The 226,201-nt window shown below is 38.4% G+C and overlaps 2 protein-coding genes and 2 long non-coding RNA genes across 12 annotated transcripts; 1 reads left to right on the top strand and 3 right to left on the bottom strand.

Annotated features, from left to right (window-relative positions):
• Positions 1-4,567: 4,567 nt before the first annotated feature.
• Positions 4,568-186,743, bottom strand: LOC139979209 (uncharacterized). Of its 2 annotated transcripts, XM_071989968.1 has the most exons (8): positions 186,645-186,743; positions 171,920-172,053; positions 170,374-170,524; positions 77,702-77,929; positions 71,513-71,621; positions 56,170-56,295; positions 50,340-50,482; positions 4,568-7,194 (listed from the first exon to the last, which is right to left on the bottom strand). In XM_071989968.1, the coding sequence occupies exons 4-7, from the start codon at positions 77,723-77,725 to the stop codon at positions 50,361-50,363; spliced, it is 381 nt and encodes a 126-aa protein (XP_071846069.1). In that variant the 5' UTR covers positions 77,726-77,929; positions 170,374-170,524; positions 171,920-172,053; positions 186,645-186,743; the 3' UTR covers positions 4,568-7,194; positions 50,340-50,360. The 2 variants fall into 2 exon arrangements, with proteins under 2 accessions (XP_071846069.1, XP_071846070.1); XM_071989969.1 differs by lacking the exons at positions 4,568-7,194; positions 186,645-186,743 and adding an exon at positions 40,011-40,193 and having other exon boundaries at positions 171,920-173,096.
• LOC139979202 (52 kDa repressor of the inhibitor of the protein kinase-like) lies at positions 9,523-178,476 on the top strand. 8 transcript variants are annotated; one of them, XM_071989959.1, is made up of 4 exons: positions 9,523-9,741; positions 30,801-31,064; positions 31,746-32,097; positions 32,233-33,364. In XM_071989959.1, exon 4 carries the CDS (start codon positions 32,504-32,506, stop codon positions 33,326-33,328), a length of 825 nt encoding a protein of 274 aa, XP_071846060.1. In that variant the 5' UTR covers positions 9,523-9,741; positions 30,801-31,064; positions 31,746-32,097; positions 32,233-32,503; the 3' UTR covers positions 33,329-33,364. The 8 variants fall into 8 exon arrangements, 3 of the variants coding, with proteins under 3 accessions (XP_071846060.1, XP_071846061.1, XP_071846057.1); XM_071989960.1 differs by lacking the exon at positions 9,523-9,741 and adding an exon at positions 28,712-29,905 and having other exon boundaries at positions 32,233-36,560; XM_071989956.1 differs by lacking the exon at positions 9,523-9,741 and adding an exon at positions 29,744-29,807.
• On the bottom strand, positions 126,960-129,137 carry LOC139978982 (uncharacterized). The gene is made up of 2 exons (XR_011797066.1): positions 128,699-129,137; positions 126,960-128,120 (listed from the first exon to the last, which is right to left on the bottom strand). It is a non-coding gene; the product is annotated as an uncharacterized lncRNA (long non-coding RNA).
• A 14,591-nt stretch (positions 186,744-201,334) lies between the features above and the next one.
• On the bottom strand, positions 201,335-208,294 carry LOC139978855 (uncharacterized). Its single transcript, XR_011797035.1, has 4 exons — positions 207,808-208,294; positions 206,852-207,021; positions 206,041-206,198; positions 201,335-204,717 (listed from the first exon to the last, which is right to left on the bottom strand). It is a non-coding gene; the product is annotated as an uncharacterized lncRNA (long non-coding RNA).
• Positions 208,295-226,201: the final 17,907 nt, after the last annotated feature.

Here is a 226,201-nt window from a genome sequence, read left to right as displayed (position 1 = left end):
TTGTTTTTCGAGATATATATTATATGAACCAAATGTATTTCCCAGATATATATTTTGGGTCACCTGTTTGTTCGAGATATATATTTTGTCCCAACTGTCATTTCGAAAAATGTGTCGACTGGTTATGTTGTCTCGAGTGACTCGTGGTACACCACGCGGTCGGGATCGGCGAGAGCGCATATGCCTCCGGTTTAATTATCCCATTGATTGATTGCAAATACTACGGCTAGCCACAATTTCAAGCATATCGCTTCACGTGATCATGTTACCTTTCGAGGGGAATGGTGATGTGCACACCCGAAGATGATTACACAGTCACGGTCTCGATGCAATGGGACTGGGGATGAGAGCGGATTCAGTCGTTCGATATTTTGGCTTCTGTGCCCAGGTTCTGTCCTGCATATGCATAAACTATATCTCACCAAATAAAGAGTTTGGTATTGTTTTAATCCGAGTCGCAGTCAGAACGATATTGTGTTTATTTTCCTGTGTGGAAAAAATAACACCTTGTACATGCAAGTGTGTGGAAACAATGCTAATGCTTTCTGATTCTGTATTCTGTTGTTATTGATCATATCTATCTTCAGTAAGAGTCTGACGCTTATTATCGATTATTTGAAAGAAAAAGAAATAAACGATCAGTATAGTTTTTCTGGATGGTCTGGTTTTCAATTACAAAATTATATACTCAGAACTGTTTCAAAAGGTTACTGTTCCCATGTTAAATAACCATCAATTAACGTGTTAAAGGGTTTTGCAAGAATGATGCTATTTCACTATTTGACTATACTTAAACAATGAAATAATATACATTAACAATGAAATCCACACAGAATTCACTAGAGAGGGATATCTCTCTCATGTCGAGAAGCGGTATTTCTTTAATATGAGTGGATGTTTCCGAACGAAATATTCCTTTTTCTCCCTTCCAGAAAATGGTGATGTACTTATGGTATGGGTATACATGTCTGTGTGACACAGACTTTTAAATGATTTCTAAAGATTCAATATTTGCTTGAACTTTTAACTTGGTATAGGCACCCCTTAGTTATAAAATAGGTGTTCCTGTTGATTTTCATGGTGGTCAGAGGTCCTTTGAGGTGAATAGAGTTCAGTCTGTAAACCTTGTAAACACCTCAAGGTGTACAAATAGCCTAAAATTAAAACTTGGTGTGTATCCCTTGATGAGTAGATGGCCCTTATTGTTTTTCAAAGAGACTTAAAGTAATTTTGGGTTCAAAGGATTCATGTTCAAGTTTAGGTCGAAGATCAATTGAGGTCAACAGATGTCAAAGTCTGAAAATCTTTTTATATAGTTAATCTTGGCTGATATTCATACTTTGTATATCTAGTGTATACAGGTGCGTATCCAGGGGGGGCGTTGGGGGCGCGCGCCCCCCGGGTAAGGAAAAGAGGAGAGAAAAAAAGAGAAGAAAAAAGGAAAAAGGAGGGGGAAAAAAAGAAAAGGAGGAGAGGAAGGAAGGGAAAAGAAAAAGAAAAAAAGAGGGAAAAAGGAGAAAGTAGAAGATAGCCAAGACCTCGGGAAGAGAAAGATGAACAGTCATAGTTAAAGCGCTGATCCCTATTATATACACAGGTAGCCAGTGACAGATCAAGGATTACGGAAGGGGTGTGCGCCTCACCCCACCCCTTACATAGACAACTCCATTTTTGACGTTTCCATTTTTGCTCTCTCACTAATGTATCTATATAAATACTATATATGGTCTATCATAACGCATGTGTGTATGGACGCCTTAAACAATTGTAGAATTGTGCTATATGGAACCAACTGTGGCTGGTCTTGAACTCGACCGAGTCGTCGGGGAACATTTCGGGAAGGGGCCGACCGCCCCCCCCCCGAGCAAATTTTCTTTATGACATCGCTAGTAATTTCAAAATAGACAATGCTTAGATGCAACTTACAAGGCCTGGGAAGTGTCATTTCCAGCGATCTGGGAGGCATTTTCGGCCAAAATTTTGCTTGTACGCTTCGCGCCAACTCATGGTGGCGCTTCGCTTAGATAGTTTGCCTGCAGGCAATTACTCGCTACACGCCTGTTCGAATTTGTAATGCAAAGAGCAGATATAACATCATATCAGTGAGCATTGAAATGCATTTTCCACGATGAACAGCCTCAAAAACTGTCTATGTGTGTAGTCAAAGGCGTAGGAGCCCAATTGGATTTGGGGGCTGTAATGACTTGCCCGAAAAAAAAGCCAACATTTTTCGCGCGCGTCCAACATATTATCGATGCCAATATCATATAAGCAAACATCGGTCATTATATTGCATGGCATCGTGTTCCGCACGGTCCGTGAAAGTTGCACAGTATACCGCCAAATGCTAATGTAAACAACGAAATATCTTATGTAGATGGAGAAAAAGCATACAAAAACTCTCTTTTACAGTAGTATTGTCGGCCAAGCTTAGAACATTATTTTAATTACCACGGAGATAGTTTTTAAGCTATTCATTGCTATTTATTTTTCTTTCAGTAGGTGTCCGAACAAAATTTGGTTGCGGGGGGAGGTCCTACGGGACCTACGCTTATGTGTGTAAGTGTTCAGTTTCGATATACCTGATATCGGAGGAAATATCTGCTATTTTTCTGTTCCTTCAACCAAGTTTTATAATAGCCATTATAAGAGGTTTTAATATTTCTACACCAATAAATTAACTGTGTCGGAATTTTCGAAAATTTCCTGACCAACATTATTCATCATACTTTCCTCTACTCGTGCAATTTTGACCTGTCTGTTAGGGGTTCAAGGAGGTTTTTTTATATTGGTTATCCATAGATTGAATTTTGTGCAACATTATGGGTATGTTTTCAAGTGATTTTATTCACGAGAAATGTCAATTTTCAAATTCTGAACAAATAATGGGCCTAAAACCTTGAAAAATGGGGCTTTCGGATATTGTGGGCCGTGACGTAGAATCACCTACAAAAGCAATGATCCATAGGACATGCAATGAGGTCGAACATGATGTGTGACTGGTGACAATCTTGAAAAAGGTTATGGATGGAAAAAAAACTTTTGAGAAAATACTTGGTTCTCAGGCAAAAGTGTACATCTGGTTGGTCATTTTCAAGCCCGAGAAGTGCCATTTCCGGTGATCTGGGGGGTATCAAAACCAAAAATTTTCTTGTACGCTCCGCGCCAACCGATGGTGGCGCTCCGCTTAGATAGTAATTCGCGCCCCCCGGGTTAGAAAATCCTGGATACGCGCCTGGTATATAAGTGAATAAATTATCCATTTTGACTTTTCACGGTTTTGATAGGGCAACAAAGACTAATAGTCTGAAAACTGCAGAAGTGAAAGTTGGTTGAACTTTAAACTGTAAACTTTGTGTAGTGTGGTATCACTCCTTGCGCAAGGGGTCACTAACAGGTCTGCTGCAATGGGGAAATTTGAACAATGTTATCTCTGGCAAGGATGAAGTCCTTCATATTCGGTGTTTACGAGTGGAAATATCAGAACTTTAATGCTTTTTGCCCTTTCTTTATCAAATTAAATAACAACCTCCAATATTTAATGTTTTTCAATATGTTGTGAAGGGATGATTGTTAGTAGTTTTATGAGATTCAATGATCTCTAGTTTTAGTATTAGGCATATCAATTTGGTATTTCATCCCTTTGTAATCAGTTCTCTGATTGGCCTGGTCACAGTGGTCATAGGTAAAGTCGATTATATTGTAAAATCAAACTGTGGGGAAAGACTAAAAAAGAACACACAAAAAAAAGGAAAAAAGAAACAATTGTTTTGGTTCATAACACTCACACTGTGCCAAGTGTATTCATTCCAGCTGAACATAAGTTTTGTGTGGTATAAATAAACTGCGAAAAGCACCATGACACTGTTTCTATCAGCCAGCGTACACAGTTGGTTCAATATATATATCTCGAAAATACAGTTGGTTCAATATATATATCTCGAAAAAACAGGTGACCCAAAATATTTATCTGGAAAACACAGGTGACCCAAAATATATATCTTGAAAAAACAGTTGGTTCAATATATATATCTCGAAAAAATAGGTGCCCCAATATGTATATACCAAAAATACTGTTGGTTAAAAGTATTCATCTGGAAAAAACAGGTGACCCAAAATGTATATCTAAAAAAAATGAGTTGTTCAAAATATTTTTCTCCAAAGAACAGCTTGTTCAATATACCTCAATCAATCTCGAAAAAAAACAGGTGCCCCAAAATATATATATATATATATAAAAAAAAGATCATAATATTTATATGCAAAACACAGGTGACCCAAAATATATATCTCGAAAAAACAGTTGGTTCAATATATATATCTCGAAAAAAATAGGTGCCCCAATATGTATATACCAAAAATACTGTTAGTTAAAAGTATTTATCTGGAAAAAACTGGTGACCCAAAATGTATATCTAAAAAAAATGAGTTGTTCAAAATATTTTTCACCAAAGAACAGCTTGTTCAATATATCTCAATCAATCTCGAAAAAAAACAGGTGCCCGAAAATATATATATATATATATATATATATATATATATATATATATATATATATATATATATATATATATAAAAAAAAATCATAATATTTATCTGCAAAACACAGGTGACCCAAAATATATATCTCGAAAAAAACAGTTGGTTCAATATATATATCTCGAAAAAACAGGTGCACCAATATGTATATACCAAAAATACAGTTGGTTAAAAGTATTTATCTGGAAAAAGCAGATGCCAAAATATATATCTCGAAAAAACAGTTGGTTCAATATATATATCTCGAAAAAAACAGGTGCCCTAAAATGTATATCTAAAAAAATGAGTTGGTTCAAAATATTTATCTCCAAAGAACAGCTGGTTCAATATATCTCAATCAATCTAATAAAAAAAAGGGGCCCCAAAATATATATATAAAAAATACAGTTGGTTCAAAATATTTATCTCGAAAAAACAGGTGACACAAAATATATATCTCGAAAAAACAGTTGGTTCAAAATATGTATCTCAAAAAAACACTTTCAACAATACCTATATCTCGAAAAAACAGGTGCCCGAAAATATGTATCTCCAAAAACAGTTGGTTCAAAATATGTATACCAAAAAAACAGTTGGTTAAAAGTCTTTATCTAGAAAAAACAGGTGCCCCAAAATATATATCTAAAAAAAAATATGTATCTCCAATAAACAGTTGGCTCAAAATATGTATCTCAAAAAAACAATTTCAACAATATATATCTCGAAAAAACAGTTTGTTCAATATATATATCTCGAAAAAACAGGTACTCTAATATGTATATACCAAAAATACAGTTGGTTAAAAGTATTTATCTCGAAAAAACAGGTGACCCAAAATATATATCTCGAAAAAACAGTTGGTTCAACATATATATCTCGAAAAACAGGTTTTTAGTATATATATTAAAAATACAATTGGTTCAAAATATTTATCTCGAAAAACTGGTGACCCAAAATATATATCTCGAAAAAACAGTTGGTTCAAAATATGTATCTCAAAAAACACTTTGAACAATATATATCTCGAAAAAAACAGGTGCCCGAAAATATGTCTCCTAAAAACAGTTGGTTCAAAATATGTATCTCCAAAAAAGTTTGTTCAATATATATATCTCGAAAAAACAGGTGCCCCAATATGTATACCAAAAAAACAGTTGGTTAAAAATATGTATCTAGAAAAAACAGGTGACCCAAAATATATATCTCGAAAAAAAAAGTTGGTTCAAAATATGTTTCTCAAAAATAACTTTGTTCAATATATATATCTCGAAAAAAGAGGTGGTCCAATATGTATACCAAAAAACAGTTGGTTTAAAAGTATTTATCTGGAAAAAAAAGGTGACCCAAAATATATATCTCAAAAAACAGTTGGTTCAATAAATATATCTCGAAAGAATTGGTGACCCAAAATATATATACCAAAAATACAGTTGGGTTCAAAATATTTATCTCGAAAAACAGGTGACCCAAAATATATATCTCGAAATATCAGTTGGTTCAAAATATGTATACCAAAAAAAAAAAGGTTTTTCAATATATATATATCTCGAAAAAAAACAGGTGCTCCAATATGTATATACCCCAAAAACAGTTGGCTAACAGTATTTATCTCGAAAAAACAGGTGACCCAAAATATATATCTCGAAAAATCAGTTGGTTCAATATATATATCTCGAAAAAACAGGTGCCCCAAAATATGTATCTAAAAAAAATGAGTTGGTTCAAAATATTTATCTCCAAAGAACAGCTGGTTTAATATATCTCCATCAATCTCGAAAAAACAGGTGCCCCAAAATATATATACCAAAAATACAGTTGGTTCAAAATATTTATCTCGAAAAATCAGGTGACCCAAAAAGTATATCTCGAAAAAACAGTAGTGTTAAATATATTTCTCGAAAAACAGGTGACCCAAAATATATATCTCGGAAAAACAGTTGGCTCTTAAATTATGTATCTCCAAAAAACAATTGGTTCAATATATATATCTCGAAAAACAGGTGCCCCAAAATATATATCTAAAAAAACAGTTGATTCAAAGTATTTATCTCCAAAGAACAGCTGGTTTAATATATCTCCATCAATCTCGAAAAAACAGGTGCCCCAAAATATATATATCAAAAATACAGTTGGTCAAAATATTTATCTCGAAAACAGGGGACCCAAAATATATATTTCGACAAAGCAGTTGGTTCAAAATAAATATCTTGTATATATCTCGAACAAACAGTTGGTTCAATATATATATCTCGAAAAAACAGGTGACCCAAAATACATATCTCAAAAAAGTTGTTAAATATACGTTTATTGTTCTGTACCCCACAAGCTTACACTAGTAAGCATTTAATATTGATAAGGTCCTACAATGCGAATAATAAATTTACTGTAAAAGATAACCGCTGTCAATTCGATTAAATTATCAAGGAATTTCCATTATTTACTAAGTATAAATTCGTTGTGAATATATTGTAAATAGTCCATTAAGAAAATAAAAACCAGAGACTGTAAATGGGAAGAAAACTGATAACTTCCACCAATCTTATAAAAGTTCATAATGGTGTTGCAATCTTCCTTGGTTTTCGCTCTTTTTCGATGCCTCCTCCGGAGAAATTATTTCTCCTCTATATTCCAGCAAGAAATCACCTTGCCTGAAACTTGTTGCAAACACTCCTCTCCCTGTCAAGATATAAAAAAGAATTGATTGAAGAAGATTGTGTAATACAGTAAAAGAGAATAGTAGAATAGTTCTTTTATGTCTTTTTCCTTTGGGGGGGAGGGGGTGGCAATGCCTCACAGCTCCCCAACCTCCTTTGCACATACCACTGGGCTTAGTATCACCACTGTATTGGAGGACTGAATTTAGTACAATTCAAAATGGAAATGTGCAATATAGTCAGTGGCTACGTGGGGGGAGGGGGAGAAAGGTGCATCGAGACAGCTTTCCCTCCAGATCGTGTCATCCCGAACCCTTGGTGCCCCAAATGCTACTTAGGCTAAACAATCCTTGAAGCCTTTCTCAAATATACAACTTGTCAGGCGAGACAGCCCTGAAGTTTGACATCAGAAAATGAAATGTTTATCGGCAATATAAATAGCTCTTTCTTGGCATTTAATCATTTATATTTCAAACATCTACACTTTGAAATGTCTTACAAGGCACTGCATAGGACTGGCTTTACCTGGTCAGTTGCATGAAGCATGTATTCTCTCTATGCACTCTCTGTTAATGCATACACTTTAACAATATGCAATTGAATTGAACAATAACAATAAGAACTCATATCTCTATGTTCCGACGTCTCTAAGTTCCGACGTCTCTATGTTGCGACAAAATTATATAATAATTGCCCAAGTCAGTATTATATCATAAATTCTTTCTATGATATATCACTAATTATTGATAACAATATTTGCCTAGACATTCCAATGAAATATGTGTAATTGTGTAAAAAAATTGTCTGAAAATGTGTCCAATTATGTCCAATCATGCTATGTTTTGTACAATACCCTCAAAGGGAAAATTTCTTTCCAATATCTTTCCTTCACATTGATTTTGAAATAAACAATAAAACCCAAACAATCCAGCTCTTTCTCTATGTATAAATACAAGCTGTTTCTCTAGAAAGAGACAAATTGACGTTTTATTTCACTGTCTGTACCCCACAAGGTGTCATGTCACTCATACAACATGGCCAGAATGTAATATTTATATGTCATTTCAAATTCTGTACCCAAAAAGCTACAGTACACTGGTACCCATATCATAGTTATAAGTTACTATTATACGAATAATAAATTTACTGTTCAGATTACTGTCAATTCCGTTAATTTATCAAGGAATTTCCATTATTTGCTAGGTTAAAGGTTAAGTATTTGAGAGAAATGTATTTGAATTGAAATGTACTGAACAAATGACCGCCGTCAATTTGAATTTCCATTGTTTGCAAGGAAGAAGGTTTTAGTCCTTGAGAGTCAAGTTGACATTTAATTTCACTGTCCATACCCCAAAAGGTATCCTGGCACTAAGCTTCCACGTTTTTGTGAAAACTAAAGATGCCTAGCCAAAAAATACACGAATGTGGCTGAAAAAACCGCCCTTCTCCCTCCCAAATTTCATTGAAAGCATCAAAATCCCTACAATTGTCTTAGAATCTCTGTTAACTAATGAAGGGTTTGCTCAGTCGGTTGCTTACTGTTTAACCTGCTGACGATGATAAAATAAAATTCTTTTGTTAACAGAAACACTTCCTGCCCCAGATGGACAATCTTCCTAAACGTTGATGTTATTATAATACCCCCTGCTTTGAAAATACAATCAATTGTGACAACAGCATTGACGCTATTAAGATGTTCCCAAGGGCGTAGTAACCGTAGGGGGGCTAGGGGGGCGCTAGCCCCCCCAGTGAAAAATATGGAGGGGCGGAAGAATCATTCCGCCGCCCCGCTTCGCAAGTCAGAAAACCCTATTTTCATTTCCAAATGAGAAAAAAAATCTCATTTGGAGCACCAAATTGCATCTAAGGCCAGGTGAAAATGCAAAATTATATACAAAATGGAGTGGGTGGGTTGAAGTGTGCTATATTGCACCAAATTGCATCTGAGGCCACCTGGAAATGCCAAAAAAATCCAAAGGGGGAGGGGGTGGCCCCTCCCCTTCAACCCCTCCCCCAGGTCAGCCATCAGTCTACAGCCCCCCCCCAATCAAAAGTACCTTCCTACGCCACTGGATGTTCCAATAAATTCAGTAGTGGCCGACAAAGTGTTCGAAGATACCAAATTGCACTTAGCTTTTGAGCCATGTTTGCAGGTGGACTTGAACGGTAAAATAAATGTCTCTTAAAGGAGTGAAGAGAATTTAACATCTACGCTTCCAAGTAAAAGTTGAAAAATACCGCAGCTGGCAAAAGACGGATCAGAACTTTAAATATAATCGATGTACCACATACATGTTAAATAATCGTGAATAACTGAGACGGGGGGGGGGGAAAAAAAAGAAAAAAAAGACAGGGATTAGGTTGGCAAAGATGATACATTGTTTACGTTAAAGTTGGAAACATGTGTTCATCAACGTTAACGAACAACCAACTGAGTTTGCATCTTTGTTGTTCAACTCGCACAGCCCTTTTGTTCAGAAGTGTGGAATTTTGTGAAACTGTTAGGGACATACCCCTCTGATTTGAAGGTTTATATAATACAAATGGCGTCTCTAGCCATCATGACACGGTAAGTTGAATCTGAAAAAATTTATTTCTTTCGTAAGATATCAGTAATAATTTCTATTTTTGTCGTACTTTCTGGTAAATCTCCATTGAACTTGTCACCTTTTATCATGGGTCAAGAAAGTGCTGTTAAATTTGCCGTGAACTTGACAAGGGTTAATGCACATTTTCCGGTAAAATTGGCTAGATTAATCTATACTCTTTTTCGTTGATACCAAATCCGCGATTGGAAATGCACTATTCTTGACAATAATCAACGTATTAACTAACGTCAAAACACAGCGTTATGTAATACAGATGTTAGGACTTTATATTGGCTCTACATGCCCATCTAATAATGAACTTTTGCTTTAGTTCTTGGAAAACGCCCATGTCAAAATATACTGAACTCACCTCTTACTTCATAGTCATTAATTTGCTATAGCCCTGAAATATAGGAGTAAAAAATTCTCAAGCTCCCAAGATGAAGTGTAGACTAGGAACAAAATTACATCACACTAACCATGGCAAAATACCACTTTTTTCCCATGGTCCTATAGATGCGGTTTATCACAGTTTTACCATAGTCCTATACCATTATTTGCCATGATTTTTATCACTTTCTATATCATCTAGATTTTTTTCTCAAATACACTGTACTAATTGCCATAGTTTTACCCTAATTAACCACAACTTTACCCTATAGCTGTACCAAAGTTTTACCCCTATTGTACCAGAGTTTTACACTAATTTTAACACAGAATTCATATCAAGGAATTTCCATTGTTTCCTGGGTATAAGGTTTAAGGCCTTGAGAGACAAGGTATCCTCTGCAACTTAGATACATTAAGGAATATTTATATCACACAATGGGAATAATAAATTTACTGTACAGATTACCGAGCTGTAAATTCCTATAATTTATCAAACAATTTGATATGAAGAGTGTTTTAGTTCTTGAGACACAAATGGAAATTTTATTTCACTGTCTGTACCCCACTAGTTATACTGCCACTCATAAAATATGACCAGAATACAGCATTAATAGGTGAATTTTCATATTCCAGTATAAAACCTCAGTTATAATTATTGTTTGACTTCTAATAGCAATGAAGGCATCTACTTTAGGCTGCAACTTAGATGGAAAAGGTACATTCATATCACATTTCAGTTCGGTACCCCCTCCCCCTCCCACCCAACTCCCCCAGCTACAATGGTACTCATATCCTATTTATTAGATCCTACAATGAGAATAATAAAGTTACTGTACAGATTACCAAGCTGTAAATTTCAATAATTTATCAAAGAATTTGCTAGGTAGAAGGTTTTAGTTCTTGAGAGACCAATTGACAAATTAGATACGTTCAGGTATATTTATATCACATTTGTGTTATGTACCCCACATGCTACACTGGAACACATAATATATATTAGGTCCTGAAATGCGAATAATAAATTTACTGTACAGATTACTGCTGTCACTCCATGAATTCATTAGTGTTTTCACAGGGTATCTGGGTACCCGGGTACCCACCCTGTGGTACTATGCAGTTCCTAATTTATTACCCGATTCCAATGCTAAGTGTGATTTTGTTTTGTTTTTTGGGACAAATGGATGGTTAGGCAAGAATTCACATTGATTTAGTGTGGGTTCAGGCCACCATACTGTGGAAGTTAACAGCAATAATGGAAGTATTCCATGGATATCTTATAACTGAGTTCCAGTTTCAGCGAATAAACAGATGGTTAGGCTAAATTTCCCCATTGACTTAGTGTGGTGTTAGGCTACCATTTTACTAAACGTTTATTCCAAATGCGATCAAAATCGAGGATGGTGCAAAGATTACGGTTGTCATTCTATTTGATGAATTCATATCAAGGAACTTCCATTGTTTGCTCGGTAGAAGGTTTCAGTTCTTGAGAGGGAAATTGAAATTTTATTTCACTGTCTGTACCCCAAAAGGTACCGAGGATACGTACGTATCCTGGCACTCATACAACATGAACAGAATACAGCATCAATAGGTGAATTTTCATATTCCAGTGTAAAACCTCAGTTATAATTATTGTTTGACTTCTAATAGCAATGAAGGCATCTACTTTAGGCTGCAACTTAGATGGAAAAAGTACATTCATATCACATTTCAGTTATGTACCACCCCCCACCGGACCCCCCAGCTACAATGGTACTCATATCCTATTTATTAGATCCTACAATGAGAATAATAAAGCTACTGTACAGATTACCGAGCTGTAAATTTCAATAATTTATCAAAGAATTTGCTAGGTAGAAGGTTTTATTTCTTGAGAGACCAATTGACAAATTAGATACGTTCAGGTATATTTATATCACATTTGTGTTATGTACCCCACATGCTATACTGGAACACATAATATATATTAGGTCCTGAAATGCGAATAATAAATCTACTGTACAGATTACTGCTGTCACTCCAAGAATTCATTAGTGTTTTCACAGGGTATCTGGGTACCAGGATACCCACCCTATGGTACCATGCAGTTCCTAATTTAATACCCGATTCCAATGCTAAGTGTGATTTTTGTTTTGTTTTTTGGGACAAACCGATGGTTAGGCAAGAATTCACATTGATTTGGTGTGGGGTCAGGCCACCATACTGTGGAAGTTAACAGCAATAATGAAAGTATTCCATGGATATCTTATAACTGAGTCCCAGTTTCAGCGAATAAACAGATGGTTAGGCTACATTTCCCCATTGACTTAGTGTGGTGTTAGGCTACCATTTTACTAAACGTTTATTCCAAATGCGATCAAAATCGAGGATGGTGCAAAGATTACCGTTGTCATTCAATTTGATGAATTCATATCAAGGAACTTCCATTGTTTGCTCGGTAGAAGGTTTTAGTTCTTGAGAGGCAAATTGAAATTTCATTTCGCTGTCTGTACCTGACAAGGTATCCTGGCACTCATACAACATGAATAGAATACAGCATCAATAGGTGAATTTTCATATTCCAGTATAAAACCTCAGTTATAATTATTGTTTGACTTTTAATAGCATGAATGCATCTACTTTAGGCTGCAACTTAGATAGAAAAGGTACATTCATATCACATTTCAGTTCTGTACCCTACCCCCTGCCACCCAACTCCCCCCAGCTACAATGGTACTCATATCCTATTGATATTAGATCCTACAATGAGAATAATAAAGCCACTGTACAGATTACCAAGCTTTAAATTCCAATAATTTAACTAAGAATTTACTAGGTAGAAGGTTTCATTTCTTGAGAGATCAATTGACAACTTAGATGCGTTCAGGTATATTTATATCAAATTTTTGTGTTATGTACCCCACATTCTACACTGGAACTCATAATATATATTAGGTCCTGCAATGCAAATAATAAATTTACTGTACAGATTACCGCTGTCACTCCATGAATTCATTAGTGTTTTCACAGGGTATCTGGGTACCCGGGTACCCACCCTATGGTACTATGGAGTTCCTAATTTATTACCCAAATCCAATGTCAGTGTGATTTTTTAATTTTTTATTGGCAAACCGATGGTTAGGCAAGAATTTCCAATTGACTTAGTGTGGTGTTAGGCTACCATATGGTGGAAGTTAACAGCAATAATGCAAGTATTTCATGGATATCTTATCACTGAGTCCCAGTTTCAGTGAATAAACAGATGGTAAGGCTACATTTCCCCATTGACTTAGTGTGGTGTTAGGCTACCATTTTACTAAACATTTATTCCAAATGCGATCAAAATCGAGGATGGTGCAAAGATTACCGTTGTCATTCAATTTGATGAATTCATATCAAGGAACTTCCATTGTTTGCTCGGTAGAAGGTTTTAGTTCTTGAGAGGCAAATTGAAATTTCATTTCACTGTCTGTACATGACAAGGTATCCTTGCACTCATACAACATGAACAGAATACAGCATCAATAGGTGAATTTTCATATTCCAATATAAAACCTCAGTTATAATTATTGTTTGACTTCTAATAGCATGAAGGCATCTACTTTAGGCTGCAACTTAGATGGAAAAGGTACATTCATATCACATTTCAGTTCTGCCCCCCCCCAACTCCACCAGCTACAATGGTACTCATATCGTATTTATTATATCCTACAATGAGAATAATAAAGTTACTGTACATATTACCAAGCTGTAAATTCCAATAATTTATCAAAGAATTTGCTAGGTAGAAGGTTTTAGTTCTTGAGAGGCAAATTGAAATTTCATTTCACTGTCTGTACCTGACAAGGTATCCTGGCACTCATACAACATGAATAGTATACAGCATTAATAGGTGAATTTTCATATTCCAATATAAAACCTCAGTTATAATTATTGTTTGACTTCTAATAGCAATGAAGGCATCTACTTTAGGGTGCAACTTAGATGGAAAAGGTACATTCATATCACATCAGTTCTGTACCCCCCCCCCCAAATCCCCCCAGCTACAATGGTACTCATATCCTATTTATTAAATCCTACAATGAGAATAATAAAGTTACTGTACAGATTACCAAGCTGTAAATTCCAATAATTTATCAAAGAATTTGCTAGGTAGAAGGTTTTAGTTCTTGAGAGACTAATTGACAAATTAGATACGTTCAGGTATTTTGATATCACATTTGTGTTATGTACCCCACATGCTACACTGGAACAGATAATATATATTAGGTCCTGCAATGCAAATAATAAATTTACTGTACAGATTACCGCTGTCATTCCATGAATTCATTAGTGTTTTCACAGGGTATCTGGGTACCCACCCTACATGGTACTATGCAGTTCCTAATTTATTACCCAAATCCAATGCTAAGTGTGATTTTTGTTTCGTTTTTTGGGACAAACGGATGGTTAGGCAAGAAATCACATCGATTTAGGGTGGGTTCAGGCCACCATACTGTGGAAGTTAACAGCAATAATGAAAGTATTCCATGGGTATCTTATAACTGAGTCCCAGTTTCAGCGAATAAACAGATGGTTAGGCTACATTTCCCCATTGACTTAGTGTGGTGTTAGGCTACCATTTTACTAAACGTTTATTCCAAATGCGATCAAAATCGAGGATGGTGCAAAGATTACCGTTGTCATTCAATTTGATGAATTCATATCAAGGAACTTCCATTGTTTGCTCGGTAGAAGGTTTTAGTTCTTGAGAGGCAAATTGAAATTTCATTTCACTGTCTGTACCTGACAAGGTATCCTGGCACTCATACAACATGAACAGAATACAGCATCAATAGGTGAATTTTCATATTCCAGTATAAAACCTCAGTTATAATTATTGTTTGACTTCTAATAGCATGAAGGCATCTACTTTAGGCTGCAACTTAGATGGAAAAGGTACATTCATATCACATTTCAGTTCTGCCCCCCCCCCCCAACTCCACCAGCTACAATGGTACTCATATCGTATTTATTATATCCTACAATGAGAATAATAAAGTTACTGTACATATTACCAAGCTGTAAATTTCAATAATTTATCAAAGAATTTGCTAGGTAGAAGGTTTTATTTCTTGAGAGGCAAATTGAAATTTCATTTCACTGTCTGTACCTGACAAGGTATCCTGGCACTCATACAACATGAATAGAATACAGCATTAATAGGTGAATTTTCATATTCCAGTATAAAACCTCAGTTATAATTATTGTTTGACTTCTAATAGCAATGAAGGCATCTACTTTAGGGTGCAACTTAGATGGAAAAGGTACATTCATATCACATCAGTTCTGTACCCCCCCCCCCAAATCCCCCCAGCTACAATGGTACTCATATCCTATTTATTATATCCTACAATGAGAATAATAAAGTTACTGTACAGATTACCAAGCTGTTAATTCCAATAATTTATCAAAGAATTTGCTAGGTAGAAGGTTTTAGTTCTTGAGAGACAAATTGACAAATTAGATACGTTCAGGTATTTTGATATCACATTTGTGTTATGTACCCCACATGCTACACTGGAACAGATAATATATATTAGGTCCTGCAATGCAAATAATAAATTTACTGTACAGATTACCGCTGTCATTCCATGAATTCATTAGTGTTTTCACAGGGTATCTGGGTACCCACCCTACATGGTACTATGCAGTTCCTAATTTATTACCCAAATCCAATGCTAAGTGTGATTTTTGTTTTGTTTTTTGGGACAAACGGATGGTTAGGCAAGAAATCACATCGATTTAGTGTGGGTTCAGGCCACCATACTGTGGAAGTTAACAGCAATAATGAAAGTATTCCATGGGTATCTTATAACTGAGTCCTAGTTTCAGCGAATAAACAGATGGTTAGGCTACATTTCCCCATTGACTTAGTGTGGTGTTAGGCTACCATTTTACTAAACGTTTATTCCAAATGCGATCAAAATCGAGGATGGTGCAAAGATTACCGTTGTCATTCAATTTGATGAATTCATATCAAGGAACTTCCATTGTTTGCTCGGTAGAAGGTTTTAGTTCTTGAGAGGCAAATTGAAATTTCATTTTGCTGTCTGTACCTGACAAGGTATCCTGGCACTCATACAACATGAACAGAATACAGCATCAATAGGTGAATTTTCATATTCCAGTATAAAACCTCAGTTATAATTATTGTTTGACTTTTAATAGCATGAATGCATCTACTTTAGGCTGCAACTTAGATGGAAAAGGTACATTCATATCACATTTCAGTTCTGTACCCCCCCCCCCCGCCACCCAACTCCCCCCAGCTACAATGGTACTCATATCCAATTGATATTAGATCCTACAATGAGAATAATAAAGCCACTGTACAGATTACCAAGCTTTAAATTCCAATAATTTAACTAAGAATTTACTAGGTAGAAGGTTTCATTTCTTGAGAGATCAATTGACAACTTAGATGCGTTCAGGTATATTTATATCAAATTTTTGTGTTATGTACCCCACATTCTACACTGGAACTCATAATATATATTAGGTCCTGCAATGCAAATAATAAATTTACTGTACAGATTACCGCTGTCACTCCATGAATTCATTAGTGTTTTCACAGGGTATCTGGGTACCCGGGTACCCACCCTATGGTACTATGGAGTTCCTAATTTATTACCCAAATCCAATGTCAATGTGATTTTTTAATTTTTTATTGGCAAACCGATGGTTAGGCAAGAATTTCCAATTGACTTAGTGTGGTGTTAGGCTACCATATGGTGGAAGTTAACAGCAATAATGAAAGTATTTCATGGATATCTTATCACTGAGTCCCAGTTTCAGTGAATAAACAGATGGTAAGGCTACATTTCCCCATTGACTTAGTGTGGTGTTAGGCTACCATTTTACTAAACGTTTATTCCAAATGCGATCAAAATCGAGGATGGTGCAAAGATTACCGTTGTCATTCAATTTGATGAATTCATATCAAGGAACTTCCATTGTTTGCTCGGTAGAAGGTTTTAGTTCTTGAGAGGCAAATTGAAATTTCATTTCACTGTCTGTACCTGACAAGGTATCCTGGCACTCATACAACATGAACAGAATACAGCATCAATAGGTGAATTTTCATATTCCAATATAAAACCTCAGTTATAATTATTGTTTGACTTCTAATAGCATGAAGGCATCTACTTTAGGCTGCAACTTAGATGGAAAAGGTACATTCATATCACATTTCAGTTCTGCCCCCCCCCAAATCCACCAGCTACAATGATACTCATATCCTATTTATTATATCCTACAATGAGAATAATAAAGTTATTGTACATATTACCAAGCTGTAAATTTCAATAATTTATCAAAGAATTTGCTAGGTAGAAGGTTTTAGTTCTTGAGAGGCAAATTGAAATTTCATTTCACTGTCTGTACCTGACAAGGTATCCTGGCACTCATACAACATGAATAGAATACAGCATTAATAGGTGAATTTTCATATTCCAGTATAAAACCTCAGTTATAATTATTGTTTGACTTCTAATAGCAATGAAGGCATCTACTTTAGGGTGCAACTTAGATGGAAAAGGTACATTCATATCACATCAGTTCTGTACCCCCCCCCCAAATCCCCCCAGCTACAATGGTACTCATATCCTATTTATTAGATCCTACAATGAGAATAATAAAGTTACTGTACAGATTACCAAGCTGTAAATTTCAATAATTTATCAAAGCATTTGCTAGGTAGAAGGTTTTAGTTCTTGAGAGACCAATTGACAAATTAGATACGTTCAGGTATTTTGATATCACATTTGTGTTATGTAACCCACATGCTACACTGGAACACATAATATATATTAGTTCCTGCAATGCAAATAATAAATTTACTGTACAGATTACCGCTGTCACTCCATGAATTCATTAGTGTTTTCACAGGGTATCTAGGTACCCGGATACCCACCCTATGGTACTATGCAGTTCCTAATTTATTACCCGATTCCAATGCTAAGTGTGATTTTTGTTTTGTTTTTTGGGACAAACCGATGATTAGGCAAGAATTTACATTGATTTGGTGTGGGGTCAGGCCCCATACTGTGTAAGTTAACAGCAATAATGAAAGTATTTCATGGATATCTTATCACTGAGTCCCAGTTTCAGTGAATAAACAGATGGTAAGGCTACATTTCCCCATTGACTTAGTGTGGTGTTAGGCTACCATTTTACTAAACGTTTATGCAAAATCGAGGATGGTGCAAAGATTACCGTTGTCATTCAATTTGATGAATTCATATCAAGGAACTTCCAATGTTTGCTCGGTAGAAGGTTTTAGTTCTTGAGAGGTAAATTGAAATTTCATTTCACTGTCTGTACCCTGAAAGGTATCCTGGCACTCAGGGGCGGCGATCTGTTTCAAATATTGGGGGGGACATTTGCCTGGGTGCAGGCGTATTACTATCTAAGCGGAGCGCCACCATTGGTTGGCGTGCAGCGTACAAGAAAATTTTTGGTTTTGATAACCCCCAGATCAATGGAAATGGCACTTCTCTGGCTTGAAAATGACCAACCAGATATACACTTTTGCCTGAGAACCAAGCTTTTCCCAGTAGTTTTTTTCATTCATAACCTTTTTCAAGATTGTCACTAGTCACACATCATGTTCAACCTCATCGCATCTCCTGTGGATCATTGTTTTTGTAGGTAAATCTACGTAATGCCCCACAATACCCGTCAGCCACACTTTTCAAGGTTTTAAGACCATTATTTGTTCCGAATTTGGATAATAAATTCAAAACATACCCATAATTTTGCACAAAATTTCATCTATGGACAACCAATATAGAAAAAACCCCTTCAACCCCTAACAGACCGGTCAAAATTGCACGAGTAGAGGGAAGTATGATGAAGAATGTTGGTGAAGGAATTTTTGAAAATTCAGACACAGTTAATTTATTGGTGTACAAATATTATAACCTCTTATAACGGCTATATAAAACTTCGATATCATATACAAAATACCCAAAAAGCATGCTCGAGGGGGGGGCGGTTTCCACCCTTCGCCCCCCGGCTACGCGCCAGCTTGTAGGAAACTGGCCAATTGGAAACCCAGTGAACCCATATCGATGTGGATCATATGTGTGATTGTACGTACTTACACTCATACACAAGATATGTAGGGCCTACAGACATAATGATAATAATCATGAGTGACAACATGCTATACGGTCACAGGTCACAGAAACGACCACGAAGAGTCATTTACCTCATGCAGCATGTGTTGGATGAAGTTTTAGCCACCGCCAAATATGATTTGGATAAATAATCTCACGCATTATTTTCTATTTATAGCCACACAAACAAATTATGCCACCAAATATTGGGGAGATATTAGTTACTATATAGATACTACCGTATATTCCCCACCTAAAATATTGGGGGACATATCCCCCGTCCCCCCCATGATCGCCGCCCATGTATATATATATATTTTAAATATGGTTGCTACAGCCCTATTTTCCTTTTTCATCGGCAAACCAAATTTCATTACGGATGCGGTCCGTCTAGCTATTCATTTCGAAAAAAAAAGTAAAAACAACTTTTGGTCATATATAGTAACAAATTGTGACACGGTTAGACAGGCTTGCGAGGGATTTGCCAAGGGAGGTGCGAAGCTTGTAGGCAAACTGTCCAAGCGTAGCGCCACCATAAGTTGGCGCGAAGCGTGAAAGAAAAATTTGGTCAAAATGCCTCCCAGATCGTTTGAAATGGCACTTCCCAGTCCTTGTAAGTTGCATCTAAGCATTTTCTATTTTGAAATTACTAGCGATATCATAAAAAAATAAGAAAGTATGCTAAAAAAAAGGAATATGCCATGAAATATTGGGGGGGATATTAGATACTAAATCCCCCCACCTAAAATATTGGGGGGACATGTCCCCCTCGTCCCCCCCATGATCGCCGCCCATGCTGGCACTCATACAACATGACCAGAATACAGCATCAATAGGTGAATTTTCATATTCCAGTATAAAACCTCAGTTATAATTATTGTTTGACTTCTAATAGCAATGAAGGCATCTACTCTAAGCTGCAACTTAGATGGAAAAGGTACATTCATATCACATTTCAGACCTGTACCCCCCCCCCCCCTTACTCAAATTCCATATATGGCCCATATATATGGCAATTTGTATCTGGCCCATATCTGTGCCATATATGGAATTTATATCTGGCTATATCAAGAATTGGGCAGATATAACTTGATATAAGATATAGGCCATATCTGCAAATCTGCAAATCCATATCTGGACCATATATGGCAAATCCATATCTGGCCCATATATAGCAGATCCATATATGGCTTATATATGGCAAATCCATATCTGGCCCATATATGACAAATCCATACCTGGCCCATATATGGCAATCCATATCTGGCCCATATATGCTAATTTGTATCTGGCCCATATCTGTGCCATATATGGAATTTATATCTGGCCATATCAAGAATTGGGCAGATATAACTTGATATAATATAAAGGCCATATCTGCCTCAGATAAAACTTTATATGGGTCACTTTTTATCTGGACCAGATATGGTCCATATATGGCAAATCCATATCTGGACCATATATGGCAAATCCATATCTGGCCCATATATGGCAAATCCATATCTGGCCCATATATAGCAGATCCATATATGGCTTATATATGGCAAATCCATATCTGGCCCATATATGACAAATCCATATCTGGCCCATATATGGCAAACCCATATCTGGCAGATCCATATCTGAGAAATCCATATTTGGCTCATATATATGGCAAATCCATATCTGGCCCATTACTTAGAAATCCATATCTGGCTCATATATGACACATCCATATATATTGCCCTTGGCAAATCCATTACTGTCCCATATTATGATAAATCCAGGTTGAACTAGTTAAAAAAATGGCTTCATCTGTGCTAGAATTTCATCTGGCGATGTAAAGAAATATAATTTGAAACCAAATAAGGGCAATATATGGCGCAGATAAAGGAACTCTTTATTTACTGCTTAATTATCTGGCCATTAATTACATTTCCTGTTTGATCCATCAGCAGGTATTTTTCTTTTTCTTGTTTCACCTTACCCACAGTATGTCCAAGCCTTTACAAATAAAAACTAATATTAAAAAAGGGTCTTCTGTTCAAACGATTATTGAGGCAATATGACCGTCAGAACAAAAATACATGGTTAAGAGAATAAACTATCCTGGCATGATAAAATGCTCCACGAATAAATTGGCACTTGAAAAACTGCTTCATGACAAAATGCCCATCACTCTGCCGTCTCTAGGCTGTCTTCAGTCTCTGCAAGGCCTGCGAGTACTTTTCATCGACACAATTTTCAAAACAATGACGAAGACATAAAGTTGAGATTACTTTATTCCCAGCACATTCCAAACCCAATTGTGTACATAACTTTTTTGTGACACATAGTTTTATTTATGACTCGCAATGCTTCCAACTAGAAAGAGATTTCAAAATCATATCAAATTGTGTCTGAAAAAACCCATCTCCAGACAATTAGACCAAAAAAAGCAGGGCTTAATTGGAGGTAAAGATCAACTTATCTTGGACTTAAGAATCTGCAGTTTTGGCCTCAAACATATCACTCAAAAAGCTCCTTGCTGTTACCTAATCCGACTACTATGGTCATAAAATGACCGCTGTTCAAAAATAATACTTGAAGGTTGAGTTCTTTATTCTTCTGTGGTCCTGTAGAGGTTGATACTAAATTGCATTGTGCTATTCCTTTATTTATTATATTTGGTTTAGTAAATAAGTTTCAGGAGGGCGATATATGTTCCATTCAGTATCGAAGTTCAGTCCCAAAATATGTTGTTTCCATCCGTTCCAATTGGAAAAAAAAATTTAAAAAAATTCTTCCTTCTGACTGTTCAGTTCACTATAGAATCCTTTGCCAATGTCCTAACTCAATAGGTTATTTTTTACGAATCTCCATCACCCTTCCTTAATGTACCAATCCTTTCTATTAAATTTCCTTCTGTTCTCTACCCCTACCATGTGAAAACTGTTTTTCCTATCTCACTCGCAGAGTATCAATACACATATGTCCTTTGTTCCAAAGAAGGTTTTCACACCATGGAGGTCTGTTTTTACCTCCATGTTCACACTTAATTACCCTCTGAGTCATCCTTTTTCCATTAATGACCATGTGGTTACCTAGCAACCCAGATAGATCAAGTAGCCAATTTATACCCCCTTTGACTTAGTGAGCACTGTAAGTGCTTTACCATTGAAATATGTGCAGTACCACAAATTCAACAATATAGGGCAATGTAAATCTCTATGAAAATACACTAAATAAGAGCATACAGTCTTACATGTATATCCAGTTATATCTGGCTTAATATGGCCAGATAGAACTTTATCTGCATATCTGGATATACTCTATGTCCAGTTATATCTGGCTTTATATCTTTATTAGGCCAGATAAAACTTGATTTGCCTATCTGGATTGACTCTATATCCAGTTATATCTGGCTTTATATGGCCATATTAAACTTAATATGGATATCTGGCTTAAAATTATATCAAGATATATCTGGCTTTATATGGCAATATCAAACTTGATATGGATATCTGGCTAACAATTATATCAAGATATATCTGGCTTTATATGGCCAGATAAAACTTCATATGTGTATCTGGATTGACTCTATATCCAGTTAGATCTGGCTTTACATGGCCATATCAAAATGTATATGGATATCTGGATTACAATTATTTCAAGATATATCTGGCTTTATATGGCCATATCAAACTTGATATGGATATCTGTCTTACAATTATATCAAGATATATCTGGCTTTATATGGCAATATCAAACTTTATATGCATATCTGGATTGACTCTATATCCAGGTTTATCTGGCTTTATATGGACATATCAAACTTTATATGCATATCTGGATTACAATTATATCAAGTTATATCTGGCTTTATATGGCCATATCAAACTTGATATGGATATCTGGCTAACAATTATATCAAGATATATCTGGCTTTATATGGCCAGATAAAACTTAATATGTGTATCTGGATTGACTCTATATCCAGGTTTATCTGGCTTTATATGGACATATCAACCTTTATATGCATATCTCAAGTTATATCTGGCTTTATATGGCCAGATAGAACTTAATATGTGCATCTGGATTGACTCTATATCCAGTTACATCTGGATTGACTCTATATCCAGTTACATCTGGCTTTATATGGCCATATCAAACTTGATATGGATATCTGGAATACAATTATACCAAGATATATCTGGCTTTATATGGCCATATCAAACTTTATCTATCCAGATATAGCCAGATATAAAACCAGATATGGAATTTGAGTAAGGCCCCCCCCACCCAACTCCCCCAGCTACAATGGTACTCATATCCTATTTATATCTGGCTTTATATGGACATATCAACCTTTATATGCATATCTCAAGTTATATCTGGCTTTATATGGCCAGATAGAACTTAATATGTGCATCTGGATTGACTCTATATCCAGTTACATCTGGCTTTATATGGCCAGAATAATAAAGTAACTGTACAGATTACCAAGCTGTAAATTTCAATAATTTATCAAAGAATTTGCTAGGTAGGTTTTAGTTTTTGAGAGACCAATTGACAAATTAGATACGTTCATTTATATCACATGTGTGTTACGTACTCCACATGCTACACTGGAACACATAATATATATTAGGTCCTGCAATGCAATTAATAAATTTACTGTACAGATTACAGCTGTCACTCCAAAAATTCTTGTGTTTTCACAGGGTATCTGGGCACTCGGGTACCCACCCTTTGGTACTATCCAGTTCCTAATTTATTACCCAAATCCAATGTCAGTGTGATTTTTTAATTTTTTTTTTGGCAAACCGATGGTTAGGCAAGAATTTCCATTGATTTAGTGTGGTGTTAGGCTACCAAACGGTGGAAGTTAAAAAAGCAATAATGAAAGTATTCCATGGATATCTTATACTGAGTCCCAGTTTCAGCGAAACAGATGGTTAGGCTACATTTCCCTATTGACTTAGTGTGGTGTTAGGCTACCATTTGGAAGAAATTGAAAGAATTCTCCCAATTATTATTTTTTCATTCGTTTGTTTCATAGAAGGAGAGACCGACAATGAAATTTACCAGATGTTACTAATGGATTATAGACGGGATAACTAAAAAATAATAAATATCACATGGCTTTTTAGTAAATGTTTATTCCAAATGCGATAGAAGTCAAGGATGGTGCAAAGATTATCGTTGTCATTCAATTTGATGCATTCATATCAAGGAACTTCCATTGTTTGCTCCGTAGCAGGTTTTAGCTCTAGAGAGCCAAATTGAAGTTTTATTTCACTTTCTGTACCTGACAAGGTATCCTGACACTCATACAACATGACCAGAATACAGAATCAATAGGTGAATTTTCATATTCCAGTATAAAACCTCAGTTATATTATAAATATAACAATAATTATAATTATTGTTTGACTTCTACTTTTAGGCTGCAACTTAGATGGAAAAGGTACATTTATATCACATTTCAGTTATGTACCCCCAGCCCCCCCCCCCCCCAGCTACACTGATACTCATATCATATATATTAGGTACTACAATGGGAATAATAAATTAATACTGTACAGATTACCGAGCTGTAAATTCCTATAATTTATCAAAGAATTTGATAGGAAGAGTGTTTTAGTTCTTGAGACACAAATGGAAATTTTATTTCACTGTCTGTACCCCACAAGGTATATCCAGAATACAGCATCAATAGGTGAATTTTCATATTCCAAGTAAGAAACCACTGTCAAAGTTATTGTTTGACTTCTAAAAGCAATAAAGGCATCTACTTTAGGCTGCAACTTAGATACGTTCAGGTACATTTATATGACATTTGAGTTATGTACCCCTCATGCTACACTGGTACTCATATAATATATATTAGGTCCTACAATGCAAATAATAAATTTACTGTACAGATTACCACGTCCATTGGATGAAATTCATATCAAGGAACTATCATTGTTTGCAAGGTTTGAGTTCATGAAGCCATATTGTCATTTTATGGTACATAGATGTGCCATAGTGAGTAGAAGAGCCCCATTGATTTTGGTGCTCATCTCAAGAATATTATTGAGGTCACAGGGGCAAATGTAAACATTTTCAGAATTGAATCATACTTTGTTTGAAGGTGTTGGTTGATAGTGGGTACATGATAATGTAATGTGATATTATGCACATTTATTAGGGGGCATGGCTTGAGTTGATTTTTGCTCAAAATAGCTTGTTAATATTGTAAGTTAACATATTAAGTAGGTAGGTCCACATCCAGTGAAAGAACCTTGCTGATCAATTTTATCAACAATGACGAAAGCTTGGGATTATAATCTCAATTGGCAAGGAATCACAATGAGCCCATTGGCTTTCTGGTTTCAGTTAGTTGAGGCTTCATATCATGGGTTCTGTTTCTGTGGTAAGGGGTAGTATGGGTAAGATCAGGGACTCCCTGTGTGTGTGTGGGGTGTGTTACCATTTGCATAAATGAGCCACGGGGGCGCGTGGGGTCGACAGGCAAGCTTGTTGCCCCCCCAGTCACCCCCTACTGGGATTTTGGATGTCAAAAAAATTTACATAAAAAAATATATATATAATTGGTCTGTGTGGTCTCGAATCTCCATGATGACCAATCATTCAGCTCATCAGCTTCGAGGGAGTCATTCCGAACTTGGATCATTTCCGGAGATTGAACTATCAGTCTTACCGAAATTCATGGTGAGTAATGCGACACGCACCATTACTCATGATCGACCGTTAGTAGATATGGCACTGGCCCAGTCGACTGTGTAGGCCCAAGCCTAGTGTTAACGATATCCTCACGAAAACTACATTGTGCAGGCGTGAATGAATTACTACCAGTACTATAGTAGCATGGTGGGTATGAATTTCATTCACATAAGCCATTAATTCCTCTGACTCATGTGGGTATCACATGGTTAGTGTATGGGACCGTTGACCCGTATTGGTGTCAAATGGGGTGAACATGGGATTCCCACCAGGTCATGATATATGGGCTGGCACATATTCAAATTGGGCACCAAAGATTGGACCAATCAGATAACCGGAACATGTCGTATTACCGAAATAGTTTAATTAGTTGTTCATTAATGGGAATATTGGATTAATTAAGATGGGAAGTGATTTCCATAATATAGTAGTTCAGATAGCTGTAGATATTTGGTGAAACAAATCAAAGGGGCTTATTGATAATTATTTAAAGATCGTTCACTAATACATTTACATTGAGCTGGGATGGACAATTGGAAATATTTGGATTAGCACACCGATTTGGTAGGGTATGCTGGGAACAATAAATTAGAATCCCTTTAGGATCTTCTAATAGCTTCCATGTGTGATCCCCGTTAGTTTCCAATGGAATTAGGCGTGGTTTTTTATGCTTTCACTACGCTTTGAGGAGACTAACCGATTTAGTATAGGGAGTAACCCCTTTAGTACTGTAGCGGGTTCGCCATCAGCTGTTACGCCCCATATTTTTCGGCCGAATCGTCGCTACAACGTTTCTCCGGAAGCAAGATTCGTTAAACAAATGTTTCCTTTGTTTAATCGTCGCGACAACGTGGAAGAAACGTAGACATAGGCGTACGAGGCAGGGGGGGGCAGACTGCCCCCCCAATTTCCAGAGGACAAGAAATTCGGGCAAAAGTCCTGAAAAATTTGGGCAGCCTAAGAGGAGAAAAAAATATATATATTAATATGTAGTAGCTTACTCGAATCTTTTTCATATATTTGCTCGAAAATTCCGTGGAGAGCGTTCTGTGTTATTTGTTTTGTGACATTAATATTAATATAGGCCTAATGATTTTCTTTATTTAGCATCATGATGACGGAATTTTTCCGTGTAACACCACCGTAAGCACAGCTCATCTGGGCTACCACCAGTGGCGTAGCTAGGATTTTTTGAGTGGGGGGCCATGGGGGGCTGTTCTTTCTTGTGGGGGGGCCGGAGGTTACTATCTAAGCGGAGCGCCACCTTGGTTGGCGCGGAGCGTACAGAGAAAATTTGAGATTTCAGCACCCCCAGATCGCAGGAGATGGCACCTGTGAGGCACAATAGCAACCAAAAAGATGTGCAACTTTGGTGACAGAAATGCAAAAACAGTTTTTTCTCTTTTATGCTGACTGGCCTTGCCAACTCAGCCAGACTTTTAACTTGAGGGAAGTTGGCATCATTTGTCGTTTCAAGGTGTCAAGGCCTGTTTTATGCGGGTGATGCGGCTGACGTTCTACAGTACGTGCATGTTGAATAGTTCCGAAATCTTCTCATATTCTGACTGTAATTTGTGAATCAAATTTATCGTACGCGTGATCAGTACAGTACAGTGCATATCATCATAGACGTACGTACGTACGTTCGTATTTCAGACGCACTCGATACCCACGATACGATACGGTCCTGGAGCAGGCGCGGCGGAACGGGAAAATTATTGGGGGGCTAATGTGTGGAGACTATCTAAGCGGAGCGCCGCCATTGGTTGGCGCGAAGCGTACAAGAAAATTTTGGGTTTTTCAAACCCCCAGATGGCCGGAAACGGCACTTCCCGAGTGTTTTATGCTGCGAATACCTAGCCCTAAAATATGGGTCTCAAGCCTGCAATTTCTCAGGTTGTACGTAAAAATCTGTAAAAACATTGTAATTTGTACATTCGATGGTGTTTTAAGAGAGTAGCTATTACTCGTAGTGTACTCGCAAAGACGTTTTTGAGTGTAGTAAATTACTACTTGCAATTAAATGCAATAATTAAATAAATGTCATAAGAAAAAACAGAAAGCATTTCTTAATGTCAACAAATGGGTAATTCACGGGGCGTGAGGACGCGGTTGGGGTGACAATGTGGTCTAGCATTTACTAAAATTATTACACCTATATAGTATACGTGTGCATTGGACAGATCGACAAGTATGCATTGAAAAATGGGCAGATGCACGTTTCGGAGCCTTGGTAAATATTGGGGGGGGGGCTTATCATGCATTTGCCCCCTCAACTTTTCATTGGGGGGCTGAGCCCCCCAAGACCCCCCCGGTTTGTTTTGTGGAATATTCAATGACATATATTCATTTGACTCGAGGCAATATATGAATACCTGATACCTCGGCTCAGTACAAATGGAGCCAATCTTTTGATAGATTGTTGCGCTAGGTGGAAGCACTGAACATATTTTCAGCAGATATCGATATCGCGCAGCACAACAAGGTTCTTGGTGTATGGTCGCAATCGTCGCATCGACCATTGCCATGCCATGCTGTGTGACCATTCCAATGATTACAACAGATATTGCATTATTCTTATTCTGCCAAATGCAGACGAGAAAATTGTGAACTCTATTTCCCAAATTATTAAACAAAAAATATTAGTGAATCACACTGATGAGTGTTTTTTTTTTTTACCCCATTTTTTTTACCCCATTCCCAGTGGGGGGGGCCAGTGAGGGGGCCAGCTGATTTCATGGGGGGGCCTCGGCCCCCTCCAGTAGCTATGCCACTGGCTACCACGCTTCTTGCACTATCGCCCAAAATTATTAACAGGGAACTCAGCTCACAATCATGGTGACAAGCATGCATGGAGATTAGCAGTCTCTGAAGTGAAAAGCCGCAGTAAACATTGTTTTCTAACTAGTTAACTGTATATCTGGACATCCCAGACATGAGTGTATATGAGAAACATTTTCTTTTCATGGATGGTGGGGGGGAGGGGAGTGCCTACAAGCCTAAAAGTACAGGTTTATCATATTCTTTGTTATTTTTATACTTTTTTGCAGTCTCGCCCGACACAGCGACATTTTCCCGCCTATGTGTCGTTGAACAATGTATGTTTTTCTGGGGGTAGCTGAGTACTGTGTTAAATTAATAAATACCATAACTAAATAGGAGTTAAAAAAATATACTGTCCTAGTTTGCCCCGTCAAAGTGATGTTACAATTTTTTCTTCTTCTAATTTACCAAATTTTTGGGAAAGTGTAAATTTCTAAACGTGACATTATAAAATAAAGAATGTTTAGATGCAACTTGCAAGGCCTCAGAAGTGCCATTTCCGGCAATCTGAGAGGCATATTTTGCCAAAAAATTTCTTGTACGCTAAGTGCCAACCGATGGTGGCGCTCCGCTTAGATAGTGTCACGGGAAATTTCGGGCACAAATGTTTCTGCCCCCCCAAACCGAAATGGTCCCGTACGCCTATGGAGCAACGTTTTCTTCGTTTAGTTAATTTGTTCCTTATGTTTCACCACACTCGCCGCCTCGCTAGCACTGAGTTAACACCTACGTAGGTACGATCGCTCAGCTCACCCGTAAATTTCTTTGTTTCGCTTTTTCATTCGGATTACTCTTATCCATCGTTTTAGTATTTCTTTGGAGATTTGTCTATACGGAACTATTATCTACCATTTATTCTTATCTATGAAGATTTATCTGAACGGAACTTTTATCTACCATTTATTCTTTTCTACGGAGATTTCAGGACTGTGGTAATTTTTATTCACGGATACTGCAGTTTTAATAATCTTTTTCGACCTATGCCAGCTAATTAACTAAATTGGGTGAGTTCAAATTTATTCATTTTTATTTCCCCTAAAGTACCAAGTAGTGCTGAAGGATGAGCGTGCACGCAGTTTGTGGCGTTGATAAGAAAGCTCAAGTGAGTAACAGCATCATATGAGAAAAACCTGGGCACACACATGTGGGCTGTATAAGGGGAGAACTTGCGATACCCCATGTGGGCACAATATGGGCTGGCTCATATGAAAATTACCTGGACACGCACATGGGGCCCCTGATATATCCCATATATTGCCCATATAGATGGCCCATATTCAGCCAATTTACTGCCAACCCACATGGGCCTACATATATAACCCATATATTGCCCATATGAGCTGGCCACATTTCACCCAGATAGTAGCCCAGACGGGCCCCAGATCTACACCATATGGGTTACTTGGGCTGACCCATCTGGGACCCATAATAATCTTAGGTGCAAAACTTGGTGGGGCCCATATAGGAAACCCCACATGGGACCCATATTATGTTGGATATGGGCCCATATGACCCCCAACCCTATAGTTTTCTCCCTGGGATCTTATTCCTCATGTAAGAATTAAAAGAACTTGCACCAAAATATTGCAGTGCTGCAATAAAATCTCGTAAAATCATGAAAATATATGCTCGTTTAGAAATTAGTTACTAATAGACTTCTAAAAATAGAAATTAGTTTAGAAACTAGTTGTGCAGCTAAAGGGTAATTTTCGGATGTCAGAAAAAATGTTGTATTTCAGCAAATTACAAACATGTAGTCGGAATTTGTTTTACCACAATCGTTTATCATTGGATGCTTGGTCTTTTGTGCAATTTCCAAATCATTTCATTTGTTATTTATTGAATTATGGGCAATGAGGGTAACTCTGTATGTTTATATATTCAAAAGTACGTTTTGTCAACCAACATGTTGCAGAAAATAGCAGAATCTTTCACCCTAGAGAATTTATTTATTTGAAGGACAGTGAACTTCACACTGCATGTTCCTTTTCTCATAGATTCAACCATCATAACCATGACAGAAATACATTCAATGTTCTCATCTAGAAGAAAATGTCAAGGTGAAGCAAGACCTGCGAGTCGAGGCAATCAATCCAAAAGAGTTTGCACAGGTGACAGTGACAAGGGTGATCAACCTGACACATCATTCGAAATAGAGGATACAAGTTTGCCGGTTGCTTATCACAGTGATTCCAGTGATGACGAATGTGACTCGGTAGAAGGGCAGGTCCAACAAACAAAGGACACCTTAGCACCAGATGGTAAATATATGAGCATATTTGTGCTCTTTACTTACGTGCTCAGTCATGCATACTGGATGCCTTCAGCTTCTTCATAACACTCCCAGTTTGGGGCATTCGATCGAGGAGGATGTGATGACGGTCTGACGCACCAGCAATAACTTGACTACTCGTCCCAAATAGTTCCCAGATATGAGCTGGGTATTGTGTTTTCATGGGACTGCCATTTTATGTCTCCATCGACGAATACGGTCCAGACTGCTGACCTACCACCACTTTCCTAGTTACTGTATGCCATAAAGAAGCTGTCAAATGGAAGTTCCTTTGGGAGGGGTAAAGATTGGGGTGGGGCCAAAAAATTGTGGGTGTACAATAAATATTTTCATTTGCCCAAGATAAATGACATGGAACCGATCAGTAATTATTGTTTCTAACACATGGTTCAAGCTGGTGATGCATTATTTACACATAGATTAAGTCAACAAATTAAAAACAATTGTACTGGCTATCTACATGTGTGTGTTGTAGAAAGGCTCCAGTTCACTTAGACCTGGTACACTGTATGTGAATGTCGGTGCAGTGGTTTGTGGGTTTGGGCTATGAAGGAATATGATGTCTGATAACGACACTTTCTTGCTGCACCACACCTAACAAATTAGCAATATTTCTGTTATGAACTTTCTCTTTTTCTTTGATTTATAGAAAGCCATAACCACCTGGTCCAGATGACATCTCCCAGTATCCGTTAGAAGGTCCGATAGAGCCGAACATTGCCTTCCGTGTCAAGAAGCAGGGCTGCAATCGGTCCTTCAAGTCATCCTGGTACAAGGTGCATCCGTGGCTGAAGTACTCAGAGAGGTGCGACGCAGCCTTCTGCTTTGCTTGCAGACACTTCTTGGTTCCGACATTACGTACTGAAGAGGCTTTCACCAGTACTGGAGTCTCCAACTGGAAGAAGGCACTTGGGAAGAAAGGAAAGATCTCCAAACATGTTGTAGCTGATTATCATGTCAATGCCATGGTCGCATGGGCTTCCTTCAAAGAGAGTAGGAAGGTGAGTTTCGACCTATTTATTATTAGGCTATTCTCAACTGCTTTACCTCTCAGAATCGTAAGGTTTGTATATTTTCCCAATTTGCCTAGAAGAAAAAGCAAGTGGAATAAACTTTTCATCTCCTTTTCTATGTAGGTAGGCTCTGTTCTAAAACAACTGAGCGAGTCCTACAAGAAGGAGATTCTGGAGAACCGCCACTTTGTAAAGACGGTCGCGGAAGGTGCTTCTTGTGACTGGAACTCAGAATATCGCTCAGCGAGGCCATCGTGAAGATGATGAGTCAGACAATGCTGGCAACCTCAGGAGAATACTGTCTTTGGTGAGCAGTCATGACAAGGTCATTAAAAAACACCTGGAAGGAGGACCTCGCAATGCGAAATACACTATTCCAGAGATTCAGAACGATATGCTAAAAACTCTAGCTCAAATGGTCCGAGAGCAGATACTGAAGGAGATTCATGCTTCAGAACAATTCTCTATCTTGGTGAATGGGACTAAAGATGTCAGAAAGACTGAGCAGCTCGCACTCGTCGTGAGATATTACCATGAGGGCCAGATCACGGAGAGCTTCTTGTGTTTCAAGAATGCTGATGGTCTCGATGCCCAGTCTCTCAGAGATGTAGTCATTGGTCTTATTAGTGGCTATGGACTGGACAATCGGGTGAATTTGGTTGGCCAGGGATATGATGGGGCTGCGGTAATGAGTGGAGCTGTATCAGGTGTTGCAAAGAGGATACAGGAGGTAGCTCCTTCGGCCGTCTATGTGGATTGCTATGCACATCGACTTAATCTAGTCATCGTTGATGCCGGCAAGACGGTCAAGGAAGCTACTAACTTCTTCGCCCTGCTGCAACAGCTGTATGTTTTTGTGTCTGTGTCCAATGTTCACCAGAGATGGCTCCAGACACAGGCAGAGATGTTTCCCGAAGAGCAGCCTCGCGAGCTGAAGAGACTTAGCGACACCCGATGGGCATGTAGAGCTGATGCCTGTGTAGTTTTGAAGACACGGCTGCAAGCGATTCTCCGGTTGCTTCATCACATCTCTGAAGATGATAATGGAGAGCGTGCTATCGAAGCCACAGGTCTCCTTGCTCGAATGGATGAGCAGTTTGCAGCACGACTTGTATTGATGACCGTGCTACTGCAGAAGACAAAATCATTGTCCACCATGCTGCAGCAAGACAATGTAGACCTTTTCTGCAGCAAGCCACTTAGCTACAGTCGTCATTGACGAGCTCCAGGACATGCAGTCCAACGACGACACCTTCTACTAGATCTGGCATGAGGTAGGCCATGTCGTGAATGATTGTCGAGATGACTCTTCACGATATCTATCAAATACCACATCTATTCTTCAATAGTCAGAACCCGGCAGTCAGAACTGATCTGCTATATCTCCAAACGTCTAAGCATCAGTTGGCTTGCCGAGGAAGCTGGTCACTTCGCCCAACATCCATTTCGCCCAACCAGCATGGTCATTTCGACCAACATTGATTAAAAATTATACTTCAATATAACCGACGGGTTTGGTCAATTTAATAAGGAAAGTTTTGGGAATTGTTACGGTTACGGGATACAACTAACCGAATATTAAGGAAACTTGAAGTCGTGGTTACAGTCGGTAGGACGGATCAGTGTTTTAAGGGTTAGGTTTGATAGGTTTTTATGGAGACCAATTCCCCTTTGTTTGTATAACAGTAGATTAACACTATGTAGAACCAGATAAACACCTAACTGTTGTGAATAATACTCTTGATTAACGCCTTGCGGACTTGATAAACGCTTGACCGTAGTCTCACATAACTGCTCAGACTCCGATTGCTATCGAACAGACATCACTTTATTAACCTACCAACGAAGTAATATATCCCAAAATAAATCAAATTGAACTAGTGAAATAAAAATAGTGATATTATTCTGACTGAATATGAATAAAAAAGTGGTTGGTCGAAATGACCATGCTGGTTGGGCGAAATGACCATGCTGGTTGGGCGAAATGACCATGCTGGTTAGGCGAAATGACCATGCTAGTTGGCCGAAATGGCAGTTGGGCGAAATGGTTGTTGGGCAAAGTGATCAGAAAGCCCTGCCGACAGCAATTACTCTGACCTGCCCATCTATCACCAAGCAAGCAGTACTTTTGTTGAGATCAATATTTGCAGGGCATTCGACTTTCGCTGTTATTACATCGGCTAGTATTGTTTTGTGCCCTGTCCTAAGTGTACCGTTAACATTGGCAAGGGCGGGTGGTACAGGCATCAGTTCATGCTTCAGAACAGTATCAAGATCCACTTTGCGCCCTCCTGCATATGCAATGATGACACGTTGCAAGATGTTCCTGTCGGTCTTCAGGATCTTTGTTTTATCCTTGTCGCTACCTGATATCTTGACCTCATACAGGGTTTCAATAGTCGGTGCATTGTTTTTAGTGATAGGGTCATAAAGTGATTTATTGGGTGAGGACTTTTCTGGATCTATCACAAGTCTGTCTTTGACAAATTTCTGCAGCTGTGCTTGCCATAGGTCTGAGCATTTAACAACGAGTCTTGAATTTGTTCAACAGCCAGATCTTTTGTAACAATGCTTTGAAGAGCAGTTGGCTGGACAGTAGGATAAAAAACCTTGAACTTCTTTTTAAATTGAATGCTTGTTTTGTTGGATCATCTTACATTGGGATTCGAAGGGTTTTAAATCTTCAGTTATGCACAAAAACCATCAAAACGGCGACCATTTTGAATTTATGCAAATAAAGTGTCAACTTATGACCTATTGATACAACTATTATTATAATTGCATTCTTTGACCCTACAAAAAAGGGTATAGACACAAGAACAAAATCTCTACGACCCTTAAATCTTGAGTTATGCACAAATATCATCAAAATGTCGGCCATTTTGAATTTATGCAAATTAGGCATGCTTCAAAATTCAGCTTGGGGACCAGACTCTGTAATCAGCATAAAATTTCACTTTAGAAAAACTATTTCAATTGCTTGTACTCAAAAATGCCTTAGACAAGTTTCTTTATGAGAAATGGAACCAGTCTATCACTAATTATCAGCTATACATATCCTATCCTTTCTCGTGGTTGGTCGGTTAGTTGGGTTTAACAACACAGCAACACCATCATGTTATGTAGTGTCTCCACAGAAAAAACAGGGTCGATGCGCCCTGCTTTACAAGAATTTTCCTAATTGGTTAACACTAACCATAATCCCTAACATACAAATAAATACTAATACAAACAGCCAATCAGGATCTTGTATCCAGTGCGCATTAACTGATCAAACAAGTTAGTGTGCTATACTATACCCTTATAGAAACGTGGTTTCCAGGTAGTGGAATGCCAAAGAAGATGTTAAAAGGTAAAAAATGCTGACATCATACAGGTTTCTCACATAATTGCTCGTCTCATTGCCTCGATAGTCTGTTACATTTTCAATCTGGTTTTCACTTCTGGGACGTACCCCTGATGCTCTTAAAACCGCTCAAAAACAACATTTTCAAGGAGACAATACTATCGCTGAGAACTACCGGCCAATCAGTCTATCACCCTAATAATATTTCAGTGGCAATATTTGATGTCAGTTTGACACATAGTTTGGTCATTTCTGTATGTTACTTGGCTGAAAGTCCAGTCAATATTTTCTTATTTTCCACGCGCAATTTGCAGATTTGTCGAAAAATGTCAATGCGGTGTCACACTCACAAAAGATATGTCATGATATTTCAAAGTAACTTACCAGACTGTTTTTTTTTTCTATTTCACTAAAAAATTTGATGACCATATCAAGACATCGGATCTCAAAATAAAGGATGTTGAGAAAATTTCAGGGCAGCTTACAAGGCCTGGGAAGTGTCATTTCCAACGATCTGGGAGGCCCTCATTTGCTAAAAATTTTCCAGTATGTAGCACTGTAGGCCCGGGCCTACACTTTTCTTGGCCTAGTTATCTTTTTCTTTAAAACACCCATAATTCAAATCCATAAGCTTGCTGGACGAGTTTAAGAGTCTAGACAGGAAAAACTATTAAAATGAACGTAGAAAGAATATGGCTAAATTAGGTGACCTATTCTTCTGTCATCTACGCTGTCATTTCTATCGCGTGCCGATTCATTCAACACTCTACCTGCCGAAAAAGACTAGTATCCGATCTTGTCAGTTTTTTAACATCTAGTATAGAACCCGTTTACGCATATAATATCTCAGTTGAGAAACATTCACAGTCAAATAAGCCTATCGTTGATTAACAGACTTTATAGAGCTGTAGCACTTTGTTGCCTGTTGTTGTCACGATCGGCGTTCCAAGTTCCAAAACAGCCTTTTCGATAAATATTTACTAGCTACAGTTGTATCAAAGACAATTACTGGCTATAGTTGTATCAAAGACATTTCTGGCCTATCTTTGTATCTAGAAGTATCAGAAGTTGAAAGTAAGACTACTCTGTACATGTTCATGCTAATTTTAAATACATTATGTAGTATTTAATTACGTACTATTTTAACTCTTTTGTTTTTTGTGTTTAAAAGTGATATTGAATGAGGTGTCTCAAGTTAGCAAGAGGCCAGGAAACTAGAATGAACACTCGGGAAGGGCCGTTTCCGGCCATCTGGGGGGTTGCAAAACCAAAAATTTTGTTGTACGCTCCGCCTCAACTCATGGTGGCGCTCCGCTTAGATAGTAACAAGATGCCCTCCCAGGAAAAGGTCAAGCCCCCCCAGCGCCCCCCACTGAAAAAATCCTGGCTACGCCACTGGCGCCACCACAGGTTGGCGCGTGGCCGACAGAAATTTGTTTGAGTAAAGATACTCCCTTGATCGCCGGAAATTACCCTTTCCGGGCCTGGCTAATTTGCAGATAAACGAAGAATAAATAGGTGTCATTGCCAAATTACACCAACAAAATGTGACAAATGTCAATATGTTGATGAGAGCGCATAAAAAAGTCAATAATCGCGAATAAGTAGAAAGTGGTAAAGAGCTGAAAAGGGCGCCAGCAGTCCATTTGAGTATGTCAGGGGGGGCATTCGCCCCCCCTGTATGGACGCTCTGCTACTGCATGGTAATTGTAGTTGAACTCAATGTATAGAACTGTACAGGTGCAATCAATGTGTTAAAAAAAATAAAGAATAAAAACATGTTACAATACTGACTTACCTAACCTTTAGAATAAGCAATACAAACAATAGTAGGGCAGTGTTCCAAATACGGAATGCAGGAACAGATACCCAAATAAGGCTAGGCGACCCTATGCCTCCATTGTGGACCTTTCCATGATAAGTAAAGCAGCTTTACCTCCAAAAGAAACTTTGCCAAAACTTCAAAAGACCCTATATAATGTTCCCTGCATTTCAAACATCTCTCACTGCCACTATCTCCATCTGCCACTTGGGTTATCATTCAGAGCACTGAATGAAACTGTTTTAGCACCTACTAGCTGCAAGTTAGAGTACCTCTTCAACACTCCATGATATCACAATATATGTTATGTTAAATTGATCTCACACAATACAAAATAAAGACAAGTTATTCTGTGCCAACAATAAATAACCCAAGATCATCATGGAGAGAGGCAAGAAAACTTCTCTGTTCTTTAAATCTGTAAATCTGAAACATTGTATTATGATGATCGTAAAGCACCAATTAGCACTTATCTTGCGCGCCAAAGGTGTGGTTTTGTTTCGTATCACCACACTGGTACACACGTAGAGATAAAACTTCAAAAAAGAAAATATTGAAGAATCTACTGGATAATGATTGTGCATTAGTTATTTGTATTAGTCAAGCACTCTTTGGACCGGGTAAGACGCATAATGGTACTCTCCAACAATGTCCATAGAATTCATATGACCCATTGGTTGGGTGGTCCAAGGCGTGCTGGTCTTGGTTAGGGCCTAAATGGTTTTTTATCAGGTCCTGCTACATTCATTTAAGAAATGATGAAGTAGTGGTCATTTGAATTGGTCAAGCACTCTTTGGACCGGGCAAGACGCATTATGGTACCTTTCTACAGGTCCCGTTACACTCATTAAAAAGGTAATGATTTAGTGGTCATTTTATTTGGTCAAGCACTCTTTGGAATGGGCAAGACACATTATGGTACTCTTCTACAATGTCCTTAGAGTTCATGTTAACCATCGGCTTAGTGATCCAAGGCGTGCTGCATGGATTAAGGCCCAAGGCTTTTTCATGGTCCTGTTACACTCATTAAAGAAGTAATGATTTAGTGGTCATTTTAATTGGGCAAGCACTCTTTGGACCGGGCAAGACGCATAATGGTACTCTTCTACAATGTCATTAGAGTTCATGTTACCCATCGGTTTGGTGATGCAAGGCGTGCTGCGTGGATTAGGGCTTAAAGCTTTTTCGTGGTCCTTTTAATTACATTCATTAAAGAAGTAATGATTTAGTGGTCATTTTAATTGGCCAAGCACTCTTTGGAGCGGCAAGATGCATTATGGTACTCTTCTACGATGTCATTAGAGTTCATGTTAACCATCGGTTCGGTGATCCAAGGCGTGCTGCATAGATTAGGGCCCAAAGGTTTTTTCGTGGTCCCGTTACACTCATTAAAGAAGTAATGATTTAGTGGTCACTTTAATTGGTCAAGCACTCTTTGGACCGGACAAGACGCATTATGGTACTCTCTTCTGTCATTAGAGTTCATGTTAACCATCGGCTTGGTGATCCAAGGTGTGCTGCATGGATTAGGGCCCAAAGCTTTTTCGTGGTCCAGTTACAATCGTTATAGGGTATATGAATGCATGACCAATAAATGCATGACCATTTAGTGGTCATGCATTTAAATTGGTCAAGCACTCTTTGGACAGGGCAAGACGCATTATGGCACTCTTCTACAATATCCTTAGAGTTCATGTTAACCATCGGTTTGGTGATCCAATGCATGCTGCATGGATTTGGGCCCAAAGCTTTTTTGTGGTCCCGATACACTCATTAAAGAATGATTTAGTGGTCATTTTAATTGGTCAAGCACTCTTTGGACCGGGCAAGACGCATTATGGTACTCTTCTACAACGTCTTTAGAGTTCATATGACTCATTGGTTGGGTGGTCCAAGGCGTGCTGGTCTTGATTAGGACCCAAATGTTTTTCATTCATTGTTCTGTTACACTTATTTAATAAGTGATGATTTAGTTGTCATTTTAATTGGTCAAGCTCTCTTTGGACCGGGCAAGACACATTATGGTACCCTTCTATGTCTTTATAGTTCATATGACCCATTGGTTAGGTGGTCCAAGCCGTGCTGGTTTTGATTAGGGCCTGAAGGTGTTTTCAGGTCCTGTTACTTTCGTTTAATAAAATGTTGATTTAATGGTCACTTTAATTGGTCAAGCACTCTTTGGACCGGGCTAGACGCATAATGGTACTGTTCTAAATTGTCATTAGAGTTCATATGACCCATTGGGCAGATGGTCCAAGCTAGGTGTGCTGGATGTGCTCGGGGCCTAAAGGTTTTTTTGCAGTTCCTGTTACATTAATTTAAAAAATTGTTGATTTAATGGTCACTTTAATTGGTCAAGTACTCTTTGGATCGGGCAAGACGCATTATGGTATCCTTCTACAATGTCTTAAGAATTCATATGACTCATTGGTTAGGTGGTCCAATGCGTGCTAGTCTTGATTAGGGCCTAAGGTGATTTTTTCCAGGTCCCGTTTCCATTACATTAATTTAAGAATCGATGATGTAGTGGCCATTTTAGTTGGTGAAGAAAAACTCTTTGGACCGGGCAAGATGCACTATGGTACCCATTTACATTGTCATTAGAGTTCAAATGACCCATAAATAAACCTCTTTTCCTCAACCAAATGTTGAACATCTTGTTAGAATGCATTCGTCTTGCCATAGGTGTTACGTCAATACCATTGTCAAATAAGTAACTAAATAGGTAGCAGTTATTCATTCGCGAATGTCGAATGAGGAACGAGGAAGTATCTACCTTCACACTGGTCTGTTGGAGTGCGCTGCATCAGCTTCTGTTGGGGCATAGCCTTTTGTTGAGGATATGATGTTGTCTTTTCTGGTGGATCAGTTTGGATACCAACCTCTCGAGTTTCTTAATTGGGCCCACACCTTCACCTGAAAAAGACAAATAATACCGGGATGTGCAAAGTTAATAATATATCAGAATGCATACTGTACACATAGGAGCAATGTGCTCAGGAATATTTGAGTTCCGGGCAGAATGTGCGGTAGTGTGATCCACACCCTAGGAGGAGGATCTCATGGGTGGGGTATCCCCTCCCCACTGGACAAATTTTGCACATGAAGTATGCTTAGGTGGTGCTATTTTACCTATTCTGTGCCATGTATTCTCCCAGATTTTGGTTATGGTAAAATTTGTTAAATTATTTTCAAAAAAGTGCCGGGCAGAAAAGGTTAAAATACTGTTTGTGCTGGGCGGCATTCAGAACTGCTGGGCGCGGCCGCCTGGTGCACCTGGTGTGAGCACATCCCTGATATAGTGAATTATATAATTTCCAACATAAATTACTAAATACCACGTTATGCCCTTTACTAAATAGTCAACAATTCACATCAATTTTTGCAAACACAGAACAGTTATTACACTACTAGTTACAGAACTTTGCTATTGGCAGCATAAATTCATCACATCTGCTTTATGATTTACTATATGTATAGTGTCAACTCTGCAAGGATTCAAGAATGGTTTATTTCTATGATAGTAGTGTACACCTGCAGTATTATAACTTATCACCTAATACCTTACATACACTAAATGTCATAACATTTGATGTTACAATGGCAATGTCCCAGTAGGCTTGTTCATACACTAATATGTCACAAAATTTCATCATGTTCAGGGATGCATATTTGCTTTTTAAAATATAGCTAGACTTTGCTTATTTCCGAGACTAATAATTATTCTACAGGTGTGTCCTGAACAATAAAGTTTTTAAAGACAACATAGAAACATGATATGGTATTTTATGGGCGACCATGCTAGTTCTCTCACAAATCAGTAGTATCACTTTCTTTTTGTATAATTTTTAGAACTGCATGATCAGATTATGTGTAGAGCTATGAAGCCTATGATGTTGTTATATTTTTGCAAATGTCTTTCATTTCTATATCATGATGAAATTATCAATTATTGTAAGACGGACTCAACAACCCCTGGAATGGTGCCTCATGTCCGATGAATTGTGTGACTAAGGGGTCCATCAAAGGGCACATTTGGTGCATCATTACAACTACAATATGCGCGTCAGTGTGTGTCAATGTGCCATGCAGGGTCCATGATGGTCAGCAAACGATCGGTCAAAACGTTAATTTGGTGTATGTCAAAGACATACAATGATATGAATGAACATGATATGTTCAATTTCACTATGATGCAGGGGGGCCTCAATGTGCAAAATTAGGTCAAAATTAACCTATTCCAGGGGTCTGCTGGTGCGTCATACAATTGCTAGACCTGTGCATTCCTGGCATCTGCAATCCTAATAGTCCTTTATAATCAATATAGAGTAAAACATACTAAGTCGAAACAATAATTCACGCCAAGTTTGAGTTAAACAGGTAAGTCCATTAGAACGAATGTGTTAGTTCAACCAACACTGAGATTTGAGTAATCCACTAGACAATGTTTCTACTGAATTGTGCAATATGTGACTTAAATAGTACACACTATCACCATGGTAACCACATAAATTATTGGAACAATAGAGAAGAATATAATGGACCCAGCATACTTTATAGTAGATTAATATTTTAGTATTACATCTTAGCTTGAGTAGATTGAGTTATAAGAATAATTGCAGAATACTGTGGAGTGTTAGCTCAGTGGTTAACACCAGTGCCTTTCAATCATAAGGTCCCCGGTTCGAGACACTCCCAGATTAATGTATGTCGTCCAGTTACAGAGTTGTTGACAATTAACAATTCATAATCATGGACGTTAAATATGAATGTGAGAGACTGACTTCGGTCAGCTTGCGGCTTTGATAAGCCAATTAGGCTTCTTCGCGAGTTCCTGCTTGTAGGAGGATCTAATATACATACATACATACCATGTCATAGTGTATCCTTTAAATTAAATGTGATAAATTTTGTCGAACATAAAATGGTGGCATTGATTTGTTTATGTTGTTCTTGATTTTCTGATTAAACAACAATGATAGCAAAACTATCATGTGAATGCATCAATATGTGAACAGTATCCTTCACTAATTCAACAAAGGAGCATGTAGAGTTAGTGTAGCTTCTTTCTGAGAAGGCTTTTGAGTTTTGACTTCCATTTGGAAAACTTACTTATATCACTTTACACTACAGTAACCAGGAGGTAGCCGCTACCGTTTTTTTAAGTTACTACCAAATTGGGGGTATTAAGCAATACTCTTTTTTTGGGAAAGAAAGAGTTTAAATTTATGCATACATTTTTTCTTTGCAAGTGAAGGATCATCCAAAGTGGCTATGCGGATTGACAAGCAAGTGAAGGAAAGTAAAAACCCTAGCCGATGCATATTAGACTTTAAAAAGTACAAAGAACCCAATGCCTTAGTAACTTAATTCATGTTGGAGTTGCTCAGCAGATTCGAGGTTATTTCACCATTTAAGAACCCATGCCCAGACAAAACAAGACAAATATGAAATGGCTACACAAATTAGTAGCCTATAACTGAGAATGACCATGCAGGCAGATATGCAGTAAATTTTCAAGTTGTCAGACTAATTTATTTGTTGCAAGGTACTCTATAATTGTGCTGGTAAACTGAAGTAGGAAATGAAAACAGTTACTTTATTGAGTATAGGCCCGTCCCTCATGTACCTCACTGCATACTAGACTTACAGTTACAAAATAAATATGCCCAGACGCTTGAGCAAAACATGCTCTTGACAGGAATAACCACTAAATTGAGGTAGGCCCTGCATGGTGCATCATTGTATAAATCTGGGCCTGGAGCTAAGCTACAGTAGTTCTACTTTTCCTATTGCTCCGCTCATGAGAAGTTGCATTTGTGTCAAGTTTTATTTTCTTGTGGGGAGATCTCCCTACCAATCCATGTCCATATTACACCGATGTAGGCTAAGGCCTATTCATACTTGCAAAGCTACCGAATCATAAACCAAGCATATATGATACCGCAGACTTCCATACTGATAATGCTTACTAGGCTAATATAAGTAGAAAAGCATAAATAACACTTCAAAAAATGTTCGGCCTAGACTAGGCTCCAGTAAGTACAGCAGCCTGCACTGCCGTAGCATGGACACTGCGAAGTTCTAAGTCGCTCCTAAGTAGGCCTAGCATTGATCTATTGAACAATATAAAAAGGAAGCCTACAGTAGACCAAACACTTCGGCTGGTAAACAGTATACTGTAGCCTAAATAGTAAATTTATAACGTTAGTCGTAAGCATAATTTGCTGCCTACCTTCTCGTATGATCTGCCAGTAAATGGTCCGCGAAGGAAGCATTGGCCATTTTGTCGATCCCTGATCTCTGTTCCAGTAGATTGTTTTTGGAGACCCAGTCCACGTAGCATCAGCTCAAGTACACTTCTCATGCCTGCAATTCACTGTCCCTATTTCGCTCACTGCTTTTGGCATCGGGACCCACAATAAAGCAACCTGTGTCTTCCACCTAAACAGCGTGGCCACCCCAATATACACGTTACGTGTGTTATGCTAACACTGCATGAAACTGTGCTATACATTACGTACATTTACATACAGGATATACACTGTACAGTGGCAGTATATACCGTATCACGTGACCAAGTCAGAAAGTGGAGTAACAGTGTACCAGTTAAACCTATGAAATTTGCCCACCCTCTAAAAATTTTCTAGCTGAGAGAATACTTTTAAGTTATGTACCCCACATTCTACACTGGTACTCATATAATATCTTTAGGTCCTACAATGCGAATAATAAATTTACTGTACAGATTACCGCTGTCAATCCATGAATTCAGTAGTGTTTTCACAGGGTATCTGGGTACCCGGGTACCCATCCGACGCCGTACTAAGCAGTTCATAATTTATAACCCGAATCCAACGCTAAGTGTGATATTTTTTTTTTGTCAAACCGATGGTTAGGCAAGAATTTCCCATTGACTAGTTTGGTATTAGGCTACCCATATGGTGGAAGTTAACAGCAATAATTAAAGTACTCAATGGATATCTTATAACTGCGCACCAGTTTCAGTGAATAAACAAATGGTTAGGCTAGATTTCCCCTGTGACTTAGTGTGGTGTTAGGCTACCATGTGGAAGAAATTGAAAGAATTCTCCCAATTATTATTTTTTCCCTCGTTTGTTTCATAGAATAAAAGACCTACAATGAAATGTACAAGATGTAAATAATGGATTATAGATGGGATAACTAAAAAATGATAATCGCAAGTGGCATTTTACTAAACGTTTATTCCAAATGCGATCAAAATCGAGAAAGGCGCAAAGATTACCGCTGTCAATTCCATGAATTCATATCAAGGAACTTCCATTGTTTGCTCGGTAGCAGGTTTTAGTTCTTGAGAGCCAAATTGACATTTTATTTCAATGTCTGTTCCCCCACAAGGTATCCTGGCACTTATACAACATGACAAGAATACAGTATCAATAGGTGAATTTTCATATTCCAGTATAAAACCTCAATCAAAGGTATTGTTCGACTTCTAATAGCAATGAAGGCATCTACTTTAGGCTGCAACTTAGATATGTTAAGGAATATTTATATCACATTTAAGTTCTGTACCCCCACATGCTTCACTTGTACTCATCATATTTATCAGGTCCTACAATGCCAATAATAAATTTCTGGCAATATGATTAAAGAGGTTATGAAATGAAAAATTTTCATGTCTTGGAAATGGTTTATCTACATGACTACAACACCACCCATGCACAACTTTCCGTAAATACGGCTTCAAACGCCCAAAATTCGCTGTCAAAGTATTCCCTAGAGACCTCTCGAGCTGCCACTCATAAAAAAAAGCAAAGCTGCCCACCACAGTTCATCTGACGTCATCAAAGGAACCATTTCAGCCAAAGCCAACTCCCCGCTGTTTACCGATACGGCGTTATACAGTTTACAACATTAACACAACACTCTTCTCATCAATTGTCTTCTCCCGAATCTTCCGATTCCGAGGAAATAGGACTTCACCTCTCACCTCTCAGGACATTCGTAAGCTTTGACTAAAATTATTTTCTTGAGGAAGAAGAGGAGGAAATAGTTTTGAGGGTGATGAAGATAATATCGGTGTTTTTCCTATCAATTGAGCCCCTTGCAGAAGAATTGTACAACGATCCCGATGGCCGAGACGCGTCGCTGCCGTGCGAAGTCCCCGAGCAGAACGGTTGGACGACCCTGAACCGAAACTGGTCGGGTGAGCATAAACAAAACCACCGTTATTGAGACCCTCATATGATTTAAATTATCTCGAATGTCGATGATCCTGCTACTTAACTTCGTAGCAAAGCTTCTAGAATTTTGTGTCTTACAGTGCAAGGAAATGTGACATTCTGTTAGAGTGCAACTCTATAGTAGTACTGGTAACATGGCCCTAGACCTAACTTATAGACGTTGTATAACAGGCTAGCCTGTGTAATTGTATCATCCAACTGTTACGTAAAATCACAACACAACGCCAGTTTTACCACAAAAGAAAACTTGCAGATCTAGAATTGATTGTTCTAAAACCAACTGGCTTTAAGTTTTGTGCAAAATATTAGGTAACCAACAAAAAATCGTCATTTGCTGTAACAAGGAGGCCTAGGCTATGGTCATAACAAGTAATTTGGCAACAGTATAGGCCTACAGGCACTCATAACGTTGTGTATGTGTAGTGTTTTGAGCGAGTCGTGTTCAAATTCTTCGATTTCTGTCATCTTTTGGAAAAGCTTGCAGTAGAAATCCGTCTTTACTTGTGTTGGAGCAACCTGATACCACATATCGGCTCGGCAAATTTAACAGTAACGAGATAAATTTACGTAAAGACAAAACTCCAGACACCAAATCTCAATTACTACGGAGCGCTGCAACAGTGTAATATTGTGTGTTCTCAGACGTTTAAGAATGTAAACATAGCGTCTCGGAAGTGAGCTGAGTTCCTCGACTGACGTCACGCCGCCATACCGTAAATACAACAATTTTTCGAAAGTTTTTATTAACCTCAAATTTTGATCGTTTATACCTCGAGGATGCAAGCTTCGCTTGACACAAATTGGGTATAATTGGAAAGCTACAAGTATACAGAATACGATGAGAAAGAATTTTTTTTCCATTTCATAACCTATTTAATTCATCAAGGAATTCCATTATTTGCAAGGTAGACGGATTTAGTTCTTGAGAGACCAATTGACACCACAAAGTATCCTGGCACTTATACAGCATTAATAGGTGAATTTTCATATTCAGCATGAAACCTCAGAAAAAGTTATTGTTTGACTTCTAATAACAACGAAAAACATCTACTTTTAGGCTGCAACTCAGATGCATTCAGGTATATTTATATGCCATTTAAGTTCTGTACCCCACAAGCTACACTGGTACTCATATAATATTTATTAGTTCCTACAATGCGAGTAATTAAATTTACTGTACAGATTAATACCGCTGTCTATTAGATGAATTGATATCAAGGAACTTCCATTGCTTGCAAGGTAGAAGGGTTTAGTTCTTGAAGCCATAGTGACATTTTATTTCACGACTGTACCCCACAAGGTATCCCGCCACTCAGAGGTGGCGATTTGTTTCAAATATTGGGGGGGGGGGACATTTGCTTAGATGCAGGCGAATTACTATCAAAGCGGAGCGCCACCATTGGTTGGCGCGCAGCGAACAAGAAAAATTCTGGTTTATATACCCCCTCAGATCACCGGAAATGGCACTTCTCCGGCTTGAAAATGACCAACCAGATGAACAATTTTACCTTTTTCATGATTTTCACCAGTCACACATCATGTTCGACCTCATCGCATCTTCTGTGGATCATTACTTTTGTAGGTAATTCTACGTAACGCCCCACAATACGGGTCAGCCCCACTTTTCAAGGTTTTAAGCCCATTATTTGTTCAGAATTTTAATAATAATTCAATTCAAAACATACACATAATGTTGCACAAAATTTCATCTATGGACAACCAATATAGAAAAAACCCCTTCAACCCCTAACAGACCGGTCAAAATTGCACGAGTAGAGGGAAGTATGATGAAGAATGTTGGTCAAGGAATTTTTGAAAATTAAGACACAGTTAATTTATTGGTGTACAAAATATTAAAACCTCTTATAACGGCTACTATAAAACTTTGATATCATCCAAAAATACCAAAAAAATATGCTCGAGGTGGAGGTCTCCACCCTTCGCCCCCCCCCCCCTTGGCTACATGCCTGCGTTTAGAAATCTTGTAGGAAACAGGCCAAATGGAAACCAGTGAACCCATATCGATGTTGATCATATGTATGATTGTACGAACTTACACTCATACACAAGAGATGTACAGACATGATAATAATCATGAGTGACAACATGCTATACGGTCACAGGTCACAGAAACGACTACGAAGAGTCATTTACCTCATGCAGCATGTGTTGGATGAAGTTTTAGCCACCGCCAAATATGATTTGGATAAATAATCTAACGCATTATTTTCTATTTATAGCCACATAAAAAATTATGCCACCAAATATTGGGGGGGGTGGATATTAGATACTACAGTATATCCCCACCTAAAATATTGGGAGGACACCCGTCCCCCCCATGATCGCCGCCCATATATATATTTATATATATATATATATATATATATATATATATTTATATACATATGGTTGCTACAGCCCTATTTTCCTTTTTTATCTGCCAAATTTCATTATGGATGCGGTCGGTCTAGCTATTCATTTTGAGAAAAAAAAAAGTAAAAACTACTTTCGGTCGTATATAGTTACAAATTGTGACACGGTTAGATAGGCGCCTTGCGAGGAATTTGCCAAGGGAGGGGCAAAGCTTGTAGGCAAACTATCTAAGCGTAGCGCCACCATAAGTTGGCGCGAAGCACAAAAGAAAATTTTGGGTAAAAATGCCTCCCAGATCGCTGGAAATGGCACTTCACAGGCCTTGTAAGTTGCATCTAAGCATTTTCTATTTTGAAATTACTAGCGATATCATAAAAAAATACAAAAAATATGCTAAAAAAAAATTATGCCACCAAATATTGGGGGGGGGATATTAGAAACTGTATCCCCTCAACTAAAATATTTGGGGGGACATGTCCCCCCCCCATGCTGCCACTCATAAAACATGACCAGAATACAGCATCAATAGGTGAATTTTCATATTCCAGTATAAAAACTCAGTAAAAGTTTTTGTTTGACTATTAGCAATGAAGGCATCTACTTTAGGCTGCAACTCAGATATGTTCAGGTATATTTAAATATCATATTTAAATTATGTACCCCACATTCTACACTGGTACTCATATAATATCTTTAGGTCCTACAATGCGAATAATAAATTTACTGTACAGATTACCGCTGTCAATCCATGAATTCAGTAGTGTTTTCACAGGGTATCTGGGTACCCGGATACCCATCTGACGCCGTACTAAGCATTTCATAATTTATAAGTCGAATCCAACGGTAGGTGTGATTTATTTTTTGTCAAACCAATGGTTAGGCAAGAATTTCCCATTGACTTAGTTTGGTATAAGGCTACCATATGGTGGAAGTTAACAGCAATAATTAAAGTACTCAATGGATATCTTATAACTGCGTCCCAGTTTCAGCGAATAAACATATGGTTAGGCTAGATTTCCCCTGTGACTTAGTGTGGTGTTAGGCTACCATGTGGAAGAAATTGAAAGAATTCTCCCAATTATTATTTTTTCCCTTGTTTGTTTCATAGAAGGAAAGACCTACAATGAAATGTACCAGATGATAATAATGGATTATAGATGGGATAACTAAAAAATAATAGTCCCACGTGGCTTTTTACTAACTGTTTATTCCAAATGCGATCAAAATCGAGACAGGTGCAAAGATTACCGCTGTCAATTTGATGAATTCATATCAAGGAACTTCCATTGTTTGCAAGGTAGAAGGTTTTTGTTCATGAGAGCCAAATTGACATTTTATTTCACTGTCTGTACCCCACAAGGAATCCTTGCATTCATACACCATGACCAGAATACAGCATCAATAGGTGAATTTTCATATTCCAGTATAAAACCTCAGTAAAAGTTATTTTTGACTATTAGCAATGAAGGCATCTACTTTAGGCTGCAACTCAGATATGTTCAGGTATATTTAAATATCATATTTAAATTCTGTACCCCCACAAGCTACACTGGTACTCATATAATATCTTTAGGTCCTACAATGCGAATAATAAATTTACTGTACAGATTACGGAGCTGTCAATTCCAATAATTTATCACAGAATTTGCTAGGAAGAGTGGTTTAGTTCTTGAGAGACAAGTTGAAATTTTATTTCACTGTCTGTACCCTGCAAGGTATCCTGCCTCTCATACAACATGACCAGAATACAGCATCAATAGGTGAATTTCATATTCCAGTATAAAACCACTGTCAGTTATTGTTTGACATTTAATAGCAATGAAGGCATCTACTTTAGGCTGCAACTTAGATACATTAAGGTAAATTTACATCACATTTAAGTTCTGTACCCTACAAGCTACACTGGTACTCATATCATATTTATTAGCTCCTACAATGCGAAGAATATATTTACTGTACAGGTTATCGCTGTCAATTCCATGAATTCATAGCAAGGAATTTATGTTGATTGGTAGGTAGAGGGTTTCAGTTGTTGAGAAACAAATTGACATTTTATTTCACTGTCTGTACCCCAAAAGGTATTCTGGCACTCTTACAAAATGACCAGAGTACAGCACCAACAGGTGAATTTTCATATTTCAGTTTAAAACCTTAGTAAAAGTTATTGTTTGACATCTAATAGCAATGATGGCGTCTACTTAAAGCTACGACTTAGATGAATTAAGGTATATTTATATCACATTTTAATTATGTACCCCACAAGCTACAGTGGTACTCATATCATATTTGTTTGCTCCGACTGTGCCAAAAATAAATGGACTGTTCAGATTACTATGTCAATTCGATTAATTTATCAAGAAATTTCCATTGTTTGCTAGGTACATGTTTTAATTAGTTGATGTTATGAATAGAGATTAATAAAAATAAAAACATACTGACTATAAATGGGAAGAAAACTTACCATTCTTTAGTTCCACCAATCTCATAAAAGTATATGATGGTGATGATGCTGTTGCCATCTTCCTTGGTTCTCTCTCTTTTCTCCTCTATATTCCAGTAAGAAATCACCTTTCCTGAATTGCTTTGTTGCAAACACTTCTCTACCTGTGAAGATGTAAAAAAAGAATTGATTGATTTTTTTTTTTAATACAGGGTTAGAGAATATAATAATTCTTTGATGTCTTTTTTCTTGGAGGGGGGGGGGGGGGGCAATTGTACATGACTAAAGGAGGACTGAATTTAGTACAATTCAAAATGGTAATGTGCATATGGTCAGTGGCAAGGTGGGGAACTGGGAGAAGAGAGAAGTGTATCCAGACAGTATTCCACTCAAATCTTGTTATCCCGAACCCTGGGTGCCCCAAATCCTACTTAAGCTGAAAATCCTTGAAGTCTTTCCTCAAATTACATAACTTATGAGGTTAGACAGCCCTCAAGTTTTAAAGCTAATGCTTTAAGTGGGACATCAGAAAATGAAATGTTTATTGGCCATACAAATAGAAGCTCTTTCTTTGGCATTCAATCATTTACATTCCTCACATCCACACTTTGAAATGTATAACAAGGCACTGCATAGGACTGGCCGTACCTGGTCAGTTGCATGTGGGTCATGAAGCATGAATTCTCTCTTTGCATATGCATACACTTTAACAATATATGCAATTGAATGGCTTACAGTACATGCAGGGAGTTTTTCCATAACAACTCCCCGGTACATGCATGTAGTGATAAGATATTCCTCTTCTCTAGGAGCTGATTCTAAACTCTCTTAGTAGCAAGACATATAATCGCATCCAGCTCTCATACAGTCTTCTTGTAATGAGTAAACACAGTGAGTTCCTGAAAGTTCAATATGGCTGTTTAGTCATGTTTACGTCAAAGAGGTACTGATGTGCTTTTCTTCATATCAATTGAACATGACCAAGTCAGTTTTAAATCATAAAATCTTCCTATGATATATCACTTAATATTGATAACAATATTTGCCTAGTCATTCCAATGAAAAAATAGTGTGTAAATTAAGTCCAATTATGCGATGTATTGTAAATACCCCTATAAAGAAAATTTTTCCTTTCTTTCCAATATCAACCTTCACATTGATTTTGAAATAAACAATAAAACCCAAACAATCCAGCTGTTTCTCTGTGTATACATGCAAGCTGTATTCTGGAAAGATACACTCCAGCTATGTGGATTCATATCAAGGAATTTCCTTGTTAACAAGGAAGAAGGTTTAGTTCTTGAGACACAAATTGACATATTATTTCACTGTCTGTACCTTGCAAGGTATCATGGCACTCATACAACATGACATGAATGCAGCATCAATAGGTGAATATCCATATTCCAGTATAAAACCTCAGTAAAAGTTATTGTTTGACTTCTAATAGCAAATGAAGGCATCTACTTCAGGTTGCAACTTAGATGAATTAAGGTAGATTTATTTGAGTTCTGTACCCCACAAGCTACACTGGTACTCATATAATATTTATTAGTTCCTACATTGCGAATAGTAAATTGACTGTACAGTTTACCGCTGTCAATTCTATGTTCATATCAAGGGATTTCCATTGTTTGCTAGATAGAAGGTATTAGTTCTTGAGAGGCAAATTGACATTTTAATTGACTGTCTGTACCTCACAAGGTACCCTGGCACTCATACAAGATGACCAGAATACAGCATCAAAAGATGAGTTTTCATATTCCAGTATAAAACTACTGTCAAAGTTATTGTTTGGCTTCAAATAGCATAGAAGGCATCTTTTTTAGGCTGCAATTTAGATGCATTAAAGTATAGTTATATCACATTTAAGTGCTGTTGGTACCGCACCACAATTTGAGTAGTGTACATCTGCTCGAAAGGTTAACTGTCGGAGATAAGAGGTAAAAGTACCGAATGTAATGCTTGTTTAAGCATGTTATCAGTTACCAGCATGATTTGTTCTGCCTTTATATGATAGAGCAGAGTATAAAGTACAAATGGTGTGAAAAAAAGAAAGGATCGAAGGTGATATACACTATTTAGAAAATCTTTGGTTAAATGTTGATATTACTCCGAGCGGGCAGATGGAAGGGTGGTGGTTCAGTATGTTAAACTTGCTCCTCTTCTAGCTAAAAATCTAAACTGTCATGATATAGAACTTTGCAAGTGCCATGAATGGTCAAGATCTCAGCTATCATTTGGTGGGTAGGATGTACAGTAGGAAACTTATATCTATACTTTGGTAGGTCTTGAAAGTGACAAGTTTAGTGTGCAAGTCAATGGAACAATGTGTTGTGGTGTGACACCTACATGTATAGGCAATATACTATTTTCAAAATTTTTGTAGTTTGAGGGCTAAGTTTGGTATGAAATAATTTGTGTTGGAGGGTCATTGATAATATTGCAAAAACGTCTCATGATTTCACGCTTGACTGGTTTTTGAGGCTAAAAAGGTGATTTTGACCAAAATTACACATAAGCAGGTAACCTGCACAATGGTGTTAGTTGTGTATCCCGATGTGAGAGAATTTAAGTGGGGAATTACTAACAATGTGGACTGGAGTAGTAAGGTGTTTATATAACACCACCATACACATACATAGCCAAGGAGAGAGTGAGTGTGCAAGTGGTTACTTTCACGACACTGAAGAGGCAAATGTAAACAAAAGGACAACATTGTGCAATTTTTTCAATTCCACTTTGTTAGTACACCATGTGCAAACACTGTTCAGCCACCCACACATTAACATCGAACTTACTAGATGTACATTCAAGATGAGAAGGAAGATGACCAAATCTGGGAAGAATGGTCGAAGGTCTCGACGAGGCTTAAAGCAGCATTTTGCGTTGGGTCGCTTTTTTCCACTTTTTTAACATGTGCATCGATTTTTTTACATGTATCAATCATAAAACAGAAATCTAAGATACCATCCAAGTTTCACCCTGCCAAGAGCGTTAATTAGCGAGTAATTAACGATTTATGTCGATAAATGAGAAGAGTGTCTTCGACAAATTTCACAGTTAAAATTAATCGCATACAATTCCGCCAAACCCACTAGTTTGAATTCAACCAATCAGAGATGCAGGTTTAGTTATGAGCCGTTGCTAAAAATAGATTCAAGACTTCGCGTTGGTTGTACCAGGGAGTTGTTATGCAACTCCCTGGTACAACTGCCATATAGACTGTACACAAATCAAGCGTGGTGTTATATTACGTATCTGTCAATGACGTTCGTAGTGTTTAAATATTCATATTATGGGCGAGGTTTATTGGGTTCCCAACGGAAAATATCTTGGAGAACAACAAAGTTGAAAGTTGCAAATTTTTCGACTTTTATGCCACCATTTGAAGTAAAGTATAAATAGATTAGCTAGTTATGTATGTCGTTATGGCAAAGTGGAATCAGTGAGGTTGAGAAAAATCATAGAAAAGGACGCAAAATGCTGCTTTAAGAATCGTAGCACAATGATGCCAGGGGGTTGCCGTCTCTGGACGGGAGCAGTGACTCCGAGTAGAAGACGGGCACCGGTGTATGGAGTGCTGAAGGTGACTTCCCTTTTTCAGGTAGAAGAAAGATGATGAGGGCATATGTGCTGGCCTATTTGGTCGCCCACATGGAAGTAAGGGCTGCAATGCTTTACCCTGGGAGGATTTTCGATGTGTCACACCTTTCCCACCAATCATTGTGTACGTGACCTCTTCATCTCTCAGCAGAACCCAGGGTACCAACATGAACATGTTGCAGTGCAGAAGGGATTGAGTCTGTCAGGGCCATCAACAATTCAGCGACTGAATGTTTCCAGATAGGGCCAGCTAGATGATATTGCAGGTAGGTCTAGGATAGCCTAAGAATATTAATAGCCTAAACCAGTGAATCATAGAGTTCTGCTGCTGCTATAACTGCTGCTTCCATTGTACTTTATTTCCTTACAAACTGCTGCACAGTACAATATGTGTGATTATTGTCAAGTTCTGGTATTATTTATTTTTTAATGTAGCTGCTGGAGGCACCATCTCCTTTCTGTTCTTCGTGGAGTCTATATCTGGCTTTCTGCAGCTTTGCTCTTTGAATACAACGATCTAATCTTCCTATCCGCTGTCGGTTGTAATCCATTATGTGCTGGAATGCCTTCAAGGTGGCGACAGAAGCTTTCCCTGGTTTAATGCCTAGTGCTGTCATCTTCAGAGCTATCGATTCACCAGGTCCAGTATTCACCATGTAGATTGCACTATGGTCTCGAAAACGACCATTACTAGGGTAAGTTCTAGACTGCTTGGGGTCAATGGTTTCATAAGCACCGTTCATGCCTTCGGCTTTCTTTTCTGTGATGAAGTACCAAAACGAATGCTCCAGAGAGTTTTCTTACATATGCATGGCTCCAGTAGTTTATTCAAAGTTCTTCTGTCTTCCCTCAAGATTTGAAGACAACCTCTGGCAACTTTAGGCAGAAATGGAAAGCCATTCCTTCATTTTTTGATACAGATGTAAGACTTAACACTACATTCTTGGTGGATGCCACTGTAACATTGAGTAATACAACCTACAATGTCAGTCATTGCTTTTGGAACTTGCTTGTTGTTACCTTTTAGTGTTTTTTTACTGGCAGTAATTTCTGCTTGTTCTCTGTGACTCATATCTTCAGTGAGATGTTTTTGAAGAAGGAGTCTGCATATTGCAGTTCCAGCAGGGAACATTGCTCCGAGAATGCTGCATTTATTATGGCTCCCCAGAGAGATCGGTTAAGATGCTGCTCATCCAACAAGTTGTCAGTCACCATGCAAGCTTCTTTATCCATTACTTGCTTGAAACCACAGCACCCCTTCCCATCAGAGTCAGTTGTTAATTGGCTGACTGTAAGGGGACTTTCACCTTTTGAGAGCTGCTATGCTAGGACTTTGCCACCATCCAGTTCATTTCCGATGTTGTAACCTGGACCTACAGTTGCTGTGCAGACTTCATGGTTAGGGCACTGTAACTCTTGATTAGGCTTTTGCCTGGAATTTCTTCTAGTACAGAGTTTATTAGTCTGATGGTAACAAAGAATGAATTTGTCCTTGGTGGCATTCTCTGCTCTGAGTGGCCGGGGCAAAAGGAGTTTTCTTGTGACCGCTACAGAGAGGATTATTGTACTGTCTGTTGTACTCGGCAGGGATAGCCGCATTTCTAGGCACACCCCTATGCTCCAAGACGTCTTTGACTAACTTGTCACTTCTTTGACATGTCTTTCTGATTTATTTCTTCCAGTTTAGGTCCAAATTGGTAAGCAGATATTTGCAGAGAACTGGCTGCAGGGGAAGGTACACCACGACAACTTAAGAATCTTCTCAGACCGACAGCCGAGATGCATGTGTTGTGATAAACCAACTGCAGAGAAAGATTAATATCACATGGATTTCTGCCAGGTTTGTTCTGCTTAACTTCAGAATAGAGGCATTTCTTTTCACTTTGGAAAACACACTTGGGGCTTCCAAAGAACTTCTTCTACACCAGGGCCTCTCTTCAATGCATGGTCTGTAAGGGCTACAAGTATTCCATTACATGTGTTTTGAAAGTCTCTGTGTGACATCATTGCATCATGGTATGCTCTCAACATGACCAGTAGGCAAGTGTACTAGCCTTATACTCATTTAATTCATTTACTATACTACCAGAACTGTTTGGAATCAACTGGTCTAAAATACCTTCCTCTCTCTTCAGTGGCCTCAGTAGCAATACACTGTTGCTTGGTATGATGTTGTCCATAACATGAGGAAAAACTACCCTGTTGTATCCTTCAAATGTAAGTCTCTTGTAACTGGAGGCCTTACATGCTGTTTCACCTGACTCTTCTGACTTTTGCTTGCATCCAAATTTGTTGCCTGTCTGGAACATTGTTGCCTTTCTGTCTATCATCCCTTTTCCCCTGGCCATACTTTTAAAGATTCCTGGTAAACCTACAGAAAATGTATGAGAGAAAATGCAGTCCCCAAGTTTAGTCTCAAAAAGTAGGCAAAACAGCCCAAGTAGTAGATAATTTGATTGATAAAACATTTTTAGCTCCTTTCAGTTAACAATGACAATTTTGAAAATGTACTTATTCATCGCTAAAAACCAACAGAAAGAAGGACACTTTTACATGACAAGCCGTGCATACATAGGGCGCCCTCTATTTTTGAAATATGCTAATATATCACAAAGTTCAAACAAATATGCTGCTAAAATACCCCACCTCCAAATCACAGGTACGAAATCAGAGAAGAATACTGACTTTCCATTCGGGTGGTCTTGGAAAAATCCTTTTTTTGGTGTGTTTCATTAACACAACCACTTTCACTTCCTTAAGGCCCTGTCACATCTCACCGGATTGCACGAACGGACAAGAGTACACGTGAAAAACAGTCATCCGGTTATTTCCGTTGGCAAAAGTTGTAGCGCATGCATCTGGGGGTTGCAACGTACCGGACGTTCAACGGTGAAAATGGATTACAAACGTACAAGGGACGGACATCAACGGACGAACAACGGAATAACAACGAACGAACTAACGAACACCAACGGATAGTAACGAATTTACAACGGACAATTAACGGATAAAGAACATACAAAACGTAGGAGTACCGGAAAAGAAACGGACATACCGGACTAGCAACGGAAAAGAAACGGTCTAAAACCTGGGCCTCCGGACTTGTTCATTGGTCTTGATGTTGGCTTCAATGATAAGCATCTGTGCTTGTAAAGCTGACACTGTGGTCTGAAGCTTGAATCTTTCTGAAGGGTCCATGATGTAGGTGTTGACGGTAGAGGTTATAGGAGCAGAATGAGGCGTGGGACGCTTGGAGTGGACAAGGTGGAGGTACGCTGCATCTCCGTTCTATGTCAGTCTGTTATACTTTCCTGGCCTGAGTTCTTCCGTTTCTTCCGTGTAACGTCCGTTACCTATCTGTTCATTGTCAGTTCTATTCCTTTACACTTCCGTTATTTCTACGTTAGCGTCCGTCGAATATACGGTATTGGTACTGTCCTTCTACGTTTCATCCGTTCTTTGTCCGTTAATGATCCGGTGAGCAAAAGCAATAACCAGAGACGAACGGAGAAATACAGTATGCCAAACATATACAGAACGAACAAAACCCATGAGAAACTGATAAAACGGAAGCTTAACGGATTAGTAACGAATAAATAATGGAGACATTTTTCGGTGGATGTCCGTTCCAAGTTTTGTGCATGTTCAAAATCGACACTGGACAAACCGGACCCTCCCGGTAACGAAACGAAGACAGGCGGAGGAGAACTGCATACTAAACGGATACTAACGTACATCAACGGAGTGCCATTTTTTGTCTTAGTTCCCTCTCTGTTATTGCAATCCGGTGAGATGTGACTGGGCTTTTACAGATATCTGATGGTACCACTCAATCCCCCCCCCCCCCCCCACCTTCACCATATGCCTAAATCTGACCTCTGGCAGCATGTGGGAAGAATAACAAAACTTTGCTCTGATCTTTAAACACATTTTATAAAGAGATGTCTTCTTTAACATAAGGAGACACTCAACAGGTGTAAAAACTTTGGGTAGGACAGGCAAGTGCTACCTATACACACACAGTAAAAAGTGCAAAGTTAGTAGTGTAGTGTCCTAATTATAGTCATGTCATTTCATATTGAAATAATGGATCATACCAATGAAATTTTTAGGTGAGTTTGTACTTGTACAGGAATCCCTAGGCAAAACATGCAGTAAATGTGAGAACTCTGCTGCTTATATAGGTACCGCACCACAATTAAGAGTAGAGTACATCCGCTCGAAAGGTTAACGTCGGAGAAAACAGGTAAAAGTACCGAATGTAATGCTTATTTAAGCATATTATCAGTTACCATCATTGTTTGTTCTGCCTTTATATGAAAGAGCAGAATTTAATGTACAGAGGTTGTGAAAATCTGGGGATAGAAGGTGATATAAACCATTTTAGAAAATCTTTGTTAAAATGTTGATATTACTCCGAGCGAGCAGATGGAGGGTAGAGGTTCAGTATGCTAAACTTGCTCCTCTTCTAGCTCAAAATCTAATAATCATGATGTAGAACTTTGCAGTGCCGCATTAGGCCAAGATCTCAGCTATCATGTGGTGGGTATGGTATACCAGTTGAAAACTTCTATCTATGCTTTGGCAGGTCTTGAAAGTGACGACTTTAGTGTGCAAGTCAATGGAACACTTAATTGTGGTGTGAGACCTGTATCACACAAGCTAAATATGAGATAGGGGCCTTTTCTGGCCCTATCTAAACAAAGGAATGTTTGAGATTTAATTTGCATTGGATCCTTGTCCAGTGGCAGTTGTACAGGAAAAGTGCCAAAAAAAAGTCAAGCGGGTCGTACGTTTTACGAACAAGGCCCTCAAACTTAAGAAATCGCACTGCTGGCTCTAAATGGGGGTCCAATTGGGCCTGTGGGTAAATTTCAATTTTTCTTTAAACACCATTTTTCAGGAGTGTATCAACCTTATTTTCAAAAACTCAAATGAAAAGTTTGTGTATTTTATGTTATCTACTCAAATTTACGACTCGAAAAATGCGAAATCATGCACTCCATATGTATGACTTCTTATAATTAGTAAACAGGTGCTTAACAATTAAGAGGGTGGTACACTAGCATAAGGACTACCAATAAACTGCATTTTCAGGGTCATATGTCCAATGATGCCTGTGAGCAGTGCCCTCAAACATCACATTTTGCCAATATTTTGAGCTATTTTGGAAATTTCAAGGTCAAATTTGGTCATAATTAAATTGGTTTTTCTTGGTTTTTAATACAAAACTTGTAGACATGTATAGTTTATGATGCAAAAAATGAGTTTAAATATCCAGGGATGAGACTGAGCCGGGGAAAAAAAATCTGAAATTTATCGATCGAATTTAGAATTTTTTTTGTCAGGTAAGGAGGGCTTAAATCCAAAATGGTGGACTCTAGATGGAATCTATCACATCACGTAACTCGCCAAAAAAGTGTGGAATTTCTGCTTGTATAATTTATCCATTAGCTTTTTTGAACCAAAAAAAGGCTTTTTTGCTTGCTTTGTGCTACTTGATTCCACCACTGGTCAAATTCGGTGTTCCTTCCCTTCACAGTCCAGCAAAAAAAAAAAAAAAAAAAAAAAATTAAATAAAAATAATAATAAAAAATAATAAAAAGCGCGAATTACGAAAAAAAAACGCGAAAATGAAAAAAAAAAAAATCGGAAATCCGCGTTTCCGCGGAAGAGTCTCATGCCTGAATATCTGTTTTATAATTTATTAATGCTCTGATGAGCAGCTTCAAGTGGCATATGTGAGAGTTACATCAGCTCTACAGAAACATGCTTGCAAGGCCAAACAGTGGTAACATTGTATCTTCTTTCAAGGAGACCATTTTAAACAACATTAGAAACTATTGAAATGTATTTATTAAAAGTGTTAAATGTATAATACTCTTCGACTCCCCTTCCTTTCCCCTGACACCCTTCCCATAGTGCACAAGACAGCACTGTATCACTTGCCGGCGAATCGAACATTGAACTTAGCAAACTTCTAATAATATTTATCATTGTAAACGAAAAGTGCTGTAGGTATGAAGCGATAATACTATTTCGTATGCATCTGACAGGGGGAAAAGTGTTCCTTGCTAGCTGTAAGTCTCAAAATAGTAAATGATAGTGAGTACACACTTCTGCACACAGTTTTGCCAGTGGACTTTGGGAATGGAATGAGGGAGTTTGAGGTGGACATTTTGAGATCAGACGGATCATCACTGTAACCCTACCTGTGGTCATATTTTCGGACCGGCCGCCGCCGGGGCCGCAGGGGCATCCTTTTTCTTTTGCCTTTTCCTGTGGTCCTATTCAGACTGGACGCCGCCGGGACTGCAGATGGCACTGTTTCTCTTTCCCTTCGGTCTCATTCTACCGGACATCGCTGGGACCACAGGAGGCACTCTTTCTCTTTCCCTGTGGTCATATTCTACCGGACATCGCCGGGACCACAGGAGGCACCCTTGCCCTTCCCTGTGGTCATATTCAGACCGCCCACCCGGGGGGGCCTCCGTTCTCTTTTCTCTTGCCTTTCCCCTTTCTCTTGCCTTTGCCCGCCGCCGGGCCGCAGGGGCATCCTTTTTCTTTTGCCTTTCCCTGTGGTCCTATTCAGACTGGACGCCACCGGGACTGCAGATGGCACTGTTTCTCTTTCCCTGCGGTCACATTCTACCGGACATCGCTGGGACCCCAGGAGGCACTCTTTCTCTTTCCCTGTGGTCATATTCTACCGAACATCGCCGGGACCACAGGAGGCACCCTTGCCCTTCCCTGTGGTCATATTCAGACCGCCCACCCGAGGGGGCCTCCTTTCTCTTTTCTCTTGCCTTTCCCTGGAGTCATATTCAGACCGGACGCCACCGGGACCGCAGGAGGCACTCTTCCTCTTTGCCTTTCCCTGTGGTCATATTCTACCGGACATCGCTGGGACCATTGGAGGCACTCTCCTTTGCCTTTCCCTGTGGTCATATTCTACCAGACGTTGCCGGGACGGCAGGAGGCACTCTCTCTCTCTCTTTGCCTTTCCCTGTGGTAATATTCTACCTTACATCGTCGGGACCGCAGGAGGCACTCTCTCTCTTTACCTTTCCCTGTGGTCATATTCTACCTGACATCGTCGGGACCGCAGGAGGCACTCTCTCTCTTTACTTTCCCTGTGGTCATATTATACCGGACATCGCCGGGACTGCAAGAGGCACTCTTTCTCCTTCTCTTTTGCCTTTCCCTGTGGTCATATTCTACCGGACCTTGCCGGGACAGCAGGAGGCAATCTTTCTCCTTCTCTTTCCTTTGCCTGTGGTAATATTCTAGCGGACATCGCCAGGACCGCAGGAGGCACTCTCTCTCCCTCTCTCTCTTTGCCTTTCCCTGTGGTCACATTCTACCGGACATCGCCGGGACCGCAGGAGGCACTCTTCCTATTTCTCTCTTGCTTTCTCTCTCTTTCTATTTCCTCGCCACTCTCAGCTCCTCCTTCTTCCCCTCATTCCTCTTCTTCCGTATCTCTCACCACTTCCCATCTCTTAATAATCATGATAATATACAGTTCTTATTAGGCGCAAAAAACAATTAAACTCTTGATGCGCTGATCTCTTAGGGGACCAATCGGGATTTGATCTTACATCCCCTGGAGCTTGTTTCTCTGCTCCGTAAGCCAACTATCTATACTGTATCTCTTGCCACGAAGCAAGGATTCAATCTGATACCGCCCGGTATTTAAGACAAAATCGTGATCTTTCTACTTTCTACCGGGACGAGCTGGTGCGCAATTAGCGCATTCAAGCTGGCTCCAGAAAGACATAACTGAAGCACGAATTAGGTAAATAACAACTGAGAAATATGTCTAACAATTGCAACGGTAGCATTTAGGGGAAGGAATGTAAGCTAACAAAGAGTAGTGATACGAAGGAATAATTGAACAATGTGCTTCGATTAGAAGCCCATGGCTAAAACAAGAGTAGTAAAAAACAAAATCTGGCCCAAAACCCACTACAGAAGCGTAAGGCCAATGAGCGAGCTTAAGGAGAAGAGATACATAACAACGTGCTTCATCTAGAAGCTGTGGCTTTCAAGAAAATAATAATAACGTGGCCCAAGAAATCCCGCTAAGGGGAATCCGCTGAAACCCCCGCTAATAGCTTAGAATTAACGTGAGTCATCGATAGAAATCTGAGTAAACAAAGCATTACATATGCTAAAGAAAGAACACCGAAACATATTAAGTGAGATAAGGGAAAAAGGGCGGGAAAACGAAGCAGTTCCTGGAACTGCTACCCATATTACAGACACTATGCAATTCAAACGGGGCGAGAACCGTTTCTCAAAAACGGCTAGAAGATCCCTCCCTATCAAAAAAGAGAATACTTTTTGGGGTGTGCACGCTTGGTAATACTTCAGTATCCAAATTAGGGAAAAGACCAAGAACATAGGTTCCATTCCGTATCAAAATCGCTGTAGGAAATCCTGACAACAAAAACGCACGATGTTGGCACTTTGGATGGTAGAATGAGAAGGAAGGACATTGACCGGGGGAGGTCAGGTCATAGAGGGCGCACATTGTTAAAAGGTTACCAGTTCATTCTAGGCACGGTAGAAGGAGGTGCTAAGGTTGTGAGGAGACAGGTTAGTGAGGAACGAAGTAAATGTGAGAGTTACATCAGCTCTACAGAAACATGCTTGCGAGGGAAAACAGTGGTAACATTGTATCTTCATTCAAGTAGACCATTTTAAACAACATTAGAAACTATTGAAATGTATTTACTAAAAGTGTTGTCTAAAACTCTTTGAATTCATTCCCCTCCCCCCTCCCCCCTTCCCATAGTGCACTATGCAGTATGTGACTGACTTTTACTGCAAAGAGACTGCATAACACATGCATTCAAGGTATATACTGAATTATTTGGTATGGTAAAACTTCTGCTTCAAATTGTCTGTGTGCATGTAACCCCCCCCCTCCACCCACATCCTCTACCCAACCCTATATCGGAATAGAAAATGAATGAGAACCAGTACATACATGTACAGTGTTTACTGTATATGTGAACATGTTCAGAACAGTGTTATTTTACACCAAGCACAAAAACACTGTCAACAATCATGTACAGTACACACTGTACATGTATGTACTGGTAAACATTCATTTGATATTTAACTCTTTTAATTTATAAGTGAATTATAGCAGAAGCAGACACAAAATTGCAAATATTATTTGTTTATGAGACATAGAAATATGCACAGTATTGAATTGAATGACCTTGAACTTCAATTCCCAGGCTCAAATAAATGTGGAACAGCACAACAGGCAAAACATTGTTTTGTAAAAATCCCAAACTTTGAGGATTTTGCATTTAAAAATATTGAAGGCAAAGACCTTCCTGAACTTTTTTGTACAAACAGGGTGGTAAATATATCTCTTCTTGAAAATATGAGATATTTGCATCGTGAAGTGAGATAAATCAGCCAATTTTGAAGCAATTTAACTGAAATTTTCAGAATATGCTTATTTCATAATGTTCCAATTGTACCATGAATTTGGTAATTTTTGAAAGAGGTCGAACCACAACATACTCCAAAATTTTGTGATTTGATATAGAATAACCCACATGTACAAATATGCATAGGGCACTTAGGGAAGTTGTCGGGAGGGGAGGGGACTCAAAGAATATTAGACAGAAAACTTAATAAATACATTGCACTAGTTTCTTATGTTGTTTAACATGGTCTCCTTGAAAGAAGATACAATGGTACCACTTTTTGCATTCACAAGCATGTTTCTGAAAAGGGGATGTAACTTCCATATACGCCACATTAAGCTGCCCACCAGAGCAGTAATAAATTGTGAACAAGATGTTTTAACTCATTCTTTGCATCACAACTATACATGTCTTACTAGTTGTTTTGAAAACCAAAAATACACCTTTTAATTATGACCAAATTTGACCGTGAAATGCCCAAAATATCGGTAAAATGTGATGTTTGAGGGCGCTATTCACAGACATTGTTGGGCATATGACCCTGAAAATGCAGTTTATTTGGTAGTCCTTATGATAGTGTACACCCTCTTAATTGTTAAGCACCTGTATGCTAATTAGAAGAAGTTGTTGTCATTTGAATTACTCAAATCGGCTTGTGCAAGCATTTTCATACACATGAAGTGTGTGATTTTTGCGTCGTAAATTTGAGCAGAATAGATAACATAAAATACGCAAACTTTTGACTTGAGTTTTAAAAAAAGAGCTAATACACTCCTGAAAAATGGTGTTTAAAAATAGTTGAAATTTACCCACAGGCCCAAATTGGACCCGGCCACTTGACTTTTTTTTTGGCAACTTTCCTATACAACTACCACTGGACAAGGATCGTATGGAAATTAAATCTCAAACATGCCTTTGTTTTTGAGTATAGAGCACACTCAAAGTAGGGCCAGAAAAGGCCCCTATCTCATTTTCTGCCATTTAAATTACATGTTACGAAAAATTGAGTTTGTAAATTTTCCTTTACATTAGCTAAATTAGAAGACTGGTCACATGTCTTCCACAATATCTACAATATCAGACATAAAATACTTTACATTTATGCAAAAGATGCCTCCAAACTTGAGGGAAAATTTAGGGCTCTTAAATGCAACCTGGATTTGGTTGCTAGACATGGCAGTATCCAAGCAACCAAATAGTTTTAAAAAGTTTTTTTTGCCAAAATTCAACCTTTGAGGCATGTGGCAAGACACCATATCAATTTCAGGCGATTCTGAGAGGGTCGACATGGAGGCCTCTGTGCAGATTTGGCATGGATTGACCCATATGCCATTTAAGTTCTGTACCCTACAAGCTACACTGGTACTCATATCATATTTATTTGGTCCTACAATGAGAATAATAAATTTACTGTATCTGTGTCAAATTGATGAATTTATCAAGGAATTTCCATTGTTTGCTAGATTATGGTTATAGTTCTTGAGAGACAAATTGACATTTTATTTCACTGTCTGTACCCCACAAGGTATCCTGCTACTCATAAAACATGACCAGAATACAGCATCAATAGGTGACGTTTCATATTCAAGTATAAAACTTCAGTTTAAGTTATTGTTTGGCATCTAATAGCAATGTTGAAGTCTAGCTTAGGCTACAACTTAGATGCATTAAGGTATATTTATATGACGTTTATGTTCTGTACCCAACAAGCTACACTGGTACTTATATCATATTTATTAGCTCCTACAATGCGAATAATACATTTACTCTGCAGATTACCGCTGTCAATTTGATGAATTCATAGCAAGAAACTTCCATTGTTTGCTAGGTAGAAGGTTTTAATTCTTGAGAGAAAAATTTCATTTCATTTCACTGTCTTCCCGACAAGGTTTCCTGCCACTTATAATGCAAGCACTTACGGGCGTTATCAAGCATTCCAGCCTGACCACTCCATAGCATCCACAAGGGAAAGGACAGGTAGAAAGGATGAACCAAACACTACTTAGAACTGGAAGGATTCAAGGAAAAGTGCATCCATGCATAATTGTACTATACATGAGTCATCTACATACTGTTCATATTTTCTTATGTTTGGTAGGTGTCCTAAGCTACCAATTGACTTCCTGTTTGACCTGGCTTCAGAAGGTATTCACTCATCAAGGTAGTCATATCATAGTATGTTGATAGGTAGAAAGATGCACTGAAGGAAGCCTATCACATAGCCTGAAGGCACTAAAGTAAAGCAGCTGAAGTGTGAAAACGACAGTATGACAAGAAGACACAGGATTGTGAACTTCAAAAGGTGACCAGGTGCTTGTGCGGAACCTGTCCAAGTATGACGGATCCGGCAAACTGCGATCTCACTGGGAGATAGGATTGAATTATACGCAAAATGAACCTACAAATTCCAGTTTATGAAGTCTCACCAGAAACTGAAGAGGGTAGGAAGCGTGTGCTCCATAGGAATCTCTTGTTACAGCGCAATTATCTCCCAATCACGCCAAAGCAAACTGAGACTACTAAACATCGGCAGCCACTACATAATCCTAAAGCTCAGCAGTTCATGGAGGAAGATCTTAGTGATCATCAAAGTGACTCTGACAGTGATGAGGAATTATATTACGAGTACTGGTGAGGACACACTTTTGACCATTTGAACCAAGGACATATACAGACCCCTTACAGTGGATGACATTGCCCTAGAACAGAATGACCATGACTCACATGGCAGAATTATCAGAAGATCTCATCGAGATCGCATGCCTAAGCGATATTTGATTGATGACAGACTGGGATCTCCTACCCAAATTGAAACTGCTGTCACTGTTCAAAATCGAGAGTGTTATGTGTCAAATATTGGTAATGCCCAACAACAGAAATACAGGCTTATAAGGGACCAAAGTAAATATCCAAAAGCACAGTCTGTGGTTCTCCCCCATGCTCCGGTGGGAGGACAATTTAACAAGCTGTAGATACCTCATGTAATGCACAGAAGTAATAGAATCTATCAGCTTAAAGTCAACCTTATCATCAGTATGGTTACAATTTTAATGTAGGACGTTATCCATCAGTTGTGTACTAAAGCAGCCATTTGTTAAATCCTAATTATATAAGCAAGCAAGCATCTTTTTTTTGTTCCAGGCTGTATGTGTTTTGTTCATATGGAACCCTATATCACATTTAACGGTTTTTCTATTCTGTAGTGGGTATGTTGGTTGAATTTGTAATTTTTCAGAGTCTATATGGACATAGTAGAAATTGTATTATTAGCGGTGCTCAACCCAATATCATTCTACTGCACATACTCTCCACTGATGTGGCAAATGAATATAATGTTGCTATATCTTGCATTCCTGTGATGTGGAAGGAGATCTCAAAGGTTCACAAAATTTGGAGTGAGAACAGCTAGAGAATTGATTTACCGAACCCTAGTTAAATGCAGATATGTGTTATTAGCAGAAAACTGTTAAGGTTTTTCAGTGTATGTGCACAAGACCTGTGATATGGATGTCATACACATTTCTTTAGGCGCTATTGTTGGGGATTATACCTTTAATGACCGACCATGGAGACAAATTTTTTGGGGGGGGGGGGGATTTTCTATTAATTTGGGAGTTTACATACCCATAATCAACATGTGTAAAAAAATATTCGAAAACCTATGATTACCCATCAAGAAACGACCACCAAAATGGACATTTTGGGTAGTCACGTGACATGTACCTCTGGAATGTCTGAAAACAGAGCTTGACCCAAAGGAGCCTCTGGTCACCGTGTGACGTCATCTTTGGTATACCGCGATAATCAAACGCTTAAATAGGTACTGTTTATACACAGATAGCAAACAATTGTACTGTATTTGACTTCCAATATCGAGCATTTGAAAAGCTGTTAGCTTAAAACAAGAACACATGAAGTTAAACAACTAGTTTTAAGACAATTTTAGCACAAAATTTAGTAAAATGGGTTAATTTATTTGCTAAATTTCCACTCAAATGGAGGCATCGTTTACATAGCGGAGCGTCAATAGGTATGTACAGGGGCGTAGCCAGGATTTTCAAAGTTGTAGGCACGACTATCTGAGCGGAGCGCCACCATCGGTTGGCGCGGAGCGTACAAGAAAATTTTTGGTTTTACAAACCCCCCAGATGGCCGGAAACGGCCCTTCCCGAGTGTTCATTCTGGTTCCCTGGCCTCATGATAACTTGAGACACCTCATTCAATATCACTTTTAAACCCAAAAACAAACAAATTAAAATAGTACGTAATGCAATACTACATAATGTATTTAAAATTAGCAAGGTACATGTACAGAGTAGTCTTACTTTTCAACTTCTGTTACTTGTAGATACAAAGATAGGCCAGAAATGTCTTTGATACAACTATAGCCAGTAATTGTCTTTGATACAACTGTAAGTAGTACATGTTTAAGTTAGCCTAATAAGAAAAGGCAAGAGCCATCTGATGCAAATTTCTTCAGCACAGCATCAACGTCAATTGCAAAGTCTCTGTAGATGTCAGTGGCGTAGCCAGGATTTTTTCAGTGGGGGGGGGCGCTGGGGGGCTTGACCATTTCCTGGAAGGGCGTCTTGTTACTATCTAAGCGGAGCGCCACCATGGGTTGGCGCGCAGGGTACCTAGATTGTTTAGCTAAAAGGCCTCCTTGATCGTTGGAAATAACACTTCCCAAGCCTTGTAAAGCAGGGTGGTCAATCCGATTTGAAACGTGGGGGGGACGTAATTGATTGGAGTATTCCAGCCGCAAGTACTATCTAAGCGGAGCGCCATCGGTTGGCGCGCAGCGTACCAAGAAAATTTCAGATTTCAATATCTGCCAGATCGCTGGAGATGGCACTTGCCAGGCTAAAAGTAGTAAAAAGCTGAAAAGGGCGCCAGCAGTTCATTTGAGTCCGTCAGGGGGGGCATTCGCCCCCCTGATGTATCATGATTTCTGCATTTGTATATTTTTCATTTAGAGTTTGTAATAAATTGTCAGCCGTTGTTTCAACGCAAGAACACTCTTGCATCCTCATTTATCACTTGTGAGTTCGAAGCGAAGGAACCTAAATCTGGTAATTTCCCCCGCCATCCGCGTTTCGCTTAAATAACAATGCTACCCTTGTCCCTAGGCACGGTCTATACACGATCTACATATGGCAGGAATGTCTGAAATAGGTTTCCTAAAAAGCTGACTTTTCTTCCCATTTTTCACATATTTAACGTCTGAAATTAGTAAAGTTAATTACAGCAATGTAATTGGAATGAGTTAAGGATTACATACATGCAAAATGGTGGGATTTTATGTTCATCAAAAAGTCTCCATAGTTGGTCTTTAAAGGTGGGGAAGGTATAATGGGCACAAGCCCTTCCCCCGCCCTAAGAAGAAGACGTAAGAATCATCCAAACATGATGGTTGTTTAGTCACTTGGGATAAGGATAGACATTGAACCATATTCTTAAAAATGATTATTATCCCCCTATTTCAACCATAGGCGTACGGGACCATTTCAGTTTGGGGGGGCAGAAACTTTTGTGCCTGAAAGTTGCCGTGACACTATCTAAGCTGAGCGCCACCATCGGTTGGCGCGTAGCGTACAAGAAATTTTTTGGCAAAAACTGCCTCTCAGATTGCCGGAAATGGCACTTCTGAGGCTTTGCAAGTTGCATCTAAACATTCCTTATTTTATCATCTCACATTTTAGAAATTTACACTTCCCCAAAAATTTGGTAAATTACAAGAAGAAAAAAATGGTAACATCAACTTTGAAGGGGAAAAATAGGACAGTATATTGTAAGGGTGTTAGCCACTGAAAATAAATGTTTGTTCTTGATCAGAGAACTCTGGGTTTGGTGTGATGACCAAACACAGAGCAAGACACACAAAAAATATAGAAAACTCAACTGGATTGGATCAAATTAAAATATAATTACGAATGACAAACAATATACAGTACAGCTGATCTGGGCCCAGTCAAAGAATTAAATAAAACAACTTACAGTAGTGAGGTGCGCACCCAAAAGTAAAGTAAATACACTTAATTTATAAATCTGTTCTGGTGAGTTTGCGTGCTGGTGACATCAGGTACAGGTCTTCCACGACATCAGAAAGAGTTGAACAGGTAAATGGTTTAATGTCTGATCCCAACGAAATAGTGTCCTTTAATTAATAAGCGATAGAGTCCCAGGCTATCCTCCAGTAAAATAATGTGTATATCCTTTGTGGTAAAATAATGTCAGTTATAACAAATGGTGTCCCGGCCTATCCTTTATGGTAAAATGATATCCTCTAAGTAAATAATATTCTTTATAGTAAATAGTGTCCCAGACTGTCAGGTGAATATGACTCCTTCCATAAAATAATAAGGACTACAGTAACTTGATTTGTAAATTAAGGTTTAAAACAAACTATCCAGCATTAAAACTATATATATCTTCTCTTTTGCAACTGTCCTGCTCCAATACTTGTGGCCAACTGCCTAACTCCCTATACTGTACCCTCAAAACTCCCTTTGTTCCTATAATATATATACACAGACCCCATTTCCTGTGAGGGCTAATTTCCAGGAAGAACAAAGATAGTTGCTTAGCAACCCAGAAGGAGAGATTTTAATCCCCCTCTTTTACCACCACAAGCAACATACAAATACACACACTGTACAAATGCATAGCCCTATGTACACTAATACTAATATACAAGTAAAACTATAGTACAACAGAAAACTTTATGTAAGAGCTGACCATCTTACAATATTTTTTAGGCTATATTTATATACTTACTTTATATATTTACCATATTTATTATTTTAACACAGTACTCAGCTACCTCCAGAAAAACATACATTGTTCAACGACACGTAGGCGGGATAATGTTGCTGTGTTGGATGAGACTGCAATATGTCTCACAAAAAACTCTAAAAATAACAAAGAATATTATAAACCTGTACTTCTAGGCTTGAAGGCACTCCCCCCCCCCCCCCACCATCCATGAACAAGAAAACGTTTCTTATATACACTCATGTCGGGGATGTCCAGATATATAGTTGACTAGTTAGAAAAAAAATTTGATAGTGCAAAAAGCGTGGTAGCCCAGATGAGCTGCGCTTACGGTGGTGTTACACGGAAATATTCGGGCAACATGATGCTAAATAAAGAAAATCATTAGGCCTATATTAATATTAATGTCACAAAACAAATAACATGAAACGCTCTCCACAGAATTGTCGGGCAAAACTTTTAAAAAGATTCGGGCAAGCTACTGCATAATTATATATATATATATTTTTTTCTCCTCTTAGGCTGCCCGAATTTTTTAGGACTTTTGCCCGAATTTCTTGTCCTCTGAAAATTTGGGGGGGGGGCAGTCTGCCCCCCCCGCCTCGCATGCCTATGATTTCAGCTATTCATATATACATGTTCATGTGGTACATCTACACACCAAACATGAACTTGGTTCAACATTCCCTTCTTAAGAAATCGTGTTTACAAGCTGGGCGTCACAAACGCACACCCACATACATACACACAGAGGCCATCATGAATGCAAAGGTTACGATATTCATCGAAACCAACAAGGTATAGAATTTGCACTTTCAATAAACAAATTTTATATGAACAATACAGATTATACTTTGACATAGGTTGAACAGCTTGATTTTCACAACTTCAGCTGTAGGTTGTTGAACATGCATGCCAGTACAGAGCAAAATGTGACTTCATAATAAATGGCCCCTTCAAATAAGGGGCTTTGTACTGGCCATGATCTTCTGTAGGGAATGTGTGGGACTTGATGTAAACCCACCAAGCCCCCCCCCCCCACCCTAAATATTTTAGTGATAGCTTGAATTAGTATACCCTAGTATAATAATTCTATTATGGCTCTTCCTACTCATGTGACACTGTTTTTGTTACTGAATTGTTAAATTTATGCAGCATAACTCTTAGATTTGCCTTTTATATGCAATATTTATGTTCTAAAATGCCATAAAATATAATCGTACGGTCAGCACCAGAGATTTACAAGATTTAGCTGATATTGCATATTAGTTTGGGGCAACTGCTTATAAGCTCTGAAATGTTACATTTTTTTTGTGGTCAATGTAGGATAATAATACAAACATAAAATGTTTCATATCTTACCTGTCTGAAACATCACTGGTACAAGGTACATCTTTTTCATTTCCAACCAATGTAATGGTGTCATCTGAGCTTGAAGAGCTTGTAAACGAGCAGGCACTGACGCATGAAACTGACAAAGGAAATGAAAGTGTCCAAAATATCTATTAGAAATTATTTTTCTAATTTGCATAACCCCAGGATGTAAGGGTTAAATCTGTGTTGCTCAGTACAAAATAACTGGATTTGCATCGCAACTTGCTACTTACTATTAAATCTTAAACTGCTGTGGAGACTCGAACAAAATGAAACCAACAGGCAAAATTTATCTTTCATCTCTCTATTATGGTTCCAGAATATCACTGGTGATTAGTCCTTTCAAAGAAATCAGTGTAAGTATAAGCATGGAGGTAAAAACCTCCATGGTATAAGCATAAGAATAAAAATAAAGGGCGGTGGAGCAAACAGCAACAGTGTGAAATGGTGTTCACTCTAAAACAAAATAGGAAAACATTTATAAATATGATGCAACATGAAATATGTCAATACATTCAAAAGTATTATCATATCAGGTTATTAGTAAACTGAATGAAACTGAAATTCAAGGAAATATGCAACAAGGTAGAGATATTTATAAGCTCAAACCAAATCCAAAAGTTCCTAGAAATAAGCCAAATTGAACAGCTCATGTACCTTTAATTCTATTGCTGACTTTTCATGCTTGCAAAGAACTTCTATCATTAATACGGCACTATGACTATTTTCAGAAAATTGGAGTTACAATATAGACCGGGGGCCCAGAGGGTTTGGTTAGCTGGGAAGGTAACCAATTGCCTTGTACATCACAATGTTCACAGTGCATTCCTGTATATGAAACCAGACGACTGGCAAACCGGCTGTGGTGGGTGTGGCTGGGAGAGCAATTTTAAAGTCACCTTAAAGCTAACCTAGATCAGCTTTCATGGTAACCACATCGAAGTAAGTACAATGTGTCAGGTATGGCCCCAAGAGCAACAAATGGCCATCGCCAGTAATTATTGGTGGTGGGGTACCCCTGCCAGTCATCAATAATTGACCCCTCACGGCTGACCTAGGTCAGCTCATGAGGTAACCACTTGAAACCTACTGGAAAATGATGGTTAGGACTTCAGATACAAGGGATGGGCATTGCCAGTAATTTATATTGGTGGGGTACCCCTGCCAGTAGACCCCCAAAATGCCCATCCCCTCCTTGACCCAGGTCAGCTCATGAGGTAACCAATTGAAACCTACTGGAAAAAAATGATTGGCAGGACTCTATATGTAAGGGATGGGCATTTCCAGTAATTTATATTGGTGGGGTACCCCTGCCAGTAAACCCCCAAAATGCCCATCCCCTCATTGACCTAGGTCAGCTCATGAGGTAACCAGTTGAAACCTACTGGGAAATGATAGGTATCACTTCATATGTAAGGGATGGGCATTTCCAGAAATTTCTATTAGTGGGGTACCCCTGCCAGTAGACCCCAAAAATGCCCACCCCCCTCATTGACCTAGGTGAGCTCATGATGTAACCAGTTGAAACCTACTGGAAAATGATAGGTATCACTTCATATGTAAGGGATAGGCATTTCCAGAAATTTATATTGGTTGGGTACCCCTGCCAGTAGTCCCCCAAAATGCCCATCCCCTCCTTGACCCAGGTCAGCTCATGAGGTAACCAGTTGAAAACTACTGGAAAATGATTGGCAGGACTCTATATCAGGGATGTAAGTGCAGCCAAAAAAAAAAACCGGAAAAATATTCGGAGACCCCAGGTGAATGCCGTCCTAACACATCCTACTCCTAGCTCTGACTACTTACACACTATCGTTACTGTATGTTAGGCTAGCTTAGAAGTATAAGCGCTAACACATCATACCCCTAGTTCTTACTACTTACACACTATCATTATGTTAGGCTAGCTCAAAGTTACGAATACGTCGCAGCGAACTACGGAATAAAAAACAGTCTCACATTCGAATGCGATCACAAATATCGACTTTCATATGCGTATCCCGTAGATTTCCGCCGCTCACAAATATCACAAGTGTTACGTTGGAATGAGAGAGGTCTCGATAACTAATTTTTAACGAGACACAAGCCTGGGTTCGTTTCCGTAAGGAACACAGACAAATTGACAAGTCTAGAGATTTTAAATGAGAACGTAGACTATATTGAACAATGGAGGTTGAACCAACAACAACAAATGGTAATTACAAATATATAGAAAATTACTCACAAACTTAACAAGATAGGATACACTTTAAAACACACTGGTCTCTTCCAACGGCGATATCCCTCAGCGGCCACGACCTTGATGACGACGATTCTCGGTCCGTTGTACCGCGAAATTCACTGGTCCTCGACGAAGTTTCTCGCGATCCCAGAAACAGCAGTCACCTTCTTTCCGGCGATGCTCCAAAATAGAAGACGGACTTCCAGCCACAATAGAGTGAAGCACAAGTCGAACTTCTCGCCGACTAAATATTACCATAGTCAGTCCAAAATCAGCTTTATAGCCACCAACTCCTGGCGTAACGAACTTCCTCAACGGAGACAGAAATTCTTCACCTTCTCCGAAATAAACACTGGAAAACTGTACTTTCACAGCAAAGTCCTCTTCAAACTTCTGAATGGAAGTGTAGAATCAATCTTGTTATCGATATCTCAATCCTTCAGAAACTACTGGTAGTTGAGCACTGACGATATATAGTAGAATGGTATAATAAGTGTCGTCGCTTGTATTCGTTCAGAAACTGAGAAACTCTCCGATCTGGGCGGGCTTTTATACGATTCGCCATGTCAAGAATCATCTAGATCTTTCTCGATACACCTGACCCAGTTTCTCTATTCTTGGAAGTCCTTTGCATATCTCGCGAACGTTCCAGAGAATCCACGAAGATTGCACAGCTTACACGCGATTCCACGTAAACCGACGTTAACCCGAGACCAGCGCGTCATCATAAGGAATATACCAGAACAATCGTGTATTATAACATTCTGACACGGTAACCCGACCTAATTTCTCAAATACTGATTTATCACGTAGGCAATTTCAATTACTCTCCACAATATAATATTAGGTTTCTCACTAGCAGTGACTAGCGTTAGGCTACAATGGGCCCTCGTAACACAAGCGTTAATTCCAAAACTTATGTCGACCACCAGCAGTTACGAAGATATTAATTAGCAGTCCAATCAACATGAATTAGGCAAGGTTTTTCAACGACAGAAATGAGCTATAGCGATTTGAAGTTCGCACGTACGCAACGATATTCACATGGCACAATGTTGTACAGTGCAATGCGATGATGCGAAACTGGAAATGGTATTTTGAGTGATCGATGAGTGAAAATTGAAGTTAGCTTGCTGCAACGGGCCAGGCATTTTTGCTGCGTTGTGTCTTTGATATTCGAACAATTTTGTGGAACTTTATTGGAATTAAAAAAAAAAAACGATTTCCGTAAAAATACGGAAGACTTATTGGAATTAAAAAAAAAAGCATTTCCATAAAAATACGGAAGACTTACATCCCTGCTATATGTAAGGGATGGGCATTTCCAGTCATTTATATTAGTGGGGTACCCCTGCCAGTAGACCCCCAAATGCACCTCCGCGAATTGACCTAGGTCAGCTCATAAAGTAACCAGTTGAAAACTACTGGAAAATGATTGGCAGGAGTCTATATGTAAGGGATGGGCATTTCCAGTAATTTATATTGGTGGGGTACCCCTGCCAGGAGACCCCCAAATTGCCCATCCCCTCATTGACCTAGGTCAGCTCATGAGGTAACTAGTTGAAACCTACTGGAAAATTATAGGTATCACTTCATATGTAAGGGATGGGCATTCCCAGTCATTTATATTGGTGGGCCACCACTGCCAGAGTCCGCCCCCCCTCATTGCCCCCCCCCCCCCCCCCTCATTGACCTAGGTGAGCTCATGGTGTAACCAATTGAAAACTACTGGAAAATGATAGGTAGGACTCCAGATTTAAGGAGAGCCATTTCCAGTAATTCCCACTGGTGGGGTACCCCTGTCCATTGTCCCAACATCTCCAACCACTGTCTCACATTATATTATAGCTCACTCATGCCAGTGGCACCAGCCTGTTTCCAGGGGTCAAGGAAAAATATGTTAATCTGGTGAATGATTCACTGTTTGTGACTTTTGTTGCCATACCAATTTCTTTTAGCATGGGGACATTTTTTGTGAAAAACCATAAAACAATAATCTACGACCTATGACCTGAAACTTGGTTTCTTTGAGAGGACTATATATAAACTCTGATCATTGACTTTGACCTCTCGATAACCTCTGTGTATAAAAAATTCCATGCCATGAAAGAAAAAATTTATGACTTTTTATAACCCTCCCCTATGTCAGTATGTGTAATAACTCTATATGAAGACCTATTATTAGAGGTAAACTTTAATTTGTTCACTGTTTTTAGTACAGCGTGGCTAGAATATTTGCATGCAGCATCCTTGATGACACTGTAGCATGATTCGACAGTCTCGTGTGGGAGTCGATGGTCGGATTAACTGATTTTGTAAAGGTAAGCTCACCTAGGTCAATGAGGGAATGGGCCTTTTTGGGGTCTACTGGCAGGGGTACCCCACTAATAGAAATTTCTGGAAATGCCCATCCCTTACATATGAAGTGATACCTATCATTTTCCAGTAGGTTTCGGTACCCCACCAATATAAATTACTGGCAATGCCCATCCCTTGTATCTGAAGTAGGTTTCAAGTGGTTACCTCATGAGCTGACCTAGGTCAGTCGTGAGGGGTCAATTATTGATGACTGGCAGGTACCCCACCACCAATAATTACTGGCGATGGCCATTTGTTGCTCTTGGGGCCATACCTGACACATTTGTACTTACTTCGATGTGGTTACCATGAAAGCTGATCTAGGTTAGCTTTAAGGTGACTTTAATATTGCTCTCCCAGCCACACCCACCACAGCCGGTTTGCCAGTCGTCTGGTTTCATATACAGGAATGCACTGTGAACATATTGTGATGTACAAGGCAATTGGTTACCTTCCCAGCTAACCAAACCCTGTGGGCTCCCGCTCTAATACGTTAATAAAACATTAATCATGTGACTGACATGTGATGCATTTAGACTGAACAATAATTGACAGAAGTCAAGCCTCAAACTAGAACAAGTTTAGTGATCAAATCTGGACAAGAAGTGTCGAAAATAAGTCTCTAACCACTAAACCTGATCATGAATTTCTCAAAGTTAAAGTAAACAAGCAATTTTCAAAACACAATTACAAGATTGACATTCTTATATGTACCAAACCAATATTGCATATATACAAATGAAGCCTAGGTAGACCATTGTCCCTAGCATGCTGTTAGGCTTCGGCCCACTCAATAACATACAAAAAATTGCTCTGAAAACCATTATTAACAAATCAGATTCAGCAAGATAGAAAACTATATGCAAAGTTACATCTCAACATCATGGTGATGAGTTATACCTCAAGAGTACTAAAATCAATGTGATACAAAGTTTGACTTTTACAAAAGTTTGAAGTTTGTGGTAAAGGCAAGAAAGTTACGCAAGAAGTTACGCAAGAGGTAAAACACTACCACTAGGCGTGATTTGTAAACAAAATACACCTTTCATTTACCAAGACAGTACATGCGTTGCTACAAGCTAGGAAACAATGAATATTCAAGAAGGGTGACTTTAGTAGAACAATGCTGCTGGTAACCAATTTGATTTGATTAGCAATTTCATTGGAAAGTTTTGTTGATTGATATTGCTAACTGTAAACTGTTACAATGAAAATTTCAAGTGGTATTCAACTTTGGCATGTCAATTTGTCCCTTGCAGAATAGCTTCAGTGATAATTTCTTATTTTAAAGCTTCCCAGAAAGTTCAAATATACATAGTTACATCCTCCTGTCAAATATCCCAAAACTTTTCCACTACTGTAGTGGAAAAGCTATGGGGAGGGGTTATCACAATGTACACACATTCATACAAGAATGTTTTCTGTGCATATAAAATCCTTGGAACTGCCCAAGGACCAGTAAGTTCCAAATGGGGTTCACACATCACATTATGCAAGTAAGGCTCCTTCACGACATGGTAATAAACATGCCCCTGATAGGCAAATTTTTCTGAACAACAATCTTTTTGCAATCGTGTACAAGAAGCATTTATACTTACCTTCATCTCTTTCATCAGTCGCATTCAGTTTAACTGCTTTATCTTTCATCTGCTCTTCTTCTATACCACCGTCAATGTCCACCCAGTCGTCAGTCTTTATCAATGACCTGAAGCCGAAATTTCTTTATTCAAAGTTGAGATTTGATTTCTGGTTCTACATCACTTGCACTACATAAGAAAACCCTTTTCCTGGATCCGTAAGTTACGGGGTACTGTTTAAGTGCTTCACTGTAGACAAAATTATATAGAAACTAAACAGTGACTAAAAAGTTGTTTCTTCTAACCTTTGAAGTTCAAAGTAACGATGAGAAGGAATGAGATGCTCTGGATTAAGTATTAATATTTCTCTAAACAAAGTATTTAAGTGTTACCATTCTCTGAGTTTTGTAAATTGATAAGGGTATATGACAAGAAAAATAATGTGACCCATTTTTGTTGAAAACACTAACATAGCTATGGAAATGTCGACTGTAACCAATAGTGAGCAAAACCATCATAACAAAATACACATTACCTGTACCACCCTTTGCATGTATTTTACCAAATTCATGCAACCTTTTTTCTCTTGCCCCTAGAACCATGCAACAACCTTTTGCATAAAGTGAACTGTGTAATTCAACAGAAGCTAATGTAAACACTTCTTTAATGCATGGAAATTGACTTTTCAAAACTCTCTGAATCCCATCACAAAACTGATGTAATTTTTGAAAGTCCCCTCCTGAGTTGGATGTCACTTTGACCAGCTCCATAATAGCACATAATTAATTGATGATTCCTTGCCAATGTCTTACACTAATTCCGTCTAACCAGGGAGCACCGGAACATTTTTATTATTCCTTGTGCTATTTTAATGTGCTACATCTTAAAAGATAGCCTAGGGTACCCTGATGAAAATCTGAAAGGGCTCACTCTCAAATGTTCACACAGCCCCCACCCTATGGGGTGGGGAGGGTGAAAATTGAGATTATTTAAAGTATGGCATGGTGGGTATCAAATGAAAGGAAACGATACAAGGAATCCATATTTCACAATACTGAGAGTGAAAACCCTCAATGCTCTCATATTCCCCATGAATAAGGGGAACCCAGGGAAAGGTCAAAATGGTTATTCATATGATATATGAATAAAACAAATATTAGATATAAAATGAAAGGAAAAACCACAAGGAATATTTATCTACATGTTACTATGCTGAAGAGCTGAACCTTTACTGAAAATATTAATCTACACCCACTATTGGCTCGGTTGGGCAACGTGGGGGGAGGGGGGGCCGGGCTGGGGAAAAAACTAAAAACTGAAGTTTATGAAAGTAAGGCATAATGGGTATCAAATGAAAGGATATAACATAGGAATACATTTTCATAAGGATAAAAGTGATACTGCCAAACTTTGTCACATATGCTCACTGTTAGGATGGGGGTGGGGGAGGTGGTGGAAAACTCAGCCAGTTTGCATATATGTAGCCTAATTTTTGAGAATAAATGGGGTAAGGGAAGCCTGTGTCATTAGAGCCCTCCTTTAGGAGAGCCTCCAGTGATAAGCATGATAGGTATCTTCAGACAAAATCGGACCCTAAGTCAGAAAAGATCTTCAGGGTAATGCCAATAAGACATAATAGGTGAAAATATGTGACTCTGTTTCTCTATGAAATATAAGTTAATGAAACAAACAATGGGTCTTTCTTTGGCTGTTTGGTGTATGGATCCCATTGCCTTGCTCATTAACTAGCTTACGTCTGTTGTTTGCGTACCCTTTCAGACATTGACCATGCCACTTGGGATGATAATTTTAAGTATTTTCACATATCTGGCCTGATTCTGCCTGCAACTTCATCTTCACATACTACAATTGCATTGTTCAAAGAAATTATTCCAGTCTCTGAGATGTTTTGAAGATTCTTGTAATGTTTCTCCTTCTTTTGGCATATCACACAGTACCTATAATTTTTTACTCCTTCACTACAGTTGTGGCTGCACTCTGGAGTTTGCATTGTTGAATTTTTTATTCCTAAAAAGATTGTTAGATATGAATTTATAAGGCCTAACTGTAGCCGAAGCCAAACAGATACTCAGCAGAAATGTAATACATGTATGCGATTGGATCAATTTCAAGAGGATACAGTGCAAATTATTGGATGGGGAAAGCAGTGTCTCCTTCCCGCTTTAAGAGATGTCTTCGTCATTCAATATTTTCAAAGAAATACAAAGTGTTATATTTGATTTAAATTGAATTTGGAATGAATTGGCTTCAATATTTAACAGAGGGACGCTAGAGGAGTGGGGAGATGCCACTGTGACTATGCCGACTATGTCACATACTCACATAGCCACTGATAAGTCTATATAGGCTTGCACTTGCAGCGTACAATGTGAAGTAATAAAATATAAGTCCATGTAAAGTAGAATTAAGAATGCCACAAAAAAGAGGAATTTTATAAGGCTCATCCAACTTTGTGTAAATCATGTGGGTAACCTAAACACCTCTTGGTTAACATGATCAGATAAGATATTGTAAAAAGAAAAATTAAAACAGTGAACAAGTAACTGAAACAAATAAATAAATGTAAAATAAAACTGGATCACAGTCCTAGCTCATACCCTCATCCTATCATAGCTTACCCACACCCACACATCTCCTAATGGTCGACTATTCTCATGAGTTGTATATTAACTGCAAGCTACAATCCATGTAGTTTTAAGGCTTTTGCTCACACAGATATAAATAGCCTGATGCAGGGTGCATTCCATGTATGCCTTGCGCCATTTGTCACACCAAGGCCCTAGCTATTATACACCTCAGTAACGTCAAGCCCGGCTTATTGGAAACACTAATTAGGCTATAGCCTGACATATTCCTACACCGGCAAGGCGTTGCTTGCACGTCAACACACTAACAAAAATGAATTCCATGCGTAAAAACTTTTTTTGTGGACTAACTAAATCACCCTGGCTAGCCCAAACAGTCTAGGGCAGAATCTAGATCCCCAGAAGCCCCCGTGCCCCGTCTTAAGGCCCGGTCACACTACAGCGATATTTTATCGGAATACGGTCCGATTTTTCCGATTTTAGGCCGAAGAGTGAGGTTTGTGGTAGTGAATTTAATGAATGCAGTGGAATATTCGAATACCTACTCCAAATCTGAGGGGTTCTAAAACTGACTACATTCTGAAGTGACGTCACATCGAAAAACGATAAAAATCGGAAGCGAAATCGGATAGCTATCCGATAAAAGGAAACGGAGCCAATATCAAAAGTTAGGAGAGGGCTATTCCACATCGGAATGGCTAACAGATAGCAAATCAGGTCCTTTATCACTGTGGCTAGAAGACCCGAACGAAAAACAGGCTGTTTCGATTCCTCCGGGAAAATCGGATAGTATTCCGATAAAAAATCGGTATAGTGTGACCGGGCCTTAAGAATGAATATTAACCCAGTTGGCATCTATTTTTTTTTAATAACATGACTAGAGTCTATTGGAACCTGTTAGACCCTAATGCAGCCAGGGTTCACACTAGGATTGAAAAGACTGGGGAAAGTTCCTCCCTTAAATTTTTTTGAGGTGGGAGGGGAAGGGGGGTGAGTTTGATGCAGGTAGCTAGAAAGTACATTGATTTAGGGATCAGTAGTAGAAGGCCTAGGCTAGGCTAAGGTGATATCCTAGACCTAGGCGAGTGTCGTCCAATCCTTCACACTAACGTGAATCCTGAATGTTGTCTAATGTTCACTTAGTTTGTGTATATTTATTTTATCAAAAACAAAATTTTGGAGCATGATTTAAGAGCTCCAGATACCTCTCATATCATATTTGAGCCGCAATTTATGTTGCGCATTTTATATAGGCCTCATATTTCTTTGAGATTTGCTTGTATGGTAGTACGGTAAAGTGGATATAAACATGTTATACCAGTCAAATTCTCTCAGATCAGGAATTCTACCCGCCCAGTCTCTACCAAGCAACACTGCCCCTGGTATCCCGCGCAAATGGGGATGTGGACACCCCTTCCCCTCAGACCTCTCCCCAGGACGGCGATCACATATACTTGGCCCCCATTTCATTAAATCAAGGATCCGCCTTTGCCCGCAGATCAAGTACATCTCAGAGCATCTATATTTAAAGAAAAACATGAGAAGCCCACCCCCAACCCCGTACAACTTTAGGAAGCGGAGGTTGGGGGAGTTAAACCCCAGCAATAGCGTAGCCAGGATTTTTGGTTGGGGTGGCCGAATCTAAGTAGAGCACCACTATTGGTTTGCGCAGAACGTAGAAAATATAAAACTAACCCCCAAATAAGAAAATTCTTGAACATAAATTTACTTCAAAAGTTGCAAAACATAGCCTAGGCCCTAGCAGCAGATTGCATACAAGCCTTAAGGATCCTTAATTATTCAAAATATTCTCAAATGGGGAGGGGGAGACCCCCTCCTCAGTCCCCTCAGACCACTCTCATTGACGGCGATCACAAGATGATATATTTGGCCCCCCTTTTCATAGAATTATGGATCCGCCCTTGCCCACAGATCAAGTGCACCATAGACTTTAGAGCATCAATATTTAAACAAATATGAGAGGGCACATCCCCTTCCCTCCCCCTTCCCCCCCCCAGTACGATTTTACGCTCGGCTTCGCCTTGTCGTTCAGAAACCCCTACCCCTTCCATTCTCAAAATCCTGGATCCTTGCCTGCTACCTACATATATACTGTAAGTTGTTGCATTTATGCTAGCCAGTAACGTTTAGGCCTATGTTAGGCTAGCCTTGCCTAACATAGCACAACTGCTAGACACACTAACGTATTGGGATAATTATATAGAAAGTTGTTAAATATCATTGATAAAATCAAGTTTTGTCATGCACATTGCATATTTAATTATTTCGCAATGTACAATTATTGATACACCACTTTTATTCTGCAATTCTTAAAGCTAGTTTGGTTAACAACTTCATCAGATTGGATGACTAGTGAAGTATACCTGGCTGTGGTACCCTGGTGGTCATCAGCAATAACAGGACAGTGTTGCCAGATGCAAATCTGTACTAGATGCAAATTTGGTACAAACTTGGTTTTCTTAAAAAAATCACTGCGATAAATGTTTGCAATGGAATGCAATGAAAGTATACTCAAATGAAAGATAAAAAATAGGGCAACATTTTAATATTAAATATGCTGAAATACAGTATTTGATAAAGAAATGCAACCAAATACAATGTAAGGTCCATTTTCCCTATACCCCCTGTACAAAACATGATGTTTGGGCCCTCTGGTGGGGGCTGTGTGTAATTTTGGAAATGAGCCCTTAGAGGGTAGATGCCAGTTGTTACATAGTTATCAAAAATGTGAGTCAGACAAAAATAGCAGGAACACCCAATTTTTCAGCTAAAGTGTGTCGGTGCTCCCTGGTTAGTCTGTTTATTCCCTATTGGCAATTTCTTTGAAATATGCATGCTTAGCTTCAAACCTCATTGTCCAGCAGTGAACAAGAGGTCCATAATTCATTATTGAATAAGGGTAATGCAATAAGTAATGACTTTTGGGTTCCAGTCTATCTTCAGGAAAGAGCTCTTTCAGAGCAACCAGAAATACATGCACCAAATATTCCAAGTATGCAACCATTTCACAAGGTATAGAGGGAGCAAAAGTAATTTCACAAATGTCCATAGGTGACAAAATAGTTCCCAGTATTAATTTCACTCTGGAATTGAGCTTCCTATGATTAAAGGCAATAATCTCATCAGGCACCATATTTGAGATGCTGTTTGGTTGATGTTGAAACTTCCCAGGTGAGTAGTGGTGTTGCAAGTTGGTTTGTTTTTCTGATCACATTTTCCGAAGGGAAAAAGCTCAAAGCACTGTTAAAAAATTCCACAGTGAAAAAGCCTTCCTGAATAAATGTTTTCACAACCTTCGTCATTAATTCTAGGACAATTCCTTCAAGCTAATCATGAGCTGGATCAGGTGGTAGACAACTGATCACATCAGAGTATTGCAAATCTGACAAAACAGATTTAGAAGCTACATCATAAACATGCCTAAGACCTCGATTTTCCATAACTAACTAAACCTGATGTTTGTGACCAACACTTGTTCTTTCTAATAAAATTGGATAAATCAAAATGATCTTGAATGTCATTACTACTTGCCATGCAAAATCTACATATTCTACCAGCATGAAAATGTTGCTGAAAGCCTCTAAACTGATGTGCAAACCAAACTAATGCAACCCTTGAATGTAAACTCCTCCTGGTTTAAAGTTGTTATTGTCACCCCCTTATTTTTTAAGACTTTAACATCCTCAAAAAGCGGTTTGAGCACTTTCCCAAAGCCATACTGTTTTATCAATATTGTACAGCAGAGGCAAACAAGCTGAATTGATGACAGTTTTGACGGAAACTTTGGCGATAAATTTCCAAGAACAAAATAAAATGCAGCAACTTTGTAGCTGTTAGTTTTATTTCTAAGTGGGTTCACCACACCAAAATCATCATAATAAAAGTAAACTTGGAGTGCATGTGGCTCCAAAGAGAATAGGGAATGATTTTGAAATGTTCACCATCACAGTAATCCTCATATATCTTGCCCCAATGTCTAGAATGGGACTTCAGAACTTCTGCTAAAATGTCATCACGACTTAAAACTTTTCAAAGATGTAATTGTTCTTTTCAAACTTTTCATTGATAAACTTAAAGATATCAGGAATTTTTTGCCACTGTGAAACCAGAAGCTGAAAGTTTTTTTTGATCTCTATCATCCCTTGAACTGTAATAGATGAGTTCTGATAGTTCTAATACCGATTTCTCTGGTGTGTGATGCGTCATCCAGAGCAGCAGCATCTTATTCCAGTTGATTCTGCAAGTCCACTTTTATGTGAATTAGGTGTCACATCATCAACTTCAAAACCAATGTTTTCCGTCACTAGACTTGTGCCTATTTCAGTATCCTCCTGCCCACCAGACTTACTGCCATGCCTTGTGTTAACATCGAAAAATCTTTTATGAAATTTCCGCAGATGGGAATAACATGCTAAACACCCGATATTTTCTTTCACAACCATCTATTCCACATCTTATGGAGAAGTTGGGTTGAATACTATGTGAGGATCTTATGTGATGTAACAACTTTTTGAAAGTACTGGTCCTGAAAGTTTTACAAATTGAACAACTTTGCAACTGCAAGGATGCCATAAAGCCTAATCTAAAAAAACCTTGGCTTGGCCTCATTAGGATGGCTTGGCATAAGTACGGGACAAACCTCACAGCATTAAGGGACCATTGCCAAATCTAATCGCCGTCATGACGGCGTGCGCTCGCCATGCTATTGTTCACGTCTTCAGCTTAGTTACACTTGGGTGATCAGCTCTCAGCTGAGACTCAGGTTTAATGAGGAGGGCCATCTATGACATCATTGGTGTGGACAATGGACTTCCTTAGTGACCAAGATGAATGACATTTCGTTTTGAATAAGAAAAATTGTAAAACTGTAAAATTCATTGTGACATGCTAGGGTTTGCAGTAGAAGCGCGAATCGCGCAAACAGTAATCAAAATCCCGCATAAAATTTGAAGCAGTGTGGGAGGGTCGCGCACAATCACCGGGGACTTCTCGCAAAGTTACTGGCAAATTATACGGCCTCCACTTAGCAATTTCAGTACCACAACAATAACCTAAAATCCCCACAAATCTCCGACCACACGGTAGCCTAGCTTCACACTAAGCCCCATGGATATCTAACCTAGCCATCTGTTTATTCGCGCAAGCTGTGTCGCAAATAAAAAATCAAAATATCCATGAAACACTGCAATCTCGACCACATGTTAGCCTACTGTAGCAACCACACTAAGTCAATAGGAAATGTAGCCTAACCATCGGTTTGTCAAAAAAAAAAAAAAATAAGTAGCTTTGTTTACAACTTTCAATCAGTTGGAAATCGGCAGTTGTTTGGAAGGTATGTGCTACAGTATCTCTTAAAAAGGGAATGTTGGATTTAACGTGCTGTGGCGATGGATTGGAAGTTTAAAGTACGATTAGTTTCCAGCGTTGGTGGCTTGAGGTTTATGGCTAATCGATCGCCGATTTTTTTCCCCCTCCAAAGTAGCCCCCCAATGCCAAATCTTAATTTCATACCCTGGTAAAAAAAAAAAAATACAGCAAAAACATGAAGAGGGAGGAAGAAAGATGGAAAGGGAAAAATGAAAAGAAATAAGACGTGTCCGACAATTAAACATCATATGTGAAACATTCTGTAAGATGGTCAGCTCTTACATAAAGTTTTCTTGTTTATTAAATATACTGTACAGTGTTCTTGTTTATTAAATATACTGTACAGTGCATTTGTACAGTGTGTGTATTTGTATGTTGCTTGTGGTGGTAAAAGGAGGGGGATTAAAATCTCTCCTTCTGGGTTGCTAAGCAACTATCTTTGTTCTTCCTGGGAATTAGCCCTCACAGGAAATGGGGTCTGTGTACATATATTATAGGAACAAAGGAGTTTTGTGAGGGTATAGGGAGTCAGGCAGTTGGCCACAAGTATTGGAGCAAGACAGTTGCAAAAGAGAAGATATATATAGTTTTAATGTTGGATAGTTTGGTTATTGTACATCTTCTTAGTGGAAAGTCTAGAGAAAGGAGACTTATTAATTATTAATCATTTTGGATAGTTGTTCATTGTAAATCTTTTAAGTGGAAAACTCTGTAATCCTTCTTTATTTTATCTGGATTTCTGGGACACTATATTTGTTACTTATATATATCACCACTTTATCTGGCTGTCCGGAACACTATATTTATTACTATCGCCGATTTATCTTGCTCTCCGGAACACTGTTACAATCCACTGTTCTACTGACAGTCTGGGACATTATTTACTATAAAGAATATTATTTAATTAGAGGATATTATTTTACCGTAAAGAATATTCCGGGACACCAATTGTTATAACTGACATTATTTTACCACAAAGGATATACACATTATTTTACTGGAGGATAGCCTGGGACTCTATCGCTTATTAATTATAGGATACTATTTTGTTGGGATCAGACATTATACCATTTATCTGTTCGACTCTATACTGATGTCATGGAATACTGTATCTGATGTCGTGGAAGATCTGTACCTGATGTCAACAGCACGCCAACCCACATAATGTTATTACCCACGTAATAACATTAACTATTGGGGTGCGCACCTAACAACTGTAAGTCATTTTATTTAATTCTTATTCTGGGCCCAGATCTGCTGTATATTGTTTGTTATTCGTAATTATAATTTAATTTAATCCAATCCAGTTGAGTTTTCCTTTTTTATGTGTCTTGCTCTGTGTTTGGTCATCACACCAAACCCAGGGTTCTCTGATCAAGAACAATTATTTTCAGAAGCTAACACCCTTACAATTCAATTAGCACATTAAACTCTATTATTACCGATTTACCGTCAGTCAACTATCTGCGGGTCAATATAGGCCTACGTGCACTACGTGACCTAGGCTACACCAATTATCGAAAGTTACTTGGGCTCAGCACGTTACGGGACTTCAAAGTTATTCTGAAGTTTTCGTTATTTATTTTCCTTCAAACGATGATTGTGAAGGTTCCCATGTACAAAATCTTACCCTTATGCATTTCACCTCATTTTGTTATAATAATTATAACGATTTAATAAATTTTGAGCCAAAACCGCAGGGAGTATATCCAGTTTAAATCCATCTTCGCACGGGACTGTATATTATTATAGCCTATGGTACGGTACTGGTACACACTGCTGTGCGGTACTTGAAAGTGAAATGGATTCGTTTATATATGCGGGGGGTTCCACGATGTCATTTATAGTTATCTTTCGCCACTTTTTTAATTTTTTAGATTTTTTGTACGAAAGATTGATATTGTCCGTATTGAAAGTATATTTTCTGGAGTAAACAACAGCCTATTAACGATATAAATGAATCTGTACTATTCTTATGTATGTAGTTTATAATCCCGTATTTACGTAGCCCCTATGTTACATTCTTATTGTCTGAAGTTCCAAACACGTGGTGAATTGTTGATAGTTAAAAACTTTTCATTTTGAACTTGAAGGGGTTGCCCTGTTCCAATATCATGGAATTGTGGGGAACCCCCCAAATTCATTTTGTGTACGGATTACTAGTTTTATCCATGTGCGAACGTGATAATCTAATATCTTATGTCGAGTATGAATGAAGGATGGTGTGGGTTGCTTTTTTCCAAGGTTTGTGCTTTTCTTTTGGAAGTGTATGTTAAAAAACAAAGGCCCTAATATAGGGTTTTTTAAATTTTTTATTATAACCGTGCGTGTAAGAGTATGTACATACTTTAGCCTAGGCTATGCATATTGAATGTATGACATTGACAGTCTCGTAACTAAGTGCTTTGAACCATAGATGAAAGTTGAGGAAAATGCCGGTTGTAGTTACGATACCGGGATTCATGTTGCAACAAAACGACTCATGTGCTGATATGCCTCTAATCCATAGCCGTCGCAATAAGCCTAACAATAGGTTGTTCCATTGTAAACAGGTCCGTCTCGGAATACGGTCTAAAATTTTGCTCAAATCAATTATGAACAAGTGAATACAAATTTTTCATATGAAAAAAAAACATATCGGAGTAGTCTCTAGTAGTTATGATTTCCTAACATCAATCTGATAACATTCTACAGTAATTATGAACAAGTTACGGTGGTATTCTTTTAAAGAGAGCATACTGTTGTATAACTGGCGAGTTTTCGTTACACGTAATTATTCAGACAATGGTCCGAAATAAACAACAACAAATAATGGTTAACAAGAGAAAAATACGTGATACACTTGTAAGATTTCCCGCGACCATCGTTTGGGTTAGCACTAACTTCTTTGATGCATTACTAGCAAAATAAACTGCAGTGGAATTTCGTGTTGGCAACTTGCCAAGAAAAGTTTTTACATCTACGCCAAGTCCAATGGTACAGTATAAAACAGGTGCGGACATCGAATTCCAACAAAACCATTTTCAGCATGTCTCGAGCCCAACCCAACCATTTTGTGCTAGGGGTTAAATATTTCTTTTGGGTAAAGTTTGTAAACAGTTTTTTTCCAGAGTTGTTGGAACAATTGTACGCACACAAAGTCCGCATATCTGCTAGAATAATATTATTATATTTAGGTTTTCCATTTCATTTATTTTCATTTTGGAAACTATGAAAGATTTTTTTTTACTTGATGTTTTTAACCTAACCCCCCACGATAAGTCGTACCACTCAAAATATTGCTCTTCAGTTACGAACAATAATTTCCCTGCCCAGTGCATTGACTTTTTCCAAGGCGGTAAACGTTGGCCGTCTCGGGAAAATCCCCAGTAGAAAATAGCGTGTGTGCGCTGCTTAGATGATATATGCACGTGTCGAAAAGACTCACTGCATAGCTGCAGATCTTTAAAATAATATATTTATCCTCCCATTTACACTATCAAAAGGCCAGAATTAGCTTTCACATGATTTACCTCAACACAAAAAGAAAAGAAAGATGGCTCGAGTTCATAAACATTTGCACGGAACTATTGATCGTTACGAAAATGTGAATCTGGCCTAACCATGTTTTGTGAACATCTAAATATAGTAACCTATTATACACTATCAGTATGCATTTGCACTACAAAAGTAACGTTCACAGAAAAACAATGAGTCAATGATTACTGCAGGGTAAGCTGTAACTGGATAACGAATTGTGATGTTCTTTTACTTATTGGTGATTTTTGTTTCGAATTCGCATATATAAATTTGAAATATGAAGTGAGAAATAGCAAGATTTTATAAACCTCTAGCGTTGGGGTTAAATGCATGGAGGTAAATGTAGTTGCAACGATCTACGATTCTGAAGCCTAGGCCAAGACTCCTCATATAACCACAACATTGATATGACTAGGCCTAGCCCATTCAATTCTGAATGGTTCCATCCATAATGGTGCATAAACGTACGGTTGAGGTTTATCGGAAAAGTTTATCTTAACACTGTTCTTAAAAGAGCGTACTCAATCGATATCCAAAAGTCTAAATCAGCAAGGCCTATTGTAATGCTAACAAAGGAAGCTAGCAACCGCTGCTGCCCGTGGAAGCACTCTAAACCTGGAAGCAGACTCAAGCTCCGCCCACTCTGCATATTACTGAGAGAGAGGCAGTCGAGCTGTGGTCATGCTTTGCTGATTTCAATGAATGGACAATAGACGCTCACATGCCGTCATGACGGCGATTAGATTTGGCAATGGCCCCTAATGCACACTCAGTCATAATAGTTCAGTCTAAGCCTGCGCTGGCTAGGCCTAATAAACTTTGCTACAATGGTAGGCCACAGTGTACTAGTCGCTGTTACTTGTTAGGCAGAGCTTAGGCTTAATTATAAAGTCTTCAAGTCTTATACGCCCACTAAAAGCCCCATTGACCTACACACTAAATCTCAAAAGCAATGTGGTCTCTAAGTCTTGATAGAAGTTCTCACTACAGGTAGCCAAATGCTACCCGTCACTGGACAAGTTGGCCTTTCATGGCACCATCAACTTTCCGTACCATGACTGCGCATTTTTTTTGCTATCAGAGCCTGAAGTTTTTGTCACTTGTATTAAACCGCTTCACTCAGTAGTAAACAATTTTGTACTCTGCACCTGGGAGGCCTAAAGGGGCCAAAATTCCCTCAATTGACCCAATTTCTGCACCACGTGTACTTCCATACATGCTCTTCAACATGCAAGCCACAAAAAAAACAAGAACCCAAGGGCACTGTGGTTCCTTGCTTAGGGTATATGACAATACACATAATAATATCAAGCAAGATTGGGCTCAAATAGTCCAAGTTATGGTGGTCCTACATGTGCCCATAAAGTAACCAACACTGTAGCCAACACTTTTGTGATCACAAAATGTGATCGGATTTTTGATCAAAAGGCACTTTTGAGATCTAAATATGGCGTCGAAAATGTAAGAAATATAAGAGACCTACAAGCGTGTCAACAGATATGATAACATTGGTGACCTCAGATGGCATGACCTTTAAGTTTCAAAATGTTCCACCACCTCATTCACAACTTGTCCCAAAATATCAACCATGTCACACCTTGACATTGAGATTTAATTGCATTAAATGTCTAAATATTAACTTTGAACTTGTATACATAACTTCACACACAAAGGTCACCCAGAGGTCAACCAATTGACATTTTTGATCGGTGAGACCTAAATAGAGCATGACTGTCAAAATTCAAACATTTTTTCTTTGCCCAATTTCTCCCCCCAAAATACTACTTTTTTATCATTAGCTGACCTTTGGTGACGTTGGATCACATGACCGCTAAGTTTGAAAATATTCTCCTATACCATTTGCAACTTTTCCAAAAAAATGAACCTTGTAACACCTTGGAACTGGGAGTTATTGCATTAAATGTCTGAAAATTAACTTTGACCTCATATAACTTCGCACACGAAGGTCACACAGGGGTCAACCCGTTGACATTTGTGATCAGAAGGTATCTTTGACATCTGAAAATAGCATCGAAACTGTAAAAATCCACAAAACACGAAAAGGTCACCAAAGGTCAAATTGAGGTCAAGGGTCACCCAGATGCGGGTCAACAATTGGATTACATTGAAGCAACTCCCAACCCTAACGGACAATTTGTTCTCAAGTGATCGCAAAAATACTAGTTTTTTATTATTAGTTGACCTTTGGTGACCTTGTATCACATGACCGTTAAGTTTGAAAATATTCCCCTATACCATTTGCAACTTCTCTAAAAAAATCAGCCTTGTCGCACCTTGGAACTGGGAGTTATTGCATTAAATGTCTGAAAATTAACTTTGACCTCATATAACTTCGCACACGAAGGTCACACGGGGGTCAACCCATTGACATTTTTGATCAGAAGGTACCTTTAACATCTGAAAATAGCATCAAAACTGTAAAAATCCACAAAACACAAAAAGGTCACCAGAGGTCAAATTGAGGTCAAGGGTCACCCAGATGCGGGTCGACAATTGGATTACATTGAAGCAACCCCCAACCCTAACAGACAATTTGTTCTCAAGTTATCGCAAAAATATTAGTTTTTTATCATTAATTGACCTTTGGTGACCTTGGATCACATGACCGTTAAGTTTGAAAATATTCCCCTATACCATTTGCAACTTTTCCAAAAAAATCAGCCTTGTCGCACCTTGGAACTGGGAGTTATTGCATTAAATGTCTGAAAATTAACTTTGACCTCATATAACTTCGCACACGAAGGTCACACAGGGGTCAACCCATTGACATTTATGATCAGAAGGTACCTTTAACATCTGAAAATAGCATCGAAACTGTAAAAATCCACAAAACACGAAAAGGTCACCAAAGGTCAAATTGAGGTCAAGGGTCACCCAGATGCGGGTCGACAATTGGATTACATTGAAGCAACTCCCAACCCTAACAGACAATTTGTTCTCAAGTTATCGCAAAAATATTAGTTTTTTATCATTAATTGACCTTTGGTGACCTCGGATCACATGACCGTTAAGTTTGAAAATATTCCCCTATACCAATTGCAACTTGTCCAAAAATATCAAGCATGTCACACCTTGGAACTGGGAGTTGTTGCATTAAATGTCTGAAAATTAACTTTGACCTCGTATAACTTTGCACACGAAGGTCACACGAAGGTCAACCAATTGACATTTTTGATCGGAAGGTACCTTTGATATCCAAATCTAGCATCAAAACCTAACATTTTCTTTTTTGCTCGTTTCCTCCCAAAATAAGCACATTTTTTCTAATTTGACCTTTGACCTTGGTTTCAGATGTAGTTTAATCTCCTGATTCCAAAAAACAAAACGACAAGTCTGTACAGCCATCCTAACTCCGACCGAAAAACTTTGACCCCATATATCTTCGCACATAAAGGTCACACGGGGTCAACCTATTGACATTTATGATCAGAAGGTACCTTTGACATCTGAAAATAGCATCAAAACTGTAAAAATCCCCAAAAACACGTAGTCACCAGAGGTCAAATTGAGGTCAAGGGTCACCCAGATGCGGGTCGACAATTGGATAACACTGAAGCAACTCCCAACTCTAACGGACATTTCGTTCTCAAGTTATCGCAAAAATACTAGTTTTTTATCATTATTTGACCTTTGTTGACCTTGGATCACATTACCGTTATGTTTGAAAACGATCCCTTACCCCATTCACAACTACTCCCAAAATATCAATCATGTGGGACCCTGTCAATGGGAGTTATTGCTATTTTTAATATATTGGTTTTTGGCATCTAACTGACCTTTGGTGACCTTTGCGGGCACCAAAAAAAATAGGGATCTTCCTCTTACTATGGGCTATCCACCCAACAAGTTTGATCATGATACATCATTTCCTTATTGAGATATCGTGTACACAAGCCAAGCGTCACATACACACACACACACACACACGCACACACACACATACTCACCTCCACAATAATATTGGGACCAGTAACTTGGTACGTTTTGCATCAACAATTGTGGGACCTGATTTGTGGGACCAGAATGTACACCTTATGTGTGGGACCTTAAAAACACACCTTTGTGGGACCAGTCCAAATATGTGGGACCACAAAAACACACCTAAGAAACATCATTTGTGGGACCAGACCAAATTGTGGGACCACAAAAACACACTTGAGAAACATCATTTGTGGGACCAGACCAAATTGTGGGACCAAAAAAACACACCTGAGAAACATCATTTGTGGGACCAGACCAAATTGTGGGACCAAAAAAACACACCTGAGAAACATCATTTGTGGGACCAGATCAAATTGTGGGACCAAAAAAACACACCTGAGAAACATCATTTGTGGGACCAGATCAAATTGTGGGACCAAAAAAACACACCTGAGAAACATCATTTGTGGGACCAGATAAAACATGTTTCAAACTAAATTTGTGGAATCACACCCAATATGTGGGACCACAAATCATGCTGTTCCAACATGTCTGGGACCAAAAGCAGACCTTTCAAATGGTTTGGGTACCAATCCCAAAATGCAGGATTAACTCCTTTGTGGGACGTACCATCTAATGAACACAAATACCTAGTCTCTGTCTCTAAGACAGAAATTAAAGGAGCTTTGGTAGTTGAAAGATAAATTATACATAAGTTTCTGTACTGTTTCCCCCGAAATCAGCAATAGATATTCATCCTGCGAATATTTTCCGAAAAAAACTGCCTCAGCAATAGCAATTTCCAACAGAAATTTCTTTAATCGGCAGAAAAAACGGTATATATATGAATTTTTCTTAAGTTGACGTCCCAGCTCAATAAGTTGGAGGAATACTGTACAGAAAGTAAGGAACACATTTATCTCTCATAAATCCTCCTTTAGCCATTCAGATGTGTCAAGTTAAGGAACTGTAAATATGTTAGGAAAAGAACATTTTCAATTTTTCACAGTTGTCCTTATCTTTCAGTCTGCACTGCATATAATTTGACAAATTGACCAGAGTAATTCACTTTTCATTCAGTTTGAGTTTGAACTAATACCTTTTCATGCACAACAAAACTTGGCATCAAGGTATTCTAATTCGAAGTATTTCTCTGTTTAATTGATACATCAGAATAACTGCTGTATTGTTAAAAGAACTTTTTAAGAAATAATGTTAAAGTTTTTTTTTCTGTTAGTAGTGCTCAACAAGGATAGCAGCTTTATATGTATATATTCATACTGGGCAGAATCAACAATGTTGTCAGTTTGCACTAACATTTACAGTAGGCTCAAATGAGCACAGAAAATGTGGGACCAACCAACTATATATATATATGTATATATTTATATATATATATATATATATATTCTGTTTAAAGTATCTCTTTCGAGATCCGGCTTTAGGAATCACAAATGATTTCGAGTTGGTTAGCATCATGTTTGATCTCAAGAGTAAGGCAAAATATGTCACCAAAAACAGAACTAGTATTGTTCGATAAAGGTGACAAACGCCTACAGTGGAATTACGACCTTCCTTACCGGTTTCGAACCTCTGGACATACAATCAGCGTCCATAGCCTAGTGGTTAGGGTGTCCGCGTACAGAGCGGAAGGCCCGTGGTTCGAATCCCGGTGGAGGCTGAAAGTTTTTTCACTGTTCTTGATTTTCCTTCACATTACGTTTTCAACGGGGACACCCTAACCAACTAGGCCATGGACGCTGATTGTATGTCCAGAGGTTCGAAACAGGTAAGGAAGGTCGTAATTCCACTGTAGGCTATTGACACCTGTATCGAACAATACTAGTTCTGTTCGTGGTGACATATTTTGCCTTACTCTAGAGATCAAACATGATGCTAACCAACTCGAAAATCATTTGTGATTCCTAAAGCTGGATATATATATATATATATATATATATATACAGGGGCGGGATTTGAGTTGTGAAAGTGGGGGGGCCAAACCTGCCAGCAAGACTATCTAAGCGGAGCGCCACCATCGGTTGGCGCGGAGCGTACAAGAAATTTTTTGGCTTTACAAACCCTCCAGATGGCCGGAAACGGCACTTCCCGAGTGCTCTAAGCTGCATGTACCCATCCTTGAAATATGGATCTCATGTCTGCAATTGTATCTAGATAGTTAATTATCGTTTAAAAATTTGAAGAGGATTGATAGTAGAACATATGGTCAGATGGTGATGTACAACTTTTGTTATACGTCACTATCTAAGCGGAGCGCCATCATCGGTTGGCAAGGAGCGTCGAAATTTTCGATGAAAGGTACCCTTAGATCGGTAAAATTAACACCCATATAGGCTTTAAATTGCATTTAAACAATTAATGAACGTGTGTAATGTTAGGGAGGACGGATAGAAGAACTTATATGGTGATGTACAACTGAAGCTTATACGTCACTATTTAGACGGTGCACCACCATCAGTTGGCGCGGCGCGTCGAAATTTAAGCAGAAAGGATATCCTAGATCAGCAAAAATGACACCTCTGGTAACAATAAATCGCATCTAGACAGTTCTTTCCCCCTAAAATTATTAGTATATTGTGCATTGGACCAATCAAAAATATGTTCAGCACCCACTTCGAAATTCTCCCCGCGGTCCCCACTTCTTGGAGAACTTGGCAAATATTGGGGGCTGAACGAACATACCTTTACCCCCCCCCAAACTTTTTTCATGGGGGATAAGCCCCTCAAGTTCACCGGTTCCGTCGCCACTGAAGTCGAGGCGGGGTGACTTTTTGGATTTTACAATGCGACTAGGTGCAACATGGAGCAATATATTTACGGGTCATTTCATAGTACTGGCTGAGATTTGAAAATGAAATTATTACCTGGCAGTACCAGCATTATGTTTGAACTATTGCCAGATTATCAGGCAACATAGAAATTCATAATAAATACTTGAATGTTACTTACTGTTAATGAAGGGCTAGACCACTGGGGGTGGGGTGGGGTGGGGAGTGTGTCATGTGTCAGTGTATTGAATTTAATTATTGATATACCCGATATTCTGGCTTTGTAAATCGTTGCTCTGGATTTAGTTATTCAACGCATTCAGTAGAGCAGCAACGTTTAAAATCAATTCCTGAAGCTAGCACTGTAGCACATGCCGTGGGTTCATCACATGCAGAATTGAATCGCTAGTGTGTTAGCTCCAGGATTCGTAACCTGTGCTGCGGACCATGTGCTAGCTCCAGCTTCAGTTATTCATGCTACATGTTACGATGTTAAACACAAATTTGACTTAGATTCGAAACAAATAGGCCTATTGGATAGCTGTTGTGGGGGAATAATTTCGACTAGGGTTGTGCACATTTGTCTGCAAAAGCGACAAAAAAAGTGACTAAGGTTTGGGAAAAAGTGGGGGGGCAAATGCCCCCTCTTGCCCCCCCGTAATCCCGCCCATGTATATATATATATATATATAGTTAAAGTTATATAGTTAAAGATAATTCCTGGCCTAGCATATCCTGTTTTATAGCCCCACAGAAAACTTCGAGCCTCCACCGGGATTCGAACCCGGGCCTCCCGCTTTAAATATGTATATATATATATATATATATATATATATATATATATATATATATATATACCACTGGTTTGACCCATAGGGGGAAATGCAAAAAAGTGTACCATAAGGGGAAATTGAGGGAAAACACGAATAACATGGAAATAAATTATATTTTAATATCTAAATTTTCATGAAATACTTGTCATGATGTGCTCTAATGTGCTACATGTCTTTTGAGATTAAATTAATAAGATCTTAGGATATACCTTTTTTGGACCTTTAAAAATTTCCCCCGAACGTATTTTTCCTACTAATGAGGATTAGGGGGAAAAGTTTGTATTTCTCCTTAACAGTTTTTTGTATTTCTCCTTTACGGTTTCTTGTATATTTCTCCTAAACGTTGAAATAAGCAAATTTTCCTTTAAGGAGAAATACAAACATGTATTCGTAGTACAGAATTATGGTTACGGTGGGAGGATTGAGTGGTAGAGTAATTTCTCCGGGGACAAAACATATGATATGTAATAAACTTTGATGATGAATGAAAATAATCAATAATATAATCTATGATAAGTTTAATATATTTATTATATCATCAGACAGTGAGGAGCCCATATAAAAGCGCAATAAAAGGGCTGAAAAACTTCGAACTACTCACACGATCGCACTTATCCCACCTCCCTCCCCCTTTCCCTCTTTCGTGGGTAACTCTAGCCCAACCATCTGTTCAGAAAATCGGTAAAGGAAAGCTACCACGGGCGTTGTGGGTAGGGGCGGGTATTGCGACCCCTTTTAATACCCTATTAGTTTTCGAGAATTACAGTTTTCACTCTGGCTAATTATTAGTTTAGTTACACAAGGATCAGGAAGCTTTACAGTAGCTTATTTGAGACCCTATCCGTGATAGATCATGGATGAACACCGGCTTACTTCAAGCCTACTAATTTCGATAATTGTTCAGAGGGAAACTTGAAGAGGCAGGGGTGTGAATTCTCTCCCATTCCTGCTCCCGGGACGGCCTTTTAAAGTCCCCATCAGTTTTTTTTTTCGATACATTTGTACCACTGGCCCTCACTTCACAATCTTTTTAATCACTCTGGTTAAGCAAGTAAGCAACCGAGTATAGCTATCTGCTTGAAAGCTACATAGACTATTTACTACAAAAGCTATATGTTAATGTAACAGTCAAAATTTGTATTTCTAATTAGATACATGTTTCTTGTATTTCTCCTTAACGTTGAAAAAAGCAGAAATTCCCTTAAGGAGAAATACAAACATGTATTCGTTGTACAGAATTATGGTTACGGTGGGGAGGATTGAGTGGTAGAGTAATTTCTCCGGGGACAAAACATATGATATTTAATAAAATTTAATGATAAATGAAAATAATCAATAATATAAACTATGATAAGTTTAATATTATTTATTATATCATCAGGAATGTGAGGGGTTCATATAAAAGCGCAAAAAAAGGGCAGAAAAACTTCAAACTACTTACACGGTCGAACTTACCCCAACTCCCTCCCCCTTTCCCTCTTTCATGGGAAACTCTAGCCCAACCATCTGTTTAGAAACGTTCAAGCGTCTCGTATATGAAAATCGGTAAAGAAAAGCTACCAGGGGCGTTATGGGTAGGGGCGGGGATTGCGACCACTTTAATACCCTATTAGTTTTCGAGAATTACAGTCTCCACTCTGGCTAATTATTAGTTTAGTTACCCAAGGATCAGGAAGCTTTACAGTAGCTTATTTGAGGCCCTATCCGTGTTAGATCATGGATGAACACCTGCTTACTTCAAGCCTTCTATTTTCGATAATTGTTCAGAGGGTAAAGAGGCAGGGGTGTGAATTCTCTCCCATTCCTGCTCCCAGGACCGCCTTTTAAAGTCCCCATCAACTTTTTTTCTCGATGCATTTGTACCGCTGTCCATCACTTCCCAATCTTGTTAATCACTCTGGTTAAGCAAGTAAGCATCTGAGTATAGTCATCTGCTTGAAGGCTACATAGACTATTTACTACAAAAGCTATGTTAATGTAACAGTCAAAATTTGCATTTCTAATTAAATACAGGTTTCTTGTATTTCTCCTTAACGTTGAAATAAGCAAAACTTCCCTTAAGGAGAAATACAAACATGTATTCGTTGTACAGAATTATGGTAACGGTGGGGAGGATTGAGTGGTAGAGTAATTTCTCCGGGGACAAAACATATGATATGTAATAAAATTTGATGATAAATGAAAATAATCAATAATATAAACTATGATAAGTTAAATATTATTTATTATATCATCAGGAATGTGAGGGGTTCATATAAAAGCGCAATAAAAGGGCTGAAAAACTTCAAACTTCTCACACGGTCGCACTTACACTACCTCCCTTCCCCCTTCCCCTCTTTCATGGGAAACTCTAGCCCAACCATCTGTTCTGAAACGTTCAAGCGTCCCGTATACGAAATTAGGTAAAGGAAAGCTACCAGGGGCGTTGTGGGTAGAGGCGGGGGTTGCGACCAATTTAATACCCTATTAGTTTTCGAGCATAACAGTATTCACTCTGGCTAATTAATAGTTTAGTTTAGTTACCCAAGGATCAGGAAGCTTTACAGTAGCTTATTTGAGAACCTATCCGTGATAGATCATGGATGAACACCGGTTTACTTCAAGCCTTCTATTTTCAATAATTGTTCAGAGGGTAAAGAGGCAGGGGTGTGAATTCTCTCCCATTCCTGCTCCCGGGACCGCCTTTTAAAGTCCCCATCAACTCTTTTTTCTCGATACATTGGAACCACTGGCCCTCACTTCACTAACTTAGTAATCACTCTGGTTAAGCAAGTGAGCAACTGAGTATAGTTATCTGCTTGAAGGTTTCATAGACTATTTACTACAAGGTTATGTTAATGTAACAGTCAAAATTTGCATTTCTAATTAGATACAGGTTTCTTGTATTTCTCCTTAACGTTGAAATAAGCAAAACTTCCCTTCAGGAGAAATACAAACATGTATTCGTTGTACAGAATTATGGTAACGGTGGGGAGTATTGAGTGGTAGAGTAATTTCTCCGGGGACAAAACATATGATATGTAATAAAATTTGATGATAAATGAAAATAATCAATAATATAAACTATGATAAGTTTAATATTATTTATTATATCATCAGGAATGTGAGGGGTTCCTATAAAAGCGCAATAAAGGGGCTGAAAAACGTCAAACTTCTCACACGGTCGCACTTACACTACCTCCCTTCCCCCTTCCCCTCTTTCATGGGAAACTCTAGCCCAACCATCTGTTCTGAAACGTTCAAGCGTCGCGTATACGAAATTAGGTAAAGGAAAGCTACCAGTGGCGTTATGGGTAGGTTCGGGGATTGCGACCACTTTAATACCCTATTAGTTTTCGAGCATAACAGTATTCACTCTGGCTAATTATTAGTTTAGTTTAGTTACCCAAGGATCAGGAAGCTTTACTGTAGCTTATTTGAGAACCTATCCGTGATATATCATGGATGAACACCGGTTTACTTCAAGCCTTCTATTTTCAATAATTGTTCAGAGGGTAAAGAGGCAGGGGTGTGAATTCTCTCCCATTCCTGCTCCCGGGACCGCCTTTTAAAGTCCCCATCAACTTTTTTTTTCTCGATACATTGGAACCACTGGCCCTCACTTCACTAACTTAGTAATCACTCTGGTTAAGCAAGTAAGCAACTGAGTATAGTTATCTGCTTGAAGGTTTCATAGACTATTTACTACAAGGTTATGTTAATGTAACAGTCAAAATTTGCATTTCTAATTAGATACAGGTTTCTTGTATTTCTCCTTAACGTTGAAATAAGCAAAACTTCCCTTAAGGAGAAATACAAACATGTATTCGTAGTACAGAATTACGGGTACGGTGGGGAGGATTGAGTGGTAAAGTAATTTCTCCGGCTACAAAACATATGATGTGTAATAAAATTTGATGATAAATGAAAATAATCAATAATATAAGCTATGATAAGTTTAATATTATTTATTATATCATCAGACTGTAAGGAGCCTATATAAAAGCGCAATGAAATGGCTGAAAAACTTCGAACTATTCACACGGTCGCACTTACCCTACCTCCCTTCCCCCATCCCCATTCCTCTCTTTCATGGGTAACTCTAGCCTTACCATCTGTTCTGAATCGTTCGAGCGTCTCGTATACGGAAATAGGTAAAGGAAAGCTACCAGGGGCGTTATGGGTAGGGGCGGGGATTGCGACCACTTTAATACCCTATTAGTTTTCGAGCATAACAGTATTCACTCTGGCTAATTAATAGTTTAGTTTAGTTACCCAAGGATCAGGAAGCTTTACAGTAGCTTATTTGAGACCCTATCCGTGATATATCATGGATGAACACCGGCTTTCTTCAAGCCTACTAATTTCGATAATTGTTCAGAGGGTAAAGAGGCAGGGGTGTGAATTCTCTCCCATTCCTGCTCCCAGGACCGCCTTTTAAAGACCCCATCAACTTTTTTTTCGATACTTTGGTACCACTGACCCTCACTTCACAAACTTAGTAATCACTCTGGTTAAGCAAGTAAACAACTGAGTATAGTTATCTGCTTTAAGGCTACATAGACTATTTACTACAAGGTTATATTAATGTAACAGTCAAAATTTGCATTTGTATTTAGATACAGGTTTCTTGTATTTCTCCTTAACGTTGAAATAAGCAAAACTTCCCTTAAGGAGAAATACAAACATGTATTCGTAGTACAGAATTATGGTTACGGTGGGGAGGATTGAGTGGTAGAGTAATTTCTCCGGGGACAAAACATATGATATGTAATAAAATTTGATGATAAATAAAAATAATAAATAATATAAACTATGATAAGTTTAATATTATTTATTATATCATCAGACTGTAAGGAGCCTATATAAAAGCGCAATAAAATGGCTGAAAAACTTCGAACTAATCACACGGTCGCACTTACCCTACCTCCCTTCCCCTTCCCCTCTTTCATGGGTAACTCTAGCCTTACCATCTGTTCTGAATCGTTCGAGCGTCTCGTATACGGAAAAAGGTAAAGGAAAGCTACCAGGGGCGTTATGGGTAGGGGCGGGGATTGCGACCACTTTAATACCCTATTAGTTTTCGAGCATAACAGTATTCACTCTGGCTAATTATTAGTTTAGTTTAGTTACCCAAGGATCAGGAAGCTTTACAGTAGCTTATTTGAGACCTTATCCGTGATAGATCATGGATGAACACCGGCTTTCTTCAAGCCTTCTGTTTTCGATAATTGTTCAGAGGGTAAAGAGGCAGGGGTGTGAATTGTCACCCATTCCTGCTCCCAGGACCGCCTTTTAAAGTCCCCATCAACTTTTTTTCGATACTTTGGTACCACTGACCCTCACTTCACAAACTTATTAAACACTCTGGTTAAGCAAGTAAGCAACTGAGTATAGTTATCTGCTTGAAGGCTACATTGATTACTTACTACAAAAGCTATGTTAATGTGACAGTCAAAATGTGCATTTCTAATTAGATACAGGTTTCTTGTATTTCTCCTTAACGTTGAAATAAGCAAAACTTCCCTTAAGGAGAAATACAAACATGTATTCGTAGTACAGAATTATGGTTACGGTGGGGAGGATTGAGTGGTAGAGTAATTTCTCCGGGGACAAAACATATGATATGTAATAAAATTTGATGATAAATGAAAATAATAAATAATATAAACTATGATAAGTTAAATATTATTTATTATATCATCAGACTGTAAGGAACCTATATAAAAGCGCAATAAAATGGCTGAAAAACTTCGAACTAACCACACGGTCGCACTTACCCTACCTCCCTTCCCCCATCTCCCTTCCTCTCTTTCATGGGTAACTCTAGCCTTACCATCTGTTCTGAATCGTTCGAGCGTCTCGTATACGTAAATAGGTAAAGGAAAGCTACCAGGGGCGTTATGGGTAGGGGCGGGGATTGCGACCACTTTAATACCCTATTAGTTTTCGAGCATAACAGTATTCACTCTGGCTAATTATTAGTTTAGTTTAGTTACCCAAGGATCAGGAAGCTTTACAGTAGCTTATTTGAGACCCTATCCGTGATAGATCATGGATGAACACCGGCTTTCTTCAAGCCTACTAATTTCGATAATTGTTCAGAGGGTAAAGAGGCAGGGGTGTAAATTCTCTCCCATTCCTGCTCCCAGGACCGCCTTTTAAAGACCCCATCAACTTTTTTTTCGATACTTTGGTACCACTGACCCTCACTTCACAAACTTAGTAATCACTCTGGTTAAGCAAGTAAACAACTGAGTATAGTTATCTGCTTTAAGGCTACATAGACTATTTACTACAAGGTTATATTAATGTAACAGTCAAAATTTGCATTTGTATTTAGATACAGGTTTCTTGTATTTCTCCTTAACGTTGAAATAAGCAAAACTTCCCTTAAGGAGAAATACAAACATGTATTCGTAGTACAGAATTATGGTTACGGTGGGGAGGATTGAGTGGTAGAGTAATTTCTCCGGGGACAAAACATATGATATGTAATAAAATTTGATGATAAATAAAAATAATATAAACTATGATAAGTTTAATATTATTTATTATATCATCAGACTGTATGGAGCCTATATAAAAGCGCAATAAAATGGCTGAAAAACTTCGAACTAATCACACGGTCGCACTTACCCTACCTCCCTTCCCCCATCCCCATTCCCCTCTTTCATGGGTAACTCTAGCCTTACCATCTGTTCTGAATCGTTCGAGCGTCTCGTATACGGAAATAGGTAAAGGAAAGCTACCAGGGGCGTTATGGGTAGGGGCGGGGATTGCGACCACTTTAATACCCTATTAGTTTTCGAGCATAACAGTATTCACTCTGGCTAATTATTAGTTTAGTTTAGTTACCCAAGGATCAGGAAGCTTTACAGTAGCTTATTTGAGACCCTATCCGTGATAGATCATGGATGAACACCGGCTTTCTTCAAGCCTACTAATTTCGATAATTGTTCAGAGGGTAAAGAGGCAGGGGTGTAAATTCTCTCCCATTCCTGCTCCCAGGACCGCCTTTTAAAGACCCCATCAACTTTTTTTTCGATACTTTGGTACCACTGACCCTCACTTCACAAACTTAGTAATCACTCTGGTTAAGCAAGTAAACAACTGAGTATAGTTATCTGCTTTAAGGCTACATAGACTATTTACTACAAGGTTATATTAATGTAACAGTCAAAATTTGCATTTGTATTTAGATACAGGTTTCTTGTATTTCTCCTTAACGTTGAAATAAGCAAAACTTCCCTTAAGGAGAAATACAAACATGTATTCGTAGTACAGAATTATGGTTACGGTGGGGAGGATTGAGTGGTAGAGTAATTTCTCCGGGGACAAAACATATGATATGTAATAAAATTTGATGATAAATAAAAATAATATAAACTATGATAAGTTTAATATTATTTATTATATCATCAGACTGTATGGAGCCTATATAAAAGCGCAATAAAATGGCTGAAAAACTTCGAACTAATCACACGGTCGCACTTACCCTACCTCCCTTCCCCCATCCCCATTCCCCTCTTTCATGGGTAACTCTAGCCTTACCATCTGTTCTGAATCGTTCGAGCGTCTCGTATACGGAAATAGGTAAAGGAAAGCTACCAGGGGCGTTATGGGTAGGGGCGGGGATTGCGACCACTTTAATACCCTATTAGTTTTCGAGCATAACAGTATTCACTCTGGCTAATTATTAGTTTAGTTTAGTTACCCAAGGATCAGGAAGCTTTACAGTAGCTTAATTGAGACCTTATCCGTGATAGATCATGGATGAACACCGGCTTTCTTCAAGCCTTCTGTTTTCGATAAATGTTCAGAGGGTAAAGAGGCAGGGGTGTGAATTGTAACCCATTCCTGCTCCCAGGACCGCCTTTTAAAGTCCCCATCAACTTTTTTTCGATACTTTGGAACCACTGACCCTCACTTCACAAACTTATTAAACACTCTGGTTAAGCAAGTAAGCAACTGAGTATAGTTATCTGCTTGAAGGTTACATTGATTACGTACTACAAAAGCTATGTTTATGTGACAGTCAAAATGTGCATTTCTAATTAGATACAGGTTTCTTGTATTTCTCCTTAACGTTGAAATAAGCAAAACTTCCCTTAAGGAGAAATACAAACATGTATTCGTAGTACAGAATTATGGTTACGGTGGGGAGGATTGAGTGGTAGAGTAATTTCTCCGGGGACAAAACATATGATATGTAATAAAATTTGATGATAAATAAAAATAATAAATAATATAAACTATGATAAGTTAAATATTATTTATTATATCATCAGACTGTAAGGAGCCTATATAAAAGCGCAATAAAATGGCTGAAAAACTTCGAACTAATCACACGGTCGCACTTACCCTACCTCCCTTCCCCCATCTCCCTTCCTCTCTTTCATGGGTAACTCTAGCCCAACCATCTGTTCTGAATCGTTCGAGCGTCTCGTATACGGAAAAAGGTAAAGGAAAGCTACCAGGGGCGTTATGGGTAGGGGCGGGGATTGCGACCACTTTAATACCCTATTAGTTTTCGAGCATAACAGTATTCACTCTGGCTAATTATTAGTTTAGTTTAGTTACCCAAGGATCAGGAAGCTTTACAGTAGCTTATTTGAGACCTTATCCGTGATAGATCATGGATGAACACCGGCTTTCTTCAAGCCTTCTGTTTTCGATAATTGTTCAGAGGGTAAAGAGGCAGGGGTGTGAATTGTCACCCATTCCTGCTCCCAGGACCGCCTTTTAAAGTCCCCATCAACTTTTTTTCGATACTTTGGTACCACTGACCCTCACTTCACAAACTTATTAAACACTCTGGTTAAGCAAGTAAGCAACTGAGTATAGTTATCTGCTTGAAGGCTACATTGATTACTTACTACAAAAGCTATGTTAATGTGACAGTCAAAATGTGCATTTGTATTTAGATACAGGTTTCTTGTATTTCTCCTTAACGTTGAAATAAGCAAAACTTCCCTGAAGGAGAAATACAAACATGTATTCGTAGTACAGAATTATGGTTACGGTGGGGAGGATTGAGTGGTAGAGTAATTTCTCCGGGGACAAAACATATGATATGTAATAAAATTTGATGATGAATGAAAATAATCAATAATATAAACTATGATAAGTTAAATATTATTTATTATATTATCAGACTGTAAGGAGCCTATATAAAAGCGCAATAAAATGGCTGAAAAACTTCGAACTAACCACACGGTCGCACTTACCCTACCTCCCTTCCCCCATCTCCCTTCCTCTCTTTCATGGGTAACTCTAGCCTTACCATCTGTTCTGAATCGTTCGAGCGTCTCGTATACGTAAATAGGTAAAGGAAAGCTACCAGGGGCGTTATGGGTAGGGGCGGGGATTGCGACCACTTTAATACCCTATTAGTTTTCGAGCATAACAGTATTCACTCTGGCTAATTATTAGTTTAGTTTAGTTACCCAAGGATCAGGAAGCTTTACAGTAGCTTATTTGAGACCCTATCCGTGATAGATCATGGATGAACACCGGCTTTCTTCAAGCCTACTAATTTCGATAATTGTTCAGAGGGTAAAGAGGCAGGGGTGTGAATTCTCTCCCATTCCTGCTCCCAGGACCGCCTTTTAAAGACCCCATCAACTTTTTTTTCGATACTTTGGTACCACTGACCCTCACTTCACAAACTTAGTAATCACTCTGGTTAAGCAAGTAAACAACTGAGTATAGTTATCTGCTTTAAGGCTACATAGACTATTTACTACAAGGTTATATTATGTAACAGTCAAAATTTGCATTTGTATTTAGATACAGGTTTCTTGTATTTCTCCTTAACGTTGAAATAAGCAAAACTTCCCTTAAGGAGAAATACAAACATGTATTCGTAGTACAGAATTATGGTTACGGTGGGGAGGATTGAGTGGTAGAGTAATTTCTCCGGGGACAAAACATATGATATGTAATAAAATTTGATGATAAATAAAAATAATATAAACTATGATAAGTTTAATATTATTTATTATATCATCAGACTGTATGGAGCCTATATAAAAGCGCAATAAAATGGCTGAAAAACTTCGAACTATTCACACGGTCGCACTTACCCTACCTCCCTTCCCCCATCCCCATTCCCCTCTTTCATGGGTAACTCTAGCCTTACCATCTGTTCTGAATCGTTCGAGCGTCTCGTATACGGAAATAGGTAAAGGAAAGCTACCAGGGGCGTTATGGGTAGGGGCGGGGATTGCGACCACTTTAATACCCTATTAGTTTTCGAGCATAACAGTATTCACTCTGGCTAATTATTAGTTTAGTTTAGTTACCCAAGGATCAGGAAGCTTTACAGTAGCTTATTTGAGACCTTATCCGTGATAGATCATGGATGAACACCGGCTTTCTTCAAGCCTTCTGTTTTCGATAATTGTTCAGAGGGTAAAGAGGCAGGGGTGTGAATTGTCACCCATTCCTGCTCCCAGGACCGCCTTTTAAAGTCCCCATCAACTTTTTTTCGATACTTTGGTACCACTGACCCTCACTTCACAAACTTATTAAACACTCTGGTTAAGCAAGTAAGCAACTGAGTATAGTTATCTGCTTGAAGGCTACATTGATTACTTACTACAAAAGCTATGTTAATGTGACAGTCAAAATGTGCATTTCTAATTAGATACAGGTTTCTTGTATTTCTCCTTAACGTTGAAATAAGCAAAACTTCCCTTAAGGAGAAATACAAACATGTATTCGTAGTACAGAATTATGGTTACGGTGGGGAGGATTGAGTGGTAGAGTAATTTCTCCGGGGACAAAACATATGATATGTAATAAAATTTGATGATAAATGAAAATAATAAATAATATAAACTATGATAAGTTAAATATTATTTATTATATCATCAGACTTTAAGGAGCCTATATAAAAGCGCAATAAAATGGCTGAAAAACTTCGAACTAATCACACGGTCGCACTTACCCTACCTCCCTTCCCCCATCTCCCTTCCTCTCTTTCATGGGTAACTCTAGCCTTACCATCTGTTCTGAATCGTTCGAGCGTCTCGTATACGGAAATAGGTAAAGGAAAGCTACCAGGGGCGTTATGGGTAGGGGCGGGGATTGCGACCACTTTAATACCCTATTAGTTTTCGAGCATAACAGTATTCACTCTGGCTAATTATTAGTTTAGTTTAGTTACCCAAGGATCAGGAAGCTTTACAGTAGCTTATTTGAGACCTTATCCGTGATAGATCATGGATGAACACCGGCTTTCTTCAAGCCTTCTGTTTTCGATAATTGTTCAGAGGGTAAAGAGGCAGGGGTGTGAATTGTCACCCATTCCTGCTCCCAGGACCGCCTTTTAAAGTCCCCATCAACTTTTTTTCGATACTTTGGTACCACTGACCCTCACTTCACAAACTTATTAAACACTCTGGTTAAGCAAGTAAGCAACTGAGTATAGTTATCTGCTTGAAGGCTACATTGATTACTTACTACAAAAGCTATGTTAATGTGACAGTCAAAATGTGCATTTCTAATTAGATACAGGTTTCTTGTATTTCTCCTTAACGTTGAAATAAGCAAAACTTCCCTTAAGGAGAAATACAAACATGTATTCGTAGTACAGAATTATGGTTACGGTGGGGAGGATTGAGTGGTAGAGTAATTTCTCCGGGGACAAAACATATGATATGTAATAAAATTTGATGATAAATGAAAATAATAAATAATATAAACTATGATAAGTTAAATATTATTTATTATATCATCAGACTTTAAGGAGCCTATATAAAAGCGCAATAAAATGGCTGAAAAACTTCGAACTAATCACACGGTCGCACTTACCCTACCTCCCTTCCCCCATCTCCCTTCCTCTCTTTCATGGGTAACTCTAGCCTTACCATCTGTTCTGAATCGTTCGAGCGTCTCGTATACGGAAAAAAGGTAAAGGAAAGCTACCAGGGGCGTTATGGGTAGGGGCGGGGATTGCGACCACTTTAATACCCTATTAGTTTTCGAGCATAACAGTATTCACTCTGGCTAATTATTAGTTTAGTTTAGTTACCCAAGGATCAGGAAGCTTTACAGTAGCTTATTTGAGACCCTATCCGTGATAGATCATGGATGAACACCGGCTTTCTTCAAGCCTACTAATTTCGATAATTGTTCAGAGGGTAAAGAGGCAGGGGTGTGAATTCTCTCCCATTCCTGCTCCCAGGACCGCCTTTTAAAGACCCCATCAACTTTTTTTTCGATACTTTGGTACCACTGACCCTCACTTCACAAACTTAGTAATCACTCTGGTTAAGCAAGTAAACAACTGAGTATAGTTATCTGCTTTAAGGCTACATAGACTATTTACTACAAGGTTATATTAATGTAACAGTCAAAATTTGCATTTGTATTTAGATACAGGTTTCTTGTATTTCTCCTTAACGTTGAAATAAGCAAAACTTCCCTTAAGGAGAAATACAAACATGTATTCGTAGTACAGAATTATGGTTACGGTGGGGAGGATTGAGTGGTAGAGTAATTTCTCCGGGGACAAAACATATGATATGTAATAAAATTTGATGATAAATAAAAATAATAAATAATATAAACTATGATAAGTTTAATATTATTTATTATATCATCAGACTGTAAGGAGCCTATATAAAAGCGCAATAAAATGGCTGAAAAACTTCGAACTCATCACACGGTCGCACTTACCCTACCTCCCTTCCCCCATCTCCCTTCCTCTCTTTCATGGGTAACTCTAGCCTTACCATCTGTTCTGAATCGTTCGAGCGTCTCGTATACGGAAATAGGTAAAGGAAAGCTACCAGGGGCGTTATGGGTAGGGGCGGGGATTGCGACCACTTTAATACCCTATTAGTTTTCGAGCATAACAGTATTCACTCTGGCTAATTAAAGTTTAGTTTAGTTACCCAAGGATCAGGAAGCTTTACAGTAGCTTATTTGAGACCCTATCCGTGATAGATCATGGATGAACACCGGCTTTCTTCAAGCCTACTAATTTCGATAATTGTTCAGAGGGTAAAGAGGCAGGGGTGTGAATTCTCTCCCATTCCTGCTCCCAGGACCGCCTTTTAAAGACCCCATCAACTTTTTTTTCGATACTTTGGTACCACTGACCCTCACTTCACAAACTTAGTAATCACTCTGGTTAAGCAAGTAAACAACTGAGTATAGTTATCTGCTTTAAGGCTACATAGACTATTTACTACAAGGTTATATTAATGTAACAGTCAAAATTTGCATTTGTATTTAGATACAGGTTTCTTGTATTTCTCCTTAACGTTGAAATAAGCAAAACTTCCCTTAAGGAGAAATACAAACATGTATTCGTAGTACAGAATTATGGTTACGGTGGGGAGGATTGAGTGGTAGAGTAATTTCTCCGGGGACAAAACATATGATATGTAATAAAATTTGATGATAAATAAAAATAATATAAACTATGATAAGTTTAATATTATTTATTATATCATCAGACTGTATGGAGCCTATATAAAAGCGCAAAAAAATGGCTGAAAAACTTCGAACTAATCACACGGTCGCACTTACCCTACCTCCCTTCCCCCATCTCCCTTCCTCTCTTTCATGGGTAACTCTAGCCTTACCATCTGTTCTGAATCGTTCGAGCGTCTCGTATACGGAAATAGGTAAAGGAAAGCTACCAGGGGCGTTATGGGTAGGGGCGGGGATTGCGACCACTTTAATACCCTATTAGTTTTCGAGCATAACAGTATTCACTCTGGCTAATTATTAGTTTAGTTTAGTTACCCAAGGATCAGGAAGCTTTACAGTAGCTTAATTGAGACCTTATCCGTGATAGATCATGGATGAACACCGGCTTTCTTCAAGCCTTCTGTTTTCGATAAATGTTCAGAGGGTAAAGAGGCAGGGGTGTGAATTGTCACCCATTCCTGCTCCCAGGACCGCCTTTTAAAGTCCCCATCAACTTTTTTTCGATACTTTGGAACCACTGACCCTCACTTCACAAACTTATTAAACACTCTGGTTAAGCAAGTAAGCAACTGAGTATAGTTATCTGCTTGAAGGCTACATTGATTACTTACTACAAAAGCTATGTTAATGTAACAGTCAAAATTTGTATTTCTAATTAGATACAGGTTTCTTGTATTTCTCCTTAACGTTGAAATAAGCAAAACTTCCCTTAAGGAGAAATACAAACATGTATTCGTAGTACAGAATTATGGTTACGGTGGGGAGGATTGAGTGGTAGAGTAATTTCTCCGGGGACAAAACATATGATATGTAATAAAATTTGATGATAAATAAAAATAATAAATAATATAAACTATGATAAGTTTAATATTATTTATTATATCATCAGACTGTAAGGAGCCTATATAAAAGCGCAATAAAATGGCTGAAAAACTTCGAACTAATCACACGGTCGCACTTACCCTACCTCCCTTCCCCCATCTCCCTTCCTCTCTTTCATGGGTAACTCTAGCCCAACCATCTGTTCTGAATCGTTCGAGCGTCTCGTATACGGAAAAAGGTAAAGGAAAGCTACCAGGGGCGTTATGGGTAGGGGCGGGGATTGCGACCACTTTAATACCCTATTAGTTTTCGAGCATAACAGTATTCACTCTGGCTAATTATTAGTTTAGTTTAGTTACCCAAGGATCAGGAAGCTTTACAGTAGCTTATTTGAGACCTTATCCGTGATAGATCATGGATGAACACCGGCTTTCTTCAAGCCTTCTGTTTTCGATAATTGTTCAGAGGGTAAAGAGGCAGGGGTGTGAATTGTCACCCATTCCTGCTCCCAGGACCGCCTTTTAAAGTCCCCATCAACTTTTTTTCGATACTTTGGTACCACTGACCCTCACTTCACAAACTTATTAAACACTCTGGTTAAGCAAGTAAGCAACTGAGTATAGTTATCTGCTTGAAGGCTACATTGATTACTTACTACAAAAGCTATGTTAATGTGACAGTCAAAATGTGCATTTCTAATTAGATACAGGTTTCTTGTATTTCTCCTTAACGTTGAAATAAGCAAAACTTCCCTTAAGGAGAAATACAAACATGTATTCGTAGTACAGAATTATGGTTACGGTGGGGAGGATTGAGTGGTAGAGTAATTTCTCCGGGGACAAAACATATGATATGTAATAAAATTTGATGATAAATGAAAATAATAAATAATATAAACTATGATAAGTTAAATATTATTTATTATATCATCAGACTTTAAGGAGCCTATATAAAAGCGCAATAAAATGGCTGAAAAACTTCGAACTAATCACACGGTCGCACTTACCCTACCTCCCTTCCCCCATCTCCCTTCCTCTCTTTCATGGGTAACTCTAGCCTTACCATCTGTTCTGAATCGTTCGAGCGTCTCGTATACGGAAAAAAGGTAAAGGAAAGCTACCAGGGGCGTTATGGGTAGGGGCGGGGATTGCGACCACTTTAATACCCTATTAGTTTTCGAGCATAACAGTATTCACTCTGGCTAATTATTAGTTTAGTTTAGTTACCCAAGGATCAGGAAGCTTTACAGTAGCTTATTTGAGACCCTATCCGTGATAGATCATGGATGAACACCGGCTTTCTTCAAGCCTACTAATTTCGATAATTGTTCAGAGGGTAAAGAGGCAGGGGTGTGAATTCTCTCCCATTCCTGCTCCCAGGACCGCCTTTTAAAGACCCCATCAACTTTTTTTTCGATACTTTGGTACCACTGACCCTCACTTCACAAACTTAGTAATCACTCTGGTTAAGCAAGTAAACAACTGAGTATAGTTATCTGCTTTAAGGCTACATAGACTATTTACTACAAGGTTATATTAATGTAACAGTCAAAATTTGCATTTGTATTTAGATACAGGTTTCTTGTATTTCTCCTTAACGTTGAAATAAGCAAAACTTCCCTTAAGGAGAAATACAAACATGTATTCGTAGTACAGAATTATGGTTACGGTGGGGAGGATTGAGTGGTAGAGTAATTTCTCCGGGGACAAAACATATGATATGTAATAAAATTTGATGATAAATGAAAATAATAAATAATATAAACTATGATAAGTTAAATATTATTTATTATATCATCAGACTTTAAGGAGCCTATATAAAAGCGCAATAAAATGGCTGAAAAACTTCGAACTAATCACACGGTCGCACTTACCCTACCTCCCTTCCCCCATCTCCCTTCCTCTCTTTCATGGGTAACTCTAGCCCAACCATCTGTTCTGAATCGTTCGAGCGTCTCGTATACGGAAAAAGGTAAAGGAAAGCTACCAGGGGCGTTATGGGTAGGGGCGGGGATTGCGACCACTTTAATACCCTATTAGTTTTCGAGCATAACAGTATTCACTCTGGCTAATTATTAGTTTAGTTTAGTTACCCAAGGATCAGGAAGCTTTACAGTAGCTTAATTGAGACCTTATCCGTGATAGATCATGGATGAACACCGGCTTTCTTCAAGCCTTCTGTTTTCGATAAATGTTCAGAGGGTAAAGAGGCAGGGGTGTGAATTGTCACCCATTCCTGCTCCCAGGACCGCCTTTTAAAGACCCCATCAACTTTTTTTTCGATACTTTGGTACCACTGACCCTCACTTCACAAACTTAGTAATCACTCTGGTTAAGCAAGTAAACAACTGAGTATAGTTATCTGCTTTAAGGCTACATAGACTATTTACTACAAGGTTATATTAATGTAACAGTCAAAATTTGCATTTGTATTTAGATACAGGTTTCTTGTATTTCTCCTTAACGTTGAAATAAGCAAAACTTCCCTTAAGGAGAAATACAAACATGTATTCGTAGTACAGAATTATGGTTACGGTGGGGAGGATTGAGTGGTAGAGTAATTTCTCCGGGGACAAAACATATGATATGTAATAAAATTTGATGATAAATAAAAATAATAAATAATATAAACTATGATAAGTTTAATATTATTTATTATATCATCAGACTGTAAGGAGCCTATATAAAAGCGCAATAAAATGGCTGAAAAACTTCGAACTAATCACACGGTCGCACTTACCCTACCTCCCTTCCCCCATCTCCCTTCCTCTCTTTCATGGGTAACTCTAGCCTTACCATCTGTTCTGAATCGTTCGAGCGTCTCGTATACGGAAATAGGTAAAGGAAAGCTACCAGGGGCGTTATGGGTAGGGGCGGGGATTGCGACCACTTTAATACCCTATTAGTTTTCGAGCATAACAGTATTCACTCTGGCTAATTATTAGTTTAGTTTAGTTACCCAAGGATCAGGAAGCTTTACAGTAGCTTAATTGAGACCTTATCCGTGATAGATCATGGATGAACACCGGCTTTCTTCAAGCCTTCTGTTTTCGATAAATGTTCAGAGGGTAAAGAGGCAGGGGTGTGAATTGTCACCCATTCCTGCTCCCAGGACCGCCTTTTAAAGTCCCCATCAACTTTTTTTCGATACTTTGGAACCACTGACCCTCACTTCACAAACTTATTAAACACTCTGGTTAAGCAAGTAAGCAACTGAGTATAGTTATCTGCTTGAAGGCTACATTGATTACTTACTACAAAAGCTATGTTAATGTGACAGTCAAAATTTGCATTTCTAATTAGATACAGGATTCTTGTATTTCTCCTTAACGTTGAAATAAGCAAAACTTCCCTTAAGGAGAAATACAAACATGTATTCGTAGTACAGAATTATGGTTACGGTGGGGAGGATTGAGTGGTAGAGTAATTTCTCCGGGGACAAAACATATGAGATGTAATAAAATTTGATGATAAATGAAAATAATAAATAATATAAACTATGATAAGTTTAATATTATTTATTATATCATCAGACTGTAAGGAGCCTATATAAAAGCGCAATAAAATGGCTGAAAAACTTCGAACTAATCACACGGTCGCACTTACCCTACCTCCCTTCCCCCATCTCCCTTCCTCTCTTTCATGGGTAACTCTAGCCCAACCATCTGTTCTGAATCGTTCGAGCGTCTCGTATACGGAAAAAGGTAAAGGAAAGCTACCAGGGGCGTTATGGGTAGGGGCGGGGATTGCGACCACTTTAATACCCTATTAGTTTTCGAGCATAACAGTATTCACTCTGGCTAATTATTAGTTTAGTTTAGTTACCCAAGGATCAGGAAGCTTTACAGTAGCTTATTTGAGACCTTATCCGTGATAGATCATGGATGAACACCGGCTTTCTTCAAGCCTTCTGTTTTCGATAATTGTTCAGAGGGTAAAGAGGCAGGGGTGTGAATTGTCACCCATTCCTGCTCCCAGGACCGCCTTTTAAAGTCCCCATCAACTTTTTTTCGATACTTTGGTACCACTGACCCTCACTTCACAAACTTATTAAACACTCTGGTTAAGCAAGTAAGCAACTGAGTATAGTTATCTGCTTGAAGGCTACATTGATTACTTACTACAAAAGCTATGTTAATGTGACAGTCAAAATGTGCATTTCTAATTAGATACAGGTTTCTTGTATTTCTCCTTAACGTTGAAATAAGCAAAACTTCCCTTAAGGAGAAATACAAACATGTATTCGTAGTACAGAATTATGGTTACGGTGGGGAGGATTGAGTGGTAGAGTAATTTCTCCGGGGACAAAACATATGATATGTAATAAAATTTGATGATAAATAAAAATAATAAATAATATAAACTATGATAAGTTTAATATTATTTATTATATCATCAGACTGTATGGAGCCTATATAAAAGCGCAATAAAATGGCTGAAAAACTTCGAACTAATCACACGGTCGCACTTACCCTACCTCCCTTCCCCCATCTCCCTTCCTCTCTTTCATGGGTAACTCTAGCCTTACCATCTGTTCTGAATCGTTCGAGCGTCTCGTATACGGAAAAAGGTAAAGGAAAGCTACCAGGGGCGTTATGGGTAGGGGCGGGGATTGCGACCACTTTAATACCCTATTAGTTTTCGAGCATAACAGTATTCACTCTGGCTAATTATTAGTTTAGTTTAGTTACCCAAGGATCAGGAAGCTTTACAGTAGCTTATTTGAGACCTTATCCGTGATAGATCATGGATGAACACCGGCTTTCTTCAAGCCTTCTGTTTTCGATAATTGTTCAGAGGGTAAAGAGGCAGGGGTGTGAATTGTCACCCATTCCTGCTCCCAGGACCGCCTTTTAAAGTCCCCATCAACTTTTTTTCGATACTTTGGTACCACTGACCCTCACTTCACAAACTTATTAAACACTCTGGTTAAGCAAGTAAGCAACTGAGTATAGTTATCTGCTTGAAGGCTACATTGATTACTTACTACAAAAGCTATGTTAATGTGACAGTCAAAATGTGCATTTCTAATTAGATACAGGTTTCTTGTATTTCTCCTTAACGTTGAAATAAGCAAAACTTCCCTTAAGGAGAAATACAAACATGTATTCGTAGTACAGAATTATGGTTACGGTGGGGAGGATTGAGTGGTAGAGTAATTTCTCCGGGGACAAAACATATGATATGTAATAAAATTTGATGATAAATGAAAATAATAAATAATATAAACTATGATAAGTTAAATATTATTTATTATATCATCAGACTTTAAGGAGCCTATATAAAAGCGCAATAAAATGGCTGAAAAACTTCGAACTAATCACACGGTCGCACTTACCCTACCTCCCTTCCCCCATCTCCCTTCCTCTCTTTCATGGGTAACTCTAGCCTTACCATCTGTTCTGAATCGTTCGAGCGTCTCGTATACGTAAATAGGTAAAGGAAAGCTACCAGGGGCGTTATGGGTAGGGGCGGGGATTGCGACCACTTTAATACCCTATTAGTTTTCGAGCATAACAGTATTCACTCTGGCTAATTATTAGTTTAGTTTAGTTACCCAAGGATCAGGAAGCTTTACAGTAGCTTATTTGAGACCCTATCCGTGATAGATCATGGATGAACACCGGCTTTCTTCAAGCCTACTAATTTCGATAATTGTTCAGAGGGTAAAGAGGCAGGGGTGTGAATTCTCTCCCATTCCTGCTCCCAGGACCGCCTTTTAAAGACCCCATCAACTTTTTTTTCGATACTTTGGTACCACTGACCCTCACTTCACAAACTTAGTAATCACTCTGGTTAAGCAAGTAAACAACTGAGTATAGTTATCTGCTTTAAGGCTACATAGACTATTTACTACAAGGTTATATTAATGTAACAGTCAAAATTTGCATTTGTATTTAGATACAAGTTTCTTGTATTTCTCCTTAACGTTGAAATAAGCAAAACTTCCCTTAAGGAGAAATACAAACATGTATTCGTAGTACAGAATTATGGTTACGGTGGGGAGGATTGAGTGGTAGAGTAATTTCTCCGGGGACAAAACATATGATATGTAATAAAATTTGATGATAAATAAAAATAATAAATAATATAAACTATGATAAGTTTAATATTATTTATTATATCATCAGACTGTAAGGAGCCTATATAAAAGCGCAATAAAATGGCTGAAAAACTTCGAACTAATCACACGGTCGCACTTACCCTACCTCCCTTCCCCTTCCCCTCTTTCATGGGTAACTCTAGCCTTACCATCTGTTCTGAATCGTTCGAGCGTTTCGTATACGGAAAAAGGTAAAGGAAAGCTACCAGGGGCGTTATGGGTAGGGGCGGGGATTGCGACCACTTTAATACCCTATTAGTTTTCGAGCATAACAGTATTCACTCTGGCTAATTAATAGTTTAGTTTAGTTACCCAAGGATCAGGAAGCTTTACAGTAGCTTATTTTAGAACCTATCCGTGATAGATCATGGATGAACACCGGCTTACTTCAAGCCTTCTACTTTCAATAATTGTTCAGAGGGTAAAGAGGCAGGGGTGTGAATTCTCTCCCATTCCTGCTCCCAGGACCGCCTTTTAAAGTCCCCATCAACTTTTTTTCAATACATTTGTACTACTGGCCCTTACTTCACAAACTTATTTATCACTCTGGTTAAGCAAGTAAGCAACTGAGTATAGTTATCTGCTTGAAGGCTACATTGATTACTTACTACAAAAGCTATGTTAATGTAACAGTCAAAATTTGCATTTCTAATTAGATACAGGTTTCTTGTATTTCTCCTTAACGTTGAAATAAGCAAAATTTCCCTTAAGGAGAAATACAAACATGTATTCGTAGTACAGAATTATGGTTACGGTGGGGAGGATTGAGTGGTAGAGTAATTTCTCCGGGGACAAAACATATGATATGTAATAAAATTTGATGATAAATGAAAATAATCGATAATATAATCTATGATAAGTTTAATATTATTTATTATATCATCAGACTGTGAGGGGCACATATAAAAGGGCAAAAAAAGGGCTGAAAAACTTCGAACTACTCACACGGTCGCACTAACCCCACCTCCCTCCCCCTTTCCCTCTTTCGTGTGTAACTCTAGCCCAACCATCTGTTCAGAAACGTTCAAGCGTCTCGTTTACGGACTTAGGTAAACGTAAGCTACCAGGGGCGTTGTGGGTAGGGGCGGGGGTTGCGACCACTTTAATACCCTATTAGTTTTCGAGCACAACAGTATTCACTCTGGCTAATTATTAGTTTAGTTTAGTTTAGTTACCCAAGGATCAGGAAGCTTTACAGTAGCTTATTTGAGAACCTATCCGTGTTAGATCATGGATGAACACCGGCTTACTCCAAGCCTTCTGTTTTCGATAATTGTTCAAAAGGTAACTTGAAGAGGCAGGGGTGTGAATTCTCCCATTCCTGCTCCCGGGACCGCCTTTTAAAGTCCCCATCAGTTTTTTCGATACATTTGTACCACTGGCCCTCACTTCACAATCTTATTTATCACTCTGGTTAAGCAAGTAAGCAACTGAGTATTGCTAGTTGCTTGAAGGCTACATAGACTATTTACTACAATAGGTATATGTTAATGTAACAGTCAAAATTTGCATTTCTAATTAGATACAGGTTTCTTGTATTTCTCCTTAACGTTGAAATAAGCAAGTTTTCCCTTAAGGAGAAATACAAACATGTATTCGTAGTACAGAATTATGGTTACGGTGGGGAGGATTGAGTGGTAGAGTAACTTCTCCGGGGACAAAACATATGATATGTAATAAAATTTGATGATGTATGAAAATATTCAATAATATAATCTATGAAAAGTTTAATATTATTTATTATATCATCAGACTGTAAGGAGCCTATATAAAAGCGCAATAAAATGGCTGAAAAACTTCGAACTAATCACACGGTCGCACTTACCCTACCTCCCTTCCCCCATCTCCCTTCCTCTCTTTCATGGGTAACTCTAGCCTTACCATCTGTTCTGAATCGTTCGAGCGTCTCGTATACGGAAATAGGTAAAGGAAAGCTACCAGGGGCGTTATGGGTAGGGGCGGGGATTGCGACCACTTTAATACCCTATTAGTTTTCGAGCATAACAGTATTCACTCTGGCTAATTATTAGTTTAGTTTAGTTACCCAAGGATCAGGAAGCTTTACAGTAGCTTAATTGAGACCTTATCCGTGATAGATCATGGATGAACACCGGCTTTCTTCAAGCCTTCTGTTTTCGATAAATGTTCAGAGGGTAAAGAGGCAGGGGTGTGAATTGTCACCCATTCCTGCTCCCAGGACCGCCTTTTAAAGTCCCCATCAACTTTTTTTCGATACTTTGGAACCACTGACCCTCACTTCACAAACTTATTAAACACTCTGGTTAAGCAAGTAAGCAACTGAGTATAGTTATCTGCTTGAAGGCTACATTGATTACTTACTACAAAAGCTATGTTAATGTGACAGTCAAAATTTGCATTTCTAATTAGATACAGGATTCTTGTATTTCTCCTTAACGTTGAAATAAGCAAAACTTCCCTTAAGGAGAAATACAAACATGTATTCGTAGTACAGAATTATGGTTACGGTGGGGAGGATTGAGTGGTAGAGTAATTTCTCAGGGGACAAAACATATGATATGTAATAAAATTTGATGATAAATGAAAATAATAAATAATATAAACTATGATAAGTTAAATATTATTTATTATATCATCAGACTGTAAGGAGCCTATATAAAAGCGCAATAAAATGGCTGAAAAACTTCGAACTAATCACACGGTCGCACTTACCCTACCTCCCTTCCCCCATCTCCCTTCCTCTCTTTCATGGGTAACTCTAGCCCAACCATCTGTTCTGAATCGTTCGAGCGTCTCGTATACGGAAAAAGGTAAAGGAAAGCTACCAGGGGCGTTATGGGTAGGGGCGGGGATTGCGACCACTTTAATACCCTATTAGTTTTCGAGCATAACAGTATTCACTCTGGCTAATTATTAGTTTAGTTTAGTTACCCAAGGATCAGGAAGCTTTACAGTAGCTTATTTGAGACCTTATCCGTGATAGATCATGGATGAACACCGGCTTTCTTCAAGCCTTCTGTTTTCGATAATTGTTCAGAGGGTAAAGAGGCAGGGGTGTGAATTGTCACCCATTCCTGCTCCCAGGACCGCCTTTTAAAGTCCCCATCAACTTTTTTTCGATACTTTGGTACCACTGACCCTCACTTCACAAACTTATTAAACACTCTGGTTAAGCAAGTAAGCAACTGAGTATAGTTATCTGCTTGAAGGCTACATTGATTACTTACTACAAAAGCTATGTTAATGTGACAGTCAAAATGTGCATTTCTAATTAGATACAGGTTTCTTGTATTTCTCCTTAACGTTGAAATAAGCAAAACTTCCCTTAAGGAGAAATACAAACATGTATTCGTAGTACAGAATTATGGTTACGGTGGGGAGGATTGAGTGGTAGAGTAATTTCTCCGGGGACAAAACATATGATATGTAATAAAATTTGATGATAAATAAAAATAATAAATAATATAAACTATGATAAGTTTAATATTATTTATTATATCATCAGACTGTAAGGAGCCTATATAAAAGCGCAATAAAATGGCTGAAAAACTTCGAACTAATCACACGGTCGCACTTACCCTACCTCCCTTCCCCCATCTCCCTTCCTCTCTTTCATGGGTAACTCTAGCCCAACCATCTGTTCTGAATCGTTCGAGCGTCTCGTATACGGAAAAAGGTAAAGGAAAGCTACCAGGGGCGTTATGGGTAGGGGCGGGGATTGCGACCACTTTAATACCCTATTAGTTTTCGAGCATAACAGTATTCACTCTGGCTAATTATTAGTTTAGTTTAGTTACCCAAGGATCAGGAAGCTTTACAGTAGCTTATTTGAGACCTTATCCGTGATAGATCATGGATGAACACCGGCTTTCTTCAAGCCTTCTGTTTTCGATAATTGTTCAGAGGGTAAAGAGGCAGGGGTGTGAATTGTCACCCATTCCTGCTCCCAGGACCGCCTTTTAAAGTCCCCATCAACTTTTTTTCGATACTTTGGTACCACTGACCCTCACTTCACAAACATATTAAACACTCTGGTTAAGCAAGTAAGCAACTGAGTATAGTTATCTGCTTGAAGGCTACATTGATTACTTACTACAAAAGCTATGTTAATGTGACAGTCAAAATGTGCATTTCTAATTAGATACAGGTTTCTTGTATTTCTCCTTAACGTTGAAATAAGCAAAACTTCCCTTAAGGAGAAATACAAACATGTATTCGTAGTACAGAATTATGGTTACGGTGGGGAGGATTGAGTGGTAGAGTAATTTCTCCGGGGACAAAACATATGATATGTAATAAAATTTGATGATAAATGAAAATAATAAATAATATAAACTATGATAAGTTTAATATTATTTATTATATCATCAGACTTTAAGGAGCCTATATAAAAGCGCAATAAAATGGCTGAAAAACTTCGAACTAATCACACGGTCGCACTTACCCTACCTCCCTTCCCCCATCTCCCTTCCTCTCTTTCATGGGTAACTCTAGCCCTACCATCTGTTCTGAATCGTTCGAGCGTCTCGTATACGGAAATAGGTAAAGGAAAGCTACCAGGGGCGTTATGGGTAGGGGCGGGGATTGCGACCACTTTAATACCCTATTAGTTTTCGAGCATAACAGTATTCACTCTGGCTAATTATTAGTTTAGTTTAGTTACCCAAGGATCAGGAAGCTTTACAGTAGCTTATTTGAGACCCTATCCGTGATAGATCATGGATGAACACCGGCTTTCTTCAAGCCTACTAATTTCGATAATTGTTCAGAGGGTAAAGAGGCAGGGGTGTGAATTCTCTCCCATTCCTGCTCCCAGGACCGCCTTTTAAAGACCCCATCAACTTTTTTTTCGATACTTTGGTACCACTGACCCTCACTTCACAAACTTAGTAATCACTCTGGTTAAGCAAGTAAACAACTGAGTATAGTTATCTGCTTTAAGGCTACATAGACTATTTACTACAAGGTTATATTAATGTAACAGTCAAAATTTGCATTTGTATTTAGATACAGGTTTCTTGTATTTCTCCTTAACGTTGAAATAAGCAAAACTTCCCTTAAGGAGAAATACAAACATGTATTCGTAGTACAGAATTATGGTTACGGTGGGGAGGATTGAGTGGTAGAGTAATTTCTCCGGGGACAAAACATATGATATGTAATAAAATTTGATGATAAATAAAAATAATAAATAATATAAACTATGATAAGTTTAATATTATTTATTATATCATCAGACTGTAAGGAGCCTATATAAAAGCGCAATAAAATGGCTGAAAAACTTCGAACTAATCACACGGTCGCACTTACCCTACCTCCCTTCCCCTTCCCCTCTTTCATGGGTAACTCTAGCCTTACCATCTGTTCTGAATCGTTCGAGCGTTTCGTATACGGAAAAAGGTAAAGGAAAGCTACCAGGGGCGTTATGGGTAGGGGCGGGGATTGCGACCACTTTAATACCCTATTAGTTTTCGAGCATAACAGTATTCACTCTGGCTAATTAATAGTTTAGTTTAGTTACCCAAGGATCAGGAAGCTTTACAGTAGCTTATTTTAGAACCTATCCGTGATAGATCATGGATGAACACCGGCTTACTTCAAGCCTTCTACTTTCAATAATTGTTCAGAGGGTAAAGAGGCAGGGGTGTGAATTCTCTCCCATTCCTGCTCCCAGGACCGCCTTTTAAAGTCCCCATCAACTTTTTTTCAATACATTTGTACTACTGGCCCTTACTTCACAAACTTATTTATCACTCTGGTTAAGCAAGTAAGCAACTGAGTATAGTTATCTGCTTGAAGGCTACATTGATTACTTACTACAAAAGCTATGTTAATGTAACAGTCAAAATTTGCATTTCTAATTAGATACAGGTTTCTTGTATTTCTCCTTAACGTTGAAATAAGCAAAATTTCCCTTAAGGAGAAATACAAACATGTATTCGTAGTACAGAATTATGGTTACGGTGGGGAGGATTGAGTGGTAGAGTAATTTCTCCGGGGACAAAACATATGATATGTAATAAAATTTGATGATAAATGAAAATAATCGATAATATAATCTATGATAAGTTTAATATTATTTATTATATCATCAGACTGTGAGGGGCACATATAAAAGCGCAAAAAAAGGGCTGAAAAACTTCGAACTACTCACACGGTCGCACTAACCCCACCTCCCTCCCCCTTTCCCTCTTTCGTGTGTAACTCTAGCCCAACCATCTGTTCAGAAACGTTCAAGCGTCTCGTTTACGGACTTAGGTAAACGTAAGCTACCAGGGGCGTTGTGGGTAGGGGCGGGGGTTGCGACCACTTTAATACCCTATTAGTTTTCGAGCACAACAGTATTCACTCTGGCTAATTATTAGTTTAGTTTAGTTTAGTTACCCAAGGATCAGGAAGCTTTACAGTAGCTTATTTGAGAACCTATCCGTGTTAGATCATGGATGAACACCGGCTTACTTCAAGCCTTCTGTTTTCGATAATTGTTCAAAAGGTAACTTGAAGAGGCAGGGGTGTGAATTCTCCCATTCCTGCTCCCGGGACCGCCTTTTAAAGTCCCCATCAGTTTTTTCGATACATTTGTACCACTGGCCCTCACTTCACAATCTTATTTATCACTCTGGTTAAGCAAGTAAGCAACTGAGTATTGCTAGTTGCTTGAAGGCTACATAGACTATTTACTACAATAGGTATATGTTAATGTAACAGTCAAAATTTGCATTTCTAATTAGATACAGGTTTCTTGTATTTCTCCTTAACGTTGAAATAAGCAAGTTTTCCCTTAAGGAGAAATACAAACATGTATTCGTAGTACAGAATTATGGTTACGGTGGGGAGGATTGAGTGGAAGAGTAACTTCTCCGGGGACAAAACATATGATATGTAATAAAATTTGATGATGTATGAAAATATTCAATAATATAATCTATGAAAAGTTTAATATTATTTATTATATCATCAGACAGTGAGGAGCCCATATAAAAGGGTCAAAGGGTCAAAGGTCAAGAGAATCTGGCTCCTGGCGGAGTTTTGATCCTGGAACCTAAGGATTGTGAGGCGGACATTCTAACCGCTGAACCACAAACTTTCCTTTAAATTATATTATTGCATCGAACTATATAACTATCGAAGATAAGACTGGAGGCCACTACTTGGGATACATGGTGTGCGGTTGATTACAGGGGCTACGGCTTTCGTCGAGTTGCTTCAATCTCACCCCTCCCTTATACCACCCACTCCGTAGGGAATATTTGAAACACTGGCGGGTTATACCCCTATGAAAAATCTTGTGCACACAGTAGACCTCTGTATTCTTTTTAACATAACTTTAGGGGCTGAGGGCCAGTCTCCTACCACTCACCTCGAAAATTTGACCCATATAGTAAATAGCTCCCTTGTTATTAAAACAAATGGAAGTGCAGACCTTAAATATCACGTCCCAGGTCATTTGTATGATGTGTTAATTATGAGGGAGGGGATGCCCTTTGATTTAAAGTAGTTGATGGTTGTTGTAATTTGCTTGCAGGTCTTTATTTCTTTGTGTACCTTTTTCTCAGTGTAATTAAATTACTTTTTTTCACTATTTAGTTTCATTTTTTTTTAATTTAATTTGAATTATTGCATTAATATAACTTAATTTGATTTATGAATTAGCTTGTACATATTGATGAATTTGAATTCAAAATTATTGAATGTTCCTGAAACAGGTAAAAGGAAAAAGAAATCTCTGTTGTCAACGTTACGGTCAGTTGTCAGTCAGACATCCCATCTTTCGCGACTGCACTTAACCAAATAATAACCAAATAAGCAACTGAGTATAATTTATCTGCTTGAAGGCTACATAGACTACTTACTACAAAAGCTATGTTAATGTAACAGTCACAGTACCGGTGCAAGGGGACTGGGGTTGGAAGCGGATCAGTCGTTCGGTAGTTTGGTTTTCGTGCCCACGTTCTTTCCTGGACCACTTTTTCTCAAAAAAATCTCTTTTTTTTTTTTTGCAAGAAATTATTTGACGACATAGTGAATTGCCAAAAATACAGTGCTTTTTCCTAACGCGCTTAATATTATTTCTTGGAGAAGGGGTGGGCTATTCATCACTTACATGAAATTTGTTTAATTGTTCACTTCATTCCAACTGAGTATTTGGAATTAAGTGAAAAATTAAGCATGTTGCAGAAAATGTTGAGTTGACGAGATACGATCAGATGTCAATTAAACATTTTGCAGAAAAATGTCCAATTGCTCAGTTGGAATGAAGTGAACAATTGAACATTTTGCAGCAAACTGTCCAATTGACGAGGTATGATAAGTTGTCAATTAAACATTTTGCAGAAAATTGTTGGATTGCTCAGTTAAAGCAACTGAGCAATCCAACATTTTCCTGATTTTTGATAAGATTTTATTGTTGTTATCTTAACAATTTACTGAAAAATGTCCAACTTATGGGGCGCAGTTTTCCTTATGTTGATGGCACTTTTAAGCTTCCGTAGATTAGCATTGAGTGTTTTATTGTATTCTACAGACCATATATATGCTGAACTTATTTGAAGCTAGCCTGCTAGCGAACAGGATCATCCCACCCAATAGCAAAATTAGTACATAGATAAACCAAATTGAAGCTGGCGAACGTTGTACAGATGTTCTATTAGGGATTTTTTTAGAGTATTCAAAATCTTACGAAGTTTTGTACGGTGGAGTATAAAGATCGCGAGATACAATTTCTCAAAGTGGCAAGGAAAACGTAAATATGACTGATTAAAGGTCAATCTTAACCGAAATTTTTAGGCCATTCACAATCATATATGAATAGGCCTAGGTAAATTATAGTGCGACAGTCGGCAAGTTCCGACTGTCGCACTCAAATTTTCCAACTACTGTCAGTTTTACCAAGATTGGGGAGTGAGACACCCCCACTTGCCCCCTCTGAGATGTCTTTGCTCATTGCGTCCCTGAGGACAGTGGTGTCAAATCACACTGCGACATGAAATGCTTTGCATCAATAACAACATTTGCAAATTGCTACACTTACGGATGTCTTCTACCAAGAAATAATAGGAGGGGTACCCCATTTCACCTTACTTATATCAGCTACATTCACTGTGAACATGAAAAGGGCTTGGAGTACAATAAGCCATAGACTGACAAAAATAAAAGAAAGCTCAGCTGGTAAGCAGCGTCCTAGCCAATTGAAAACCTGCTTTCCAGTTTTTAAAGTATGTTCATCACTAATAAAGGACATTTTAAAATCAGTTTGATGCAAAAGCTCTCTCCTCAGACAAATAAAGTTGCCCCACCAAATTGATCAGAAAATGCTAGGGGGTATGAGTTTAAGATAGTTGGGAATTACCAGGGTTAGGTGTTTTCTGTGCCATTCTCTGTGTGGAAGTTCTCTAGCAGAAGTTTATGTCCAGGGGCTGGGGTTGTCTAACATCAGTTATCACTTTCTGTTCTTCAAGGAAACTGCACATACACAGAGGCTTTAACTATTTTCTTTAGGATGTATTTTCATACAATTTCTTTATTCATACAAGGCCTTTTACTACACTTAACACAATTTGACGTACAAACAATTTATGTGCCAAGTGAGAGACATTGCTTTTTACATGAAAAAAGTGTGGCTCATTATGAAATGTAATTATTAACACAGCATAATTGAAAAAGAATGGATCAGTAAATACCATTGTGCAAATCAGGATATGCAAGTTAAATTTTTCACAAACTGGGAAGTGTGGATAAACAAAGCTCCTTTATTTTGTGATGTTGTCTTCAATTCAATGAAAATGATAGTTGTTCGTCTACCATGGTTGAAATCAAAACCAGAGGAATGAAGAAAACAAGAGATACTACAAATGAATACACAATAAAGATGTGACATGAACAAATTGGTCTTCTCTATTGATTCCACAAACATTCAAATTAATAATAAGGTTAGTCAATTTAGTTGCTGCATTTTGTGTAATTTTTTGGTGTAAAGGTATAGATGAAAATCAATGCAACAGGAGTGTTTGGGTGTTTGAACTTGACTTCATCTGAGAAACTAACTTTACAAAAGAAACATTTAATAATTACATAAAAAGGAAGTTTTTGGACACATTTTGCAAAATGCAAGTTATACATTTGATACATCATGCACATATAATATTACTCATATTGTAGCTGGTACGGTCAAAACATCATAACTTATACTTTAGTGTATACACCTCTTTATTTGTGTTCAGTAACTGGTACCATCAAAACATCATAATTTATATTTAACCTTATACACCTCGTTATTTGTAAGCAATAACTGGTACCATCAAAACATCATTTAAAAGTATACACCCTCTTTATTTGTGTGCAGTAGCTGGTACCATTAAAACATCATTACTTATATTTTACTGTATACACCTCTTTGTGTGCAGAAACTGGTACCATCAAAACATCATTACTTATATTTTACTGTATCCACCCCTTTATTTGTGTGCAGTAACTGGTACCATCAAAACATCATTACTTATATTTTACTGTATACACCTCTTTATTTGTGTGCAGTAACTGGTACCATCAAAACATTACTTACATTTGACTGTATCCACCCCTTTATTTGTGTGCAGTAGCTGGTACCATCAAATCATCATTACTTATATTTTACTGTATACACCCCTTTATTTGTGTGCAGTAGCTGGTACCATCAAAACATCATTACGTATATTTTACTGTATACACCTCTTTATTTGTGTGCAGTAGCTGGTACCATCAAAACATCATTACTAATATTTTACTGTATACACCTCTTTATTTGTGTGCAGTCACTGGTACCATCAACACATCATTACTTATATTTTACTTTATACACCCCTTTATTTGTGTGCAATAACTGGCACCATCACAACATCATTACTTATATTTTACTGTATACACCTCTTTATTTGTGTGCAATAACTGGTACCATCAAAACATCATTACGTATATTTTACTGTATCCACCCCTTTATTTGTGTGCAGTAGCTGGTACCATCAAAACATCATAACGTATATTTTACTGTATACACCTCTTTAATTGTGTGCAATAACTGGTACCATCAAAACATCATTACGTATATTTTACTGTATCCACCTCTTTGTGTGCAGTAACTGGTACCATCAAAACATTACTTACATTTGACTGTATCCACCCCTTTATTTGTGTGCAGTAGCTGGTACCATCAAATCATCATTACTTACATTTTACTGTATACACCCCTTTATTTGTGTGCAGTAGCTGGTACCATCAAAACATCATTACGTATATTTTACTGTATACACCTCTTTATTTGTGTGCAGTAGCTGGTACCATCAAAACATCATTACGTATATTTTACTGTATACACCCCTTTATTTGTGTGCAGTAGCTGGTACCATCAAAACATCATTACGTATATTTTACTGTATCCACCCCTTTATTTGTGTGCAGTAGCTGGTACCATCAAATCATCATTACTTACATTTTACTGTATACACCCCTTTATTTGTGTGCAGTAGCTGGTACCATCAAAACATCATTACGTATATTTTACTGTATACACCTCTTTATTTGTGTGCAGTAGCTGGTACCATCAATACATCATTACGTATATTTTACTGTATACACCCCTTTATTTGTGTGCAGTAGCTGGTACCATCAAAACATCATAACGTATATTTTACTGTATACACCTCTTTATTTGTGTGCAATAACTGGTACCATCAAAACATCATTACGTATATTTTACTGTATACACCTCTTTATTTGTGTGCAGTAACTGGTACCATATAATTATTACTTACATTTGACTGTATCCACCCCTTTATTTGTGTGCAGTAGCTGGTACCATCAAAACATCATTACGTATATTTTACTGTATCCACCCCTTTATTAGTGTGCAGTACCTGGTACCATATAATTATTACTTACATTTGACTGTATCCACCCCTTTATTTGTGTGCAGTAGCTGGTACCATCAAAACATCATTACGTTTATTTTACTGTATACACCTCTTTATTTGTGTGCAGTAGCTGGTACCATCACAACATCATTACTTATATTTTACTGTATACACCTCTTTATTTGTGTGCAATAACTGGTACCATCAAAACATCATTACTTACATTTTACTGTATACACCCCTTTATTTGTGAACAGTAGCTGGTACCATCAAAACATCATTACGTATATTTTACTGTATACACCTCTTTATTTGTGTGCAGTAGCTGGTACCATCAAAACATCATTACGTATATTTTACTGTATCCACCCCTTTATTTGTGTGCAATTACTGGTACCATCAAAACATTACTTACATTTGACTGTATCCACCCCTTTATTTGTGTGCAGTAGCTGGTACCATCAAAACATCATTACGTATATTTTACTGTATCCACCCCTTTATTTGTGTGCAGTAACTGGTACCATATAATTATTACTTACATTTGACTGTATCCACCCCTTTATTTGTGTGCAGTAGCTGGTACCATCAAAACATCATTACGTTTATTTTACTGTATACACCTCTTTATTTGTGTGCAGTAGCTGGTACCATCACAACATCATTACTTATATTTTACTGTATACACCTCTTTATTTGTGTGCAATAACTGGTACCATCAAAACATCATTACTTACATTTTACTGTATACACTCCTTTATTTGTGTGCAGTAGCTGGTACCATCAAAACATCATTACGTATATTTTACTGTATACACCCCTTTATTTGTGTGCAGTAGCTGGTACCATCAAAACATCATAACGTATATTTTACTGTATACACCTCTTTATTTGTGTGCAGTAACTGGTACCATCAAAACATTACTTACATTTGACTGTATCCACCCCTTTATTTGTGTGCAGTAGCTGGTACCATCAAATCATTATTACCTATATTTTACTGTATACACCCCTTTATTTGTGTGCAGTAGCTGGTACCATCAAAACATCATTACATATATTTTACTGTATACACCTCTTTATTTGTGTGCAGTAGCTGGTACCATCAAAACATCATTACTTATATTTTACTGTATCCACCCCTTTATTTGTGTGCAGTAACTGGTACCAACAAAATATTACTTACATTTGACTGTATCCACCCCTTTATTTGTGTGCAGTAGCTGGTACCATCAAATCATCATTACTTATATTTTACTGTATACACCCCTTTATTTGTGTGCAGTAGCTGGTACCATCAAAACATCATTACGTATATTTTACTGTATACACCTCTTTATTTGTGTGCAGTAGCTGGTACCATCAAAACATCATTACTAATATTTTACTGTATACACCTCTTTATTTGTGTGCAGTAGCTGGTACCATCAATACATCATTACTTATATTTTACTGTATACACCCCTTTATTTGTGTGCAGTAGCTGGTACCATCAAAACATCATAACGTATATTTTACTGTATACACCTCTTTATTTGTGTGCAATAACTGGTACCATCAAAACATCATTACGTATATTTTACTGTATCCACCCCTTTATTTGTGTGCAGTAACTGGTACCATATAAACATTACTTACATTTGACTGTATCCACCCCTTTATTTGTGTGCAGTAGCTGGTACCATCAAAACATCATTACGTATATTTTACTGTATACACCCCTTTATTTGTGTGCAGTAGCTGGTACCATCAAAACATCATTACTTGTATGTTACTGTATAAACCTCTTTATTTGTGTGCAATAACTGGCACCATCACAACATCATTACGTATATTTTACTGTATCCACCTCTTTATTTGTGTGCAGTAACTGGCACCATCAAAACATCATTACATATATTTTACTGTATACACCTCTTTATTTGTGTGCAGTAGCTGGTACCATCAAAACATCATTACGTATATTTTGCTCTATCCACCCCTTTATTTGTGTGCAGTAACTGGCACCATCAAAACATCATTACATATATTTTACTGTATACACCTCTTTATTTGTGTGCAGTAGCTGGTACCATCAAAACATCATAACGTATATTTTACTGTATACACCTCTTTATTTGTGTGCAGTAACTGGTACCATCAAAACATTACTTACATTTGACTGTATCCACCTCTTTATTTGTGTGCAGTAGCTGGTACCATCAATACATCATTACTTATATTTTACTGTTTACACCCCTTTATTTGTGTGCAGTAGCTGGTACCATCAAAACATCATCACGTATATTTTACTGTATACACCTCTTTATTTGTGTGCAGTAACTGGTACCATCAAAACATTACTTACATTTGACTGTATCCACCCCTTTATTTGTGTGCAGTAGCTGGTACCATCAAATCATCATTACTTATATTTTACTGTATACACCCCTTTATTTGTGTGCAGTAGCTGGTACCATCAAAACATCATCACGTATATTTTACTGTATCCACCCCTTTATTTGTGTGCAGTAACTGGTACCAACAAAACATTACTTACATTTGACTGTATCCACCCCTTTATTTGTGTGCAGTAGCTGGTACCATCAAATCATCATTACTTACATTTTACTGTATACACCCCTTTATTTGTGTGCAGTAGCTGGTACCACCAAAACATCATTACTTATATTTTACTGTATACACCTCTTTATTTGTGTGCAGTAGCTGGTACAATCAAAACATCATTACTTATTGTGTGCAGTCACTGGTACCATCAAAACATTACTTATATTTTACTTTATACACCCCTTTATTTGTGTGCAGTAGCTGGTACCATTAAAACATTATTACATATATTTTACTGTATACACCTCTTTATTTGTGTGCAGTAGCTGGTACCATCAATACATCATTACTTATATTTCACTGTATACACCCCTTTATTTGTGTGCAGTAGCTGGTACCATCAATACATCATTACTTATATTTTACTGTATACACCCCTTTATTTGTGTACAGTAGCTGGTACCATCAAATCATCATTACATATATTTTACTGTATACACCTCTTTATTTGTGTGCAGTAGCTGGTACCATCAATACATCATTACTTATATTTTACTGTATACACCCCTTTATTTGTGTGCAGTAGCTGGTACCATCAAAACATCATTACGTATATTTTACTGTATACACCTCTTTATTTGTGTGCAGTAGCTGGTACCATCAAAACATCATTACGTATATTTGACTGTATCCACCCCTTTATTTGTGTGCAGTAACTGGTACCATCAAAACATTACTTACATTTGACTGTATCCACCCCTTTATTTGTGTGCAGTAGCTGGTACCATCAAATCATCATAACGTATATGTTACTTATACACCTCTTTATTTGTGTGCAGTAACTGGTACCATCAAAACATCATTACTTATATTTTACTGTATACACCTCTTTATTTGTGTGCAGTAGCTGGTACCATCAAAACATCATAACGTATATTTTACTGTATACACCTCTTTATTTGTGTGCAGTAACTGGTACCATCAAAACATTACTTACATTTGACTGTATCCACCCCTTTATTTGTGTGCAGTAGCTGGTACCATCAAATCATCATTACTTATATTTTACTGTATACACCCCTTTATTTGTGTGCAGTAGCTGGTACCATCAAAACATCATAACGTATATTTTACTTATACACCTCTTTATTTGTGTGCAGTAACTGGTACCATCAAAACATCATTACTTATATTTTACTGTATACACCTCTTTATTTGTGTGCAGTAGCTGGTACCATCAAAACATCATAACGTATATTTTACTGTATACACCTCTTTATTTGTGTGCAGTAACTGGTACCATCAAAACATTACTTACATTTGACTGTATCCACCCCTTTATTTGTGTGCAGTAGCTGGTACCATCAAATCATCATTACTTATATTTTACTGTATACACCCCTTCATTTGTGTGCAGTAGCTGGTACCATCAAAACATCATCACGTATATTTTACTGTATACACCTCTTTATTTGTGTGCAGTAGCTGGTACCATCAAAACATCATTACGTATATTTTACTGTATCCACCCCTTTATTTGTGTGCAGTAACTGGTACCAACAAAACATTACTTACATTTGACTGTATCCACCCCTTTATTTGTGTGCAGTAGCTGGTACCATCAAATCATCATTACTTACATTTTACTGTATACACCCCTTTATTTGTGTGCAGTAGCTGGTACCACCAAAACATCATTACTTATATTTTACTGTATACACCTCTTTATTTGTGTGCAGTAGCTGGTACCATCAAAACATCATTACTTATATTTTACTGTATACACCTCTTTATTTGTGTGCAGTCACTGGTACCATCAAAACATTACTTATATTTTACTTTATACACCCCTTTATTTGTGTGCAGTAGCTGGTACCATTAAAACATCATTACATATATTTTACTGTATACACCTCTTTATTTGTGTGCAGTAGCTGGTACCATCAAAACATCATTACTTATATTTTACTGTATACACCTCTTTATTTGTGTGCAGTAACTGGTACCATCAAAACATTACTTACATTTGACTGTATCCACCCCTTTATTTGTGTGCAGTAGCTGGTACCATCAAATCATCATTACTTATATTTTACTGTATACACCCCTTTATTTGTGTGCAGTAGCTGGTACCATCAAAACATCATTACGTATATTTTACTGTATACACCTCTTTATTTGTGTGCAGTAGCTGGTACCATCAAAACATCATTACTAATATTTTACTGTATACACCTCTTTATTTGTGTGCAGTCACTGGTACCATCAACACATCATTACTTATATTTTACTTTATACACCCCTTTATTTGTGTGCAATAACTGGCACCATCACAACATCATTACTTATATTTTACTGTATACACCTCTTTATTTGTGTGCAATAACTGGTACCATCAAAACATCATTACGTATATTTTACTGTATCCACCCCTTTATTTGTGTGCAGTAGCTGGTACCATCAAAACATCATAACGTATATTTTACTGTATACACCTCTTTAATTGTGTGCAATAACTGGTACCATCAAAACATCATTACGTATATTTTACTGTATCCACCTCTTTGTGTGCAGTAACTGGTACCATCAAAACATTACTTACATTTGACTGTATCCACCCCTTTATTTGTGTGCAGTAGCTGGTACCATCAAATCATCATTACTTACATTTTACTGTATACACCCCTTTATTTGTGTGCAGTAGCTGGTACCATCAAAACATCATTACGTATATTTTACTGTATACACCTCTTTATTTGTGTGCAGTAGCTGGTACCATCAAAACATCATTACGTATATTTTACTGTATACACCCCTTTATTTGTGTGCAGTAGCTGGTACCATCAAAACATCATTACGTATATTTTACTGTATCCACCCCTTTATTTGTGTGCAGTAGCTGGTACCATCAAATCATCATTACTTACATTTTACTGTATACACCCCTTTATTTGTGTGCAGTAGCTGGTACCATCAAAACATCATTACGTATATTTTACTGTATACACCTCTTTATTTGTGTGCAGTAGCTGGTACCATCAATACATCATTACGTATATTTTACTGTATACACCCCTTTATTTGTGTGCAGTAGCTGGTACCATCAAAACATCATAACGTATATTTTACTGTATACACCTCTTTATTTGTGTGCAATAACTGGTACCATCAAAACATCATTACGTATATTTTACTGTATACACCTCTTTATTTGTGTGCAGTAACTGGTACCATATAATTATTACTTACATTTGACTGTATCCACCCCTTTATTTGTGTGCAGTAGCTGGTACCATCAAAACATCATTACGTATATTTTACTGTATCCACCCCTTTATTAGTGTGCAGTACCTGGTACCATATAATTATTACTTACATTTGACTGTATCCACCCCTTTATTTGTGTGCAGTAGCTGGTACCATCAAAACATCATTACGTTTATTTTACTGTATACACCTCTTTATTTGTGTGCAGTAGCTGGTACCATCACAACATCATTACTTATATTTTACTGTATACACCTCTTTATTTGTGTGCAATAACTGGTACCATCAAAACATCATTACTTACATTTTACTGTATACACCCCTTTATTTGTGAACAGTAGCTGGTACCATCAAAACATCATTACGTATATTTTACTGTATACACCTCTTTATTTGTGTGCAGTAGCTGGTACCATCAAAACATCATTACGTATATTTTACTGTATCCACCCCTTTATTTGTGTGCAATTACTGGTACCATCAAAACATTACTTACATTTGACTGTATCCACCCCTTTATTTGTGTGCAGTAGCTGGTACCATCAAAACATCATTACGTATATTTTACTGTATCCACCCCTTTATTTGTGTGCAGTAACTGGTACCATATAATTATTACTTACATTTGACTGTATCCACCCCTTTATTTGTGTGCAGTAGCTGGTACCATCAAAACATCATTACGTTTATTTTACTGTATACACCTCTTTATTTGTGTGCAGTAGCTGGTACCATCACAACATCATTACTTATATTTTACTGTATACACCTCTTTATTTGTGTGCAATAACTGGTACCATCAAAACATCATTACTTACATTTTACTGTATACACTCCTTTATTTGTGTGCAGTAGCTGGTACCATCAAAACATCATTACGTATATTTTACTGTATACACCCCTTTATTTGTGTGCAGTAGCTGGTACCATCAAAACATCATAACGTATATTTTACTGTATACACCTCTTTATTTGTGTGCAGTAACTGGTACCATCAAAACATTACTTACATTTGACTGTATCCACCCCTTTATTTGTGTGCAGTAGCTGGTACCATCAAATCATTATTACCTATATTTTACTGTATACACCCCTTTATTTGTGTGCAGTAGCTGGTACCATCAAAACATCATTACGTATATTTTACTGTATACACCTCTTTATTTGTGTGCAGTAGCTGGTACCATCAAAACATCATTACTTATATTTTACTGTATCCACCCCTTTATTTGTGTGCAGTAACTGGTACCAACAAAATATTACTTACATTTGACTGTATCCACCCCTTTATTTGTGTGCAGTAGCTGGTACCATCAAATCATCATTACTTATATTTTACTGTATACACCCCTTTATTTGTGTGCAGTAGCTGGTACCATCAAAACATCATTATGTATATTTTACTGTATACACCTCTTTATTTGTGTGCAGTAGCTGGTACCATCAAAACATCATTACTAATATTTTACTGTATACACCTCTTTATTTGTGTGCAGTAGCTGGTACCATCAATACATCATTACTTATATTTTACTGTATACACCCCTTTATTTGTGTGCAGTAGCTGGTACCATCAAAACATCATAACGTATATTTTACTGTATACACCTCTTTATTTGTGTGCAATAACTGGTACCATCAAAACATCATTACGTATATTTTACTGTATCCACCCCTTTATTTGTGTGCAGTAACTGGTACCATATAAACATTACTTACATTTGACTGTATCCACCCCTTTATTTGTGTGCAGTAGCTGGTACCATCAAAACATCATTACGTATATTTTACTGTATACACCCCTTTATTTGTGTGCAGTAGCTGGTACCATCAAAACATCATTACTTGTATGTTACTGTATAAACCTCTTTATTTGTGTGCAATAACTGGCACCATCACAACATCATTACGTATATTTTACTGTATCCACCCCTTTATTTGTGTGCAGTAACTGGCACCATCAAAACATCATTACATATATTTTACTGTATACACCTCTTTATTTGTGTGCAGTAGCTGGTACCATCAAAACATCATTACGTATATTTTGCTCTATCCACCCCTTTATTTGTGTGCAGTAACTGGCACCATCAAAACATCATTACATATATTTTACTGTATACACCTCTTTATTTGTGTGCAGTAGCTGGTACCATCAAAACATCATAACGTATATTTTACTGTATACACCTCTTTATTTGTGTGCAGTAACTGGTACCATCAAAACATTACTTACATTTGACTGTATCCACCTCTTTATTTGTGTGCAGTAGCTGGTACCATCAATACATCATTACTTATATTTTACTGTTTACACCCCTTTATTTGTGTGCAGTAGCTGGTACCATCAAAACATCATCACGTATATTTTACTGTATACACCTCTTTATTTGTGTGCAGTAACTGGTACCATCAAAACATTACTTACATTTGACTGTATCCACCCCTTTATTTGTGTGCAGTAGCTGGTACCATCAAATCATCATTACTTATATTTTACTGTATACACCCCTTTATTTGTGTGCAGTAGCTGGTACCATCAAAACATCATCACGTATATTTTACTGTATCCACCCCTTTATTTGTGTGCAGTAACTGGTACCAACAAAACATTACTTACATTTGACTGTATCCACCCCTTTATTTGTGTGCAGTAGCTGGTACCATCAAATCATCATTACTTACATTTTACTGTATACACCCCTTTATTTGTGTGCAGTAGCTGGTACCACCAAAACATCATTACTTATATTTTACTGTATACACCTCTTTATTTGTGTGCAGTAGCTGGTACAATCAAAACATCATTACTTATTGTGTGCAGTCACTGGTACCATCAAAACATTACTTATATTTTACTTTATACACCCCTTTATTTGTGTGCAGTAGCTGGTACCATTAAAACATCATTACATATATTTTACTGTATACACCTCTTTATTTGTGTGCAGTAGCTGGTACCATCAATACATCATTACTTATATTTTACTGTATACACCCCTTTATTTGTGTGCAGTAGCTGGTACCATCAATACATCATTACTTATATTTTACTGTATACACCCCTTTATTTGTGTACAGTAGCTGGTACCATCAAATCATCATTACATATATTTTACTGTATACACCTCTTTATTTGTGTGCAGTAGCTGGTACCATCAATACATCATTACTTATATTTTACTGTATACACCCCTTTATTTGTGTGCAGTAGCTGGTACCATCAAAACATCATTACGTATATTTTACTGTATACACCTCTTTATTTGTGTGCAGTAGCTGGTACCATCAAAACATCATTACGTATATTTGACTGTATCCACCCCTTTATTTGTGTGCAGTAACTGGTACCATCAAAACATTACTTACATTTGACTGTATCCACCCCTTTATTTGTGTGCAGTAGCTGGTACCATCAAATCATCATAACGTATATGTTACTTATACACCTCTTTATTTGTGTGCAGTAACTGGTACCATCAAAACATCATTACTTATATTTTACTGTATACACCTCTTTATTTGTGTGCAGTAGCTGGTACCATCAAAACATCATAACGTATATTTTACTGTATACACCTCTTTATTTGTGTGCAGTAACTGGTACCATCAAAACATTACTTACATTTGACTGTATCCACCCCTTTATTTGTGTGCAGTAGCTGGTACCATCAAATCATCATTACTTATATTTTACTGTATACACCCCTTTATTTGTGTGCAGTAGCTGGTACCATCAAAACATCATAACGTATATTTTACTTATACACCTCTTTATTTGTGTGCAGTAACTGGTACCATCAAAACATCATTACTTATATTTTACTGTATACACCTCTTTATTTGTGTGCAGTAGCTGGTACCATCAAAACATCATAACGTATATTTTACTGTATACACCTCTTTATTTGTGTGCAGTAACTGGTACCATCAAAACATTACTTACATTTGACTGTATCCACCCCTTTATTTGTGTGCAGTAGCTGGTACCATCAAATCATCATTACTTATATTTTACTGTATACACCCCTTCATTTGTGTGCAGTAGCTGGTACCATCAAAACATCATCACGTATATTTTACTGTATACACCTCTTTATTTGTGTGCAGTAGCTGGTACCATCAAAACATCATTACGTATATTTTACTGTATCCACCCCTTTATTTGTGTGCAGTAACTGGTACCAACAAAACATTACTTACATTTGACTGTATCCACCCCTTTATTTGTGTGCAGTAGCTGGTACCATCAAATCATCATTACTTACATTTTACTGTATACACCCCTTTATTTGTGTGCAGTAGCTGGTACCACCAAAACATCATTACTTATATTTTACTGTATACACCTCTTTATTTGTGTGCAGTAGCTGGTACCATCAAAACATCATTACTTATATTTTACTGTATACACCTCTTCATTTGTGTGCAGTCACTGGTACCATCAAAACATTACTTATATTTTACTTTATACACCCCTTTATTTGTGTGCAGTAGCTGGTACCATTAAAACATCATTACATATATTTTACTGTATACACCTCTTTATTTGTGTGCAGTAGCTGGTACCATCAATACATCATTACTTATATTTTACTGTATACACCCCTTTATTTGTGTGCAGTATCTGGTACCATTAAAACATCATTACATATATTTTACTGTATACACCTCTTTATTTGTGTGCAGTACCTGGTACCATCAAAACATCATTACTTATATTTTACTGTATACACCTCTTTATTTGTGTGCAATAACTGGTACCATCAAAACATCATTACGTATATTTTACTGTATACACCCCTTTATTTGTGTGCAGTAGCTGGAACCATCAAAACATCATTACTTATATTTTACTGTATACACCTCTTTATTTGTGTGCAGTAACTGGTAACATCAAAACATCAGTACTTATATTTTACTGTATACACCTCTTTATTTGTGTGCAATAACTGGTACGATCAAAACATCATTACTTATATTATACTGTATACACCCCTTTATTTGTGTGCAGTCACTGGTACCATTAAAACATCATTACGTATATTTTACTGTATACACCTCTTTATTTGTGTGCAGTAGCTGATACCATCAAAGTATCATTTTTCTGTGTAGACCTCTTTACTTGTGTTCAGTAGCTGGTACATCATTACTTATATTTTACTGTATATAAGTATAAGTTATGATGATTTGATGGTACCAGCTACTGCACACTAATAAAAAGGTCTATACAGTAATAAAATAATTAAATATTAGTAGGCCTTTCCACTTTACTTTTTATGCCATTCCTCTTCCCTGTCTCTGGCCCTCAGTTGGGCTTTTCGAACTTCATACATTTCTTTGTTATGGAATGCTTTCCAATCGTACTTTAAATCTGGGTGACTTTCAAGGAAAGCCAGTACTTCTTTCTGACCTGAAAATGCAACAAAAATAGTAAATGCATCTAGTTAGATTACTGCACATTTGTTAAAACTGATGAAAGGACATTAAGTTTGATGTGAAAGATTTGGTGTTAGTATATACAAAACAAACAATTCAAAAGATTTGTCTGGTAGCCCTTGAAAGTGAGCTTAAAAAACGATAAATAATTTTCTAAATGTGTTCTCAAAGTATAAGAATGCTAATATTACGTTTTGACAGAGAAATAATTTTTAATCATTTAGGATGGATATTTCAAATATACTTTAAAAAGTTGCAAACGTGACGTCATCTGAGCAAATGCAAATTGCGACATAACCCACGCTGCAGTTGCTACAGTAGTCAAAACAAAAACTGTGTTTGAATACAGATTAATTTCTTCTGGTTAAATTTCTTATAAATTAGATCTTTTTAATATATCGTTAAGCCATCATGTATGTTTTGTGATCTTTATGTAACACAAGATAACTTTGAACAGCAGACTCTTTGTTCTGTACATTGCGCTGTTCAGCTGCAATGCGAAGAACGTTGCACGTAGGCTACTGTAAATTTGATGTTAGCAGATAAGTAACAATTGGAAAAGTTCCCCGAGTTGCAGTATAATCTTACCTGGCAATTTCATTTTTGCCTTTCTCTTGTAAAATTTTTTAAAGTGTTGTTAGACTGCGGATGTGTCCCTTCCACTCCACCTGTAATATTTGTGAACCTTTACAGGAAAAGAGAAAAAGAACACTTGACTGTAAGCACACTTTAAATGTAGAGAGTAATGAGGCAATGGTATCAGTACTTCATTACTCTCTACATTTAATGTGTGCCAGTATATAAAATTGGGTAAAGAAACTGGACATAAATAGCCTATTGACTGTAATGATGACTAGCAATCAATATTTTCAACAACTCTGGCATTATCCAAACCCCCTAATGACTAACACAGAACATTGCCAGACCCAGGAGGAACATAAAAAAACAATATTTATTTCTAGAGCTGATATAGTATGAACTACATTTAAGTTAATTGATGATGTCACCTTATACTTCACACCTGTACAATATGTTTACCATTAACTTACTCACTACATTAAAAGGCTTCTTTGGAAATAACACTTTATTTCTACGGACTACCCCTGATGTTAAGGCTAAATTTATGGGAAACATATCTGCAAAGATGAACACTTTCAACATAACAAAGTGGAATTAAAATCATAGATCTGGATGATAGAGAGAGTCAGCAGTTGCTGAAAACAACGTTTGATGGAAATGTTCATGATATCACGTCATTTCAGCCGGCCATAAAAGAGTCTTGGTAACTTTCATGAACAATATTATAACAAGGTCATGAACATGCATACATTTCTAGCCATATATTGGAGCTATGCTAAGCAGGAATTACCAGAATGAAAACATTTCATGGTTCCTTGCTGCTGTTCATTAGTTCCATTCATAGGGAAATTTCTAAGAAAGCCCTAGCTATGACAACAACAGCAATTCATGCACACAGAGTTTTGTTACCAAAGTAATGCTAAGCCCTGCCCTCTCATAAATTTGTATCATATCAATTGCAACTTACAACATGTGTATAGGCTATCTGCCAATATCATCATACCAAGTTTGACAAAATTCCGACTAATAGTAGCCAAGTTATTGCAATTTGGAGTTTTTCACATTTGACCCCATTACCTCATTAATATTCATGAAATGAGCACCACAATCAATAGGGTTATCCTACTCACTATGATCCACCCACCAACTAAGTATGGTAATGATCGGTCATCTCCTTGTTGAGTTATCTGGACAAACTTTTCAAACCGAAATATTGCTAAGCCCGCCCCTCATAAATATGCATGATATCGCTTGCAACACACATCAGTGTGTAAAGACTATCTACCAATATCATCATACCAAGTTTGACGAAATTCTGACTAATAGTAGCCAAGTTATTGCAATTTGGAGTTTTTCACATTTGACCCTATTACCTCATTAATATTCATGATATGAGCACCAAAATCAATAGGGTGAATCTACTCACTATGGGCCAACCACTAAGTATGGTAATGATCGGTCATCCCCTTGTTGAGTTATCGTGCATACAAACTTTTCATACCAAAATATTGCTAAGCCCTCCCCCTCATAAATATGCATCATTCCTGCAACACACATCATTGTGTAAAGACTATCTACCAATATCATCATACCAAGTTTGACGAAATTCCGACTAATAGTAGCCAAGTTATTGCAATTTGGAGTTTTTCACATTTGACCCCATTACCTCATTAATATTCATGAAATGAGCACCAAAATCAATAGAGTCCATCTACTTACTATGGGTCACCCACCCACTAAGTATGGTAATGATCGGTCATCCCCTTGTTGAGTTATCGTGCATACAAGCTCAAGCGTCACACACACACACTCACGTTTGTAATACATTCCGACCGAGGACCCCATTGTATTTTCCGTTGTTCAAATTCACGTACCCTAAACTTAACAATACCCCATACAATAGAATTCTTCCAAGGATGTGGTGATTCTTTAGAAAGCACAACCGAGGACCTGGAATGCTTTTGTTCAAGTCCTTGGTCAGATAGAAAAACAACGCACACACACATGCCAACCTGAATACATAGGTTGCTTTCAGCAAGGAACCAAACATGCATTATGAAAGGCACTGAATCTTTGTCATCATAGCATCTTAGTTTGTAGTTAATTATTAATATGAACACACCTTTACCAACTTCCAGCATTGCTTCATGTACCCATGCCTGGGGATTGTCATGGACATCCTTCTGGCTGTCACTACTTTCTTCTCCATCTGGAATAAAACAATAATTTACAATACAAATTTAACCTTCAATGAGCTTCGATGACTCACGAAATCAGATTCCCTGTTTAAGAAAAGGCAATTGTACGGCATTTATGCTTATTTTACCCATTCAACATTAAAATGCATAGACATCACATAAACTTTCAACTTTTTGTGCCCCTCATCAACTGACTCCCCCTAAATGCCACGCCAAGTCTGAACCAATGTAGACCTCAAAAACTTTACACTGTTAACTGGATTGAAGCTTTGACTGTCAATTGAAATACTTAAAACATGTAAACATGTGTAAAAAAAGCCATGTCATTAGTCTTACTAAGGGTTAACTTTTTTGGAGCTATTCCGAAAAGGACTTAGTCCTCTGCTGACAAAGATCTCTAGAGAATGAGGATCACTACCACTGAAATGATAAAGAACTAACATGGATATTCTCAGAAATAATTTTTTGATCATTAACATAAATTATGAAAAGCAGAGGCTCAAGGATAGACTGATATCTAACAGATCAGTATTGTAATTTTTGGAAACTCATAATGTGTGTTCTGTTGTTTGAATCTAGCTTCTGATCCAGCCTTACAAATTTCCAGGGAAACCATATGTATAGTTTTGTAAAAATTATATAGTGGTCAATGGTATCAAAGACTTTGAAGCAGTCTTAGAACACTGCGTCAGAGAATGATTGTTAATAGTAACATGGATGAGTTTGTTGATTACATCAATGTCAGTGTCAGTTCAGTAGAAAGACCTTGGTGAAGACCTTACTTAATATTAGATGAAATGCAATGTTTGTTGAGGAAACCATTACGCTATTACACATAAATCTTTCAAAACATTTTGAAACAGACGAAAGCCCTGTCATTGGTTGATAGTTAGCAATGTCATCTGTATGACCTTGCTCATAGATTGATACTACCTTAGTAACTTTCAGCTTGTCGGACATCTTGACATTTGTATCAGTAATGCTGGAGTAGGATGAACAGTTTGTCAACTGCACATGCGTAAATACACCATTAATAATATGCACAAGATTTTGTTTCTATCAGTAAAAACACTTCTTAATTTTCATTTGGTCACAATTAAAAAAATTATTCAGAGGCAAAAATAATTATTAACTAAAATGAAACTTACATGTATTTTCATCATAGGATAAGGGATATGAAGCAGAACTTCGGTGTTTCTTTCAAATATTGTTAAGACATCCATGATAAATAAAAGCAAGAGCACCAATGGTGCATAAACTAATACTAAGTGATGTGATATTTATTTAGAGGAGATTGCATTTGCAATATCAATGTAGAAAGGTGGGTGGTGAGGGGGGGGGGCATAAACTTACAGACAATGCACAACAATATACAGCAAATTAATACTGTAACCGAGTCTGCAAAAAGAGATATTTGTGGAAAAAAGCTTTAACAATCTTAAAGTGGTAAAATGTACTTAAATACTTTCAACAGTTTTTCTTAAATTTTTAACTTTCATTTTGATTGGAAACTTATTTTTATTAAACATTTTCACTGCAATGTTTATGCTCCTCTCTATAAGCAATATAAATTCACATTACTGAAAAGGAAATGAACTCAGATCAGGTCAACAAAATGTAACTGAATACTGTGGTTTGTGCTGTGGACCAGCAATAATGACCCACTTACCAATTAAAGGCTCAGTTCTGATCAGTTTCAACTCAACTAGTATTAAAGGCATGTAATGTGATATGATTACCAGACAGACCATGAAATGGCAAACACCATGGCCTTGTTCACATATTCAGATTACAATCACATGTAAACAGTGAGAGGAATAATCAATCAACTTAACTGATTCCCTCTCATGCACACTAATGTGTATTTGACACAGGCTGTGGTATATGGCTGTACTATGACTATGTAGGTCTATCAGTTGTAAGAGGGACTCAGTGACATCCCCCTCCCCCCTGGAATGGTGCATTAAATGTGCATCATGTCCAAAGATTTATGTGACTAAGGCGTCCGTCAAAGTGGACATTTGGTGCACCATTACAACTACAATAAGTGTGTCAAGGTGCATCAATGTGCAACAAAGAATCTTTCACGGGCAGCAAATGGTCAGTCAATTAATGTAAATATGATGTGGGTCAACGACATGCATCAATGTATCAAATTTACTATGCAATGATATGTCAAATGTCCAGCTTAATTTTAAATATTGAGGCACCTATCCCGTGGGTCCGAGGGTGCATCATACAATTGATAGGTCCATTATGTACACCTACACCTGAAAAAAGTTCTAAATGCATTAACTTATGGTGACAAATGTAAAGGTACCCCCAAATAGATCCTGTCCAAATGAAAATTTCTGAACATGCTAAATAGGCCATTAACCTATGATAATTTTGACCAACCGTCACCATCAACCATTTTTAACTGAGAAGGGAAGCATATTTTGTGTGTTGACAAAAACCCGCTGATAATGATCGACCCCTAGCTGACCTGTGACCTCAACTTTCTTGAATACCACTGATGCTACCTTACTTGATAATCATTGTACAAGTTTCTTCGTTTATCCACCAAGGACTAAGCAACATATATGTATTTTTTTACAGGTGGATGAATAGTCACATAGGACAGAGCTGCAACATGGCTATAGCTCAAACTAGTATGAGCTAAAAACTAGCCAATTGCAACTCATGCCATCCATGCATTATTCTCACATATAACTGTGTTGCTAGAAACTCCCAGACTGCTTAAATACCTACTGTACATATATGTGTAGGTGTACACGACAGTGTGTACCTCATGTGCAGTCAATGTGCTCTGTTTATAAACACCGCAACTGTCTCAGTAGCTGGGTTGAAGGTTTCTAATTTTAACTGTTTTTTATTAGCTTCATACTTTTGTTTTGTTAGTTAATTTTGATTTGTGTAAAAAAACATGATTACAAAAAACAGAAAAGGAAGCAATGCAAGTTTTCCGTTTCAGTTGGTAGGATCCAGTATTTCCATTCGTTTGATGGAAGCAATCATGGGAAATGGGTTCCTCTAAAAATCCAATAGTTAGTAAGACTGTTCCCAAACAACTGCCCCCTGGACGATTCCCACCTGGACGATTCCCACCCGGACAATTCCCACCCAGACAATTGCAAACCCCGACAATTGCCCCTTGGACAATTCCCACTCCGGACAATTCCCACCCATGACAATTTTCCCCCGGACAATCCCCCTCCACGGAAATTTCCACTAAGACCCCCCAGTAGGGCAATCATTACATTTCATAACATTTTGGACCCCCCCTTCCCCCATGGAAATTCCTGCACATGCCCCTGAAAATCAATCGCAAGTCAATCAAAAGTTTAACCACTTGAAACCTACTGGAAAATGTTGGTTAGGACTTCAGATACAAGGGATGGGCATTGCCAGTAGTTTTTATTGGTGGCTTACTCCTGCCAGTAGACCCCCAAAATGCCCATCCCCCATTGACCTAGATGAGCTCATGATGTAACAAGTTGAAAACTTACTGGAAAATGATAGGTATCAATATATGTTAGGGATGGGCATTTCCAGTAATTTATATTGGGGGGGGGGGCCCTGCCAGTAGACCCACAAAATGCCCATCCCCTCATTGACCTAGGTCAGCTCATGAGGTAACCAGTTGAAACCTACTGGAAAATGATAGGTATCACTTCATATATGCAAGGGATGGGCATTTCCAGTAATTTATATTAGTGGGGTACCCCTGCCAGTAGACCCTCAAAATGCCCATCCCTTCTAGACCCAGGTCAGCTCATGAGGTAACCAGTTGAAAACTACTTGAAAATGATTGGCAAGACTCTATATGTAAGTGATGGGCATTTCCAGTAATTTCTATTAGTGGGGTACCCCTGCCAGACCCCCAAAATGCCCATCCCCTCATTGACCTAGGTGAGCTCATTATTTAACCAGTTGAAACCTATTGGAAATGATAGGTTATACTTCAAATGTAAGGAGGGGCATTTCAGTTACAAGAGAAATCACAACTTTTGACTAAGCAGCCAATTTGTTATTCAAATTTATTAAAACGTGATCTTCAGTGTTTTGTAGTTGTGTGAGCAGAAAACTACCATATTTTATTTTCTCAATGAGTAAGAATCAGCCCAAAATCTGTAATAGCTGTGTACACACACAATGCTACACACTCATCACTCATAATGGCATTGAGCTATGTGTGCTTCTGGAAGTCACAGTAACTATAAAATCACATCACAAGGCCATTAACCTTGAAACAGTTATGGGCAGCACACTCCTGCAGTGTTAGGTGTTAGAGCTGCAAACTCACCAGTTACATGCAACTACTTAGCTATGCAGCCTATATAGAAGCCAGCTATGTACACATTGGCCATGTACAATCTGACAAAGTACCAGTATTGAGCTGTAGTACTTGAATCTACAGTAGGATTCTGGGGACTTTTCTAATTTTTATTACTCTTAACTGGTTTTCATATCCCGTTTTATAAATATGTACATTCATGTATTTATACTGGGTTTCATAAATTTGAAACTTGGATGAAAGAAGACAATTAGGTCAGGAAATATGGTCATGAAAGCAGTGGTTATAATCCAAATTCCTTAAACTGTTTTATAACCACCTTAGAGGAAATTTACTGGGACATTCAGTCATTGCGTTCATTTAGATGAGAACAATTTGGAAATAAAAGGCCTCAAGGAAGTACTTTCTGAAGCTTCTAGCAATTACAGCATGCTATAATTTTGTGCCAATACAGACTTCTTTTAATGAGCTTCATGGAGGATGTCTTTTTTTTCATTTTGTAAATCCTTTTGAGAGTGTTAGAACCTCTGGCAAGTTTTGCAGTTGTTACAAAAAGGATTTGATTGAAGGGGAGGGGGGGGGGGGGTTGGGGAATAAGGTCCTTTTAACGATGCACAATCCTCTTGGCTCATACACGTACACCTTATAATAATAATTGTCCAGTCTAAGTAAATCTTAGTAGCTGGAAGACAAAGCTTGAATATTCAGGGAATATTTTTCTTTTTTTCTCTGTGATTTTAAAACTGGGTCTAGAATTTGTTTACTTTTGAAAATTTGAATGGAAAATGGTCTCACACACATTGAACCAATTTCTATTAAATTAAACATAATATTCACTATTCACATTTTGTATACAGCATGTATTGTCCACAATCTTTTAACTTCTTGCATATTTGGAGTGTGAAAGAGTGGGACATTGCCAACCAGTTCTCATTTCGCCAGATATCCTGCTTTTATACAAAATTAATTAACCACAACTCTGCAACATGACAGAGGATGACAAAATAAAGACAACCTCTCACAGAAATTGTCAACATCTACTGTACTAACATCATAATTTTCCTGACGGTGGGCATGCTGGTCACCTTGTGACAATATTTTAAACAATATTGCAACTGTTAAGAAATAATGAAGTTTTTACTATATAATTACATCTAAATTCATGAACAGGAAAATTGCACCATTTAATGACATTTTAGGAGCTCTACAAGATTTCAAATCAAAATTGATATTTGAGATCTGTCCAATTATGAAAATTTTAATTTTATTCCCTATCTTCGATATGGGTGACAACGTCCCAGGGTTATTTTCTCCCAACTACTAGTATAAAATAATGCTTAAGTGAGTCATTTAGTATGTGAGATGTGATGTGGATGTACAGTAAGTGAGATGAGGGAAATATATAAATAGGCTACCATCAGTCAACCAGAGGTGTCGATATTAATGGTATTTTTGTGAAGGTGAACACCTTAACAATCAACTCTGGATTCTTGTTCTACATAAATGAAATAATCTTGTTTGCTTTGGGGCAGATGACTTCACCTTGCATGATGGGAGATAAAGCGTATTGATTTTAGGGATTAGTTCCATTGCCACTAATCAACATACAAATAGATTAAATTTAAAGAAATGTAAACCATAGGGCAACTAAAAATGTGTGGAAGGAATTTCTTCCTACTTTGTAACTTTGAATGGATATACAGTAACATCTTCTTCCCCAAATTCACACATAACCCTTTATGCTCTCCTGTTCACAAATTCGAAAAATGAAGTAATCTTAATGCGGGAACAACTGTAAAATTTGGTCTTAACTTGTCATTTTCTTGTTAAAAAGTGAGAATTTGCAAAAAGCAGTGATCATGTGATATAAATTGATTTGTGACATTATGATAATGACTGGCATCTTGCAGTGATACAGTATGAGTGATACAGTATGAGCCTAGTTTATTGCATTGCACTGCACTTTGACCGTGTTTACTTTGACCCATCGATGCTATACTCCACTGAACTGGGAACCCTGAATATGCATGTGAAAAGAGACAAAGGGTTGGATGGGCATGTTATGTTGGTTTATGACCAGGGTTCAAGGTTATGTGTGCTACCTTTCACACTCTGTGCATGTATGTTGTCTAGGTTCCTTCAAATAAAAAAAATAAAAAATTGAAAAGAGACAATGATAATCTCTTTTTTTGCAGTATATACCTGTTAGATAAAGGGTATCTAAAAATACACCAATTTTTTGCTGTACCAGGGCCCATCCAGGCAGCAGCCAATAATGGTCCTGTGGTCCACATATGATTCATTTATATGGAAAGAGAGCAGGATGATTCTCTAAGTGGCATTGAACTTTTGGACATTGGCTATCCCAAAATACCAATTACAGCAACTGTATGATGTACCAGAAACCAGGCATCGGCCAAAAAGATCGTGTGCAAAAAGACAATGATTATTTGTGTAGTTTGCATAATTTGCAAAAAATACCATTTAGAACTTTTATCTGTACCGGGCCCCAGGGAACATCCATAAAAGGCTCAGGGATCACACATAATTTGAGCATATATGTACACAGACAGCATTAGTTTAGTGGTGTTGGCCACATTGGCCATTGGGATATCCAAAGAATTATATTTTTTTCCTGCAACAGGGCCCAGGCAGCAACCTCAAATGTCCAAATGGCCCACACAGAAATGCATTGAAGTATCGAGAAAAGAGTTTGGGGATTCAATTGACAGTTTGAAACTGTCACTACACCACATTTGAAATTTAACAAACTTTCACTTCTTGAGATATTTACAAATTGGTAAATGTTACATATACATACACAGGTACACACACCAGGCGCAGATCCAGGGGATGCCCAACCAGGCTGATTGAGTCCCCTAATTCTGTGTAAGCATCATTGTAAATTATTGTACATTGGATTTTTTTGGTGGGTGGGGTAGAAGGGCTCCTCTTTTACAATTTTCTGTGAGATAAACCCCAGAAATCCCCCTCCCCCCTTCAATGTAGACAAGCTGTCAGTGCTCTCATGTGATGTCCTAAAATGATCCCCCTCTTCCATAAACCCTTGATCCACCACTGCAGCACGTTATTACTACATATATGTTGCCAGCGTTTTTTGCCAGGAATTTAAAGGGTGTGAAGACTCGCGCACAAAAAAACGTCTAATGCCGGTTATCTGACCTAGTTTTGAATGAGGTATAACAGAAGTGTTAGACACCACCATTGATCATAGAAAATACACACACACAGCTTGCTACCATTGGTAATTAGACACAAGTGTACAGTCAGTACATACTGTACAGCTGCGGTCAATAACCAAAGCACAGTGTACATGCAATACAGTGATGGACATCTCAGGTCCAGCTTAAGATAACAACGTATCAGGTTTCATTACTGTACTGTCTGCATTTTGTAGCAACACGAACAAAACGTCACTTGCAAGCAACGGAAAGTTAACTTTCTCAGATGGCTGCACGCAGTTTGGGGCGAGTTTCGATCAATGCCTTTAAAAAGAATTAAAGCAACTTAATCAGGCATTAAGCCCTTCAGGAGAATTACCCTTCTTATATGCATACAGTATGTGACTGACTTTTACTGCAAAGAGACTGCATAACACATGCACTCAAGGTATTGAATTATATATGGTTGTAATCTGCACTTCAAATTGTCTGTTTACATGTAACTCACCCCCCTCCCACCCACATCCTCTACCCGACCCTATATCAGAATAGAAAATGAATGTGAACCAGTGCATATATCATGTACAGTGTGTTCTATATGTGTGTACATGTTTAGTACAGGTTAAACTAATTTAAATATATATATATATATAAATATAACAGGTTAAACTGCTTAAACATTCAGTTTATACTATAAGTCTTTTAATTTAGTGAATTATAGCAGAAGCAGACACTACATTGCAAGTAATATATTAATATGACATTGAAATATGCACAGTATTGAATTGAATGACCAGTACATACATGCACAGTATGTACTGTACAGGATTGCATGCAAAGAGTGGGACTATGTATTTATTGTGCTTGGTGTAAAATAACACTGTACTGAACATGTATACATAGTACACACTGTACATGTATAGTGTGTACTATATGTATAGTGTGTACTATATGTACTACATATGTACACTGGTTCAACTTAAACTTCATTTTAAATTATAAAAGACTTTTAACTTAGTGAATTATAGCAGAAGCAGACACTAAATTGCCAGTATATAATATATTAATATGACATTGAAATATGCACAGTATTGAATTGAATCACCATTACATACATGTTTTTTTTTTGTCTTTTTTTGTCATTACGTATATATCATATGATAATTCTTTAAATAGTATCATGTTATCTTATGTAACGTAGTTTATTTGTGTGTGCAATTCATTTTTTTTTCTTTTCTTATATTGTTAAGGGGGGGGGGGGTGGCGGGTCTGCCTCGAAAGAGCCTCGGCTTTCTCAGACCTCCTCCACTTGTCACATACATTTTGTTCTATTATTGTGTAATACCTTTTGAATGTGGAAACAAATGAAATGAAATGTACAGTGTGTACTGCACATGATTGTGGACAGTGTTTTTATTTAGTGCTTGGTGTAAAATAACACTGTACTGAACACACATATAAAGTACACACTGTGCATGTATGCACTGGTACACATTCATTTTCTATTCTGATATAGGGTTGGGTAGAAGATGTGAGTGGAAGGGGGGGGGGGGGGTTGGGTTACGCATGCATACAGACAATTTGAAGCAGAAGATTACCATACCAAATAATTCAGTATACCTTGAATGCATGTGCTATGCAGTCTCTTTGCAGTAAAAGTCAGTAATATACTGTATACAAATCTGCATAGTGCACTAGGGGAGGATGTTTGGGGGGGTGTAGGGGGGAGGGAGTCAAAGACAGAACACTTTTAATAAATACATTTCAATAGATTCTAATGATGTTTAACATGGTCTCCTTGAATGAAGATACAATGTTACCAGTGCTATTTCCCCTTGTATGCATGTTTCTGTAGGGCTGATGTTACTCTCATATACGCCACTTTAAGCTGCTCATCAGAACATTAATAACTAATATAAAATATGTTTTAGCTCATTCTTTGCATCATAACTATACATATCTTACTAGTTTTGTATTAAAAACCAAACATAAACCTTTTAATTGTGACCGAATTTGACCTTGAATACCCAAAATATTGGTAAAATGTGATATTTGAGGTTTGCATAAGTTCACGCCCATCTTTGGAGAAATATCGAAGACACTTCCTCTTCACACCAAACTGCTATTGTCTGTTCTACCAAAAATTTCTTATTAACTTGCAAGAGCCAGCTCGAACAGGAACTTTCTGACCATGCATCGCAACAGAGTTTTTCCAGCTTCCTCTACGTGATAAACTTACATTTACTCTATACAGTAAACTGTACTTTGTTACTTTGCATTTTACTTTCTACAGTACACAGCGGTATTGAATAAATAGGAAAGCTCATGAGAAAAGATTACCTCTAGACGCAGCCTAGGATTTTAAAGTACATCACTTGTCAGTAGGTAGACGCTACGACATATGACTTTAAAGCAGCATTTTGCGTCCTTTTCTATGATTTTTTTCAACCTCACTGACTCCACTATGCCATAACGACATACATAATTAGCTTATCTACTTAAATCTTACTTCAAATGGTGGCATAAAAGTCGAAAAATTTGCAACAATTTGGCTACGGCTCATAACTAAACCTGCATCTCTGATTGGTTGAATTCAAACTAGTGGGTTTGGGGAACTGAATGCGATTAATTTTGTATGTGGAATGCTCGCCAACTAACGTTGTTGGCAGGGAAAAACTTGGCTAATATCTTAGTTTGCTGTTTTGTGATTTCATGTATGTAAAAACTTGATGGACATGTCAAAAGAGTAGAAAACGGCGACCAAACGCAAAATGATCATGAATAAACATACTATTCACTGATTGGTGGAATTCAAAGTAGTGGATATGGAGATTGAAAACTTTGTCGAGGACACTCTTACTTGTTATCGACATAAATCGTTAATTACTCGCTAATTAATGCTCTTGGCAAGGTGAAACTTGGATGGTATCTTACAGTAGATAGCTGTTTTATGATTGATACATGTAAACAAATCGATGCACATGTTAAAAAGGTGGAAAAAAGCGACCCAACGCAAAATGCTGCTTTAAGGGGAAATGCAAATACCCCTTGAGGAGAAATACAGTGTGGTAAAATTTCCTGTAGGAAACTGTTTACTGGTTATGTGCAGTGTAAAATGGGGATGAGGGGACGATGGGAATAAACCATTGTCACTCTGTCACTCTCAGGTACAGTATAGGTGCTGTATATTATAACTGGAACATCAGCAAAGTTACTGCCTAATTGGGTATAAGCGCCAAGATTACTGTTTGCAGTATATTCACTTCAACTATAGGTCTGGAACTTATTTGTGTTCAGTTGCAAAGTTGTTCAATAATGACATTGCATGAAATGATCAGACTGACCACTTTGACAGTGTACCACAATATGGCAATGTATATCGGCCACACTCAGGAAAATTATTTTTGGGCTTATTTCCAGGTATCATCACTGCTTTTATTACTAGGACAGTTTTAAGATTACAAGTTAAAGTACAGATGATATGAAAATCAGGACAATTGAAGGAGATTTGACCTATCTTAGAAAAATGAAGTAGAAATGGTGAGATTTTGCCCGGATAGCCATTTCAAAGGAGCGGGACCACAGCTCTAAACTTTCACCCCTTGCAGCCCAAAATCTTGACGTTAAAGGTATGGGATTAACAAGTGCCATGATAGGCCAAGTCATCAGCTATGAGGAAATGGGTAGGAATGCCATAAAGGGCATATCTTCTATGCTCTAGGGGCCCTCTAAGGAAGACAAGTTTAGTGTGTTAGTCAATGGAGAAGAATAATTGTGGTACGCTTATAAGAAATGTGATTTCTCTCAGTTTAGCCCCAAAAAAGCAAATTATAGGCTAAAATGGTCAGGCTACTGTAGCCGTTGATATTTCAGGTGAAATGTTTCATGATTTCATGCTTGAGTGATTTTGAAGGGGAAAATTCTTATTTAGCTAAAAAAATGGATTTTCAGGGTTGAGATCATATAACTCACTTTTGGCTGAGCTTTTGTCTCACATAGCAACTTGCATTTTGTAATGTTTGACATTATCTTAAAGAATGGTGAAGATGTTGCTACTCCAAGTCTCCAACATATTTCAGTAGGCTTAAATTCAAGATTGCATTACCATAGTTGAAGGACTATGGAAAGGAAGTTTCATGAAATTTACTTAGCAACGGTAATCAAAAGTAACACAGTTGAACACTTATAGATGATGTTTGGGCAGTACAAATTAGCAAATTATACTTGGAATTTCATTGTTCCAGAGTTGATACAGTTCAGATTCAGCCCTGCCGTGTCAGTGTTGTTGTTGAAGAGCATGATTTCTGCCATAATTTACACCTGAAGGTAAGTAATGTTAAAACAATGAACTAGAACTAAAGTAAGCCCGGGATAACACAGATCTCTGCTGTTTACTAGCAATTGGGATGCTATAGTCCCAGGTATAGCCAGCATAGTGCTCCTACCATGTGTCATTGTCAGTCTGGGTATCATTTTGACTTCTCTGTATTAAAATACATTGTGTTGGGCTATACTTATGTGTAACTTACAGTAGTTGTCAAAAATGTATGGCAGAATCATCAATATAGGTCTATATAATTGGCTGGTTTACAGTATTCATAGAACAAATTCTGACTTGTGAGTCCTTAATTGAGACACAAGTAAAAAATCTGCAAGGTACAGTACAACTAAACACCTCAATTTGCATGGTTCAGATGCATAAATATAATATATACTGGCTTCTCCCAAAATGTGCCCTGACATGGGCATGGCCTGGCTTAATCCAGCTGTTAGTGTTAGTTGGTGATGTACTTTGCTTCTTCTCGGTAAACACCAACCCCCTTTTACTTATTTGCAGACCATGAGAAAGGTGTAGAATTGAACAAATATGCATTAAATGTAACTGTAACAGGAAAATGTGGTATAGCAGTCCTTGACTAGTAACTTGTGAGGCTAGTTTTAACCTTATTTAACACAAGGCAGTGTTTAGAGGGCGCCCTCTATAATGAAATCTCAATAAATAAACACCTAAAAACACCTACTTTACAATCTCAATTGCTTTCTGCCAGTTGTTAACTTTTATCCTGCAGTTCAGTTATCCCCTTGAAGAATTTATACTCTTTAAATCCCAAATAAGATCAAATTTATATTTAGTGTTTCTTTTGCTCTATGCCAGGTCTGGGACCCCCCTCTCCCAGCCCGATTATCATCTCCTTAGAAAGGACTCGCAGAACCTGGAGACAGGTTTGTGCATAATAAAGGACTTTTGAAGTACACAATAATCAACAGAAGGAATTTTTCCAGAGAATGTAAGAAACAGATGGATTGAAAGCACAGCAACGCGGCTAGAGCAGAAATCCATTTCAAGCTCAAATTTGACCCAACTGAGCTCTTAAAAAGTTAATATTGGGGATCAAACAGAAAAATAATTACAGAGACTTTAATGCTTTGTAGTTCAGATTACCTCAGGAGAAGAAGAAAAATTTCACGAGGCTTAAGGTAGCATACTACAATTAGGTAATGTACATCCGCCAAAAAAGTGCCTAAAATGAGCCACCGAACTTGTTGTGTTTGGCTAATTTCCAGCTATCATTTTTGATTTTGTAAGTTAGGATGTTTATGAGTACTTACAAGTTAAAGTACAGATGATATGAAAATCAGGACGATTGAAGGAGATTTGACCTAGTTTAGAAAAATGAAGTCCTGAGAAATGTACTCTCTACCCACTATTTTTTCAAGTTATTAGTATTTTGACTTACTGTGTTGTGTGTTAGGGTGGCAGCTGTGCGAATATACTTCTTGAAATGTTTAAAAAGGTGTATAAATTGTGATAAGGATTCACCAGCTGTTCAGGCTGAATTTTACTAAGTGTTTTATACTGTGTCTCCAACTCAAACTTCATTGGCTTAAATGAAGATCACCCCTTGTACACAGTCATCTCTCTGAGCAAGTTATTGCAATAGTGGAAGTATGCAATTAAAACTTCATACAACGTACCTTTTTTCACACACACATTTTAATAGCTCAGTTACATTCAGGAGTATTGGTTCTCTTGTTCATTTGTAATCTGCTATATGGTCAACTTCTTTTGCTGGTTTACTTTTGAGATCAAACATATTCTATTGTTTGATTTTTAGTACTTATGCTTTATCTTCTCCTAATCTTACCATCCTTTAGTGTAATTGCCAGCTAAAATTGCCCATATTTGCTGGTTATTACATTTCTCTCAATCTGGACCATATATGGATTTATCTCATCCTCTCTTGGGATACTAAGCTTGCACTCAACTTTTACAGCTAGAACTCCAGGTTTCAACACTTCCAGGAAACATACCTTCATTGCGGCTCTGATGACCTTGGATGACTTTGACCTAGTTTCTAATATTTTAATAAAATCTGATAGATTAGTGGATGGGATGGGCTTTTTACAGTACTTACTTGGTTTGGTAGTGTCCATTGTAATTGCTTGATCCCATAGTCATACAGGGCTCCTCCTTTCTTCCAATTGATTATCAATGCAAACAGGTCTACATAGCTTTGCTTCTCCTTTGCTATGATAACTTTCATCTTGGTCTTTTGACAATTTTGGCATTTTCCACTTCCATGGTTCACCAACAGTTCCAAAGATGGCCCACCACTTGACTATTCAGTTGCATCCATGCTATTAAGAAAAGATTTGCAAAGCCAGAAAGTCAATTGATTTGGTGATTTCTTGCCAATATGATAAGCAACTGTGGATACTATATTCATATACATTTAGTATTGCTGATCAGAATGTGTAATTTAGTATAATGGGCTTGCAGCAATGATTGATGTACATTCAAATACAAAGAAAGCTGGAGTTCAAACAAATTCCCACTTCTTCAGTCATGAGAGTGAGACTTATAAAGGTTCTCACCTATAACTAACCTCTAATTGACTTCAAGTGACCCTTGACTCTATGGAAAACAATGGGATCATCTATTCAGCATACTATAGGTTCCCCTAAGTTACATTCATACCTTCAAGTATTGTACTATAGAGGTTTTCCAACCATGATCTGTTGACCTAAACTGACATCATGACTAGCATTAAACACGACTGCGATTATCTTCTTACTAATTGCTACCAAACAGTTTGAAGCTAACTTTTCACTCATGGAATGTCATGTTTACAGACTTTGACCTAAGTTGACCCAATTTAACTTTGACCTTGATGTAAAATAAAAGAGACCATCAAACATGATATATCTTTGAAAACTAACTTCAAAACAATTTAGTTACAACTATTAAATAATACAAGTGATATGACTAAACTTCCAAATTGTGAACAAACTACAATGTACTCACAGTCTTACATGTAATACCTGTGCAACACGATTCAGTCTCCCAATTAACTGAAAACAACAAGAATAATCACTGCACTGCACTACACATGTACACACACATCAAACATAAATTTACTAACTGCAGATTATCCCAGGGCTACTTTAATCTATCCTTTTAACAATTTGCTTAAAATACAGACTACTCACTACCAATAAACATGGCTGACTGTTACATAACTATGGAAAATGTGGCCCAAAACGAAATCAATTTGACAATTCATGCTGTTTTGGCATCTTTAATGACGCGAACCCATGAACCCATTCCCATTAGTTATTTTCCAAATCACACATAAATTTTGCCATTTATATGAAGGGATATTGAATTGATACAAACTCACCTTTCATAATTCTTCATTCCTCGACTGTACTCCTCATCGGGCCTTGCACTACCCTCAATTAAACGATGGCTAAGCCCTGTACGTACTGCAGTATAAGCAATATACCTCCTGCTTTATGGCTGTGGCGAACGTTGACACAAGTGTAGCCATTGCCTATGAGACTGTGTACACAGGTTCTACGGTATGACAACAACCCCTATTGCGGGATGTCGGAGTAACTGCATTCCGCGATTATGGCAATGTTTTAAAACTGCTGGTAATTTGGTGGTATTTGTGTTGGATACTGTATCATATCTTCAAACTACACCAGGTAAAGTTACATAGGAATTAACAAATAACTTGATGCACGGCAAAGTCCAGGATGGTTAGATATTAAACGGCTGTTCCTGCTGCTTGAAGTAGTGGAACTGAGCTGCCTCCAACAAGCATATATGCTACTGGGTGCATGTCAGTTAGATGACAACAATTGAAAGTGGAAGCTTGATGTGACATCAGTTCTAATTTGCATATATATGGGGGTCTAAAGTTCAACACAAATACACTACACTTCCTACTGCAATCAGTCTTGCTTATAAATGCAACACTGATATAATCATGACCCTCTGACTCACCCCTGATCCAGGGATTCACAACACAGTCACGCTGATAACTGACATCTTAGGTAAAGCATGGAGCTATAAAGCTCCATGGGTAAAGTGAGGCATATGGGATTCAAATGATCCACATTTAACTCTCCATGTTTAGGGTACAATCATTCCATTGATAGGTGCATAACTTGGGCCTACAGGCAAATGAAACGTACACCCGTCTGTAATTAATTGTTTGTTCTGCTTATATAGCTGTGAAGCATATTCTAGTTTGTTATTGTTATTATGATATCACCCATGGCTCGCGCATTGTTGGATTGCGCTGTGGTGCGGCGGGATTAAAATCACTCGCTATTAGAAGTGTATGTTCTGTACATTTTGAGTTGATCAGTACTTTGAGTAAATTAGATGTTATCAGTGAAAGCTAAGGCCCGGCTTTCCGTTCCCGAACTACCTACAATAAGCCTTACATAGTCACTAAATCAATTCAGAATTCTTGGCATAGTATGGGAAAATTTGAGTTTATCAGTACCTTGAGTAAATTAGCGCGTACAAAATGATAGTAGAGCACATAGGAGACAAATGGTTCGAACGTAGACAAATATATATCTTTTCAAAATCCCTTCATATATCTAATTTTGCATCCCTCAAGAAATGTAAAGATGCATCAAAACATGGAAGTAATTCATTATTTGATGAAGACAACCAAAGAAAACATTACCCTTTCAATTATGCAATTATTGCACTGTACCATGCGCTATTCAAGTAAAGGTATGTGATTGAATCAACACATCTGTTCATTGCAATGTGTTTGTCATATATGGTAATACAGTTCCAATAATGCTGGCCTATTTCACACTTTTTTGGCAGAATTCGGATTTGCAAAAGTTTGATGAATATTCAGCAAGGTCAACCTTTCTTGATTTATCCCGCACTTTTCACTGAAAATGATTCTAATTAGGTGATTGACCCACGGAACCAGCACGCTACATTGTCACACAACAGATCAAAAGAGAAACCATATCCTTCGAACGTAATCCTATCCCTAACCCTATGCTCAAGAAATGGGCGATCACAACACACTGGGCCTATACCTATTAGATAACGTTAGACCCAGCTGGTTCTGCGAAAAAAATATGCACTAAGAGACTATTGTTGCTAATATGATACAACATCCTTTTTGTCATTATTTTTTTGCGCGTGCAACATAATATAAACATGACCCACACGTACATTGACTCATTCCTGTTAAAATGGCTCACCCCACGGTCACACTGATGTCTGACATTTTTATTTCCAAAGACCGATGGCATATGAAAACTTTGTCCTGAGTTCAGGGGAAAATCATTCGATCGACAAATGCATTACAGAAGTCACATTAAGTCCACATGGTTTGTCTGACCAATATCCAGTAAGAACTGAGAACATCGGCGATTGTGTCACAGAGCGATTAAAGAAATCAAACGTAACATCTGTGGTTTTGATTTTTAGTTTGTTTTAGTAAATAATCTTCGAGTAATCGTTTAAATTTAAACTTACGGGCCCATTGTCACTATCGCCAAATTCAATTACCAGCGATCCAACAACAACGAACATTTCGTCGTCGCTACAACACTAAGACCAGAGTTGTCGTATACAGCTGTATGATATAAATAATGTATGATGTACGGTACCTTTCCTCCAATCCTGTACACGAAAAGTAAAAGTGCATACTGCGCATGTGCACAAAGATTCAAGTGCATACTGCGCATGTGCACAAGATACATGTTTTGACTGTTGAAAATAGGTCAGCCGAAAATGGTATATGGGGGTTTTCTGTTTCAGGGCAGGTAAAATCAATCGATCCGACTATTGGAGATGTTTAGCATGTTATTATGTACTGCATGTCAAGAGATAATGAAAATATATATATAAAAATCAAGAAATATCACCAAAAAACCGCGTTTCCCCCTACCGTTCATTTTTTTTCATAGCTGATATTTTTCTTGTTTTATAACAAAGCAAAAAAGTACCTGTTAGGGACTTTGAAAATCTTTCAAATTTCATGAATATGCAGTACATCGACTCCTCTTCACAACCTGATACTTTTTTTGAGTGTCGGATCACGTTATATTGGTAAAACTGACGTTCAAAACGTTAGGGGGAAATGTTTTTTTCCCCTTAACGGCACTTTCTCCCTACCGTACATTTTTTTGCCAAATATTTCTCCTTATTCCGCAATTAGGTTTATATATATATATATATATATATATATATATATATAGTTAAAGTTATATATATAGTTAAAGATATTCCTTGCCTAGCATATCCTGTTTTATAGCCCCACAGAATTGTTTAAGAAATACTAAGTTTTTTTTTTCGATTAGTAGCTAGTCCTCAATAAGGATGACAGTATTTATATATTTCATACTGGGCAGAAGCAACTGTGTTGTCTGTTACCCCTTTCCATTTACAGTATAGGCTTCAATGAGCACAGAAAATGTGGGACCAACCTGGCAATAACCTGCTGTAAAGGTCAAAGAATATCTCCTGGCCTTATATTACTCCCACAAAATTGTTTTACAAAAAGCAGCTAAGCTTTACTCAATAAGTAGTCCTTAACAGGAGTTGCAGCTTGATATGTACTACACAATGGGCAGAAAGCAACTATTATGTCTGTTCCCAATAACATTTACAGTAAGCCCAAATGAGCACAGGAAATGTGGGACCAACCTGCCAATAACCAGCTGTAAAGGTCAAAGAATAACTCCTGGCCTTTCATATTTTATATTAATCCCACAAAATTGTTTTACAAAAAGCAGCTTAGCTTTACTCAATTAGTAGTCTTTAACAGGAGTTGCAGCTTGACATGTACTACATAATGGCAGAAAGCAACCAATAACATTTACAGTAGGCCCTAATGAGCACAGGGAATGTGGGACCAACCTGCCAATAACCTGCTGTAAAGGTCAAAGAATAACTCCTGGCCTTTCATATTTTATATTAATCCCACAAAATTGTTTTACAAAAAGCAGCTTAGCTTTACTCAGTTAGTAGTCTTTAACAGGAGTGGCAGCTTGATATGTCCTACATAATGGGCAGAAAGCAACTATTATGTCTGTTCCCACTAACATTTACAGCAGATCCTTATGAGCACAGAAAATGTGGGACCAACTTGTCAAATAACCTGCTGTATATATAGTTAAAGATAATTCCTGGGCTAGCACTTCCTCTTTAATATCCCGACAGAATTGTTTAAGAAATAACGCTAAATTTCTTGTTATTAGTAGTCCTCAACAGGGATGACAGCTTGTTACATGTATTTCATACTGGGCAGAAGCAACTGTGTGCTCCTCCACCCCTCACTTTTATGCACTTTTTGGCTACTCAATTAGTAGTCCTTCTCATGGGTGGCAGCTTTATATACTCGGCAGAAGCAACAATGTCAGTTTCCACACACATATTACAGTACGATCTAATAAGCGCAGAAAATGTGGGACCAACCTGCCAACCTATTTAGTTCATTTAAGGATAATTCCTGGTCTTGTCTTCATGTTGAATATACCCATTAAAAACAAATTGCCAATAAAAAGCTAAGTTTTTAATTTTAATTTTCAGGTTTACAGACTTGTTCAGGGCCAAGGCCTTCTCACACGACTTTACAACTTAACCCTGGTCATTGGTAACTTGTCACACCTACACACCAAAGTGTGTACAATTCAATCTATCTCTCCTGGGGCACCACAGTGCACCACAACCATGTGTCCCCCGGAGGACTTCCCTTAGGGTGCAGCCACAACGGGCGCAAACAACTATATTTACAAGTTACCTCGCAAGTCCCCATTTATACATCTGTGTGAAGAGAGGCAATGGAGATAAAGCGCCTTGCCCAAGGACACAACGTAATGATCTGGCCAGGGCTCGAACCTGTAATCCTTAGAACGTAATCCACTGCGCACTTGACCACAACGCCCTCCACAGGGGTTTAGGATATGCCCTTGATTTGAACACAGAAATTTTGGTTCCCCCATGTGCCCCTTCCCCCCCCCCCCCTTCGCTTTCATGTACTTTTTGGCTACTCAATTGGTAGACCTTATAAAGGGTGGCAGCTTTATATACTGGGCAGAAGCAACAATGTCAGTTTCCACACAAATTTACAGTACGATCTAATAAGCGCAGAAAATGTGGGACCAACCTGCCGACCTATTTAGATCATTTAAGGATAATTCCTGGTCTTGCACTTCATGTTGAATATACCCTTTTCAAACAAATTGCCAAAAAAAAGAGCTAAGTTTTACTCAACTAGGAGTCCTAAACAGGGGTTTAGGATATGCCCTTGAACACAGAAAATTTGGTTCCCCCATGTGCCCCCCACCCCCAATTTCATGTACTTTTTGGCTATACTCAATTAGTAGCCCTCAAGGTGGCAGGTGGCAGCTTTATATACTAGGCAGAAGCAACAAATTTGTCAGTTTCCACTAAAATTAACAGTAGGCTCGAACGAGCACAGAAAATGTTGGAACAACCTGCATATAGTCAAAAGAATAATTCCTGGGCTTGCACTTACCCTTTTAAAAAAAAATGCAAAACAGCTTTACACTTTTCTCAAGTAGTATTCCTTAACAAGGGTTTACAATATATGCCCTTGAGCACTGAAAATGTATTTCCCTCATGCTTCTCCCCTTTCTGGCTACTGTATAACAGTATAATAAGCACTATACAACAGTTAATTTATCCTAACCTTTTACGATACTGTAGGACTGGAAAACTCTTGAGATATTGACTGGAAACCATAGTTTTCAATAATAATATATAGCCAACATGCTTGTGTGATCTTTAAACTGTGAGACCAAACAGGCATGAACAATATAGGGCATGGTACAGTTTAGTGTACCCCGTGCCACCCCCCCCCCCCCCCCTAACTCTCTGGTGGAAGTAAACCATGGCATTACACTGCATGCAAGGACTGCCAAAAACTTCAGAGGAAGTTTACCTTCATACTTTTTTCCCTTCCACTAAAATAATTCAAAGGCATACTGTAAAACCTAGATGGTACAGGAAACAACATTGATGATCTGTTATTTTTGTAGTATGCTGGAAAAAAAAATTGTACTGAAATTCAGCCCAATGATGTGAAGTGGCAATACATCTATAATTAACACACTTCTTGAATCCTGAACACTATATTATAGATTAGTATGGCAAGAGAGTGAAACCAGTGGAAATTCTTATATGAGAACATTTCTAGGTAAGTAATTTCTTTCTCAACTTTAAATGTGTACCAACAAGTGCGAAAGTGACTGGAGAAAATATATATCAGAATCAATAGTCTGCATGTATATATGCAGTCCATTTGCCAACTAATTATAATTAGTCAAGATTACTAAGCTACTACCTTCAATTGTTCTCCAACAGTCTTAATCCAAAGAGAGTTGAAACTGTTTTCAAATTAATCTAATGGCCTGCAAATTAGAAGCTTCTTCTAAACTGTTTCCACAGTTACTAATCTCAGACTCTATGATTCAGTTATTTTAGTTAATGAACACATGTACAGTATGCATACTCCACAGACACTGTAATGAAAAACTATTCAGAAAACATGGGAACTACAAAACCCTAAAAAAAAAAAAACATGGGTAAATAAAATTAAGTTTATTGTTATATTTTACACTTCTTTACTCACCATACACTTACTGTAATCTGTAAACTATAAACTACAATCTCTCAGTGACTTTTGATTCTCCCACAGGACCCATTACCACTAAAGTCAAGAAAATGTGACCTTAAAGGTATGCAAATATAGAGAAACAGTTACCAAGAAGGGCAGACAATTTGACCTTTGGGGTTCACATTGGCTTTTTTTTCTGCAGTAAGAGGATTCCAGTATATACAGGATATGCCTACTACTGTACATGCAATATCTAAGGCCCACTATATTTAGTTGTATCATGTATGCAGTATATGGAGCTACTTAACATTGATAAAAATGTCTTTATACAGGAAATTTTACACAATTAACTGCAGGCATACTGTGATATTCATGAAAATATGGCAGTTGTATGAAGCATGTGACTGCATGTGTACAACAGGAACAGTAAACACAATATAGTGAAGTCTTTTTTTTTTTTGGTTCTCAAATTTGTCTTAATTTGTATCACAACAGCTTGCATTATATAGTCTATATACACTTCAAAGGTTCTTTTTTTGGGTTTTGCATATTAGAAACAGAAATGTGAACAGGTGTCTTAATCAAATCTTTTGACGTGAAATCGCAGTGAGGAGAAAGCTATAGTTAAAAATTCCTTGGTTTTTAAATTTCAATCAAAAATTCTTATTGATAGAAATAATAATATCAGTTTCATTCCAATTACTTAAGTTTGGGACATCAAGTTAGAAATGATGTGTGCTTGTACGGCATTCTCTTCCTTTCAAATAAGGGTTAACTTCCTTTATTCCAATCGAATAGTCTAATACAAGCTGTGACAACATGTGGGATGAAACTAAAGCAAAACATGGTGCTCTTCTATACCATATCCATGAGCAGCTTCTATTTGTCACTATCACAATTCACAACATTGACCATACTTCCAGTTTGAGAGAGCATTTACTGAATTTTCAGAACAGCCTCTGTTGACCTCAAGTGGCCATCAAAAAGCTTTCAAAAACTCATTTCATAAATGCACCCCTACCCCCAAACACACATATAAGCCGCACAATTGAACCAAACTTCAGCTACTACATCATGGTGTGAATGAATACATGAAAGCACTTTAATTGCTGCCAACTGAAAATTCTTGCATCATAATTACAATTAGACATAATTTTGGCCTGTGCATTTAAATGAAATTTCCAATACCTCTCTTAAGGAGGTATGTTGAGTAGGAGGTACTACAAGACGATTCTAGCTCTTTGGAGTTAGCTTGAAGCGAGCAATACTGTACTTAACTTGAAATTTGGGAGTTGAATGGACTTAATTAAGTGCAATTTCATGTAATTAGCATATATAACTAAGGAATTTTGTCAGCCGCAACAAGTCTAAGGGCAGTTCCAAGCAACACAGGACATGACTCCCAAAGCTTCAAATAGGTTTAATCGTAACAAATTTGGTATCAAATTAAAGCTAAGAATCAAAATTTCCTTAATCTGCATAAGGAATACTATTTTCATGTCATTAACATATTGAAATTTGCATAATTTAAATTGCAACATTAATAAAAATAATGGTTGTCAAGTTGATACTAATACATTCATATATACATGATAAAAATGATAAACCTAAATTGATGCATGATGTTTGAACTCTAGAGATCCAAACCATGGGCTTAACATTTCTGTAACATATATATTTCATTACTGTTCAATGACCTACAGTAATTAGATTTTGGAAGAAAAATGTCATGCTGTAAGGGTAAATTGTGATGTTTTTTTTAATTATTCCTTTTCAAGACAATAATTTGCAATGAAGTTTGTTTCCAAACTAAGACATCGATAACCATTAAATACAAGCACATTTTTAAGTTCATCTGACTTGCATCATTAATGACTCATTAAAGTCTGTCACGTGCGCTGTAACAATTTTGCTACAGCGTGACGTTACAGCTGATATACACACAAACTTTTGCAATGTAGTGTCCTATTTCCAGACATAATTGAACCACCCCCCCCCCCCTCTGGAACCAACCACTTAAAATGAGGTTGCCTTTAAAGTGATTTAGCTTTCAAATGTGAGATATCAGCTCACCTTCTTAAATGACTAATGAGAAACAATAGAGACAGGGAAAATATAACACATATTAATTATAGTTGACACCCTTTTTGAAAGCTGGTGGCACCATTCCAACTTCTTCATTCAACTCAGATACTGTATATACCTACATTTCCGGATATGCTATGTGATATATGTTTATGGAACATAAATTGTCAAGTTATCTTTTAATCAAGTCATTTTTATGTTATATTCACATTATAAAATATTTGTAATTTTGTAATTGCCTGTTGTGTGTCACGCTGTAACGCTATGCTAATTTGAATTTTCATTTCATGATTAATGTATTTTTAACAAATTTCCACATCTAAGATCAAAGACTGATGGTAGTGACCATCAGAACGATCTACTGTAAGTACCTTCAAAGCACCATTGAAACATGACAGTGTGCCGCTATACATCGACTTTGCATTGACATTTCAATTGTCACGCTGTAACGGTCACGCTGCAACGTTACATTGAGTAAGATTTTATTGCATATTTAAATTAATTGCCATACAATTTTCACAAATTAGGTGTCATATAAGACATTGCAGAAAGCAACAAAAGAGTTTCCAATATGGTAGCTGTTTAAACTTCACAGAGTTTTGGGTATACATGTTTGTGCAAAATAACTCGTCCATTTGACGTCAAACTGTAACAAGGATGATTTATTAATCATATTTCATAAATATGATAGATGGATCAATGATTCATAGTTAATTTTTATACCTGTTTATCAAGAACTAGTTATTTTGGTGGAATTATAATTGTTTTGCACTTTGACAAGAGTTGACGTTCGAAATGCTTTATCACCTCTGTACCCCATTAATAACAAATAAGATACTGTACATTTTCATTTCTGTATATATATATATATATATATATTGGGTGCATATCCAGGTGGGAGGGGCATCTGGAGAGCCCCCCACCCCCTCCCCCCTTTAAAAAGGGAAAAAGAAAAAAGGAAGAAGCAAAATGGGGAAGGCAAACAAATGGGAAAAGGAGGAAAAGAATGGGGGAAGGGGAAAGAAAATAGGATAAAGAGGTCAATTATATGATCATTAGGTAATTTAACATGATGGTTGTATAGATTAACTACATGATCATCATGGTATCAAAGGGGAATATATAGTGGTGAGTCATATACGGATGGTGCTAATATCTGTACTAAACCATATAGCTTCTATTACAGGGAAACTGTGCAGGCCCCTGGACCCAAGACCACCATGCGCAAAGCAAGAGTTAACAAAACAGACAGTCTCCTGATGGTCTCCTCTTTAAAAGTCACTGAGAACCCTCCTTTTACTAAAAGCTGTATTCACCACTGAAACTAAGGGTGTACAGTATATTTATGGATCTTATATTTGGGGTAGGAGTGCACTGCCTTTGAAACCATTTTAGACTTTTGACATTCAAAAGAACTGAAAACTTTACAGCGTTTTGGAAGAGTTAAAAGCAGTCGCGTACTAAGCTTGGACAGAGGGGAAATCTGCCCGGCTACCAAAGTCAAAGTCATGAGTGGCAACTTTTCCGTGCCCTATATATATATATATATATATATATATATATATATATATATATATATATATATATATATATATATATATATATACTGCTGAAGAAAGAACTTGGGGAGTTCTTGTTTTAATTCCAATCTGTTCGTTCATAGATCATTGAAATTGATTTCTGAAAGGGTTACATTTATATAGGACAAATGGATTCAATAGTAAGTTGATCCCTGCCTCCCCCACCCACCCAGGCTTCCCCACCCACCCAGGCCCCCCCCCCCCAAAAAAAGAAAAAAAGATGGGGACAGGGCCACTCACTGAGGTAACAAAAATCCAAACATGTTCTGTAGCAGATTATGAAGAGACATTGAAAGTTCCCCAGCATCTTACTCCATAATGATCAAAATTGCACTATGTCACATAAATGAGAAACAAAATTCAACTTGAAGATTCTTTGAATGGGCAATATTCGATATCATCATTTTCAATATGTCCTTTACTGTTATTCTGTGATACACATGGAAGTGTAATTTTTTTGTGAATTTTCTCATGAAATTTTGATGATACAAGACAAAATATCCAGTATATCTGTGAATGGCTAACAATTGATTCTTATATTGACATTTTTTCCATCAAAACCCCTACTCTACTGAAATTCAAATCCGTTTGGTGTTCACATAAACAATGCAAGTAAGGTCATGACCATCGATATTTACCTAGTGGCCGTGAAATACCCCAATCAAGAAATTCATGAGCCTATTCTTTGATCTCCTTTAATAATGCATGCTTTCATGATTTATTTTAAGCCGAAACGAGTCTACTTCCATGACAAAATTGTTTTACAGCAAAACGTATATGCAGTAAATATATATATTTTTTGAAGTTGAAATTGCTGGTTATATTCTAACTCTAATACCAGTATCAAAGTTCAATATAGTTATAAGAACTGAATGGTTAATTTGGCATTACACTGATGAAAACAAAAAAAGCCTACATACCCACATGTTTTGACACATTCCTTGAAATATAACAGCTTCTAGCTTGCAGGAATGCAGGTACATTGAGAGTAAAAGTACTGTAGTGTGGTACTTCTTAAGCCAGTAGTGTATACCAAAAGCTACAATGACACGTACAGTAGGACTACTAAATAGTCCACTGAGGTTGGTCATGACATTTCCTTTCATTGAAATATGAAGTAAGAACATCCTGCACAGGCCTGGCAGAAGATCATTAAAACTAATGAGAGTTAATCAGCTGGCAAATAAACAAAACAAACACTGTAAAAGGGAGAGATATAAAGTGAGATATAAAGTACTGTACCAAGTTACTGGTCCCAATATTATTGTGGAGGTAAGTACAGTATGTGTGTTTTCCCTAACCACTGACCACACCATTTGAGGGCGCTATTCACAATAGCCCTTCATCAAAATTAGTGTGTATTTAGAGTGTTTTATGTTTTCTCCACACAAAAAGACACAATGAGAAAACATACATAATTTTTGGCACCATGCATATTCATGAAGATGATCACTCAGAAGATGGGAAAATAGGGTTCTATAGGTTGTAAATTGTGGGACCAGGCAGTGGTCCCACAATTGCTATTGCTGTCCCACATTTCTAGATGTGTTTTCAGTCACTGGTTCCACAATTAATGTAAAGGTGAGTACACATACACACACACACACACACACGCCAAGTTGAACGCATAGGTTCCTTGCTTTGCAAAAAGCAAGGAACCAAAAATGATCATGATTGATAACTGGTCAAAAAAATGTTCTCCTATTGCTTTTTGGCACTTTTCCTGAAGGAGAACATTCAGACTCCACTTTAAACCTCTTTTTATGATAGTTTAAGAAGTCGTGGAAACCAGAAAATACATAACTTACACTAGTTTTAATTTATCTCTGTCAATTGGGTGGCTCTTCTTATGGTGCCTCACACATGTTGTACAGTCAATATGAACACTACAGTATTGAACTTTAAACAAGCAAGTGCTCAATGGTTGACATATTCCCTGGTGTGATAGGAAGTCATTCCATGAGCATGGCTGGCATCTACTGCATGTCTTAGTTGCTCTAGGGTCCACAGAATGTGTTTTAAGTACAGTAACTCAGTTTGGTGCTACTTAGCCCCTCTGGTGGGAGAAATGTTCCTGTCTGACAGGAAACTTGACATAAGTTGAACATTTTCCCTCTGAAACTTTGATCACTCCCAGCATCCAGTAAGCATTATCAAGAAATAGGGTAGTAAATTTGCAAGTCTTAGTAAGAGCCTATCACAGTGCTATGGTGGCTCACAGAGAGACAAGCAATTGATGTGGGGGGCTCCTCATATCTGTCTGAGATGGAAGAATTTGTGGGACTTGGGTTTTAAACGAAAGTAGCAAACCTGGCAGGAATCCCTCCGAACTAAACATCGTCGCAGTTAGTCTTGCATCAGACTTCGATCAGTTCAAGTGCAGCTCGTAGATTGCTCAGCAGCATCTCTCTTCCAAGTCCTGCAGTCAGTATACTACAAAAGTCAGCCAACCAGTCTGGACCTGTAATGAAAGAGATTAATTAAAATGATATGGCTGAAAAGAGGGGTATAATAAAGGAGACACTGCAACTGCGTGGCCTCTCAAGAGATTCTCCAAATTTTGCAGAATATGATCGGCAGTACAATAACCCTCTGCGTAATTCCAGAAGTAAGACTCCATTTGCTCCTGCAAGCCAATGCAGAGATGTAATTGTAGAGAATGTCACCATGGACAAATTTGTTATTGGTTACCATCACAGTAACAAGTTGTGCCTACTTGGTGAAATGAAAAGAAGAATGGGTCACAAGGTACAATGTCAAGGCCATAAGGGCTGTTCAGCAAACTTAAGGAAAGATGCCAATATTGGAGATAAACAAAACGGTGGAAAGATCTGTGCATCAAAATTACATACAGGTATTAACCCAGTGAAAGTCAAGTGCCTCACAACTGATGCTGATGGCAAGGCATGTAAAGTTTAAAATAGTATCATGTCTGCAGCTGTTCAGTCTGAAACAGAGAACCTTTACGACCAGGTCCACCTAAACAGATCACTGCGCAGAGCACTGACTGGAGCAGAATTCTCCTCTGACATGTTTCCTGCAAAGACTATGACTAAGAAGCGCTTGATACAAAAGCGCTTTGCAGAGGACTTGACCTACAGTACCGTGTACCGGCAGAGGTGACTGCTTGCAGGAAAGCACCCAAATATGACCACTGCAAAGTTGCAAAAGCTTTGTCAACATGTTTAGACTGTCTTACTAAATGCTACAGTGGAGATCATTCACATTGCCCAAAAGCAGTCATTTGTATGTAAGAGGGGCAGGAACTACAAATTTCTATTTATGCCAAATGCTGCCAAGGTGTGATATTTTAGTTATCATCTAATCGACCATCCATTATTATCAATGTGATATATTGTTATTATCTAATCTACCATTATTACTCACTGTATAATATCACCTGTCATATGCCTGCGATGACCATTATTACTCACTGTATGATATCACCTGTCATATGCCTGCGACCTACATACCAATAGGGTCAGTTGTGACCCTTCCAGACTCCTGCTGAGTCTTAATAATGTTTTTATGTAATATAAGATATGAATGAGAGCAGTTGCTATATGGGTACTCACCAAGGAAGACATGGAATAAATGGTTAACGTATACATTCGTTTCCTGTGTACTTATTTAATCAGGCTAATTACATTCATTCTACTACTTAAAATATACGCGTGCGACATAACACAAGGTTTCTCTGTTAATATCCCACACTTACAACACAAAACTAATCAAAATTCTGAAAACATGCACCTGCCACAAACGATTATGGTACACTCATTTTGAGACTTCCACTCAAAAAGCAGAGGCAGTCAATAACGCTTTTAAGGTGACGAATCCAAAACATAGTGCTCACCACATTTGCACGCAACAGTCAGTACAGGGACCACAGTGCCATACACATCACAAATAATGGGCCTGGTGAGTCCATAGCCAGGAAGATGGAAGCTGCCGCATTGAAGGTGAGCACAAATAGTCCATGTATTCACTCTGAAACAGATGCAGAGAAAACAACAATACCATAAATTACGTAAGAGAGGCAGAGCAATACAGAAGGAGGAGAGCGCAACTCAGAGAGAGAAAGTACAAGCTACATGGTAGAATTAAATACATAATCCAGTCGAGTTTCTATAAAAGAGATCAACTGATTCATGACCACAGTGACTCTAGGGTGGGAAATTACACCGATGATGAAGATGACGATATTTATCAGATATGCTAGTTATAATCAAATTTAATCAAATCAAGTGACAATCCAAAACAGTATCACTCACTCACTCAGGGAAGCAAGCAATCAGGGTGATGACCATGACCTTGGCAAGCACCATCAAACTTGCAGGACCTTCTGAAGAAGTTGTGAGATTGCCAGTTACAAATGTGTTACTGTCTACAGGGCCTATGCTTATTCTCAATACAGCCTGGGGCTCAGTGCAGCTGATTCTTAAGCCACATTGAATCCTAATGTATTTGCTATTAAACTTCTGTCGCTTTGCTCTGCTGGGTAAACTGTATCAAAGTATAGGCTACTCACTAGACGAACAACTTCAATCCTTCAGGTTTTAAGTGTTCTCTTGCCTAACATGGAAATTAGTGGCTCCTTATAGCAGCCTTTATTCACTGCTATAGGCCTACACATCTAAGGAGCAGACAGCTCAAAACAACATACACAGGTGGTACTGTGGCCTCTACAGGCCATGTAGATGTTCTTCCAGGCTAATCATTACTCATCAGTGCATTTTGAAGCAGATTGTGTACCAATTTGTTACTCCCGTGGCAATCTCATGCCATTTTTCGATATTTTGGTGACATTTCGCAAAATTGACCCCCGAAATCACTCAAGCATAAAATGTTGAGATGTTTTGTCATATCTCGTTATTAAGCATCATACCCAACACCTTCAGCTATAATTAATGCTCATAGTCTAAAATTGCAATTTTCACATTTTTGATTAATTAAGGTAACATAAATGCCCATTAAAAAGCCCTATGGACTTACGCACTAAATCAGAAAAGTAATGTGGTCTCTTAGTCTAGATAGAAGTTCTCACTAGCTTAACTCTACCCGTCACTGGGTAGCTGACAAGTTCGCCTTTCATGGCACCATCAATTTTCCGTACCATCCTAGACCAAGTCTACACCAGCTGTAGCACAATGTTTTATAAGGTCTGTATCCTAAGTGGAGTGGCTGCTGAGTGCTAATACCTTGCACAGAGAATGTTTTGAGTCTTATTTAGCAAATAATCCACAAAGGTATGCATTTTCTGCTCCTGCATATGTGCATCAAGGGGTTTTGAGCTTACTCACTATCATTAATTTTCTGTTGTTTTGTCAATTTTCAGAGAAAGTTGATGTGCTAAGTCCTCGGCATTCACAGCTATATACTTTGAATGGGTGTGGTAACAATGGACTCAACTGGTTAGATGAGGTAACAACAAATCCCAAACAACTCTGACAGCAGAAAGAGATATCCTGATGCTTCCATGGGTGATCTACTGTAGTAACTATAGGGACCAGTGCTTGTCACCAATGGAGAATAAGGTAATTTGATGTTGTTCTTTGCCGAGCAACAAATTTGAATGTTTTATCATGAAATATGCCCCCAATCCACCTCTCTTCCCTTATAACTGTCTTTAATACATCGTAACAATCTATGCACAAACCTATAAATGGACTGGATATGCTATTGAGGTGAACAGTGTATCTAGAAAGCATTTCAGTAAGCTTTCCTTTTGATTACTGTACATACTGTTACAGTGAGGCTGTGGTTTACAAATCCCGATGATCCAGTTTTGGCAAAGACCACCTTCAATTCTCTTCTCTTATTCTCAGTAACTTAAAAGTTGCACTGGAGTGACATGCAATATCAGTTTATCATGTTCCAAAAAGTTCAGGAATACATTGGGGTATGTCCTGTAGGTCAGTTTGGGAGGAATCAGCTCAGCTAAACGAAAGTAGATTTCATCACTTTGCAGAGCCAGAGACGAAAAAGCTGCCCGCTGACCCTTCTCTGGATGATGTTTCTGCAGGTAGGGCAAGCCAGACCAAGTGGACTGTGATCAGGGAAAACAATAAAACCTGCAAGAATCATAAATGCAACCATATTGGTCAAGCTTACCAAAATTGGTGACTGGAAATGTTGTTGCAGACGTAGACCTGGTTACTGCTTACACAGTATTGCTCATATATTTGTATTTACACACTGCACAGTGCAAACTGAAATCTCTGAAAATACATCTTTTTGGACCTAAAATGATAATTGCATAGAATTCTGTTGGGGTTTATATTGTGACGACTATTAAAAGTATCATTTTGGTATTTAAAAAAATATTCATTTCTCACTTAAGGTGGCATACTCCTATTAGTGTCTATATCCATCTGCTCAATTGTTCTAGGAGCTCCTTCAGGAAAAGTGCCAAAAAGCAGCAGGAGAACATCTTTTTTGACCTGTTATCAATCATGATCTAGTTTTATGGCTTGCATGTTGAAGAGCATGAATGGAAGTACACGTGGTGAGAAAACTGGGTCAGTTGAGGCAATTTTAGACCCCTTTAGGCCTCCCAGGAGCAGCGTAGGAAAATTGTTTACCACTGAGTGAAGAGGTTTGTTTACAAGTGACGAAAACTTCCGGCTGATAGCAAAAAATCTACATGGTCATGATACGGAAAATTGATGGTGCCATGAAAGGCCAACTTGTCAGCTATCCTGTGATGGTAGCGTTGAGCTAGTGAAAACTTCTATCTACACGTAGAGACCACATTACTTTTGTGATTTAGTGTGTAAGTCAATGGGGCTTTTAATGGGCGTATGCTACCATAAGTAGCAGAATAGTTAGGCTAGCATAGCCTAGGCATAACGTTGGAACTCTAAACTTAGAGAAGTTAGACGTTATTGAAGGTATGCACTATGCTTAGCAGTTATTTAATCTGTACTTTTCTAAACCAAACACCTCTTTCAAAGGCTTAAAGTCAACTTATACTTCATGTTGCTTTCGATTCATATAATAATACTTGTGGCCATTGAAGGTGAAGTCCAGTCGTGTCAAGTCTCGTCATATGTGACGGCGAAGCACTTCTGCGGGAACAAACTATGGAATACTCGTAAAAGACGCCCAGCAGTAGTAGTAGTAAGTTGAGTCTCGTCTATCCGACATGCTCAGTGCTTAACCTCCGCCACGTATCATGATCTTGCGCAAGGTTTATTGCTTCCTCCAAATTGTTAACGTTAACGTCCTTAAAAGCAAGGTAGTCACGAGCCTTCCTACTGGTTCAGCAGCATGTCTCAGTGCTTCTCTTAAAGCAACCTTTGCTGGAGCGTCTTCCTGGAGTCTTGCTACATGACCGAAAATCTCAATCTTCTATGTGCGACTATGGATGACCAAGGTGTGATGTCAGTGTACTGTATATACTGTACTGTACGTATGTAGGTCTAAGGCATTGTGTTAGCGCCTTGTGCGCGAACGAACCAATCTTTGTGAAAGAGAACTTTTCATTGGCTTAAAGTTTGAATCTTTCAATTGTTATTGGGATTCTTTCGAATTTCTCAGATATTCACCCATATCTGATATGCACCCATATCTGATATGCACCCATATCTGATATGCACCCATATCTGATATGCACCCATATCTGATATACACCCATATCTGATATGCACCCATATCTGATATGCACCCATATCTGATATGCACCCATATCTGATATGCACCCATATCTGATATGCACCCATATCTGATATGATCATATGCACCCATATCTGATATGCATCCATATCACATATGCACCCATTTTCTTGAATACCAACTTCGAATCTTTTACACATTTACCAATATGTATTACCATAGCCACATTCTTGAAAGGCTGTATTCAGTGGATTAAAGTAAAGTAGTGTTTGAGGAATTTTGTTTTTAACTAAAGAAAAGTAAGAACACTTCTGAGACGTATAGTCTGTCATTATTCTCACGGCGCTGCCTGGCGGCAAACGTAACTTTTATTTCTAGTCGAATGAGTACATCATTGTAGGAAAATTATAATTCTATAGAAGTCACAATCAAAAATGTTTAAGTTATTGTCGGCGTTTAAGGGTCAGGCATGTAATTGCGAAATAGCATTACAAAGAGTTTTGCTCCAGCTAGCTCAAGTTGTACTAATAATATTGTGTCAATAAGTGTCTCAAGAAATACTCACGTTTAGGCTCCATAAGTTTGAATTGTAGGTCAAACCGTCTTCATGGGCCAATCCGGAAGGGGAGGGAGTTAGTGTTTTCGAGAAAATGATAGCGGTAGCTTATATACTTTCCGTTGTTTTATAATGTACATAAGCGTACGGGACTACCTTCGTTTGGGGGGGGGGGGGCTGAGGCAATTTTTGTTTCAACACAAGCATGCCCGAAAAAAAGAGCGGCATAAAAGGGTACCTTCTGAGAGAAGGGAGGGGTTGCCGCCCCTCCCCCGTCTCATACGCCTATGGTTAGACCTATGTAGATCTTATATAGATAATTGTCTGGACACGCTAATCGGATGTTCGTATTAACAGGTTATAGGCGCGGCTCTTTTCATTTCATTACCTCAGGATGATTTTCTCTTTTGACTGTATTAGTTAGTCTTGCCTTATAAAGCTTTCACGAAACTTCATATAGGCCTAGCCTACGACTCCATCCCTATCCCCCTCAATCCCACTTTTTACTAATCACTATACAGAAATTTCCACGGAGAAACTCGGGGATACTCCATATATCTGTACATTTTGCCGTATATTAATAAAACGATAGGCTATTAATAAATATATGTCAAGCTAAACAGCTGGCCAACTGTCGCCCCAATATGAGGTCTCTTTATGGCATCGTCCTTTTGACAGTTGGGACTTTAGAAATTGGGCCTCTACTCGCCGGGCAGCTCTGTGTTTCAAAATGTTGGTTTTTACTATTGGGTGCATAAAAAAATGACGGGTTTACCTACGAAAATACAGGATAATTTCTGGTAGAGATATATATTAACCCATTAACGAGTAAATTTATATTTCAGTTATATAAATACTGGGATTATTCCCACAGGATGGAATTTTAAACTAATTACAAGTGTAGAAGAAATAGGCCTACAACTCCATGAAGTGTATAATTAGCTCTTATCTAGTGTGATTGTATACCCTGTAATGATACTTTAAAATAAATGTTGTTGGTGTTATACCTTTTTTGATTGTAAAATAATATACTAAGAAGGGTAATTTTACACCTTGTTTACTGAGATATACACAATTCGTGCAAAAGTACATGTTATGTGGGTAAAATTACCCTTTTGTTTAAAGTGGGTATGTTTTTTGAAAAGTGAGTGTAAATTAAGCACTGTAAATGTGTAAATGTACATAAATCTTTGTGTCGTATTACACGCAGAGTATGTAAGTTTACCCACAAAGATCAGAAATACACAAATTGGCTTTACATCGGGGTATGTGTACACGTTTGTCTGGGTAATGGTCGAGGCAATGGTTACATTTACACCTTGTGATGGTATAACTACATTGTGGATGTTTATTATACCCTTTTCCAGTGATTAATAATATATGTGTCAAAAAACCTGACAATAGAACTACCTGTTTATTTTTTAGAGTGAGGAACTAAAATATAAAACTCAATCATAGAGTTACAGAGATAGCATGGAGAACCCTTAAGACTCTAAGAACATTAAGCAATAGGCTAAACATAATATCAACATTGTGATGAACAAGGACAACGCAGCAAAAGATCCCCCCCCCCAAAAAAAAACAACAACGAAAAAACACAACACCAGAACTAACGAACACATACATAACAAAAACAAAAACACAAAGACGTGGCATGCATTATGACAACGGAACTCCTAGCCTTATTTGCATAATTTATATGAGGCATTTATTCCTCGTATCATAAATAATCATGATCCTCTTCTCCTCAATGAATGCTATCCAAACGTTAACTTTCCATAAATTTTCCCTTTATTTGAATACCTCTCATCTGTTAAATTCGTTTTCCTTTGTGATATGAATAACGTAATAAAACATTTTTCTCATGACTTGAGATATTGATAAAAATTGCAGACACGACTCAGCAAAAATATAAATTTCTATATCAGCAACCTATGTTCACAACCCTTTCTTTCACTATCCAATTTCTTGCTTTTCAAATATAAAAGACAAAGGAGAACAAAATAAAAACTTTCATCAAGCATGTATTCATCTGTTGTGATGTTTTATTAGTGACGGCCATCAGACGCTTCATTTTAACGTTAGCCAGTCTTTGTGCCTAAAACTTCAATTTTGATCTTTCCCTATTTTTCCACTTGAAATTGCAACTGATAGATCTAACACACTTTTTCTTTCGATTTTTTATCCAACAAGTCATATTAACGTTACTTACTACATTATAATTGATAACTTACCTTTTTGAAATATACAAAAATATGGATCAAGTATAAAATCAATTAAACTTTTCTTCTTCTTTTTCTTAAATATTTTCAAATGCCATTTGACAAGTCAATGAATGAAATTTATTGTTGTGATTTAAGTACCACATATCTGCCGAATATCGATCAAAGTCAACACAAACAGCTGTTCAACAATTAAGCGAAGCAAAAGAAATTGTACCCATGAACGTAAACATTTTGACAATACGCTATTCTCCCTTTCTTTGTTTTTTTGTGCTGTTTAATGTTAGCCGAGAACTCCTCGGGACCCCCCCTCCCCCACACACACAGACTTCCTCTTCTCTCACCCATGCCCGCACTACCACCATTGACGATCTACTGCCTACTCATACACAATATATTGATCTGCCTACAAGGAATAACACTACACTGGATATGTGCTATGGTAATGTCAATGGAAGTAATTACAAAGTAAAAACTTTAGCTCCGCTTGGTAGTTCTGATCACTCTATTATCCATATGTCGCCCAAGTACCGTCGTGAACTAGAAAGATCCAAACCCATTGTGAAGACCAACTGAGCTGGAACAAGGAAGCTGTTGACCAATTGTGTGGGTGTTTTGAGTGCACGGACTGGAATGTTTTTGATGATCCAAACTTACAGGACACTACAACAACTGTTACTGAATATATTAATTTCTGTGCTGATCTGATAATCCCAAAGAAATCGTTTCGCATTTTCCCAAAAAGCAAACCGTGGCTATCAAAAAAGTTGAAATCCCTAGTGTATGAAAAGAAAGCTGCATTCTCAAGCGGGGATTTTGATCTTGTAAAGGCAAAACAGCGGGAGATAAAAAAGGAAGTTAAGAGATGTGAAAAAGAGTACAGAAAGAAATTGAAGATAAATTTGAGGGGGGTAATTCGAAAGCAGCCTGGCAAGTGATGCAAAGTATAACTGGTTATAAAGGGAAACATAAAAGTGGACCGATTAGAAATGGACTAAAACTGGTTAATGACTTGAATGATTTTTATTATAGGTTTGATGTGAGTAGCGATAAATTGGTTTATGCAGGAATTGATAAAAAATTGAGGAATAGTCTCAATTGTGCTAACACTGGTAGTGACAGAGTTATTGTAAATGAAACTGTTGTCAGGAAATATTTTTCTAGTGTTAAGATAAATAAAGCCACAGGCCCAGACGGGGTCCAAAATATGTAAATAAAAACATGTAGCTCTCAGCTAGCGCCAGTGTTCACTCCAATCTTCCAAAGAACACTTGATGAGGGCGTTTTCCCGAGATATGGAAAACGTCAATCATAACCCCGGTTCCTAAAACAAAAGTGGTCTCATGTTTAAATGACTACCGTCTGATATCACTCAAGTCAAATATCATGAAATGTCTGGAAAGGGTGGTACTAAAACTTCTTCTAGCTGAAAAAGGTGTTGTTATAGATGAAAATCAGTTTGCCTACCAAAGCAAAGGAGGTGTAGATGATGCAATACTTGTTTACCTGCATGGGGTCTTGAAGCACTTAGACCAACCCAAAACGTCTGTGAGGTCAATCTTCATTGACTTCTCGAGTGCATTTAACACTATTAAGCCCAATATATTATGTAATGTAGTATGTAGTTATATACCCATCATATTACTTTAAACATTTGCTTCCATGCCTCTTTGTCTTAAGAGTAACTGCTTACTTCCTTTTCATGACTTATGCACCCTACACCCACATCATATTCGTAGAAGCCCCCTTTGTCTTAATTCCATGAACTATTCATGCTGAACCACAGATGACAACCTGTTGCATCCCATGTGTATTACGAATTTGGTTAGTCATAGTCATCTCCTATGTGCCTTAGTAATTATAAGAAAGACCAAGAGTTTATGTCACAGAGAGGTTATCGCCCCCTCACAGGAAGTTGTAATGACTTAAATACTGTAGTTTTTTAATATGTAAAAGACTTAGATTCCAGACTTCAGAGAGTGTAGTTCAGCCTGATACACTCCAGCAATAAGCTCATATTCTACAATTGGGTCATTCCATATCAAATCACCAAATTTTGGGGTATGTTGTAGTTCGACATCTTTGGAAAATTCCCAAATTTATTGTATGTTTGGACCACCATGAAATAAGCATATTCTGAAAATTTCAGTTGCATTGCTTTACAATTGGCCGATTTATCACACTTTGAAATTCCGCAATTTGTCGCCACCACGGCATTTTGTTGACTTTTGAGGTCTCATCTCTCAGCAATTAAACATTCTACTACCTTTCTATTACAGATGCCTACAAAGTTTATCCCATAGAATAAGAAAATAAAAAATTAGGCTACAAAAATATTGTCTTGTGGAGTAATAGGTCAACTTAAAAGTGTCAAAATATTCGATTTTTGTACTTTTCACTAAAAAATGTGCTAATTTTAGTGATGAATTGCTCCTAAACCATTGCTTCAGGGTACTTGATTCTTTCAGAGGTTATTATGTCTAGTACAAACATTACAAAATGATAGATTACAATGCTGTCCTATAATATTTTTGCAAGCTGTGCAACTCTAAAGTTGCTATTTCATGCTGCGATTCAGCATGAGGTACGGGTTTTGATGCCAATTTATTACCAAAGTATCTATGTCAGAGCTGTCAGGGTTTTATACTTTAATTATAAGTATAAATTTCTTACACCTAAACAATTTCAGGGTTCTAGCTGTTCTCAATATTAATTTATGAAGTTGTTAAGCTGCTCCGATGTATGCACAAAAGAGGTCGTCTTTGACGGCCAATAACTCAAAACGCGTCATGTTGAAAAAATCTGATAATTTTTTCTGGAAGAGATATATTACCACCCTGTTTGTAAAAAAAATTTCAGGAGGATGTTTTGCCTTATTTTGAAATGAAAAATCCTCAAAGTTTTGGATTTTTCAACCAGTACAGGTATGTACAGTGTGTACAGTACATACACTGTACTGGGTGTATATGTACGGAGTGCCATGAGTGCCAGAAGACTATGTTTAAACCTAACACTTATGTACACACTGTACATATACACCCAGTACAGTGTATGTACTGTACATACATGTATGTACTGGTTGAAATTCATTTTATAGTAAAGTCTTCTAATTCAACCAATTGTATATGTACAGTGTGTACATAAGTGTTAGGTTTAAACATAGTCATAGAAGGCAGCTCAGCAAAAGTGTGACACAATCGATCACGCAGGCACTTGTAATATCTCGCCTGGATTATGGCAATAGCCTTCTGTACGGGATCACCAATGAGTTGATGAATAAATTACAAATGCTTCAAAACAATGCTGCTCGCCTTGTTGCGAAAACTCCCAAGCGAGCCCATATAACACCTGTACTTTGTGAACTTCACTGATTACCTGTACGTGCAAGAATACTTTTTAAAATTTTGTATCTCACCTTTATGGCACTCAACGGGGAAGCTCCATTGTACTTAGCAGAATTAGTCCATCGTTACATTCCACCAAGATCGCCGAGGTCCCAAAATAAATATTTGCTTGCGGAGCCATCATTTCATTCAACTAACTTTGGCGGGCGAGCTTTCTCCGTGATGGCCCCACGACTGTGGAACAATCTCATAGCCAAACAAGAGGCACCTATTTCTCCATCCAGTAAGACGGATCTCAAAAAACAGTTATAAACTATCCTTTTTGAGAAATATCACAGTTAGACCCTTTATATGGGAGCGCATTTGAACATTGCCTTGCGCTCTGGATACCTGCGCTATACAAAAAACAGTTATTATTATTATTTCTTTGGCAGTATGCCGAAGAAGTACAGGGCAGAGCTGGAACGTGTTCGGAAGATAGCTGAACGTTGCATTGGTTCAAGCCTTCCGTCACTCTCATCCATATATGAAGAGAGTCTGATGAAGAAACTAAATAATATAAAAGAAGATCACACACACCCTTTTCAGAGTCTTATCATGTTCAACAGATCCGGGATACGATTACAGGTGCCCAATACTAAAACGTCCAGGTTCCGTGATTCTTTCTTACCTGAGGCAATACACTTGTTTAACTCGCGTGCAAAGCGATTTGGCCACAGTGTGTGATCTGTCACTTGCAGCCCTCTGTGCTGCCTCTGTTACTGTTCTGGTTCTGCTTATTTAGTTTTATTCTCGTAGTTGTTCACTTATAGTTTGTTTATTGTATGATTGTGTTTGCATTCACTGCTGTTTAATGTTTACTGTCGACGGGAAAAAAATTTCCGTTTTCTGTTTTCTGAAATGGGCAATAAAGTTTCGATCGATCGATCGATCGATCGATCGATCGATCGATCGATCGATCGATCGATCGCCAGCCAGCCAGCCAGCCAGCCAGCCAGCCAGCCAGCCAGCCAGCCAGCCAGCCAGCCAGCCAGCCAGCCAGCCAGCCAGCCAGCCAGCCAGCCAGCCAGCCAGCCAGCCAGCCAGCCAGCCAGCCAGCCAGCCAGCCAGCCAGCCAGCCAGCCAGCCAGCCAGCCAGCCAGCCAGCCAGCCAGCCAGCCAGCCAGCCAGCCAGCCAGCCAGCCAGCCAGCCAGCCAGCCAGCCAGCCAGCCAGCCAGCCAGCCAGCCAGCCAGCCAGCCAGCCAGCCAGCCAGCCAGCCAGCCAGCCAGCCAGCCAGCCAGCCAGCCAGCCAGCCAGCCAGCCAGCCAGCCAGCCAGCCAGCCAGCCAGCCAGCCAGCCAGCCAGCCAGCCAGCCAGCCAGCCAGCCAGCCAGCCAGCCAGCCAGCCAGCCAGCCAGCCAGCCAGCCAGCCAGCCAGCCAGCCAGCCAGCCAGCCAGCCAGCCAGCCAGCCAGCCAGCCAGCCAGCCAGCCAGCCAGCCAGCCAGCCAGCCAGCCAGCCAGCCAGCCAGCCAGCCAGCCAGCCAGCCAGCCAGCCAGCCAGCCAGCCAGCCAGCCAGCCAGCCAGCCAGCCAGCCAGCCAGCCAGCCAGCCAGCCAGCCAGCCAGCCAGCCAGCCAGCCAGCCAGCCAGCCAGCCAGCCAGCCAGCCAGCCAGCCAGCCAGCCAGCCAGCCAGCCAGCCAGCCAGCCAGCCAGCCAGCCAGCCAGCCAGCCAGCCAGCCAGCCAATTTCTCGTCTGCCAGAATAATATGGTTTTAGTTTAAATTCCCTGCAATTTCAACGTTACTATTTAATGGATCTTTGCGGTTTTTATAACTAAATCTATTTTGTGTTCACACATAAATGAGTATTTATACCCTGGCCTCAAGGTAAAAGCCTAAATGCATTCTGTAATTGGCGAAATTGGCGGTTATAACTTTGTGTCGCGTGATCTGATCTAGCCATGAAATAGCCAAACACAATTGTACGACTAACTCTAAATCTAGAAATCCGTTGCGTTATAATCATTTTATTACTTCTACTTTAGGTACCGTACTTATTAACCATAACTAAAATACAGAAAATATTACGTCCCATTGAATTTCGTGCAAAGTTGGGTGGGACCATCAGATTTAATTAGACGATGGGCCAACGGACACCCCTCCCCCTTGTCTGCCTTTCAATTAATGGTGGGTGTGGCCGCTGTTGCCATGGCAACTCATTCATTACAACTTGGAATTTGACAAAATGTCACATCTTTGTAATTAAATAACATAAAAGCACAACGTTAGTGTCTAAGAATATATATTTGAAGCTGCCCTGGTGAAACCAATCACAATCAGGAAAGTCAAAGTCATCCCTAATTAGGGCTGCTGCCATGGCAATAGCCATGATGAAATTTGCACTTTGAGAAAAATATCATATAATATACATATAACCAAAAATACAAACTAATTGTCTTTTTTACGTTGATTTGGCGCTGCCCGTTGATTGCAGTCAATATCTGAATCATTTAAGGTCACTGTCATGTGTTAATAGGGCTGTTGCCATGGTAATACCAAGATGAAAAATTCAAATAAAACAACAAAGCGTAAAATTACTAATGGATAACTCTTTATTTGAGCAAAGACATGACATTTTCTTCTCAAATTCCAATTCTGATTCTGTCAGCGTAATGGTCAGCTAACCGAAAAACATGGTGGGTAAAATTCCCTACAGGGGGGGGGGGCATCTTTCTATTCTTTCCGTAACTAACATTTCTCAGCTTATTTTGACTGTTAGTTCAGTGACGTCAACACTTGTGAGGTATTTTTTCCAAGCTATTTACTTACTTTAGATGGTAATTGAGTTATCCTTGGTCAAGCTATATGAACAAAATTATACAACCCTTGCTAACACTGTTGAATTGGACGAGGGGTCAGTTTATATTTATACTCATCGAGTGGACAGCACATGAATGGAGCACTTTGTAACCTAACAAATTGAAAGCTAAGTGATAGAATTAAATTCATTTTAAAAGTTTTAAATGGCAAAATGTATCAAACCTTCGTTAAAAAAAACCTGCAACATAGTAGAAAAGATTAAAGAAAAGAGGAGGAAAAAGGAGGTCATGCACGCATATTGATGCATATGTTGATTTAGCTGTGATGACCTATTAGCAGAAATTGATTGTTTAAACGCATTAATTACTGCACACAGGGATCTTTACCGTTTTCAGATACGGCTCTGGGTCCTAATAAGGACATGTCTGGTTCTGGGTCCAAACAGAGCCGTAGATACGGTTCTGGTTCCTAATGCGCATGATCGGTCCTTTTTTAAGTTCTGCAAAGATGTTGTATAGCACAGCTGTAGCGTTCTCAATATATGTACTGGTTGTGAAAATATGTTTAAATATATCTCGTCTCCAATTAATTACGAGAAGAATCCCAGTTGTAAGTCCAGTATATATTCCATTTCAGAGCCTTGGATACAACATTAAAGACGCTCAAAGATAAAACTTTGGTTTAGCGGACGTGATTGAAATTACCTCAAAGAAGCTTTCTGATTGGTTTTCCACCAGACGTGTAAAAATTGCCAAACGAACGATGGGCAGCATTTCGTTAGGTAAACTGTGCTAGTTATAGGAGTGGTTAAAAAACAACATGTTAGTTCGAATATGTCAAACCATATGTGAAAATGGAATGAGTACTTGGCCCAGAAGTATTAGAGACTCCCCAAAGGCATTCTCAGATATTTCAAAGACTGCAGGTTAATGTAACTAAGGCCCACACAAAAGTGGGGAATTAAACAAACAACAGCAGCATAAGTCAATATATTTTGGACAATAAAGCTTCATATAATATCACAGATTTTTGGTTTGCAAAACATTGCCAAATCACAAACATTTCTTCAACCTGTTCTCAGTTTCATGCAGCAAAAAAAGGCAGGTAACAATATGGCCTACTAGTACACTGTACAGTATGGTGCCTGGGTCTGATGTTGTGAATCTAACCACAGAAATTAACCTTTTTTTAGGCAGTTTAAGGCTCCTACAAAAATTTAAGCTCTGTGTACAAAGTCAGTTAACTAGGCATAGTAAAACATTGATTTGTATAGAGCTGCAGTGGACTAGGCTAGCTTAATCACAAAGTCAAATGCTGTTATTCAGTGTAGCTTCATTGTCATTCATACATACATTACTAAATGCTAGTAGTATAGTCAGTATTGCGAAGTTCGCCATACTGCGAAGTTCGGGCACCCTAAGAAATACATGATTTTCACCATGAAAACCTACAGGAAGAGCCAAATTTCACCAAAAAGTACGAAGCTACAGTTATTTTCTCTCCAAAATGACCCGTGTGCAAGAAATTACTTACATATTTGTCAATAAAATGACGAAGATCTATGAAGTCTGTTATAATTACTGAAAGAGCAACAGCGCCACCAATTTTTACCAGCGCCACACTGTAGGTTGCGTGGCCGAAATTCGCAATACTCTAGCAAGAAATACCAGTCCCACAATCACGAAGAATCTTCTTGGAAAACAACGTGAAAACAGTTTGCAGGAAAGAAAGTTTGGCCGTGTATCGTACTATAACAAAATTCTCCCACCATATGAAGTATATTTTCAAATGATTTATACCAGAAGATTTAGTTTTGGGGTGTTTTAAGTCTTAAGTGGGCGAACTTCGAAGTCACCATCCTACTACTGTATGCTTACACATAACATTAGCATAACGTTAGGCGCACAATCATTGAGTAGGCTAGTCCTAACTAACGCTACGCTGAACACTAAATAGAGGCGTGAAATTACCTAAAGTATGTCATTTACTACACAAATATCTAAGACCTTGCTGATGTGTGTATATTTATCAATGAAACTTACCTTGAACATTTGGATTAAAGTTTTTCAACACCCATTATATCATTTTTTTCTTGCACGTAAGCGTCCATCAACAGTATTTGAACCTGTTGTCGTCGGCTCAGCACGTCGTCTTTGAAGAATTCACGTGATAGTTATTGACCAATCAGCAGTCAAAGGCAAAGCAGGCTTCATTGGAATAAGGTGTGAAATATTTTTAGTAGTTTCCGAAACTGGCGCCTTTATGCATGTTTATGTACTGCCCATGCTCAGCCTAATAACCACGCCTACACCGTCAGCTATGTATAGTAAAGGCTTCATAATTGACGCACCCCCGTAATTGACGCACCTTCAATTATTACTAGCAATTAGATACAGCAGGCCACCTAAACTTTTTGCAGTCAAGCAGAATTACATATTGCATGAGTTTTAATCCATTTCAGCTATTTGCTGACCAAATTGTGGTATTTTTTAAGCTTTTAACACCCTCCCCCAGCTTTGCATGTTTTTTGGGCATTTGGAAATCTTACATCCTAAAAATAACAAACATTACCTCAATATGATAACACGACTCTCTGGGACCTGACCTGTCTGAGCTTAGAGGTTCAGAGCATAGCAAACAGCATCTAAAGTCAATGGATGTATACTAAGGCCTAAACTACAGTTAGCTTATCGACGAATGTGTCAATTTAGAGGTATGAAAGAACTTGACACGACAGACATTTTGTGGTCAAATTCTGCTCAATTGTACGGTGCATAAGCACAGAACCTTAAATATTTTGAGATCATAACATTTCTGAGGAACTACAGTTATGAAAAACACATACAGTTGAGTGATTTGGATTTTTCCTTGATAGATATCGTTGATCAAATCCTTAAGTGCGTCAATTATGAGCCCACCATGCTACCAATAATTTGCGTGCTTACTGCAGGCAGTTGCCTTTGAGTGCAGCGATTGGGCCTTACATGGCCTGCTTTTGTGCTTAAAACCATATGTAACGATATGAACAGTTTGTGATTTAGGCATATGCACGGAACTGAATGTATAACAACGTAAGTGCTGTATAACACGATAAGCTAAAAGTAAGCGCTTACTTTACAACCACAGAAACATTTTGAATTTGGCTTCTTTAAACAGGAAACATCAAACAATACTTATCTTGTTTTGTTATCTTCTTGACGAAGTTAGAACGTAATATTTACGTATTTCACCAACGTCGTATTTACGTATTTCACCAACGTCGTATTTACGTAATATTCAAACGTTAATATAACGACTGTGCTATCGTTCATACAACGTAAAGTCTGTTACGTCATGAGGTAACTAAACTGCAACGTTATGTCAACGTAAAACTTAACGTTGTGTGGACGTAATATTCGAACGTAAATATAACGGAATGTGCTAACGTTTATACAACGTAAAGTCTGTTACGTCATGAGGTAACCAAACAAAGTAATGTCAACGTGAAACTTTACGTTGTGTGGACGTAATATATAAACGTAAATATAACGAATCATAAAACTGTTAATACAACGTTTTTAAAAACGTAACCTTTATTTAACGTTATTTAAACGTTTCTTTGAAACGTTTTAAAAACGTTGTGATATTACGTAAGTTGGCTACGTTTTATTTACGTTATCGTTACGTTGGGCGGACACCAACGTAACCACAACCAAAAAATAACGTTATTATTACGTTGTGTGTTAGCTGGGTTGTCCACCTCAAGTCGCGGAACTAGATAAGACCGATATGACATCGCTTCACCGTTAATTCTGGGCATGACTGATGATCCATACCGTCAACATCTTTTGGCCAAACACGTACTTACAAAATATGATATCGCGAAGTTATGAATATTTTAAATTTGGGGATAATATTTGTGAATGCATCTGGTAACAGCAGTGTGAATGAAGTCATCATGAAAATTGTATTGAAGTTGTCTTTGTTCTACTTTATGCATATTAACATCATGTATTCACAGAGGAAAGTAATATATTTCGAAGAAGAAGGGGAAAAAACGTTGAACTTTGATGAATTTTTATATACAGGCCAAGAAAACTTTGCGAATGTATCATATTTCAATGGGCAAATAGACAGAAGGTGTAAGTAGGAGATATAGTACTATATGGCAGCATATCTACGTGATAATATTTCAACCCTAATGATTGCGATCCACTTCCCCTCACCCTTATCCCCAACTGCCCCCCTTCAAAGCTCTAGGGAGGGTTTAGCAGGTCGAAATAGGTTAACCATAGATCTGTGAACCATAATAGTGAATGGTCTAAGACTCTATATGTTAGTACCGCGTGGCCAGTGTACGTTCATGTCACGCTTCGAAGCAATGAAACTGAAAGTGTACTGCCAAACATTTACCAAATAGAAACTGCATGTTCATACAGTCAATAATAGTGCTTTGAAGCGCCATATTGTCAAACATTGTCCAAAAGGGTGTTGATTCTCTAATGTTTATCAGATAAGATCGAATGCTGAATGCGAGTTTACAGCACATTTCCTAAATTTCGACAGAGAGAGGGGAGGGGGAGTTGACTCTAATTCACGTGTAACCAAAAAAGGAAATTAAGATACACCGCTTTCACATTTTAGGAAAGATAAACCTGTATGTTAACAATACAGTTAACTTTTGGGTTCGGTTTAGCCAAATTACGCGTGTCGGTGTGTGTGTGTGTGTGTGTGCACGCAATCAGCCTTATGTTACAGATTGACTCTGACTCGACACATTCAACTCACATCTCTAAATATTTTCGTCTGCAAAATAACTAAGAGTTTGTCCTTTGCTTTGTTTCTGTTTTTCTCCCGTCAGCTTTTTCTTTTTTTTGTTGAAATTATTCTCTACCTCTGACGTTATCAAGTTAATCAAACATTTGCCTTCTTGTAGAAAGCTCGATCGCAATCTCTCACATTTCTGTTGATTTTTTTCTGCACATCTGACATGCTCATACGGTTAATTGATGAGGCGTCGTAACATCAATTCAGTCTTCTGTTAATTCAAGTCCACAGTTGTTTTCGGAATTCTAATAACTCAACCAAAGAACATTCTTATAAAACTGGATCTCTCCCCCCTTCTCCACGGATGATATCCGACACCATTTGCCCTTGAAAATGTTTTATTTGTTATTCTTATACTGAAATTTGTTCGTTGAACTTTGGGTTGCTTCTGATGAGCTAAGTAGTCCAGCCGTTTTGATTGATGTTAAACAAGGTTCAGTGGTATGTTAAACAGTCCTCCCTGAGAGCAGTACGGAAGCCGATAGGTTCTGACATTTGTTACAATCAATGAGTTAAAGGTATGAGTATTAGATAAAAAATATTTCATATACGTTAAAACGGGTCGACATGCATCCACCACATTTTTGATGGTCATTTTTCATTTGTATTTTTATTAGTAATGAATTATGCTTTCCGTTCCGAGTTTTCCGAGGGCGACGACCAAGTTACCCTTAATTCTCAATTGTTCAGTCATTTCCTGTATCGCTTTTATTTGCCATGTTTCAAGCAAAGGGGACACATGATTGAAATTAGATAACTTGTATAATCCACCCTGCTTCCCTGACTCAATCGTGGACTATATATATCTCTATATAGAATCCATTGGTTACTTTATTCATTACTTTATACACAGTACGCACTGTATCGAATGTGTAAATTGAAGCTCCAAAAATACATCTTTTACTACTGATATTTAGGGCGATGCGCGTATGGCAAGCCGTTTTAACATTTACCTCGCAATTAGACTTAAGTCGAATACATTCTACTTAAGTGAAAAGGAATTCCACTTAAGTGAAATGTATTCCACTTAAGTGGAATTCAATTTCACTTAAGTGGAATTCAATTTCACTTAAGTAGAAATGGACATTTCTATTTCACTTAAGTGGAAATGCATTCCACTTAAGTGGAATTGTATTTCACTTAAGTGGAATACAATTCCACTTAAGTGGAAGGCATTTCCACTTAAGTGAAATACAATTCCACTTAAGTGGAATTGTATTCCACTTAAGTGAAATACAATTTCACTTAAGTGGAATAACATCTTTTGGGCGTCAATTTCACTTAAGTGGAATTCTATTCTGCTTAAGTAAAATACAATTCCACTTAAGTGGAAATGTTGATATGTGGCTTACATATAAATACAATTTAGGGTAATGTTCGTCGTAACGCATTCAATTGCTCATCACATATGATGATTTAGTCGATCCTCGTTGCACGTGTACATCATGGCTACGGCTAATCATTCACATCTAACATTGCTGGAATGCGATCAAATAATTGTTGTTGTTAGAGACACAATTCGAAGTGTTGTTTCCTCACTTGCACAGGGGAACAATCAGTATGATGCACAACAGAGGCGACTTACATCTTGTTTAAGTAACATAGACAGAATTCGTAACTTTTTAGATAGTGAAACTTTTGACGAAATAAAAGATTCCATCCAAAACCCAAAATCCACAAAAAGTAAAACGTTTTCTTGCCCTTGTCAATGCGTTTTCGGCTGTAGCTCCAACCACTTATAATGTATTTGCCATGGCATTATTTTGGTAATGGTCAAGGGCGTAGGAACCGGGGGGGGCTGGGGGGCGCCAGCCCCCCCAGTGAAAATGTGGAGGGGCGGAAGTATCATTCCCCCCCCCGCTCCGCAAGTCAGAAAACCCCTTTTTCATTTCCAAATGAGAAAAAAAATCTCATTTGGAGCACCAAATTGCATCTAAGGCCAGGTGAAAATACAAAATTAAGTTTACAAAATGGAGTGGGTGTTGAAGTGTGCTATATTGCACCAAATTGCATCTGAGGCCACCTGGAAATACAAAAAATTCCAAAGGGGAGGGGGTGTCCCCCTCCCCCAGGCCGGCCATCAGTCTTCAGCCCCCCCACTCAAAAGTACCTTCCTACGCCACTGGTAATGGTATTCGTCAGGTACCAGGTCAGGTACGTACGTACACACCTTGCACGGATGTTAAGTGCTAGCTGGATCCCGATGGACAGCCGATATTCATTGTGCACATATCGACACCACGTACGTACATATACGTACACGTATCGCGGCAAGTTGTTTATAATGGCGCGCAAAGGCATGGGCAAAGTTTGGCGGTAAATGTACTAGCCAATCACATTCCACTTAAGTGGAATCGACTAGCCAATCACATTCCACTTAAGTGAAATAGACTATCCAATCACATTTCACTTAAGTGGAATGCATTTCCACTTAAGTGGAATTGTATTCCACTTAAGTGAAATAGACAGGACATTCCACTTAAGTGGAATTGTATTCCACTTAAGTAGAATACAATTCCACTTAAGTGAAATGCATTTCCACTTAAGTGGAATGCAATTCCACTTAAGTGAAATAGAATTTAGCTTAAGTAAAATGCAGTGACAAGTTGATGAATTCAGCTTAAGTAAAATACAATTAAGCTTAAGTGGAATGGTATTCCACTTAAGAATGGAATGGTATTCCACTTAAGTGAAATAGAATTCCACTTAAGTTAAATAGTATTCTGCTTAAGTGAAATTGAATTCCACTTAAGTGAAATGTATTCGACTTAAGTCGAATTGCGAGGTAAATGTTAAAACGGCTTGCCATATGCGCGCCTGGCACTGTTTCATGGCGTGGTCCAGGTTTCCTAATTATTGGCTGCTCAGTGTATAGAGGAGGTAAAAGTTTTACTGAGACATAGTTGGGTTGGTGGTTGATCGACGTATAAATCACTCTCAAAGGGGTATAACACATGCAAGCTATCGACCACTGTATAATTTCACCGGTGTGTGCTCTCCAACAATATATGTAGCAAATTGTTCCTCTCTGATACAAATTAACACAGTGACATACCATGCATGGAAGCCCACATCATCCGTTCCCCAATGGTGGTGGTGGTGTGTGTGTGTGTGAGGGAGGGGGGGGGGTCTGTGCTCTGCCGACTGAAGCGACATCAAATGAATGGTGTTGTAGGACGAAGGTTTAGTTAAGGCTGGAGGTGTGGGTAGATGGGGAGGGGTAAGAAAGGGGGAAAAGCAAATCCCTCTTGGGGTTATAAAATGCAGTGCGGCGTGCTGTAATGACGGAGAGGACTTTGGTATGTCATAGTGATGATATTAATTATTATAGTTGTTGGACACTTCCAGCTCAATGGATGGCTGGCAACACTACTGCGTAACGTTATTGCGGATTTCAAAATTTTTAAAAGACCCATCGAAGATTACGCAAGATGAGGTAGTTATCGTTCGAAGACATACTTTAAAAAAAAATCATAATGTGAAGGTCAACAAGGAGAATAATAAAGGAAATTTAAGTTTGATCAACCATTTTATCAAATCTAACGGGTTAACTCAAAATAATTAGATTGAAATTAATCTTGCTAGGACACACTTCTGAGTTTTCTATTACACGGGGATCATAAGGAAATCATTTAGTAATTTGATGCGGTTCTCATCATTTCGTCGTTCCAGACACACATTTGAAGTCGCCAAGTGTGCGAGGATCGGTCGCAAGGTGGTTGCAGGTGATCGCTGTCCGCAGACAAGATCGCATTTGGTCGCAAAGTTTTAAACGTGTTCAAAACTTTCGCGACTTCCGCAAGTGGTCGCAAGGTAGTCGCAAGAGCGATTGCCAAGTGTGCAATAGTTGGTCTCGTGAGGCCGCTGTCGCTAACACAGTATAGGCAAACTTGCAGCCTTTTCAATCAGCGAACTGCTTGCGACGAGGGCTACAAAGGAGCTCATTTGTACACACGGCTCCAAGTGTTTAGGTTTGCTGTTTGTATGCATAACGTCATCGCAGTCAGTCTATGTATAATTTATTGTTATATTGAACTCTATGCCGATCGAGCCAGGCGGGCTGCCCTTGTCCTGGAGGTTGGACAACAGGAAGGAATTGTGGAGGTATGGGGGATCTCATCGTGGTTGTCTTCTTCTCGATTATAGGTCCAACCTTTTCCAAAAGTTCCTGGAAAATTTCACGGCACATACGCTGGAAAGCAATATATCCTGGTATAGGTATATATAGGTATTCTCGCACTCGGTCGCAGGAGAACTCGGCGACCGCGGACGCACACACTGATCCCAAGAGCTCGCAGAAAACGGTCGCATAGTGGGCGCTAGGCTTTAGGCGTGACTTCTCCTCAGAAGTATCAACACATATAATCATATGAAACATAATCTATACACGAAGTAAATTGTGGTCAGCAAAACGGACTGAGTGCGAACAAAACAATCGTTAACAACTCACACTGTGTGTTGGCAATTTGAGCTAGCTTCACGTCCTGCGGTGTGTCCACTTTCAGTTGAATTACCTCAAGTTTTGGTCAATTTCGGGAGATATTTTGAGAAGATAAAATTTTGAAACCGAAATCATTTGAAGCTGACATACAAAAATATAGATAAGAGATATGAATATTATATAAACGACTTGAAACCTGTTTCGGGAAATGGTCAGCAGAATTCAGGAGAGGTGAGGATCATTTCGAAATGTGAAAAGTGGAACACTGGTTCCAGCACATTCTTTGAAACAAATCGTTGATTGATCTTCTGAAGATGAATAATTATTGACATTTGAAGACGTTATTTCATATGAATCGTGAAACCAGAGGTAAGTAGGATTTTTAAATCTTACCATGTAGACCCAAATACCGATAAAAAATGATACTTTTGGCTAAAAAGAATGGGCAGGACTAAGTTTAAGTGTCCAAGCGTCAAGCGATTACTATGACACCACAGGGTCTAGTTGTGCAAAATCATAGTTCCTATTCCGTTTTGGTTGGGGGCAAATGACTTTTGTTCCGTTCCATGTGTCTCGTGTTTACTGTGATCACCACTCGTTCATTAGGAAAAACCGTTCCATTGCAGCAATGTACATATTGTGCAAAACGATGCTTGGCTATGACGTCACCCCACTATTGTCGGTCTCAGTGATCGTCTGCTGGAACTCCATAAATTCCTCCAAAACACATTATTTGTCAAATTTTAATGAAAAGGGCCTAACGTTGACTGTCTTCGATCACCATCGAATGCATCACAAATCAATTACCTGCAAATTTGTGCACACTGCTTGTCAAAGTTCGATTTCTGCTGTTTTCCAATCCGCCATATTATTGTCAAGTCGTGAACTCGAGGTAGACATCCAAATCTCCACTTCACGAGTTGTGATTACGAGTGAGAACTGTTATGTGCAAATGGAACGCACTACAAGCACTGGCGGATCCAAGGGGGGGGGGGCCAAGGGGGCCATGGCCCCCCCCCCCAAAGGTGAGCCAAAAAGTGTTTCCGAACATCCGCTAAATCATATGATTGGAAATTAAAAAAATCGAGAGGAATAGCAGTGGTAGACTAGTCTAAACCTTTTCGTTTTCTGGTTTAAAATTAAATGCAGAGCTCCCAACTGACCCGCAATTCGCGGGAATTAGACCCGCATTCTAACACCCAAACCCGCTGACGCGCACAAGCGTCCGAAAAAACCGCATTGTAATTGTCAAGTATACATAAAAAAAATTGCATCAAATTTTGACTTAGCAACCATCATTTCTTTAGCATTTAGCATAATAGAGTATAAAACCTCCTTTACAGCATCATTTGAACCTCAAATTAGCCTATATTTCTTTTCATTGGGGCGAGCAGCGAACATTTTCATGCCACGGGAAAGAATGAATTATCACCTACTATTCAATTTATTGATGTTACACACAAAAAAATGCATATTTCTCAGAAAATTTTGGGTGACAAAAGCCTTTCTAAGTGCCACCATTTTACATGTAGGCATCACCAGGATTCCAAAAAGATTCAAAAGGGGAGGGGGACACCCCCTCCCCTTATACCCCTCAGGACGGCGATTCGTGGCATGGACCAGCATTTGCCTTCTCAAGAGTTGGGAGCTATGTAAATGTATGAGCAAGAGGATTTACAGTTTAACACCATTTGCAGTTACAGGCTGGTTGTAAGAAATTTATAACCTATGAGAAATAAAATTTCTTGAGAAAGATGATCCCAACTTTGTTTTATAAATATTTTAGAAAATTACACCTGGGAAACATTTTTTTTAGAAGTGAATTAACATCACCATTGTACACTTTTGTCGCACCAAATTGCATCTGAGGGCATTCAGCAATAGAAAATTTTCCAAAGGGGAGGGGGGCACCCCTCCCCTTATACCCCTCCCCCATATCACTCTAATGCCACTTTGGCCCCTCCCAAACAAAGGCCCTGGATCCGCCAGTGACTACAAGTCGTACCGTACCGCAATGTGCCCACTGTACCGAGCGGATCCAGGGTTTAGAATAGGGTGACCGACCGGCCAGGGATAGGAAGAGGGGAGGGGGATGTGCGCAATGGCGGATTACACGCACGAATCGGACCGATTGTTCACTGCATTCCACAGGCGTCAAGCTAGACAGCTCCTCTTCTACCAACTGCAGATTTCGGGCTCCTAACTGGAAATTTCGAGCTGGCGTGCGAAGAGGAAGGTGGGTAGATCCGAATCGAATGACAGATCAACCTTATCAACCAAGTGATTTCACTTTTATGCTCACACAAACCGTAAAAATGGGCAGCAAAGCTGGTAACAGGACCAAGATTTTAACTTTCCAGCGCGACTGGTTTACCGACTTTCCATGGATTCACTGTGACTCTAACTTGAACAAGGTACTATTTTATATATGTTGCAAAGCAGTCCAGGACAAGCTAGTGAATGCAAATTATCATCGCAGCAGTGGCGTAGGAAGGTACTTTTGAGTGTGGGGGGGGGGGGGGCTGAAGACTGATGGCCGGCCTGGGGGAGGGGGTGGCCCCCTCCCCTTTGGATTTTTTTTGCATTTCCAGGTGGCCTCAGATGCAATTTGGTGCAATATAGCACACTAGGGATGCACCGGATCCAAATTTTTGGATCCGGCCGGAACCGGATTTTGCCGGATATAGTACAGGAAATCCGGCCGGAACCGGATGTTTTTTCATTACACAAAAGAAAATCATTAATAAGAAGTAGAAGTATGAAACAAGGAGCAAATCTTAGGTGAGGTATACGCATATTATAAAGAAGGTGAAATTAAGACCCAATTTATGAGATTAAATATGACTTGAAGTGGTGTAATCTACATTCTTTAATAAAATAACTACAATATAATTGTTGACAAGCTTGACAGTATGTAAATTTGTTTAAGAAGGAACTATAAGATGAAGTGGTTTTTGTGGAATTAAAAACAATTCAGACGTATTTAACCATATGAGAGATTGTTTCACAAATAAAACTTCAGAGAAAACATGAATGCCAACAATAATGGGAAAGTAAAGAATCAATGGAACAGTATTTTGACTGAAAAGTATATGAATGGTCTAATTTAACTGCACAATATTAAACTGATGAAGGCTGCAAGAAATGATTTCACTGCAAACTGTATTGTTGTATATAGCTTCATATTAATGCAGTAGTTGTATTATTTTGGTTGATCTTTAGAAACAGTGGGTCAGACCATTGAGAAAATTAAATTAAACATGTTAAACCAAATTTTTCCTTACTTTGAATGTTTTTATTAATTTTTGGAAATAGTTTACATTGATTTAAGTTAATACCAACACCTTTTTAAGGAATAATTCAGGCCAGATTTTGAAAAAGATCCGGCTAGATTTTGAAAAAGATCCGGCCGGATTTTGAAAAATATCCGGCCGGAACCGGATAATTGCTCACTATCCGGCCGGATAGTCCGGCCGGACCGGATAACCGGTGCATCCCCAGGGCGTATCCAGGTTTTTCTAACCCGGGGGCGCGAATTACTATCTAAGCGGAGCGCCACCATCGGTTGGCGCGCAGCGTACAAGAAAATTTCTGGTTCTGATACCACCCAGATCACCGGAAATGGCACTTCTCGGGCTTGAAAATGACCAACCAGATGTACACTTTTTGCCTGAGAACCAAGTATTTCCCAATAGTTTTTTGTTTCCATCCATAACCTTTTTGAAGATTGTCACCAGTCACAAATCATGTTCGACCTCATTGCATCTCCTGTGGACCATTGCTTTTTGTAGGTGATTCTACGTCGCGTCACACAATATCCGTCAGCCCCACTTTTCAAGGTTTTAAGCCCATTATTTGTTCAGAATTTGAAAATTCACGTTTCTCGTGAATAAACTCACTTCAAAACATACCCATTATGTTGCACAAAATTTCATCTATGGACAACCAATATAGAAAAACCTCCTTGAACCCCTAACAGACCGGTCAAAATTGCACGAGCAGAGTGAATGTGATTAAGAATGTTGGTCAGAAATTTTCGAAAATTCAGACAGTTAATTTATTGGTGTAGAAATATTAAGACCTCTTATAACGGCTATTATAAAACTTGGTTGAAGGAAATGAAAAATAGCAGATATTTCCGAAACCGAACACTACACACATAGGCGTAGGAGGCGGGGGGCTGCAGCCCATAATTCGCCATTACTAATGTTAAAGAGAGTTTTGACATAATTTGACCTCCATGCTTTTTCTCCATCTACATAAGACATTTGGTTGTTTACATTAGCATCCCGCGGTATACTGCGCAACTTTCACTGACCGTACGGTACACGATGGCATGCGATGTACAGATGCGTATCCAGGGGGGGCGTTGGGGGCGCGCGCCCCCCGGGTAAGGAAAAGAGGAGAGAAAAAAAGAGAAGAAAAAAGGAAAAAGGAGGGGAAAAAAAAGAAAAGGAGGAGAGGAAGGAAGGGAAAAGAAAAAGAAAAAAAGAGGGAAAAAGGAGAAAGTAGAAGATAGCCAAGACCTCGGGAAGAGAAAGATGAACAGTCATAGTTAAAGCGCTGATCCCTATTATATACACAGGTAGCCAGTGACAGATCAAGGATTACGGAAGGGGTGTGCGCCTCACCCCACCCCTTACATAGACAACTCCATTTTTGACGTTTCCATTTTTGCTCTCTCACTAATGTATCTATATAAATACTATATATGGTCTATCATAACGCATGTGTGTATGGACGCCTTAAACAATTGTAGAATTGTGCTATATGGAACCAACTGTGGCTGGTCTTGAACTCGACCGAGTCGTCGGGGAACATTTCGGGAAGGGGGCGACCGCCCCCCCCCCCGAGCAAATTTTCTTTATGACATCGCTAGTAATTTCAAAATAGACAATGCTTAGATGCAACTTACAAGGCCTGGGAAGTGTCATTTCCAGCGATCTGGGAGGCATTTTCGGCCAAAATTTTGCTTGTACGCTTCGCGCCAACTCATGGTGGCGCTTCGCTTAGATAGTTTGCCTGCAGGCAATTACTCGCTGCACGCCTGTTCGAATTTGTAATGCAAAGAGCAGATATAACATCATATCAGTGAGCATTGAAATGCATTTTCCACGATGAACAGCCTCAAAAACTGTCTATGTGTGTAGTCAAAGGCGTAGGAGCCCAATTGGATTTGGGGGTTGTAATGACTTGCCCGAAAAAAAGCCAACATTTTTCGCGCGCGTCCAACATATTATCGATGCCAATATCATATAAGCAAACATCGGTCATTATATTGCATGGCATCGTGTTCCGCACGGTCCGTGAAAGTTGCACAGTATACCGCCAAATGCTAATGTAAACAACGAAATATCTTATGTAGATGGAGAAAAAGCATACAAAAACTCTCTTTTACAGTAGTATTGTCGGCCAAGCTTAGAACATTATTTTAATTACCACGGAGATAGTTTTTAAGCTATTCATTGCTATTTATTTTTCTTTCAGTAGGTGTCCGAAAAAAATTGGAAAAAATTTGGTTGCGGGGGGAGGTCCTACGGGACCTACGCCTATGTGTGTAAGTGTTCAGTTTCGATATACCTGATATCGGAGGAAATATCTGCTATTTTTCTGTTCCTTCAACCAAGTTTTATAATAGCCATTATAAGAGGTTTTAATATTTCTACACCAATAAATTAACTGTGTCGGAATTTTCGAAAATTTCCTGACCAACATTATTCATCATACTTTCCTCTACTCGTGCAATTTTGACCTGTCTGTTAGGGGTTCAAGGAGGTTTTTTTATATTGGTTATCCATAGATTGAATTTTGTGCAACATTATGGGTATGTTTTCAAGTGATTTTATTCACGAGAAATGTGAATTTTCAAATTCTGAACAAATAATGGGCCTAAAACCTTGAAAAATGGGGCTTTCGGATATTGTGGGCCGTGACGTAGAATCACCTACAAAAGCAATGATCCATAGGACATGCAATGAGGTCGAACATGATGTGTGACTGGTGACAATCTTGAAAAAGGTTATGGATGGAAAAAAAACTTTTGAGAAAATACTTGGTTCTCAGGCAAAAGTGTACATCTGGTTGGTCATTTTCAAGCCCGAGAAGTGCCATTTCCGGTGATCTGGGGGGTATCAAAACCAGAAATTTTCTTGTACGCTGCGCGCCAACCGATGGTGGCGCTCCGCTTAGATAGTAATTCGCGCTCCCCGGGTTAGAAAATCCTGGATACGCGCCTGATGTAATAACCGATGCTTGCTTATATGATATTGACATTACCATGTTGAACGCGCGCGTAGCGCGCGAAAAATGTTGGTTATTTTTTTTCGGGCAAGACGGACAATTTTGAGGCTGTTCATCCTGGAACGCCATTTTCATGCTCACTGATATGATGTGATATCTGATGTCTGCTTTAAAAAATCGAACAGGCGCGTAGCGAGGAATTTGCCAAGGTAGGGGCGAAGCCTGTAGGCAAATTATCTAAGCGTAGCGCCACCATAAGTTGGCGCGAAGCGTACAAGCAAATTTTGGCCGAAAATGCCTCCCAGATCGCTGGAAATTACACTTCCCAGGCCTTGTAAGTTGCATCTAAGCACTTTCTATTTTGAAATTTATAGCGATATTATAAAAAAATATGCTGAAGGGGGGGGGGGTCAGTCGCCCCCTTCCCGAAATGCGTCATGTTCCCCGACGACACGGTCGAGTTCGAGACCAGCCACAGTTGGTTTTCTTAGCACAATTCTACAATTGTTTAAAGCGTATATACACACACACGCGTTATGGTGGACCATATATAGTATATATAGATCATGAGTGAGAGAGGAAAAATAGAAACGTCAAAATTGGAGTTGTCGGTGTAAGGGGTAGGGTGAGGCACACGCCCCTTCCGAAATCCTTGATCCGTCACTGGCTACCCTGTGTATATAATAGGGGTCAGCGCTGTAATGATGTCACTGTTCCTCTTTCTCTTCCCGGTGTCTTGGCGTTTTTCTTTTACTCCCTCCTTTCCCCTTTTTCTCTCTTTCTTCTTTTTCTTTTCCCTCCCTTCCTCTCCTCCTCCTCTTCCCCCCCCTCTTTTTTCCTTTTTCCTTCTCTTTTTTTTCTCTCTTCTTTTTCTTACCCGGGGGGCGCGCGCCCCCAACGCCCCCCTGGATACGCGCCTGATCCCTATAGCACACTTCAACAACCACTCCATTTTGTAAATAATTTTGCATTTTCACCTGGCCTTAGATGCAATTTGGTGCTCCAATGAGATTTTTTTCTCATTTGGAAATGAAAAAGGGGTTTTCTGACTTGCGAAGCGGGGGGGGGGGGCGGAATAATACTTCCGCCCCCATATTTTTCACTGGGGGCTGGCGCCACCCAGCCCCCCGGTTCCTATAGACGCCCTTGCATCGCAGTGAAAGTGCTTTCGACGTTGATGGATTTTCAACCTGGAAGAGAGCCCGAGAAGCTTTCAAGTTCCATGACAAAAGTGACATACATCGCTCTGCTAAAGAAAAACGAGTGAACTTACGAAAATAGGACATTATTACACAGTCGGATATTCAACGTCTAAGTGACCAAGAAAATGCAAGGGGTGCTCTCTCTAATGAACATTGTTACATCGATCAGATACTTGGCGTCAGAAGGCTCTGCTTTGCGAGGGAAAGAAAATGACAGCGGGAAGTTCAAGAAACTGGTGAGTTTGCGTAGCGAAGATGATAGAAACCTGGCTACTCGGTTGGCGAGAAAAACTAATTATACAAGCAGCGTAATTATCAACGAGATTCTTGAGATCATGGGCCGTGATATAGTGCGGGATATTGTTAGACAAGTTAATGAGGAATCTCTTCAGTTTGGTATTATTTGTGATGGGACACAATATATCTCTGGAAAAGAACAAGAGAGGATTTAATTGGGTTATACAATCAGAAGGAAACAACGGGTGCAGCACCGATCGCTCGGCTATGTTACAGGATGTAATGATTCGAGTTCAGATTTCGAAAGCAAATTTGAGGGCACAAACATACGACGGAGCCGGTAATATGGCCAGGGAATACAATGGCTGTAAAGCAAATATTAAGAACGTTCAACCTCTTAGCCTGTACATACATTGTGGTGTTCATGTTTTACACGTGGTCACATCAAAGTCCATCCAAGAGTCTGTCATCATGGGCGATGCTCTAGACTGATTGCGTGCAAGTTTGCGTAAAGTTCTCTGATCAGTCGGGTAAATTCAAAGAAGTATATTTGAACTTGCACTCGGATGTGAAACCACTATATGCAATCTACCACTTCATTGAAGCTAATATGCCCTACAAGATGGCTCACTCGCACGCCGGTGTGACAGTACAGAGTGTCCCCCTGTACAAAGTGTCTCCGCGGACACTTTGTACCAGCATATTTAGTCCGGTCGGACATTATCTGCTGAAAATTGTGTCCCACCCTCACAGCAAATATAGTCCCACCGGACGAAATGTCCTGGTACAGAATGTCCGCAAATACTTCATAGCATCTTTTGTCCCGCATAAAATTTAAGCATTTCGACATTCAAAAGGCAATTGAGTTCATTATATCAATAATTAGAGCAGATGCATACATCAGAGTTAAATGTTACAGGAAATAAATGAGACGTTGTGCGTTGCTGCAAAACAAAAAATAGAAGGGGAAAAAAAGAAGAAGAAAAAGAAACAAGTCTTCCATCTGTAGAAGATGTTAATCATGTTTTTGTTGTGATTGCTGCTATTTCATCCTCCGTATATGTTGCATGTTGTATTCGGCAACTACATTGCGTTCATAGTCATCTTTACAGAGGGAGGGATAGTATAAACCTAACTCCCCCCCCTCCCAACGGAGGGCGGGTACGGGATAGGGAATGCAACAGCAACAAAAAATGATAATTGCAGAGGTAAAATATTACGAACTTTAGGAGTCCAAACTTCATTGTTGCCGTATTTCCCTAACACACAGTGGGTAAGTTTTGGCAAGTATGGTAACTGTACTTCATGGGTCTACAAGAGTTGCCTAGGCAATATGAAATTTCATCCGTGCGTAAAGCTCATTATAGGACGGGAACCGAGGGTGTTTTCAAGTTACGAATAAGGGCGTGGGGGGAGTTGGGATGGTAAGTTATCGAATTTGTGTCCTGGGGAGGGGTCTTCTTAAGTCTGTGACCTATCTGTGATGAGTTCCAAAATATTTTTGTTTGCTAATAACAACCATGAAGTAGCTGGACTAGATACTTCTCTGACCTTGAACATGTCAACACTGCCCCAACCCTCTCCGTATGGGCTTGACACCTATTTATTGACTTTCATTACTACTTTATTGTTTACTTTTTTACCCTTCCTTATTTTTGTCACTCAATCGTCAAGGTTTTCTCCCTCTCAACAAGGTGGAGGGCCATTCCCCCACCCCCTGCCCCCTAAGCCCCGTTGTGATGGCCATGCGTGAAGCAAATTTTCATTTGTATAGACAAATGGCATTCCAGGCAATTCCAGTGATAAAGGTTCGTTGTTTCTTATTATGAATGTTTCTTATTGGACAAAAGTGGTTCAAATTAGAAAAGATATATTAGAACGATACCCTCTTCAAAAGAGCTGCAAACATACAGGAAACAAAACAAAGCCAAACAAGGGAAAGAATAAAGCAAATAGGACAGAGCAGGATGCAATATGCTAGATTTTTTGTCTCATCATGTTTCTCACACTTTAAATATGTCATTCTTGTAGAGAAAAGTTTGTTAAAAGAAAGTTAATATAGTAAAAATCAAAACATGAAATTGGATGATAGTCATGTACAAACACAATATTCTGAATCTATATCAGACTGGGCAAAGAGTGAAAAATGATTATACATGGGATCTGGGAGGTAGGAGCCTGGGGGGGGGGGCACTGTCTGTACATGCTATTTTTAAATGGCATCCCATATCTTTTTATAGCACGTTTAACTATTAACAATCTCAATAAATAGTATTGATAACATACTAACACATCATACATCATATTTAAGTGATATGGCCGGTGTGTATCGGTTTATAGCATATCGAGTGGTGGTTGTGGAATGAGAAAATGTCCCTCTGATGTTGTGTGCCCACCCTCACTTCCTACCCCCTGCATGGGGAAATTTAACTGGAATGATGACTCTCCCTTTGTAGCTCTGATGCAACTAAAGATAATCCCTGCTTTCTAGAGCATCCTTCAAGCAGGGAGGTATTGCTTGATTAATGATATACTACTGTCACTCTTCTTCAAACAATATGTACTTGAAACTCTCATAATCCACATGAAGAACATCCTCTTTAGAGTTTGGTAAAGACCTCAATAAAACCATGCAGAAGTTTCCCTATTAGAATTCCCCCCTTGAACTGCTTTCCACAAACAGTAGGATTACCTATATAATGCTTTAATGTGCAACTTGATACCGTCAAAAATTTAATCTTGATTGTTAATTACAAATAAAATAGCTGATTCTCATATATCCAATGGGTTTTTCGTTAAGACTTACACAGAAATCCATAACAGCAAAAGTTACAACAGGAAGAAGAACATGGTCGGTTATATGTTTTACTATGAGAACTTATCTTGAACACAACTTCCAGAACCAAGAAACACGCCTTCTTATTTGTTATTTAATGAAGTAATGAGGTGATAAAGAATTTCGAGCGTCACATCCCTCGACTACGACTGGCAGTGAAAAGTCAATGGCCTGTCTTTGCTTAAACGTATAGCAGCCGACGCAATTTTCTCTCATGATATGTTAGAGTGAAAGACAAGATTATTGTCGGTAACAAGTTAACTGCTAAGAAAATCGTCTAGACATGTCTTCTGTTAACCTCATACATACTCCCTCCATTGGTGGTTAGGGATGAGATATCAGTACAACCAAATCTGTGCAAAATAAAAGTTGAAAGCAATATTATGAGTAGTGAATACCACACTGTAAGTCATATATAAAATAAATTATCATCTTGAAAAGTTATGTGTAAGCTCCACTACAAAGATAATTAACATTCACCATGTTGGTTAAGTGTAGACTGTATAGTGTACAACTGAACTAAGCTTAGGCATTGAGTTAATTGGATGATCTTTTATTGTGACACCTACATGTTTATGGGATTACTGGCTCCATTTTATTAATTGGAGATTGCATGTCATAATTTTGGCGCTATATTGTACAGTTCACTACCAAACCTGAAAAGTTTTAACCACATGAGCCAATACAACTTTGGGGCATATTAATTAAATTTAATATCAGAAATTTATCAAATTAGAGTAAGCTAGGATACAACAGAAATTTGATGCCTTTTGGTGCTCTATTGATGTATGTGTGCATGGTATGACTGTTTAATGCCGATCAAACATTAATTGTCCTGAATCAGGATTCATGGGGGGTTCAAAACACCCTCTGTATGACCCAAATGCAAAAACAAATAATGCTAGCTTACCATTATTATAGTAAAATGTACTATTATACATCATTTTGCATCAAGAGACCTAAACATTGCCTTATTATGCCAAAGAAAAAGGGGTCCCTCTCCCAGGTTTCAGGAAATATCCCCCACCACACACACAAACACATTTAGCAATTTTCCACAACGGACCTAACAGAGAAATGGTACCAAAACTCAGTTGATACATTATCTCTCTTATCTTGTCGAAATTCCTGTCAAAACAGCCAAGTGGTAATAAGTTGACACTTTCTAAACAGAAAAGTTCCCTGTGGTTACAATATCAAACTGTCCAACACCTTTCTGAAAAACAACACACAATAGGTGGTGTCTAGCTGTGGAATGTGGTCTTAATTATTTACTCATCATTTGTTTGAACAAATAAACTGTGTCTGCTGCAGTGAAACATGTCCAGCCAAAATCACTTTTTGGGGATGTAAATCAAATGACGACAATTGTCAGGCTATATGCTACTTAAGAACCAAAGGTGGAAACTTTGCAAGTAAATATAGGAACAAAAACTATGTACATATAAACTTGTTAATGGGGACTTAACCTGCAAAGATTTACAGTACACTTTCTCTGTTCTCACCTACCTTCGTGATCTTTCTGTATGCTTAATACCTATTTGGAAATAATTTATACTCAAACACAGCATTCTGCCATGCACTACAAGTTATTTGCATGGTACAAATAACAGATATGATGCCATTCATATTGGAACTAACTACAGAAAATTATTCACTTTTTAAGACATGCTAACCTCATCATCACATCAGTAATGCAATAAGAAGTTGATGCTGCAGTCTTTTCAGGCACTGCCTTAGTCTCAGGCCACTTTGAATAGAAGTCAGACAGTGTTATGATGTACAGTCGCTTGGCAGCTGTCACTGGTAGAGGACCAATAAGATCTACACCAACCTGTTAAGAAAGAAGACAGCATTTAGGTGCTAATTTCAAAAACAAATACCAGTTGCAGGCTTTGCCTTGACTGTTGTTCTATTCCATTGCTTCATTCTGTACACAGATCTAGATAAAAACAGTGGGATATCTGATCGAAACAGGGTGTTGGTGGATTTAGGCCAATTATTTTTACCTTGCAAACATGAAAATGTAACTTACACCATACTGTACCATATATTTACAATCTCTTCAACCACTAAACCAGAAAAATGATACGCCACTTTTTGCAACTTACAATTATATTCCTGTATTGATGGTTGCTCTGCAGTTAGGCCAGAGTGTGCTGTATAGGCCTTAAATATGCCAAATTTTCACTATGGACAAAATTCTTTTAGTATGTTTATTTCCCTGGAGGAAATTTACCTCACTGGGACATTCAATATCTCGTGTCATCATTTAGAATGTCTGAGCACAATTTAAAGGGTTATTACCCCTTGGAAAGTACTTTTTGAAAACTTTTAGCAATTAAAGTGGCCAAAATTTAGGGCCAATACAGACTACCTTTAAACTTTTAAATGTTGAATTTGTCCAGAAAGAGTGACATTAACTATACTAAACCTTCACTGCATACTGCGGACATCTTGTGCAATTAAAACAGATTGAGAATTTACCTGTTTCCATAATCCAGTTACAGGAATGCTATGGAGACTTGTTCGTAGGTCTACAGGACAATGACGCTTTGACATCCTGTTGAACATAACTTGTTACATCAACGTTGATAGTTTTCCAATAGAATCTAGACATAGTCTGTTGTCTGGTTTATCTATGCAAAGATGAACACCTTCAAAGAGATAAGAAAATTCATGATCAAGGAGATATCATGTTTTTTTGCCCACCCCCCCCAAAAAAAACAAACAAACAAACACACACAAATATATGGGCTGCAGGATTGGTAGTTCTAGCTGAAGTGCCTTAAAATTGAATTACAACTCTATATCGGTGTTTGAAATGGAATATTCCCATTATTGTACATATTGCATGGCCACTATTTGGGTCTATAGATATAGTTTTCTTCTGCAGTGAGGTTTGGCATATGTAGAGAATATGCCAAACCTAAAAAAGTACTATCAGGCCTTCAATATCTGTTCTTACCAACCAAAATTAATGAACGTGAATTTGTTATGTACAGTATTAGTGCCACTTTCCTCTAGAAGTAGGCTAGGCTATATGCTATAGTCCAATAATAGCATTTTATAGTGTCCCATGCATGCAAACCAGACTAGCTCTGTAAGCATTAGTGATCTGTTGTTATCTTTTATGATAGGCAGGGCGATAAAAGGTAGAAATTTATAATAATTTTCACAAAAGACAATTGGGTAAACAAAACGAAAAGAAATAGGCCCTAACAACTTTGCTCAAGCATACAACTGATTATAATGTTGCATAAGCAATTGCTTGACTTTTGCGAATGAGTTTTTACAACTAACCAAACGTGGTAAAAGAATATCATGATTTGTGAACCAATCAGTCCTAGAGGCCTGGTTATAGTTTAACTGTGGAATGGCCGTTCGCCATTTAACAACCAATACCATATTGTGTATCCTATACTGTAAGTTACAGACATTACCTTATAGATGTCACTAGTCAGTAAGAGCTGCCTCGATTTGGGCGAGTTGAGAAGCCCTAGATAGCAAAACTTTCCTTTATTTTCGGTATGCAAGAGTTCCATTTTCAGCCAGTCTGAAAGACTGACTTTGTCTCCGTAAGATCCTTCTCTGTTTTATTCTTGTAAACCCACTTGGATAGCTCTCATCTCTTAGAATATCTGCAATTTGTCTCACGTTTTCTGTTAGCTTTTCCATTTTTAGTTGTCGCACGACTTTACTGCTAAATATACGGAAGCCGAAATACGACAGTTTGCTAATAATACGGATACTGCCAGAGTCCATTACTAATTAAATTTTTGCTACTCGAACGTACATGCTAATGCGGACGTAGTGTTCAGGGGGACACAATTTACAACCAAATATGCGACCAACAAATAATGTCCCCCCTCGTTTCATCATAGCATAAACTGTCCTGGGAGACAGTCTGTACCAACTGGTCTTGTACAAAAGGTCCGGGAGACTAAATGTACTGGTAAATTCAGTATAAACTGTCCCAGTGGGACTGGGACAGTTTATACTGAATATGGAATATTTGCGACAGTTTGTACTGCTACACCGGCCGTATGGCAAGCCGTTTTACTTTTTATTCGATATTTGATAATATCATCAAATATTTGGTGATATCAGCAAATAATTGTTGATATCATCAAATCATTTGATGATATCATCAAATAATTGCTGATATCAAAAATTATTTGCTGATATCACCAAATAATTGTTGATATCAGCAATTCATTTGCTGATATCACCAATTCATTTGCTGATATCACCAATCCATTTGTTGATATCATCAAATAATTGCTGATATCAACAAATAATTGCTGGTATCAACAAATATTTGCAGATATCAGCAATTATTTGGTGATATCAGCAAATGAATTGGTGATATCAGCAAATGAATTGGTGATATCAGCAAATGAATTGCTGATATCAACAATTATTTGGTGATATCAGCAAATAATTTTTGATATCAGCAATTATTTGATGATATCATCAAATGATTTGATGATATCAACAATTATTTGATGATATCATCAATTCATTTGATGATATCAACAAATCATTTGCTGATATCAGTAATTCAACCGTGACGATGATATCAGTAATTCAACCGTGGCAGCCCGTCTTACAAGCATGCGCACACGATGTCAGTGTACTGTGCAGTACATGCAAATGACAGAGACGAGACAACAGGGTACGGGTAGCGTTACTTTCACCTTGGCGATGGCGGTAAACTTGATGAAGCACAGATCGTTATTGACAGAAGTTCTCGGATTTTGTGCGAAGTAGAGAGGCTCTTAACTGGCCATGAGAATGCTTCTGCAGCGAAAGAACGTCTTCTCCAAAGCAAAGAGAAATTTAGAACGGATTAACGCGAGCATCGATGAGCACAGGTTCAATTCAATAGCAGCTGTGCTCGATCAGCTCCTTTCCATCGCAGACGCACAGGCACAGCCAGACGGAACGTTGCAGCCATGAGCGGCGATCATGGGGGGGGGGGGGACATATTTTAGGTGGGGGATACAGTATCTAATATCCCCCCAATATTTGGTGGCATAGTTTTGTTGTGTGGCTATAGCTATAACTAGAAAATAATGCGTGAGATTATTTATCCAAATCCTATTTGGCGGTGGCTAAAACTTCATCTAACACATGCTCCATGAGGTAAATGACTCTTCGTCGTCGTTTCTGTGACCTGTGACCGTATAGCATGTTGTCACTCATGATTATTATCATAATGTCTGTACATCTCTTGTGTATGAGTGTAAGAACGTACAATCATATATATGATCCACATCGATATGGGTTCACTGGGTTTCCATTTAGCCTGTTTCCTACAAGATTTCTAACCGCAGGCACGTAGCCAAGGAGGGGGGGGGGGATGTGGGCGAAGATATGTGTCTTTTTTAACGATATCGAAGTTTTATATTTATAATATTTGTACACAATAAATTAACTGTGTCTGAATTTTCGAAAATTCCCTGACCAACATTCTTCATCATACTTCCCTCTACTCGTGCCATTTTGACCGGTTTGTTAGGGGTTGAAGGTTTTTTTTTTCTATATTGGTTGACCATAGATGAAATTTTGTGCAACATTTATGGATATGTTTTGAAGTGAATTTATTATTCAAATTCTGAACAAGTAATCGGCTTCAAACCTTGAAAAGTGGGGCTGACGGGTATTGTATAGGCCGTTACGTAGTATTACCTTCCAAAGCAATGATCCACAGGAGAAGCGATGAGTTCGAACATGATGTGTGACTGGTGACAATCTTGAAAAAGGTTATGGATTGAAAAAAACAATTGGGAAAACTTGATTCTCAGGCCAAAGTGTACAACTTGTTGATCATTTTCAAGCCCGAGAAGTGCCATTTCCTGTGATCTGGGGGCTATCAAAACCAGAAATTTTCTGTGGCGCTCCGCTTAGATAGTAATTCGATCGCGCCCCCGGGTTAGAAAATCCTGGATACACGCCTGTATTTATATATATATATATATGTTACCCCGGGGATTCGGGTGACCTAGGTATGAGCCAATATATAGGCCACCTGAGGGGTAGAAAGGAACAAAACTCAGAGCAAAATGAATAGTACAGCAACACAATGTCATATGGTATATCAATGTTTATTTACAACCCTTTAATCTAGAACATAATTGTCCTTTACAGCTCTCTGTTATATCATATCAACCTCAGTGCAACATCATGCATTTATTGATAAACAGATAAACCTAATCAACCTACAGATAACACGCACTCACGCATAGACCAACAAACATATCCACCAAACTAACTGACATGACCCACACAGCTGCACACAGAAGTGCTAATATTTATTCTAACATCTTAATCCTCTGTGCACCCCTAGACTAGCAACATTTCCCTGCATGAACTAGGGAGCTAGCTTACGACTTATTATTAAAACAAAGGTTTCAATATAGTTGTACCCACACGCTACCACTGCACAGGTAGTACACAGCTAATAAGAACAATATCTCTACCTGGTATAGGATTGCCATGGTAACCTAAACAGTTCCACCAATCCTGTGCACCCAAACCTCTGTAGGGGGTCTACCCTATGCAGCTTGCTGTGTAGCTACTTTAATCAACCCCTCTTCCAATAGAACAATCCATCTAATTAGTCTATGCAGCACAGGTTATACCTGCTAAGTAATTTGACACCATGGAACCACCTCGTTCCTGGGCGTAGCTGCAGTGGCTTCACCATATCAAATAACAATGTACCATACAGGTAACATACAGCTTAAGGCTATATTAAGAACATATGAAACTACTAGCATTGATAAAAAGGTGCACTTCAATATCTTGACATTTCTATTGAATGTTACCATGAATAATAATAAGAATACATCAGTTAGATCCTTTAACTATTAAAGATAAGAGTAATAAGTACAATAAAGTAAAAAGAACATACCTGAGGGGTAGAAAGGAACAAAACTCAGAGCAAATGAATAGTACAGCAACACAATGTCATATGGTATATCAATGTGCCACTGACAGGTCATTTTCCCCTAACCTCTGAATGGCTGTACCACTATCTGTGAAGGTAACTTAATAAAAATTTATAGGGGCCTCTGTTTTGTTCAAATCATGTTCCTAACACTCTCCCCCTCTCAAAAGAAGTCGTCCCTGACTCGCATTTCATACATAATGAATGTCATACGTCATCTATCATTTAAACAATACATTTAAACCTGCTTAACATATAAAATAGAACTATACATGTGCTCTTACATTGTACTTTTAAGGGCAGAACCCCACATGTTAGTTTAGTGGAACAATAACAAAGTACCAGAAAATCACTTAAGTTCAAGGTCATGCGCACTCCCAAGAACTGAGTTATTTAGACAAATCACTTGATCTAAAAGCACACGACGGTAACCCCTTTTGGTCTTATGATCCTACTCACTAGTTACTTACTATACATGCAACTGACCACTACTTGCATAAATTTGAGACTAATGTCTCATCTCTAGCTACTAACCATCATCAAGATGATACCAAGAAAACAAATAAAATATGATAATCTGTCATGACCTGTTATATAGTCTAGTCACAACAACTAACTACCCATTATCCACTTCTTTCAACATTCGTCGGTCTGTACAAAGTCCAGTCAGGAGTATGTTGTTGGAACTGTGGGTAAAACACTGGTGTTTGTAGTCGGTAGTCGTACATGGGAGGGTATGGCTGGAACCAAGGTCTAGTTTGTGTCTGAGGGTAAGGTTGTCCAAGGTTAGGTGGGGGTAAATAGGACGGATATGGACACTGGGTAGACTGAACCCAAGTTGGGGCTCCGGGTTGTCCGTAATTCAGGAAATCTGGTGGCCTTCTATTTCGTGACGGGCGTCCCTGTTCCTCTGGTACTCGCTCCTGTGGTACCTGTTCCTCTGGTATTTCCACGGGTGGTTCAACTGGGCGTGTCAGCTGCTCTGGAATTTGGGGTGTCTGATTTACTGGACTCTGCGAAACATCCACAGCCGTTGGTGTCTGAGTCGGTACATTCTGTAGCTGGTCAGGAGCACCATCACTAACATATTGCTCCGCTGGGGCTGAGGTCCGAGCAGACGAACGCTGTCGGTTGATATACGTGTGCCATTCGTCATCGCTCACATCTGACCCATCTACATCATCACCTGTCTGGGTTGCAGTTCGTCTTTTCTTTCGCTGGCGTGGGGGCTTCCCATGGATCATCTGCGTCTCATCTAGAGGTAGTGCATCGCATGCTAATAACAAGTTGCGATGCAGAACACGTTTCTGCTTCTTAGCATTATCTGTGATCACTTCAAACACGGGTATGTCAGGATTGATCTGTTTCACAACCCTATAGACGGTGTCTTCCCAGTAAGATCGAAGCTTATCAGGACCTGCTTGTCGGACAAGGTTCTTCACAAGAACTCGGTCACCAGGGCTTAATTGGGTGTAGTGAGTCTTTCTGTCATACCTTTCCTTCGCAGCAGCTGAAGCCTTGTCGGTGTGCCTATTGGCAATACTATACGCTTCCTGCATTTGACAACGCCATTTATCCGCAAATGTTCTGTGATCAATGTCCTCGTTCTCACTTTCCAAATTAAACAAAATATCAACAGGGAGTCGTGGTGAACGCCCGAACATGAGGAAAAATGGCGAGAATCCAGTAGCATCATTCTTTGAACAGTTGTAAGCATGCATGCACCTCGGCAAATGTTCCTTCCAGTTCAGTTTCTGCTGGTTTGACAGCGTTCGCAACATGTTGAGTATAGTCCGATTCATTCTCTCAACCTGACCATTTCCCTGGGGATGATATGGGGTTGTTCTGCAATGCTCAATACCACAGTATTCCTGGAGTTTTGTGAAGAGTTGGTTTTCAAACTCCCTCCCTTGGTCATGGTGAAGTCTCTTCGGAAAGCCAAATCTCAGGAAGAAATCATTAAACAACCGTTCTGCTGCAGCATGTGCCGATTTGTTCTTGGTAGGGTAAGCTTGTGCGAACCTAGTGAAATGGTCAACTACCACGAGGATATATTCGTACCCACCCTTACACTTTTCCAGGTGTAAGTAGTCTATTGATACCATCTCGAAAGGTTCTGTCGTGTGTATTGGTATTAAAGGTGCTCTAATATTTCGAGTAGGTTTCTTCTGAACTACACAATGACACTGCTTGGTGATGTACATTTCCACCTCTTTTGCCATGTATGCCCAATAGAACCGTTGTCGTATTAGGTCAAGGGTTCTTTCTACACCAATATGACCCATGTCGTTGTGGAGCCCCTTCAATACCGTGTCCTTATACTTGGTCGGGAGGAGTAGCTGTTTTCTGTTGACGGTGCATCTACAAAGTAGTCCCTTATCATCAAACTCTAGTTTGTTCCACTGGTTTAGCAGAACCTGTACGTTCTTAGTCTCATTTTTCCGCTCCTGTGGAGATGGTCTCTTTCCAGTTTTCTTCATTTGCATAACTCTACCAAGAATCAAGTCATTCTCTTGGGCTTCTTTAAGCTCCAGTGGGTCGATAGGCGAGATTGTAGATGTGGGTGATGTTCCTAGTATGTCGCAACTGTTGCTGTTCACTGTTGTCACATCGATGCATGCCACTTCTCCGCAACATGTGCCTTGGACGTATTCAGCTGTGGCTGTTATTGCAGTACTCGGGATCTTCTCTGTGAATTCGTTGATATAGTTTTCCAACTTGTCAGGTATCGGCATCCTTGATAACACATCTGCATCTACGTTTTCCTTACCAGGGCGGTATCTAATTTCAAATCGAAAACTAGCCAACTCTGATACCCACCTCTGGCCTGTGGCATTCAGACGGGCAGAAGTCATCACGTATGTCAGGGGATTGTTGTCAGTGAATACCACAAAATGATTTGCATACTGAAGGTAGTCACGGAAACGTTCTGTCACCGCCCATTTGAGAGCAAGGAATTCCAACTTACTGGAGTGATAATTCTGTTCCGGGGGTGTTAACGTGCGTGAAGCAAATGCTATGACTCTCAATTTTCCCTCCAAATGTTGGTACAAGACTGCACCAAGACCGTCACCAGAAGCATCAGTGTGGAGAACATATGGTTGTGAAAAATCTGGATAGGCCATAACAGGGTGAACTGTCAGGCGATCAACAAGGTCACACAAAATCGCATGGTGTTCGGGGGTCCACACTATCTTTTCTTTAGAATCACGAGTATTCCCCTTACCAGATCTCGACTCCTGTTTACCCTTTGTCTTGAACTTTTTTTGTTGAGTTCCTAGCAACCCGTACAGCGGCTTCGCTATGATGGAGAAGTTCTGGATATAGTTCCTGTAATATCCAATGAAGCCCAAAATCTTTCGAAGTTCTCCAACGGTTGTTGGTGTCTTGTTCTTCAATAACAGGACTGGTTCTTTGTCAGCAGGGTCCATTCCGTACCCTTCGCCAGTTACCAACCTCCCTAGGTACCTTACCTTTCTCTTGAACAACTCACACTTCTTGGGTTTCAGCTTAATGCCATGCTTTTGTAATCTTTGTAAAACTCTCCGAAGGCGTTCCACATGGTTGCTAAATGTAGAACCGTAAACAAGGATATCATCAAGGTAGACCACACATATCTCGTTGTTAAGATCGTGCAAGCATCCTTCCATGTACCGTTGAAACTCTGCTGGGGCATTTTTCAGCCCAAAGGGGATTCTTTGCCACTCATGTAATCCCCAGGGAGTAATAAACGAGGTGAGATGCTGACTTTCTGGAGACATATACCCTTGATGGTACGCTTTACCCTGATCTAGGGTACTGAACCATGTGTTCCCTTTCAGGCCATCTAGCAGATCTTGGATTTTGGGGATTGGTTGTCGATCATCCACTGTTTTCTCGTTGAGTGCTCTAAAATCAACGCACAGACGAAGTGAGCCATCACGCTTTCGCACACACACTACCGGGGAGGAATAATTAGATTTAGACTTACTCACCCAACCACGTCTGATGAGATCCTCTAAGTATTCTTTGACTTCCTTGTAAAGTGGTCGGGGAATGCTGATGTATCCCTTCTGAACAGGTGTTTCGTCCTTCAGCTGGATTTTCATCTGCAAATCTGGGCAGTCACCAGTATCCATATCATCCCTGGAGAATGCTGATGATTCTTCTAACAACATTTTAGTTGCAAGTTGTCTCTGGTCAGGAGTCAGGTCAGATAGGTCAACTGGAGGGCACCAGTCACGGTCCTGTCTTTCGTCAGGTGGTTTAGTTCTGTCAGTCTCTATATCACAATTTACATATGTAGAGTTTGCTGTTGCAGTTTGGTCTACACTAGTCTTGCAGAGTACTTGAGGTAAGGGAAGTACTGAAGTCACTTGTTCCAATGTCCCGAGGGAAGTCCGCTTTGAAAGAAGAAGATCATGGTTAGTGTTATTAAGCACTGGTACATTAACATGGACTACTGGCCCCCTGGTCATCCGCATAGTGGTTGCTTGTACATTCAACCCTTCTGGCAAGGACATTTGATTGGGCTCAAATAGACAGTCAATAGGTCCCTTGACCTCTCCCACATAAACTCTACATTCAATGAAATGGGTCTGGCCACTTCCTAATATCTGATTACGAGGGGGCGATCTGACACTGGCCAGGAGAACACTATCGTTCTCTTTTACAACCTTAACCATTGCTGTTAGGGTACTTTTCCCTTTCCCAGGGAATGCAGAGTGAAGATCATTTTCACTAAACCCTGAACCCCCTGTGCCATTCAGTATGTGGGCGATAACGTTGTAGCCCACAAGTGGGTTATCCATATCCCCTGAGTAGACCAACATGGGTACCTCTATTTCACCTATTGTGCCCACTTTAAGACTTACTGCAACCCACCCATCATATGGTACCTCTATCCCGTTTGTGGCGGTAAGGTCCAGGTGAAGACCATCCAGGAGTTCTTCCACGGGTCTGACTATGACCCCTGGCATATTCTCCTGAATCCACTCCTTTTGGATTATTGACACCTGGGAACCCGTGTCCCACAACACATCCATTGGTAACCCATTGAGGGAGGCCCTCACAATACACCTCTTACCAACCAATCCTATGAGTTTCTTAAACTTTTTAAGGGACAGGTGGGGTGGTGCAGTGGGAGGTTGCTTGGGACTCTTTTGTCTATCACCAAATGACTTTTCTACTGTTGGGGTCCCCCCTCGTCCCTTAGAAGTGACCCTCTCTCGTTTCCCGGTGGCCTTTGTCGACACCCTCTTGCATAGTGCTCACCACTTCCACATCGGAAGCAGTGGTTACACCGATCACCCACATTTTCTGATCTACACTTAGGACAGCCCCTTTTCCCTTTATAACTAACTGGCCTGTCTCTGCTTAAGGATTCCTGAATTTGGGCTACCTGTATTTTTAGCTCTTTCAGGCCCTCAATATCCACCCTTAAACCATTTAGGGATTCCTCAAGGGGGGTAGGCGGTGTTTCCCTTTTTGTTACCTTTTTTGAGGTTGCCTCAATAGCATGAGCTGCCTGGTAAGATCTTGTTTTCGTCTGCTTCTTCAACCGCTCCATCTCACTACTGGCGCTCTTGTTAAGTTTCTCCAAGAGGAGCTCATCAGAGATGCATGTATTCTCTAGGGAAGGCTTCAGGTCGGCCCGAATCGACTCACTTGTCAGGCCAGTCGAGACTGCATGTAGAAACATGGCCTGCACTAACGGCTCCTCGTATCGCTGGTTGGTCTCACTCTCTTTCGAGGCGAATAAAACCCGCTGCCGGATACTAAGGGCCCTTACAAGGAATTCCTGCGGCGTCTCTTTGGGTGCTTGTGTGAGGCTGCTCAGCTCGTGGTACAGCTCTGTGGCTCCCTTTTCTTGGTAATGTGACCGCAGGATCCGACGAAGCTTCGGTAAGGTTATATCCGTCTTGCTTTCCAGATATCCACGGAGATTCAGGCCTGGGTTGGTAGCTCTAATAACTGCCTCAACCACTTCTTCCTCTGGGTATCCCTTCCGGGGCCCAGCTTCTATCTGGTGGATAAGACTGGTGAAACCCAGCCCATCCTTCTGCTGACTTCCAGCAATCTGCCCGGAGATCTTAAAGTCGCGGCGGATGTACTCTCTGTGGTGTTGTGACACTTTGGTACTTGTCGGGTCGGATAGGGACTCAGGCGTACCCACCTTTTGGCTAGACTTGTCATCAACTTTCTCTGGTATCTCCCCTAGCAAGACTTCTCTCAACTCCTTCAACTTTCCAAGGCCCTGGTCATCCGACTCCTCCAGCTCCTCACTGCTCAGGTAACGGTTGATTAATCCCAGAAGACCGGTTCGACCCTTCGTCTTTGCCTTGATGCGGTCAGTCTCGGGAAGGGCGATTCCCAGACCCACACTCTCCAGCTGGTCTACCGTGCACAGATGCAGCTTAGTCTGGATCTCGCAAAGAAGCTCGTCAACCGTCGCCATCTTTCTGGGTGAGCAACCTTAGTCCTGCTCCTCAGTATGCCATGAGTTTTTATCCGGGTGGTGCCTCCAAATTGTTACCCCGGGGATTCGGGTGACCTAGGTATGAGCCAATATATAGGCCACCTGAGGGGTAGAAAGGAACAAAACTCAGAGCAAAATGAATAGTACAGCAACACAATGTCATATGGTATATCAATGTTTATTTACAACCCTTTAATCTAGAACATAATTGTCCTTTACAGCTCTCTGTTATATCATATCAACCTCAGTGCAACATCATGCATTTATTGATAAACAGATAAACCTAATCAACCTACAGATAACACGCACTCACGCATAGACCAACAAACATATCCACCAAACTAACTGACATGACCCACACAGCTGCACACAGAAGTGCTAATATTTATTCTTACATCTTAATCCTCTGTGCACCCCTAGACTAGCAACATTTCCCTGCATGAACTAGGGAGCTAGCTTACGACTTATTATTAAAACAAAGGTTTCAATATAGTTGTACCCACACGCTACCACTCAGTTGGGAGTCTGACCCCGTGACCTCACAAATTTTTGCCGATTTCTGACGTCATGGAAATTCAAATTTTGCCGCTAAACAGAAAACTGGAACATAAATTTCAAAACGATATTTCTTCGAGATAAACCCTCAGGATCAAAAACCTTGTTAACTTCAAGGAAGCCTAAGACATCTCCTATTTCACCACGTAGTAGAAATGTCCGTTTTAGTTTGAAAATAGTAACGAAAACTTACGTAGAGATTTTGACACACAGAAACCACACGTTCTCGTGACCCTCGAAATTTTGGTCTAGTAAACTCGTCCATTCGTGAACATTCACCAAAATATGCCCAAATCCTTTCATTATTAATAACCGATCAATTTTAAATACCTTCGGAACAAAAGAATGGCTAATACGGACAGTCACAGATCTTTTCGATGCACGTAGGCCGAAACTGCTCTATAGTCGCCATTTTGTGATGGAAACAGCTGTGTCAGCGGGGTTGCACGGTAACAAAATGCTCTCCCGTTCTACCTTGCTGCTTCAAATTCGGATGACGTTGGGTTCTTACACTTGCTTGGTTTCAAACGGGTTGAGGGTTTAAGGCGAAGTTTGGCTATGTGGGATGTTTGAAATATAAGGATTAAGTAGTGTGCATGAATGACTTTCCACATACAGCCAGACAATAAAAAATTATGATCCATTCTTGGGTTCATTCTTCAAATGATACCTTTTTGAATTGTAAATTTACATATCCCTTCCTGCTAGTTAGGGGCAGTGTAGCTATAGGGAACTTCTTAAGATGTTTAGATTTCCAGTGAACCAGGGGCTGGAGTTGTTTATGATGTGGGGTGGTGAAGGTGTAAGGGGATGGTAGGGAGTGGTGAGCGGTGGAGAGGGGGTGGAGGTGGGGTTGCAGACGGGTATTGAATACAGCAAAGCAGCCTAACAGGTATGAAATAATGATAAAAAATTGAACTTCATGGGCCAAATGACTAAAAATCTACAACTGTACAAAAAAATACAAACAAGTTATCTTCTTTAAACAATAATTTTATTTTTCCTGAATACCTTCCTTTCTTTGAAATACTGTTATACTCTGATAACAGAAATGCCACCTCTCATCAACCCACAACAGCCCCCCCCCCCCAAAAAAAAAGTGAAATTAATATTTGTGTTTGTGTATATATATTTGAATGTGGAAAAGCATATGATAGCAAATAATAGAATGAACCATCAAAGTGAAGAAACTACAAATAGAAAATGTCTGTCATGGGCAAGAAAGACTGAAGACCATACAAAGATTTAGTACTTAAGCATTTACATGAAGTAATGGAACATAAGTGACTCAAGCAAAATGGCAAGGTGAACTGCAACAACTTAACGGCTTTACAGTTGATAAATGAAGTTGTAGTAAAATTGTGAAAAGACTGAGAGAAAGAGGACGGAAAGCACTGAATACAAACATCTACAAGATGATGTTACCCTGCATGGCATTAAAAATGAACTTATCATGAACACCTTCCTTAATTTTGAAACACCTTAATACTCTGACAACAGAGCTGCCACTGCTCATCATAGCACAACCCCCCCCCCCCCCCCAACAAAAAACAAGAAAGAAAATGAATGGATATATATTACATATATATATATATACATGTGTGTGTATATACTTGAATATGATAAAGCGACATGTCACATATGTGTGTATATATTTGAAGTTGATAAAGCATATGATCGCAACCAATGGAATGAACCATCAAAGTGAAGAAACTACAAATTGAAAATGTCTGTCATGGGCAAGAGAGACTGAAAGAACATACAAAAATTTAGTACTTAATAGCATTTACATGAAGTACTGGGACATAAGTGACTCAAGCAAAATGGCAAGGTGAACTGCAACAACTTAAACCATACAATATGGCTTTACAGTTGATAAATGAAGTTGTAGTAAAATTGTGAAAAGACTAATAGAAAGAGGATGGAAAGCACTGAATACAAACATCTACAAGACGTTGTTACTATGCATGACTAACAACAAAATCTCTTTAAGATTAAACATGACATTGTTTTGACACGCAAAAAAGACTGCATAGTATAATGATCTATCTCTGCGATGGATGGTATGACAAGATGAACTGTTGGCAATGCACAGATAAAATATATATGCAGTACTGCAGATACTAAATAGCACTTTTTTCAAGGTTTAAATTAAGCATTTCTGTAAAGGGCAAGACAGATATGTTAAAAAGAATAAGTAGGTACTATGACTAGATATTTAATAAACATTTACTTACAATACCCTTACAAAATAATGCATTCATCAAGGTAAATTGATAGTTTGTAAATGCACCAACCCCAAGATATTGAGATAGACAGGCAAGATTGGAAATGAATGAAAAAAACATGGATGACTAATGAACCAATAATGATTTCTTAGTACAAATCCAACTACTACAGAATTCATGTAAATTGGAATATGGTGAATTTTTTTCTGTGTATTCCTGTGTAAGTGAAGTAGACTACAAGATGTTCTATTTACATAAACTTAAAGGACCTGCGAGAGCATTTTTAGACGGTCACAACTTTTGTGATCCGAACCAAAACAATAGGTTGACTGTACAAAATACGAGAAACCACATTCTATGTACAAGATCTATCCAAATAACGACAATAGTTAATACAACAGGAAAAGATTAATAGCAAGACGTGACCCCCCCCCCCATATCATCGAGGTAGAATAAAGTTACATATTTTTTCAAGGCTTATAACCAACTCCCCCCTGCCACCCTGCCCGCCCCCCCCCCCCCTGGACAAAAATATGTTGCCTCCATTTGGGCAACTCAGTCTCAATTAAGAAGAACCACCTCATGTACAGTAGAAACATTAACCTTACAATGGTAGGATAATGTTCCTGTAACATATATCAGGTGTAATACTTACACAGTTCCAACTTGGCATCCAACATCACATATAAATAAAACATATATATCATCTCTCCTGTTCATTGCTGGAGTGTAAGGAAATGTAAATAAAGAGTTTAAGGCACACTACTGTAAATCTAATATTGATTCAAATTACATGGTTGGCTAAAGTCATGGCTATGCAAATCTACGGCATATCCTTCACTGAGTGATTTTGAGAAAACTAGTATTAGAGTCACAAGGAATGGAATATTCTGATCAGTTGATCTGTCTTTTTAAATATGGGCAGAGATGTATGGAAACTGCAATGGAAAAACTGTAGGACAGGGGATGCAAATTAATACCATTTTAATGGACTTTGAGATGTTGAATGCCAAGTTGTCAGCTTAATTGCTGGACGGCTACCATAAAATCTGTTGAAAGAAAAAGAAAAATGGTAAATGATCATGACTACAATTCAACTTCATCATAACTTATACTAGTAGTACAAGTTCTGACTTCTGATTAACATGCTGTAATTTTCCACCCCACCCCCTGGTGCTAGTTCCCCCTCCCTTTCTAGTTCTACTGCTAAATATCTTGCGAAGTTGGGGTAGAACACTCATTAGGACTAATTTTCGTACATATAGGCCTACAAAGTATAGTATGCCTAATATTTTTAATACAGGCATGCAGCCTACGGGATTGGGCGTCTGTAGTACTAGGCCCCTAGTAGCCATTTGTAGTCTTCACTAGGCTAGTTACGCCAAAGTTGAGCTAACTACCAGGCCTAAGTCTAGCCATATTTATTACAGTTATTGACATGAATTACGATTAACTCGTGTCTGATGTCTAACAAGTTTTGTTAATGTATCTAAATAAGACTAAGAACACAGTCAGTGGTTCACACCAACGCATTTCAGTCTAGGCTAAGTTACTCCAAATCTAACGTTATCGATGTGTACGGACCTACGGTAGGCCTAATCTTGGTTTTGCCATACACATGTGTGTGCTCAACTAGTAACCTAAGCATATCACTGTAGTTACACATACAATAACGTTACTGTTAATGGGTGAAAATAGTGAAAATAGTTGCGTGATGGAAAGTTCGATTTGTATATTTTCTACTTCATGAACATGAACGAAACTTTCTTATCATGTGAAATAATTAGTTCCCTACATAGAAAAGTACAATTTACTACATTATATGTTCTAATACGCAAGCGTCACAGTTCCAAAAATCATCAACACTTACCACGATCCGTCTCCAACGTTTTCGACAGCCGCAAGTAAAACCGGGTAAATGAATAATTCATCATATCGTTTGCATTTCTGACGTAGTTCGATGTAGAGTATACATATTTGGTTGTATCCTTGCTTAATTTGGAACAATTTTAAATATGCATATGCATATTTCGTGACATATTGGTGAGAGAACCATTCACAGACTTGGCACGCCTATTTTCGCGGGGTTTCGGTAACAAGCACTTCCGGTCGACGGAGCTCTTGTCAAAAATTGCGCAATAACGGTCATATAGCGAGGTCAGACTCCCAACTGACTGCACAGGTAGTACACAGCTAATAAGAACAATATCTCTACCTGGTATAGGATTGCCATGGTAACCTAAACAGTTCCACCAATCCTGTGCACCCAAACCTCTGTAGGGGGTCTACCCTATGCAGCTTGCTGTGTAGCTACTTTAATCAACCCCTCTTCCAATAGAACAATCCATCTAATTAGTCTATGCAGCACAGGTTATACCTGCTAAGTAATTTGACACCATGGAACCACCTCGTTCCTGGGCGTAGCTGCAGTGGCTTCACCATATCAAATAACAATGTACCATACAGGTAACATACAGCTTAAGGCTATATTAAGAACATATGAAACTACTAGCATTGATAAAAAGGTGCACTTCAATATCTTGACATTTCTATTGAATGTTACCATGAATAATAATAAGAATACATCAGTTAGATCCTTTAACTATTAAAGATAAGAGTAATAAGTACAATAAAGTAAAAAGAACATACCTGAGGGGTAGAAAGGAACAAAACTCAGAGCAAATGAATAGTACAGCAACACAATGTCATATGGTATATCAATGTGCCACTGACAGGTCATTTTCCCCTAACCTCTGAATGGCTGTACCACTATCTGTGAAGGTAACTTAATAAAAATTTATAGGGGCCTCTGTTTTGTTCAAATCATGTTCCTAACATATATATATATATATATATACATATATACATATATACATATATATATATATATATATATATATATATATATATATATATATATATATATATATATATATATATATATATATATATATATATATATATACAATATAACGAAGTGCGCGAACAATTTTTATTTGGGGGTGGGGGAATTGTTACGCGCCTGCACCCAAGTTAAAGTCCCCCCACCCCAATATTTGAAACAAATCGCCGCCCCTAGTTGCAGCCACCATCGGGGAGCCAGTCTAATGAACACATTTCCCAGCCTGTTTCTGTCCCCCGCCGACCAGGGTATACTTTTTACATTTTGGTATTTCATATTGAGCTACTTAACCACCCCGATATTATTTTTCATAGGTTTATAGGCCTGGCCTACTCGGTGCTTGCCCAACGTTTGTCCTCCCTGTCACAAGTGCATTAGTACCTTTCCCAGTGGCAGTAGTGGTACTGTGTAACTTAGTCCCCTTTCCCCTCCCGTTGATCGCTATAACCAAGGCTGAAATTAACCGCGCACCAGGCGCCTTTCTGTGCCCGCTACCAGCCAAACAGCGCCCTTAAGACCCAAAAGGATGCCCGTTGATGGCGCTCGTTTCTAATTCCTTTTTGTAGACGTTGGTTCGATACACTTGAATTACTGATATCAGCAAATGAATTGTTGATATCAGCAAATGAATTGGTGATATCAGCAATTTCAACATATCGCCAATTCAATTGCTGATATCAGCAAATCATTTAATGATATCACCAAATCATTTAATGATATCAGCAATTCGGTTCCTCATATCACTAATTAATTAGTGATATGTCGGAATTGTTGATATCAGCAAATGATTTGCTGATATCATCAATTCAATTGCTGATATCACCAATTCATTTGCTGATATCAGCAAATATTTGTTGATATCAGCTATTATTTATTGATATCAGCAATTATTTGGTGATATCAACAAATGAATTGGTGATATCAGCAAATGAATTGCTGATATCAGCAAATGAATTGCTGATATCAACAATTATTTGGTGATATCAGCAAATAATTGTTGATATCAGCAATTATTTGATGATATCATCAAATCATTTGATGATATCAGCAATTAATTGTTGATATCATTAATTATTTGCTGATATCACCAAATATATGATGATATCATCAAATATCGAATAAAAAGTAAAACGGCTTGCCATACGGCCGGCACATGCCAGTGTGTTGGAAAATTACGAAGCGGATAGGCAAGATTCCATGCGAATTGAAGGCGGAATTACAACACACAATTTTGACAGTGTAGAAGAACTGTATCGACCTCAACATAAGTTTGGACAGTGCACTCGTAAACATTTTGTTACATGTTTCACATCAACGGATCTAACGGAATATGGGAAACTGACCGCTATGCTAATTACTGGAGAGTACAATGCAGTTGTTGCTGGACGTTACCCGGAACTGACTACTGACCTAGAACACGAACTTGTATTTTTTTCACAGGAACGTACATCAGTGACTTCCACAAAATATTTGAGTCAATGAGCCCAGATGTTCGAAAAATGTTCCAACAAGTTGAACGATTACTCAGACTCATTCTCGTCAATCCAGCGAGTTCTTGCACTGCTGAAAGATCATTCACTTTCTTGAGGAGACTGAAGACGTGGTTACGTAGAACCATGAAACAATCAAGGCTTAACCATATCCTGCTATGCCATGTCCATAGTGAGATTCTGGACAGAACTTCCTACCACGCGTTATCGCGGAGAAATTCATCGACAACAAGCCACATAAACGGAGGAAAGTATTTGGAAGTTTCTAATTATATGTCTCTGAAGTAAGAATAAACTGGGCCTTAGAACCTGCTACACTATGGTACACTTTTCATCGTACTGTGATACGTATATATGAGCTTTCTAAGATGAACATACGAGCATGCAGGGGCAGCATTCGTATAAGTCGATGTAACGAGTTTAGGAATTTTTTTAAGCCTTTCCCAACATCGGATTGACTTGAATTTTCACATGTGTAATATGGAAACCAACTAGAATACTCTTGAATAAAATCGTATTTTTTCGTCGATGCTGAAAAATCACTATCGTTCATCTTTAAATAATCACCAGTTCTCATTTTATTATACTTATCCACAGTAGTTAAATATAGGACGGAAATCACATTTGCGGCAGTCTATAATTGTTTTCTGGGAGAGGACCCCAGACCCATCGTACACAAAAGTCTACTTGGATTATTTGTCCCCTGATTTTTTTTTTCTGCATACGCCCATGTATTTCCCCAAACTAAATTTCTAAGCCATCGGGCATCATTGGGTCTGGGAAGTGTATTTTTCCGGCGATCTGGGAGGTATATTTGCCACAAAAAAATATATTGTACGCTACGCGCGAACCCATGGTCGCGCTCCGCTTAGATAGTATCAGAGAACAAACACGCGTCCCCATCTTTATCCAAGACTGATCTGCGCCCATGCTTAGAGACACCGTCAAGCTGTAGTAAGACCAATTTGACAATGCGGTATGATCACGGTTTCAAGATGCCATGACGTGAAAAATCAAACCGAGAAACTATGTCCTCTTTCAGAAAACTGAAGTTCCTCTTGATCATACCTAAAACCATTTCACCTATTTTAGCAGCTTCGAGACAAAGTTTAGAAGGTTGCAGAGATGAGTCAATGTATATACTTAGGTCTCTTACAACAGATGTCATGTAACTCCTCCTAATGCCACTGCTGCGCGAAGCCGGGCGCCTTTCCCCTTCCATTCCCGTCCCTTCCGCTTCCTTTACCCTC

The sequence above is a fragment of the Apostichopus japonicus genome, chromosome 13, assembly GCF_037975245.1.
Source record: "Apostichopus japonicus isolate 1M-3 chromosome 13, ASM3797524v1, whole genome shotgun sequence".
In the NCBI taxonomy this organism is placed as follows: domain Eukaryota; kingdom Metazoa; phylum Echinodermata; class Holothuroidea; order Aspidochirotida; family Stichopodidae; genus Apostichopus; species Apostichopus japonicus.
This window is presented reverse-complemented; position numbering and strand designations above follow the sequence as displayed.

Bases quoted from the DNA above. Each gene is read 5' to 3' on its own strand.
- LOC139979202 (XM_071989960.1), top strand. From the start codon at position 32,504: ATGCTAAAAACTCTAGCTCAAATGGTCCGAGAGCAGATACTGAAGGAG.
- LOC139979209 (XM_071989968.1), bottom strand. From the start codon at position 77,725: ATGCGACTGATGAAAGAGATGAAG. The intron at 71,622-77,701 runs GTAAGTATAAAT...TTCCTTTGTCAG, and splicing joins GACTGATGAAAGAGATGAAG to TTTCATGCGTCAGTGCCTGC. The intron at 56,296-71,512 runs GTAAGATATGAA...CATTTTCTGTAG, and splicing joins ACCAGTGATGTTTCAGACAG to GTTTACCAGGAATCTTTAAA.